The 288,358-nt window shown below is 37.8% G+C and overlaps 2 protein-coding genes across 9 annotated transcripts; one reads left to right on the forward strand and one right to left on the reverse strand.

Moving 5' to 3' along the window:
- Positions 1–4,018: 4,018 nt before the first annotated feature.
- LEKR1 (leucine, glutamate and lysine rich 1) lies at positions 4,019–214,005 on the reverse strand. Of its 8 annotated transcripts, XM_032408367.1 has the most exons (13): positions 213,875–214,005; positions 210,921–210,988; positions 198,942–199,156; positions 137,424–137,543; positions 126,835–127,010; positions 117,234–117,419; positions 89,587–89,668; positions 80,571–80,648; positions 80,017–80,220; positions 62,804–62,897; positions 51,276–51,440; positions 47,736–48,035; positions 4,019–4,503 (listed from the first exon to the last, which is right to left on the reverse strand). In XM_032408367.1, the coding sequence occupies exons 1-13, from the start codon at positions 213,924–213,926 to the stop codon at positions 4,474–4,476; spliced, it is 1,770 nt and encodes a 589-aa protein (XP_032264258.1). In that variant the 5' UTR covers positions 213,927–214,005; the 3' UTR covers positions 4,019–4,473. The 8 variants fall into 8 exon arrangements, with proteins under 8 accessions (XP_032264258.1, XP_032264266.1, XP_032264260.1 ...); XM_032408375.1 differs by lacking the exon at positions 4,019–4,503 and having other exon boundaries at positions 47,349–48,035; XM_032408369.1 differs by lacking the exons at positions 4,019–4,503; positions 198,942–199,156 and having other exon boundaries at positions 47,349–48,035; positions 213,875–213,978.
- Positions 214,006–228,909: 14,904 nt separating this feature from the next.
- LOC116635269 (homeobox protein NANOG-like) lies at positions 228,910–232,307 on the forward strand. Its single transcript, XM_032409189.1, has one exon. It carries the CDS (start codon positions 230,961–230,963, stop codon positions 231,858–231,860), a length of 900 nt encoding a protein of 299 aa, XP_032265080.1. The 5' UTR covers positions 228,910–230,960; the 3' UTR covers positions 231,861–232,307.
- Positions 232,308–288,358: the final 56,051 nt, after the last annotated feature.

A 288,358-nucleotide genomic window follows, 5' to 3' on the forward strand; every position in this document is an offset into this window, starting at 1 on the left:
GGGCACCCACAGATTCTGACAAACGATCTGCAGTTCAGACTCCAGGAGTGATGCTCACCGTCCAACAGGAGGTCCCTAGAGCAGTCAAGCACCTTTAAAGGATCAGGCTGAGGAAGAAGGTGCTCTCTGAGACCATGGTTTCTGAGAACAAGAACGCAGGCTGCCCGGACTCCCACGAGACCGGAGCCCCGAGGTGAACATAGATCCTCAGCGTAGCACAGACACCCTCTGTTTTTGGTGAATCACTCCCATGGCATCAGGAGTGCTAGAAAGCCGGGGTAAATGTGATGTGCCAAGAGATGTCTCTTTGTTTTCACAAGGCAACACGTAGCAGATTTGATGTGTACCTGCATCTGCTCTGAAGAAACATTAATCCACGAGAGCCCAGGGCACTGGAGCCAAGTCCTCACCCCCAAGTCCTCACCTCCAGTGCAAATACACAACCGGCTTCCTGCGGAGAGCCAGGGCCCTGGAGCCTGGAAACCTGTCCCTACCGCCTGAGCTGCTTCGGGGTGGGAGGGAGGCCGCCGTCGGGCACTGCTGTGACCCGGATTGTGGCTATCTCTGAGGATATCATCAATCCCTAGAAGCCGTGCCCGGGAATGATCTCACTGCTCTCTTCTCCCTGCCAAGGGTTCCGCCTGAGCCTGTTTTATACGAAGGTGACTTTCTTCTGAATAGAAGGAGACTACTCCTTGCATCGAGCAACAGATGAGTAAATGATTCCTGGATGCCCTAAAAGGATCTCGTAAAGCATTTCTATTGTCCCACGAAAAGGACCTGGTTTTTACACATCTGTCTTTTTCGTTCATTTGTCGCAGGTAGAAGGCTGCCAAAGCCCTTCAGTGACACCAGGGGAAAGGCTCACTTTGGGAAATTGGGGTAGCCAAGGATTTGGGATTTCCCCACAATGTTTCCTCCTCCATCTCATGACCAGACAAAAGCAGCTCTCTGAGTCACACCCTGAGTAGACTTGTATTGAGGAAATAATCCATTTGCTATTACAAACTAGGGAGGCCCTTAGAAAGAAAACCAGGGCTTTTTCCCAGTTGGGCCAGCCCTAAAGTGGGGCAAATGATACAGCAGTGGGGATGTCGAGATGAAGAGGGGTGCATTTTTGAGGGAAACTTGAGGTCATTTAGGTTCAAGCGGCAACCCAGGGAGAGATTGGGAAGCAGGGTGGGAGGGTCCCCAGGGCGTCTGGATTCAGGGAAGTCTGGGCTGGATCTCCAGATGTGTGCATCTATTGCACAGATTCCTTGGAATGCTGTATGAAAGTGGGAGTGACTGACTCGATGTGGTCCGGGTTTCCCAACTTCAGCGCAACTAACATTTGGGCTGGATCGTTCTTCGTGGGGCGGAGTGGGGGGCTGTGCTGTGTACTGTTGGGTGAGTGGCAGCATCCCTGGCCTCTGCCCACGCGATGCCCGTAGCTTCTCCCCTTCCTCCCAAGTGTGACAACCAGAAACATCACCACTGGCAATGTCCCCTGGGGGCAGAACTGTCCCTGGGGGAGAACCACTGAGGTAGGAGAGTCCCCGAGGAGGCAGAGAGGGGGCATGAGAGGGGCCCTCCGGTGAGGCTCCCTCGCAGACCTGCCCCGTGCCCCTCTAATCACCATTGTTTTCATACGTCAGCCTCAGGCAGCTTCTTATGCCTTCTGGCCAAATATTTTGCCCTGACAGCTAGTCAAATGTTAGAATTTTCTTTCTTTCTTTCTTTCTTTCTTTCTTTCTTTCTTTCTTTCTTTCTTTCTTTCTTTCTTTCTTTTTCTTTCAGATTTTATTTATTTATTTAAGAGAGAGAGAAAGCACGAGTGAGGGGGAGAGGGCGAGGGAGAAGCAGGCTTCCCGCTGAGCAAGCAGTCTGATGCTGGATTCAATCCCAGGACCCTGGGGTCATGACCTGAGCAGAAGGCAGATGCTTCACTGACTGAGCCACCCAGGCTCCCCAAATGCTGGAATTTTCTTAAGTGAGGTGGGAAAACGGAGAAGTAGGTAAGGCTCTTCCCTTGTGAAATATGAATGTTTTTGGGGGGAGGTTGTAGCCTCGGAGACTGCACAGCAGCTACCAGGAGGTGGGGGGGGGTCACACCAGCAAGTGGGGTCACACCAGCAAGAGCACAAAGGAAAAAGCTAACAAGAAAATGAAATGAAAGACATCTTTTTTCTGAGCAGGTGGTGGGGGACCATCCCCGCTTAATAAGTGAACACCTGCAAACTCAAGGAAGGTGCACACCTATTTTGGCACAAGCCCTGGAGCTGGGGGTAGGAATGGTCTGAACGTTTTGGGTGTGCAGGGAGGTAACCCCCATGCATCATCACCCCGGCCTCTGGGAGCGGGGGGCCATCCATCATCCATCGCACGGCAGCCTATGGGCAGGCGGAGCTGCGAAGAAGTGCATTTGCTCGGAGGCGGCAAATGGTGTGAGAACAAACACCACTCTCGCTTTTCTTTGAAGCTATTACACTCTGTCCTGTCCGGGGGAAGCCCAAGTGGCCAGCAGGCACTCGCGGTCCAGGGCCCTGGAGGAGCTGCAGGACTGTTTTCTCTCCCCGCCCCAGGCAGTTGGGATTGGTTTTTGTTGCAGTGACTGAGGCATTCCACATTCAAGGCCACGTAGGGACTTCCATTTCACACGTCACACTCGGACACTGGAAACTGGGGCTGTTACGTAAAGCGTGGGCTTGATGCCCTTTCGTGCGTGTCTCCTTCCTCACGACATCATTCACCTGCCGGGGACCGAGGCCTGTGGCGTGTGGCTGGCCAAGCAAAGGCTTGCGGATCGGTGCGGAGCATCTCAGGCCGAGATCGGAGGACCACCAGCGGCCGAGATGCGGAGGTCTGCCTGCCGTGGTCACGGCCACCTGGCTGCTCTCACATCTGACTTGCTGCTGGCTGCATCTGGCCTGGGGGAGCCAGCGGGGTGAGGGGCAGGGGGGCTCTGATGAGAAAACCAAAGATTCGAGGCAGCAGGCGGGTTGTTGAGATCCTACTCTCCTCTCTGACACCAGGAGAGAAACTTGCTGGCAAGGGATGCAGCTGGGCTCTGCCAGGCACTGCTGCGTTAGAAGCCAAACATCGTCACAAAAGCCAGAATGACAGGAATTACGGTTCTGCACTGACGCACAGATACTGATGGAAGAGGTATTTCTCGTGTTGATTTTGCACTTCTAAGGGCACATCTGCAAAAACGGATATCAAAGGAGACGGGAACCGGGCAAGGAGGCACTCAGAGCAGCCTGGAGGAGCCTCTCTCCCAACCTCACTTTTCCCACCTGCAAGACACACGTCACAACACTTGTGGCAGCTGCCCGGGCAGCTTGGTCGAAAGAGCCAGTTTAACCAGGGGCTCTTAGGGGCACCTGGGTGGCTCAGTCGGTGAAGGGTCTGCCTTCGGCTCAGGTCATGATCCCAGGGTCCTGGGATCGAGCCCCGCATCGGGCTCCCTGCTCCACGGGAAGCCTGCTTCTCCCTCTCCCACTCCCCCTGCTTGTGTTCCCTCACTGTGTCTCTCTCTGTCAAATAAATAAATAAAATCTTTAAAATAAATAAATAAATAAACAGGGGCTCTTAGCTTAGGGTCAATGGCTGACAGGCTTCGTGGGGGCTGCAGAGCCCTGAAATTAGCACGAGCATTTTGTTTACACATGATTATGTGCATCTTCCTGGGGAGAGAGTCATAGCTTTCACTATATTCTCACGGAATAGAATTACTCTTAAAAGATTAAGAATATTGGTTTGGATAATGCGTGAAAGTGATGTACAACTATTACCAGCGAAGATTTAAGCTGTGATCAGTGAGGAGAAAGGGACCCAGAGGAGCACCGTACTATGTGTTAGGGTTTGTGTGGGACACACAGAGAAGTAGGAAGATTTTTGGCCTCCAGGAACATTGGATAGATTTTTGGACAGGGGAACAAAACATCAAAAATTAAGAAAAAAAGGTAACTATCAATAAGGTGGCTGAGAGGTCAGAGGAATTTAAGTGCCACGTAATTTCAGAAGTGGGAAAGGGCCTGGAAGGAGGGCAGGGCTGGGCGCAGGTGACGGCAGAGAAGGACCTCCGTGGAGGACTGGCCCCAGGGAGAGCCCACGCCCCCAAGCTTGCAGGGTGAGGGTAGACACACTCGGGGCTCGGGGTGCTCTGAGCGGGACTCAGGGTCTCAGAGGAGGAGGTTCCCAGGGTGATAGTCCATCCTGGATGCCCCTTCAGACATTTGGCTGTTTCTCAGCCCTTCAGCCTTTGCCCAGTTGGAAGGGGCTGAGGGGTTCCCCTGGAGAATCCCAGCGGGGAGCACAGAGCCTGCCCAGGACAGAAATCCTCTTCCTTGGGAAGGGATCCCAGTGACTCACAGGTTCCAGGCAGGATACTGCTCACGTCTAGACTTCATACTTGCTGTGATACATCCAGGCTGCTGCTGCACGGTTAGCCAAGTCCCTCCGGTCAGGCCTCTTGGAGTCAGCAGTTAGCTACCCCGGGCACGCTAAGCAGACAGAGCACTGGAAAATGGAGAAAAACATTGGAAATAATTTGGTCTTTCAGAAAAAAAATTACTGAAGTGTTCCCCATGAGAAAAGTCACGATGTAAATGTCTTTGCACTTATCCTGTGGTGTGGCAGCTTCTAAATTCTCCATATGGCAGGGCTACTGAAACCCTTCTTTAAAAAAAAAAAAAAAAAAAAGATTTATTTATTTTGAGAGAGAGTGGGGGGAGGGGCAGAGGGACGGGATCCTCAAGCAGACTCCACATTGAGCGTGGAGCCTGAGACGGGGCTCGATCTCACAACCCATGAGATCACGACCTGAGCCGAAACCAAGAGTCGGGGGCGCCTGGGTGGCTCAGTCGTTAAGCGTCTGCCTTCAGCTCAGGTCATGATCCCAGGGTCCTGGGATGGAGCCCCGCATCAGGCTCCCTGCTCGGCGGGAAGCCTGCTTCTCCCTCTCCCACTCCCTCTGCTTGTGTTCCTGTTCTCGCTATCTCGCTATCAAATAAATAAATAAAATCTAAAAAAAAAACAACAAAAAAAAGGAAACAAGAGTCGGGCGTTTAACCGAGCCACCCAGGTGCCCCCATGTAACCCCTCTTGTGCCCAGGGCTCCCTCTGGCCCTGCTCTGACCCTGGGCCCACTGACTGACAAGACCACCCTCCTCAACTCAGCAAGGCCCTCGAACAGATGGCCATCTCCACACTCCCCTTCAAGGTGCTGGGAAGGTTTTCTTGGGAACTCTTGAGACCTTGCCATGGTTCTGCAGATGTAAAAATCCTGTAGTTTTTTTTAGAATATGGTCTTGAAAACAGAAGTTGACTCTAGCAACCAGTACAGGACCACTCTCCCCACCTTGTACCCCAATACCAATGTCTCAAGGGAGCAGCTAATTACCTACCTACCTTTCCTCAAAGGGAATATTTTAAGAAGTCTGATCTGTCATACCCTAAGATGATTCTCCCAGGAAGGGAAGCAATGGGGATCTGAGACCAGGGCTCTTGGCCTCTTTCCAGAGAGTGGAGTCTGTCATTCCCAGACCACCCTCCCGTCTTCATGGGCCCCTCTTCCCCTTTATAACACTCTCCCAACCTAAGAACCCCTCCCTGACACTGACTTTTCATGTCCTCTAAGTGCAATGAGGCTCGTGTTACCTTGCTTCCGTCCTTAAAACTTACCTGTCCCTTTTGTCATGCTGCCACTGTCTGGCTAAACAACAGGGATCTCTGAGGGGGAATCTCGTCTCTTCTTCCTGTTCCCAAGCACCAGAGGTAACTTCAGGGCCAATGGCCTCATTTTCATCTGTTGTCAGCTATCAGGGAATGACAAGTCTGGGAGATACTGCCCTAAGGGTGTCCTCTTGGAGAGAGCCAGCCTCCTAAGTTTACACCCCTGATCCATGTTTGGCATCCCCCTCAAATGAAGCCATGTGACAATCTCTTTTGGATTCTCTCTTCTGCATCGGGCTTACCAGGCGGTGGAGGGACTCGAGCCTTGCCAAAGGCAGCGTGCAGGGCGTGGTTCTGGCCCTCTTTCAAGACTGCTTCCAGTCTACTTGCTTTCTGGTTGCTTTTAATCTAAGCCCAGACTTCCAAACAAAAAGGAAGTGGGGAGGGGAAGAAGCTAACACTCAGTTCAAATTAAAGCAGGATTATTTACTTTAATTAGTTATTCATCCCATCATCTAGCACGGTGCCTCACACATTGTAGCTCATATTTACAGTTTCCCATTTGTCCCTCATCAAAACCTAACAGGCCCCGGGTCTCTTGTCATTCCCACAGATTCCTACTTTGCTGTGGTGGGGTGGGGTGGGGTAGAGAGGCAGAGGCTCAGTGTGGCAAATGAATTTGGGCTCAGGGATTAACAAGGGTTAGGTATTAGTGTGCCTCCCCTGCCAGGTAACATGGTATGGTAGATAGTTTTTGGTTTGGGCTGGCTGTGCCCGGATTTACCTCTGGTAGTTACTTCTCCCATACACGGGAAGCTGTTTAGTCAAGGTGCCTTCCTGTTTCTGGCCCCAGGAGAGGCACTTGAACCTTGGGAGGTTGGTTGGATCTGCCTTCCCAGGAATTCAAAATTTGAGCCAAGTCATCAAAAGACAGAGGCCAGTTGGAGCTTATTCATTATTCATAGCAATGTACCCAGGGAACCCTGCTAAGAGGTCCTGTGTCTTAGACCCTCGATCCTATGTGGCTTCCTGCCCACTGAGTTTCCCACTTCCTGTCCATTATGTTCTGGTTTCTGAGCCTGGTTTCCCAGCCATTGAGAAATCAACTGTTTTTCCAGTAAATTCCCCCTTGGTTTAGATGAGCTGAGGTTGGCCGCTATTGCTTACCACCGAAGGAGTCCTAACTCATGCCCACAATGAACCTAGGTTTCTGAGTGTTCCTTAAGTCACACTTAGTGTTACAACATTGCCCCCAAGCTATGCTAGAAGCCAATGAAGCCTTTACATTTACCCTGACTCTGCAGTAATCATTTCCTAGAATCCATCTCTTTAGCAGCCAAGCCCATGCTGCTTATTAGTTGACTACGGTTTATAACCGCCTTTGGTTTCTTTCAGTCTTTTTTAGTTCAATTCAGACTGCGCCAAATCTCTCTACCCCAAACCTGGGGAACAGGCTTTCTTTCCACGTGGTCTGTGGCTTGATGCTCCTCAAACACATGCTAGGGAAATGTAAACCAGGACAGCATTTTTTTTTTTAAGATTTTATTTATTTATTTGACAGAGAGAGACAGCAAGAGAGGGAACACAAGCAGGGGGAGTGGGAGATGGAAAAACAGGCTTCCTGCGGAGCAGGGAGCCTGATGCGGGGCTTGATCCCAGGACCCTGAGATCATGACCTGAGCTGAAGGCAGCTGCTTAACTGACTGAGCCACCCAGGCGCCCCCAGGACAGCATTTTTGCAAACCAAATTGGAAAACTATAATCAAGAGCTTCTAAAAGTTCTTATTGAACTAGTAATTCAACTAACTCAAGAGATTAATCCTATGAAAATTGTCAGAGAAGCATAAAGATGAGTAACCATGTTTAGTACAGTATTATTTGGTAGTAGCAAAAACTTGAAGACAACCTGAATGTCCAGCAGCAGGGAAAAGGTTAAATAAACGATGGCCTATTCATATGATGATATATGATACATTCATTCAAGATCACAGCTTTGTAGAATATTTAATACAGCACGGAAAATTCCCATACTATCTTGTGTGTCAGGGGAAACAAACTAACCATGACACAAAAACGTATGTACAGGATAATCTCAATTTGTTTTATTCAAATTGGGAAGGACTGCACCAACATATTAGCTGTGGTATCTCTTGATGGGGCGATCATGGGTGGCCTAGTAGGCTGTACACTCTTTGAGGGTAGGAACTATTTCTTATTTATGGTGATAGCTCTAATTCCTACTTCAGGTCCAGGCACATAGCTTGCCTATTGAAATAATGAATGAGTTTCCTTCTACTTTTCCACAGTTTTCTTTTCTTTTAATAATGAATGTGCATTCTGTGTAAAATCAGAAAAAATTTTTTAGGAAATAAAGCTTTGGTGTATGAGGTTTATTGGAATCCTATTCATGCTTCAAGGTCATGATGGCAGTTTTAAAATGTGGCAATAAATATCTGATTACTCCTTGCATAGAGAGGTAGAGTCTGTGTCCAGTCCTTTTAAATGAAACTGCTTCCACCAATGAGCACAATGGAAATGGTGCTATGTGATTCCCGAGGCCAGGTCAAAAGAGGCTATGTAGTTTCTGCCTTGTTTGTTAGGAGCACTTGATATGGAAGCCCTGGACCTCAATGTAAGAGGTCCAGCACCCTGAGGCTGCAGCACGGGAGAGGCCATCCGGGCTGCTATGGTTGACATTCGAGCTGAGCCTGTCCTTCATTCCAGGGATGTGGCCCAAGAAGCCATCCTAGAAGCGGATGCTTTCCACACTCTGTCCTTTGAGTCGCTCCCAGCCAACTGGGCTTCAGACAGCATGGAGTAGAGACAGTCTATCCACATTGTGTCCTGTTCCAATTCATGACCCATAGACCCCTGAGCCTTATAAATGGGTGGTTGTTTTATGCTGCTAGTCTGGGGTGCTTTGTTAGACGTCAACAGATACCAAACAGTTCTCCTCAAACTTCTCCCTCTTTGTGAAACCTTCCCTGCTCTTTCCTGTCCTTCCCACAATCCTAAGCCCCAAATTAAAATTAGTCATTCTTGTCTCCCAAAGCCCTTTGTTATACCTGTATCAGAGAACTGACTCATCTTGTCTTTCTATGGATGATGAGTTAAGGGCAGCAACTCTGTGAGTCATTTTTGCTTTTTCAGAACACCTAGCACAGTTTCAGAACACCAGCACACTGAATCGAAGGGATGGTTCCTCTATGCCTCGTGCTATTAGTATAATGCACAAGAGAGATGGAAATTGACACAGAAACCAAATTCGGTGTGTACGTCAGGCTTTCATGGAATTCTGGCTACTTCCTTGTTTCTGGGCTGCAACTCAATATCACAGTGGGATGGCATTATAGCTGCGAACTAACCTAATGTCTTAAGTTTGTTTGAGCTGCCCCAACAAAATACCACAGACTGGGTGGCTTAAACCACAGGAACTTATTTTTTTAAGTTCTAAAGGCTGCAAGTTCAAGATCAAGGTGTTGGCAGGTTTGGTCTCTCTGAGGTCTCTCTCCTTGGCTTGCGCACTGCTGCCTTCTCTCCGTGTCCTCGCATGGTCTTTCTTCTATGCACACACACCGCTTATGTCTCTTCCTCTTATAAGGACACCAGTTCTATTGGATTAGGGTCCCACTCTTATGACCTCATTTAACTCTACCTCTTGAAAAGTCCTATCTCCAAATACAGTCATGATAGGAAGTAGGGCTTCAACATATGAATCAGAGGGGTACACAATTCAGGCTAGCACACCAAAGGACACAATGGATTCCTAGTTATTATTTGCACTCCCTGTAGTTTTAGGTGTCAGTGAAAAGAACTAATGAACTCAGTGATCCAAATTCTATCCATAAACACTTTCTTGGTTTTAAGTTCCAGGCTTATACCATTCTCCCTCTCATAGCCTTTCAAATAATGGCCTGCTTAGGGGATGGACGGCTGTGATAACTTGTCCTTCACACCCAGTGACAACGTTTGATACCATGTAGGTTTTATTTGTTTGTTTGGTTTTCGTTTGATACCCAGTGCAACCTCCAACAAATCTTCAGTGTCCCTGTCAGCAGTGACACAGTGCAGACTGCAGAGTGATCCACACCCTTGGCCATGTGTCAGTGGGTGTTCTTCCACTGCAACCCGTCGGTTTACTGACGCTGAATCAAGCGTATCAATACAGGGGCTTGGGAAGGAAACTGTCAGAAGTGATCAGAGAATGATGTAAGGAGATGCAGGAAGGCCAGGAGCTAGAGTGACCAGCAACCACTTTCTGGAGTTTTTCTTTTCAAATTAATTCCTAGCAATTTCCTTTTTGGTCAGCCTCTGTTTTTATTGTCTTATATCCTATTCCAAAAGTGAGTGAGTGAGAGAGAGAGACAGAGAGAGAGAGAAAGATAGAACACAAACTTCTATTGAGTAGAATTGGATCTGGGACAATTTTATGCCCAGATCTGTGAGCTACAGGTGCTAAATAAGGCATGGAGCAAATACTCAACATCACACATTTGCCCTTTGCAATTCAAATGAAAGTGCACCCATCTTGCCGTTTTCACCCTTGTGTTCAACTGGTCTTTGTCACACTACCTTGTTGTCATTCCCCAGCCCTCCGCCCACCATACTTTCACCACTTATGGGATGAGGAGGCATTGCTTGTTCTGATCCATGCTATCACCAGTGCTCCACACGAATCGACCGGCTCTCATTTTCACACAGGGTAGCACATGTAGCCCGTTAGCACCCTGCCTGTACGGAGGGCTCGAATTCTAAACAGTTCTTTATGTGAACATCACTTCTGAAATGCATTTGATCTGTTGGTTGAAACTGGTAAGAATTTTGTTCCAAGCTGTAAGAAGGCTTTATCCCTGCTCAACACCATAAAGCTCTCAAGATTTTCTTTCTTGAATTGTCTAAAGGTACGATGAGATTCAATTTGCTAAGAGTCTTTGTTTTTGACACAAAGACAAACATGCACTCCTGCACTACTTCACAAATCAATGACTCATTTGAAAAAAACCTCCCAGGATCATGAATTCTCCAGATAGAGAGAGAACCCAAGTCATGCTTTAACAATTTTAGTATGCTCTCTCTCTATTGCTTCATTTCAGAAAAGAGGTATAATTACTATCTTTATCAGTCAGACTCATAGCCCAGCACCTGTTAGAAAATTAAAAAATATTTTCCCCACATCACATTACAAAGCGAGGCCCATTGTTTTCTTGCAGTTGTTGGTATTCACGCCTTTGCCAAAATGACTATATTGGAGGTTTTAAAAGCCATAGTGATAATAAGAAACAATGACTAGAGACTTTTCCAAATGCCAATACATAAAGATAATAACATGAACTTGATAAACTCTGATTTTTATTCCTTTTAAATTGTCCATAAATTAATAAAGGAGAGTCTGTTTCTCCCAGGCCTGACAAAATGGCAGATACAGACCATTCAGAGTTGTTTCCTTAAAAACACACCCCAGGTAGTCACTTATGCATTAGGTGTGGAATTCAGTCAGTGCTAAGTATGGAAGGAGATTCGATATATTTGAGTATATTGTGGACCTAAAAAGAATAATTGTAAGTAAGTAAAACTGATATCATGACATAAAAACTATCTAGCTCAAGAAGGAGCAAGGTGTGATAAAAAAAAATCTTTACACAGTCCATCTCTTGCCTAAATGCTGTATACAGAGATAAAGGTCAAAATAGTATGGTTCTGCAGATGATAGATGTAGTGTTTGATCCCAATGTCAGACAAAAAGACAGTTAGATGGTCAGCTGTCACTGCTTTGCCATACTTCTCCAGCAACTTCAAACGGTGTTTCTTAACAAGACTAATATGAAATTTACTTTGAATGAGAAATACATGCTGCACAGTTACATATCATTTGGGGTACCACAGGGAGAGTTCCACTAACCCTTGCAACCAGCCCCGCGTACAGGTAACATTTCCAGGCCTCTGCCATGCACATAGTAGGGAAAAGCAAAGAGCAGAAAGGCGGTGCAATACATGCCCTTGGCCAATGATGACAGTAAGTAAAATGCAAAGAGAGAAATCTGTGTCCTTTTTACATAGGCTTTTTGATTAAAGTCATTTTTTATATTCTTTTCCTTTTCCTGAAGCCATGAATCAATACTGAATGAATTAGTGAATTATTGGTTGAACAGGCAGTATGTTCTTCATCTCTTAAAGAAATTTCTTATTTCATCTATTTTATAAAATAATTATAAGGTCAACAGTTTATTAATGACAAGATTAACGGAGCACCTGGGGTTCATTCAAATTGGAGCATTATCGAGGAGCAATTTTAAGCCAGGCCAAGTAGTTTTATGATCAAACACTGAGTTGTGATCTGTAGAAAAACAGGGTTTTGATTTTCCTCTTTAATTTTTTTTTTTTTTTTTACAGTATTAAGTATAAGAAAATTCACCATCTGGTAAAGATATTCCTTAATTTACTACCTCAGCATAATGATTGGAACAAAGAATTTAATAAATGTTTGTTGAATGAATAAATGAATGAACAGACGATATAAAATTAAAAACTGTGGATGACCATTGTACTTAAAAATCAGCATTACTTTTCAGGATTAATTTTAGATAGCAATGATTATTCTAATTTGCTATGGACTAAAATTAACCACTGAATCAAAAGAAATAAAACATATATCCTGGGTTGTTGTTTTTTTTTTCCCAAACAGAAAAATAGTTTCTTCATTAAACACTGTTATCAATTTGCTTCTCGCAGAAACAGATGACCAAAGGAATTTTCTAGCTTTGAATTCTTATATTAGAAAAAAAAGAGAAATGTTTTAAATAGTTCTGCTAAACTTGTACTTTCACAAGCAGAAATGGGAAGAAAATTTAAAAACAAAATAAATAAAAGAAAGGTAATAATAATGTTAAAATTTGGGTCTTCTGGGAAGGAGACACAAGACAGAATTAGAAGTGTATGTAATTTATTGGTGCAAATTCCTTTAAAGGGGAAAGAGGAGAGGGAGAAAGGGCCCGCAGGGAAATCCTTCAGGCCACGAAGCAGGTGTGGTACCTGTGAGTGAGAGAAAGCAGTAAGGAGGATTGGGGGTGCAGAGCTGAGCACGTCTCAGCCAGCCCAACGGGAGTGGGGGGGGGGTCCCCATGAGCAGTCCTGCACTGGCCAGAAATTACAACAATGTTCAGTCATTGCCCAGGGTCTTCCTGGAAGCACATGGCTTCAGCTTGGGAAAAAAGGGCAGATCCTAAAGGATCCCATAGCTGGAGGCTATTGGCGAACTCACACCACTTGGAGCAGGTACTTAATTGGAGATTAAGCCACACTCTTATGTGGCTGCTACAGTTTACTCCTTGTGCCACATGGATTTGCTTCCTTTATATATTTGGGGCACAGATCTGCCACGGTTCCTGTATTAGTTATCTACTGCTATGTAACAAGTTATCCCCAAATTTAGCAGCTTAAAGAACACATATTATTATCTCATACAGTCTGTAAGAGCCAGGAATCAGGGAGTAGCTTAGCTGCATCATTCTGGTTCAAGGTCTTTCATGAGACTGTAGTCAAGATGTTGGCTAGACAAGGAGTCATCACAAGACTTGACTGGGGCTAAAGAATTCTGCTTCTGAGCTCACTCATGTGGTTGCTGGCTGGCCTCAGTTTCTTGCTGGCTATTGGTCTGAGATCTCCATTCTTCTTCATGTGGGCCTCTCTGAAAGCCACCTGAATGTCTCATGACCAACTGTAGCTGGCAAGTTGGCAAGTGATGTGAGAGAGAGCAAGGACGAGAGAGAAAGAGAGAGAGAGAGACTAAAACAGAAGGCATAGTCTTTTACAACCTAATTTGGAAGTTATATAACCATCCCTTCCACCATATTCTATTGGTTGCCCAGAACAACCTTGACATAATGTGAGAGGGACCACACAAGGGTATGAATATCAAGGGGCAGGGATCATTTGGGGCTGTCTTGGAAGCTAGCTAATGCAGTTACCATGAACATCCCTTCCTGAAGGCAAACTTGGAAAAGGGAAGGTAGCAGGACAAACTAAAGCCCCTGCCACAGCAGTTGGGTTTAGGGTCATTACTGGTACTCATTGTCACTCTCCTCCACTCTCCATTCCAAATTCCCCCAGTCACCTGCTATTACCTCTGCTGCTCTTTGTGGTTGCCAGTATGATGACACCTTTTCTCACTTACTGCTACCTGGGCACAGAGAATACAAAGGAACCCAAAGAACCTGGTGGCATCTGGAGCTTGTAATTCGAAGGGACTCTTGATGTGTTGGGGTGAGAGTGTACCCCCTCTGGAGATCGGGACTGCAGAGGTCAGAGTTGTAGAAACAGGATGGGAAACTTATACCAATGGGTCATTGGAATGATGGTAAGTGGGGCCACTCCTGGTTCCATCTTTGGTTCCAAGACGTCTGTGTTCTTTCAACACAGTCCTTTAGAGAGGTCTTCAATTCAGCATATATACTGCATTCTGGAGGAAGCTCCACACAATATTGCCCCTAGTTGATTGAACTAGGCATGCTAAAAGGTTTACCCAATGAAAACAACCAAAATGTTAGATAAAATAACTAAGAAAACATTTTTAAAAGGCATCACTGAGATGGCACAAAAGTAAAGAATCTGCAGAGATCAAAAACAAGATAAAAGTAACTACTTTGGGAGAGGAAAACTAAAGCCAGCTCTCTTTGTGTTAGGCCCATGCAAAATTGGAAATCTTTTTTTTTTGCGGGGGGGTACAATATTATTTAACAATTCTATACATTACTCAGTGCCCATCACGGTAAGTGGACCCTTAATCCTTTTTAACTATTTCACCCATCCCCCCACCTACAACATTGGAAGTCTTACAGAAGATTCCCACGTGAAGCTGGAATCTCAAAGGGCTTTACCTTCAATTAAGGATGAGTGAAAAATGAACCGCTATGCAGAAGGGGACAGCAATACGTCTGATTTGATTTTTATGCTGGGGGAGAGAGGTAGGAAATCTCACTTGAGAGTTTATAACTACAGCCTGGCCTTCATGTGGCTTTTTGTATGAAGTTATACCACCTGTATCTGAAAACTTAAAATAGGAGCATTTTAATTAAAGTGCTCCCAGAATGTTTATATAATCAACTGGGAGGAGCAAATGAAATATTTTCTAGAAGAATGCAATCTCAACCCAGGTCTCAAAGAATTCCCATAAAGTTCCAAAGAACATAAGCTCACATAAAACCACACATAGGCATACTCTGCCTTCTCCCCTCCCCTGTAGGAAAATAAAGCACCGTGAGTGAGAACAAGCAGAAACAGGTAGCAAAATCAGATCGGTAAAGATGATCAGACACAGAATATAAAATAACCATGTTTGGTATGGTGAACAAATAAATATTTTTGAGCAAGGACTAAGAGATGGCTTATGAAAAAACAAATCAAGCAGATTGGTGAAAAATTGAATAAAATTTTCTGAAATGAAAAATTGCTTTATGCAGAGAGATTATGAGACCAAATGGAGGAAAGTCTGCAAGAAGAAATGGTAAGCAAAGAAATGGATAATTACATTGGGTAAATCTAAACACTGACTATATATCATAGTAGGAATAATGTCTAATTTGTGAGGCTAAACAAACAAGATAGAATTCAAATACTGGTCAAACTATAATATAAACTGGAATGGGGTAAAAAAAACTGTAGTCTAAATATTCTAAGGTTCTTGCATTGTTTGGATGGATCGTCAAGAAATGAAGTAAGTGTGTTCAAATGCCTAGGGTAACTCTTAAAAATAGACATAGAGTGATTAATTCCAAAGGAGAGGTAGGGGGTGGGGTAGGAAGAGCAAAAGATGAAAAGAAAAAAGAAATCTATTCAGAAGATGGCAAGAAAGGAAGAAAGAGAGAGAGAAATGGAGAGCACATAATAAGATGATAGAAATAAATCAAAGGAAGAAGAGCAAAGACAGAGTCTTAAGATCCTCTGCCCCAAATCAAAACAATGGAAGTTTATACACATTCTAAAATGATGGGTGTTAATTTCATACTGTTATTAACAATGAAAAAAATGGGCATAAATGACCTTTGAGAATAAAAGGCTTTATTCCACAAAAGAAACTTTAACTTCTGAAGACCTGCGTCTCAAAAATGGGCTTTTATAGACAATTTTTATGAGCACTCTATGATTACTAAATTTAGAACATGTTTTTATTCTTATAAATTTTGGCCTTTGACTTTATCTGGAGAGTTCTTCTTGTGAACTGCTGTATAATTCGTTATATCTCTCTCCTTTTGTACCAGTTTTAACACTCTTTTTCTCCTTTGTCTGTATTTAGAAGGACTTGCTTTTTTAAGGCTACAGCTAGGACATCATATTCTAGAAATAAATCAGAAAGCACAGGACCTAAAGACCTAATATAGAAAATGACACATTTTAAAAAAAGGAATATGAGACCTATAATATTCTGCTTCTACAGGATGCTAAATAGCTTCCTAAAGGGTCTTTATAAGATTCTGCAATAGATCTTTTCCATAGATCTGTTTTGGCTTGTTTTTTCCTACCTGCTCTTTTCTCCCCTTTGTTTTATAATGCTTTTTCCATGGGTTCTAAGCTCTTTCTGTCTTTTCTTTCAGTCTTTTCTTTCTCTCTCTCTCCCTTTCTTTCTTTTTTCCTTTCCTTTCTTTTCTTTTCTTCCTTTTTCTTTCCTTCTGTCTCTCTCTCTTTCTCTGTCTCTTCTTAATTGCTCATCCTCAAATGAGGCTAGATCATTATGTCAACAGACACAGTCTAGAGATGTCACTCAACTTTGCTCTGAAGTGAGGGTCCTATCCCTTTTCAGAGACACAACTGGAGGGCAAGGTGATGTGCCTCGTCCCCAGTCTAATTCCCAGCTTACAGTGCCTATTTGCCAATCCAGACTTTGCCACTTACAAGCTGTGTGACTTTGGGTGAGCTGCTTCGCCTCTCCATGCCTCAGTTTTCTCCCCTGGAAAAGGAAGCTAATGTATATACCAACCTCACAGAGTTCTTAGGAGGATGAAATGAAATACTTTTAAAACTCCTAGCGCTGCGGACTGCCCATCATAAGCAATAAATAGAACTATTATCGCCATTGCTCCTCCCACCACACTTGCTGTCTTTCCTACGGCCAGTTCTGTAGGGCAGGACAGGGCACACCTCCCCCCTCCCTGTGCTCTCAGTCTCGCCCATGCTGCCCCACAACTGCCCCAGAGAGACTTCCACGTTCCGGGATGTAAGACCTCGCTGCCCGTCTCTCCCTCCCTACTGCCATTTGCACCAGCTGCTTCTTTAGCCTTTTTTTTTTTTTTTTTTTTCCCAGGAGTTTCCAATGCAGGGTGTTCCCAGCAGAGTGGCCTGGGTGCTTTGAGGGGCAGCACCCCTGTGGCACAGCAGTGGGCGTACAGGTTCTCGAGATTCTGTTGCCTGTGTGCTGTGAGTGTGGGACCTTTTCTTTTCCGTCACAGGGGTTTTAATGAGCTATTGGGAGGGACTGCACCAGGGCCTGCAAACCGGCGATCCCACCATTTTACACCAGAAATCTAGTTCCTGCTTTTAAACTGGGAACACAGAGTGAAGGCACAGCCCAATGCCCGTGAAGGGGGCCCTTTCACCAGGCGAGGCATCCGGGCCTTTCTTATTCATGCTCTCTCAGTGATGAAAGAAAACCCCTTGGTCTGACCTGCGGTGAGACCCTGATTTTAACCTGAGATGGCCAAGGGAGTATGATAGCTCTCTTTTTACACACATTTAGAGAAGTTAGAAGATCTGAGGTTAAATTTTCCCCTCAGGAGTGCTAAGACGAAATCGAAAGATGGCCAAGGAAAACTGCTGAGACAACACTCTCTTCATGTTTCCAGGAAAATTCAGAGCCTTTATGAGAAGCTCTGTATATGGAACCCAACGGTACTACATTTGGAATCAGGTTTGTATTAAACCCGTACCTGCAGTGACTGAGTTTCAATAATGTATGAATACGTAGTTTCTTCATTAAAAGTTTGGCTGCTTTTACACTAACAAAGGCCAGAAGAGGCATACGTAATAAAAATAAATACACAAATAGTTTACGAAGATGTTGTGGTTGAAATATAGTCAGGATCATACACTCAATCAGGTCACGTACCCGCAGACCCAGTTGGACACCTACTTTTCCCTGTGTCCTTCTAATAGCTATCCTAGTTCTGGAGGGTAGGGATGGAAGCAGAAACTCTTGGTATCTGGGGGCCATTAATAATTAAGAATGTGCCTATGAAGTTAGCATTAGAAACATTCAGGACATTGTAACTAAAATAAGAGCAGCATCTACACACCTGCTACCGAAATGCATCATGACCAATGTAAAGCACGAAATTGCAGATTGTTTAACAAACATTTTCAAGGCCCCTTAAAACATAAGCAAAAACTCTAATATTGGTTGTAAAACTGTATCTGAGTCATGAATAATAACATCAAAACATGGAAAAATCTCTCTTTCCATCAAATAGGTGTGTACTATGTCCAGGTCACAAATGGTCAAAAGAAACTCTTTCCCCACTTCTACATGAATTACGTAGATATCAAGAATTTGGCGACATTAACAGTTACTGGATCAGAGTTCCAGCCACGTTATTTATGGAAAGTTTAAGCCCTCCTTGACCCCAAACTTAACTTTAATGTCTCACATTCCTCTTCACTACTTCTCCTACTGTTGCTAGGGACTGGAAAATGAAGAACGTTCTTCTTGGCGGTTGCAGGTGTGCCTTAGACTGCAGAAGGTGAACAGGCTTTGTCCATTTGGGGGTTCCTTTGGTTAAGAATGTTATAAAGAGTTCCACTGGGACATGATCACAGAGAACCACAAAGACAGCACCAATGCTGCACTCGGAAATTTCCCTCTTCTCTGATCTGGGCCCAAGGCTAGAAGAAGTATGAAGTAGCTCTCAGGATCCTCTCCCTGACACTCTGTACCCTGGTTGGAGGCAGGCTGAGAGAAGGGAGCACAAACTCCATCTTGGATCTGAAGTCTGGGAGCCCAACCCTCTGATCTGAGGTTTTATACTTGATTTTGCCCAGAAGGTCTAATACTCTGATGCAAACAGGATTCTGGTTGATTTGACTTGCTAACTTAGAACAGTGGCCTTTACATGGAGAACATGTATCCCAGGGGTACTTGAAAGGGTTGATGATCTTAAGTTCATAGATACTGTGAACTTAAGATTCCCCTAATTCCCTGACTTATAAATATTGCTGTTAAAGTGTCATGTTAGAAATGTAATATTTTAGTACACATTGGGATTTTCTGGTAGATTGCAGAGATGGGAGTTAGACAATTTTGGACTACTGGTTCTCTTCTTCTGTGCCCTGTATTTGTCAAATACCATTTGAGGGACAGTTTCATGAAAGCAAGGCAAAAATAATGTTAACTAGTGTTGAATAAGAAAGGTTGATTATTGAAAATGCCCCCTCCTGCAATGCATTTAAATATAAGCAGCTCTTTTCAGCTCTTCTTGATATTTATCCTCAGACATATTATTAGCTAGGAAAAAACAAACAAACTTCAAATAGCAAAGCAGTATAGGTTAGTGTCCCTAATTCTTTTAAATGTAATTAGAATATTTTCTTAGATTTTCAAACTTTTCAAGATATACTAGATAAAAGTTCTGAGATCTTTTCACTTGGCACTTACTCTTCAGGTAGTTAAAACTAATTTTTATCAGATACTGCTTGAAATGTTTATTAAAATACAGTAAAACCCTCATCTTCTTTCATCATAAAAGTTAAATATTTTTAATATTTTTAAATATTTTCTACCTCCTGTTAACAAAAAGCAAACAATATCCTGTGTACAGACCAATTTTCTTTTACTGTATCTACTTTCTTTTTCATTAAATGTAAAAGGAAACATTAGATATTGATTCATTTCATCAAGAAGTGCAATGTAAATAAAATTGAACTTTTATGCTTAATAATTACTTATCACAATTTGTGCTATATTTATGTTGTTTAAATAGTAGTAAGTAATATTAATAAGAGATCCTGGAGGGACCTTGGAAAGATAGCAGAGTAAGAGGACCCTGAGCTTACCCTGTCCCATGTTCTCAACTAGATATCATCCTCATCCAAGTCAATACACTGGAGAGTGGTCTGAGCAAACGGTAGCAGAACTAACTCCACAAGTAAATATAGAGAAGAAGCTGCATCTGAAGAGTTAGGAAGATCAGAAAGACAGAGGGAAGCTGCCTGCAGGAGGGAGGGAGCTGCGCATGTGGAGAAGGCACAGAAAGGGGTCCTTGCACCAGGGGGCTCACATGAGGAAGACTAATCCCCGTAACATTTGGCTTTAAAAACCTGAGGGACTGAATTCCATGAGTTTGTAAAGCCAGTGGGACTGGAGCCTGAAGCTTTAAAAGGGTGAGTGATAGCTGGGTTGCTGCACTTAAAGAGACAGCAGCCTGCGCAGAGAGGCAACATAAAAATGGCAGTTCTCACAACGCCAGGGGCAAATGGGAGATAGATGTGTTCATACTGATTTCAGAGTGTGGGGGGGCCTTTCTCTGAAAATGAGGGTGCTAGCAGGTGCTATTTTCCTCCCCTGCCCCCAGCATAAACACAGAGGCACCTGTGGGAGGCGGTGCTGTACAGACACTTGCTATTTAACCCCCTAGCAGTGTGCTATGCCCACCAGTTCTTCTGAGGACTTGCCCACTCTAAGCCGGCGAGCCTCAGCCCCAGGCTCAGAGCAAATTTTGTTAAAGCCCTGAGTGCACCCCAAGCGGCTGCCAGGTACACAGCTGTCTGTGCATGCCACACCCATCTACTGCACCATGCGCAGCCATGGGCCCCAGCCACTGTTGTGTGCCGCACCCAGCTGTGTGCCCCAGCCACCCTGGCATGCAGCCCCCAACCACCGCAGCACTTCAGGGGGATCTGGCATAGGACTAGTGGCCCAGTGCAAATTTTGCTAACACCACTGCCCTGCTCCCAAGTTCCCTAGTGGGCATGCCCCCTTGGAGCTGGCCTGCCTGGGTCCCATTACCACCACAGAGAGCAAGCACAGCCTACAGCAGGCAGAGAGTCGGTGCAATGATTGCACTGAAAGGAAAAGCGACTCAGTGACAACAGCAGGGCATAAGCAACACACATAGGATACTCTCTGACGTTCCAGGTTCTAGTGGACAGGGGACACTGCACTGGGGCACTCCAGTACCTCTTCTTCATAAAGTCACTATTTTGAAGAGCAGAAGACACAGCTGACTTTCTTAGCACATGGAAACACAGAGAGGCAGACAAAATAAGGAGATAGAGAAATTTATTCCAAATGAAAGAACAAGACAAGGCCACAGCCAGAGATCTAAGTGAGACAGATATAAGTAACATGCCTGAATGAGAATTTAAAGAATGATCATAAGGATCCTCACTGGACTAGAGAAAAGAGTGGAAGATATGAGTGAGACCCTTAACACAGAGATAAGGAATAACATATCAGAGATAAAGGGTTCAATAAATGAAATGAGAAACACACTTGATGGAATAAACAGCAGGATAGAAGAACCAGAGAAGTGAATCACTGAACTAAAAGAAAGAGTAATGGAAAGTAATCAAGCTGAACAAAAGAGAGAGAAAAGAATTATGCAAAATGAGAATACACATAGGGAACTCAGTGACTCCCTCAAACACAATAAGATTCATATTACAGGAGTCCCAGAAGAAGAGGGAGAAAGGGGGTCAGAAAATTTATTTGAAGAAATAATAACTGAAAACTTCTTTAATCTGGGGAAGAAATATATATCCAGATCCAGGAGGCACAGAAAACTCCCAACAAAATCAAACCCACACCATGACATATTATAATTAAATTTGCAAAATTTAGTGATAAAGAAAAAAAAATTTTAAAGCAGCAAGACAAAAAATAAGTCAGTAACTTACAAGGGAAAAACCGTAAGATTAGCAGGAGATTTTTTCAAAGAAACTTTGTAAGCCAGAAGAGAGTGGCATGATATTCAAAGTGCTGAATGGGAAAAACCTGCAGCTAAGAACACTCTGTCCAGCAAGGCTATCATTCAGAATAGAAGGAGAGATAAAAAGTTTTCCAGATAAACAAAAACTAAAGGAGTTCATGACCACTAAACCAGCTCTGCAAGAAATATTAAAGGGGACTCTTTGAGTGGAAAGAAGAGATGAAAAGTGACAGTGTATAGGTAGGAAAAAAAGTAAAAATGAATATTTCTGTAAAAAATCAGTCAAGGAATTCACATTATATAACATATAATTCATATATATATAAAATATAATAACATATACCTAAAATGTGGGGAGGGGAGGAGCAAAGAATGGGTTCAAACTTAAGCATCCATCAATTTAATATTGACTACTATATTCAGAAGAGGTTATATACAAATCTAATGGTAATCATATATCAAAAACCACTAATAAATATGCAAAGAATAAAGGGAAAGAAATCCAAATATATCACTAAAAAAATCAGCAAACCATGAAAGACAAGAAAGGATTAAAGAAAATCTTCAGAAACAACCACAAAACAAGAAACAAAATGGCAATAAATACGTATCTAGCAATAATTACTTTGAATGTAAATGGACTAAACGCTCCAATCAAAAGACACTGGGTGACAGAATGGATAAAAAAATAAGACCCATCTATATGCTGCCTACAAAAGACCCATTTTAGACCTAAAAATACCTGCAGATTGAAAGTGAGAGGATAGAGAAACATCTTATCATGCAAGCGAATGTCAAAAGAAATCCAGAGTAGCAATACTTACATAGGACAAACTAGACTTTAAAATGAAGACTGTAACAAGAGACAAAGAAGGGCACTATATAATAATAAAGGGGACAATGCAACAAGAAGATGTAACAATTGTAAATATTTATGCATCCAACATAGGAGTGCCCAAGTACATAAAACAGCTAATAACAAACATAAAGCAAGTAATCAATAATAATAAAATAACAGTAGGGGACTTTAATACTCTACTTCCTTACATCAATGGACAGATCATCTAAACAGAAAATCAACAAGGGAAACAATGGCTTTGAATGACATACTGGAATAGATGGATTTAATAGATATATTCAGAACATTTCATCCTAAAAGAGCAGAATACACATTCTCTTCAAGTGCACGTGGAACATTCTCCAGAATAGATCACATATTTAGTCCACAAAACAAACAAACAAATTCAAGAAGATCAAAATCATACCATGCATATTTTCTGGCAAAATGCTATGAAACTATAAGTCAACAAGAAAAATCTGGAAAGGCCACAAGTACATACAGGTTAAATAACATGCTACTAAACAACAAATGGGTCAACCAGGAAATCAAAGAAGAAATAAAAAAAGTACATGGAAACAAATGAAAACGAAAACACAAGGGTCCATCCCCTGGGATGCAGCAAAAGCAGTTCTAAGAAGGAATTTTATAGCAATACAGGCCCACCTCAAGAAGCAAGAAAAAAATCTCAAACAACCTAATCTTACACCTAAAAGAGCTAGACAAAGAACAACAAACAAAACCTAAAACCAGCAGAAAGAAGAAAATAATAAAGATCAGAGCAGAAATAAATGATAGAGAAACTAAAAAAACCCAATAGAACAGATCAATAAAACCAGGAGTTCTTTGAAAAAAATCAATAAAATTGATAAACATCTAGCCAGAATTATAAAAAAATAAAATAAAATAAAATAAAAAAGGACTCAAATAAAATCACAAATGAGAGAGGAGAAATAAGACAACCAACACCATAGACATGGAATCATAAGAGAATATTATGAAAAACTGTATGCCAACACATTGGACAACCTAGAAGAAATAGATAAATTCCTAGAAACATATAAACTACCAAAACTAAAACAGGGAGAAATAGAAAATTTGAACAGACCAAAAACCAGCAAAGAAATTGATTGAGTCAGTAATCAAAAAACTTCCAACAAAAAAAGTCCAGGACCAGATGGCTTCACAGGCAAATTCTACCAAACGTTTAAAAAAGAATTAATACTTATTCTTCTCAAATTATTTAAAAAAATAGAAAAGGAAGGAAAACTTCCAAATTCATTCTATGAGGCCAGCATTGCCCTGATACCAAAACCAGATAAAGACACCACTAAAAAAGAAACCAGATAAAGACACCACTAAAAAGGAGAATTACAGGCCAATATCGCTGATGAACATAGATGCAAAAATTCTCAACAAAATACTACAAAACTGAATTCAAAAATACATTAAAAAAATCATTCACCATGATCAAGTAGGATTTATTCTCAGTATGGAAGGGTAGTTTGATATTCACAAATCAATCAACACGATACATTACATCAATAAAAGAAAAGATAAGAACGATATCATTTTAATAGATGCAGAAAAAGCATTTGACAAAACACAACATCCATTTATGATAAAAACCCTCAACAAAGTAGGTTTAGAGGAAATATATTTTAACATTATAAAGGCCATATGTGAAAAATGCACAGCTAACATCATCCTTAATAGGGAAAAGCTGAAAGCCCTTCCCCTAAGGTCAGGAACAAGACAAGGATGTCCACTCTCACCACTTTTATTCAACATAGTACTGGAAGTCCTAGCCTCAGAAATCAGACAACAAAAAGAAATAAAAAGCATCTAAATCTGGGGTGACTGAGTGGCTCAGTCATTAAGTGTCTGCCTTTGGCTCAGGTCATGATCCCAGGGTCCTGGGATCGAGCCCTGCATCGGGCTCCCTGCTTGGCGGGAAGCCTGCTTCTCCCTCTCCCACCCCCTCTGCTTGTGTTCCCTCTCTTGCTGTGTCTCTCTCTGTCAAATAAATAAATAAAATCTTTAAAAAAAAAAGCATCTAAGTCAGTAAGGAAGAAGTAAAACTCTCATTATTTGCAGATGACATGATACTCTATATAGAAAATCCAAAAAACTCCATCAAAAAAGTACTAGAACTGATCAACAAATTCAATAAAAGTTACAGGATACAAAATCAATGTGCAGAAATCTGTTGCATTTCTATATACTAATAATGCAGCAACAGAAAGAGAAATTAAGAAAATAATCCCATTTACAATTGCATCAAAAATAATAAGGTACCTAGGAATAAACCTAACTAAAGAGGTGAAAGACCTCTACTCTGAAAACTATAAAACACTGATGAAAGAAACTGAAGATGACACAAAGAAATGGAAAGACATTCCATACTTATGGACTGGAAGAACAAATATTGTTAAAAAGGCCATACTAGGGGTGCCTGGGTGGCTCAGTTGGTTGAGCCTCTGCTTTCGGCTAGGGTCATGGTCCCTGGGTCCTGGGATTGAGCCCCGCGTCGGGCTCCCTGCTCGGCGGGAAGCCTGCTTCTCCCTCTCCCACTCCCCTACTTGTGTTCCCTCTCTTGCTGTGTCTCTCTCTGTCAAATAAATAAATAAAATCTTTAAAAAAAAAAAAAAAAGGCTATACTACCCAAAGCAATCTATAGATTTAAAGCAATCCCTATGAAAATACCAACAGCATTTTTCACAGAACTAGAACAAACAATCCCAAAATTTGCCTGGAATCACAAAAGACCCTGAATAGCCAAAACAATCTGGAGAAAGAAAAGCAAAGCAGGAGGCATCATAATTCCAGACTTCAAGTTATATTACAAAGCTGTAGTAATCAAAAACAGTATGGTACTGACACAAACATAGACACATAAGTCAATAGAACAGAATGGGAAACCCAGAAATAAATCCACAATTATATGGTCAATTGATCTTTGACAAGGCAGGAAAGAACATCCAATGGGGAAAAGACAGTCTCTCAACAAATGGTGTTGGGAAAACTAGACAGCAACATACAAAAGAATGAAACTGGACCACTTTCTTACACCATACACAAAAGTAAGTTCAAAATGGATCAAAGACCTAAATGTGGGACAGGGAACCATAGAACACAGGCAATAACTTCTTTGACATCAACCATAGCAACTTCTTTCTAGATATGTCTCCTTTTTCTAGATATGTCTAGATATGTCTCCTCCTAGATATGTTCCCAAGGGAAACAAAAGCAAAATAAACTATTGGGGCTACATCAAAATAAAAGGCTTCTGCACACAGAAGGAAACAACAAAACTAAAAGGCAACCTATGGAATGGGAGAAGACATTTGCAAATGACATACCTGATAAAGGGTTAGTACCCAAAATATATAAAGAACTTGTACAACTCAACAACCCCAAAACAAATAATCCAATAAAAAATGGGCAGAAGACCTGAGCAGATATTTTTCCAAAGAAGACATCCAGATGGCCAACAGACACATGAAAAGATGCTCAACATCACTATCATCAGGGAAATGCAAATGAAAACTACTATAAGATATCACCTCACAACTGTCAGAATGGCTAAAATCAACAACACAAGAAACAACAGGTGTTGGAAGGATGTGTAGAAAAAGGAACCCACCTGCACTGTTGATGGCAATGCAAACTGGTACAGCCACTCTAGGAAATGGTATTGAGGTTCCTCAAAAAGTTAAAAGTAAAACTCTTATGATCCAGTAATAGCACTACTGGGTATTTACCCAAAGAACACAAGAACACTAATTCAAAGGGACACATGCACCCCTAAGTTTATAGAAGTATTATTTGCAATAGCCAAGATTTGGAAGCAGCCCAAGTGCCCATCAATTGGTGAATAGATAAAAAAGATGTGATTTTATATTCATATATATATATGATTGATATATATATGCATATATACATATATATACACATATACATATATATATGTATATATATGTGTGTATATATATACATAGTGATTCTCAGTCAGAGAAAGACAAATACCATATGATTTCACTCCTATGTTGAATTTAAGAAATAAAACAAGCAAAGGGAAAATAAGAGAGAGAGAGACAAATCAGGAAACAGACTCTTAATTATAGAGAACAAACTGCTGGTTACCAGAGGGGAGGTGGATGGGAGGATGGGTGAAATAGGTGATGGGGATTAAGAATACATTTATCACAATGAGCACTGACTGATGTATGGAATTGTTGAATCACTATATTGTACACCTGAAACTAATATAACACTGTATGTTAACTATGCTGGAATTAACATAAAAACTTAAGAAAATAAAAAGGTAATAAAAGGAGAAATATTAAAAAATAAAAAATAGTATATTAATAACTAATAATGTATCAATCCACAAGAACTTTATAAAGTTATGTATATGTTTTGGTAGTAACTTAATAACATACTCCTATGTTATTAAATAAAAGGTTTGTGATCATAAAAGTATCTTAAGCTTTTATTTTTTTATTTTTAAATGTCTTATTTATAATATACTGATTATCTTTACAACATCCTTTGCAACTATTTAAATTTATGATGAAATATGTTAGATGTAAACTTTAAAATATGCAAGAGGCATGTAGTTTTTTAAAAGCAAATTTTCAGGGTACATACCTAAAAACATTGACTTAAAATTCTGGAGGGAAGGGATGCCCGGGTGGCTCAGTCAGTTAAGCATCTGCCTTTGGCTCAGGTCATAATCCCAGGGTCCTGGGATGGGTCCCTCAAAGTGCTCCCTGCTCAGCGGGGAGCCTGCTTCTCCCTCTGCCTACCACTCCGCTGCTTGTGCTCTCTCTCTCTCTCTCTGACAAATAAATAAAATCTTTAAAAAAAATTCTGGAGGGAATATATGGATTGAGTCTTTACTTCATGACTGCTACTAAATAAAGTAGTGGATTCTTTTCTCCCTAACTTCACCTTTTCTCACTAACCTCCATTCTATACTGAGTACTGTGTACCCCTTGGAAAAATAAAAATGGCTCTGGTTTTGAGATCCTATGAGATCCCAGCTAAAACCTCAACCATTTGAAAAGTCTAGTAAATAGAGAATGGAAATTTGGCCACCCTGGGTTTTAGGAAATTCTGCTTTATATCGGTTGAAAAGAAGTAGTCCGTTCACAATCTTGGCAGTAACCTTAATTCCCTAGAAATTTAAGGTTCCAGATAGAAAATTACAACTGTAGAACTCATTCATTTTAAGAAGACAAAATACAGAAGGCATCTATTTAAATTAATGTGTTAGACCATGTCAAGCTTACTTAGGAGAAAGGTGGATATATCTGACAATGGTGCACAATGCAAAGCCAGATGTTCATACTTTTCAGAAAAAAAATATATTTCCAGTGTTAAATCTTATAAAAGTCTCTATTTTAAAATGCTTCAATATTTTCAATTATATTCTAATTCTTGTGTTTGAATTATTACTATTGATGAGAATTATTAATAATAAATAATAATACAAGCTGAATATCAGCAGTAAGAATGTTAATAAAAGATATTTAAAAACTTTTTAATGGCAAATGAAGTCAATCCTTTCATTATTTTCTGAATTGAAGGTTTAAAGAATGTAGCCAATCTATAGTATAATGACATGAGTTGACTTAATACTCACAGGCAAGTGACCGTAATGCCTTATTGTGTTAAATACAGATTTTGAAATTTTAAATCTAAATCAAATTCTTATTAATGCTGTTATTTCTAACTTAAAATAAATTGATCTAGGCATAATACTGCAAGTTACAGTTTTATATTTAAGTGGTTAAGAACTACTTTCAGGGGGTATAATGGTATTCTAGTAACTCTTTCATGATTCTAATAAGTTATCTAAGTATTCTACATTTCACAAGTCTCAAAAGACAACCAGCATTACCAGTTTTTTTTCTTTTTCTGGGGGGGGGAATCAGATATCCAAATATGTACCATTATGAAATTAAAATTTAAGATGATTCAATGAGTTGTCAATGATCAAAATAAAAGCATTTCTATTGGATTTTTTTAAATAACAAATCTTCAGTTCTTTGCAGGCTCAGAAACTTGGATCATGACATAAGATTTTATGAATATTGATTGGATATTGATTTCCTTTAATTCACTAGTTTTCCTGGAGAGTTTTCCAGATTCACAATCAATTGGGAAAAAAAAAAGAATTGGAGTGCATTGGGACCTGAGGTGTTGGATGGGTCAACAGGGGGGATGGGTGGTCTCAGAGCACCATTGGTTTCAGTTAGGCATAAAGGAACTGAGTCTAGGAATATTATTTCTGTTCAATACTAATGCATGGCTCTTAGAGGTGCAATATGCAGGGCCAATGGCACCACTGTGAGCAGAGATTTTCATACTTTAATAAGAATCACCTGCGGATCTCATCAAATTAGATTTCATTCTGTATGCTTGGGTGTGAGGCCTGATAGTCTGCATTTCTAACAAGCTCCCCGGAGACAGTGATCCTGCTGGATCACTTTGAGTGGCAAAAATTCACAGCATTTATACTATTCTTCCAGTCTAGAAATGAGATGTTTGGCCAAGAGCTGGAGGCCATGACTTTCTCATCAAGTCAGCTGTTAAGCAGTTATAAGGATTTAAAAGATTATTTAACCTCTAAGGGACCCATTATCTCCTTCTGTAAAATTACAGGTCTGATCTAGGAGATGTGTCAGGTTGTTTCAGAACGATAAAATTTAAGGATTTTAAGATAACACTCATTTTTATTTTGGCTGCTATGTCTTGTATTTTCCCTCAAAAACAGTTAACAAAAATCAGAAAAAGTTTTCTCACACTGTATTACCCCCAAAGGTCACCAATGAGTTGTGCTTTGCATTCTTTGAGGCCAAGATGATAGCTATTTTTTTAAATGTCAATTTCTACATTCTTCCTCCATAATTCTTAGAACACTATTGAGATTTGAATTTTCTTTTAACTTTAAGGAAAATTCTTATGAATACTGAGTCTATGGATTAGTTACCTGTCACCCAAATGAAAATGTAGTTCCTATGATTTCACATTTTTCAGAGAAGCTGTAATATTCTTAAGTAGAGGGTAACCTTTAATTGGAGTTGATCTCATACGCTGCACCCCTGCTAAGGGGCAATCACTAGTAACAGTTTCAAAATATATTTAACAGGGAACAAATTCTTTCCCTTCTCTGACTAGATTTGGAGTCAGCTCCTTCCAGTTTATTTCCGTTATCAATTCACAACTTCAATGTAACTCTTGTCTGAACTATTGTACTAATCTACCAACTTGTGTTCCATCTCCAGTCTTTCCACTCCATAATTATTCCTATCAAGCCCTGCCAGATTTCAACAAAGTGCATGCCTCTTCTAGTCAAAATGCTGCAAAGGCCTTTATTCAACACCTTCATGCTATGGGGTTCCTACTACTTCCCTTCACCAGGTATTTTCTACCCTTCTCATATCTGTGCCTCTTTATACATCTCCTCTATCTGGTATACCTTCTTCTATAAAACCCTACCAATTCTTTAAGACCTATGATAAACACAAATTCTTGCTTAAAATGTTCCCTGATTCTTCCAGCAAGAAGTTGAATTCATGTAACACCTTGCTTTTGACTCTTCTCAACATCTACTGCCCTATGTTACAATTTTTGTATGTGCTTCCTCTCACTCTCTACTATACAGTTCTTGGGAATCTGTAGTCTGTCTTCATTATTGTAACTCTCACAGTGCTTTTTCAATTCTCTGTATCTGTGGAAGAAATGAGTGAATGTATAATACAGCTTCACTATTATTCTATAGATCAAGATGCTCAGAAACTGTACAAGTTTTAAAATTATTCCTTGGTCTTAACTAGTATTTCTTTTGGATAAATTACTTAATCTCTGTGACACAGTATTCCTTATATATTTTGGGGTGGGTGTAAAGGATGTCCAGTAAATTTTTTTACTCACTTAATGGATATAAAACACTATGCTATATGAATGCTGGAGAAGGAAATCCTTTGACTTTCTGGATCATGGTAAATATTGTCATAGGATATGTGTGTTTCAGATTCAACTACTGTGTTGTCAAGAAAGTTTTATGTGTGAATTAAGAATAAACCAAGATGACATAACTTATATTTAAGATTCTAAAGATGCAACCTCATTATATTGGCGTCACAATTTATCGCTATATAGGGTTAATATTTTCAAAAGGAAAAGTAGAATTTCTTCCTGAAGATACCATAGACACCATCTTAGGAATGCTGCTATTATTGTCTATCATGGCTTGGGGACCATAAAAGGTGTCTTGTGCAAGGTACAGCGCACATACGTTATTTTCTTAAAACATGAAAGTGAAAAAGTAAAAAAAACCTATAATCATTGTAGGATTTGTGAACTTTGGGCACATATTAAATTGCTTTCCTGTGCTCCATTAAATACAACATGATAGTCAGGAATTTTCAGCTCCAGTGCACTAACCCTTTTGGGTTGCCAGGTTGCTCTATCAGTGCATTATAATAATCGTAAGAACCTTATAAGATAAAGCTTGAGAAAATTTGTTCCATAATCAAAGAAATTAGCTATAATTGATCTGTAATATTACAAAAACTTTTCAGACTGACAGAACATCAAAAAAATCTTAGTTTTACATCATTTTCTTTTCTTTTTTTTTTTAAGATTTTATTTATTTATTTGACAGAGAGAGACACAGCGAGAGAGGGAACACAAGCAGGGGGAGTGGGAGAGGGAGAAGCAGGTTTCCTGCTGAGCAGGGAGCCCGATGCGGGGCTCAATCCCAGGACCCTGGGATCATGACCTGAGCCGAAGGCAGATGCTCAACGACTGAGCCACTCAGGCTCCCCAGTTTTACATAATTTTCAACATTAATGCCTCTTCTAGTCAATTCCATTGCCAGGAAATATAGCTTTTAAGTAATTCTGACTAAGTATAAATATGGTAATTTAATTCAATAAGACTTTCAAAAATTACTTGAGAAATCTATGTTAACTATAGAAGAATTCTCCCATCTTTGTCTATCAATAGTAGTTTAAGAAGAAAAAACAAATATGCTATAATTCTGTGAGGAGTATTTTCTGTGATATTCTTTTCTTTTTGCACCTATCAATCCTTCCATTGAGGTCATGGAAAACATATATAGAGAGAGAAATTAAAACTAATAGACTTAAATTAATATCCATTATATGCATTTGAGAGCTTTAGTTTGCTATAGTAGTCACTACTTCCTTAACATTCCTGATACTGTTTCATGGTAGGAGTTAGCTCATCAGTGAGAAGATCAAGGAAAGTTTCTGTTATTAACCTCCCCCTTTACATACGCTAATATGATTCTCTTTTCTTTGTCTTTCTTTAAAAGATACCAGCACATAGCTTAGATGGCACCATTCAAGTGGTCTAGTCTGAAATAAATGTAAATATTGTCTCTCTGTTTATCCACGGAATTACCTTTCTAATATACTTGTGGAATATAACACAGCCATACTGCACATCCTGATTCTATTCTCAGAAAGATTATTTACATAATTACTCATTATAAAGCAAGAATGTAACAGCAAACCAAGAAACCAGGTTTTGCATTGATGGTCTTTACATCACTTTAGAAAAGCTTATGTGTGACTTTCTTCACAAATTTAAATCTGTTCATATTTTGGGAAAAATATATCCCCATGGCTCCTGAAGATAGCTGAAATTGCGAGACTTGGAAAAACATGTATCATCTGATGACAAAGACTGCTGCCCCAAATATTCTTGTATACTTTTACTAAAGTTTTCACTAGCTTTTGCCATCTACCTTATGTCACCGGTACTTGCAATAAACATGCAAATACCAGATCAGAAACACTGAGGTTCCCAAAGTGTGGCATGAGTACTACTGTCATTATACAAGATGATTTTCGGGGGGACATTAACATTTCGTATTTTAATAGATACGCATTTATTTTAGTGTATTAGAAAAAATACACCTAGCAAATCAAACTCATTACTCTACAGTTATTCTTTTTTGGGTCAAGTTTTCTTCTTATATAACTTTAAGTTTAAAAAGTGAGTGCATTTAAAGAAAATATTAGGTAAATACTATTTAGAGCTTCTGTCATGATGGAGGCTGGCCAATGTGATGAGTGGAAAAACGAGGTGGAAAGTTGGGGTCAGTTAAAAGTGGTCTGGTTTTAGCTGTCACTAATTAGCTGTGCTGCTTTAGCCAAGTCAGACTTCTTTGGGCCATCTATTCCTTATTTGGAAAGACATGGTTGGGGGTCACCATTCTATGATGTTTTGTTCTCTTTTCAAATGCCATTATAAGGAATACTGATCTCTGTAAAGCAAAATGCAACATTCTAAGACTTAACACAAGATGTACTCACTTCAACTAGTCAGGGAAATCAGCAGAACTAATGTGGAATTTATTTACTTATTTATTTATTTATTCAGGAAAACACTCTACTGGTAGATTAGACTAATCCTTTGAAAGATTAGACATAAACCTGAATTTACTTAGTAGCTTTACTTTTTTTTTTTTTTTTCAGATGGGAAGGATTCCAAGTACCTTTGGATTCTCTCATCAATATGACAGCCAAATAGAGGAGAGTTTTACTCAGATGGGTAGTGGGGGGCTGGGGCTGGAACCCAGAACTTCTAACACCTACTTTAGTGGGGTTTCAGCTTGTTGGCACATGGGATGTCTAATAGTTAATATCTGTAGGGGCAAGTATGTTATTTTATAATAAAGGTAAATTGCAATATATAAGACAGATAAAATTGCTTGAATTATAAGACTGAAAGAATTAAACATATCAGCTATGACATTTAAACAATAAAATCAGTTACTTTATATGATGCTTTCTCAATAGAACTTAAATATACTGATCATTTGCCATTTTGTAAGATATATATCAAAATAAAGAACAACATCTTTTGCTTTTAATTCCATTCAGCAATCATTTATCAAGTCATTAGAACCTGTAGTGGGTACAATACCTGCCCTCAAGAAGTCTGCAGCCTCGTGAGTTTGAGCAGAGACATTTTTTTATTTCTCTAACAGAATTTGGAGCCAAGGGTAGTAGCTATGGGGTTGAAGATAAGGAAGAACTTTTTAACAGCCAGAGCTGTCCGGAGGATACTGTGAAGGGTTGACTCTCACTTGACTGGGATGTACTGGAGCAAATTTAAGCTTCAAATGTGTGACTAGACTAGAGGTCACTAAGGCCCCTTCAAATTCTGAGACTCTACAGTTTCAGTTGAAGAGTTACCCATCTTTCATCTATGGTATTCATCCAAATTACTTCAAGGCCTATGGTAAGAATTAGGTCTTGGATCTTTCTAACCTCCTGACATTCATGTGTGTAGGATATCAGAAAAGAGGTTGAAAAGTAAACAATTCAAGGTAGTACACAATTAAAATGATTGTGCCATAGGCTTCTTCAGATAAAAATGAATTTCCATCAGGTTAGTTTGTTTGTAAAACTATCCAAGGCCTTCCCAAATCTGACTCTCAGTGGGAAGTATCCTCCTAAGGCTTTACTGACTAATCTGCTGTCAGTGGAACTAAATAACAAAGCATCTGAGAAAGTAGCATCTTCCTGTATTTGAGTTTCTTGTGATTATGATCAGAACTCTATTCAATTCCAAATTTGGTAATCAGAATTGAAGAATATGGCACAATTCCAGATTAACAGTTGCTCCATAATTTTCTATAAAGTCAGCAGCATGTCTGGGTCAAAGTCTCATCATTTACATATATTATTAACACACATATGTGTCCATATAATCATATATTTTTAAAAATCATGAGGGTTAAGTATTTGCTTCCAGTTAGATTGTTTTTTTGTTTTGTTGTTGTTGTTTTGGTTTTTTTTTTGAGGAACTGGAGACCAAGGATGGTGTTTGTGGCTTTCTCTTCTGGTTTTCCTTACCTTTACCTAAAATACTTGTTGCAAAGGTAAGGGAGGGAGGACTAGAGAAGATTAATCAGTTGCTACGTTAGGTGTCATCTCATTTCCTGCTCTTAATAACTATATTTGACAAAGAAAGACACCGAAGTTCCACTGCTTATATAACTTGCTGAGAGTAACTCAGCTCTGAAGTGGCAGGGTCCTTCCTGCTTCCAGAGCCCTGCTCCAAGATGCCCATGCCTAAATGAATTGTCTAATTAATTATATCAAGCATGCAGGGACCATTTTGTTCTAGGACATGGAAGCAATAGTAAAAAAAAAAAAAAAAAAAAAAAGACACTTCATTTGGTTTTGCCCAAGTTTTCTAAACATAACCTAAACTTTTAAAAGGCACAACCATCAATGCTTTATTTCCTCTCTACTACTGAGTTAGCTGGCAAATGTGTTGAAGTGATTAGATTTAAGGGGCTTTCAATAACTTTGTATAAAAAAATTCCCTTGATTAAGAAAGCTATAAGAAAGACTTAAGTTTATTTGAATACATAAAAGAAAAGAATGAATAGCAGTTAACTAATGAGGTCAATAAATTGGTGACATGAATAATAGGTCCACCAATATGGAAGGATGACATGATGGGTGATGTGATGACAAGAGCTCTCATTAAAAGAAAAATAAAATTCAATCCATTTACTAAAATTAAATTCAAGTCTGAAAGGAAGGGAGCAGTGTTCTATGGAAAACATCCATAAAGCAAGTCACTTAAAAGGTACTTTAGGCAAGTGACACTCCACTGAAGGAGGAAATGAAAAGGTGGAGTGAACCCAAAGATGTCCCCATAGCAAGTATAATGGGAGCAAAGTGCCTGCCAGCTCCAGATTGAACTTTGGAAGGGCTGCTGACGATCTTGGTCTGGGGCCCACTATTCTGGAACTCATTCTTCTTCAAGGCTATTAGCTTCCAGTACAAAGGACTATTTCTCTTTCTTCTATTATTTCCAAGCCAGGAGGACCTCTGAACTGAAAACAAGCTGTAGAGTTAGAACTTCTATTTTTGTCTTTGCTACAAATGCTGTGAAATCTCAGGTGAATCTCACAATATCTGCATATCCTCTGCTACCATCCTCTTTTCTTTTTAGGGGGTGCAGAGAGAGAGGGAGAGACAATCCTAAGCAGGCTCCATGCCCAGTACAGAGCCCGAAGCAGGGCTTGATCTCACAACCCTGAGATCATGGCCTGAGCTGAAATCAAGAGTCAGACGCTTAACCAACTTAGCCACCCAGGCTCCCCTGCTACCATCCTCTTTCAAAATTGAGATTACAACTCAGTTTTGTACAACAGGCAATTCAGATGTTTTAAATTTATCCAACTATGGAGTAACAAAATGGAAATAGAACACATCAAGTTGAGAGGATTGCTATTTCAGGGGTGGACTGTGTGTGACAGGGCATGACAAGAGCACACGTGGATGTGGCCAGAGTCAGTAAGGCACATTAGTGGAAAATTCCATCATGTGTGGAAAAGAATCATTCACTTGTGATTAGATTGCTTTCAGTGATTTAGGCAAAATGTCTCTTTGGGGGCTGTGTTTTTGGAAGGTTGTATTGTTATAGGATTTTAATATGTGTTCTCATTGAACAACATAGGAAAATGTGTAAGATGGAAGTACAGTAAGATTGAAAACACTGGGCAAACATGAGAATAATCAGTGAAGCCATACATTCTAAATGTTTCAGGTAAAATTATCTTTGGCCATATCTTAGCATGGTAAAATTGTATCACTGGATTGCAACTAAACTGTAAGTCAAAACAAAAAGGGAGGCATGAGCCAGGTGAAGAAGGGGCAGTGGGGTTTACCCAGGCAAAGTGGGCAGGGAGTACAAATGCCTGGCAGCATGAGAGGGAGAGGCACATCTTGGGACGACACGTAGCTTAGTAGGACTCAGGTGCAAAGTGCAGAAGGGGAGGAGAAACAAGGACTGAGGCAGAGAAGAGTGAGCAGGGTCAGATTGAAGATGACTTTAGTAACATGATAATAATAGAGTTTTAACTTAATTCTGAGGGCTATATGGAGTCATTGAAAGGTTCATTTCAAGCAGGGGGCTGGCATGGTCAAATTTGCATTAAGGGAAGATCCCTTTGCTAGCTCTAGGGAAAACGGCCCCAAGTGGGGCAAGATGGGAAGCAGGGAGGATAGCAGGAGGCCAGCGTTTTCACAGAGGAGGTTCCTATCCCATGTGCCCCTTGATTAGGGTGGGCTGGGCATGGAAGAACTACTGTTTCTGGGTCCTTAAGCTCTGTTGATGGTGAAGAGCATTATCTGTAGATACGTCTATAACATTTTCAGATGAAGGCCCCTTTGAGTGGTTTTAAAATATGGCTTAAGGGGCGCCTGGGTGGCTCAGTTGGTTAAGCAACTGCCTTCGGCTCAGGTCATGATCCTGGAGTCCCTGGATCGAGTCCCGCATCGGGCTCCCTGCTCGGCGGGGAGTCTGCTTCTCCCTCTGACCCTCCCCCCTCTCATGTACTCGCTCTCTCTCATTCTCTCTCTCTCAAATAAATAAATAAAATCTTTAAAATAAAATAAAATAAAATAAAATATGGCTTAATTGCACTCCCAATGGGTAAGTAAATGTCAAAATGAAAATATAAATTAGCTCGCCATCTGTTTGAAATTTCTAATATTAAAAAATGGCCAATTTCCCCCACTCTTTGCAATGTAAGTGTGGTTTATTTTTATGTTTGTTTTCATTTTTATCCTTAGAGACAGCTGGATTGCTTTCAATTCCAAAAACAGTGGAAGAAGCAAGAGAAGGCTTTGCCGGCTAACTTGATCACTCTGAAGGTGAGAGTCCCATTTGTGATGGCAATCACCTGAATTTGGCAATTGGGGGAACATGCCAAGAAAGCAAGTCCTCAGTGAAGAATAAGTACAGATGGGTGTCTTTCTTTGTGCTTTATACCCAGTGAGGTCTAAACCAGTCATGGAATGATCAGATTATAGTTTTCATCCACCCAAACTAGATATGTTCCAGGGTGAGTGGATGGCTGAACAACTTGGGGGGGGGGGCACGGGGGGAGCAGAAACAAAGGGAAACTGTGGGAAAGGTGTGGAAATCAGAACGATGAGTAGGAGCTAGCCTTCCATTTAATGCTTCTGGTCAACTATTCTGATCAGCCCAAAACACTGCAGAAAAACAGTGGAAATGGCCCTTTGGTAAGACAGGAATGAGACTCTGAGTATATTTCTAGGAAAGAAGTAAGATGGATGTTAGGCACGTTGTTCTAAAATTGTATCCCTATGCTCACAAACATAATGGGCACTGTGAAAGATCAAAACAGAAGTAGAAACAGGGAAATAATCTCCTGGACTAATATGCTTCAAGAGCAGATTTTCAGAATGGGGAGGAAAAGCCCATGAAGGCACAGAGTTCAGGATTCATTTTTCTAAGTCAACAATCTACTTAGAATTTAATTGGTATTAATTCAGTACAACAGAAACAATTTCTTCATATTTTTTCTCATTATGTCAATTTTCTGGCATCTACACTTTGCATCAGGACAAACAGTCTCCGACATGTAAAAGGCAGCTTTGTTTGGCTCTCCCTCTCCTCTACTGAAGGCTCTCAGTCTAACCGCCACACTCCTGTCTGCCCCATGCCCCACCATTAAGGTTCTCAGGCTGTCAGTTCACCCATCCTCCCTGCCAACCAACCCTAGGAATAGCCTCTGGCCCCTAAAAGCTTCCCCAGTTCTCCCCCTGCTCCCTGGGGAGCCAGAGGTTAGAGAAGAGATTTAGATGTTCTAATTTATTTGGTCCCAAAGTTGAGAACTACTCATTTGTTGATATACTAACTGGTACTTTGTTTTCTCATAAACGGAATTACCAGAGAAATGTGTGCCATTTTATCTATATCGATTGAATATGTAAATATAGAAAATGCACATCCTAAAACTAAGCAAATCCCTCTTGCAAAAAAAGCTATTTGTGTTTGCAAACACCATGTATTCCTCAAATTTAATCTTTGAGTTTACATAAATCCATTGTTGCCAGATTTATTAGTAAACTTTCCTAAATAAATGGGTTTTCCTTTTTAATAGATTTTATCTTTGAAAAATATTTTAAAAACACCAAAAAGTTTTAAAGTCATTCATGATCCCCAAATTTTTTAAAAGTATAAGAAGTGAAAACGTTGCTATCTCTTCCTACCCCCCAAAAAGTAACCACTGTAGATAGTGTGGGGAAAGTTCTTCCTTCACTTTTTCCTATCACCTCTCTGTGTCTGTAACTCTACAGAGCAACCCCATGCACTCTCAGTTTTTGTTTTCTAAACAAAATCATATCCAAGATGCCAAGAGACGGTCAGGTGAATGAACAAAACCGACAAAAATAGCTGTTGTCAAGAAAGCAAGTACACATCTACAATCCATTAGCCACAATTTTGACATCCACAAAGCTCTGAGAAGAAAAATTTGTGTAAATTATAATATTTGGTAATAAAATCTGACTGGACTGATAATCTTTATTTCACTCAGTGGGGCCATTCCTATGCTTCACTGCAGAAATATTGATGTCATTGCATGGGAGGACCTCCCCTAGATCTCTGGGGCCATAGGTGCTTCACTAATTTTCTAAAATATGAAATAATTTGAATTCCAAAAACTATCTGAAACCAACGTTTTCTATAAGGGATTGTGGCTCCATAGAAGTTGTGTGCTCCCTTCTTTAAATTTATTATGCTAAGTGAAGTAAGTCAATTAGAGAAAGACATGGATCATATGATCTCACTGATATGAGGAATTCTTAATCTCAGGAAACAAAATGAGGGTTGCTGGAGTGGTGGGGGTGGGAGGGATGGGGTGGCTGGGTGATGGACATTGGGGAGGGTGTGTGCTATTCGGTGAGCGCTGTGAATTGTGTAAGACTGTTGAATCACAGACCTGTGCCACTGAAACAAATAATATATTATATTTAAAAAAAAAAAAGAAGATAGTAGGAAGGGAAAAATAAAGGGGGGGTGAATCGGAGGGGGAGACAAACCATGAGAGACTATGGACTCTGAGAAGCACACTGAGGGTTCTAGAGGGGAGGAGGTGGGGGGATGGGTTAGCCTGGTGATAGGTATTAAAGAGGGCACGTACGGCATGGAGCACTGGGTGTTATATGCAAACAATGAATCATGGAACACTACATCAAAAACTAATGGTGTAAGGTATGATGATTAACATAACATAATAAAATAAAATTTAAAAAAAATTCTTTTTCTCCTTAGAATCCTTGGTAGTATTCTCCAGTTTTCCTCCTACCTCATTAGACATTCCTTCTCTGTCACTGTTGCTCGATTGTCCTCCTCCCAGCCTCTAAAAGTTGGAGTGCCTGTTCTCAACCCTCTATTACCTCAATTCCCTGGTGATCTCATTCAGTACCAGGGCTTAAGTATCAGCTACATGTGGTTGTCTCAAAATCAATCTCTAGTCAGCCTTCCCCTGAACATACTGCCCATTCAATACCTCCATGTGGATATCTAATAGACACATTGAGATTAACATGTGCCAAATCAAATTCTTGATATTCCTCCCCAGTTGTATTCCTTTCCTAGTGTTTCCCATCTCAGTAAATGGCACTTTCACTCACTCGGTTGCTGACATTCCAAACTTTGGAGTTAGCCTTGATCTCTCTTCTGCTCTCACATCATCCAACCCATCAGTAATTTCTGTTGCCTCTACCTTGAAAATATATCCTGAATCAGGCCACTTCTCGCCTTCTTTAGCACAATGACCATCCATGCATTTCTAGACCTTTTCAAGGGCTTTGTAATTGCTGCTCCTGCTTTCATTTTTGCCTCCCTTCAACCTATTTTCTACACAGCAGAGTTATCCTCTAAAAATAAATCAGATCATGTCACTGCCTTGTTCATAATTTCCAGGTGGCTTTCCATCACACCAAGAAAACAATCCAAAGTTCTTGCTGCCAGACTACGGACTCCACATGAATTGGTCCCTCCAGACTTGCTTTCTACCACTGTCCTCCTTGCTCACTAAGCTTCAGCAATGCTTGCTGACTTCCCTGTGGTTTCTCCAAGGTTCCCAGAATGTTCTTTGCTGCAGGGCCTTTACATTTCACATTTCCTCTGCCTGAAATGTTCATCTTCTCACTTCAGGTCTGCTTGAATATTACCTCCTCAGAGAGTCCTCTGACCACCCCATCTCCCACAGGACCTCTCTTTCAGAAAGTATCCCTTTACTCTATTTTTCTTAGCACCTATTTTTTATTTTCTAAAGATTTTATTATTTATTTATTTTGAGAGAGAGAGAAAAACTGAAAGAGAGAGAAGGCATGCCCGTCAGTTGGGAGGGGGCAGAGGGCGAAGGGCAGCGAAAGGGAAAGAATCTCAAGCGGACTCTGCGCTGAACTCAGAGCCAGAAGTGAGGCTTGATCCCATGACCCTGAGATCATGACCTGAGCCGAAATCAACAGTCAGATGCTTTATCACCTGAGCCCAGGTGCCCCAGCATCTATTTTTTAAAAACCTGTTTACATGTTCTAAAACCTTGTCTTTTATCCTATCCTCTGCCACCCTATTAGGCCCTTTTTATAAGTTACTCCTTTCCATTGTTTTAAATTATTTTTTAAAATTAAAGTAATATCTCACATATATTTAAAAATTAAAACAGTACTATAGTATAATGAAAAAAAGCAGTCCTTCATACTTCCAAGTCCTACATCCCAGGAATAACCATTTTCAGATTTTTAAGCAGTTTCTTGTGATATTTATTTCCATATTCCTAAATAATAACATTATGCAGTTATCTCATGGTTTTTCAGTTTTGAAGTCATTATCTGCCGGCTTCATAGAATGGAAAATGAAGATTTAGCTTCCTATTCCAACTCCCAGTAGATGTTTCACCACCCCCGCCCCTCCACGCCCCAGAGCAGATGTTTCTCTTCCCCTAGGAGAAATTTCTATCACAATTTTATTGGAAAATCTTCCCAATCTCCATCACGATTTTTAGTCAAATCTATATTTTACTTTATATGATTATAGTATATAAATATTATGTATCCCTGAGCCATGCAGTGTACTATGATTACATTTCCCTTCTTGCATAGCATCCTTCCAGAGTTAATTATTGTCCCACTATTTATCTGCTTAGGGTTCTAGGTGTTGATCACCAATTTTTCATTAAACCCACTTATAGAAATGTAAATATTCTTTCAACATGTTCAAACTCTCCATGTAATCCATCAGCTTCTCTTTGTTCTTGGAAACATACTTCTAAAAACTCTCCATTCTTCTGCTGACCCCAGGCTGGTTGTTCTCTAAATCTGGTGCCCTGCTGTAATTCTTGGATTTCTCCCTACCGTCGTCCTAGGGATTCTCTCCACTTCTCTCCTGTGTTGGAACTCTTACTTCCCAATTCCTGTATCTTCTCCTTTCTTATTTTGTTCCCTCATTGTGGTGTCATATATCATCTGACAACTTCCCAAGAAAGGCTGCAAAGGGAAGTATCATTTTTGAGAACTCTAATATCTGAGAATATCCTTATTTGACACTTGCTTGATTGATCATTTGTCAGGTTATAGAATTCTAGGTTGAAAAGTTTTTCTTCAGAATGTGGAAGCTACTGTCTTCTAGTTTCTACTGCTGTTGTTAAGAATTCTGAGGCCATTTTGATTCCTGATCCTTTTTAAGTGACCCTCCCAACCACCCCACCCCCAGCCCAGAAACTTTCTAACTACTCATGTTTATCCTTAAGGTATTGCTATTTCATGATGAAGTGCTTTGGTGTGGTTGCTTTACCATCCATTATATAAATGTATGTCCTTCAGTACGTGGAAATGACCTTGATTAGTTTCTGGATAATTTTATTTCTTCTGCTTTCTCTGTTCTCTATTTCCAAATCTCCTCTAATCTTCTTTTTCTAATTTTCTTTTCTTTTCTTTTCTCCAACTCTGCTTTTTTCTTCTACTTTCTGGGAGATTTATTCATCTTTATTATCTAACCAAAGTATTCAATTTTTTACTTCAGCTCTTATATCTTAATATTTATTCTCATTCTTTATTCATAGCCTCCTGCTCATGTTCTATGGATGCAATATCTTTTCTCTTTTCTCTGAGGATATTAATTATGCTCTTTTTTGAAGCTCACATTTGCTCCCTGTATTATTTTGTATCTTTTTCTTCTGAGTTCTTTTTTGCTTGTTTGATCCTTGTTTCTATCTCATATTAGGGGTATTCCTAAAATGTCTGGTGATCTTTTGGTTGTTCATGTTTAAATATGAGTCTCTAAAATGTTACTGGAAGCTCTGTGTGCCTCCGTGAGGGCTTATTGATTGGTATACTTCTTCATGGGTAGATACAACATGACTATTGCCATTTCACTGCGAGACCCCAATTAGCAGGATCCGTAGGTCTTTTCTTTTCTTTTCAGCCACCTCACTTCTCCAGAGAGAGCACTTCCAATTTCCTAGCTGTTGATATATAAACCTAGTTGTCTGTGTTCTGGGAAGTAAGTAGGTAAAGTGGACCAGGAGGTCTCACTCTTTAAGATACAGACTTTTCATTCCAGCCTTCTCCCACATTCTGCTGTTCTGTACCCTCAGGTCCAAAGCCTCTCACATGCAGTTTTTCTAGAATGTAAATCTTTGGAATCCTGCTAGAATAGTGAGTGAGGGTTGCTTAGAGGTTAGGGAGGGCATCTGAGTATCTATCTGTTCCTTTTACAATCATTCAAACAATCCTATTTTCAGATCCACCCTTCTCTCTTTCAGAAGAATCTCGTGTCTCCAATTCCTGAGCCTTTCCAGTGCTGTGTCACATAATTGGATTTGCTCGTTTTAGGGTTCCACCCCACTCCCCCAATCCTCACAGGCATTAGGTTTCAACATCCTACAGTCTACTAATTACTTCTGAATTATTTTCCAAAATTTGGTCAACATCTCTTTCATCTGGTGTCAACTTCCTCTCCTGTTCTCTTTTCCTTATGGATGTATTCACTTTTTATTAACTTACTATCATTTTAGTGCTGTTTTGAGATGAAACATAGATAAACATATGTATTCAATTCTCTACTTTAACCAAGAGCATTCCTTTTTATCTTTGAATGTCTTTGAGTTTCATTAGATGGCTAGAGGAACTGATAGAATTTAAAACTTCTGTCCCTTTGTTTTCCTTATTGATAATCTTAAGACAATAAAAATATTGAACATTCCATACTGGTTTTCCTTTGATAGTTGTATGTGAACTCTCTCTCTCTCTTTCTTTCTTTTTTTTTTTTTTTGGGTTGGGGGGGTTTACCACATTCTTCCTCTGGATTACAACAAGACCCCTGACAGTGGGACCTGGCCACACTGTCTTGACAGGACTCATATGAAGCTAGTAGGAAGGAAAACTGGTAGCAAGAAGCATGTGAATCTATTTTAACCTAGTTTTAAATGATGATGTTCTGTTCTCTAACATATTAGGTTTCTTTTCTGACTTCTTTCTTCTTTTAAAAAAATATTTCAGGGACGCCTGGGTGGCTCAGTCAGTTAAGAATCTACCTTCAGCTCAGGTCATGATCCCAGGGTCTTAGGATCGAGTGCCACATCGGGCTCCTAGCTCAGCGGGGAGCCTGCTTCTCCCTCTGCCTGCCGCTCCCCCTGCTTGTGCTCTCTCTCTCTCTGTCAAATAAATAAATAAAACCTTAAAAAATATATTTCAATTTTTTTAATGTATGTCTTCTCCCTATGAAGAATTTTCATGGGCCTTCTTTTCTCATTCACATTTCCCATTCAGTTTTACGTTCTATTTTCTCCTCTTATTCACCTGCACCTCTTGTTGCTTCACCTTCTTGACCCTCGTTGTCTCTGTGGACACTCTCCAATAATCTTTGCTCCATTGAAGGAATGCCCATTTGCCCTTTAGAGGCTCTGGCTTTCCTCCTATCCTTGAGAACATTCTTCAAACAATTAAAAGCAAAGTCCACCCATTCTCTGACCCCTTGAAAGAGAATAGGGCTTTCCTGACCTTAATTAGCTTCCTTATTAGACCATTAATTTATCTTTATTCTAATGAGAATTTGTTCTTAAGTTAAATGTGGCTTATTTCTCTAGAATCTGAGAAATTTCAAGTGTCTGGAATGTATGATCAAAATAATAGTGTTTTTCACTTGACATGCTACCACCTCTATTCTTTCTGGCTCATACATCCTATCACTGTTATTGTCTCATTTCCTCTTTTTATAAGAATATTCTGGACTTTGGCATGCTTAACCAGAGAAGGAGACTTAATTATTTACTCTTACAGTTCAATGGTAATTATTTAACTTCTAATGGAAAATCTAATCTACCTCCCTTCCTCCCACCCCAGCTAAAGGAAGTCTGTCCCCAGGCATGTCCTTAGGCAACTTTACTTTTGGAATGATCCCTTTCTATTGCCTAGTAATGACCAATGATTGTTTATGTGCCAAACCAGTGTCTTGTATTTTTCAAGAGTGTGCATTAAAAAACAAACAAACAAACAAACAAGCTCCAACTCTAAGTGGCTTCCTTTTACAACTAATGAGCAGGAAGAGCTTCACATCTAGCTCCTTTTGTCTGAAAAAGAAATTCACTCTTCACTTTTAATCTAGTTTCTCTTGCCAAAGTTACCTCCAGCGGCAGTGAGATTGGCAGCCTCTAGAATGGCCCCCAGTTATCCCCGCCCTCTTGCTTATTCACCCCCTTGTGCAATCCCTTTGCTTTGAATGTGAGCTGGACTTACTGGCTCATTTATAATGAATCGAATTTAGCAGAAGCACTGGGATGTCACTTCTGAGATTAGGCTAAAGACTGGCTTCTATCTTAGACACCCTCTCTTGCACTCTCAGTCTTCTTAACTTGCTTGCTCTGAGGGAAGCCTGCTCCACGTGTAAGTTGTTCTATGGAGAAGTCCTTATTGCAAGGAACTGAGGAAGTCCTCTGACCAATAGCCAGCAAGGTGCTAAGGCTTTCAGCCCAACAGCCATAATAAAATAAATCCTGCTAACAACCACAAAGTGAGCCTGGAAACAAATCCTCCTCTAGTTGAGGCTTTAGGCAAAACTGTACCCCTAATCCCCTGACACCCACCTCACAAGAGGTTTTAAGCCAGAGGTACCTAGCTAAACCACATTCTGACCCACAGAAACTATGAGATAGTACATGTTTGTTATTTGAAACCACTGAATTTGAGGATAATTTATTGTGCAGCAATGGATAACCAATACAGGTCCTTAAGGCCAATTTTTAAGCCTAGTCTATGCTTTTTATATGTTAATTTTTTAATTTTTATTTTATTATGTTATGTTAGTCACCATACAGTACATCATTAGTTTTTGATGTAGTGTTCCATGATTCATTGTTTGCATATAACACCCAGTGCTCCATGCAGTATATGTTAAGTTTTTGTTTATGTCATTCTTTCCTCTGGATGTCAATTTAATTTTTTTTTTTTTTTTGAGAGGGAGAGGGGGAGAGGCAGAGGGAGAGAGAGGATCTTAAGCAAGCTCCACACTCAACGCAGAGCCTGATGTGGGGCTCGATCTCATGACCCTGAGATCATGACCTGAGCCAAAATCAAGAGTCAGATGCTTAACCGACTGAGCCACCCAGGTGCCCCTGGATGTCAATTTAATTACATAAGATTGTCTTTAAATTCTTCTTTGAGAGCAGGAAATGGCAGTTGTCAGTCTTGTTCATAATTGCACAGATAGGGCCTAGCACAGCGCCTGGCCCCTACATAGAGGTTCAGTATATACTTACTGGATTCAACCCTTCTATCTTTTTCTGCTTGTCCTAGTTTATAGGTTACTCCTTACTTTCCATATTGCCATTTCTTTGGTGATTTAAGAGTTAGAAAACCTGCTGGTCTAATTGCCTTGATCTTTCTTTCCTTTAACCTACCATCCCTTCTCTAGAGCTTCACCACTGCTGTCTCATTTGAAGCAAACCTGCATCGCCTCTCTCCTTAGGGTTTCTTCAGTGGAACTGAGTCCATGTGTGCTCTCCCTTCCCCCTCCTGCCTGGCCTGTGAAGCAGCTCACTTTATCAGGGAGGCTGTGCTGCAGTGTGTCTGCCGGAGACACTCAGCTGACCCCCTAAATATCTGGAAAGGTGAGTAGTGTGCTTAGTGTTATTTTAAAAGGAAGTAAGGAGTAAGGAAAGAAAGAGAGAGAGAGAAAGAAAGAAAGAAAGAAAGAAAGAAAGAAAGAAAGAAAGAAAGAAAGAAAGAAAGAAAGAGGGAGGGAGGGAGGAAGGAAGGAAGGAAGGAAGAAAGAAAAGAAAAAAGAAAGAAGAGAAAAGAGAGAAAAAAAGAAAGAAAGAAAAAGAAGAGAAAGAAGAGAGAGAAAGAAAGAGAGAGAGGGAAAGAAAGAAAGAAAGAAAGAAAGAAAGAAAGAAAGAGAAAGAAAGAAAGAAAGAGAAAGAAAGAAAGAAAGAAAGAAAGAAAGAAAGAAAGAAAGAAAGAAAGAAAGAAAGAAAAGGAAAGGAAAGGAAAGGAAGCCTGGAGATGTTGAGTGCTAAGCCTGAGGGTCTCTTTGAAATTTAGAAGCAGAATCACTAGAATTCGGGTTTCCTGAAATAGGAAACATCGAATCATGGAGATTCAAATATGAATCTCCTCCATGCTGTGTGCCCTAAACTGCTTAGCAGTTCAGAAATAAGACTTTATTAGAAAAGAAAATTCAAATCAAAATAAGTCCATTCTAGTTTAAATAAAAACATTGCTGAAATAATCATGCATACATAAGAAAGAAGACCAACACATGTAAATTATCTTATAGTTTAGGTTGACGGAAAGATAAAGCCCTAAAGAGAAATTACTTTTAAAATATATTGTCCCAGGGTTCATAGGTGGCTCAGCCAGTTAAGCGGCTGCCTTTGGCTCAGGTCATGATCTCAGGGTCCTGGGATAGAGCCCCACATCTGGGCTCTCTGCTCAGTGGGGAGTTTGCCTGTCCCTCTGCCCCTCCCTCTCCCCTCCCCCTGCTCATGCTCTGTCTCTCTCTTTCTCAAATAAATAAATATCTTAAAAATAAAATAAAATAAAATATATTGTCCAAATTATTTTCTGAACTTAAGCGGCAAGTGCTCTAAAAGTTTCTTTGGCAAAGATTTAACATCAAAACAAATAAGACATAAATATACAAAGATTCCTAGTCTTAGAAGTTTTAAATGGTAATTTACAACATTGTAGAACTCTGTGCCAGGAAACCGCAGAGATTATGTAGTTCAGTGAATTCATTTTATAGAAAAGGAAGCCAGATGCAGAGAGTTAAGTGACTGCCTAGTTAAGAACACAACCAGGATGTAATTCCAAGTCCCTGACTAATAGTCCCCAACTCTTTGCATGACACCAAGCTGCCTTTCATGTTTTTGTCTGCTTGTCTCGTTTTTGGAAAGAATGTGTGCTCTTTCACTAATGGTGAGGGCTCCATCCTCTGCTTCCTACCTGTTCCTGGGACTGGTTAAACTGCTGTATCAGTTGTGTTTGTGCCAGCATTACTCTTTCTAGCTCATCTGACTTCTGCTGCATTTCCTTCCTCAAGTCCTCTGAAACAGAATCATTACTATCAATTTCCTTCTTCAAGCGGGATTCAAATTCTGCAACCACATTTTTAAGGTTTTCGATTTCTTTCTCCTTTGACTCAGAATCTTCAGTATACCGGATATAAGATTCACGGAGTTTTTCTTCAAGAGTGGTCACTTCCAGCCTTAGATCTCTAGTAGCGCTTGCGATTAAGTCAGATATCTGTAAGATAAATCTTCTATTAATTTGTAGGCAATATCTCTAGGTAACCACAGAGTTCTTAAGGTTCTAAGAGGTTTATTCTAAATAATCAGTGTACACTTCTGATCAAATGAAAACAAATCCTATGATATTATGTAGGCCTTCAAGATTTTCTTTTTAAATGTTAAGACTAGGGGTGCCTGGGTGGCTCAGTCATTAAGTGGCTGCCTTCGGCTCAGGTCATGATTCCAGGGCCTGGGATCGAGCCTCGCATCGGGCTCCCTGCTCGGCGGGAGGCCTGCTTCTCCCTCTCCCACTCCCACTGCTTGTGTTCCCTCTCTTGCTGTGTCTCTCTCTGTCAAATAAATAAATAAAATCTTTAAAATAAATAAATAAATAAATGTTAAGACTAAAATGTATTTTTACCACCTTAAATGGAATTGCATATTAATGACTTGGGCATCCTTGGAAATATATAAATCTCCATGTCTGGACTGAGCTACCAAGGACAGCTCAATCTTGATCCAGGTACCTGTCTGGATTCAGTATGAGGTGGCTTTGGGGCCTAGAAATGCCTGATGTTTGGGGGTGCATATAGGGGAGCACCACAGTTATATTCTACTCATACCATAGCAGTAAGTTTTCATTTGATATGTTTTTTTCTTTCTTATTACAATGACTGGAGGTACCCCAGATACTACAACTTTGAAAGCAGCACTGCCCAACAGATGATAGAGATACTCTGTGATATCCAATATGGTAGCCACTAGCCACATGTGCCTACTGACAGTAGTGTGTCAATAAATGTTTAGCAACTGACTCATATACACACAAAAGCCAGATTTGTATCTAGTCTCCGTGGTGTAAATATTCTCACCCTGGCCGATTCCAAGGTGACATCACCAATTGCTGAGTTGGAAAGAGATGCACTCAATAGGCTCTGGCTTGCCAGGACTGGCTAGTGAGCATTAAAAGTGTGGCTAATGTGACTGATGAACTGAATTTTAAATTTTATTTAATTTTAATTAATTGAAATTAAAGTCACCATACATGGCTAACATATTAGACTGTGCAATTCTAGAGAATACCAGAACACTTTGAAAATATACTGTCTCTGTAGGTGGCACCTCTAGATAAAGAGATGAGAGAATGAGAGATAAAGAGATGAGAGAAGATAAGCAGCTTTTGCTGAGAGTCCTGGGAGTCTTTAGAACGGAAAAGGCTGCTTGTTTTTCTTTCTCCTTAAAAAACAAAACAAAGAAAAGAAAACAAACCAGGAAGAGCAAAACTGCTTCTCATGAAACATACCCTTATTATTTATGCTATGGATATCGTCATATTATAAATATTAGTATAACAAGAAACCAGTCCATGAAGAATCTGGAAAACATTCATAGACCAAAGTTCCAACGATTTTGTGAACTATTACTTAAGAGTTATATATCCAAAATTTGTTTCAAATGTTAAATTTACATTAAGAATAACTTCTGCACGAAATCTATTCACACTTGGTAACTTTAAAAATTAAATTAACATTCCATTATATTCAATTACTCCAGGAAGGAAGAGGCTCATTGCTAGGTCTGAGCAGTAGTTTCCATCATCCAGAGGCGAGTCAACACTGAAACAGACCAGATTATCCTCGGGACAGGAGACTCACATAGCCACAAATACGTTTTGATCTCTTCAAAAAGGGAGTCAGCTTTTAAAAATCAAGAGAATTCATTTACAAAATCTGTTTTTATGACTTACTTTGAAAAACCATAACCCCTGGCAAGTTGGGGTCTGCCTTAAGAGGCCTTTTCTTGGAGCAAACTAGTCTAGGAGAGGTAGAAATTTGGGTGAGCTGAGACTTCAAGCTCCCAGCAAGTGCACCACTGTCCCAATAGAACTTTACTTACAAAACACAAATTCAAAGGTAAAATTACTAAGAATTTCAAGACAACATTTGCAGAGCATTACACCCAAGTAGTATGAAGCCTTTTTGAGTGTGGGACCCTGTGATATCGTACTTGTCACATAATCATGTAGCTGGCCCTGCCTATCATTGACAGTGCTATTGAAAAGTCTGTACCATATCTCCTGTACACCGAAGTAGAGGCCATTAAGTCTCATCTGATACTTAATTTACACAGACTGTTAGTGAGTTTATTCGAAGTATGATTTCCCCACTGAATCTTGGTTAATATACACACACATATACATATACACAAACACAAATATATACGTATACACAAAAACATGCATATATATGACACTCAGGTCTTATAATAACAGGCAACCTAAACAAAACCTTAGATTATGTTTAGGGGGCCCCCAGATGGCTCAGTTGGAAAAGCGTGTGACCTGATCTCGGGGTTGTGAGTTTGAGCCCCATGTTGAGTGTAGAGATTACTTAAAAATGAAATCTTTAAAAAAATTGTGTTTAGGACATACTGTTTCAGAAATTATGGAGGTAGATTACATTTTTAAAATATTTCCCTTCATTCAAAAAATATCTAGAATTGGAAATACTTGTAATTAAAGGAGATAGGCTTTAGTTGTTGGTAAAATATCTAACCATGCTAATTATTAGTTATATAATTTATGCTCTTTTATTTTTATTTATTTATTTTAAAGATTTTATTTATTTGAGAGAGGGAGCATGAGGGTGGTGGAGGCATAGAGGGGGAGGGAGAAACATTGAGAACTGAGCCAAACCTGGGGCTGGATCCCGGGACCCCAAGATCATGACCTGAGCTGAAGTCAGATGCTTAACTGACTGAGCCACCCAAATGCCCCTAATTATGCTGTTTTAAAAAATAGGTTTATTTTGGGGCACCTGAGTGTCTCCGTCAGTTAAGCGTCTGACTTCTGGCTCAGGTCATGATCCCAGGGTCCTGGGATCCAGCCCCTAGTGTTATCGGGCTCCCTGCTCAGTGGGGAGCCTTCTTCTCCCCCCAAACCCCCATTCGTGCTCTCTCTCTCTCTCTCTCTCTCTCTCTCACTCTTTCTCTCTTAAATAAATAAAATCTTTTAAAAAAGTTTATTTTAGTAGAAAAAAATTCCATACATAGCTGTATTGTATGCTTATATGATTTATCTCAGCTATTAATTCTGGAAATGATCTAAACCACTCCACCCATGTCGCTAAAACCAACGCACAATGACCCTGAGGAAAGCTGCTTGAGTTAAAAATACTGTACAGTGTTCTTAGAAGGAAATAACCAACATCTATAGTTTCAAACCCATTAAATAATAAGGAACATCATGATGACAGACCTTCGTTTGTAGTTCCTCTTGTTCTTTCTTATACTTTTGGATTATTTCTTGGTGTTTTTCCTTTTCAATATCAAGTTCTAGTTTAGCTTCTTCCTTAAAAAGCAGAGCTTGCTCCTCAAATTCAACTAAATGTCGGGCTCTTTCCTTGGCCAGCTCAGCTTCAATCTAGAAAATAGCATTTAACACACATACAAAGCCATTTGACTTTAAGATGAGTAAATTAAGCTTATTTTCAGACTCTAATTTTTTAAAAAATTAATTCTAATATTTATTTTTTAATGAATCTAACTTTTTAATTCTAATGTTTAAAAATAATCTGACTCAGAACTTAGGCCAGAAAAATTGACCTTGGGTCAAATATTTCAAGATCTTCTAAGACCTTCTAAGACTTGTAAAATGAGTAGAGAAGTTAGGACAATATCTTACGACAGTTTTCAGAAATATTAAAAGCTTAATCTTCTGTATATGTGTATTATAAACTCAGTCCCTCCCAGAAACCCTATAAGAAAAAAATAAAAAAGATTTTGAGGCCTTTAGACTACGTTCTGTTGAAAGCTCAGAGGGGATACAAAGTACAAATGTTGATTTTTTTTTTAATGGTCTTTTCTTGATGGAGATCCCAGAAAGTTTTGGAGTCACAGATTATCATTTTAATGTGATTGAGGCCAGAAGGATGATTAAGGAAAACACAGTCAAGTCAGTGATGCCTGTATCCATGTTGTACTTATATAGAACCACAGCACTGCAAGGGACCTTAGAAATCCCCTGGTTCCATTTCTCAAGCTTCCATGAATTGTGGAAAGAATAAGCAAGGGCTTTGGATTCAGAGGAAGCTGAGTTTAAATTCTGGCTCTAAACCCTGGCTCTGCCACATTCTAGCTGTATAATCTTAAATTGTGACTGTAACCTCTCCTGGTGGGGTTACAACTAGTTGCCTTGGGAGTTGTTATGAGGATAAATGGGACAAAACATATGTATAAAGCTCTAGCACGAGCAGAGATTCAACAGTCAGTGGAGATTACTTCTATGCTCTGACTCTTCAGTCTCTACCACAGAATCTGCACCAAACGATTGTCTGCCCTGTGCCTCAACACCACTAGAAACCATAACTCACTCCTTCCCAGCAAGCATTTCCATTTTCAGACAGCACTAAGCATTAGGCAGTTTTTCCTTTAGTTGAGCCAACATCTCTCTCCCTGTGGTTTTTAACCATTGGTTTTGGCTCTGCCTACTAGAGCAAGAGAGAGAACAAATCTATGAGTACTGGAGTCATTCAGGCCTGATTCATCTAGTGAGATTAGAGAATCTCAGTGACAGGCTGGCTCTAGATTTACATTGTGCCATGATTATAAATTCTTAGAGGGAGTAAATGCCAGATAACTTGGGAGAAAAACTGTCAAACTTGACTTACTGTGACTCTGTGATTCAGATCACTCTGAGAGGAGGAAAGAGGTCAACATGAATTTCTCAGGTAAACACTGAAACCAGGGTACCAGGAAACAGAAAATTTGCCAAGAAAGTTTACATAAAGTCCTTTAAATTAAATAAAATACAGATAAATGACTAGCCCCAGTGTGGGGTCAGTCGAGTTTGTTGCACTGGTTATAGGACTAAGCATTTCCTCCAAGGCAAAACAATTACGTTTATACTCAATGCAAGGAGTTATTTTGGCTCTCTCAAAATAAGTTTCTGGATTGTTTGAGAGAAAGGATGCTAAGGATCATTTAGGAACATGATAGCATTGCTCAAATGTATTGTTCTCAGACTCCTAAAGGCAAGGGAAGCCTCAGGGGCACTCAGGAAAAAACAAAAAAACCCCAAAAAACAGATGTTCTTCTGAATTCCAGGTACTTACATCTACCCATCCCTGCTAGCCATTGAGATATACCATAGGTGTCTCAAATAAACTGTCTGAACCAGAAACCTAGATACAATCCCCTCCCCACCTGTTCCTTCCCCAGTCAAGACACAGTAACCACAATCCATCTAGTTATTCAGGTCAGCAACTGGGACATCATTTTTACCCTTCACACCTAATCCAACACCAAGTTCTATTCACTTTGCCTCCCAAAGATGCCTTGAATCCTTTAATTTCTTTTCATTGCTTGAATTAAGAGAATAAGAATATATGCAGACTAGATGGGACAGGACAAACTGTAAATTAGATGACAGAAAGACTTTAGAAGGACTTAAAAAAATTTTTTTTAAATTTATTACGGGGAAGAGGCCATTTAGGAAATCAGTGGAGTCCCTAGAAGAGGATGAAACACAGAAGGTATTCAGGGAAGAAAAGGAGGTAGCTGATGGACTGAACGAGTCAAGTAGCAAGTCAGGTAGCAAGTCCTTCTTGTCCCCAAACTATTCCTTGGAACGAACTACTGTAGGTAAAGAGAAAAAAAGGAAGGAAAAGGAAGGGGACACCTGGGTGGCTCAGTCGGTTAAGCATCTGCCTTTGGCTCAGGGCATGATCCCAGGGTCTTGGAATCGAGCCCCGCGTGGGGCTCCCTGCTCAGCAGGGAGCCTGCTTCTCCCTCTGCCTGCTGCTCCCCCTGCTTGTGCACATGCATGCTCTCTCTCTCTCTCTCTGACAAATAAATAAATAAAATTTTAAAAATAAAAAGGAATAGAAGGAAGGTGGGAAAGAAAAAGCATGTAAATAGAAGAGAGAAGAGTGATTTACTATTACTGAGTTGGTTTTTAGTGTGCACAACCAGAGAAAGAGAAGCAAAGTAACGAGCTTCAGGTGGGATTTGTAAATATTTAAGGAAGCTGCAACGGATGCCAAGGGCCACCTAAATGTGTTGACACTGTAGCATAGAAAGATGATACCACTAGTTCCTTCATAATCTGAATAGATTGAACAAAATGATGAGCCAACGAACACAGTGATTTTTTTTAAGCCAGTATATTATTTGTCATTGAGAAGATGAATTCACGCCAAATTATTGTGTTTATGTTTTTTGTATGTTGATATAAACTCTTTAAACTATCTTAGATAGGGGCACCTGGGTGGCTCAGTTGGTTAAGTGTCTGCCTTCAGCTCCGGTCATGATCCTGGGGTCCTGGTATGGAGCTGGGCTCCCTGCTCAGCAGGGAGCCTGCTTCTCCCTCTCCCTCTGCCCCTCCCCCTGCTCCTGCTCTTTCTCGCTCGCTCACTCTCTCAAAGAAATAAATAAAACCTTGAAAAAAATAAAATAAAATACCTTAGATAAAAAAATAAAATATCTTAGATGGCAGAACTTATGTTTATGCAAAATAAATTAATTTGGTGATGGTGCTTATATAAAATATGAACCACTTTATATAATAACTAATAGTAATTTTAATAATCATGGGGAAATTCTGATTTCTAAAACCAAAGCATGAATAATATATGAGCTTAGGAGTTACACAAAGTAAAATAAATTGTTATCTCTGTACACATTTCAGTGTACAAAAAAAAATTTTTTTTGCTTTTTATTTATCCATATCTCCCATTACTTCAAACTCCCTCCTTGGTGAAGGCTTCCTGATGACTCTAGAGCACTCTGAGTATGTTGTTTTTAATTCCCTTTGTATTTGTATTGAAATGCATAATTAGTATTTTATAACACCTGTGTCTAATACTGATGTGCAAAATTCTGTCTTTTCACTATTTTCCAAGTGAGATATTTGTGGTTGATTCTGTGATAATTTTCTGTCTTGGAGCCAAACAGCATGTTGTAACATAATCATTCATTTATGACAATCCCTATAAAAGCAAGGGAATTTCAGATGTCGAAGTAGTAATTAGGTCATTTGTTTATATTTGATGTACGTATATAATTTTAAAAAATATTATCTCCTAAAATAATTTATTTTACTGTTTTCCAAAAGTTAAAAAAATGCTGGTTGAAAACTAATACTTCAGATTATTTATGAATTAACTGCTGAATAATATATTGTAAAAGTAGATGATTATTCAAATACATAAACTTTGCAGTAAAAAAAACAATGCTAAGGGATCAGAATATGTATTGAAGTCCTGCCAAGAACTGTGTAAACTCAGTATGAAAGGAGAGAATATTCACTTGGTACCAATACAAGGTAGGATGGCATGGTACAGAACACATTTTATATATTAACTCATTTAATTCTTATAACATATAATAATAATAAAATAATAATTATTATTATTCACACTGGATTATGAAATAGGCTCAGAGAGGTTAAGTACCTTCACCAAGATCACAGAGGTACTATGAGATGGAGGGGGTGTGCACACTTAGATGTTTCTGGTAACATCTCAGTGTTTCATCTCAGTGGCTCAGCATGTTTCATTTTTCCATGTAGCCTGTCTCCTCATACATCTACATAGCATAGTGATTAAGGGCATGGACTTGGTATTTACTTAGTTTCAAAATATTTGGGGATCTTTCCAGATAACTTTTTGTTAATAAATTCTATTTTAATTTCACTGTGGTCAGAAAAAATACTTTGTATGTCTTGAATCCTTTCAAATTTATTGAGTTACTTATGCTCCAGAATATGATCTATTTTAGTAAATGTCCCATGTGCACTTGAGAAGAATGTTTATTCTGCTGCTAAATGGAGAATTTTATAAATATCAATTAGGTCATGTTAGTTAATAGTGTTGTCCAATATATTTCTTAAAAATAAGTTGTTCTAAAAAACTATTATTTTCCACAGAATATATCTCTACTAATTTTCTAGGTATTTTTCTATCAATTATTATTGAGAAAGGGCTATTATTGACATCTCTTACTCTAATTATGGATTTGTCTATTTCTCCTTGCTGGTCTATCAATTTTAAAACCCTGTTATTAGGTGAATAAACATTTAGGATTATTTATGTCCTCTTGGTGAACTGATCCCTTAAACATTATGAAATAAATGATGTTCATTACCCCTGCTAATATTCTAAATATTCTGATCTTTGTTTTGAAATTTACCTTTCTTTTTAAAAATTTATTTATTAATTTATTTGAGAGAGACAGAGAGAGAGAGAGAGCGCTGGGGGGGGGGTAGGGTCAGAGGGAGAGAGAGACTGAGAATCCTCCAGTAGACTCTGTGCTGAGCGGAGCCTGACACGCGGCTCAATCCCAGGACCCTGAGATCACGACCTGAGCGGAAATCAAGAGTCAGCTGCCCAACCGACTGAGCCACCCAGGCGCCCCAAAATTTACTTTTCTAATAGTAACTAGTTCCTCTTTCCTTTGATTTGTGTTAGCATATACTTTGTGTTATGCATCCTTTATTTTTAACCTATTTGTTAAAATATTTCTTTAAAGTGTATTTTTTTGTAGGGAACATATAGTAGAATCTTGCATTTTTATCCAACATGACAACCTCTGTCATTTAATGGGGATATTTAGGCCAGGGCTTGGCAAATTATGGCCCACAGACTAAATTCAGCCATGCCCATTCATTTGCTTATTGTCTATGGCTGATTTTAAGCTATGCTGTGCAGAGCTGAGTGGTTCCAAAAGAGACTCAGTGTCCCCACAGAGCAAAAATATTTACTAACTGATCCTTTATAGAAAAAGTATGCTGACCCCTGGTTTAGATGATTTACATTTAATTAGATTATTGATTGATATGATTAGCTTTAAAGCTATCTTGCTGTATGTTTTCTATTTGGTCCATCTCATCTTTTTTCCTCTTCCTCTTTTTTTTTGTCTTCTTCTGAACTGAGTTTTTTTTTTAAAAATTCAATTTTATTTCCTTTGCTGGCTTGTTAGCTATAATTCTTTTTCTATTTTTGTGGTTGCTTTAGAATTTATAAACTACATCTTTAACTTAATGCAGTCTGTGATAGATCACTTCATGTATAGGAATCTCATAATAGTATACTTCTAATTTTCCCTTAGACACTGCTATTTTTGTAATATATTTTGCTTCTATGTTATAAATCTCATATTAGGTTGTTAATATTTTTGTTTCAATAGTTAACTATATTTTAAAGAAATTCAAATATTTAAATGACTCATACGTTTTTCCACATTTTTGCCATCTCTGATGTCCTACATTCCTTTGTATAAATCCATATTTTCATGTGGTGTAATTTTTCTTCTGACTAAAGAACTTCTTTTAACATTTCTCACAGTGTGGATGTGCTGGTGATATATTTGCTCAGCTTTTTCATCTCTGAAAAAATCTTTCTTTCACCCTTATATTTGAAAGATATTTTCACTTTGTGTGGATTTCTAGATTGGCAGCTTGCACTCCCAGTCCCCTCATTCTTTCAGTACTTTTAGTCCCACATTCTTCTTGCTTATATTGTCTTTTTTTTCTAGAGAAAAAGAGAGGGGGGGGAGGGGCAGAGAGAGAGAGAGAATCTTAAGCAGGCTCCACACGCAGCATGGAGCCCAATGCGGGGCTTAATCTCACAACCCTGAAATAATGACCTGAGCCAAAGTTAAGAGTTGGACACTTAACTGACTCACCCAGGTGCCCCACTTATACGGTCTTTGATGAAAAATCTGCTGTCATCCTTATCTTTGTTCCTCTTTATATGTCTGTTATCTTCTGGTTGCTTTTAAGATTTTCTTTCTATCACTATTTTTGAGCAATTAGATTAGAATGCTCCTTGGTGTGCTTGAGGTTTGTTGAGCTTCTTGAATGTGTGGTTTATAGTTTTCATTAAATCTTAATTTTTTTCAGCCATTATTTCTTCAAATATTTTTTCTGTCCTTTCTTCTCTCTCCTGTCCTTTGGGGATTCTAATTAGGCATATATTAGTCCACTTGAATTTGTCTCATAGCTCACTGATGTTCTTGTTTGTTTTGAGTCTCCTATTTTTATTTCATTTGGATTATTTCAGTTGTGTGTCTTCAAGTTCACTAAACTTTTCTTCTGGAATGTCTAATCTGCCACTAATCCCATCCAGTGTACTTTTTATCTTAGATATTGTACTTTTCATCTCAGAAGTTCACTTTAGATCTTTTTTATATAATCCATATCTCTACTTAACATGCTCACCTCTTTCTCTAGTTTTTGGGCAAATGGAATACAGTTATCGCAACTGTTTTAACGTCTTTGTCTGCTAATTCTAATATCTGTGCCTTTCTGAGTCAGTTTTTATTCATTGATTTTTCTCTCATCATGAGCCTTGTTTTCCTTTTCCTTTTGGATGGCAAGTTTTGATTGAATGCCAGGCATTGTAAATTTTACCTTGTTAGATGCTGGATATTTTTATATTCCTATGAGTATTATTGAACTCTCTTCTGGGATGTTGTTAAGTTTCTTTGAATCAGCTTGATTTTTATAGTTCTTCCTTTTAAAATTTGTTAGGCAGAATCAGCTCAGCATTTAGTCTAGCGCTAATGTTTTCCTACTACTGATGCAAGAACCTTCTGAGAAGTATCTACCCAGTGCCCTGTGAATTATAGGTCTTCCAGTCTGGCCTTGTGTGAGCATATGGTATTCCTCTCTAGTCCTTTCAGATGGGTCTTTCCCTGCCTTTGGGTAGTTTCCCCACACATATGCACTGACCATACATATACTTAATGGGGACTCTTTGTAGATCTCCAGCATTCTTTCTGTGTGCAGCTCTCCCCTGAGAACACCATCCTGTGAATTGTAGCTATCTTGATCTCTCTGGTCTCCTTAACTCAAAGAACCTGCCAAACTACCTAGATTCACACTTCCTGCACTGTGGCCTTAAATTTATTTCAAGGAACTAAGTTTGGGCAATCACAGAGTTTACCCCATTTGTCTCCTATCTCTAAGAATCATTATCCTTCGTAGTCTGATATCTAGTGTCTGGAAACCATTGTTTTCTATCTTTTCTCCAGTGGCTTAGTTAGTTAGGAGAGAGGGTAAATCTGGCTCCTATTCGTCCATCTAGGCCAAATGCAGAAGTTTTGGATTTTGTAGTTAGCTCTCCTTCTTTTTCCAGGTTTGTATCAGTTGTTATTTCCTGGCTATATAACTTTCACAATTTACCTAACTTCTCTGAGCCTTATTTTTTTCCATGTGCAAATGGGAATAATAATTTTATAATAATTAAAATTACATTTATGGAAAGCATTAAGCACAAGGCCTGGTATATAATAAACACTAATAATGGAGACTATTCTTATTATCTTGATTAAGGGTTTAAATCAGATGATATTTGCAGGCTATTCTAGATCTAAAATGTTGTGATTTTATTAGTTCAATTTTGAAAATTACATTATAATTTTATAAATTAAAGTGTGCTCTCAATATTCTTTTTAGCCATTCATTTATATGCATAAATGAAAATTTATATTTTATGACAAGTTCATCCCTGTCAAATTCTGTTATTTTACAAGTTATCCTTCTAAATTCCATTAATAGTACACTTAAACACATTAGGAATTATTCAGCCATTTGGCTCTTCTATTTTGAAGAAGAATTTTAGATGTTCTGTTTGCTTCCCTTTGGTGCTGGAATTGACTATTTCTTGAGGTAAACTCCAACTACCCTCGCCCCCCTGCATTTTCACTATTAATCCAGTTGCTCAGCCAGGAAGTAATGTTCAGTTTGTTTGTTTGTTTTAACTATTGGTTTTTAAACGTTCTATGTACTATTTAAAATGAGGTCAATAGTAGTACAATTCTAAAATGTTCCTAAATAGGATATCTTAATAATAATCTAACAAAATATTTGGTTGGAATTTGTTTATCACACTACCAAGTAATAGTCAACACATGACTATCACTTAATGTCAGCAGTCTGGCTATGGGAAATTCTATAATTACAAAAATTTTAACTGAAAAGCAACAACATGTGTATTTGGGACCAATTTTAAATGTTCAGTATGCACATTATTTTTTTCACATCAAAGGAATACTTGAAATAAATAAAAATCCATGGCAATTAGTAAATATGCAGTTTATTTTAAAATGTGCCATCCTTGTTGCATAGCAACTATTGATTCTATTATGTGCTTTTTACATACTTTAAAATAATTAAGTACGGGCACAAATTGCTATCTACTTTTTTTGAATGTTAAAAGCATTTAAGTTATGAAGTTTATTCTAATATGTGTATTATATATTTGTAAAGGGAACATTTCATTCCTACACAAAGGCACAGTGACCCAAGAAAGAGATGACAATATCATATTAGTGATTTTCCTTTCTCATGAGAGGACTTTTAGGGAACTTTTTATTCATAGTCTCAATAACTAGCACAGCCAAGACATAATTATCATTCCTTGGCTTTACTGGTCTGGATCTTGATTTACTGCTAAGCTAAATGATAAGATTTATTAACAAGAAGTCATATCCTCTCAACAAAATGAAATGCCCATTTATATCATAGAAAATTATACATGCCAAAATACATCTATGATATAATTAATTTATTAGAATGATATCATGGTCTTAGCAAGAACTTAGAAAATCTTACTTAGGTTTATTTTCATCATCAAATTAACAGCATGAAGCAAGACCATAATGCTTTTATATGATCAAATGCTAACATTAACTTGGTCCACTTGCTGTGTTAGCACCTCACAGACAGGGTACAGTAAGCAGCAGTAATAGAGTAAATTGTAAATGCAGAGACTTTTCCAGTAGATTGTATCTGAAAGTCCTTCATGGGGTGTGACCATGAAGATAAAGAACTTCTACACAGCAAAGGCAGGAAAGTTCACTCTACCAGTCTAAGAGGAGCTCAGGTGTTTGAAGGAAGGGAAGAATCTGTGAATCTCCATTCACATTAATTCCATCAGTGAAATTTCTGCATCAAAAGATGAAATGTTTACAATATCTCTTCATACATACTTCCAAATTGCTCTCCAAAGGGTTGTTGTAACTTCCAGCCCCTTAAAGAGTGAGTATGAAAGATTATTTCACAAGAACTTACCACAATGCCAAAACCACTCTGTTAACTGGATGGGTTAAAAAAATAATCTCATTGTTTTAATTTGCACTTTTTGGATTGCTGGTTAGGTTGATCATCTTTTTTGTATTTTCAAACATGGATTGGTAAGGATGGAGGAAGTGAATAAGAATAGACTAGCCAAGTGAATACCCCAAAGCTAATAAAAATTAGAAAGAATTAAAGAAATGCAGGCTTTAGAGAAGAAGGAAAAGAAAAAGTCCATACTTCAAAATAAAACAAAATAAGAATGAACCACTTAGAGCAACTTCAGTCTGTATTCTCAATGTTTAATTGTTGCCTCTATGGAACTGTTGTTATAGTGATCATTTCTCTTACATACTGAATGTGCTATCCCTGAGGGACAAGGAAAGTGGGATTGCTTTATAGAGAGCCAGTAATGCCTGAGTATGGCCAACTGAGTAAAGAATGGAAATGAAAGTGAAAAATTTAGAACTGACCTGAGCCAGCAACAGTATCTAAAGGGTTTCAATTTGGTGGATGGTAGGGTGGAAGAGTCCAGGTGATGTTAGTTTGACATGGCCACTGCTTGTTGCTTGAGGTTACAAGTTATAGGGTCTAGTCATCATGGAGAAGAATCTGATAATAACCAAACAGGTTGTCAGGACTTTAGTCAAGCAATCTGAATTTCAGTAGCCAGCTCCACCTCTAGATGCAAATTTACAATGTTAACAGAAAACCAAGGATGAAGGCTAGTGCTAGGGCAGGCATCAGCTGGGCAAGAGAAAGAGTTGGAAAGGCTTCAGGGAATTGTTCAGGATGAGGCCCAGGGATCAATCAAGGAGTATCAGAAGTTTATGACAGGGAAATGATGGGTTGCAGCCTCAATGACTAGAGATGTACAAGGCCCGAGAAGGTAGGGACCAATAATTTTGAGAATATTATTTGTATCCTTTAAAATTATGCAAGTAATACATCTTTATTATTGAAACTTTGAAAGATTTAGAAAAATCCAAAGACAAAAATTAATGCATTTTTCAGTACTGTAAGAGAAAATATTTTCTTTGTAAACAGTGAGCTAAATACTTATTCATTTTACTTTGCCAAAAGTTCATAACTGAGTAATTTTGTCATTTTACATTCTCTTGTAGTATCTTCTTAAAAGCAGAAAAATTGTGAGAATAAATAAATATTCCCCTGCTTTTAAGGATGTAGTCAAATGCGGATTCTGTCCCTTTACAGGAAAAAGGTAAATACTTAAAAATAAAACCTATACTTTTACATGACAACTAAGGGCTATCTTAATTTTACAAGATTTTAAATTCTGTTCTTATCTTTTTATTTCCCATTATGTTGTATAATATTTTGGAAAAGACACACACTATAAGCATGTTTGGTCTAGGAAATTCCAGAAGGAATCAAAATGTGCATAGAAGCCAAGATATCTGGAATAGTCTCCTGGCAAACAGATATAATTTTTTTTTAAGATTTTATTTATTTATTTGACAGAGAGAGTGAGTGAGCACAAGCAGGGAGAGCGGCAGGCAGAGGGAGAGGGAGAAGCAGGCTCCTGGCTGAGCAGGGAGCCCAATGTGGGGCCCAATCCCAGGACCCTGGGATCATGACCTGAGCTGAAGGCAGACGCTTAACCGACTGAGCCACCCAGGCGCCCCAAACAGATAGAATTTTTAAAAAGCAAATAAGACACATGCTGATGAAAGCTACATTATCATTACCTTCTCTCTCCAGTTATCATCGTTCAGCAGCTTCTGTCTAAGGGTTTCCTGCAGCTGTTCGATGCTTTTCTGATGTGAAATCAGCATTAATTCCCTGAAAACCATAAACCCAACAAATGAGTCAAGACCCTGATACTCTTCCTAAATTGCAGTTCCTGGCTCAGAGAATAGTATTTCACAACTTAGTCTGTTTCTTCTCTTTAGCAATATATATACTGCCACTAGATACTACTTTTACCATTAACAGCAATTTACAAACACTACATACAAGGTAAGTATTACTTTTGCATGAAATAGTAACAACATATGTGGAGTCATAAATATCATAAAACATTACACATTATGGTTCCAAAGTTTATGACTAAATTCTAACACTAGACAATATTTTTTTCCTAAAAAAAGGGAAAATATGTTGGGATATGCCATAAAATCAACACGTTTGTGGTTCTTGCTAGATTTATTTTTCTTTTACTTGTCTCAAGTACTGATAGGAACAAACCAAATTAAGTAGAAGGTAATGTCTCAAGTATGGTATAGTACAAAACATATTAGAAAATTGAAAAGAAAACACAAAGAACATTTTAATAGTTTAATCCACATAAATGGATCTTAAAGTTTAGTTTGTAATCCTCTGGGTGGAGGTAAGTGCAGAAGATTCGTAACAGCATCTCAAAGGGGTACTGAAATTAAGCCTTTGAATATCACAAGTAGTGGCAAAAGCACACTTGTTGATCAGGGCTCCTTCCCTCTTCCGTAATCACCACGTCCTTCCTTAGTTTCTGTGTAGGTAATTCTTCTACATTGCTTATTCCTCTTTCTAATCTCTTGTTTTCTATCACCACCCTGTTCCTTTTAGCTTGGAGTCCTTTCTCAAAATTGTGGCTTTCAATTATAATTGCCTGTTAGACATCTCCACCCTAAAGAACCATTAATACCAGATCTATTAAAAAACAAATTCACTATCATCTTCTGCAATCTTGCTTTTCCTTTTGACTTCTGAAAATCTTCAAGAGTCAAAATCTTTGGTTTGAAATCCCTGAGTTTTCTCTGACTCTTTCTTCTCCTTGTCCTACCACATCCATTCAATACCAAATTCTATTATTTTGCTTCCTGAGTGAACTCCAAATTATTTCCTCTCTTCCTTTCCCTCTACCAACAGCCTTGTTAAGGCTCTTGACTTTTTCTCCCACCTATAGTATTAAAATAGACTCTCAATCTATCTCTTGATTTCTTTTCTAGTCTCACTCTTAAAATATTATTAAATATTTTTTTACCATAATAAAAATAATGCCTACATTTCTAGGCTAGAAAAATTTAAGGACACAAGCATAAGAAGACATGTTGGACTTGGTAACCAGGATTATAAATATCATTTGAGGGAAACTTATTAAAAAAAATAAAACTCCCCAGACTTCTCTTCCAGAAGTGTATTGGACTGGGTACTTTGACAACTCTCCTACTGAAAATAAGTAAACATTTTTTTAACTTATAAAAAAAGTCTTAAAATTCATCAGTGAGCTGGACAAAAAGTGGGAAGGATGCAGAGAACAAAACTCAAGTGAAAGAACAGGAAAAAGATATGAGTGGAAAACTACTGAAATCTGAATAAGGTCTGTAGTTTAGTTAATTGTATTATACCAATGTTAATTTCTTAGTTTTTACAGATGTGTCATTGTTATTAAAAATGGGCCAAAGAGGAACATAAACTCTCTTTACTGTCTTTGTAACTTTTCTGTAATTATTTCAAACTAAATCTTTAAAAAAGTGAAGTAAAAGGAAGAACCCACAACAATAAGTGGAGCATTGAAACCAATTCTCACCTTGAAGGTACCTTCCAAATCTGATGAACTTGACCTTTAAATTTCATAGCCATGAAGGGCTCGGGAGAGAGAGTCTAAAAGGAAACTCACCTGCATGAAGCTGCATCTCAAAGAGCTGCACATGCAGTAAATGTGTGAAATTCACACCTAGTATGTGTAAAATTCAAATAACACCTCTCAAGGTACAAAAGAAAATTACTGGTTTTGCACTTTGGTGCTATGTAGAGGGAAAAATATAAATATAAATCTCTCACAGGAATTTGTAAACACTAATGCAGATTTTTATTGTGAATTCATACAACCTGAGTGGTTCGAAGAGCTTCATGTTGAAAAGATATCTTAAAGTGGTAATAGGTTAACTTTATCTCCAGATGCCTGGTAGAAAAAACAATATTTTGGGGAGCAACCTATCTTCAACCTGGGACTCAAAGATTTTCTACAGATAAAAAGTCAAGACCTATGATATCCTGATTTTTTAAAAATCAGAAAACTATAAAAGAAAAAAGAAAGCCATAATGCAGCAACCCAAGGTCAAGCAGACAAATAATTCAGTAAGAATATAGAGGATTTTAACAATGCGACTGATTTAAGGTTCATGTATAGAACCCTGTACCCACTTAGTAGAAAAACACACAATTATTTTCCAGCTCACATGAAATGGACATCCTAGGCCAGAAAGGAAATTACAAACAATTGTTGTCTGATTAACCTGTATGGTCCAACATGGCAGCCACTAACCATATGTAGCTTCTAAGCACTTAAAGTGTAACTGGTTCAAATTAGGATGTGCCTAAATCTAAAATGCACACCAGATTTGAAAACTTAGTACCTCCCCAAAATCTAAAATATCTGTGATAATTTTTAAAGATGATTATATATTTAAATAATTTGTATATATGGAGTTAAGTAAAATATATTACACATTTTACCTGTTTATTTTTCTCTTTTAATGTGGCAATTGAAAAATTTAAAATTACATATGCGTTTCACATTATACTACTGAACAGCACTGTTAGAGTCCATAGTCTCAGAAAACAAACGTCTATAACAAAAGATATGTAAAATATCTCCACGTATTTGGAAATTAAAAAAATGTATTTCTAAGTCATGGGTCAAGTAAAAAATCATAATTGATATTTAAAAATACTTAGAATTGAACAATAATGAAATTGCTACATATCAAAACTTACATAATACAGTTAAAGCAGAAAGGATAAATCAATTGTGGTACAGTTTAGAATACAACACAGATAAAGAAATGAAAGCTTTTCAGCTACATGCACCATAATGGACAAATCCCAGAAACATAATCTTGAGCACAAAGAAAAAAAACATTGGGTAACACTTAAGAGTATGATTTTATTTCTATGAAGATAAAATATATGCAAACTCTAACTTTTTTAAGGAATGTAAACCACTTGGTAAGATTATAAAGTGAAGCAAAGAAACATCAGGTGTTATCTATAGGTTTTAATAGATGCTCTTTATCCATTTGAGGAAGTTCCCTCCTATTCCTAGTTTGCTGAGAACCACAAAATGCAAGTTGGTGGTTTCCTCTGTGGAATGAGGCACTGTGGTGGAACTGGGGAGAAACACAAAGGGACTTCAAAGCTAATGGTAAGGTTCTTTTTCCTAAACTGAGTGGTTGACACATAGATGTTCACTGTATTGTACTACTTTATACTTTACACCTATGTTCAGCTTCTATGTATCTATTCAGTATTTATTTAAAAATAATTAGTGATTAAAGCCTGAGCACACGCATGTGGAAGAAAAGGAATCAAAGGGAAAGACTAAGGTGAAGAACCGGGCAGATGACTAGTAGGGTAGAGTTTACGGTCAGCTATGCACATTTGGGACAAGGCAGCGTCATTGGGCCCTGAAGGGACAGAGGTGAATTAGGAAGGCAGGATCCCTGTCCAAAAGGTGCTCAAAATCCAGTAATGTAAAAGAAAAATTTATCTTTCAGAGTGTGAGGTGCACCCAGCAGGTTCTGATGCTTGCTTAGCAGTCTCTAGGCTGAAGTAAGTGAAGCAGAAGAAACAAAGTATGAGGACAGCAAAAGTGGGAGTGCATTAAAAACCTCATTTGTGGCTTTCCTCCAGATATTTGGCCATTCCTGTCTCCCTTGCAGACTCATCTTCCTGTACTTGTCATTTAAATGTTTGTGTTCCTCAGCACTTTTTCCTTTCTACTCTTTCTCTAGGTGATCTTATCCACTCCTATGCTTGAAATGCAATCCAGATGCTGACAACTCCCAAATTTTATCTCTGGCTCAGATCTATTCTCTGTTCTCTGAGTATCTGACTCATGAATCCAACTCAGTGACTGCTCTACTTTTATATTTCAGGGACAACTCAAACTTAACATATTTGTAATCTCAGAGGCTCAAAGTACCAGAGTTTATTTTTTGCTCATGTTATGTGTCATCTGCTGCTTTGTGCCCCATGTTTTGTTCCAGGATGTAGCTCAAGGAGCAACTCTTACCAAGGAATGCTATTTTTTGTGGCAGACGGAAAAGAAAAATCTCCAAAACATTGGCTCTGTTAAAGCTTCTACTCAGAATTGGTGCATTCTCTCACATTTCAGTGGCAAGAACAAGTTGAGTGGCCAGGTCTGATGATAGGCAGGCATGGATAGAATAGTCCTCTCACTGGGAGATGTGCACCTGGCATGGGGCGGAGGCCATTGAAATTCTGAAATTCCCCTGGAAGCCACTGTGAGGATCTCTACCCTGGGGGTGGGGGATATTCCTTGCTTAGATTATGGGTTTTTTTTTTAAGATTTTATTTATTTATTTGACAGAGAGAGACACAGCGAGAGAGGGAACACAAGCAGGGGGAATAGGAGAGGGAGAAGCAGGCTTCCTGCTGAGCAGGGAGCCTGATGCAGGGCTCGATCCCAGGACCCTGGGATCATGACCTGAGCCAAAGGCAGACACTTAATGACTGAGCCACCCAGGTGCCCCATCATTTTTATTGCTGAGTAGTATTTCATTGTATGGCTACACCACAATTTATTTGATCAACTCACCTGTTGATAGACATATAGGTTGTTTCACAGGTTTGGGCTATTACAAATAAAGCTGCTATCAATACCTCTGTACAAGTTTTTTTTATAGATAATCCCTTTAATTTCTCCTGAGTAAAACACCTGGGTAGCAAGGTAAGTGTAATGCTTAACTTTTAAAGAAACTTCCAAACTTTCCCAAAGAGGTTATACTGTTTTACATTCCAACCAGCAGGGTATGAGAATTCGTTTCTCCACGTCCTTGTCAACACTCGGTTATGTTCAGACTTTTTAATTTTAGACATTATGAAAGTGTGTAGTAGTATCTCACCGTGGCTTTAATTTGCATTTCCCTAGTGACTAATGATGTTGAGCATCTTTTTTGTGTACTTATTGACCACCTGTATATCTTCATTGGTGAAGTATCTGTTCAAATCTTTCAGTCATTTTTTTATTAGGTTGTTTATGGTCATATAACGGAGTTTCTAAAGTTCTTTACATATTCTGGAAACAAGTCTTTTATGAGATGTTTATTTTGTAAATATATTATTCCAGTCTACAGCTTGTCTTTTCATTCTCTAGACTGTCTTTATAAGAAACAGAAGTCTTATTTTTAATGAAGTCCAATTTATCAGGGTTATTTTTTTCTTTTATGGAGTGTTCTTTTAGTGTTGAATCCAAGAAATCTTTGCCCAACTCAAGGTCATAAAGGTTGTTCTTCCATGTCTTTTAGAAATTTATGATTTTAGGTTTTATATTTAGATCTATATTTTGAATTTATATATTTCATGGTATGAATCAAAGTTCATTTTTCACACATGTATATACAATTATTCTAATACCAATGGTTTCAAAATACTATCTTCCCTCCAATGAATTATTTTAGTACCCATGTAGAAAATCAATTAACCATATATGTGTGCCTCCTTCTGGATTCTCTATTCTGTTCCACTGATCTATTTGTCTTTCTTGAGACTAGTACCACACTGTATTAAATATGTAGCTTTATAAGAAGTCTTGAATTCAGGTATTGACTTTGATCTTTTGACCACTTAGGTTTTATTTATTTATTTATTTATTTATTTATTTATTTATTTATTTGACAGAGAGAGAGAGAGACAGTGAGAGAGGGAATACAAGCAGGGGGAGTGGGAGAGGGAGAAGCGGGCTTCCCACTGAGCAGGGAGCCTGATGCGGGGCTCGATCCCAGAACCCTGGGATCATGACCTGAGCTGAAGGCAGAAGCTTAAGTACTGAGCCACCCAGGTGTCCCAATTTAGGTTTTTTTTCAAAGTTGTTTTGATTATCCTAGGTCCTTTGCATTTCCATGTGAATTTTAGAATTAGCTTGTTAATTTCTATAAAAAGTTGTGTTGGAATTTTGTGATTGCACTGAATCTTTTTTTTTTTTTTTAGAGAGAGTGTGTGTGTGTGTGTGTGTGTGTGTGTGTGTGAGTGGGGGGAGGGGCAGAGGAAGAGGGAGAGCTGAGCATGGAGCTGAGCACAAAGCCTGACATGGGGCTCCACCTCATGACCCTGAGATCATGACCTGAGACAAAATCAAGAGCCTGATCCTTACCTGAGCCGCCTAAGTGCCCCGATCCACTCATCATTATGAAATGAATTTCTTTATTCCTGGTAATATTCTTTGTTCTAAAATCTACTTTATATGATATCAATAGTATTTCAGCTTTCTTTTGATTAGCGTCAACTTGGTGTATTTTTTTCATTGTTTTACTTTTAAATTATTTGTGTCATTACATTTAAAATAAACTTCCTATAGACAGATTATAGCTGAATCTTACTTTTTTAAATACAATCTGATAATCTTTACCTTTTAATTGGAATGTTTAGACAATTTACATTTAATTCAATTGTTGATTTGGTTAGCCTTAAATCTATCATCTTGCTATTTGTTTCCTATTTATCTCATCTGTTGTGTCCTTTTCCTTTTTTCTGCCTTCTTTTAGATTTTGCATATGTCTTATGATTCTATTTTATCCACTGTTTTGGCTGTTTAGCTATAAATCTTTTGTTTAGTTTTATTTTAGTGGTTGCTATAGGATTAATAAGGGCCATCTTTAACTTACCACAGTTGTAGTAGACTAAGTAATTGCCTTCAAAGATATCCATGTCCTAATCTACAGAGTCTGTATGTTACTTTATATGGCAAAAGGACTTTGCAGATGTGATTCAAGTTAAGAGTCTTAAGATGGGGAGATTATCTCGGGTTATTTGGTTGTGCCCTAAATGTAATTACCAAGGCCTTTATAAGAGAGAGGCGAGAGCATTAATGTGGGGGAAGATGATGATGTGACAAAGGAAGCAGAGATTGGATTCATGCGGCTAGGATGCAAAGAGTGCCAGAAGCCTCTTAAAGCTGGAAGAAGCAAGGAAGGGGCTTTCCCCTGGAACTTCCAGAAAGAACCAGCCCTAGTGACACCTTGATTTTAGTCCCTTAACACTCGTTTGGACTTCTGACCTGCAAAACTATAAGGTAATAAATTTGTGATGTTTTAAGCCACTAAATTTGGGGCACTTTGTTATAGCAGCAATAGAAAACTAATGCCACGGTCTACCTTCAAGTGGTATTATACAACTTTAGGTATGAGATTAGAGTCTTATAATAGTAAACCTAATCAAATAAGGAACAGCAGTTGATGGAAACTGAGTAGCACTTGACCTGGTTTTTAAAACGCTAGTATACAGAATGGATGTGGCTGGCCATGCGCTTGTTAGAGGTAGCAGACGGCACAGTCTTGGCAATTTGGTCCATTTTATTTCTTAAGCCTGGTTTCCTATTTGAAAAGAGGTCTTACTGATTAGAAAACTCCAACAAGCATTTCCAGATGGGTGCCTGTCAGTACACTAGAAGTTACCTTTATTGTAAAATGGGTGTTACTGAGTATTCGAGATGCTCAAATTTCAGTCTCTCTGGAGACAAATATAATTTAGATACAACCAAAAGTGGAATCCATTCCATATACATTCCTCTCATGGACCGAGTGCAAAACACCACTGCTGTTATATGTTTCCTTTTAGAACAAAAACTGAAAGTCTAGTAGATTATAGATGCTAAAACATAGTAGGCCAAGATTTAAACAATGTTAATGAAGTGATAATTATTCACTGAATTTTCAGAGTTATGAAGTTCCCTATGACATTTCCACAAAGTATAAGGTGTTTTGAATGAACTCTTTTAAAAATCGTGGACTTAAAGTCTGCAGTGGTAAGTCTGCTTGACATTCATGAGTGTAGAGATGAGAAGGACTTTCAGATTTCTTTGATACCTGTTGAGCCTCTGACCCAGACTCTAAGACTCTTGTGTGATTCTTTAGTGGGACAAGGCAGAAAGAATAATTATATGTGATTATACAAATACTTCCCCTGATTAGCATGAAATGGGCATTGAGTAATGTAAACAGAGATGATAATATGTGTGAAAAAGATAATCCCAATTCCAAAAACAAAAATCACACTTATACTATTGTTCAGGAATACAAAACCATTATCCACTGTTTTGGCTTACACATTGTTCAGGAATACAAAACCATTTTAAGACAATGATGATGAAAAAAAAAGCTTGTGCTGAAAGAACCTAAAAGGGATCAATTTTGACTCTTGTGAGCCTTTCTGCTAGAAATCTAGAGGAATGATAAGAAATAAAACATTGTTAGATGCATATTCCATGTTTTTCCATGTTATAAAAAGCTGAAAATATGTAGCCATTTTTTTAATATCATACAGACATCTAATTTCCTCTTCAGGACCAGTTCTAGAGATAAAGATGCCTTAGAGTTACAGGAAACTCTGTAACCAGATTTAGGTCCTAAATTTGGATTTTACTAAGAATCTAATAAAGAAGATTATCACTAGAATCTAGGAGTTTGGACTGTATTCCCACCTCTGATTTTTGATAAGTCAGAAGCTTTCTGGACCTGAGAGAAACACTGGGAGCTTTTGAATTTTAAATCATGCAATCATGGTTTCATTCGGATTAAATTCTCATCCATACATCCATCTATCCAGCAAATATTTATTGAGTGCCCATTACGTGTCAGGCATTGTTTTAGTCTCTGGGGATATAGTGGTTCTTTCTTGCCATTTTTTGGGTAATACACTAATGCAATTGCCTAAATATTAGAAGAAACAAGATCCTGAAGTAGAAAATGACCATCTAAAGTGACACAATTCATAAGCAATGCTGGCTCAAGCTCATAGCAGCCTTGAGCTTTCTGCAGTGCTATGCTGCCTTTGCTTTCTATATTTGAGAGGGAGGTGTGGCTATCTGCAGCACTCTCCCCTGCAATTTCATGAAATATTGTTTAAAAATAACATTTCTGGAGTTGGCACAATAGGCAAATTAGGATCTCTCGCAATTAAGAGTATTTATTTTAAAAATTTTAACTTTTAGATTCTTAGACCCAAACGAAAATGAGAATCTAATTTCTTATATACATGCAAAAATCTAGATTCCCTTAATTGTAGTTAAAAACGTAACTGCAAACAAATGTCAAACCATAATGCCAAACGACAGCTTTAAATTCTATTTCACAAGTTGTTCTTTTAGAGATGTCTTCACATTGTCAATCAAAGAGATAATTTTGATTTTGCCACAACTCTTGCCTTAGTTAAAAGCAGTTAACTCTGTGGTATCATAAGAAGTTTGGCCAGCCTCTTGTTCTGAGAGCTGTTGATAGATAGGAAATCAGAGAAAGAGGTGAGTCTTGGAAAAAAAAAAAAAAATGATAAGGTTTGTTATTTTAGAATGATGTTACTTAAAACATTTTGCTTCATAATGCTTTCAACTAATAGGATAGCACCCAAATTGAATCACTCCACGAACTAATCTTTACAACTTGAAGAGTAAAGCAGATAATATTGAATTTGACAGACATTTAATAAATAGCTACATCACCAGTGCAGGGTATAAACATTAATAAGATAGGATGCTTTAAGGAGTTAGCAACCTAAGAAAAGATGAAAAGAGGGGGAACACATTTTCCAAGCACTTACAACCTACCAGGCACAATATTAGATGCTTTAGTCTTCATGAGAAGATAGCTATTATTACTATCCCCATTTTACAGACAAGGAAAATGAGCCTTAAAGTGGCTGAGTTGTCCAAATTTGATACTGGTCAAGTTGAGACTTAAACCTATTTGCTTAACTCTAAAGTCCGTTTTTTTTATACTTAAGCCACAGTACCATGAGGTAACAGACCCTTTATACACTGCTTCTGAATCCTTTTTTATAGTCTACATTTCTCATTTTCTTTAACCTTCTTGAAAATATGGCAAGCCTCATTAAAGGAATTAAACACTAAGCTTCTCTTCTTCTAGAATGTGCTGTGAAATGTTATTATTCTATTATCATTCTGAAGATATAGCTCCACTTCTGATTTTACCAAGACACTAGAGAATAGAAGACAAAAGTCACCATCTTATATTTATTGAGTGAATGGAAGAATCCTGAAAGAGTAGAGAGGTGGGGTAAGAAAGTGAGGGGGTGGGGAGAGGAGACACAAAGGGAGCACTCTGGGTTCTCCCAGGGCTCAGAGTCCCCTGAAAGCTCAGTGTTACAACTGCTTGAGAAAGAAGTCACACAGAGAGGAGCTGACAAAACAGCCCTTCAAGACAGATGCTGAGGGAACTATGTGAACTGTAGTGGAGGGAACAAGGGTAATGAGGTTAGACACAGCAGAGCTTGCGTTCTGTCTTTGCCAATTATGTGACCCTGAGTGAGAGATTTAGCCTTGCTTAACCTCTTTCCTTATGTAGAAAATGTGGAAAAATGTGGAAAATGACCTGCTTCACAGGTGAAGGTTCCCAACTCTGCTAACCAGTGCCTTTGGGCAAATCTGGAAATGACTTCTCCTCTGGGTTGGTAAATTAGAGATGATATTCCCTCTGGCTGGGGTCAGACCTAGAGACAGAAGGCTTGATAAGGGAAGAAGGGAATAGCATACTTATGCAAGAAAACTGAGCTCCTTCCCCTGGGGCATGTGGCAAGGACAGCAGAGTCCTGATTGGTTTTCAGATCCCTTACTCCTTCCACTGAGTGCTACATAAGGATGCATCTCATTCATGGGGCGCCTGGGTGGCTCAGTCGGTTAAGCACCCACCTTTGGCTCAGGTCATGATCCCAGGGTCCTGGGATCGAGCTCCCAATCATATGGGCTCCCTGCTCAGGGGGGAGCCTGCTTCTCCTTCTCCTCCCTGTTCATGCTCTCTTCTCACTATCTCTGTCTCTCTCTCTCAAATAAATAAATAAAACCTAAAAAAAAAAAAAAAAGGATGCATCTCACTCAGGACATGATCACAGAAGCCCTTAGAGGGCTCCCCACAACTGTGATACCTATGGATTGTGTGTGAGAGAGTTTGAGGGAGGCAGCGTAGGGGGAAAAGGAGAAAGGGGAAAGAGAGCATGAGGAAGCACGCATGTTTAATTATGGGGTCATGTCATATACAGGAAAGCAGGAAACTCTGAAACTCCTGAAAAATAAATTGCTAGATTTTGTATATATTCTTCTGGGGTGAGGGTTGTAGCTTTCAGTTAAAAACAAACGAACAAACAAAAATCAAAGACAAAGGGAGAAAGGAGAGGACCTGGGAATTTAAAAGAAGTTAAGGTTACATGTGTGAGGGAGGTTGAATAAAACCCTTCCTTATAGCCTATAAGATACCCTTCTGGAGGGACAGGGAGCACTTAAGAAAACTTCATTTAAAATAGATAAAGAGGGGCACCTGGGTGGCTCAGTCGGTTAGCCCCGCATCGGGCTCCTTGCTCAGCAGGGAGTCTGCTTCTCCCTCCCTCTGCCTCTTCCCGGCTTGTGCGCCCTCTTGTGCTCTTGAATTCTTGCGCTCTCTCTCTCTCTCTCAAATAAATACATAAATAAATCTTAAAAAAAATAAAATAGAGTTAGACAGACAAAGAGATACAGACATATATTATTTATTTCACAGAAGAAATAACACGTAAGCAACTTGCACATAACTTTGGTTACAACTAAGCTTTTCCTCCAACAATGCTCTTCACTAATTCCATCCTGTTATTGGCAAGTCAGTCGAATAAGTATTTTCCTATAGTTCTTCTTGGAATGTACCAAGATGGTGCCAATACAGCTCTTGGGAATGCATAGAGTATGAGAGCTATTACAGACAGCTGCGTGTTTCAGCACTATGGTTGTAGCCCATGTGTTAGCGCATAAATTTCTCTAAGTGTTATATGTGGGCAGTCTCCAAGCTTAAACACATATGTCCTTATAAAACGTTATTTGTAAGTTGGTTATAGGGAATTCCAAACACATTTTACCATAGAAATACTTTTCTATAAAAATGGCATTAGGCCTGCAGGCCAGCCCACACAACCCTATTTAATCCACTATAGGCCTAAAGCGCCGTCACAAATTCACAGTCTGGGCCGAGTTCTGGCTCTGGCTGATGAGCCCCTCTAGCCCAGAAGCAGGAGAGCAGAGAGCTCTTTGTATAGATTGAGAAAACAGCTGCCCTTTTCTCTGGCGCTCGCCACTGTGCCTGGCTGCATCCTTCCTCATCCACCTAGGAGACCTCTCTCTCCAGCCTCAGTGCGTCTGTGACCAAGCTGGCCAGACCTCTACCCTCAGCATCCGTGATCTCGAAGGACCTACTTTTCCTCCGTCCAGTGGAGCCTCTTGTCCTAATAGAGCTTCCTGAGTGTGGGGGAGAGAGCAATGCATCATTAAGTAGATTTGTCCTAATACTTCAACTACTTCCTAGTTACCAATTCCTCTCCTGCCCCAAATTCAGTTCTACCAGTTTTTTCCTAGGGTCAGGTTTGGCTTTTTACATCTTCCTTTTCTCCTCTTCTGAAGCTACATAGCATCTAAATTGCACCTTTCTCATCACGGTCCCAGTGGAGCTTTGGCGGGGGTTCTGTATCAGGAGAGGGGAGGGAGGGGCGGCATGTACGTGAGACTGCCTGAGCTTACGGAAGCACACACCGTCACTGGGAGCAATTTGGGCTTTGGCCTTTGGAGAGCACATCTGGCAGCCTGGTTGGTTGCAAGTCCTTCTGTGACAGTGGTTTGGGACATTGCTGTGTGGCAGATTTCCAGGCACCACCCAGTGCTACTGAACAAGAACCTCTGTGTTATCAGTATCTTTATCACTTCTTTGGAGGGACTTTTCACATCTCCAACTGCTTAGGAACACCTCTATTTAGAGGTCCCATTGGCACTTCAAAGCAAAGCTTTAAAGGGAAACTTGCTCAGTTGAGAGACAGGTTACTACTAAAGGGAAGAAAGCGGAGAGAGGAAAGCCAAGACCATGCATGAACCTTAAGGAATGTCTGTGGTCAGGAGGGGATGGAAAAGAACCAGAGACAGAAAGGGGGCAGGTTAACAGGTTGCCCCAGCTGTCAAAGGAAGACTTGTATTATTTACATATATAATATCTAATTCATGTTTATAATATCTTGAAGCTGTTCATTGATTTTTGCCTTTGCCTAGATGGGGAAGTTTTAATATCACAGAACTATCCATTTTCTTAGTAGTTTTAAAATTGTTCTTTAAAGTTAAAATTATAGTCTTTAGTTTCAAATGAGATTTTCATATATCTTTGATAAACATAAAGATCTAGTGTCTAATGTGTTTTGATGGTTTTTGTTTTTTGTTTTGTTTTGTTTTTTTATCCTGTACCATTTTAGGCATGCCAGATTGCTTAAAGAGAAAGAGGATTCTTTGATTGGCTTGTCAACAAAAGTTTCCAGGTAGGTTTGGACAGAAATGTCAAAAGCTTCCAAAAGGTCATTATTCTTCAAAATATCCTTTTAAATTGGCTTTCTTTTATTTTTAAGATTTATTTATTTATTTGAGAGAGAGAGAGTGCACGGGGAGAGGGGCTGAGAGAGAGGGAGAGAAGACGACTCCCTGCTGAGAGCAGAGCCGGATGCAATGCGGGGCTCCATCCCATGACCCGAGATCATGACCTGAGCCAAAATCAAGAGTCAAATGCTTAACTGCCTGAGCCATCCAGGTGCCCCTAACTTGGCTTTCATATATCCCTTTTGGCTCAAAATGGAGTAAACCCTGGCTATTTTGCCACTATCCACTTGGTACAGACATTTAAATAACCCAGCACAAGCTGGCAAGGGGTGGGAGCTGAAGATTTTCATTTTTCTCATGTCTGTTAGGCTTAACCATACATAAAGTCCTTTCATTAATATCAAAACAGTAAATGACCTGAGTTGTTCCCACTGCCCATTGCCATACCTTCTCCACTCAGCATCAGAACGATCTTTCCACAGGGTCACTCTTCTGCTTAAATCCCCTCAATGGTTTCTTTTCATTGCACTGTATATAATACCCAACTCCCAAAGGCCTAGAAGACCCTGCATGGTTTGGTCCTCGCCTGTCTCACTCACACTTGCTAGGCCTAAAGTCATACTGCCATTTCTGAGAACTCACCAAGTTTGTTCTTTGCTTATAAAGCTCTTCCTGGCTTTTGGCCCAGTTACTTTTACTTGCCTTCCTTTGTGTATCATCTTGGAAGTCACTTTTATGACTGCTCTTTCCAAATCAGGCCCCCTTTCTATCAGTCTCTGCTACAATACCCTTTTACTTATTTTATATCCGTTATCACAATCTGTAATTATTCTAGTTAGCTCTTTACTTTTTTTTTTTAACTATGCATCTCATTAGAATGTAAGCTTCTTGAGGACAGGGATGTTTCAGATTCACTATTATATCCCCAGGGTACATAGTACCTGGCATACAGTAAATGCTCAACAAATAATTGTTGACTGACTAAATTACCCATAGCAAGTCATTCATTCCCTCAACAAATATTTATTGAGTGGATACATGCTAGACTTTGAGGATACAATAGAGGACAAGGCAGACAAAACTTGAAGGTGGCCTAGGACAATGGGTTATGTCTAGGAGTAATCCTATGATAGTATGATAATTTACTGGTACATAAGCACATTTTTATTTGTTATGTGGCAGATAGTAAACTTAATGTCACCAAATGACGAGGTAATACCATGCCTGCTTTTGGATAGACTAAAGTGTAAAGAGCAAAGAAGGAAACAGGGCAAGTATATGAAAGAAAAAAAAGGGGAGAAGAAGAGAAGGTGGTAGTTCAGTGATGTCTCTATTCTCTGAAAACTTAAAGAAATTATCTTTCTCATTCAACAGTTACAACAGAAGGTTAAGATTAGAACCATACTTAATGTCTTTAAAATGTGGCAAAACATATACATCCAGGTGAGCATGTATTTCAAAGCAATCCTCCAAGGAAGTTCTATATTTATTCTAATGATGCCATCAATCCTCAAAACACTCATAAGACTGCCTTCTTCAAACTGCAGCAAGGGATAATTTACTAAGCATAGAAAAAAAAATACAATTTATTTTTTATTCCACACAATATTTCCCAGATTGACTTCCTACCATGTTCACTGGACTTGCTTTCACTGAACCTACTGAGATGGTTTTTAAAATCAAATTAATTCCTAAAGGGCAAAGATTCATCATACAGAGACTGTTCTAAAACATATGCACTTAAGTCAATCCTCAGAAAAGAGTTCCAGAAATGTTTGAGCAAAGACAGGATCTTTTCAATGACCACTGTAAAGAAGATGGCATTCATTCTGATAAACAAGTAAACCTAATTAATCTGATGCCATTAGAAGTGGGGTATTCTAGGTAATACAGGAATATAAGAAAATTACTCAGATAACCAAAGTTATAAGCAGAAGATTTTTAAAAATTTCTTTCTTTCTTGGTGTCCTCGTACATATGATTCTGTACATTTTAATGTAGAGTATAAAGCTAATTTTTATTTTCTCACTCAGGGTCATCATGATGGCCATCAGTTATTAATCCATGTTATAAATATAGGAACACTCAAAGTTATTGATGTGTGTTAGGCTGTCTCTATTGCATATTGGGTCAAATTGCAATGCTTTTCAAGTTTTTGTTTGGATTTATAGTTTTTTTTCTTCTTACGCATGACCAATCTTTTAGCTGCCATTCCTTCTTGTTATTAGTAAGCTTGGCCCTTGCAAATTTCATGCTTATGAAATTACTGCTTCTAATAGGCTATGGGCTGAGTGACTATGTAATTGTGAAATAGCAGAGGTGGTGGGGTGGAATGAAGAGTCATGTAACTATAAGGTATACCATCTTTGCAAGAGGCAGGTTGTTGGTATGGCTGAGTCAGGAAATCATGGGTGGCAATCAGCATTGCAGTTGTTCATCTTATCCCAGGATGGACCAGAGATAAGACTTGTTCCCCTATGAACTGGACAGAACTCCTTCTAGCCTGGAGTAGAGACAGATATAACCCAGGGCAAAGAGTTGATGAGAAAGTTCTAAGACAATTAACTTAATTCTAAGCTGCTTGCTACCCACTCCCAGACTTTTCCTCTGGGAGCAAATAGCTGCCTTTGTAAAGAACTAAAAAAAGTTTATAAATCTTCTAAGTTAGAAACTGGTCTAATACTCATAAAATGAAATTAACAAAATAAAAAATAAACTAAAAAAATTCTGGGAAGAATGAAAAACAAATAGCCAATTTTGCATTCTGTGCAGAGAGAGTAATATAAGACAAAAATTCTTGCCTTATGGAACTTGTGTTCTTCTGGAATATAATAGTTATATTGATAAATGTAAATGGGATAATATCTCCCATTAAAGACTCCCAGATTTGATAAAAACTAATAAAATAAAAGCCCCAAATGTGTGTTATATATCAGATATGCCTTTAAAACTAAAGAACTCAAAAAGAATGAGTAAACACATACCAGGCAAATGAAAACAAAAAGAAAGAAAGCGGGGTTGAGAAATTAAGTACAAGTAAGGTTAATTTAAAGACAAATTAACTGAGCGACAATATCTAGGAAGGCTAAATGAACATGCTTTTTAGTTTCCCTTTACTACCTGAATGCAAGAGGTATCTTTGTGGAGAGCCCTCAGTAAGAGGTGTTGATAAGTAACAGAGAAGAAACGTAGGAGCTAATAAAAGGAAAAAGTGATACAAAAAGATGTTTTTCTGTTGGAAAATGATAGAATCCACCAATTATTGGCCGAGGTGAAATTCAGTAGTATAAGATCACACATGGTCTTTTTGATACTTTTCAATAAAAATCTGACAGCAAATGCAATGTGTATTCCATCTCCACTTTCACTAACTATGTGACTTTAAGCATGTCATTTAACCAATTTGATTTCAGTTTAATCATTGTCAAATGAGGTGGTGGGATGTGATGACCTTTCCTGTGAAATATTTCTTTAATGCCGTGATTTCACTGTCATTAATATATTAAGACCTTGGTATTTCAAATATATATGGAATATTGACTTAAATGAAATATTTTTGGAAGAAATTATTGGGGACTGCACCTTTCATTTTTCAGTGTTACCACCTCTTCCTTTGTCTGAGTCAGAAGAGTTTTGGTTATCTGTAGTTCATTTTCTGCAAGGTTAATTCTTCTTTTTATGTCTTCTTCCTGCCTTTCTTTTGCAGTCAGTTCTTCCTGTAAAGTTTTATATATTTGTTGACAAGCCATTAAAGAATCCTCTTTCTCTTTAAGCAATCTGGTATGCCTAAAATGGAACAGGATAAAAAAAAAAAAACCCACCAATACACATTAGACACTTTATGTTTATCAAATATATATGAAAATCTCACTTGACGCTAAAGACTATAATTTTAACTTTAAAGAACAATTTTTAAAATACTAAGAAAATGGATAGTTCTGTGATATTAAAACTGCCCCATCTAGGCAGAGGCAAAATCAATGAACAACTTCACGATATTATAAACGTGAATTAGGTATTATATATGTAAATAATACAATAAGAAAAGCTAAGTACATAACAAATAAAATGTTACTTAGAGTATGGTTTCAAATTCAATGACTAAAAATATTAATTTAAAAATTTGCAATGTATACCGTGACTCAGAAATAATGGATTCAAACTTCAGTTTTCTAAGTTCTCTTTGACAGTCATCAGCTTCATTAGATTTATTCCTAGAATAATATAAAAGAGGTTAAAATATTTTATTTCAAAATAGCTCAAGTATAAATGTTTTCCCTTTTTAAAAACATGTTTTTCCTTTACTACTTTTCTTACCTTTATATTCTATTTGTGATGATATATGCATACTTCCTTGAAATGAGAAATATGAAGTCAAGGGGTTTTTTTCTGCCAAAAAATAACCTAATCTGTTAGTCCAACAGTGTGTTTTTCTATATCATTATTTTATTCATCCATAGGAGAAATTTCTTAGCATCTTTATATTATTATTTCTTGAAAGAAATAAATATTCAGGTCACTTCTATAATGGCTAAGTAGGCCCCTATCAGACTGATCTGCATATAAATAAAAAGTCTAAACTTTGCAGAACATTAAAAAAAGAAAAACCCCTATTTGAAGGCATTGGAAAGTGAACAAAAACAAGAAGATTTCTGGAAGGAAGCTGACACTTGGAATGAGGTGACAGCATGAAGGTCAGGCTTTTTGTGTTGTTTTTTGTTTGTTTTTGTTGTTGTTGTTTTTAATGATTTCAAACCTGAGGCTCCAGTCTGCACCATGAAGGGGAACTAACATTCTGAAAGAAAACATAGTCTGGCCTAAAGAACTAGAGCACAGTTTGGGTCAACCATAGTGCTGAAAAGTGAAGAGTGACTCAAAATAGGAGAGTCAAAAAGGAGTCCCAATACCTCAGATAGACCCTACACACACATCTGACTGAGCCCTGAACTCTACACGCACAGGGCAGACTCCAAGCAGGCTAAAGATAAAATAATTAAACAGAGATCTGAGCTGTTGCCCCAGAGACAGAGTTTACAGTCCGAGGCCAACCAAATTAACGATCTGCTTAAAGCAGCACCACCCTCACCCCCACCAACAATAGTATTTGGAGAAATATAACAGAATCCAGAATTTCCATAATATAACATTTACAATGCCCAGAATATAATAAAAATTACTCAACACAAGCAAGAACAGAAAAGCATGACCTATTCTCAAGAGAAATGACAGTTAATAGGGACTGCCTCTGAGATGACCCAGATACTGAAATGTGCAGACAAGGATTTTTCAAAGAGCAGTTATAACTCTGCTCAAAGACATAAAAAAAAAAAAAAAAAGATCCACTCTAATTAGTGAAAAGATGATAAATCTCAGCAGAAAAATAAACCATTAAAATGAACCAAATGGAAATTCCAAAACTGAAATAAACATATGTCTTGATTTTATGTAATTGGGTTTTGTACCAAAACTCAAAAAGTTAATATATTAAGAAAGAGTAATATTCCAGTTTAAGTTTGTATAGGTTGTTTATTAATAAGTCATTATCTGAAAGTACCTTAAAATAGCTTATAAACTGTACAATGAATTATATGTTAGATTGTCAATGAGTTTGCCCTACTTGTAGAATGACTTTAATTTTTTATAAATAATAATTTATTTGCATCATGAACATAAACATTCATTTATTTTTAAAACCATTTTTTATTGTAAAATATGATAAAATTGTAAGCTATAGGAAAATTACATAAAACAATTATATAATGAATTATAAGGAGAAAACTCTTATAACTACCATCTAGGTAAAAACATAAAACCTGACCAACTACCCTAGAAGCTTCATGTCCCTGGTCTCAGTCACAGCCAACTCCCTCTTCTCTAAAATAACCATTTTCATGAATTTTATTGTTATTACTTTGATTTTCTTTAGCATTTTATTACCCAAGTTTTATCTTTGAACACAGTATTTTAGTTTAACTTTTTCTTTTGCAAAAAATGTCTTTTTAAAACATGTTATTTTATTATCTATTTTTTGTAAAATAGATTAAGGTATCATGTTGACATACAATGAAGTACATATATACTTTGATATGTCTGCCATATATATAAGCCCACGAAACCATCAACAGAATCAAGCAGCACATGAGCGTGATACTCAGAGCCTATATCTTGGTCTCTAATCCATTCTTTTCAAAGGAACTAAGAGTACTCAGAGAAATGGCTGATTCCAAGACTACGCAGAGTAAGTATATCTGAGATATCTTGTTATGTCAGAAGGTGAGGAAGTATAAAAGATGAGGAAACCATGTTCCAATGTCACGGGAGGCAGCTTGAAGGGGCTTTTACTGGCTAAGCTTAGATAATTTATATATCAAAACAATTCAGTACAGTAATCAATTATAAACCATTGAAAAAATAAGAGTTTATCAGTCTATACCAATAATAAATAAATAAATAATGAGAAGAAGTGAGGCTCTTGCTTAAAGTAGGATGCTGAGGGCTAATAAATGGGGAGGGAGGGCTGGAGTCAGAAAAATCTTCATTTAGCAACCACTGTAGCAAAGTTTAGATAAGGTAAAATCATTAATGGATGCTGTATCGAGGGATAAATTTTGTTGAGGAGGAGAGCATTTAAAGTGTATTTAAAGTGCCTCTTATAGACTGCTTACTAGTTGAAAAGGAACAACAACAACAAAATAATACCCAGGAATAAGGGAGTGAAAAAAATTGAGCAGTACCTTTACCAGGTGATCAAAATTAATATCACCAAATAAAGGCAGGCAGATGGTCATACCCTGAGAAGGACACATCCTCACTTATATGGTTTTCTGGCTAAGAGTACATGCCCTTAATCCAATCAAAAGGAAACATTAGACCAACATAAAATGAAAGTTTTTATTTAAAAAAGTTTGAGGGGTTTTCAAAAAATGCCAATGTCATATAAAAAGATAAACTGGAAATATTCCAGAATTAGGAGGCTAAAAAGACATGCCAAACAAGCTGACTCTACTAGGCCTATACTAGAGGAGAAAATGCTATAAAGGCCAACTAACAAAATTAGAATATGGATGGTAGATTAAAGTACTGTATGTAAATTTATGACACAGATTACTGTGCTTATGTAAAGTATCACCAACCTGAGGAAAGGCAGGCTAAAGTATTTAGCGGTAAAGCGTCAGGTTGTATGTAACTTATCCTCAAGTGATTCAGGAAAGAAAAGTGTGTGTGTGTGTGTGTGTGTGTGTGTGTGTGTGTGTGTGTGTGTGTGTAGAGAGAGAGAGAGAGAGGAGGGGGCCAGGGAAAGGATGAGAGAGAGAGAGAGAGGAGGGGGCCAGGGAAAGGATGAGAGAGAAAGCAAATGGGTTAAAATGTTAATCTGGGTAAAAGCTATTTCGGTGCTCTCTGTACTATCATTATGTTTACAACTTTTTGTAAGTTATTTCTGAATAAATCATTAGAAAAGAAGCAATAAGGAAAAGACTGACATACCATTAGAAAAGTGGGCAAAGATTATGCTCAGGTGAGTCACAAAAGAAAGAATTCAGAGTCAAACATGCAGGAGTAAAATGTTTCATCAATCAAACTAGTATTTTTTTTTAGTTATTATACCCACTATTAGCTAGGAAGTGGAGAAATGGGTATGTACAAATACTGCTGAGATTATAAATCAGTATAATCTTATTGGAAGGCAATGAGTCATTATGTATTAAAAGCATTAAAATTATTTAAGTTTGATTCTAGCGAAAATTATCCAAAGGAAATACTTGTGTGTGAGTAGATTTATCTATATGAATTTCAAAGTACCTTACTTATAAAAGTGAAAAACTTAGAAATTCTAAAAAAACAAAAGCTTAGTAAATAAGTTATGATTCATCTACAAATTGAAATACTATATAGCCATTTAAAAGTTATCTATAAATGTATCATGTAATGACATGGAAAATATTTTTTTTGGAACATGTCATATTTATCACTAACTGAAAATGATACATTATATCACTAAGTGAAAACATGTTAAAATACACATTACTTATAAAAAGAAGACTTTAAGAAAAAGTTCTTAGAAAAAGGACTGACTACAAGGAGGGTGCCTGGATGGCTCAGTTGGTTAAGCGACTGCCTTCGGCTCGGGTCATGATCCTGGAGTCCCGGGATCGAGTCCTGCATCGGGCTCCCTGCTCAGTGGGGAGTCTGCTTCGCCCTCTGACCGTCTCCCCTCTCATGCTCTTTCTCACTCTCTTTCTCTCAAATAAATGAATAAAATCTTAAAAAAAAAAAAAAGAAAAAGGACTACAAGGATCTATCAAAATACAACTATGATGTTCTATTTTGCATATTCCTGTATTTTCCAAGTTTTGTATATTTGCTTTGAAATCAAACAAAAATGTTACTCTAAAAAATGCTTTGAGGGGTGCCTGGATGGCTTAGTCGGTTAAGCGTCGGACTCTTGAGTTCAGCTTGGGTCATAATCTCAGGGTCATGAGACTGAGCCCTGTACTGGGCTCCACATTCAGTGTGCTTAAGATTCTTTCTCCCTCAGGGGCGCCTGGGTGGCTCAGTCGTTAAGCGTCTGCCTTCGGCTCAGGTCGTGATCCCAGGGTCCTGGGATCGAGCCCCGCATCGGGCTCCCTGCTCCGAGGGAAGCCTGCTTCTCCCTCTCCCACTCCCCCTGCTTGTATTCCCTCTCTCGCTGTGTCTCTCTCTGTCAAATAAATAAATAAAAAATCTTAAAAAAAAAAAAAAAAAGATTCTTTCTCCCTCTCCCTCACCCCCACCCCGCTTGCACACTTCTCTCTCTCTCTAAAAAAAAATATGCTTTGAGCACAAGGTGATGTATGGAATTGTTGAATCACTGTATCATACATGTGAAACTAATATAACACTGTAAATTAGCTAACTGGAATTAAAATAAAAACTTTAAAAAATGCTTTGAGGTACAGCATCCTCACCATGACATTCACTCTATGTTCAGACTCATATACAACTTTTCCAATCTAGAGGCAGGGACAGTAGAACTTCTTTTAGTGGTTATTTTGCTAACTATATGGACAATTAATCTAGAGTGCCTACCGTCCCAAGGATTCCCCCTCACCATGGTCAGCTCCCACGCCCATGCCAGTTAAACCACTCTTTCTATGGTTTACCCTCATGACAATTGCTATCTTCACCTTCATTAGGATGGGGAGAGGGGAATTGGAGGGAATAGAAAGAAAGTCTACATCTTTTTCAACACTACATTCCTTCCTTACTCTCAGCAAATAGTGTCAATCCTTTCTCTTCAACTGCTTGGAATAAGCCTTTAGAAAGACCCTTGCTAAACAAACATAAAGGAAATAAGGTGAAATAATTGGATATTTTTCTTAATTTGAAAGGCATGTTTCAGGGTGCCTGAGTGGCTCATTCCATTAAGCATCTGCTTCAGCTCAAGTCATGATCCCAGAGTCCTGGGATTGAGCCCTGCATCAGGCTCCCTGCTCAGTGGGGAGTCTGCTTCTCCCTTTGCACCTTCCTCTGCTTGTGCTCTCTCTGACTCTCTCTCTAATAAATACATACATACATACATACATACATACATAATAAAATCTTTAAAAAAAGGCAAGTTTCCATACCATTCCACTGCTTCATATGAAATAACCATTTTCAAACTGTCTCCTTGATACTTCCACCTTGCTGTCCAAAAGGCATTCTAAATCTAATACATCAAAAGCATAGTTTTTTATTTCCCTCACCCCATATCTATCTCTTCTACGATTTTCCCACTTCAATCAATGACACCAACACCATAATGACAAGGTAGCCTTTATTTCCTTCTTATAGTTGAAAAAACTGAGACTAGGGAGATTAGTACCATGCCTAAGGTGACATAACTACTAAACAGTGGTGCTGGAAGCCATCTGGATCTAGAGTCGAGGCTCATAGTCACCTGCTCTAGTGCCTCTCGACTGTCTACCCTGATGCTGAAAATCCCCAAATCCTATCCTTTATTCTTTCCTTTCCAGTCTTCTTGCTCCCCAGTCACATCCACTCTACCAGTAAATCCTGTCAGATTGAACTGACACATATTTCTCTCCATCTCCACACTACATACAGCCTTACACTCAACCAGTCACTTCTGACTTGCATGAACTCACACCCTCCCACCGGTCTCCCTGATTGCTCTTGTACTCCCACTCTAGTCCATTCTCCAGGTAGCTGCCTTGCTGACCCTTTAAAACAAATCAGATCGTATGGTGATTAACATAACATAATAAAAAAATAAATAAAACAAATCAGATCAGTTCACTCTCTTGTCAAACATCCTCTAATAGTTTCCCATTGCCTTCCACATAAATCCAGAATCCTCATTAGGTTCTGAACACACCGGTGTGTTAATTTCTTATTGTTGCTATAAGAAATTACCACGACCTTAGTGGTTTAAAACAACACAAACTTACTATCTTACAGTTCTAAGGTAAGAAGTCCTAAAATCAAGATATCACAAGGGCTGTGTTCCTTCTGGTGGTTCCAGGGGAAAATCTGTTTCCTTGCCTTTTCTAGCTTCTAGAGACTACCGGCATTCCTTGGCTTGTGCCCCCTTCTTCTATCTTCAAATCACAACATTCCAAACATTGCTTCCACCTTCACAACTACTTTTATGACTCTGACCCTCTTGTTTTCCTCTTATAAGTATCTCTGCAATTACATCATGCCTGCCTGAATAATCCAGGATAATCTCCCTTTCTCAAAATCCTTAATCACATATGCAAAGTTCCTTTTGTCATATAGAGTAATATACTCACAGACTCCAGGAATTAGGACATGAAAATCTTTGGGTACTACTATTCTGTCCACCACAAATAGCCTTCCTCATGTCTTGAACTTGGTCATCAAGTTCAACTGGCCTTGCTCATGTCCTAACTTTTCAAAGCATCATGAATGCTCTACCACATTAGCAAGCATTACTGGTTACCTTCTAGACATGCACTACAGCTTTCTTCCTGGCCATCAGAGCTCCATTATCATAATCCTGCTTGGTCTAAACTAATTGTGGTAGTCTTGTTCCCCTTGCCAGTGATTCATTTAGGAGAGGGTATGTAAAGGGTTGCAGCCAAAGAGATGTAAAGAGAGGGCTGTTTGGTGGCTTCTGGGACATTTTTTCCTCATTTCTATGGAGACACCAGAAAAACAGGCCCTTCCTGTCTCTGGGTGGTTCCATTTGGATGTGGTACCATCTCGTAATCACAAGGGACTTAGTAGTTCTTTCATAACTCAGCATTCTAAAAATGGATACTCTGCCCATTTTCTAATTTTAAGAAGTTCTTATATAGGGCAGGAAGCAACAGTTTTATAAACTGAAACAAAAGCATTTCCTCCAGCTAATTTGTTTGATGGACTTTAGTGAGGTGGTATTTCTCACTCCAACTCCAATCTATTCTGACTCTTGTCATTTCTCAGTATTCACATTATAAATTATGTTAAAAATATAATTAATAATGGGGAGCCTGGGTGGCTCAGTCGCTTGAGCGTCTGCCTTCAGCTTGGGTCATGATCCCAGGGTCCTAGGATTGAGCCTCACATGGGGCTCCCTACTTAGCAGGGAGCCTGCTTCTCCCTCTCCCTCTGCCTGCCGCTCCCCCTGCTTGTGCACGCTCTCTATCTCTTTCTCTGTGTCAAATACATAAATAAAATCTTTAAAATATCTATATATTTAATAAAAAATACCACAAAGCATGTTAATATTAAATGGGAATGTTCCTTGTATATATAGAAAATTCTGTGCCAATTTATCAAGTGAAAAATCAATTCATGTCACAACCAATGAGCTTTATTCTTTTTCCTCAGAATGCTTATTTCTGTGGTTAGCCTCTCTCCTAACTTGCCAGGACTCCACTCCATATGCTAAGTCTTGGTGGGTCCACAAATTCCCTTTTAGTTTAGTCAGTACCAGCCCTACTCCTCTATTCCTGGAATGTGCCTTTGTCACTTATTGAGATCTAAGAAGCCAAAGTCACACAGTAGCCGTGGCCTGATTAGGTTGCCCTCCACATGAGACATCCATACGGCCAAAGCCCTCCCTAATGTTACTAGAGGGTGGGGAACAATGGGTTTTTTGGGAGGGGGGTAATCACCATTTTGCTTTTCTCTTTCATGCTTGTTTTCATCCAGAAAGTTACTTCCTGGGCCCAGTGAGTCATCCAAGGACCCCCTATCCACTCATTCCTTCAACCTCGGCCATTATACACAGACGGCTGAATTATTGTATTTACTGTACTATTAACCACAGTTTTGCAAAGCTTGAATATTTGCTTTCTTTTGTTTTTAAAAGACAAATTATTTTGCTACAAATAATTCAAGTATAAATTAATTTGGTAGGGCATTTTTGGAATTTGTTCTTCCTTGCACTGTTAAGAATTTTATTAAACACATTGTTCTTAGGAGTAGTCCATAGTCAACACAACATTTGGTTGCTAAGCATTCTAAATATTTATATTTCTTGTGAGGTTCATTCTTCCAAAATATAGGAACTGAAAACCAGAGCTACCAGATTACATACCACAAAATAAAAAAATTTATTTTTCAAAGATTATAAAAATTCTATTTTAGTATTATAATTATAGATGTATGATATTTATACCATAAAGTAATTTTTGAAACTTCTGAAGTAAATTCATTTCTAAAAGCAATAGTGCTCTGGATATTTTACAAGGGCATTTTCTTGTCATTTGTTTTCCAATATTTTCTTTCTTACTTGTATAAAGCGTAAGTACTCCAACATTTCAAAGATACTCAAAGATACTTTTTCAAAGATACTCTCTTTTTGAACTTAAAATTGGTAATTTTAAGAAACAACTTCAAAGTTGTTTCTTCTGGATGGATAATAAAGAGACACGTTAAGAGAAAAAAATCAGAATATTTCACATTGAGTTATACTTGAACAACCAGGGAAAGCTTTAATACATGAATAGGTTAAGTTTCTTATTGAGTGAAAGAAACATTTCATGTATTTAAAAATATTTACATGTCCTTTAATATACAAGACAGGCCAGAAAAGTGCCTGAGAAAAGCAGACCACACTCACACAATGAAATCACTGCTAAAAGAGTCACAGAGAACAGATGGTAAGGGTGGGAGAGGTCTTTCTAAAATCTACAGGTTGTTCAATGTTTACCATCTTACATGAGCTTTGCTTTATAGTTGTCAATCTTGGTCACTGCCTTCTGAAGATTTAGCCCAAGTGCCTCTACTTGACATTGTAAATCTGAAATGACACAGTGTATTCATCTGATTAGTACATTCAAAATGTCCAGATAGTTTCAGAGTGTAAAACATATTCTTTTAGAACTGCCACTCAGTTCCTGCAGCATACTACAGCTGTTTACTCCACTTTGCCTGGATATGCAGCTCATCTCTTCCGAAACCCCACAGAATGAATGGTTTTTGACAGATCCAATTTATTGGCCTCTTTCTGCCACCAATATCTTGCTAATTTTCAAACAGCTAATAGGCTATATTTTACTAATGTTTTTAAAGGAAATTTATGTCACTGACACACATATGAATTTCTGATCATGTGGCTCACCTCTGAAACACCTGACTGCCTGAGCTCACTCTTGTGGCCTGGAACTGAGAAGTATCACTGAGGCCTCCTGGTAGAACTGAAATAGACAAACCATGTGCAACGCTCCTGGTATAGAATTTGTTAACTCTGGGTAGCATCTAATAGGCATTTTAATAACTTTCAAAGCCAAGAAAATACAAGCAGGAAATTGGCTTCCATAGTCTGGGGAATTCAAGCAGTGTTTGAGAAAGATTATTCAAGCAGCCGTGTCTAACGTGTGCAGATGCAGAACTGAAACTAAAGCAGAAAGAACAAATGGCTGGAATGAAGTGGGTCCTGCCATTAGCCTGTGTGTGGGAACTGTGATCTGAACCCCCACTGCAATGACAGCCCTTGTTGGCACGCTTTTTGAGAGAAAGGTAGAAAACGAACTTACACAGATGGACTAACTGGTTTCTATGGAGAAAATAATTTAACACACTGGAACTATAAAATTTCTATGCTACACCTGCTCAGATATGTTTTAATTACACAGCTTTAATAGTAAACTTTAAAATCTTTGTGCATCCATACAAATACATAACATTTCTATATATATTGTCAATCTGCCTTCTTAGCTTTGTTTTATGAAGAAGAGCCAGTTCCTTTAAATTAGAAAACAAAACAAGACAAAAATCACTCTAAACGAATGTTTTAATTAGAATTTGCCAGAAATTAGTATAAATCTTCATGTTTATCCAGTACTTACACATACATTATTTAATGTTATCCCTCAAACTTCTATCTAGGTGCAAATAGCCCCATTTTTCAGATGAGGAAAAAAAAAAAGGAGATACTCTCTGATTCTCTTGCCTGGTATCTTACAATATGCTTTTCATTTTTATTTATTTATATGTTTTTGAGAGAGGGGGAGGGGCACAGAGAGAGAGAATCTTAAGCAGGCTCCCTGCATGGTGTGGATCCCAAAGTGGGACCCGATCTCATGACCCTGAGATCATGACCTAAGCAGAAATCAACCTTAACCAACTGAGCCACCCAGGCACCACTTGCCTAATATCTTACAATGAATTAATGCATTAGCCAACAGTTTAACTGACTGAAGGTTTTTAACTCAGCTGAAGGGATCAGTTTGAAAGAATGGCCCCTCAAAGTAAAAGTCAATAAGGACTTAACTGATAGATAGTATTTGTAGGGTCCATTTTCCCCAGTTATCAAGTGATATCATTATATGAGAGAAAAGATCACATACATATAATTTATTTTTGAGTGCAACCTTCTGAAACAAAGCAATCTCTTATGAATGTTGCACAATGGATTGCTTTGTCATTAAGTTCATATGGACTTGTAGAGGGGTTCTATTCACACAGGCACAGCCAAAAGATTTCAACCCATCCTCTGAAGAATAAGGAAGGAAAGAGATTAGTGTTTGTTGATGGTGCACTCTGTGGCACTGTGCAAAATGTTTTCTCCTATATCATTTCATTTATAGTCACAACTACCATGAAAAACAGATACATATTTTCACTAGTGAAGACTCTAAGGATCTGAGTAATTAACTAACTTATCAAAGGTGACATAGCTAATTAGAAGTGCTCCCGTGATTCAAACTCAGATTAGACTCATCCCGAAGTCCTTATCTTTCAAACTCTCCTACATGGGCTCTCAAGATATAAAAGCTACAAGGGGATATGGTACTTGTCCATGAAAGTATGGTTAGTGTAGCTATAGATCTGTTTAAGAATCTTTAAAGGGGTATACTTAAGATGAATAAAAAGTATTTTACATAAAATATGTAGTAAATTAGCAGAATGTCTAACTCCAAGAGATGGTTTAGATTTAAATTTTGAAAGTTTAAAAATTAATATATTATAATTAATGAAAGATATTAAGACAAATATGGTATCATTGTGACCAACTTTATGACATTGACTTCAGAGAGAACAATTATGCCTTCTTATTAATGTCCTTTGGTGCTTTTGTCAAAACATAATCTTAAACTAGATGAAGCAGGGGTCTGAGCCTATGTAATAAATTTCATGTTATCACTTCTAAATACAGCTATTATTAAGAGGAAGAATTGATTATCTTGACCAAATAATTGGTACTTGATATGTGAATTTTATGCAATTAATTCTCAATCATCTGATAATTACAATAGTAGATAGTAAAAATGGCAGCTAATTTAAAACCCCATTTTTATAGCATTGGAAAGTATTCTTTTTTTTGAGAAAGCGAGAGAGAGAGTGCACATGAGAGAGCACGAGAGAGTGCAGTGGTGAGGGGCAGAGGGAAAGGGAAAGAGAGAACCTCAAGCCGACTCCCCACTGAGCAAGAAACCTGAAGTGGGGCTCAAAGCAGGGCTCCATCTCACAACCCTGAGATCATGACCTGAGCCGAAATCAAGAGTTGGAGGCTTAACCGACAGAGCCACCCAGGCGCCCTGCTTTGGAAAGCATTCTTAAGCTCACATTTGAATATACTTGTGCATTATATTCCCAGAATTTACTAGGTTTAAAGGAAAATAAACTACACAGTCATGACCCATGCAAGAAAGGAAAAGCTACTATACTTTCCAGTATTATTCTCTCTGCATACCCACCCCAAAATTCCTTTCTCCCTGGTTCAAGATAAGCATAGACAGCTTAGTCTAATTCACAGTGCCCAATGAGTGAAGAAGCCACTTCCTTCAGAAAATTTACTATGTATTTACAGCAGCTCTGAGTCAAAACAAGGAAAGAAAATAAATGTTTTACTCTACCACACAGAAACCACTGAACGCTGCCATGTGAAGTAAATAGAAACAGAAAATACAAGTAATGTCAACAAAGAAATCACTTTATATAAATAGAAAAGATACCACAGAGAATTGAGGAAAAAAAAGATTCATCATGAATAATCCATAATGTAAACTGACCAGCAGTATATAATTAAGAGTTAACATATTTTCATGGCTGTTTCTTTTGTTGTTGTTTTTACTTTTGGTTACATTTTTCTCTAATAAAGAAGTGCTAAGAATTATTTTAAAAAATACACAGAACTTCTCTTTACTGTTCTGAATGAGGAGTAAGCATGCTATTGGTTTATTATTGGTTCTGGTAGACTAGCAGGGTCGTTTTGTTTTTGGAAGCAGAGTGCCCAGTTTCTGTCCTTAATAAAGGAGCACAGTTAGGATAAGCACCAGAGAGATTAAGCCACCTGCACAAGACTGCTCCTTCAGTTCCTGAGGCAAGGAGTTCTTAAATAAGTGTATTGTTCTGTGCAGTCCTTCTCTATAGTTAAATAAATTCAACTTCAATTTTCTGTCATTCAGCATGACATTGGATTATGAGGCAAAAGGCCCTAACTGCCTACAAAAAGAAAGGAAGCATTGGCTTTAAACACCATGCAGATGTAAGGCGGAACCCATGGAAACAATCCAAAATTTACAACAGCAAATTCTACTATGATGTGACTGCGTTCTTTACAGATATTAAATAAGAAGCAAATGATTTTAAATGAACGAGACAAAAAAGAGCTCTTAGCCTCTCTTCATACGAAGCCAGCTGCTTGCTGGATAGCATTACACAGGCATCAGATTTGGTGTAATTAGTCATTTAAGAGAATGCTGCTATTCCAAAAGGTTTCTAGAAACTACAAATACAAAAGGTATTCATAGTTAGCTATTTTATAGAAGGATAAAAAAACATTAAGTCACTTGGAGAGTATATTTAGTATAACGTTTGAGAAAACAATAAATAGAACCTTTATAGTGGAAAGATATTTCAAGCTTAAAGCTTTCTGGATAAACACACACACACACACACACACACAAAATCTGGTTCAAAGTGGAGGAAACTGATTGTAGGTTCAAGAAGCAGAATGAAAGAACAACCAAGCAGAATTGGCGCCCAGAGATCCCAAACAGGGGAATTTTTTTAAAATGAGAAATTGAAGGCTCTATACTTTTTTAAATGGTTGAGGAAGAGGAAAAACAGAAGTTCACCATTTTTAACACACTCCTATGACAGGGTAATATAAAGGTGTAATGCATGAGCTCTAAAGCCAGACTGCCTATTTTCAAATCCTGGCTCTGCTTCTATGAGCTGTGTGACTTTAGGTGCTTTAGTTTCCTTATCTATAAAATGGTGACTACAGCATAGGATTGAGAATTAAGAGATTTAATATATATAAAGAGAACAGTGGCAGGTGCATAGTGAGTACTCCCTGCTAGCTCTTATCATTGGTGGCAACTAGTGAGGTCACCTGGCTTTCACGCTCACTTCCTCTCTGAATCTCATCACTTTTCACCTTGAGGACCTTGTTCTTGCAGTCAGTCCAGGTGTCACCAGTGGTTATCCTTGTATGGGCAAGGGTAAAAATGAAGGGTTTAACTGTATATTTTCCTTTAACAATATACAGAGTAACAATGGCCATGTTAAAACTTGTTAAATATGGGTGATGGCTTCACCCACATTTGTTATATTATTCTCTTTATTTTTGTGTTTGACATATTTTATAGAAATATTGTTTGGAGGGGGTTATTTCTTGTACAGTCAAGGATGAGAGCATGCTCTGTACTAAGGTGTCTAATCAACTCAGTTCTGTGTGTTCAAGGTACAAAAGAAAACAGGGTTAGAGACCTTGATGTGGAAGTGGGGGATGAGGTTGAAACTTTAAAGACAATGCATTTGATTCTGTGAGTAGCTAGCTAGAGGGGTATATAGTAACAAGGAAGGTTGTTAACTTCATTTTTAAGACATTGGGACATATTATTTGGATTTGGGAATGATCCATTCTAGAGGGAACCATTCTAGAGTGTTCGTGAATTTGATGTACACTTTAATTTGCTTATGTGTGGAAAAAAATAGTACTTTTTGCAGGTGTTTTTAAAAACTACACAAGTGGTGTTAAGCTATGCATCTCATTTTCATTCTTACTTGTCTTCACTACACATTATTTTTGAGACCTACCCATGCAGCCATATATATGATTCATTTCTTTCGGACTGTCATACAATATCTAAAGTGTGTACATGTCACATTTTACTAATCTAGTCCTATAGTGATGGAACCCAGTTGCTTGCAACTTTGTGTCACCACAGATAATCCTGTGACAAAAGCTTTTTACCCATCTTCTTGTGTACTTACAGGGGAGTTTTTCTGCAGCGTGTCCTCGGAGCAAACTTATGAGGTCATAGGCATACACACACTTAACTAATGCCAAATGGTTCCCAGGCTGGAGGCACCACTGTACATTTCCACCTCACTAAATGAAGGCCCCTGCTTTCCTAATACTTATCAGAAAGAGCTATTTCCTTTTTTTTTTTTTTTTTTTTTTTGCCAATCCACAGAGTGCAAAGTAGTGTCTCATTGTTGGTTTAATCTGCAGTTCTCTGCTCACTATTGAAGCTGATCATCTCATTTTACACTTCTTAGTCATTCCTGTCTCTCTTTTCATGATTTGCCTTTTTTCCCCCAGTCTCTTTTCTATCTACTCCAATCGAGCTTTCTTCTTCACTCCTCCACAGAAATAGCTTTTTTTTTCTTTTTTAAAAGATTTTATTTAAATTCTAGTTAGTTAATATATAGTGTATTATTAGTTTCAGGGGTAGAATTTAGTGATTCATCAGTTGCATATAATACCCAGTGCTCGTTACATCATGTGTCCTCCTTAATGCCCATCACCCAGTTACCCCATCCCCCCACTGACCTCCCCTTCAGCAACCCTCCGTTTGTTTCCTATGGCTAAGAGTCTCCTAAGGTTTGCCTCCTTCTTTATTTTTAAACTTACTTTATTTTTCCTTCTCTTCCCCTATGTTCATCTGAAATAGCTTTTTTTTTTTTTAAGATTTTTTAATTTATTCATTCAAAACACAGAGATAGAGAGAGAGAGAGAGAGAGAACATGAGCAGGGGAAGAAGCAGAGGGAAGGGGAGAAGCAGGTTCCCCGCTGAGCAGGGAGCTTCGATGCGGGGCTTGATCCTAGGACCCTGGGATCATGACCTGAGCCGAAGGCAGACGCTTAACCATCTGAGCCACCGAGGCACCCCTGAAATAGCTCTTTTTAAAGTTAAGAATGACATGCTATCCTGGCAATTCCAAAATTCAATTCTCTGTTCTTATATAATTCAACCTTTTAGCAGCATTTGACACACTTGTTTACTTCCTCTTTGAAACACTCCTCTTGTCTCCATTACACTATACTCTAGTTTCTTCCCACTTTGTTGGCTAATTGTTTCTCAGTCTCTGTTGAGGATCCTTATTCTTAGAACACTCCAGGGTTCAGTTTGTAGCCCTTTTCTCTACCTGCATTTTCTCTCTAGTGGATCTCATCTAGTTTCATGGCTTTGAATAGCATTGATATAAAGGTGTCTTCCATCATCATCATCACAACTAATAAGTGCTGAGTATTTGCTCTACCAGGCACTACATTCTATGTGCATTACACTAATTTAATCTTCACAATATAAACTCACTAGAATGTAAGTTCCACGAGAGCAGAAACCTTATCTGCTATATTCATAGTGTTTGAGACATGGAAGTATTAAAAAAATAATTGTTGAATGAATAAATGAAATGTTGTAAATAGTAGAATAAGAATGCCTGCAATTAAATGCTTATATTTATGCATCTAGGGTTAAAAAGCATGGAACAGAAGAGTTGTGCAGTTTTCATTGATAATATCTAATATGTGTCTTGGCATTAAAATGCAAACTTCCTTATAAATAGGTTATTTTACTTCACTAGACACTCATTGAGCATCTACTCTGTTATAGGTAGGGTCCATGCAAACTGGATTCAGTCTACAAATACCAATAAAATATATTCCCTTGTCATTAGAGTAATTATAACCAAGTGCCTCATTTTGCTTTCAAGATGATTATGTTTTAGATAACAAATCAATAACTCCTTTAAACCTAAGCCTGTTTTATTTTTCCAATATTTTAAATGACTTTATTTAGTTAGATGGTTAAGTATATGGCTGAAATTGTGGGATTTTTGATCAGATATAACTAATGTGAATGAACATAATCAGTATGCTGCATTTAGAGAATATTTATATGTATATATTATTACACCATAGTTTAATGAGCTTCGACTTTTACAAAAGTAATGTCTCACTTAAATTTTTTTTTAAAATGAGCATTAACAGAGGAAACCTTTGCAGATGTAAGAATATATACCAATAACAGAAGAAAGTTCTTTTTTTTTTTTTTTTAAAGATTTTATTTATTTATTTGAGAGAGAGAGACTGAGAGAGAGAGTACATGAGAGGGGGGAGGGTTGGGAGGGTCAGAGGGAGAAGCAGACTCCCCACCGAGCAGGTAGCCCAATGCGGGACTCGATCCAGGGACTCCAGGATCATGACCTGAGCCGAAGGCAGTCGCTTAACCAACTGAGCCACCCAGGCGCTCAACAGAAGAAAGTTCTATAATGAGTATTCAACTATATCAATTGCAAATTAACATATTTTAACTTTAGCAAACATTTTACAAAGCTCAGATGGTGATATAGCCACTTGGAAAATTCATTTTAGGGTTTATATTTCAGAGGTTTGATTCACATCTATTTTGAAACAAGTATACTTGAAGTACATTAACATTTTCCACATAATGCCAGAAAGGATTGAAATAACATTTGGAGACTTTAATACAACAGATGCTAGAATAGGTGTGGACACACAGCTAAAAAGTTGCAATTCAGTCCAGATGTAGTTATATTAAAACTAGAAAATTATTTAGCTAGGTGTGTGTGGGCAGGAGAGAGTAGGGATATGCATTAAATCATGCTAAGGAGATAATCAGATATTTAAAATTTGGAAATGAATTACATTCTAATATTAAGAATCAAAAATTTACTTCAGAATGCAAAAAAAAAAAAAAATGCTTCTAAACCTTCACTGTAGTTTATTCTGAACATTAAACCAATCTAATATAACACGAAAATAACTCTAACTTATGGGGGGCTTATGAAATATTGTAAATTATGAATGGATAAGATAGGAGGAGCCTTAAATTCCAACGTTTTTACCCTGATTAAAACTATTCTCTCTCAACTGGCAAACGAAGATAATACATCATCTATATCACAGGAATAATCCTGATGGATTTAGAAACTTCTGAATACTTTAGAATAGTACTCTGTTTTCTGACAAATTTGTACATATAAATAAATTCACAAATCATACATATATGTTATAATGAGATTTTTCAAGACTGGAAAATACTAGTAATGGATATGGACAGGGACCCACCATGAACAGAGTATTAGCTAAAAATACTTATGGGATAAAAAGAAAAATACTTAGGGTTAATAATAAAGGAAATGAATACATGGAAGACAGAGAAGTTTAGATCTAAAAATATTTAAGACATTTTCAAAGAGTCACATAACCATATAAACATCAGTTTCTTTAATGAATCGGTGTGTTTTACAATCAGAATGCTTACAGAGATTTCTGTATGCAGGACAATTTTATGCAAGACTGTGAAGGAGATGAAGTGCATCATCAGCCACACAGAGCTCTGATTCTTCTTGTTATACCCTTCCCCCCCTTTTTGTGCTGGGATGGCAGTAAAATAGGTAAAGGGAAAGAATTTCTTCAAAAGATTGCTTTCATACTTTGTGCTAATTGCATTAAACAAATTCTACCACACAATCACATAATTTAAAAGTGTCAAACGAAAAACAAAACAGTTTATAATTTGAAGATGAAAGAGATCATAAAGCAACACTCACAGCAACAACACAGTGAAAAGATTCAGTGTGAGGATATGTATCACAATATCATTTTAACAGAAAAAAAAGTGAAAACAACTGTCCAAAACTGGGATACAATTAAATAAATTATGATTCACCCTAAATCAAAATACCATGGATACTTCTGACCTGGAAAATTTTCATAAAAGAGGAAATGGGGGATTGGAGATTATAAAACTCTATTATTCCATTCTTTTTTTAAATTAACATATAATGTATTATTTGTTTCAGGGGTATGGGTCTGTGATTCATCAGTTTTACACAATTCACAGCACTCACCATAGCACATACCCTCCCCAGTGTCCATCACCCAGCCACCCCATCCCTCCCAACCCCCTCCACTCCAGCAACCCTCAGTTTGTTTCCTGAGATTAAGAGTCTCTTATGGTTTGTCTCCCTCTCTGGTTTCATCTTGTTTCATTCTTCCCTCCCTTCCCCTATGATCCTCTGTCTTGTTTCTCAAATTCCTCATATCAGTGAGATCATATGATACATGTCTTTCTCTTATTTTGCTTAGCATAATACCCTCTAGTTCCATCCACGTCGTTGCAAATGGCAAGATTTCAATTTTTGATGGCTGCATAATATTCCATTGTGTGTGTGCGCGTGTGTGTGTGTGTGTGTGCATGTGTGTGTGTACATCTTCTTTATCCATTCAATCTGTTGATCCATTCAACTAGGCTCTTTCCATAGTTTGGCTATTGTGGACATTGCTGCTATAAACATTGGGGTTCAGGTGCCCCTTCGGATCACCTTTCAGATCACTACATTTGTATCTTATTCTTATAAAAACATATATTCAAAACAGAGAGTCTAGGAGGATCTGCATCAGATGTTTAGAACTCTCTGTGAATGTTGAGATTTCCCAATCAGTTGTGAACATGGCTTATTTGAGTAACAGAAAACAAAAGAATCATATTAAAGTAGCCTAAAACATACCCATACCCATCTCATAACCCATCACATAACCCATCAGGAGTTCCCATAACCTGTCAGCAGGTGTCTACTGTCCTCCAGACCTCTTCTGCCTTCCCCTTATGGAAACTTGTGCTTATCACCAGTACTGGAAGTGGTCTGGCACAGCAGCTCTCCTGAAATATAAATTAATGATAACAAGATATATGTTTTAATGCTCCCAGGTGGTGGAATTTAAGGGTTAAGAGGCCAAGTTTTGGCAGCACAGTTCTAGAGTCAGGTTCCAATTGTGCTCATTAGTAACTGTGTGGCTTTGGGCAAATGACTTAATCCCTCTACACCTTGGTAATCTCATCTGTAAACTGGAGATAATAAAAGTGATTAATCTAGGAGGGCAGGAGGGTAATGATAAATGAGTACGCTGTGACTATATTGTGCCTGGCATGTGGTTAGTAATTCGTGAATGTTAGCTATTATTTAGACTGTCGTAGGAAAGCTACCTGAACTCATAGAAATGATTTTTGTTTTTTAATGATGTAAGAATAGTATTAGTGATTAGCAAGTAGAAGAGGGATGCCGGTAAGAGGTGAGACATGGGGCACAGGGCGGGTGGGGTGGTCATTTATTTCTCATTCAGACAGGGTAGCTATTACTCATGCTATTGGCCCAGAAAGTGGATAATCTGTAAATGTCTACGAGCAGCAGGTTGTGTGCCTGGGTGAGTCCATGAGTGAAAGAGTGCCTAGTATTGTTAAAGCTAACCAAGGCTGACTAGTATATAAATTAGTGGAGGCAAATGGACCTTTGGGCAAACAGGAATTAAAATTTATAGTATTCCTTTATTATTAAAGGAGTGCTTTTTTAATTCTAATACTTCATCCCAAATATAATAATTTGGTTTGCTATTAGACCAGGAAAACCAACTTAAAATGAAGTTTAATATTCTGTATTTGTGTAGTTCTTTGGGGGTTCCTACATTTTTTTTTGTTAATTCTCTTAATGTTCTAAGATAGGTTAGAAATACTATCATATTTCCATTTCACAGATGAAGTAATTGAGTCAAAGAAATTAATAACTTGTCCAAAGACTTGTAAAAGGCATAAACAGAGCCAGAAAGCTGAATATTTGATTGCTGGATCACTATTTTTTTTTCAACTGAACCACTCTGCTCATTATGATTATTTTTCACTTTAATAAAGAAGCTACTAATTAAGGAATATAGTACTTATCCATGCTACAACATGGATGAAACTCAAAGATACTATGCTAAGTCAAAGAAGTCAGATATGAAAGATTACATATTGTATGGTTCTATTTATATGAAATATCCAGAACAGGTAAATCTATGGAGACAGAAAGTAGATTAATGAGTGATGTGGGAAGGGCAGAAAGGTAAGGGTAGTGACTGTTAAAGACCATGACGTTTCTTTTTGGGGTGATAGAAAGGCTCTAGATTTTGATGGTGGTCATATACTTCTATAAATATCCTAAAAACTATTAAACTGTACACCTAAAATGGGTGAATTTTATGGTATTTAAATTATTTCTTGATAAGGCTATTTTTTAAAAATGCAATGAAGATGTTAAAATATATACAAAATAACTTTATTAAAATATTTGTGTTATTTATTACACCAAAAAGCTTACTGAAAAAAAATTTAAGTTTTTTCACTTGGAATAAATTTGAAATTTGGTCAAATAAATTTTAGGAAAGACAATAATGCTGAAATGATTTATTTGAACTCCGTCTTCCAATATTTGACTACTGACAAAAAGTAAAGGACACTTTATTCTGCCAGGTGAAACGAAAATCATTTAAGTGGACTGATTTGTGGGTCACAATGACCTCTGAGAGGAGTACTATCAATTTAGATAAATTGTGCATTTTGGAGGTTATATTAGTGTAAACTAAACATAAAATTACAAAACTTATGTAAATAAATCTTTAAAAAAGAACCAAGAATTTAGTCTTCAAAATTTTATATGCTTACTTTCCTGTGAAAAAGATTAAATTCTGGCATTAAGAATTAGGCTGCTATAGGGCCCCTGGGTGGCTCAGTCGGTTAAGTGGCTGCCTTTGGCTCAGGTCATGCTCTCAGGGTCCTGGGATTAAGTCCCACATCGGGCTGCTTGCTCAGCAGGGAGCCTGCTTCTCCCTCTCCTCCCCGCTCATGCTCACTTGTCACACCTGTGCTCTTTGTTACTATCTTTGTCTCTCTCTCAAATAAATAAATAAATAATCTTAAAAAAAAAAAGAATTAGGCTGCTATTAATAGCTTTTTACTCTTAAACCACTATTAAACTATATGGACCAGAGTTATCACTTGAATTTAAATTTTTGAATGTCTATATTTTAAAAGATAAAGGGAAATGTGGAAAAAACAAGATTAAACATTGTTAGATAGAAAAAAAGATCATAAAAACTATAAACTTGAATCAAAGTTGAAATTGTTTAATGGTGATTTAAAAGAAAAAAATCAAAATGTAAAAATAAGAACATTTATTTAACTTTGGAAACAAGCAAACAGCATCAGAGTTAGAATCAAATTACAGCACATTATAGCCCAGAGGGGCCTCCAAGGCCTTAGTCCAACCCACCCATTGCCTAGATGTGGACACACACTCATCAGGGAGAAATGGCATGTCAGAGTCACCTGGCTAATGTATGGACAGTCATCATCTTCTGATTCTTGGCCTAACATGCTTTCATTTAATACCACATTAGTGGGGAATGTTGGGTGGGGGGTAGGTGGACAGAAACAACAAAGAGATAGTTATGTTGTTTAAAATGGAGAAAGATAAGTTTATTGTAAAGGTGAATTCTAAAAGTAAGAGAATTGGGAAATAAAAGATTAGAATGATTTTTAAAATGTATTTTTAAGGGAACATAATAATGATATAGCAGTGAGCCTAAGTCTAAACTTTCAAATATAAAGAAATATATTTCTACAAACTCCTTTTACTAGGCCCTCATTACCCTGAGATCAACCAGACAAGTACACTATAAGAAAAGAAACGTATAGGCCAATATTCCTGATGAACATAGATGCAAAAATCCTCAGTGAAATATCAGCAAACCAAATTCAACAATACATTAAAAGGATCATACACCCTAATCAAGTGGGATTTAGTCCAAGGATGCAAGGATGGTTCAACACCCACAAATAAATCAATATGATACATTACATTAACAAAATGAAGGATAAAAATAATATGATCATCTAAACAGATACAGAAATAGCATTTGATAAAATTCAACATCTATTTATGATAAAAATTCTCAATAAAATAGGTATAGAGGAAAAATACTTCAACATAGTAAAGCCATATATGACAAGCCCACAGCTAACATCACACTCAATGATAAAACACTGAAAGCTTTTTCTGTAAGATACAGGAACAAGACAAGGATGCCTACTCTGGCTACTTTATCCAACATAGTATTAGAAATCCTAACCAGAGCAATTAGGCAAGAAAAAGAAATAGGTATCTAAATTAAAAAGGAAGTAAAACTGTCATTATATGCAGATGACACAATATTATATATAATGGAAACCCTAAAGACTAAACCAAAAACTTTTAGAACTAATAGATGTTGGAGGATACAAGGTCAATAAGCAATAATCGGTTGTGTTTCTCACTAATAACAAACTATCAGAAAGAGAAATTAGGAAGACAATCTCATTTGCAATTGCATCAAAAAGAATAAAATATCTAGGAATAAATTTAACCAAGGAGGTAAAAGGCCTGTACACTGGAAACTATCAGACATTAATGGAAGAAACTGAAGGAGACACAAATAAATGAAAAGATATTCTGTGTTCATGGACTGGAAGATTTAATATTGTTAAAATGTCCATACTACCCCCAAAAAACTTCATCAGTGCAATCCCTGTTAAAATTCCAGTGCCATTTTTCACAGGAATAGAACAAATCATCCTAAAATTTGCATGGAACACAAAAGATTCTGAATAGCTAAAGCAATCTTGAGAAAGAATAGCAAAGCTGGAAGCATCATGCTCTCTAATTTCAAACTTTTTTTTTTTTTTTAAAGACTTTATTTATTTGACAGAGAGAGAGATAGCGAGAGCAGGAACACAAGCAGGCGGAGTGGGAGAGGGAGAAGCAGGCTTCCCGCCGAGCAGGGAGCCTGATGTGGGACTCGATCCCAGGACCCCAGGATCACGACCTGAGCCGAAGGCAGACACTTAATGACTGAGCCACCCAGGCGCCCCCAAACTTTCTTATAAAGCTGTGGTAATCAAAACAGTATCATATTGGCATAAAGACAAACATATAGATCAATATATAGATCATATAGATCAAACATATAGATCATATAGAACAGAATTGAGAGCACAGAAATAAACCCACACATTTATGGTCAATTAATTTATAACAAAAGAGCCAAGAATATATGGTAGGGAAAAGACAGTCTCTTCAATAAACGGTGCTGGGCAAACTGGATAGCTACATGCAAAAGAATGAAACTGGACCATTATCTTACACCATACACAAAAATTAACTCAAAATGGATTAAACACTTGAATAAAAGACCTGCAGCCATAACACTCCTAGAAGAAAATATGGGTGGTAACCTCCTTGATATCTGTTTTGGCAATGATGTTTTGGATTTGACACCCAAAGCAAAGGCAATAAAAGCAAAAAAATCAACAAGTGGGACTATATCAAACTAAAAAGCTTCAGGACAGCAAAGGGTACCATCAACAAAATTTAAAGGCAATGTACAAATGGGAGAAAATATTTGCAAATAATATATCTGATAAGAGATTATATCCAAAACTCATACAACTCAATAGCCATAAAACAAACAATCAGGTTAAAAAATGGGCAGAGGATCTGAACAGACATTTTTCCAATGAAGATATACAGATGGTCAACGGGCACATGAAAAGGCGCTCAACATCACTAATCGTTAGGGAAATACAAATCAAAACCACACTGAGCTATCACTTCACACCTGTTAAAATGGTTATTATCAAAAGGACAAGAGGTAACAAGTGTTGGTAAGACTGGAGAAAAGGGAACCCTTGCGCACTATCAATGGGAACGGAAAGTGGTGTAGCTACTATGGAAAACAGCATGGACATTCCTGAAACATTTAAGAATAGAACTACCACGTGGTCCAGCAATTCCACTTTTGGGTATTTATCTGAAGAAATAAAAACACTAATTTGAAAAAAATATATGCACCCCAATGTTCATTGCAGCATTATTTATAATAGCTAAGATATGGAAGCAACCTATGTACCCATTCATGGATGAGTGGATAAAGAAAATATGGTATATATACAATGTGGTATTACTCAATCATAAAAAAAGAATGAAATCTTGCCAGGGATGGACCTTGGGGACATTATGCTAAGTGAAATAAGTCAGACAGAGAAAGACAAATACTGTATGATCTCACTTATGTGTGGAATCTAAAACATACTCAAATACATGAATATATTTAGTCAGTCAAAAAAGTACATTGACCTGACATGGGGGCTAGAAGCACTGACCCCCTGCTCAGTTGAAAATCTGCATATAACTTTTGACTCCCCCCAAACTTAACTGCGAATAGTCCGTTGTTGAACGGAAGCCTTATCTATAACATAAACAGGCAATTAACATATATCTTATAAGTTACATGCATTATATACTATATTCTTACAACAGAGTAAGCAAGAAAAAAATATTAAGAAAATCATAAGGAAGAGAAAATACATTTACAGTACTGCACTTGTATTTACTGGTACCATAGATTTATATTATTTGTTTACAAAATGGTCATCTGTCAGTACCCACCTCAATATTTTCTTATATGCTACAAAAGACTGTAGATGTCATATGGTGTTACTAACACTAGACATCAAAAATGAAAAGATAATATATGGTCTGTGTTTGTATGTGTAATTTTATAAATTTTATCTTTTTATAATAGATTTGTGTATATTTTATGGTAGTAAATGATAAAATAGACTGGTATCTACATATGTATATCTATTATGCATTCATGACATACCTTTTTCTTATTTTTTGCAGTATTTCTAGGCTATAAAGTTTGTCTGAGTTTTTTCATATTGGCCCAAATCTCCAAAAATGTTTCCAATATATTTGCTGAAAAAAAATCTGCATATAAGTGGACCCGTGCAGTTCAAACCTGTTGTTCAAAGGTCAACTGTATAACATGTTAGCTCATTTACTAAGAGAAGGAATCTAAGAGAGAATAAGAAGCAATTAAGAGCATGGAAAATAAAAAGTGGATTCCAGGACAAGGGAGAATATACAGTTTAGGGCTTGAATGAATGCTCTGAAGGAAATAATGGAAGGCAGAAGGTGGGGCAGAGAATTAGGCAAGGAAAACAGAAGGGAAGTTGTTCAGCTAGTACTAGAAAGGAAGACTTATTGTGATGCTTATCATTTAAAGCTAGTTCTGCAACAACGGAGGCCTAGTAAAATGATTCATAGGAAGGAGTATAAAGCATGCAAATGCTTAGAATTGGATTTAAGATTATAAATGATAATAAGCCATTTACAGCACTCATCCAAAATGAATTTAAATACTATCTATTGTATTCTTTGAATAATTATGTTTCTTAAAAATAAGACATAGGAAGAGTTTTGAGATGAGTGATGTATCAGTCTACCTTTATTTTAATTTGCCCAAAGAAAACCTAAAACACTATGCCCATTATGTTAATCTAGTCATTCATCTGGGAAGAAGATATTCGCTGTGATATGCTGGTTTTTCTTCTTCTCAAATGGTTAACATGATTTCTGAAAAGACATTAGTAAGTTGGAAAAGCTACAGATGATTATCAAGATAGCTGAAAATCTTAAGGATATTAATTGGTTAGTAAGAGAAAAAATAAGCATGCATTTAAAAGAAAGCAGAATGAAAGTAAGAGTGTTGAAGTTCATGAAAATTATGAAAGTAAATGCCATGCAATGGCAGAAAAAGCACAACTAAAAATAATTTGAATGACAACAAAATTGGAGCTAAAGAAATTTGTAGACTCTTCTTAATATAAAAGAGAAAAATATCTGTCAAGAATGGCTAAAGTTAAAGAGTGCCAGCACATACAACAAGTGTGGAGTTAGGAAGTCAGAAATCCTGTGAAGACCCGTAAAGAGCTGGAGAATGCCTTCACGCCAAAGTCAAAGCAAAGATGAGGCCAGTTGGCCACATGTGGTCAATGTCCAATAAACACTTGTTGAAAAAAATGAAGTTAAACTCAGGGGCATGGTCAGCCCAAGGCCAAGAGATGGGAACAGATGAGGTGTGGGAAGAGGCTAATGACTAGGTTCATGGATAGTGGGCAGAAATAAAATTAGATTATCAGAAGTAGAAAATAGTGAGAGGAGGGGAGCAGAAGGGCTGGTTTGGACCCCTGCAGGTGAGAACACCTGAGAAAATCCCCAAGAAAGTTTACCAAATTTGTGATACAACACTGCTAAGACCTGAGACATAAACTTTGCTGTCTCTCCTGCACTTGTAGTTTTCCTAAACCACTGTAACCACTTTGGAAAAATGAATTAGAAAGAAAGGATACATTGGTACAATTAGTTCACCAGAAGGGTATTTGTGGATAAAGCAAGAGGTACATTTATGAACTTTTTTCTAAATGTTCTGACAATTCCTATACTGAGACCCTAACATGGGCATAAAATTGTGGTGGGGTAAAAACAAATAAAACAAAACAAAATCCCCCAAACCCAGTGCCCTTCATAGGTAGGCTCATAGGAAGTGCTATTTGTCATAACTAGTTGAGATCACTAGTGTCATCACTTGCTTTAATGATTCTGTCCACTCTGACTTGCCAATTTTAAATAGTTTCAACCAAGAGAGATGTAACAGATAGCCTTTTAAAATTCTTTCTCTCTCTGATAACATAGTTTGGGTGTTACCCATGGAGTGAACCTATTCAGCAGCAGCAGCAAAAATGAAACCCTAATTTAGTCTTGAAATTATGTGCCACTTTGCTCTGCAATTACACTGTCCTTTAGATGAATTTATATTGCATCCATAACTATACAATCTCTACATAAAGTACTGAATAGATCAGAGTCTCCAGCTGCACTTTCGATTTGAATATAGCTGTACTTAAATGAAGGTGAGGTCTTAATGAGTATCAAAACTGTGACTAATTAGTACTACAATGTTTTGATGAGGTTTTTAATGTAGGAAGTGGAATGTGAGCTAATTTTTTTTTTTAACATATAATGTATTATTTGTTTCAGAGGTACGGGTCTGTGATTCATCAGTCTTACATAGTTCATAGCACATACCCTCCCCAGTGTCCATCACCCAGTCACCCCATCCCTCCAATCCAGAAACCCTTAGTTTGTTTCTTGAGATTAAGAGTCTCTTATGGTTTGTCTCCCTCTCTGGTTTCGTCTTGTTTCATTTTTCCCTCCTTTCCCCTATGATCCTCTGTCTTATTTCTCAAATTCCTCATATCAGTGAGATCATATACTTATCTTTCTCTGATTGACTTATTTCACTTATCATAATACGCTCTAGTTCTATCCATGTCATTGCAAATGGCCAAGATTTCTTTTTTTGAGGGCTGCATAATATTCCATTGTGTGTGTGTGTGTGTGTGTGTGTGTGTGTGTGTGTGTGTGTGTGTATACACCAAATCTTTTTTATCCATTCATCTGTCAATGGACATCTGGGCTCTTTCCACAGTTGGGCTATTGTGGACATTGCTGCTATAAACATTGGGGTGCATGTACCCCTTCGGATCACTACATTTGTATCTTTGGGGTAAATACCCAATAGTGCAATTGCCGGGTCCTAGGGTACCTCTATTTTCAACTTTTTGAGGAACCTCCATACTGTTTTCCAGAGTGGCTGCACCAGCTTACACTCCCACCAACAGTGTAGGAGGGTTCCCCTTTCTCCGCATCCTCGCCAACATCTGTCGTTTCCTGACTTGTTCATTTTAGCCATTCTGACTGGTGTGAGGTGGTATCTCATTGTGGTTTTGATTTGTATTTCCCTGATGCCAAGTGATGTTGAGCACTTTTTCATGTGTCTGTTGGCCATTTGGATGTCTTCTTTGCAGAAATGTCTGTTCATATCTTCTGCCCATTGCTTGATTGGATTATTTGTTCTTTGGGTGTTGAGTTTGATAAGTTCTTTATAGATTTTGGATACTAGCCCTTTATCTGATATGTCATTTGCAAATATCTTCTCCCATTCTGTCAGTTGTCTTTTGGTTTTGTTGACTGTTTCCTTTGCTGTGCAAAAGCTTTTTATCTTGATGAAGTCCCAATAGTTCATTTTTGCCCTTGCTTCCCTTGCCTTTGGCGATGTGTCCAGGAAAAAGTTGCTGCGGCCGAGGTCGAAGAGGTTGCTGCCTGTGTTCTCCTCAAGGATTTTGATGGATTCCTGTCTCACATTTAGGTCTTTCATCTATTTTGAGTCTATTTTTGTGTGTGGTGTAAGGAAATGATCTTTACATATAAATAATTTTTCCTCTTCTGCTATTTCCCAAGCATAGACTCTCAAGAAGGAGATTACTTCATCACAAACATTTCTGTGGGTTATAAAAATACATAATTTTTGTCATCAAGAGAAGGGAAACTTTATCATTAAAGTCTTTATACTAGTTTTTTAAAAAGGCAAATTTTTTAATTATTAGTGATCAAGCATTTTGTGCTTGTTTATTATATTTCCTGTGTTTGTTTCTGTTTTTCAACCATTTGCCTATGTGGGGTCTTGGGAGTTTTCACACATAGTTAAATAAATTCTTTATATGGTATGGATAGTAACTCTTTCCATACCACATATGATACACACATTTTTTGTCCATCTATTTTTAGGTTGTTTGGCAGTTTTTAAAGTCAGAGATTTTATATTTTTTATAGGCAAAATCTATCTTACCCTTTGTAATTTTTAAAGTGTTGCTTTGGATAAGTTCTGTACCCTTTTTTTGGTACTAGTTTTTCCTATTATTTTTTTCTTACTTAATTTGAGGTTGATTTTGGAGTATTTGATTTATTTTGTTTTAGTTATCCCTATACCACTTACCACATAATTTTTCTTTTCCCCATTTGTTAATAATGATCCTTACCTTAAAATCTGATTCACCTTCTGAATTTGCTATTCTTTTTTTAAATTTAATTCTATTGTTATGTTAGTCACCATACAATACATCATTAGTTTTTGATGTAGTGATCCATGATTCATTGTTTTCCTATAACACCCAGTGCTCCATGCAGTACGTGCCCTCCTTAATACCCATCATCCGGCTAACCCATCCCCCTTCCCCCCTCCCCTATAAAACCCTCAGTTTGTTTCTCGGATCCATAGTCTCTCATGATTCGTCTCCCCCTCTGATTTCCCCCCCTTCATTTTTTCCTTTCCTTCTCCTAATGTCCTCCATGCTATTTCTTATGTTCCAAAAATAAGTGAAACCATATGATAACTGACTTTCTCTGCTTGACTTATTTCACTTAGCATAATCTCCTCCAGTCCATCCATGTTGATGTAAAAGTTGGGTATTCATCCTTTCTGATGGCTGAGTAATATTCCATTGTATATATGGACCACATCTTCTTTATCCATTCATCTGTTGAAGGCATCTTGGCTCTTTCCACAGTTTGGCTATTGCAGACATTGCTGCTATGAACATTGGGGTGCATATGTCCCTTCTTTTCACTACATCTGTGTCTTTGGGGTAAATACCCAGTAGTGCAATTGCTGGGTCATAGGGTAGCTCTATTTTTAATTTTTTTCAAGAACCTCCACACTGTTTTCCAAAGTGGCTGTACCAACTTGCATCCCCACCAACAGTATAAGAGGGTTCCCCTTTCTCCACAACCTCTCCAACATTTGTTGTTTTTTGCCTTGTCAATTTTTGCCATTCTAACTGGTGTAAGGTGGTATCTCAATGTGGTTTTGATTTGAATTTGCTATTCTGTTCTAAAAATATACATTGCCGTTTTTTAAAACTACAACATACTCCTATAATAACATATTCTAAATATGCTAGGGCTAGGTGGCCAAACGTGGTTCTTACTTTTCAGACTATTTTTAAAATATATTTTGCCCAAGATCTGACCCAAGAACAATTGACACCAAGGAACAGAAGCAATGAGAATTCATTCCAAGATCAACCAGTATTCAGGACCAGAGAAGTAGGTGGGGAGGTTAGGTAATATTATATATGTTATAGTTTCTTAAAAGAATATAAGATATCACATTCTCTAATGTTTTACTGTTCTTCTAAGAAATCATAGTAGTCAAAGAAACTGCTTATTTTCTAAGCCAGGTTAAAAGGATGAAATAAGAGAGAGGCAAGAATGATAATCTTTGTTTTGAAGGAAAACTTGCACTTTTTTTTTTTTTTTTTTTGGAGAAGGGGGGGCGGTGTGGGGAACAAGGGCAGGGGCAGAGGGAGAGGGAGAGAGTCTCAAGCAGACTCCACACTGAGCGCAGAGCCCAATGCAGGGCTCAATCACACAACCCTGAAATCATGACCTGAGCCAAAACCAGGAGTCAGATGCTCAACCAGTTGTGCCACCCAGGTGCCCCAAAACCTTGCATTTTGAAGAAAGTTATTTATAAGTGTGAAATGCATATTTTAGCAAATGTATCTTAAATTTGTCTTCCTCTTTTAAGTCTAAAATAAGTAGCATGGCATTTAGAGTTTTATTTTATTTATAACTTTATTTAATTTTATAAATAGGTAATACACTTAGGTGATTCAAAATATTTTTTTAAATATCATACAGTTGAAATTGTTACATTGACATTCATAATATAAACAGGCCTATAATATTTCCTTCTTTTAATATCTTTGTCTGATTTTGGTAACAGTGTTGCCTTGGCCTTGTAGATTGAGTTGGGAAATAGTCCCCAGTTTTCAGTTGTTTAGAAAATACTGTATCAAATTAAGATCTTTTATTCCTTGAAAGTTGGTAGAACTTACTTGCAAAAAAATTTGGTCATTTCTCTGTGAGAAGACATTGCTCCAATTTCTTTAATAGTTATAGGACCATTTAACTGCTTTGAGTCTTGGTAAGATATATTTTTCTAATAGTATGTCTATTTCATTTAAGATTTCAAAGTTATTGGTGTAAGGTTGTTAACAGCATCCACTTTTATTTTATTTTTTTACTCTTTATCTGTAGTCATTGCCCCTCTTTCATTGCTTATATTTTTCATTTGTGTTTTCTCTCATCTTCTGATCAAACAGCCAAAGGTCTACTTTGTTGGTTTAAAAAAATATCAATGCTTTATTTTGCTGATCGTCTTTATCATCTCTTTGTTTTCTACCTCACTGACTGCTGCTCTTATTTTTATTATTTTTTGTCCTACATTCTTTGAGTTTGTTCTTTCCTTCTTATATGACTATTTAAAGCTATACATCTCCCTCAAAACACCTCTTTGGCTGTATCCCACGAGTTTTGATATATAGTGTTTTTAATGTCATTCTTTAGATATTTTACATTCATTATACTTTCTGCTTAAACCCAAAAGTTATTCTGCAGTGTATTTTTGTAAAACTGTGAATGAGACAAGGATGCCCACTATTACTCTTCTATTCAAGATTATATATGAAGTCCCAGCCAGTACATACGTGTCATGAACCAAGGATTATGAGTGATCCAACTGAGGCCCAATGAAAAAAAGAGAAAAAACCAGAGAAAGAAAAATCTAACAAAAGCTTTCAGGAAAAAGAATGAGTTACCTTTAAAGGAAAAAGGATCAGAGCTACAGCAGACTTCTCATTTGCATTACTAAAAGCTAGAAGTCAGAGCATCTATAGTCTACTGAGAGGAAAGAACCCAAGAATCTTACACTTAGCTGAGATACACTCATATCCATCAAGCTGAGAATTACATTTTGTATTTCTAAGGAACATTTATAACACTGATCATGTACACAACATAAAGGAAAGCTTGACAAATTCAAAAAGGTATTATAAGTCACATTTAGTCAGAATACCCCCACGTTAAATAAATAATAAGTAACTCCTTCCCCAAATAATTAACTACTGAGAAATTAAGAAATATACTCCTAGATAACCCTTTCACCAAAGAAAAAAATCAGAAATTAGAGTATTTAGATAGCACTGAAAAGGAGAATAATTCATATTAAAAATATGACAGAGAAAATTTTACTCAAGGGAAAACTTATTCCCTTAAATGTCTCTATTATTAAATAAAAAAGGATGAGAAATAAAAGAACTAAGTACTCCCTTCAGAAGTTTGAAAAATAAAAACATACAAACAAAACAGAAACTAGGGATAGGAAATTAATAAATATAGAAGCAAAAAGTTAATGTTATGGAAAATAAAAGTAATGGAAAGCATTAAAAAAATACAAAGGCTAGTTCTTTGAAAAGACTAAAAAAACAAAGGCTTCACAAGCTTGATAAATAATAAAAGATAAAACAAAAATAGACAAGATTAAAAATCAGAAACCAGGCCTAGCCACAGATAGAGGAAATATTTAAAAATAAGAGCATTTATGATATTCACTTAATTTTAATGCAAAACTCTGATAAAATTAGTGCCCCCTAATAAAGAAACATTTATAAACCAATCTCACTTATTAATATACATGTACCAAATTTATAAATAAAATATAACCATGTAGGAAATGATATATTTAAAAAGTAAATGATGTAGGGCTTATTCCAAGAGACCAAAGAAATTCAGGGAATTCAATACTAATCCATTTTGCCAGTTGGTTAAAGGGGAAAAAATACTATTATATCAATAGATGCTGAAAGGCATTTAACAAAATCCAAAAGCATTTCACATAAAACATCTAAGTAAAATTGGAATAGAAGTAAAACGGTTAATTAAAAATAAATATTTACCAAAAACATCAAATATAATCCCAAGTGACAAAACACCAAATAATTTCAATTAAAATCAGGAAGTAGATGTGGATGCTCAATGTCATCATTATTATTTAACACAGTCTCAGTTCAAATGAATTTAAAAAGATATGAACAAGACAAGAAAATAAAATAACAGATATAAACCCTGGAAAAAATAGATGAACTCTTTTTCAGGGGTGTTGGAGCAGGTGATATAATTGTAGAAAATCCAAGAGATACTAGTAAAAAAACTACTAGAATTAATATGAGGATTTTATAAAGTCGATGGATATAAGACAAATACACAAAAACCAATAGTCTTTCTTTATTCTATCAACAAATACCAAGATTTCCAATCTTCTTCCATCCTCTTAATTAAAACTGCTCTTCTTCCTAAAGCCCTGAAAACTGATGCTGGACAACTTGAGGGTAGCTTCAAAGAAACTGCCACAAAACTCATGTATAGACAATCTTTGTGCCTGTTGCACTATGGGCCATTCAAAAGGATCACCAGAGACATTTAAATTACAAACCAGAAAAATTCATCTGATTCCCACGGCCTGATCCCAGTCTGTCTGAGGATGCTTCAAACCTGAGATCTGGAAATCTCTCTGGCAGTACTGGAGACTCAGACGCTGGGTTTGTAATTTGCTCCAACCACGAACTTATATTTTTCTTGTGTTTCCATAAAAGTGCCTCTTGTTATCTGATTGCTTGCTAAACAAAACAGTCTATATGATGGCTAACACCACCTGCTCCACAATTAAGGCCTTAAGTGACTCTCAAAATAGCATTACATTATTAAACACTGAAATAACTCATTCATAAAGCAGTTCTCCAAAATAAAATGGCATTAGATATTTTAACTGCTGCACAGGGTGAACACGTGCCATCATAAAAACAGAATGCTATGTATATATTACAGATTATCACAAAAATGTAACAGAATTGCTAAAAGATATAAATATTCAAATTGGCATTTTAAACAATCCTTCCCTCTCCTTTCAAGATTGGGTAAATTCCTGGACTGAAGGAGGATTTTAGCCAACTATCAAAGGTCTCTTTATTTGGCTTCTTTTTCTCATAATAATTTTAATCATGTTTCGCTGTTTTTTTCCAATGTCTCTCCACCTGGTGCCAAGACTCCTTCACTGTCATAAGATCAAGCTGACAGATGACCCTTTCTACTCAAGGAGATTTCATATATGTTGTCTACCTTGGATTCAGCTGTCTCTGCCTTTCATAATGCCTACATCCCCAACTGACTAATGTTGACCCCGAGGTAGGGACATCTCTATGCCCCTATTCATCAGGGAAAAGTTATAGAAGATAAAACCTTTCACCCTCAGCAACCTTAAAAATTTAAGTCAAAACTGTTCAGGGGATAAATGATGAGGAGAACAAAGGCAAGAGAAATGCAGCTAAAATAGTCTCCTTACAACTTGCAGGTCGCTGATAAATCCGAGACATGCAGAGTGTGACATTCCTCAAGGAATTCATGGCTGCCTTACTGTTGATGTTTCATTGAAGACTAAAAGCAACCTTATCTTAATAATAGCTAGCCCTCCAAGATCCTGGAGACCTTGCTTTTAACATGCACAAATTCCTTAGAGACTATCCCTAACTCCCACTAACTAAAGGGTATATAACCCGTTAGTCCTCACAATCCCAGTGCAGCTCTTTCTGCCCATGGTCCTGTCCCTGTACTATAATAAAAACACTTTTTTGCACCAAAAAAACCCAAAAACAAAAACAAAAAAACAAATATCAAGAAGCTGAAATAGAGAAAATAGTCCATTTATAATAGATGCAAAACCATGAGTCATAAACTTAACAAGAATGACAAAGAAACATATTGAAATAAAACTATGAAATCATTTGAAAACAAATTTAAAGAAATGAAAGGACATATTATATTCTTGAATGAGAAGACTTTGATAATATTAAAAAGACTTACTACCACTAAAATGTCAATTCTCCAAAATTTACTATATAAATATAATGCAATTCCAGCTAGAATCCTGTTGGGATTAGAATTAAATGAATTACCTTAATGTTTATGTGGAAGAATAACTGCTTATGAATATGTAGAGAAAAACTTTACTAGGTACCTATTTAGAGTCTTTGGATTAGAAGTAAATAAAAGATCTTAAAAAGTTCAAATGAAAGAATAACTCCTCCAAATATATATTTAAAAAGAACAGCGGAGAGAGAAAAGACTTACCAGCTTTGAGAATATGCTATTACATCACTATATTCAAATGAATATGTATCAGTGGTATATTAAATAAATTAGTGGAACAGAAGACAGAACATAGTAATCAATGCTAGCATACATAAAATTTTAACATATGACAGATGATAGTTCTATTCAGTGGAAAGGATGGATTATTTAATATATAATACTGATACAACTGGTTATCCATTTGGAAAGAATAAAACTAGATCCCCACATCTCACACCATATAAAAAATAAATCTTACATGTATTAATGACTTAAATGTAGGAAACTCAGGAGACTATCTGTACAATTTAAGAATGGGAGGCACTATTTTAACCAAAACTAACCCGAAATAATAAAAGACAGTAATTTGATCATAACAAAATGAAAAACTTTGATATGGTGAAATTTACCATAAAAAGTCAATAGACAAATTATATGTTAGGAAAAAAAGAATATAAATTATAATTACTATACTTATAAACTGCTTTTAAAAATTATCAAGGAAAATTCCAATAATGCAATAGAAAATTGGCAAAATCTATAAATAGGCAATCCACAGAAGGGAAAATTAAAATGTCTGGTATCTGCTCCAAGTTCATGTAATGAATCCTATTTTCCATTCCAACACCAGTTTCTTTCCAGATTTCCTAGTCTGTGGTATGTTCCCACTCCCAAGAAAAGAGGTTCAGAAGTCCTCTGTGACTTCCTTCTCTCCCTGGCTACTCAGTCAGGTGTTTACCTCCCTAGTCCTGAGTAGTCTGCTCAATCCTGATTCTGTCTTAGCTTTCCCATTGTGGCCATAAAGAGGACCAAGGAGACATACTGGGACAAGCATGAGTCCTGCAATCTGACTAGGTTTGCTTTCACTCCCTGCCATTTACCAGCTATGTGAAAACAGGCATGTTAACCTTTCTAGGCTATTTTCTCTCCTCTGCAAGATGGGATAATTATACCTGTTTTTCATGGTCACTGTGGGAATTGACAGAAGTAATTTATATACAGTGCACATTAGGACCTAAAATATGTTAGTTCCCTTTCTACTTCAGTTTCTTACAGTTAGTCTAGGCCTGGGTTACCAGCAAAGATAGTTTCTAAATGGCTACTTGGGTCCAATTGCTTGATGTTTGGAACACCTCCAATCACTGCTAATAGCTCAATTTTGCTAAAACACTGCTTGTATTATATCATTGTCCAGATTACCAATTTTCAACGATTCCTACTGCCTCTAGGGAAAAGTACAAATTCCATAGCCTTAGTGCCAAGACACTTATTCATCTGAGGTAGAAATTTTTAAAACTTTGCCCAAGGTGCCCAAAACACAATTTTTAATATTTTCATTTGGGAAAATGAAAGAGTATATTCACTTAAGTCTCATCACTCTAAATAGCAGAATGGGAAGGGAAGATAGTAAACATTGATCACAGACACAGTTATTGACATAGTTACTAATAATCAGGCATATTTGCAACACAAACTAATTAAAGCAAGATTTTATTATGGCTAGTTGCTAACAGCAGCAAAAAATAATTCTCTTTTACCTAGTACTTCTTTTTGTAAGTCATGGCATCTGGTTTGCAAGTTTACTTCCTGTTGTTTGGATGTCTGAATCTGCTGAGACCTCAACATGGCTGCATCTGACAACAATTTCTGATTTTTCATTTCCTCTTCAAGGCATATCTTATTTCTCTGGGACACTGTCAAACTTTTCTTTAGTATCTCTATTTCTGTAAGGAAAATGTAAAGTTTACAAATAGACAAAATTGAATCATAAATCATTTCCCCATAGAATGATTATTTCCTTTTAGAAAATTAATAGTTGAGAGTCAAGATGACTTTTCTGTCAGCATAATGACACCTAACCAAAAAAATTTAAATTTAGTAGTTATTCTGAAGAAAGAAATAAGAAAAACAATTATATTGCTAAATGATGTATGAAAACTTTTAGTAGTTTAGCCTTTAAATTGTATTAAATGGCAATCCATCTTGCTTTTCAAATATTCACATAAATGAATAACACAATATCTGCATAATGTTCTGAGTTTTATTGAAATTAAATTGTTTTCTTGGCAACATGATTCAGAAAAGTAAATTTAAATGTGCTAGCATGAGCTGATTGGGTGGCATTTCTAGGAGAGTAACTAGGGTACATTCTATACAAATTATGAAGAAAGGCAGTAGGGATGGAGAGGAATAAAATGATGCAGTGTCTAAAACTAATAAATTTATGGGCAGAAAATATTAGTTAATATACCTTAATGATTCTAATAATACTCTGTGGCCTCAAAATGAGACCAGAATTTCATTATAGCAATCACTTGTCATTATTCTATCTACTTAGATTAAGCTTAATAAAAATATGCCTTCATAGCATTATGTATATTTAAATGTGCTAATTTTATATAATTTTGTGAGAAATGCATGGAGCATATTATCCTTCAGAATAATTATCAAGCTCTCCCTTAATCAGTCTCTTCAGCACTACTGTCTTAAACCAGTATTAAAACATTTAAAGAACCAAACAATAATGATAAAATACTATAAAATTTGTGCAACCACAATTAATTTGAATTGATGAGGATATGATCTACGTGCAAATCTGGATAGTCCGCTTTTTCAGATAGTTCACTTGGAATCCCCTTCCTTGGTTAGCTTATCCTGGGCCATGTGATGGGTTTAGCATGTGACTGGGTATCAGAGGAGTTTGTCTTGGACTTGGAGCCACCACAGCAGAAATAGCAGCCACAGGGGCGAGTGAAAACCAGAATCAGAGATCCATAAAACAGACATGGCAGCAGAGGCAATATGGCTGGTAAGTCGTTACAGGAGAAGTAAAGTGGTAGGCTAGACAGAGCACAGGGAAGAGAACATGCCTTAAAGGATGGTGATGAATAGGATTACAAATGTGGTCCAAGGAGAGAAAAGCAAAATGTCTTTCTGTGGGTGAAGAGTATGTCTGGAAGAAAACATGACCTTTAAGACAGATCTAGGGCATGAGCACAAGGGGTCTAGCATCTTCTTCACTTTTAATTATTGCTCAAAATGGAAAACCTGGTGGGGTGCCTGGGTGGCTCAGTCGGTTAAGTGTCTACCTTCAGCTCAGGTCATGATCCTGGCGTCCCAGGATCGAGTCCCACATTGGGTTCCCTGCTCAATGGCGAGTCTGCTTCTCCCTCTGCCCCTCCACCCCACTCGTGCTCTCTGTCTCAAGTAAATAAAATCTTTTTTTAAAAAAAGGAAAACCTGGATAAATAAATTGACAGAGACCAAATAAGTAAGGTTCTACTATATTCCAATGATTACTTTATATGGAAATCTTTTTCCTAGGAATAACTATATGCTTCTAAATACTTATGGATATGTACCCATTTGTACAAGGAAAACAGATAACACACTAGTGCATAAAATTTTAAAAGAAGAGAGTTTTAAAAAATATGGAGGTTGCGGTTTTTCTTCACGCCTAAAGAGTCTTGGGTATTTCTGTATCTATAAAGGTGGCTCCTTGTGCTGAATAAATTGTATCGTATCCTAATCATATCTGTCTATGTTTAAGTCAGAATGACACTGCAGAGGAGCCTGCACATGCTGTCACCTATTTTTCATTTGCCAGAATGATACTGCTTAGGTTAGCAGGCTGACTCTGTAAGTGTACACTACTATCTGTCTCTAAAATAACTACTCATGTCAACATGACTTTCTGACATTAAAAGAATAAGAATCTGCAATACAAATTTATTTGTGAAATATATTCTAACACATGGAAAAGTACAGCAAGATTTCCAAACTAACAGGAGCTGTGTTTCTATCATGGAATTAGGAGAGTAAACTCAATGAATTAGGAGAGAATTAACTCACCCTTGGCAAATTACGCATCCCTTCTTGTTTGGCAATCCTACTGTCAAATATTCAATCCTACACTCATCATTCTACAACTTCATATCTGTCAGTCATGTGTCCCAATTTGGAGTTCAGAAGTTATGATCTCCACCAGGTTAACCTATTCTGGTCATTGTACCCACCTTGTGTTTCCCCTGTCTCAGCACCCCCATGGAGAAGGTCCTCCTAACCTCATTCATTTGGCCTGCCACTGCCCACATGCTACCACGGCCTGGAAATCTTTTCTGACCCAATCTGGAAGTGACTTAGATCTTCCTAGAACTTGCTCCAATTTACACCATTTTTACTGCACTGACCATATGTATACATATGATCTAGTATTAGACCGTAAGTTATTTTAGGTCAGAGATAATATCTTAATTTTTATTCCACCCATAATCATTACCAGTGATGTCCTAGAAATAACAGAAGCTCAATAGATAGTTACCAAATGAGTAAAGTCATTATCGAGCAAAACTTCTAAATAGTTTCTGATATACTAGTTGAATATCCTGAATATTTTTTTTGTCTTACCTTACCTTCACTTCATAGGCAAGCATTTTGAGCCCCAGATTATTTAATGTCAGACTAGATAAGGCAAAAAAAACACATAAGCAATGTGTGTTTTAATAGGATAAGCAAATAGGCCTATTCTATCCCCAATTTCTTCAATTTTACGAAAAATGTGGACTACATTTCTAAACCTAATTCAGAACTTGAATTTTAAAAGTTCAAGAGCTATTCAATCAAGTTACTTTGAGAATGGAAGCAAATTAATTATACACTTAAAATATTCTACCTTTAGTGTGGTGATTCTACACTAAAAATATTTTTTCCTGAAATTTCTCTTATTAAAATAGGTGTGCTCTGGTTTAAGAAAACCTAATCTATGAACATTTGAACTTAAAAGTCTTGATTACATAAAGAGAAAGCCACTCATTAGAGGGGTAAGAAGTATTTCACTCATATCTGCTATTCAATAATTAACATACTTTGTCAGCAAGAAAATATTAAGCAATGCGTTTTCTAGGAATACTGTTTCTGTTTTGGACTTTGATTTTAAACCTAAATTTTAATGTGCAAATCTTTTAAAGTATCTCGAATAATATTGTGCAATGTTTATGTGGTTCATGATATTTATTAATTTGTTAGGGCTGCTGTAACAAAGTACCACAGACTGGGTAGCTTAAGCAACAGAGATTGCTTTTTTCACAGTTCTGGAGGCTAAAAAGTCTGAGATCAAGGAATCAGCTGGGTTGGTATCTTCTGAGGGCCACGAAGGATGGATCTCTTCCAGGCCTTTCTTCTTGGCTTGTAAATGGCCATCTTCTTCCTGTGTCTTCAAGACTCTTCCCTCTGTGTCTGTTTCCAAATTTCCTCTTTTTTTTTTTAGAAACACCAATCATATTAGATTAGAGCCCACCTACTTAAATTTATTTAAGGACCCTGACTCCAAATATAGTTATATTGAAGGATTGGGACTTCAATATATGAATTTGGGGAAGTGACAAAATTCAGCCAATAACACTACATTTTAGAATATAAATTGGCATTTAGATTGTGATTACAAATATGCCAAAAATAAATGAGCACGTGTTGGACTAGAAGATAAAGTGGGAAAATGAAAACAATTATGTTAGGATAAAGGAATTAGGACTATGAATTAGGAGGTTATTTTACTTCTTATAAAAATGTTTCACGTTTTTGTATCAACTTTTCAATTGAAGAACTATGCCATGCACAATCAACTCACCCCATAAGGATATATCCATGTAGATCACAAATAAAAGCTGGTATTTTTAAAAAAAAGTATTTATCATGTAAAATGCCTGTAATATTGTCAAAGTTTATAGCTAATATAGGTTTTTAGATCTAGACTAAGTATTATATAATGTTAGCTAATGTAAGTACAATTATTAGTATTAATCTTATATAATCAATTTCTGATTGATTATATAAAATTTTGATAAGATTTTTCTGTTCTTCTTAGTCCTGTTAGCTTAGCCACATGGACTTAAAATTATTTTAGGTTATTATGTTTTTAGGAAACCTCTACAATTTTAGACATTCTAATAGATGCGTATTTCATTTCATAATGTTATAATTTTCATTTCCCTAATTGGCTAATGATGTTAAACAATTTTTCATGTGTTTTCCATCTGCATATCATCTTCGATGAAATTTTTGCTGATATAATTTGCCCATTTCCTAATGAGTCTGTTTATTTAAAACGTAGAGTTTTGAGAGCTTTTCATGTATTCTAGATAAAAGTCCTTTGTGTGGTCCACAAATATTTTCTCCTAATCTGTAACTTGCCTTTTCATCCTCTTAACAGGGTCTTTCACAGAGCAAAACTTAATTTTGTTGAGGTTCTATTTATCAAGTTTTCCTTTTATGTATCATGCTTTTAGTTCAAGTCTGAGAATAATAGGTCCTAAAGATTTTCTAGTTTTCTAGTTTCCTTTAGATCTATGATCCATTTTGAATTAATTTTTGTATAAGGTGAACGGTTTTGGTCAAGTGTTCTCTTTTTTTTTTGCCTATGGATAACCAATTACTCTAGTAATTACTCCAGTTACTCCACTGTCTCTGTTACTACTTTCAATCTGTTAAAAAAAAGGGGGGGGGGGCTAGGCTATCCTTCCTCCACTGAACTGCTTGCTTACCTTTGTCAAAAATCAGTTTAGCATACTTATGTGGGTCTAAATTTATACATATATTTAATATATTTATATTAATAAATATATTTATCAAATAAAGGGCTAGTATCCAAAATCTATAAAGAACTTATCAAACTCAACACCCAAAGAACAAATAATCCAGTCAAGAAATGGGCAGAAGACATGAACAGACATTTCTCCAGCTGGCCAACAGACACATGAAAAAATGCTCAACATTACTTGGCATTAAGGAAATACAAATCAAAACCACAATGAGATACCATCTCACACTGGTCAGAATGGCTAAAATTAAGTTAGGAAACGACAGATGTTGGTGGGGATGCGGAGAAAGGGGAACCCTCCCTACACTGTTAATGGGAATGCAAGCTGGTGCAGCCACTCTGGAAAACAGTATGGAGGTTCCTCAAAAAGTTGAAAATAGAGCTACCCTAGGACCCAGCAATTGCACTACTGGGTATTTACCCCAAAGATACAAATGTAGTGATCAAAAGGGGCATGTGCACCCCAATGTTTATAGCAGCAATGTCCACAATAGCCAAACTATGGAAAGAGCTGAGATGTCCATCGACAGATGAATGGATAAAAAAGATGTGGTGTGTGTGTATATATATATATATATATGTATACACACACACACACACATATATATACATACAATAGAATACTATTCAGCCATCAAAAAAATGAAATCTTGTCATTTGCAATGACGTGGATAGAACTAGAGGATATTATGATAAGTGAAATAAGTCAATCAGAGAAAGATAATTATCATATGATCTCACTGATATGTGGAATTTAAGAAACAAAACAGAGGATCATAGGGGAAGAGAGGAAAAAATAAAACAAGATGAACCCAGAGAAGGAGACAAACCATAAGAGACTCTTAATCATAGGAAACAACCTGAGGATTGCTGGCAGGGACGGGGATGGAGGGATGGGGTAACTGGGTGATGGACATTAAAGAGGGCATGTGATGTAATGAGCACTGGGTATTATATAAGACTGATGAATCACTGACCTTTACCTCTGAAACCAATAATACATTATATGTTAATTAATTGAATTTAAATTTAAAAATACATAAAAAAAGAAAAAATAAATAAATGGAATACCATACCATAAAAAATCAGTTCAGCCTATGCATGTGGGTCTAAATCTATATATAGAAATATATTTTAAAAAAAAAGAAATATATTTTATATTAGTTATATATTAATAAATATATTTAAACTATAAGAACATTAATTTTCTTCCCTTATTTAAGGCTACAAGCCTGCCACAAGGAACACTTCTTTAGGATAAATGTGTGGACATATGTTTTTACTTGCAGGGGGGCATCAATACCAAAGAGAAGAATTTCAAGGATCATTGGATATGTGTATAGTTTTATAAAAAATACCTGTCAGAGCTTTTTTCAAAGTGGCTATAACATTTTATACTCTCACCTATTTGTGTGAAGAGTTCCAGTTGCTTTCCTTCCTCACCAACATCCACTGTTTTAAATCTTTCTCATTTTAACCAATTTGGTGGGTATGTACTATTGACATTTGCATTTCCGTTGCAATAACGTTGCAATAGCGTTGAGCACTTTTTCATGTCCTTATTGGTCATTTGTATGTGTTTCCTTTCAAAGTGTCTGCTTTTGGCCATTTTTGATTGGATTTTTTGGCCATTTTTGATTGGATTTTTTGTCCTTTTGTTACTGACTTGTTGGTGTTCTTTATGTAGGCTGGACAGCAGTTCTTTGTCACATTTTTTTTTTTTTTTAGGTATTTTTTCTGTCTGTGGCTTACCTATTCATTTTCTTAACAGCATCTTTTGATGAATAGAAGTTTTTAATTTTGATAAAGTCTAACACATCAATTTTTGGTATTTTTCTTACTTCTATGCCCTATCCAATAAACCTTCATTTACTACCAATTCATGAAGACATTTTGCTCTATTTCTTCTTTGATAGTTTTAGCTTTTATATTTAGTTTTATGATTTATCTTGAATTAATTTCATGTACAATGTAATGAAGGAGTTGAGGTATATTTTCCCATATGGGTATTTAGTTGTTCTATTACAATTTGTTGAAAGACTTTCTTTGTCCCATTGGATTGTTTTGGCACATTTGTCAAAAGTGAAATAATCATACAAATAGGATTATTTACCTGGCTATTTTGTTCCAGTGATCTACTGATGATCCATATGTCATTATGCATATAAATCTTAGAGACAGGTGACATTAATTCTCCACTGTTTGGATACTTTTAAAAGAGTTACTTTTTAGTTTATTTATTATCTTTTTAGCTTTGTCTTTTTGTATTTTTTTTTTAGTGGTTGCTTTATGAGTTATATATCATTTTTAGTCTACATATATATATTGCATCATATCACATAAAATACAAAAAGAGTGCAACCATTTGGGTCTATTTACTCCTTCTCTCCATCCTTTATGTTCTAGCTGTCATAAGTTAAATCAACATACTTCATAAAACCCACATATAATTCCTACTTTAAATAAGAATATACAATTTTTTTTTAAATTCAAAGGAAAAAAGTCTTTTTTCTTACCCATATTTATCACTTATGGTATATTTTAATCCATCCTAAGGGCCCTGAGGTTCTGTTCATTTTTTTTCAATGTTTATCTCTGTTCTTCAAAATGAATAATTTCTACTGATCTATCTTAAATTCACTGGTTCTTTTTTCTATAATCACAATATGCTATAGAAGTCTATCCAGTATGGGGCGCCTGGGTGGCTCAGTTGGTTAAGCGACTGCCTTCGGCTCAGGTCATGATCCTGGAGTCCCGGGATCGAGTCCCGCATCGGGCTCCCTGCTCGGCAGGGAGTCTGCTTCTCCCTCTGACCCTCCCCCATCTCATGCTCTCTCTCTGTCTCATTCTCTCTCTCAAATAAATAAATAAAATTAAAAAAAAAAAAAAAAAAAGAAGTCTATCCAGTAAATTTTTATTTCAGATATTGTATTTTTCCATTCTTGAATATCCAATTTTTAATAGTTTTCTGCTGAGATATTCTATCTTTTCACTCATTACTAGCTTATTTTCCTTTATGTCATTAAACATAGTTAACAGCTAATTTGAAATCCTGGTTAGTTATTTCTATCATCTGGATCAACTCAGGGTTGGTCTCTGCTGACTAATCTCTTGAGTATGGGCCATGTTTTCCTGTTTCTTCCCATACCAAGAAATTTGGGGTTGTATCCTGAACATTGGGGATGTTATGTTATGGAGACCCTGAATTCTGTTACGTTCCTCTAAAGGGTAGTGATTTTGACATTGTTTTATTTTAACAAGCAGTTAACTTGGCTGAACTCAAACTGTAAAATATGTCTCCCCTTGGGTAAGCAGCAGCGAAAATATCAATTATTTTGGCCTTTGATGGGTTATTTCAAGTCTTCCCTGTGCACATGTATTTCAGGAATAGGCCAAAGATTTGGAAAGAGCTTATATGCAAACTCTGAGCTCTTCCTCTCTGATCACCTCTTTTCTGGAATATTCTTTCTCAGAAGCTGCCTTAATCTATGTCCTCCAATCTTCAAGCCAAAAGACTATAGATTTATATCAGAGTTTTAGCTTCCCTGCATGGAACACACTGTACCCTGCTCTCAACCTAATAGCCTTAAACAAACAAACAAAAATAAAAACCAAACCCCAGGGAATTCACCCAGTTCCATTTTCTTCTTTTAACTAAAAAAAATTCATAGCCTTTAAAAAAAAAATGTCAGTTTTAGGTTCATAGTAAAATTAAGCAGAAAGTACAGAGAATTTCCATATAAATTCTGTCTTCACACATGCATAGCCTCTCCCATCATCAAAATCCTGCACCAGAGTGGGACATTTCTTATAATCAATGAACCTACACTCACACATCATATTCGCCCCCAAATCCTTAGTTTATATTAGGATTCACTCTTGGTGTTTACATTCTATGGGTTTTGATAAATGTATAATGACATGTATCCACCATTATAGTATCATACAAAGTATTTTCATTGCTCTAAGAATCTTCCATGCTCAACCTATTCTTCCCCTCCCACACTGGCAAAAACATATTTCTTTACTATATCTATAGTTTTACCCTTTGCAGAATGTCATTTAGTTAGAATCATATAGTATGTAGCCTTTTCAGATTGGCATCTTTCACTTAGTAATATGCATTCTTTCAATATTTGACATTCCCTCTGTTATGTGCTTGGTTTTGGTCACTCTCCAGTGTTTTTAAGTAGTTATTCTGTCCAGAATTTATCAGTTATCTGAGGGAAGGCTGATCCGACATGAAATACTAAATCATGAACAGAAGAAAAAGTTTTAAAATACAAATTGGCACACTTAACAGTAATAAACAGACTTCTGGTCACAGCTCAAGATAGATGTATCATGGTTTATTTTAGATCAGCCTATAATTATTGAATTTTAGGGTTCAAAGAAGTCATAATGGTCAGCTAGTTTACCAACCAACAACAAATTTAAAAGTTGATCATAAGTTCCATCACATAAAATGAAGGATTATTTCATTACTTATGATGTACCATATAGCAAAAAAAAAGATGATTACATTCTAAATATACACAACAAACCTGTCAAGGCTGTTTCACTTATGGATTTAATTTGTAGAAAAACTTCTCCTTTCAGTGAAGTCCAGTTTTGAAAATTATCATATACTTCATTTTTAATACTGGTTAGCTCTCTTTTAGTAAAAGTAAGTAATGAAAGAGTCTTATTCCAGAAATATCTGTACTCCACCAATCTTCGACTGTAAAATAGTTTAAAAAATTAGGAATTTTAAAAATAGCAAGCATTATAACAAATATTTCTTTGAAAAAATGGTTTTCTTTGAAAAATGGTTTGAGAATGACCATATAATCTACTGTCTAAATGGAGACAATTTTGAATGTAAAAGGAGGTGCTATTTGTATTTTGCTGAGATGACAGATATAAACTGGAACTATCCCAGGAAAACTGAGGTATATGGTCACCCCAACTCATTTCCATTATATAAAGAAAGACAGCTAACTTTTTCATACATTAATTCAATTAATGTTTTAAATTCATTCAACAGTAAATACTTAGTGAAGAAAATTAGGTCAAAGTGACTTAATCACAGAGCCAAAATGAGAATCTCATATTCTTAGACAGTATTCTTGCTACATACCATGGTTCTCCAGGTTGTATAAAACCTGGGGTGATAAAGAATACCTTTTAAAGTGATTGATCTAGTGCTCTTGCTTCATGAAATGTCACAGTTCAAAAGTAATCACAGATTTTCTGCAATCTCAGTGATTTTATTACTTCAGATGTCCTGGCTATAATTTACCTAATAAAAAAGATTCAGGCATAGATCTCGGAGTTATTAGCAAAAAATGATGACTGAAGCCATGGAATTATAATTATTTGGTTAATAATTATCTTCCTGAATGGACTAAATCTATAATGCAGAGACTATATCTGTCTTATTCAACACAGTTTCCCAAGCACCTAGCACAGTACCTACCACATAGTATATGCTCAACAAATACTGATGAATGAATGAGTAAAAATAATAGATCACCCAGTTGGAGGAATGAAGAAGTGAGAAGTACTGAGGATAAGACACCGGATAACACTAATGTTTTATGTGACTAAAACAGAAAAGAATCTCTCAAAAAAGACGAGGGAGTAAAAGAGAAGAACCAAAAGAATTAATATCTGAAATCCAGGAAATAAGAGAATTTAAACAAAAAAGTAGTGGTCAGTGTTTAAGCCTTCAGATAAAGGCTGAACAGAGTGCACTGTATCTGGTATTAAGGAGGCCTCTGGTGATCTCAGAGAGAGGCATTAGGTAGGAAAGAACAGAGCAACAAAGCAGAAGTGACAAAACAGGTGATACCAGCAATCGAGAACCTTGACTTAAGTGGCAAGAGGAGAAAGAGGAAAATGCAGAGTAGAATGGTTTGTTAAGACAGGAGACACCTGAGTGTGCACACAGCTAAGTAACAATACAAGTACAGTCAGAGGCTAAATAAAAACACAGAAAAAAGATGCAGTCAATTTCTTGTGCAAAGTCCTAGAAAGGACAGAGGTAGGGCAGAGGCTGAAAGATTAGCCTTTGTCAGGAAAATGGGTGGTGTCATTCTATTGGTAACTAAGGTCCACCTGAGTGATGAAAAGCCACAGGAAATGCCTCTATCAGCCTGCAGAGCTGGGAGCTAAGAGAGATGCTAATTTCAAAAAGCAGAGGAGGAGTCCAAATAGATCACTTAATCAAGGGGGCCAAAAGTGAGAATGGGAAGTCTGAATGTAGAACCAGAAACTGGTAAGACGGAGACAAGAGCTATGAACTAAGCCAAGGTCAAGGGGCTAATGGTTTGGTGTAAGGCAGCTCCTGAGAGTAAGCCATGTGCATGGGAGTCAGGGCTTACAAGAATATTTAACAGAAAAAAAGACTGGATGTGGATTCAAGTGCTTCTGTAGGGAGAAAGGCTGGAAACAGAAAATTCAAGCTTGTTAGCCAAGAGCAGATCCATGTTCTATGGGGTCTAAATCTTATATGATTAGTGGTGAGTGGGAGGACAGCTTCCTTGAAAAAAAGAATATAAGAATGATGTCTACATGAGGCACCTGGGTGGCTCAGTCGGTTAAGTGACTGACTCTTGATTTAGGCTCAGGTCACGATCTCAGGGTTGTGAGACTGAGCCCCACCTCTGGCCCCACGCTAGGTGTGGAGCCTACTTAAGATTCTCTCTCCCTCTCCCTCTGCACCCCCACTCTCTCTCTCCCATTCTCTAAAAAAAAAAAAAAAGGTGCCTACAAAATTAGGTTAAAAGTGTGTAATTATCCATAGAATGAGAAAAATCATTACAAATAAAAATTTTAAAGTTGATGAATTCCACCAATTTCACAAAATACAGGAAAATAATATAACTTCCTAATAAGTAACAGCTCTACAATACCTTTATTTTTTGAAGATTTTATTTATTTATTTATTTTTAGAGAGCAAGCATATGCACCATGCGTGAGTGGTGGGGAGGGGTGGGGGGAGAGGGAAAGAATCTATAGCAGACTCCGTGCTGAGTACAGAACCCAACTTGGGGCTTGATATCACAACTCTGAGATCATGACCTGAGCCGAAACCAAGAGTCAGAGGCTTAACCAACTGAGCCACCCAGGCACCCTATTTGCAATTTTTGTCTACATGTTCTACAACCACTTGTCCATATGAGAACCATTTCATATAATACTTTATGTGGAGAAAATATAAAAATTATATAGCCTTTCATCTAGCATGGCCATTAGTTTTTTATTATTGGTAGTTTTGAAAGATTCTTTCAGCTTTATGGTTCATTACTGATAACATTGTAAATATTATACGTTGTCCAATTTGGAAAAAACTTATCAAATTTTTTTATATGATTATAAGATTAGGAACATTTCAAGTGTTTTCAGAAAATGACTAGGCTTAAATTGTCTTTGAAATGAGGAGGCTCATAAGCCAATTTATCTTAGATGTCCTTGAAATGGTATGATTTTTATGTTGTATTCAGTGATAGTAGCTTTTGTAAATCGGCAGATGCTTAAATCTTTCTTCAATGTTTTTGGATAATTAACTCCACTTCATTGAATAGATTATGAAATAATCCAAGAGCTTTTGTTGAAAAAATCTTTCTCTTAATGAATTCACCTGTAATATAATCTGAAAAAAAGTTACAATTTTTATGTGAGAATAATTTCTATGCTTAACTTGATCTTTATTGTTTTTATTCTATTAATTTTTTAAAATTCACACACATACAGATTTTTAGTCTGTGATGTCTTGCTTTTTTTTTTTTTAAAGATTTTATTTATTTATTTGTCAGAGAGAGAGAGGGAGAACAAGCAGGAGGGGAGCGGCAGGCAGAAGGAGAAGTAGGCTCCCTGCCAAGCAAGGAGCCTGATGTGGGACTAGATCCCAGGACCCTGGGATCATGACCTGAGCCAAAGGCAGATGCTTAACCGACTGAGCCACCCAGGTGCCCCGATGTCTTGATTGTATTATTGAAGCATTCTAAAATGTCTTTCCAAATGGCAGCTTTAATAGTGTATTCCCAACTCAATTTTCCCTTACTCAGACTCCCAAAATATTTGTGACTACTCTAATGGCACACCAACATCACAAGTTTAAGAAAGGGGAAATCAGAGTGGAAAAAGAAAGAATTTTAACCAATTACAATTAGGCCACCTTACTATTGCTAGGGGCCCTCTGAGAACCTTAGAAGGGGCTCCTGAGTGAAGGATCTGAAATTTAAGCATCATTTCATTCACAGTAAATGATGTCTGTGGTTATAACATTAATTTCCTTTGTGAAATATGAAGGAAGACACATAGCTGCTGAGAGCTGAGTAGTCTAAGCAGAATAGTGAGGATTTAGAATAGTAGTGGAGGAACTGAAGGCCTGGTGTTTAACAATCGGTAAGTATGAAGACTGACAGTTGTAAGGGTAATGACAACTAAATGAGCAGGGGTAAAAGGAGTTGGAATATTGGTAAACTCCTCTAGACAGAAACATCCTCCATGTAGAAAATCCTAAAGAACACACACACACACACACACACACCCCAAATACTAGAACAAATAAACAGGTTCATCAACGTCAAAGGATATATGATCCATATGCAAAAATCAGTTTTACGTCTGTATACTAATGGTGGTCAATCGCAAAAATAAAATTAAGAAAACACTCCCACTCATAATAACATCAACAAGAATAAAATACTTAGAAATAAGTTCTAAAAGGAGTGCAAAGACTTATAAAGGCATAATTTGGAGACATTGCAGGTTTGGTTCCAGACCACCACAATAAAGCAAACTTCACAATAAAGTGAGTCAAATGAATTGTTTGGTTTCCCAGTGCATATAAGTTATGTTTACACTATACTGTAGTCTATTAAGTGTGCAAAAGTATCATGTCTTAAAAAACAATGTATATATCTTAATTAAAAATACTTTATTGCTAAAAAAAAATGCTATCATATGCGTTTTCAGTGAGTCACAATCTTTTTGCTGGTGGAGGGTGTTGCCTCCATGTTGATGGCCTGCTAACTGATCAGGGTGATGGTTGCTGAAGGTTGGGATGACTGCGGCAGTATCTTTTTTTTTTTTTAATGGTGCGAAAAAGGTGATTTTTGTTTTCTTTTTTGAAAAAGGTGATTTTATTAAAGCATGGGGACAGGACCTGTGGGCAAAAAGAGCTGCTGCCCTGGGGTTTTGAGGATGACTGATTATATATTTGGGAGTTAGGGGAAGTAAGGAAAAAGGGAGGTTTCCAAAAGGACTTTAATATGCTAAAGAGGACTTAAAATAAGACAGCAATGAAGTCTGCCATGCCAATTGACTCTTCTTTTCACAAATGATTTCTCTGTAGCATGCAATGCTGTTTGAAAGCATTTTACCCACAGAACTTCTTTCAAAATTTGAGTCAATCCCCTCAAATCCTGCCCACCACTTTATCAACTAAGTTTATGTAATATTCTAAATCTTTTTTATCATTTCAACAATCTTCCTAGCATCTTCACCAAGAGTAGATTCTATCCCAAGAAGCCAGTTTCTCTGCTCATCCATACAAAGCAACTCCTCATCTGTTAAAGTTATATCATGAAATTATAGCAATTCAGTCTTATCTTTAGGTTCCACTTCTAACTCTAGTTCTCTTGCTTTTTCCACCACACCAGTTACTTCCTCCACTGAAGTCCTTAACTCCTCAAAGTCATCCATGAAGGTTGGAATCAACTTCTCGTAAACTCCTGTTCATGTTTATATTTTGACCTCTTCCCATGAATCACAAATGTTCTTAATGGCATCTAGAATGGTAAATCTTTCCCAGAAAGTTTCCAGTTTACTTTGCCCAAATCCATCAAAGCAATCACAATCTATGGCAGCTAGAGCCTTACAAAATGTATTTCTTAAATAGTAAGACTTAAAAGTCAAAATTACTCCTTGATCCGTGGGCTGCAGAATGGATGGCATGAAAACATTAATCTAATTGTACATGTCCATTAGAACTCTTGGATGACCAGGTGCATTGTCAATGAGCAGTCATATTTTGAAAGGAATATTTTTTTCTGAGCAGTAAGCATCAACAAAAGGCTTAAAATATTTAGTAAACCATATTGTATACATATTTGCTATCATCCAGGCTTTGTTGTTCTATTTCTAGAGTACAGGCAGAGTAGATTTAGCATAATTCTTAAGGGCTCTTGAATTTTCAAATTTATAAATGAGCATTGGCTTCAACTTAAAATCACCAGCTGCATTAGCCCCTAACAAGAGAGTCAGCCTTTTTCTGAAGTTTAAAAACAGGCATTGACTTCTCTCTAGTTAAGAAAGTCCTAGGTGACATCTTTTCGCAACAGAAGGTTGTTTTGTCTATATTGAAAATCTGTTGTGTAGTGTGGCCACCTTCATTACTTTTTTTAGCTAGATCTTCTGCAAACTTGCTGTATAGCTTCTACATCAGCACTTGCTCCTTCATCTTGCACTTTTATGTTATGGAGATGGCTTCTTTTCTTAAACATCATGAACCAATCTCTGCTAGCTTCAAACTTTTCTTAAACAACTTCCTTACCTTTTTCAGCCTTCATAGATAGAATTGAAGAGTTGGGGCCTTGCTCTGGATTGGGCTTTGGCTTAAGGGACTGTTGGGGCTGGTTTGATATTCTATCCAGACCACTAAAACTTTCTCCATATCAGCAATAAGGCTGTTTTGCTTCCTTATCACTCATGTGTTCACTGGAGTAACACTTTTAATTTACTTCAAGAGCTTTTTTTTTTTTTTTTTTTTTTTGCATCCACAAACTTGGATAACTGTTTGGCACAAGAGGCCTAGCTTTTGGCATATCTTGGCTTTTTGTTTGTTTCCTAACTTCAAGTTTTTATTTAAATTCTAATTAGTTAACATATATGGTAAAATTGGTTTCAGATGTAGAATTTAGTGATTCATCACTTACATATAACACCCAGTGCTCATCATAGCTAGTGCCCTCCCTTAACGCCCATCACCCATCTAGCCCATCCCCCACCCACCTCCCTCCATCAACCCTCAGGTTGTTCTCTAGAGTTAAGAGTCTCTTATGGTTGGGGCACCTGGGTGGCTCAGTCGTTAAGCGTCTGCCTTCGGCTCAGGTCACGATCCCAGAGTCCTGGGATCGAGTCCCACATCGGGCTCCCTGCTCCGCGGGAAGCTTGCTTCTCCCTCTGCCACTCCCTGCCACTCTGCCTGCTTGTGATTCCTCTCTCTCTCTGTGTCAAATAAATAAATCTTAAAAAAAAAAAAAAAAAAAAAAAAAAAAAAAAAAGAGTCTCTTATGGTTTGCTTCCCCCCTTCTTTTTTTCCCTTCCCCTATGTTCATCTGTTTTGTTTCTTAAATTCTACATATGATTGAACCCACATGGTATGTCTTTCTGTGACTGACTTATTTCGCTTAGCATAATACACTCTAGCTCCATCCACATCATTGTGAAAGGCAAGATTTCATTCTTTTTGATGGCTGAGTAATATTCCATTACACACACACACACACACACACACACACACATCCACTGATGAATGAAAAAAGAAGATGTGCTAGATTAAAAAAAGACATGAAATAACAAGTGTTGGCAAGGATGTGGAGAAAAAGGAACCCTCATGCACTATTGGTGGGAATGCAAACTGATACAGCCACTGTAGAGAACAGTATGGAGGTTTCTCAAAAAACTAAAAATAGAAACATCTTATGATCCAATATTTCCACTACTGGATATTTACCTAAAGAAAAAGAAAATTATAAATGAGCATTAATATATGCTAATTCAAAAAGTTTATGTACCCCTATGTTTACTACAGCATTATTTACAATAGCCAAGATATGGAAGCAACCTAAATGTCTACTGACAGATGAATGAATAAGAAAGATATGGTATCTCTAAACAATGGAATATTATGCAGCCATAAAAAGGATGAGATCATGCCATTTGCAACAACATGGATGGACCTGGAGGGTATTATGCTAAGTGAAGTACATCAGACTAAGAAAGACAAATACCATATGATTTCACTTGCATGTGGTATCTAAAAAAAAAAAATGAATAAACAAACAAAAAGTAGAATCAGACCACATTGTCTGATTCCATATATCCAAAATGTCCAGAAAAATGCAAATCTATAGAAACAAAGAAGATTAGTGATTGTTAGGACAGGTGGTGAGAACAGAGATTGAGCAAAAATTGCATGAGAATCTTAGGAGTGACTCAAATGTTCCAATACTGGATGTGGTAAAGGTTGCCCAACTTAGTAGGTCTTACAATGTAAAAATCATTACATTGTGCTCTTAATATGAATGAATTTTGTAGTAAGTAACTGTATATCAACAGAACTGTATAAAATAAGATGTGATATAATAAACTATGAGATTGAGAATACAAAACAAAATAAAGCCAGATGACAGAGTCTAGATTGACAAATTAAAAAAGTAAGGGAGCACTTGGGTGGCTCAGTCACTAAAGCATCCAACTCTTGATTTTGGCTCAGGTCATAATCTAAGGGTTGTGAGATCGAGGCCTGCATTGGGCTCCATGCTGGGTGTGGAGCCTGCTTAAGATTCTCTCTCTCCCTCTCCCTCTCTCCCCCTTCCATCTCTAAAAAAAAAAAAAAAAAAAAAAAAAAGTAAGTACTTTATATTTCAAACAATTTATGAAAGATTCACAATAGGAATCCTCTAAAAGTAAACACTGCCTAAAATATTTCAAATATGGATTGATTTGGAGCACTGGATTTATATACAGATTTACATAAAGTGAAGTATACTTATATTCCATACTATTTTTTAGTGTCCATTTTACAGGCCTTCTAAACTTAATTCCCATTCTCAAAGGCATTTTATTCTGAATAGCAAATGTGCTGAGCCAATTGAGGCAGACCACACACACTCCTGATCACCTCCTTGGCAAGAGACAGGCTGGAAATGATGTCAGGAAAAACAAAGCATGATGAACATTTTTCTGGAGGCTAGGTGATTAAGCCCAATTGCAATTAAGTAAATGACAGAATAATTTTAAAAGAGCAATGCGACTCAAAGACACAGTTCATTGATCTATTAAAAGTTCCTTTTGGGATGCCTGGGGGGCTCAGTGGGTTAAGTGTCTGCCTTCGGCTCAAGTCATAATCCAGGGTCCTGGGATGGAGTGCTGCATCAGGCTCCTTGCTCGGCAGGGAGCCTGCTTCTCCCTCTGCCTGCCACTCCCCCTGCTTGTGCTCTCTCTATCTCTGATGAATAAATAAATAAAATCTTAAAAAAAAAAAAGGGGAAGTTCCTTTTAGGCTCCACAAATAAAATGATTATATCTGAGCACCTAAAGTTCATGCTTCTTTTCTTTGCCACATTTAGAGAGATGATAAGCTCCTTTTCTTCTGTATTCTAGTAGATATTTTTAAGATAAATTACTATAAAATCAGCTTTTAGTAATGCAACAAAATCACTGACCCTATAAATTTTGCTTTTATTTTCACCAGACTGCTTGTTCCTATGCAATGTAACTACTAGTGAGGAATAAAACCAGTAATCATTTCTATTTGTATATTATAAACTTTTATTTGTACTAAGTGTTTAGTTAGATGGTTACTTCCAAAATTGCTTTTTAGTAAATGCTATATTTTTATATGTCAGACCCCAGACTCCCAATTTATAATCTTTTAACTAAAAATAAACAAAAGTCACATATCTATTGAAATTTTTTAAAAAAAATAAGCAGTTAAAAGTATAACTCAAAATGATAAAACTAGAACACAATAAAAGTAACAATATGCCTCAGTTTTTTCAAGAATTTAAAATGCTACAAATCACATGTAAAATGTGAACATTTTATCAGTCTTAATATTTTAAAGCAGCATTAATTATTTAATCTAGTTCTGGTCTAACCTTTAAAATTCGGTCAATCCTACCACCCACAATGGCATTAATGGATAAAATAAATGGGACTTTCTTAGCAGACCTGAGCCAGAGCTATTGGAAGAGCCAACTGGTCGGCCTGACTAAAGTGAAGAACTGGAGTCACCTCCTGGTTCAATACCAGATTTCTAGGACAAGGCAGGAAAGATTTCTGATGACAAAAACGATCATCTGTTTTATGAGTAGACTCATCAATTCAAAAATTATTTATTGAGCGTCATTATGTGCAAGGCATTTATGAAAGGTAGTTGACCAGCAGATGATCACCAGATAGTATATTAAAAATTATTAGCCCAGGTAATTTTTTTAATGAAACAATGTCTCTGGCAACAACTAGTAGATTGAAAAAGAAAAGAAAGGAACCTAACCTTCAAAATATTCATTCAACATATTTTTTTAGTAACCCAGAACCTGTGTCTATTTATAATGTTCATTTAACTTATTTCCCTTTTCTAAAGATAAGTTACTCAATTTTGAAAAGAATCACTGTTTCTGATATTCTCAATATATTCAATTCCAATTTTATAAAAGAAAATGAACTTCCTAATTTATTTAGAACATTGGGTTTTAACTTTAGGTATTATAAGCCCTCCAAAGATTATATAAAAGCAGAATTAACACCATTTATGTTGGAGATTTTGAAATTTAGGAGGTCTATTACTATTATTTAGAAAGTTACCCTATTCTAGGGTGCCTGGGTGGCTCAGTTGGTTAAGCAACCAACACTTGGTTTCGGTTCAGGTCATGATCGCTGGGTCCTGAAATGAGCCCCTAGCTGGGCTCCACACTCAGAAGGGAGTCTGCTTGAAGATTCTCTCCCTCTGCTCCTCCCCTATTCATGCCCGCATGCACACTCTTTCTCTCTCAAATAAATACATAAATTTTTTTTAAAAAGTTATCCTATTCTTCTCTACTTTTTGTATCACTGGACTATCAGGCAGGGAATTGAATACACCAAGAAATACTGGTCAAGAGAAAAATGAATTCGTTACTGTGCTTTCATTCTAAATGTTACTGCACAATAAAAGCAAGGTGTTTGCCTGATTTAAATATATTGCTAAAACTATTCAGTTGAGATAATGATCAAAAAAACCCCAAGAGAAGTTGTTTCCTTTTTTTCCAACCACACCGAATATAGAAACTCTATTACTAAAATCTGTTTGAATGTTTATAAAGTTAATGCACTTTTTCAATCCTTATCATTTTCAATTCTTTAAAGATAATCTTACCTGAATACTTGTGATTGTCTCTGCTTAATTTTTAATTCATGTTGCAAATGATTCAATTCTTTCTGTACTCTCTGAAATTCATATTGTTGACTTTTTAACTGCATGCTTACATCTTGAATTCTAAAAATATAAACAAACAACATCCATTACAAATATTCCTTCCTGAGAATTTTATTAAATTAAAATTTAAATACACTTTTAATAAAAATAAATGTTAAAAAGTATGCACCTTTATATATGCTAAATGAATGTACAGAAAAAGTATGGAGAGACACATATCAAACACCATCACTCCTGGGGAGGAGAGTGGAACTGATGGGCAGGGGAAAGGCAAAGAACATTGAAGGGAGGCATAACTTTTACTCTGTATCTTTTGTATTGTTCAAATTTTTCAATGAACATGTATTTTCACTTGAATTACTAATTAAAATGTAACTACCCAAATATCAATTTTTATTAAAAGTAATATATGCATACAATTTCGAATGTCAAATATTACTAAAAGAGCTAAAGAAAGAACAGTAATCATTGCCTTTACCTCAATTTCCACTTCCCAAAACAACTTTCAACTTTTTTTCCTGATTCCTCTAGTATTTCCTTCTATAAATAACATGCTTATATTGTTATTCCTTAATATTTCAGTATTCCTTAATATTTAGATATTACTTAGTAAATTACAAATCAGTTAAGATCTGATTCTGCTAGATATAACCGAGACCTAAATATGATAGCTTAAATATACAAGAGTATATTATATTGCATAAGACAAATGTATTGTTAGCCAATCCAATGCTGATAATAGTAGCCTTATAGAGTCATAAGAGTCCCAGGATCCTTACAACTCTCTGGTCTACCACCTTTGGTGTGTGTTCTTTATTTTCATTGACCATGATAGTGGCAGAAACCCCAACAACTCCTTTCCCATTCCAGACCAGCAGCAAGAGGAGAACAATGGCTCACTCTGTTTTAAGGAGACTTCTTGGAAGTACCACCGATTACTTCTGCTGAACTTAGACATTAGACACATGGCCATACCTATTTCAAGTAAAGCAGATATATCCACAGTTCTATTACTAAGGAAGAAGGAACAATGATGTTAGGGTAGGTAGCTAGCAGCTTATATCACAATCCTAATAAGAACTGACCCTCCTACACATACCTATACTCTTATACACACATACAAACACATGCCTTTCTCATCTCACCCTCCCTTTATTTAAATAAACCTTTTAATTTAGTATTTACATTATTCTTCACTAGTGAGCCACATGTTATGATATGATCACATTTCTTATACAACTTTTTGCTGTCCCTGGATTAAAAAACCATCCCCTTTTCTTCTTAGTTTTCTGTGTACCTATCACTGATACATCTTCCAAATCCGACAGAGGTGTAATTCTTCTTTCTCAACACCTTCAGACACAGCAGAAAACTCTTCAATATCGTATCTTTTCTAGGAAATATCCTTCCCAGAGCTCTCTATTCCCTTGCTCCAGTGTGGGTATTCTCTCAATTGACTATACAACTGTCATCCTGGGACTTTCCTTTCTTGTCATTTCAGGAACTGTCCTCAGCTCTCTTTCATGTCAAATCCTCTGTATCTTGGTTCTAAAGTCTTCCTCCTCTATGGTGTACTCCTATTGGTGGAATAAATCCTCCAGGAGCATTTTGTGCATGAGAAGTAAATTTGAGAATGTGAATATCTGAAAATATCTTTACTATATATCAGACTGGACAGTTTAGCTGAATATAGAATCATCCATGAGAAAAATATTCTTCATGCGAAAATTAGGGTACCGTCCTCTGTTTCCTAACTTCTGGTGCTTTTTTGCAAAGTCCGATGCCATTCTAATTCCTACTTCTTTGTATGATACATGGTAGGTTTTCCCCATTCTGCCCCTGCCCTGGTTCAGAAGCTTTAAAATTTTTCTCTTTTTACTTAGTATTCTTAAATTTCATCACAATATATTATCATGTCAGTCTTTTGTCATTCTCTGTGCTGGGCACTTCATGAGTATTTGTTTTGGAAACTGATGTTTAGTTCCAGGAACTTTACCCTAAGGAGAATGATTCCTTCCCCACCATTTTCTGTTTCCTTTCTGGAACATCTTTCTATTTGGATGTGGAACCATCTGGAGACATCTAATTTTCTTAAATTTTTTTGCCATCTTACTACTTTGGACATTTTGTTTTAATTTCATTATCTTCCATTCTGCCTATAAATTTTTTAATTTCTGCTATCATATTTTAATTATCAGGAATTCTTTTTTATTCCTCAAAAGGTTGCTTTTTTATTACCCCTTGTTCTTATTGCATGGATACAATTTCTTCTCTTATTCTTTTGATGATAATTTTGATATCAATTATGCTGTGTTTTAAAGTTTTTTCAGCTTATTGCATTGCTTCTGTTTCCTCTAGGTTTTTAAATTTTTTCTTTGCTTTGTTCTTTGTCTTTCACATTTGAAGCCTCCCTTACAGTCTGGAGATCCTTTGCTGTCTATTCATATTTACAATGAAAACTATTGGTCCAATTTCTACAAATTAATAATGATGAAGGGAGAAAGGGGGGGAGGGTGGCTTTTCTAGATAAAAAAGAAGCAACAAAAGTGACATGTGGACCTTGTACAGAACCAGATTCAAACAAATGAACTAAATTTGTTTAAATACTAAGGAAATTTGATTATGAACTGGGAATTAGAAAATACAGAGGAACTATTGCTAATTTGGGGATAATGATACTGTTGTTATATAACAAAATGGCACATCACCCTGAAGTAAATAGGGATGAAAATAGCATGCAGTCTTGGGTCTTCCTTAAATTACTTTAGCAAACAACAAAAACAAAGGGACAGATGAAACACATATGACAAAAATCATGGTAATTTTTGAATCTGTAATAATGGATATTTATTATGGTATTTTCTCTTTTAAAAATCTAACGAATGAGACACTGAAATGCCTTAAGCTTCTGTGGTGTGCGTTGGAATTATTAAATGATGGGCTTCAACTGTGGGGAGATCATGTGGGGAATTAGCTATTTTGATAGTACCTATGCCATCTGCCAGAGTTAGGACAAGGTAATTAAAAGTCTGGGGAGAAAGAGTGGGAGAGAGGTTCTGAAAGCCTAAATGCACTTCTAAAATATTTTTAATAAATTCTATTTTCAGCCTCACTTTGTACCCACAACAAGTATTTCTTTTGGCATACTGAGAGAAAAAAAATCAGCCAAATGTTGTTTTCAGGAGTCACATCTAAAAAAAAAAAAAAAATTAACAGAAATGTAGAAAATAAAAGGTTAGAAAAATATATACCAGACAGACGTTTTAAAAATGATAAAAGATATACATTAATATTAACAACTAGCTATACAATAAATAGAACCCTTTAGTTTTAATAAAAATCCCAATCTACCAAGAAAAATAATAATCATGAACTTTTACATACCCAAAACATGGCTTTAAAACATAAAGAAATATCTGTTAAAAATCCAATGAGAACAAATTATTCATCATAATGGGAGCTATTAACACATTTCTCACAGAAATGGAATGGTTACAATGATATGAAAAAGAGTAAAGATACTGAGGACTTGAATAACATAATTAACAAACTTGATGTATGGATATAATTAGAGGTTATATCTAATAATCATTCTTTCAAACACATGGTATAATCACAAAAACTGACCATGTAACCAGCCACAATTAAAATTTTAATATGTTCTTAAAAAGAAAAAAAATCATATACACACATTCATTGCTTACAGTAAAATTACATAAAACATTTACAACAAAAAGCCAATTAAAAAATCTACATACATGGAAACTTAAACATACATCTAACAAACGTTGGGCCAAAGAGGAAATAAAAACTATAAACTATTTAGAAATAAATAAGGGAAACATGATATACCAAAGTACTCAGAGAAAAACTTACAGTCTTAAATGCATTTATTTAAAAAAATGAATGGGTATTCTGAATGTCATGATCCAAGAGAAATGTATAAATGACAAAAAACAATCAATGCTCAGAAGCAAGGTACCCCAGTAGCAATGAGCACACCCAATTCTCACATCTGGGTTTCTAAATACCATTTCCCAATAAAAGAAACCAAGGCATCTTAGAGAATTGGTTGATTCCAGAATTGCTTGGGGCAGGGAAAATCTAAGGCAAGCTCAGAACATTTTGTGGTGCCAGAAAGTAAGGAAGAGCTCAAGAAAGATAGGGCACAGGTAACACCTGAAAGCTCCTAACAGCCAAAACTGGAACAGTTTAGAAACAAAATAAATAACTATAGTATTTGAGTATAACCCACAAAATAAAAGTAAATGATCCCATACTGATATTAATAAGTAACTGAACAGATAAATAAATGGAAGAGAAGGAATAGCCCTTCCCTCACAAAGAAATTCCAATTAATAAATATAGGAGGAATAAGGGAAGTATTTACTCCAAGATATGTATTAATTGCAAAGGGAAAAATAATAATTTTACAGTGGAAGAACCTGGCAAACACCACCTTAGCCAAGTGATCAAGGTTAACATCACCTGTAAGAAGACATATTGACAGCATATATACTCTACCATGATATACACTGAGAAGGGCACATCACTTCTGTGGTATTTTTGCCAAAAATGAATAATCTCAATATAATTATGAGTAAATATCAGACAAACCCAAATTAAGGGATATTCTACAAAATAACTGAAAAGTACTCTTGAAAAGCCTTGGGTCATGAAAGGCAAAGATTAAGGAACTGTCACAGCCCGAAGAAGGCTAAAACAGTATGAGCTCTAAATGCAATGTGTGATTCCAGACTGAATCCTGGACTGAAGAAAAAGATGTTAGTAGCAAAACTGATACAATCAAAGTCTGTAGGTTAGTTAATAGTATTGTACCAATTTTAATTTCTTCGTTTTTATAGTTGTACCATAGTTATGTAAGGTATTAACATTAGGGAAAGCTGGGCATATGGAAACTCTCTGTACTATTTTTGCAATCTTCTACAAATCAAAATTACTTCAAAATAAAAAGTTAAACAAAATCACACATACATACGCAATGAATAATTTGTAGATGTCAAACATATCTGTAGTATAAATTGTGTAAAAAGGTGGGTGTGTTTTAAATTTTGGGGGTTATACAATATTTTTAATGGCAAAATAAAAGGAAATAACTTTCATGGTCAATACTAGAGGAACACTAAATAACCTATATTCCTATGTAATACTATATAAAAAAGAAAAAAGAATAAAGTAGATCTCTATGTCCTGGCATGGAAAAAATACCAAGACTAATTATGGAGGAAAAAGCAAAGCTGTAATTTACAGATCAATAAAAGCTTTCAAACACTTCTAGTGGGAATGTAAATTAATACAACTACTTTGAATACATAGTTGGATCTATAAACCTGGCCATATGTATATGGCCATAATCCAGAATTTCCACACCTAGTACATACCCAACAGAAATGTGCTCATATATTCACCAAAGACATGCACATGAATGCTCACGGCACCAGTGATTATAATAGCCCTGAATCAGAAACAGCCCAAATGCCCAACCACAGCAGAGCAGATAAATCCACTGTGGTATATTCATACCATAGAAAACTGAACAGCAACAGGAATGAACAGCAGCTACCCAATACAACATAGATGCATCTCACAAACATAATGCTAAGTGAAGGAAAGCAGACAAAAGAATGTATACTATATAATTCCATTTACATAAAGTTTAAAAAAAAGGCAAAATTAATCTATGGTGTTATAAATTAAGATAGTAAATTTCTTTGGGTGGGTGACAGTAAAAGAGGTAAAGAAAGCTTCTGGAAGGATGTTATGTTCTGTTTCATGATCTGGGTGCTGATTACATGGGAAATTCAGTTTGTGAAATTTAATTTAGCTGTACATGCATATTTATGCATTTGTCTCGATATTATACTTCAATAAAAATTTATAAAAATAAAATGGAATTTAAATAAACACCTAGATAGCTTATTATGTGTGTATAAGCATATCAAGATTGATAAACGTGGAAAAATCCAGAAATATTGGAAGAAAATTTAAGTTAATATACTGCTGGATTAAATGACATTTGTGTTAAACATTCCTTAATTGAAGCCCACTCTAACTATTGAGATTTACCCAAAAAGAATTCTAAGCTTGTATTTTTACAAAATATTTTCCTTTCTATAATTAAAAAAAAAACAACCATATACATTAAAACACTTTCCAAGTTTACTTCTTTTAATATGTTTCCCAAATGAATGTTACATATAAATAGCATCTCAGGCCCTCTAACAATACTCCCTGAGAAGTTAGGCCACATTACTTCATTCTGTTCTGGCTATGTAAGTTAACTTCACTTCTTTCAAATTAAACTGATATGGTTTAAAATGCCATGCCTGGGGGCGCCTGGGTGGCTCAGTCGTTAAGCGTCTGCCTTCAGCTCAGGCGGTGGTCCTGGGGTCCTGGGACAGAGCCCCACATTGGGCTCCCCACTAGGCGGGAAGCCTGCTTCTCCCTCTCCCACTCCCCCTGCTTGTGTTCCCTCTCTCGCTGTGTCTCTCTCTGTCAAATAAAATCTTCTAAAAAAAATAAAAATTAAAAAAAATAAAATAAAATGCCTGGAAAGGCACTAATGTTTGCTTTTACTGTATATATCAACTTTATGAAATAAACAATTCACATAATAGTGTAATAAAGTGTGTACTGTGCAAGCACACATTTTTCTCTAACAGCCACAATTCTGCATTAAAGTTGAATACTATGTTGATGTGAGGACATGTTGTTGTCTAGTGAGAGGGTGTTCCTGAAAATAGTAGGGACTAACAGTTCTAGCGTAGAGAGTCCTGTGCTGGAAGTTAGATGACTTGTATTATAAACCTCTTGCCAATGCATCCATGAGAACAACACATTTATTACCCTTATCTATTTCCGAGCTTTTCCCTTAGCTAACTTGACTAAAATGAGTTGTGTGAGAATCACAGAGTTGTAAAACAAATTTGGGAAAGGTATTTAGTCTCTTAGTTATTTCCATTTGGATCATGTATTAATATCACTCATAATGAAAATATTCTAAAGGAAAATACTTTAAAAACACCCTTTTAACTTCCATCCACTCTGTAATCAAACCCTTTAGAAAACACAAGAAAACTAATCACATCATTGGGGATTTTACTACCTGTAACCTATATTCTTTTATGTCAAGCTCCTGGATCTAAGGATTCCTTTATTTTTAGTCTTTCCCTCAAACTGGTTTTGCAGCAATCTAAGATGACAGGTGGAAGCTCAGGGTCTAAAGAAACGGGGTGGGGGACTTTCAGGATTATATCCCACCAAGATCTGACAGGCAAAGGCATCCAATTATCAAAGGGAAAATTAGGACTACAACAAAGAAATCAATCAAAACAAGATAGTACTTCAAGAGTTCTTGGGAAATGGATTTCAGAAATGGACATGCAACTAACTGCCAATTACAAAAAGTGGCTTCTGTAACTGCTCCTCTGGAATTAACCACTGCCTAAATGCATCCAGAAAATTAAATTGCCTTTCAAGAAAGTAGGGGATATGGGGTGGGGAGTCCAAGTATATAGGTAGATAATCATTTAGGATTCAGTAAAACCAGAAAGAATTCTTATTTTGCAAAGTCACTAAGCACTTTGTGAAACTCTGGAGACAGAAACCAAACTTCTTTACCTACTATCAGGAGTATGGCAACTTCAAAAATGTCAACTGGAGAATGCCCAGGACCAAAAATGTCACTAATATTCAAGTGCATAGAACAGTAGCAATATTTAAAACAAAATTATTTGTGGGGCACCTGGGCAGCTCAGTTGGTTTAGCATCCGACTCTTGATTTCGGCTCAGGCCATGATCTCAGGGTCATGATCTCAGGGTTGTGGGATCGAGCCCCGAATTGGGCTCCGCGCTCAGCAGAGTCTGTTGGAGATTCTTTCCCTCTCCCCCTCCTCCCCCGCCCCCCCTGAGCTCGCTTCCGCTCTCTCTCTCAAATAAATAAAATCTTTTTTAAAATAAATAAAATTATTTGTGAATGCAAACATGTAATTTCCTTTTGAGTGATATCCTATTGCTTTTATTTATAGAATTACTATGATACCTATTTATATCTTCCTACAAAAGTTCTGGCTTAGTTACTAAAACATATCCTTTTTTTAGGTAGTTAATTTTATCCCAGTCATTATTGTATACATTATCAATGTACTTTCAGTATATTGATAACTAATGTACTCAATAGTTTGGCTCCTTCTAAAGGGTGATTGCCCTATTGAGGTAAGCCTCAGGAATATTTACCTTTGCTAAAAGGTAGAGGTCTCAAAAGCCTAACAATAATAAGCTGTTGTCTTGACTTTGATATCACACATTCATATTCGTTCCCTCCCCTCTCCTCTTTCCTCTGTCTCTGTCTCTCTCCACCCTCTTCCAACAATGTGAGAGAACGGTCCCTTGCATTGGATTGAATTAACACAGCTTTTCAAATTAACTTCATTTAATTAATCTCATTTGAGCTTTATTCAGTCTTTAATTTCTCCCTTAGTCTCTTTTTAAAAAAAATTTTTTAAATGGATAAATACCATAACCTCCCAAAACTGAAGCAGAAAGAAAGAGAAAATTTGAACAGACTACCAGCAATGAAATGGAATCAATAATCAAAAAATTCCCCTGGCCTCTTTAATATGTAGAGACTATATTAAATAGATCTTCCTTTGACTAAGCATGATACTCTTAAACTTCACTAGTACAGAAGCAGAAGTTAAAAATCTTAACCCTGACTTAATAAACAAACAAACATAATTCTGTATTGTAGGGTTGATGTATATTTTCACAAAATGGAGGTGAAATGTTTTACTGTATTTTCCTTGAAGGTAGGGGGGATAGAAGACAATTTGGAGAAAAATGGAAATTTCCATCATTTTAAAATGCTCTTAATAAAATCACATTATTTATGTAAAACACTTTTAAATATCGATACCATTTTAAGGTACTCTCAATAATTACATTATTTATTCTTTATTGCAAGAACTTATGATTCTTATTTCCCTAATTGTTCTGTCCCAGTTTTGGTAACAGCAGGCATTGATAAACATTCTTCTTTTGATTAACTTTAAAGGATGGAAATGCATATAAAATCCCTGGATATTCTCTTTTTCATGTAATGGTTAGCTACTGTTTTGTCTACCCTATATGATTCCTTTTCTACGGAATCCCTCAATACTTTATGCAAGGATTATTTTTTTCCACTCTGCTCTTAAAGTTCCAACCATTCATATGACTGCCACAGAAGTTTCCATGTTCCAGAACCCAACTCCACTGGCTAGGTGGATGAAACACCTCCCCCAAACTGGGTCAATCAGAGCTCTTCTCTAGGATTTGTTTTTCCCCCTGCACTAGAGAAAACAGCAGGCAGTCCCTCTCAGGTGGCAGTAGATATAAGAACTAAAACTTAGGCATTCTGGGCAACTGCTTTTCCTTCTGAAAGGAAAAAAGTAAATATGCAGTGTTAGAGAATAAAGCCAGTATGCAAAGAGAAGCAGAGATGAAAGACAAGAAAATCGGGGCGCCTGGGTGGCTCAGTCGTTAAGTGTCTGCCTTCGGCTTGGGTCATGATCTCAGGGTCCTGGGACTGAGCCCCACATCGGGCTCCCTGCTCAGTGGGAAGCCTGCTTCTCCGTCTCCCACTCACCCTGCTTGTGTTCCCTCTCTCGCTATGTCTCTTTCTGTCAAGTAAATAAAATCTTAAAAAAAAAGAAAGAAAGAAAGACAAGAAAATCTTAGGGTGGTCATGTCCTTTGTTCAGGTTATTCCTGAGGCCTAGTTTCATAGGCCCTTCCAAGGTTTAATTTTTTTCCTTGAAATCTGTGATCCACTAAACACTTTTTGCCCAAGCTGGTTCAAGCTAGATTTTAGTTACTTACAATTAAGAGTTTTAACTAATAGTGTATGGCTCAGGATCCATCATATAGCAAACTTAAATTAACTTCTAAGGTTAGATTGAAGATTGAATGCTTTCTACTAATCCTTAAAAATGGAAAACATTTAGCAAAATAAGCTCATGACAATAAATAGGCAACTTGGAGAAAAGCGATATTCTGAGTAAACTGAAAAAAATGTACACCACTAAAATTCAGCGAAATGGAACTTGAAACATAATTGTTAATTATAACAATTATATTACATGTTTACCTATAATATATATAACATATGTATTTAAATTTCTACATGTATAAATCCCTCATTGTAGGGTTTCTGTCCCCTATAGCAGAATCCACTTTAACCAATACACTTTGTGTTGTCTAGGACTTGGGACTTCTCCACGGGGTTTGTTTTACCTTCAGAGTTACCAAAGGGAAGGGAGCACAGGTTCTTTTTGCTGTGAGATCTTCAAACTAACTTGAGGAATCTATCACATACTCTCCTTTTCTGGGACACTAACCAGTGCCTAATCTCTCTCTTCTCTACTGACTTTTTTCTCACTTCCTCAATTCACAGGGTCTTTATCTCTCCCAGTAGAGGAAAAAAATTATTCTCTTACGTTCATCCAAATCTATGATTTTTGCCATAAACTGCTTGCTCTCAGTTCCTTGGGGCTTTGACTTTTCTTCTTAGTGAAGTATAATTTACATGCAATGTTATATTAGTTTCAGTATACAACATATTGATTCAACAATCCTATATATAACTCAGTGGTCATCACTATACGCATAGTCACCATCCGTCACCATACAACATTATTACAATATTATTGACTATATTCCCTATGCTGTACTTTTCATCTCTGTGACTTATTTATTTTATAACTGGAAGTTTGTAATTTTCTTAGTCCTCTTTATCTATTTCACCCATCCCCCCACCCTCCTCTTCTCTGGCAACCACATTTGTTCTCTGTATTTAAGTTTGTTTTTTGTTTCTTTGTTCATTTGTTTTGTTTTTTAGATTCCACATATAAGTAAAATCATATGGTTTTTGTTTTTCTCTACATGACTTATTTCATTTAGCATAATACCTTCTAGGTCCATCCATGTTGTCATAAATGGCAAGATCTTTCTTTTTATGGCTGCATAATAGTCCAATACCCACATACACACACACATACACACACACCCCACATCTTCTTTATCCATTTGTCTATTCGATGAACACCTGGGTTGCTTCCATATCTTGGCTACTGTAAATAATATTGTAAACAATATTTTAATCTAATAAGTTAACAAAGATTTTAAAAAATGAGTATCCAATCCAATACTGGCAAATTACAATGAAACAACATTCTCTTAAATCATTTGTGGGAGTATAAATTTTTAATGGTCTGTTTTTGTAATGCATTTGGAAACTATGGATTAAGATTAAAATATTCATATTCTTTGACTCAGGAATTTCACTACAGAAAACTTTTTTGTTATCTTTAGCCTTGAGAAAGCCAATCACCATAGCAATTTGCAGTAGCAAAAATCTGAGAGTAATACAAATGTTCAGTAAGAAAATGATTAATTGATTTACTAATGCAATTTTAGTTATTAAAAATAATTTTATAGTAGGTATGCAATAATACAGAAAAATACTTAACATTATGGTGTTAGATTTTTAAAAATCAGGATATCAAATTACATAACTGTTTTTTAAACTATAAACAATGAAAATTTTTATAAATATAAGCTAGATATTATTCTATATGTTAGCAGGGAATATGATTTGCATTCCAAAGACTGCTATTAGTGAAAGGCTGATCTCTAAGAAAGTGCTAGCACCTTAAATAAAGGGACAAAAGCCATTGTTCTCCAAATATAGGAACACACAGCTACCCTGTATAAGGGGCTAGCTGCTCAGCTGACCTTGCCTCCAGTTTTTTAAATCTTGGTGGTTATGACATATAATTTCTTAAAATCCAATTTTAGTGCAGTATTACATACTGTTCAGGAGCTCCTCAGTGACATTTAGGTATGTCCTTTTAGCTAAAATGCATGTATTTATTCTCTTCACCCTATAATAATAAAATAGCTATATAAGATTATTTTTAAAAACCTTTCATTAAAATTCTTATAGAAAAAATAACTTATTTTGATTGTGAAACTCAGCTTCTAAATCTCTCTCATTAAAATAACTTTTAAAAATGTGATTTTTTGATGCTCTTAGGGTAATAAAATGAACACATTTTAAAAGAAGAGATTGACTCCAAAAAGCCTGTATCAGTTATCTCGGGAAGTGACATTAAGGGCAATCTTTTTCATCTACTTTCTACTTTCCAAATATTCCATAATGTGCACAGTAAAAACAAGAGGCTTAATTAAAAAAAAAATAGACAATAGCAAATAATTTATAATGTTTGAAGCAAAAAAAATGAGTGCATTTGAAACACAGTATGATAGCCCATTTGCTAATGCACTCCAAAACATCATTAGATTACATTAGTTGTTTTAAACATTAGTCTATGTATCTGCTCTTCTTTGAAAAGGTTCAAGAGTTATGTGTGAGCTTCTAGAAGTAATGCATAGAACTGTAAGATATTCAAAGAATCATTAAAATTTGAGGCTTCCTTTCTTCCCATTTTTAGGTTTGAAGAAATAGTAAATCTGCTTCAATTAGGGAAAAGAGAATATGTAACAGCTTCAGGTCACTATTTTTAATCTTCAGATAAAACTGCAATTACACTATGGAAGAAAAACAAAAACAGAAATCATTCACTCAAAAATATGTATGACATGCCCACTATGTACATGATAGCACACAGGCACCATTAAAGATTGGGAAATAAAGGCATGGTTACCTGCCTTCTAGTGACTCAGGGTTAGATGTGGGAGAGGATAAACATGAAGAGTTACATTACAGTGGGATGAAGATGGTAAAGGAAGAAGGCAGATGAGAGGAGGCAGAAAGGCAAGGAACCAGCTGCTCTTTGTGTGTTCTAAAAGTATGAAGAACTTTCTGATTAGAGAATTCTCTGACTGCACCATGAATGCTGTTGAAAACAGGCAAGGAAGAAGGGGAGAAGAGGGAAGAGGCTGCCCAGGCGAAATGGAGGGAAGAAAATAAAATTTGTTAGACTTTTATTTTCTTCTCAAAATATCTAAAACTAGAGGAAAAAGCTGTAAGTTATTATGGTTACTTCCAAATGAAAGATCATTCAAAGATTTTCATTAATACTGTAGTGACATTTAAAAATGTCCAAAGAATCTTTTTGACAAGATATAACATGTACTTCATTTTACTATTCAAAGAGGATAAGGAAAGGAAATGTAGTAGTATTTGTTCAAAATTCAACTTATTGCCTGCCATATTCTAAGGAAATACAATTATGAAATATTCTCCAACTACAAATTTTTAAATGATGTAAGAATATAATAGCTAAATATTCTTGTAGTTAACAAACTTATTTTATTTTTGGTCAGTTTTTCTGCTATCAGTGTTTCACTAATATTTTCTAACTCAAATCCTGTAGCCTTAACACTGAAAGTTTTCTAACTGCAATGCCATTATAGGAAATGTAATGTGACTTTTGTAGATCATCAAATAATGGCACTGTGGTCTCAAATTAATTTAAAGCAGACATTTATCAGGGTGACAAAAAACATCTCAATTATGGGGTTGGGTAAGAATCGTTATACAATTTCTTTGTAGAGGGTTCAATGATAAATAGAACCCAGAGCTGAGCTGGTATGAAGACTTGCCTGGGTTCTGCTGTGTGCAGTCTTACAGTTGCCCAATTTTGAAGTTGCAAACCAGTCCCTAAACATGCTTTGACTTGACTTCTCATGAGAACCACCATTTCAAATTTCAGAGATTTTACATAAAGATCCAGATTCCCTACTTTTCTTTAAAAATCAAGTAATTCAGAAACAATGGGACCACATCCCCCCAAAAAACAATCTCCTGGACCAGCTGCCTCCTTAATGAGCACACATTTTCCGGTTTACTGTAGTTCATACCCAGCCTGTTTCACTCATTTATTTGAGATACCTGCATTTAAGCTTGCCATTCTATATTCTAATTCCAAAAATTCACTAGCAGGATTTTAGATGTTTTTATAAGCCATTTTAAAGTCCATCTGAATGAGCCTTTTGCTACCTCAAATGTTTTTTCTCTGAAAATTACATAAGGTGGTTGCCTGCCATTCACCTGAGGAATTCTTTAGATTAAATGAATTACATTTTTATTTTGCATAATAAAATATATATATATATATATATTATACACAGAGAGACAGAGGCACAGACAGAGAAAAACAGAGATAGAAAGAGAAATAGAATGATCAAACCATAGGGAAAATCAGAATTTATACTGACAGTTACCAAGATACTAAAACTTTTTTTTTAAATGATTTTATTTATTTATTTGACAGAGAGAGAGCAAGAGAGGGAACACAAGCAGGGGGAGTGGGAGAGGGAGAAGCAGGCTTCCCGCTGAGCAGGGAGCCTGATGTGGGGCTCAATCCCAGAACTCTGGGATCATGACCTGAGCCGAAGACAGTTGCCTAATGACTGAGCCACCCAGGAGCCCCCCAAGATACTAAAACTTTTAAAATTATTTTTATTTAAATTCAATTAATTAACATACAGTGTATTACTATTAGTTTCAGAGGTAGAGGTCAGTGATTTATCAGTGTTACATAATACCCAGTGCTGATTATATCATGTGCCCTCCTCAATGTCCATCACCCAGTTATCCCATCCCTCCACCCTCCTCTCCTCCAGCAACCCTGTTTCTTATGATTAAGAGTCTCTTATGGTTTGTCTCCCTCTGATTTCATCTTGTTTTATTTTTCCCTCCCTTCCCTTATGATCCTCTGTTTTGTTTCTTAAATTCCACATATCAGTGAGATCATATGATAATTGTCTTTCTCTGATTGACTTATTTCACTTAGCATAATACCCTCTAAATCCATCCACATTGTTGCAAATGGCAAGATTTCATCTTTTTTATGGCTGAGTAGTATTCCATTTTGTGTGTGTGTGTGTGTGTGTGTGTGTGTGTGTGTGTGTGTATACACATCTTCTTTATCCCTTCATCTGTCGATGAACATCTCAGCTCTTTCCATAGTTTGGCTATTGTGGACATTGCTGCTATAAACATTGGGGTGCACGTGCCCCTTAGGATCACGACATTTGTATCTTTGGGGTAAATACCCAGTAGTGCACTTGCTGGGTCCTAGGGTAGCTCTATTTTCAACTTTTTGAGGAACCTCCATACTGTTTTCAGAGTGGCTGCACAAGCTTGCATTCCCACCAACAGTGTAGGGAGGGTTCCCCTTTCTCCACATCCTCGCCAACATCTGTCATTTCCTGACTTGTTACTTTTAGCCATTCTGACCGGTGTGACATGGTATCTCATTGTGGTTTTGATTTGTATTTCCCTGATGCTGAGTGATTTTTTTATGCATTTTTTTATGCATCTGTTAGCCATTTTAATGTGTTCTTTGGAGAAATGTCTGTTCATGTCTTCTGCTCATTTCTTGACTGGATTTTTTGGTTTTTTTGGGTGTTGAGTTTGATAAGTTCTTTATAGATTTTGGATACAAGCCCTTTATCTGATAAGGCATCTGCAAATATCTTCTCCCATTCTGTCAGCTGTCTTTTGGTTTTGTTGACTGTTTCCTTTGCTGTGCAAAAGCTTTTTATCTTGATGAAGTCCCAATAGTTCTTTTTTGCCTTTGTTTCCCTTGCTTTTGGAGATGTGTACAGCCAGAAGCTGCTGTGGCTGAGGTTATAGAACCTGCTGCCTGTGTTCTCCTCTAGGATTTTGATGGATTCCTGTCTCACATTTAGGTCTTTCATCCATTTTGAGTCCAATTTTGTATATGGTGTACAGAAATGGTCCAGTCTCATTCTTCTGCATGTGGCTGTCCAATTTTCCCAACAACACTTGTTGAAGAGACTGTCTTTTTTCCATTAGATATTCTTTCCTGCTTTGTTGAAGATCAGTTGACCACAGAGTTGAGGGTCCATTTCTGGGTTCTCTATTCTGTTCCATTGATCTATGCGTCTGTTTTTGTGTCAGAACCATACCATCTTGATGATTATAGCTTTATAATAGAGCTTGAAGTCTGGCATTGTGAGGCCTCAAGCTTTGGTTTTCTTTTTCAACATTCTTTAGCTATTTGGGGTCTTTCTGGTTCCATACAAATTTTAGGATTATTTATTCCAGCTCTGTGAAAAAAGCTGAATGGTATTTTCATAGGGATTGCATTGAATGTATAGATTGCTCTAGGTAGCATAGCCATTCTCACAATATTTGTTCTTCCAATCCATAAGCATGGAACATTTTCCCATTTCTTTGTGTCCTCCTCAATTTCTTTCATGACTGTTCTATAGTTTTCCAAGTACAGATATTTTACTTCTTTGGTTAGGTTTATTCCCAGGTATCTTATGGTTTTTGGTGTAATTGTAAATGGGATTGACTCCTTAATTTCTCTTTCTTCCATCTCATTGTTAGTATATGGAAATGCAACTGATTTTGTGCATTCATTTTATATCCTGCCACGTTGCTGAATTACTGTATGAGTTCTAGCAATTTTGCGGTTGGAGTATTTGGGTTTTCCACAGAGTATCATGTCATCTGTGAAGAGTAAGAGTTTGACTTCTTTGCCATTTCAGATGTTTTATTTCTTTTTGTTGTCTGATTGCCGAGGCTAGGACCTCTACTAGTATGTTGAACCAAGATACTAAAACTTGAAGGCAAGGAGAAATTATGACTGTTTACTCCAAAGTTGCATTGGATCCTTAGTTGAAAGATTAGCTGATATCTACCCAACTGACAGCAACTTGTCTCTCATTCGGCTGGCAAGAGTAAGCCCGTGCCATCTTCTTTCCCATTAAACAACAAAAACAGTAACAATTGCAGCAACAAATGACCCAGCACCAACCACAAAAGGCCCAATGCAACATACATTACAGGTGTTTTCTCATTTAAACCTTTTGGGAATCCTAGCTCCAGCTTCTCAATTTCCTTTTGGTTAGAAACAAGGGATTTTTGCCTGATTTTTAGCAGTTTCTTTACCATATCAAATGTTTTATTAACCCTTATTTTAGTGCTGTCAAAGTTCTACAGTAAGCCCCTAGCACACTTCAAAAATGGTTTCATAGTAAAATAAAATTAGAAATAACAAATTTTTTGTACTATAAGATTTCTTAGGGATTTTACTATGCCAATATGTAAAGTGAATCACCAAGGGAAGATAGATGTGGAGTATGTTCCAAACTTAAGATTTGGCCATAGGATACTTTTTCAATGACACTTCTTAGGAATCCCTTGGAACACACTTTGAGGAGCAATGTTCTATTTTTAGTATTAATTTTATAATCATTCTATGTGATTACTTTTATTGAAAATGGCGTTCATTTCAAAAGGGTAGCAGAAGGTATCAGCAAAAGGCAGAAGGTTGAGCAAATAGCAGGCACTCCCAACAAGAATTGAGGTTCCTCTTTTTCTAGTGAGTCTTGCAGAGGCTCTATCTGGCCAAATGAACTGTTCCTTTTATGGAGACCCCTGCCCATGATGGAGTCTGCCCCATCAAAGACTTCCTTCTCATACACACTATTTTAGGGGTTGTCTCAAGCTCTGCCCTACAAACTTGCTTGATCATCAAACTGGTTTCCAGCTTTTGACCCTTTACTTCTGCCCATCTAAATTCACCCTTAGCCCACTGCTTTTAACTTGGAAGATTGCTTGGACAGGTCAATGTACCCCAACCTTTGCCCAACCTGGAAGGGGTAGCTGGGGCATGTTACTCACCCCCCAACCAATTTTCTACTCCAGACCCAGATAAGTTTCTTTGACTATGTGAGAAGATTGATAGTACCATACCTAAAGAAGCTATTCCTATCATCTTGGTGAAGTTGAATGTTAATATTTTTCTTGTTAAAGATCAGTAAAGCCAATCCAAAAGACACATGAAGGGAGCCAATGAGAAGAGAGTTTTCTTATACTCACAACTTGTCAAAATGTCAAACAAAGCACAGAGTTTGACCTATCTGATCTTCAGATATTTGCCAAATAGCCCACACCGTGGACTTTAAGAGCCATGGTAAAAATTACAGCTAGGGAAGGTCTTTCCAATGCCATTCCTCCACCAGGGTCTTAAAGACAGAAACTACATTATTTTTTTAGATTTCCCCACTCTCCAAAAAAACAGAACCTAATACCTCCCAGGACAGCAAAGTCATAATTAGAATTCCAGAGGCCCTCAATAGCAGAGATTCTCCTATATATCCTGTCATTACAAAGCCTCCAGTATCCTACATAGGGCTCTATTGAGAAACAAACCAGCTAAGGAGGATCTCTTGCAAGTTTTTGGATTGCTCCTTCACTGCAAACAGGAAGCTATCATTAGTAGGCCTAAGGTACTTCAAACAAGCTAACTATCAAACTGGACTATATCTTAGCAATAATTCTCTCCACTCAGGGTTTCTTTTTTTTTTTTTTTTTTAAAGATTTATTTATTTGAGAGAGAGAATGAGAGACAGAGAGCACGAGAGGGAAGAGGGTCAGAGGGAGAAGCAGACCCCCCGCTGAGCAGGGAGCCCGATGTGGGACTCGATCCTGGGACTCCAGGATCATGACCTGAGCCGAAGGCAGTCGCTTAACCAACTGAGCCACCCAGGCGCCCCTCTCCACTCAGGGTTTCATCTGTGTCATGCATTTATTCATTCATCAAAGAACTTCAGTTAATGCAGAAGACTGGCTGATCAATCAGCACTAAAGGTTAAGTATTATAACAGCAGGCACGTACATAGTTTATGTGAGCTCAGGAGGTCAGTCAAGGAAGCTGAATGGTAAAGGATGAGTTAGGGTCAGTATGAAGCAGGGGAAGGCATAACAAGTAAGGAGTTCCAGAAGGGCATTAGCCAAAGCACAGAAGAAGATTGATAATATCAATCACACTTATTTTACCATGATCACAGCTACTGCCATATGATTTCCCTACTTAAAGAGACTCAACTTGACCTCTGACCTTCATGCCTTTTCTCTTCTCCTCCCCCCTCCCCTACTCAGTAGGATCAATTCTGACCTCAGACCTAAGTTCAACATCCCTGTCCACCTCTCCACACCCATTCATTCTTGTTGCTGATTCCCTTATTGTCCTTTAATAAATAGGCTTATATCAGGCGCCTGGGTGGCTCAGTCGGTTAAGCAGCTGCCTTCGGCTCAGGTCATGATCCCAGGGTCCTGGGATCGAGTCCCGCATCGGGCTCCCTGCTCTGCGGGGAGCCTGCTTCTCCCTCTCCCTCTGCCTGCTTCTCTGCCTACTTGTGTTCTCTATCTCTCTGTCAAATAAATAAATAAAATCTTTAAAAAAAAAAAAAATAAATAAATAATAAATAAATAAATAAATAAATAGGCTTATATCTTGCTTTCTTGTAATCTTGTCTTCTATTGGTAACCCCACCTAAGACCAGATCCTTAATATTCTCTTTCCAGGCCAGGACCACAATCTTGCAATTCAGCTTTCTCTAATTATCACTGACTGAGTGATATTTTTGGATTTATAAACTTTTTGGATTTATAAACATGAGCCCTGCTATCTGTTGGGGCAAGTTATTAGTACTTTGCCTTGAACTTCTCTTGTTAACTAGTTATCCAGATACATCAATCCTCTTAGAAACTCAAGGAGGGTGTGTATGGGGGTGGTGGCTGCGGGCAGTGGTAGTGGAAGACTATACCTATACAGTGCATAAGGCTGAGGCTGTTTTCCTTAGCACCTGAGAGAACCATTGGATAAGTGTAATTCCAGGTCCTAGCCCCTTCTAGTGAGCTATATATGTCTTAAGAAACTGAGCCAAGCTCAGTTGAGTTCAGGAAGGTGACAAATACCATTTATTCTAACTGTTCTCTGAGATGATAACCTGGCCCCTCAGGTGATCCTCACTGACACCTAATCTTATATGGCAGGCCATAAAACAATCACCTTATGCTTCTCCCTTACTAGCCCTTTAAGCCTTTCCTTCCCTTTTTAGATTAAAAAGGTTCATAATCCCTTCATTCTTCCACTCTGTCTATAAGCTGGACAGTATTGGGCCTGTCCTATAGTACTAATAATTTATTAAGTATGGAATCCTGTAACCTCACAAGGCAAACATGTATACTTTTTTCTCACCCTTAAGTAATCTTGGATTGCATTTCCCCAAATTAAAATTCTCCTGGAGTGTAATGGCGTAAACAAACAGAAAAATGCTTACTGGCTTCCCGTAAATACTGCAGTCCTCTCTGTTAAAAAGAAGCATGGCTTTTAGAAAATAACTGCCTATACCCCAGTTGCTGCCTCTTCTCATCCACCCTTCTGTCAAAGTAATGCTGGCAGAGTGTTACTTTGGGGTAATCTCAGAATGCTGATAGTTAACAGCCCAGAGAGGCCTCAGAGATGCCTGGTAAATACAATGCTAAATTATCATTTGATTTCAAACACACTAACAGGGAATTTCTGATAGTTGGAAAAAAAGGCTGGGCTGATGTTTGCATTATTTATGATGGAAATATTAACATAATACTGCTTTTAAACTTCAGAAAAAAATACTTAAATATGAACTGCTTATATTTAGAAATAAATAAAAATTGTAATATTAGGTTTGGGGGACTACTAAAGCTAATCCATGAAGTATTAAATCACACAGTATTTGTTGTCCTGGTTTTATTAGTTATCTGTACTTGCATGAATTAAAACTGAGCACTTACAAAATATTCTATCAGTTAGATACTTACTAATTTGGATTGCTCTGGGCAAACAACTGAATGGTGAGATCATACATTATATATCGGGCCAATTACGTTATAACTTCTCAGATTTCACTTCTCTTCATTTTGGCAGTTAAGTAAACACAGTATTCCTAGGATGTAGATCCTTTATCAGCCCCACTTGACAGATAAGGAAACGGAGAGGCAGAGAGATAAGAAAGCTGCACTAGGGCACACAAGTGACCAATCTGGGATTTGAACCCATGCAGCCTGACTCTTATCCTGCTACTAATATATAGTTGACAATACTTTGCTCTAATTTTGTACTTTTGATTGTTGCTTTGCGTATCATTTTAGAAGATGGATTTTTATTGCATATTGTACTTTGAATTCTGCTTCAATTAAATTCATATTTAATAGCAATAGATAGGAATTGAAGAGTGGGAAATGGCATTACCAAAAAAGGAAAGTGAGCAATGGCTAAGAACGACATATGTTATGCACATGAAGAAAAGTGAAACACCAGGTTAAATCTACACATATTTCCAAATGTATGTCTTTTTAAAATCCCCTCACAAAACTCAGGGGTTGACAGAGGGAAAGAGTTCAGTGGTAATTCTCACAAACATTTGTTTTCATGGGCATAAAATGTTTTCAGAACCAACCCCAGTTAGTCTCTGTCCTTCAGCGTGGTAAGAATTTGGCATGCTACTCCTTTCTTCCTGAGAGAGAAATCTAAATGCTTGCCAAAGCACTTAATATTCTAGCTTCCACAGCAAATCGCTTTCATCTCCTTCAAACTGACTTCAGACGTGGGTAAAAGAAAGAAAAGCATTGGAGGAAAGAGGCACAGGGGTGGTGGTGGTGGTGGTTCCTATTTTTTCCACTGCGACAAACAAAACATGCTTATAATTATGTGAAACATAATTTTTTTTAGTATAATTCTTATCAACCCTAGAAAGCTCTCAAATGGTAGTCTTCCTTCCCATAATAGCATAAAATACCAGGCCAATATAATAGTGTAATAGCTTCTTTAACTCGCTGACAATTTTGAGTTTTACTTCAAAAGCCAACTTTTCTTCCCTTTAAAAGAGGACAGGAAATGAAGAAAATTATAACCTATTCTTGTAGATATAAAGATATGAGTGAATAAAATATCTAGCCAAAGAAAATAAGATTAAAAAGAAGTCTATGATTTAGCATTTACAAGAAAATAAAACTTTCCTTTTTAGAAGATAGGAGCTATAAAACAGGGTATACTAAAGTTAATTTTTCAAAGGCATAAACATAATGCTTTCAGCTCATACTCTTATTAGTTTTACATTAAGTTAAGCAGAGAAAAAAAGACAGGCTTATGTTTGGACTGCATTCTGGTAAGAGAGAACTAAGAACACTGGACAAAGTCTGACACAGAAGAACAATGGTGATAAATATTCCAAGAAAATGCTGCTTTTAACAGACACAATTTACAAAATAAAGACAGGCTAAAAGCAAAAGGTTAGAGAAAGAGAAAACAAACTTAAGCAAAAGAAAAACAGCAGAGCAATACAGAATGTTTAATTAGTTATCTCTTTCCTCGGATTAGTCGCCGCCCAAATTTACAGAATGTTCTTACTAGGCATTTTCTTTTTTTTAAGATTTTTATTTATTTATTTGACACAGAGAGAGGGAGAGAGCAAGCGCAAGCACAAGCAGGGGGAGCAGGAGAGGGAAAAGCAGGCTCCCTGCTGAGAAGGAGCCAGATGCAGGGGGGTACATGTGGCTTGAAGCTCTGGGATCATGACCTGAGCCGAAGGCAGATGCTTAATCAACTGAGGCACCCAGGCGCCCATTACTAGGCATTTTCAATCCTTTAATTTTTGTTTCTCTCTCTATGCCTCTCCAAATTTTCTGGCTTAATATTAGAAGGCCATTTACTTCATTTCACAAAATTATTTATTTTGCAAAAACAAAGTTATTAACAAAAGGATAAGGAAAAGTTAAATCACAGAGCTATGAATGGCTCAGTGAGAGTGTTGTGGATTTGGCCTTAGTTCTTTTACTTGGCAATACTGTACTTCCAGTCTAAGCTTGAGTCTGAGCTATCCTGCTGTTTAGATTGGTCATAAATACTACCATGTTTCCCAACTACACATTTGTTTTTTAACAGAAGTGTTGACCAACTGCTTTGTTTTACTTTTTTGTTCCTTCCCTATACTAATCCTCTCTCCACTCCTAACTCTCCTACCTTCTTTGACCATCTCTTATGCAGTCCCATTAAACTAGATAGTTTCATTAGACATAGTGAAGAGGTATGTGAACTGAGACCACATTTTTGACAAAATTACATTTGAAAACAAAGACATTCTTTGAATTCCCTGATTATATCATTATGTTTATTGTTATCACAATTTTATTTGCATGTTAATGATAGAATTTGGACTAAACAACTCTCTTGAGATTGACAAAAATAACAATGGAATGATGCAAAATACATACAAATGAATATTCAAATGTCTTTCTCAAGATACACCATCTGGCAAAAATTAGAAAATGATGAGTCATTCATGAATGAATGAATGAGTTAACCTAAATCTCTGTCTATAGAATTTTTTCAAATGGCAGGGAGAGGGGCAGAAGGATTACCCGGATTCCAGTACCTTAACACAATAATTATGTCCCATTTTTAATTTTTTAAATTTCTAATAGATAAAAATAATTCTAAATTAGATCAATAATAGGATTGGGGCACCTGGGTGGCTCAGTCATTAAGCGTCTGCCTTCAGCTCGGGTCCTGATCCCCTGGGTCCTGGGATGGAGCCACCCGTCAGGCTCCCTGCTCAGCTGGAAGCCTGCTTCTCCCTCTCCCTCTGCCCCTCCCCACCGCTCAAGCTCTCCGGCTCTATCTTTCTATCAAATAAATAAATAAAATCTTTAAAAATAACAATAATAATGGGATTAAAACTCATATAGTTATAGGAGTTGCTGCTCTTCCCTGAGCAATTACCAGGGGACTTTCACTAATATACCAATAAAGCAGAACGTATAAACAAATCATTCAAATATTTTTCAACAGAGAATTCAGAATTCAAAATGGCACATAAAAAAATAAAAAAAAATCCATAATATTTATGAACACATTTCTAAGTATAAAGTCTTGTTTCCCGAAAAAAAAAAAAAAAAACCCTACTATTTTACAAACAAAAAATATGTGGAAAAAAAAGTTCTCTGTGAAAATAAATGCGATTTTCTTTATCCTAATCTCATATGCAGTATGAGATCCTTTAATCCTTTAACACAAAGGATCCTGAAGGAAAAAAAAAGCTCTAAAAACATTTGTTCAGCTCAAGGAAAAAAAGCTCTAAAAAGATTTGTTCAGCTCATCTATATAATCATTGACACAAAAAATGTATAATTATTACAAAGTAAAAATTTTTCTCTTCTTCTGAACCTTGATTAACTAAAAGCTAATACTTTTAAATATGTATTTTCCTTCTTCCCATCCTCCTTGCCATGAACCACCCCTAACATGGGTAAAGAAAATGTTGTAAATCATTTTCCACTTTCCCTCTCGCTGTTTTTCTGCTCCCCTTTCCAAGCTCAGGCATGGGCATTCCACAAGGTGCCTGCTGTCTGACAGGAGATGAGAAACGCCCTCTTCTTTTGAGGGCAGACAATGACAAAACCCAGGAGTAATCATATACAGGCAACAAAACTCAATATAAAAATTCATGTCCATTAAAAGAAAAAATAGAATATAAATTCTGGGAAATTATTATGATTCAATATTTTAAATTATATTTGAATGATATACTTTCCAATGTGTCATTGACATTCATCTGAAACCATGCAGAAGCACAGAAAGAATATCTTTCACAGCTCTCTAAGCATTTATCTGGGTACAAATATTAGAGGATTCAGCATGAGTGAGGTTGCCTGCTGAGAACAGAAACTGAAATGCCAGAAGGCATATTAAAAGCCAATGTAAATGATGCAATTCATGACAGAGCCATCTATAGGCCTACATGCATTTACTGTTAATAAGAAACAGAAGTGGCAGCAAGAGATATACTGTTCCATATCAATCCTTTCTTGGCAGGGATATCATTTATAATACAGAACAACACATTAGCTTGAGTGCATTTCAGGAGATGTGTAAACATTCTTAGGTTGTGTAGAATGGTAAAACCAAAATGAAATGTAATATGAAAACCTTAGCTTCACGATTCATTTCATACATTCCAATCACTCAGCAAGCCAGCAAACACCTAATATCATGCACCCACCATTGTGCTAGGTCCTATGGGTATTACAAAGGAAAATAAAGACAGTTACTGTTCTCAAGGATTCTGACATGCAGAAAAGGCAAGACGTAAGAATAAGCACCAAAAAAATAAATAAGTAAATACAAAATAAGACATACTCAACTGACAAACAGTTTGTTTAAAAATATAAGTGCTATAAGGTATCAAAAAGATCATTATAGGCTAGAGTAACTGTACGTTAACACCATAAAAAAAGAAGTATCTTGAAGAATCAAAATAATCTAATCACAAAGAAAGAAATGAAATGAGTAGTTTATTTTGGCTAGGGAAAAAACATGGCAAACACACTGAAATGGGAATGGCCTCAGATAGTTTTATACTAACTCTAATCTATATCAAAATTACAGATTTTTTTACATATGTAAATGACTTATTTTCTTAAAATTAGTCATAAGTCCTAGGACAGTTCTGGTTTAAGCTTATTATTCAAAAATGGTTATTGAGGGTAAGAAAACCTGAACTGGAATTGATAAACTGCTGGAGGCTCATGGTGGATAACCGTAAGAGTTAAAAACTGCAGGGGGACCATCATAGTGCTGCCTCCACAATATTGTGACCCTTACTAGGAACTTGACCAGGTTCTCATAGCAAATATCAAAGAAAAATCCCCTTGTGATTCCAGCAGGGGGAGGGCAAGGAATATGCCAGATCAATCTGTTCTCTTAACAAGGCCTGCTCTCAGGGGAACGTAGTTAACCAGAGCCTAACCTGCGTAAGTATTATTAGATCCTAACTGGCCTGGCAAAGGGAAATATCCAGCTCCAATCTAGTCTAGCCATCCTGTCTTACCTAAGGGCAGAGGGCAGGGGAGGGGGGGATGTACAGGGGCAGAACTGAGAACCTTGTGAAGTTCACAATCTAGAGGCTCACTACAAGACTGAGACTTAATCACAGGGCTATAGATTGCTTCCCCTCCCCCTATACCTCACTATCATATTACTAAAGGCTGTTGACAGCAGTTCCTTTTACACAGATGTCTGGCTATCAGGAAAAATAACAAGGCATACCAAAAGGCAAAACACACAATTTGAAGGGACAGAGCAAGCATCAGAACCAGATATACCAGGAATGTTGAAATTATCAAACTGTGAATTTAAAAAAACTATGATTAGGGATGCCTGGGTGGCTCGGTTGGTTAAGCTTCTGACTCTTGATTTTGTCTCAGGTCATGATCTCAGGATCATGAGAGTGGACCCCATGTCTGGCTCCGTGCTGGGTGTGGAGCCTGCTTAAAATTTTCTCTCCCTCTCCCCCGCCCAAAAATAATAATGAAATAACACTATGATTAAAATGCTAAGGGCATTAATGGATAAAGTAGAGAGCATGCAAGAACAGATGGGTAGTGTGGGCAGAAAGATGGAAATCCTAAGAAAGAACTCAAAAGAAATGCCAGAGATCAGAAACACTTTAACAGAATAAAGAATGCCTTTAACGGTCATGGTAGACAACATGGCTGAGAAAAGGATCTCTGAGCTAGAGGATATATCAATAGAATCTTTGAAATCTAAAAAAATCAAAGAGAACAAAGACTTAAAATAAACAGAACAGAATATCCAAGTATTATGGGACAACTACAAAAGGTGTAACACATGCACACTGGGAATACCAGAAGAAGAAAGAGAGAAGTAACAGAAGAAATACTGGAAACAATAATGACTGGGCATTTCCCAAATTAATGTCAGGCACCAAAGCACAAACCCAGGAACCTCAGAAAACACCAAGCAGGATAAATGCCCCCCAAAAACATACTTAGGCATATTATCTCCAAACTACAGAAAATCAAAGAAAAAATTCAGAGGGCAAAACACCTTATCTATACAAGAAAAAAGATAAGAATCACACCTGACTTTTCCTCAAAAACCAAGCAAACAAGAAGAGAGTAGAGTGAAATATTCAAAGTGTTGAGGGGAAAAAAAAGCCCCCACCAACCTAGAATTCTGTATGCTGCAAAATTATCTTTCAGAAGTGAAGGAGAAATAAAGACTTCCTCAGGCAAACAAAAACTGAGGGAATTTGCTGGAGTATACCTGCCTTATAAGAAATATTAAAGAAGTTTTTTAGAGAAAAAGAAAACAAGTCCAAAATGTGGATCTATTTAAAGAAAGGGGAGGAGGAGCAAGATGGTGGAGGAGTAGGAGACCTAAATTTCATCTGGTCCCAGGAATTCAGCTAAATAGGGTTCAAACCATTCTGAATACCTACGAACTCAACAGGAGATCGAAGAAAAGAATAGCAGCAACTCTCTGAACAGAAAAGCGACCACTTTCTGGAAAGTCTCTTCTGATTTGTTTAGTGTATATCTTTCAGGTCGTTGTTACCCTGTTAGCATTTTGTTCTCTCATTCATCTATTCTCCTCTGCACAAAATGAGAAGACGGAAAAATAATCACCTCAAAAAAAAGAACAAGAGGCAGTACTGACTGCCAGGGACCTAATCAATATGGACATTAGTAAGATGTCGCAACTAGAGTTCAGAATGACGATTATAAAGATACTAGCTGAGCTTGAAAAAAGCATGGAAGACATTAGAGAAACCCTTTCTGGAGAAATGAAAGAACTAAAATCTAACCAAGTCGAAATCAAAAAGGCTATTAATGAGATGCAATCAAAAATGGAGGCTCTAACTGCTAGGATAAATGAGGCAGAAGAGAGAATTAGTGATGTAGAAGACCAAATGATGGAAAATAAAGAAGCTGAGAAAAAGAGAGATAAACAACTACTGGATCACGAGGGCAGAATTCGAGAGGTAAGTGATACCATAAGACAAAACAATATTAGAATAATTGGAATCCCAGAAGAAGAAAGAGAGAGAGGGCAGAAGGTATATTGGAGCAAATTATAGCAGAGAACTTCCCTAATTTGGGGAAGGAAACAGAAATCAAAATCCAGGAGGCAAGAGAACCCCCCTCAGAATCAATAAAAATAGGTCAACACCCTGACATCTAATAGTAAAACTTAGGAGTCTCAGAGACAGAAAATCCTGAAAGCAGCTCGGGACAAGAGATATGTAACCTACAATGGTAGAAACATTAGATTGGCAACAGACCTATCCACAGAGACCTGGCAGGCCAGAAAGGACTGGCATGATATATTCAGAGTACTAAAGGAGAAAAATATGTAGCCAAGAATACTATATCCAGCTAGGCTGTCATTGAAAATAGAAGGAGAGATAAAAAGCTTCCAGGACAAACAAAAACTAAAGGAATTTGCAAACACAAAACCAGCCCTACAAGAAATCTTGAAAGGGGTCCTCTAAGCAAAGAGAGAGCTTAAAGCAACATAGACCAGAAAGGTACACAGACAATATATAGTAACAGTCACCTTACAGGCAATACAATGGCACTAAATTCATATCTTTCAATAGTTACCCTGAATGTAAATGGGCTAAACGCCCCAATCAAAAGACACAGGGTATCAGATTGGATAAAAAAACAAGACCCATCGATATGCTGTCTGCAAGAGACTCATTTTAGACCCAAAGACACCTCCAGATTGAAAGTGAGGGGGTGGAAAACCATTTACCATGCTAATGGACACCAAAAGAAAGCTGGGGTGGCAATCCTTATATCAGACAAACTAGATTTTAAACCAAAGACTATAATAAGAGATGAGGAAGGACACTATATCATACTTAAAGGGTCTATCCAACAAGAAGATCTAACAATTGTAAATACCTATGCCCCTAATAATGGAGCAGCCAATTATATAAGCCAATTAATAACAAAATCAAAGAAACACATCAACAACAATACAATAATACAATACAATAATAGTAGGGACTTTAACACCCCCATCACTGAAATGGACAGATCATCTAAGCAAAAGATCAACAAGGAAATAATTTTAAAAAATTCATGGAAACAGACGAAAATGAAAACACAACTGTTCAAAATCTTTGGGATGCAGCAAAGGCATTCCTAAGAGGAAAGTATATAGCAATACAAGCCTTTCTCAAGAAATAAGAAAGGTCTCAAATACACAACCTAACCCTACACCTAAAGGAGCTGGAGAAAGAACAGCAAATAAAGCCTAAACCCAGCAGGAGAAGAGAAATAACAAAGATCAGAGCAGAAATCAATGAAATAGAAACCAAAAGAACAGTAGAACAGATCAACGAAACTAGGAGCTGGTTCTTTGAAAGAATTAATAAGATTGATAAACCTCTGGCCAGACTTATCAAAAAGAAAAGAGAAACGACCCAAATAAATAAAATCATGAATGAAAGATCACAACCAACACCAAAGAAATACAAACAATTATAAGAACATATTATGAGCAACTATATGCCAGCAAATGAGATAATCTGGAAGAAATGGATGCATTCCTAGAGATGTATAAACTACCAAAACTGAACCAGGAAGAAATAGAAAACCTGAACAGACCTATAACCACTAAGGAAATTGAAACAGTAATCAAAAATCTCCCAACAAACAAGAGCCCAGGGCCAGATGGCTTCCCAGGGGAATTCTACCAAACATTTAAAGAAGAATTAATACCTATTCTTCTGAAACTGTTCCAAAAAACAGAAATGGAAGGAAAACTTCCAAACTCGTTTTATGAGGCCACCATTACCTTGATCCCAAAACCAGACAAAGACCCCATCAAAAAGGAGAATTACAGACCAATATCCCTGATGAACATGGATGCAAAAATTCTCTCCAAAATACTAGCCAATAGGATCTAACAGTATGTTAAAAGGATTATTCACCACAACCAAGTGGGATTTATTCCTGGGCTGCAAGGTTGGTTCAACATCCACAAATCAATCAATGTGATACAATACATTAATAAAAGAAAGAACAAGAACCATATGATCCTCTCAATAGATGCAGAAAAAGCATTTGACAAATACAGCATCCTTTCTTGATCAAAACTCTTCAGAGAATAGGGATAGAGGGTACATACCTGAATATCATAAAAGCCATTTATGAAAAACCCACAGCGAATATCATTCTCAATGGGGAAAAACTGAGAGCTTTCCCCCTAAGGTCAGGAACACGGCAGGGATGTCCACTATCACCACTGCTATTCAACATAGTATTAGAAGTCCTAGCCACAGCAATCAGACAACAAAAAGGAATAAAAGGCATCCAAATCAGCGAAGAAGAAGTCAAACTTTCACTCTTTGCAGATGATATGATACTTTATGTGGAAAACCCAAAAGACTCCACCCCCAAACTGCTAGAACTCATACAGGAATTCAGTCAAGTGGCAGGATATAAAATCAATGCACAAAAATCAGTGGCATTCCTATACACCAACAAGACAGAAGAAAGAAAAATTAAGGAGTCGATCCCATTTACAATTGCACCCAAAACCGTAAGATACCTAGGAATAAATCTAACCAAAGAGGCAAAGAATCTGTACTCAGAAAACTATAAAATACTCATGAAAGAAATTGAGGAAGACACAAAGAAATGGAAGAACGTTCCATGCTCATGGATTGCAAGAACAAATATTGTGAAGATGTCAATGATACCTAGAACAATCTACACATTCAATGCAATCCCTATCAAAATACCATCCACTTTTTTCAAAGAAATGGAACAAATAATCCTAAAATTTGTATGGAACCAGAAAAGACCCTGAATAGCCAGAGGAATGTTGAAAAAGAAAAGCAAAGCTGGTGGCATCACAATTCTGGACTTCAAACTCTATTACAAAGCTATAATCATCAAGACAGTACGGTATTGGCACAAAAACAGACACACAGATCAATGGAACAGAATAGAGAGCCCAGAAATGGACCCTCAACTCTATGGTCAACTAATCTTCGACAAAGCAGGAAAGAATGTCCAATGGAAAAAAGTCTCTTCAACAAATGGTGTTGGGAAAATTGGACAGCCACATGCAGAAGAATGAAACCGGACCATTTCCTTACACCACACACAAAAATAGACTCAAAATAGCTGAAAGACCTAAAAGTGAGACAAGATCATCAAAATCCTAAAGGAGAACACAGGCAGCAACCTCTTTGACCTTGGCTGCAGCAACTTCTTCCTAGAAACTTTGCCAAAGGCAAGGGAAGCAAGGGAAAAAATGAACTATTGGGACTCCATCAAGATAAAAAGCTCTTGCACAGCAAAAGAAACAGTCAACAAAACCAAAAGACAACTGACAGAATGGGAGAAGATATTTGCAAATGATGTATCAGATAAAGGGCTAGTATCCAAAATCTATAAGGAACTTATCAAACTCAACACCCAAAGAACAAATAATCCAATCAAGCAATGGGCAAAAGACAAGAACAGACATTTTTCCAAAGAAGACATCCAAATGGCCAACAGACACATGAAAAAGTGCTCAATATCGCTCGGCATCAGGGAAATCCAAATCGAAACCTCAATGAGATACCACCTCACACCAGTCAGAATGGCTAAAATTAACAAGTCAGGAAATGACAGATGTTGGCGGGGATGCGGAGAAAGGGGAACCCTCCTACACTGTTGCTGGGAGTGCAAGCTGGTGCAGCCACTCTGGAAAACAGTATGGAGGTTCCTCAAAAAGTTGAAAATAGAGCTACCCTAGGACCCAGCAACTGCACTACTGGGTATTTACCCAAAGATACAAATGTAGGGATCCAAAGGGGTACGTGCACCCCAATGTTTATAGCAGCAATGTCCACAATAGCCAAACTATGGAAAGAGCCAAGATGTCCATAGACAGATGAATGGATAAATAAGATGTGGTATATATATACAATGGAATATTATGCAGCCATCAAAAGGAATGAAAGCTTGCCATTTGCAACGACGTGGATGGAACTGGAGGGTATTATGCTGAGCGAAAAAAGTCAGTCAGAGAAAGACACGTATCATATGATCTCACTGATATGAGGAATTCTTAATCTCAGGAAACAAACAGGGTTGCTGGAATGGTGGGGGGTGGGAGCGATTGGGTGGCTGGGTGATAGACATTGGGGAGGGTATGTGGTATGGTGAGTGCTGTGAATTGTGTAGGCCTGCTGAATCACAGACCTGTACCTCTGAAACAAATAATACATTATATGTTAAAAAAAAAAAAAGAAGAATGTAGTTGGAAGGGAAAAACGAATGGGGGAAGTCGGAGGGGGAGATGAACCATGAGAGACTATGGACTCTGAGAAACAAACTGAGGGTTCTAGAGGGGAGGGGGGGGGGATGGGTTACCCTGATGATGGGTATTAAAGAGGGCACGTATTGAATGGAGCACTGGGTGTTATACGCAAACAATGAATCATGGAACACTACATCAAAAACTAATGATGTAATGTATGGTGATTAACATAATAAAATAAAAAAATAAAGAAAGGAAGAGCATCAAAGAAGAAATAAGTGAAAGTAAAAAAAATTTACTTTTCTTATTCTTAATTGATCATAGCCACAATATACTTATGTATTCTTATGTCTATATTTTATGTATGTATGTATATGCTTTTATATAAGTGAAATGAATGAAAGCAATGATACAAGGGACAAGACGAAGGAATCGGGATTATTTTGGTTATTATAAGGTACATATAATATCACCTGTGATGTGTCTAGTGTTATATGAAAGTGAACTTGGATTAGTTGTAAATTTCTAACACAAACTCTAGGGTAATCAATAAAGAAGTAAAAAAGAAGTATAACTGACATGCTAATAAAGGACAGAAATAAAGAAGTATAACTGACATGCTAATAAAGGACACACTGTAAGATTTATAATCATATAAAATGCTCAACCACAAAAGACAGAAAAAGAGAAAACAAAAATCAGAACAAAAAACAAAGGCAATAAATAGGAAACAGTAAGAAATATGGTAGATATTAATCCAACTATACCAATAATCATTTTAAATGTCAAAGGTCTAAATGCACCAATTAGGGGCGCCTGGGTGGCTCAGTTGGTTAAGCAACTGCCTTCGGCTCAGGTCATGATCCTGGAGTCCCGGGATCGAGTCCCGCATCGGACTCCCTGCTCAGCGGGGAGTCTGCTTCTCCCTCTGATCCTCCCCCTTTCATGCTCTCTGTCTCCCATTCTCTCTCTCAGATAAATAAAAAATCTTTAAAAAAAAATAAATAAATAAATAAATGCACCAATTAAAAGCCAGAGATTATCAGAATGAATCAAAAAACACAAACCAACTATATATTGTCTGCAAGAAATCCACTTTAAATATAAAGACACATATAGACCAAAAGTAAATAGATAAAGGAAAATAAGTCATTTTAATTAGCGAAGACCAATCAAAGGAAAGCAGGAGTAACCATATTAATTTCAGACAGAACAAACTTCAAAGCAAGAAAAGTTACCAGGGAGAAGGAAGGGAACTATACAATGATAAAGAAGTTAATTCTCAAAAAAGACATAAGAAATCTTAACATGTATGCACCTAACAACAGAGTATCAAACAACCTCTGACAAAAACTGAAAGAACTGCAAGGAGAAATACATGTATTCACTACTATAGTCGGAAACTTCAACACCCCTCCATAAGAAATGGACAGGGGCCCCTGGGTGGCTCAGTTGGCTAAGCGTCTGGCTTTGGCTCAGGTCATGAATCCTGGGGTCCTACGATTGAGCCCCACATCTGGCTCCCTGCTCAGCAAGGAGTTTACTTGTCCCTCTCCCTCTGCCCCTACCCTGCCCCGCTCATGCTTGCTCGTTGTCTCTCTCTCTCGAATAAATAAATTTAAAAAAAAAATCTTTAGGGGCGCCTGGGTGGCTCAGTCGTTAGGCGTCTGCCTTCGGCTCGGGTCATGATCTCAGGGTCCTGGGATTGAGCCCCGCATCGGGCTCCCTGCTCAGTGGGAAGCCTGCTTCTCCCTCTCCCACTCCCCCTGCTTGTGTTCCCTCTCTCGCTGTCTCTCTCTCTGTCAAATAAATAAATAAAATATTTAAAAAAAAAAAAAATCTTTATAAGAAATAGATCCAATAGGAAGAAAAACAGTAAGGACATAGCTGAACTCCACAATACCATTACAACTGATAAAACTGACATCTATAGACTACATCCAACAAGAGCAGAATATAGATTCTTCTAAAGCTCACATGGAACATTCTCCAAGAAAAACAACCTTCTGGGTCATAAAACACATCTTAACAAATTTAAAAGAATAGAAATCAGGGCGCCTGGGTGGCTCAGTTGGTTAAGCGACTGCCTTCGGCTCAGGTCATGATCCTGGAGTCCCGGGATCGAGTCCCGCATCGGGCTCCCTGCTCGGCAGGGGGTCTGCTTCTCCCTCTGCCCCTCCCCCCTCTCATGTGCTCTCTCTCTCTCATTCTCTCTGTCTCAAATAAATAAATAAAATCTTTAAAAAAAAAAAAAAAAAAAAAAAAAGAATAGAAATCATACAGCACCTGCTCTCTCAGACCACAATGGAATTAAACTAGAAATCAGTAACAGAAAATTATCTGGAAAATCTCCCAAAGTGTGGAGAATAAATAATTCTAAAAATACATGAGTCAGAGAAGAAATCTCAAAAGAAATTAAAGAATATTTTGAACTAAATGAAACCATACCTTATCAAAATTTGTAGGATGTGGGAAAAAAAAACAGTGCTTAGAAGAGAAATTATAGTATCTAAAGCATAGATTAGAAAAGAATAAAGATCAAAAAATCAATAATCTAAGCTTCTAACTTAGAAAACTACAAAAAGAAGAGCAAATTAAATCCAAAGTAAGCAGAAGAAAATAAATAATAAGAGTTAGAGCAGAGGGGCGCCTGGGTGGCTCAGTCAATTAAGTGTCTGCCTTCAGCTCAGGTTATGATCTCAGGGTCCTGGGATCGAACCCCACATTGGGCTTCCTGCTTACAGAAAACCTGCTTCTCACTCTCCTCCCTGCTTGTGCTCTCTCTCACCATCTTTCTCTCTCTAATAAAATCTTTTAAAAAATTAAAAAAAAAATAAAGGGCTCACCTTTAAAAAAAAGATTAGAGCAGAAATCAATGAAACAGAAAACAGGAAATCAATTGAGAAAAATCAACAAAACCAAAAGCTGTTTCTTTGAAAAAAAATCTATAAAATTGATAAACTTCTAACCAGCCTAACTGAGAAAAGAGAGAGGACACAAATTACTAACAACAGAAATGAAAGACAAGAGAAGGGGCACCTTGGTGGCTCAGTTCGTTGGGCATCTGCCTTTGGCCCAGGTCATGATCCCAGGGCCCTGGGATCAAGCCCCAAATCAGGCTTCCTGTTCAGTGGGGAGTCTGCTTCTCTCTCTCTCTCTCTCTCACTGCCCCTCCTCCAACTCGTTCTCTCTCTCTCAAATAAATAAAATCTTTAAAAAAAGAGACATCACTACAAATACTTTGAATAAAAGGATAATAAAGGAATACTATGAACAACTCTATGCCCACATATTTAATAACCTAGATAAAAATGGACAAATTTCTTGAAAGAATTGCAAAAACTCACACAGGAATAGACAATCTGAACAAGACTATATTTATTTAAAAGACTGCATCAATAATTAATAACCTTCCAAAAAGAAAGCCAAGCCCAAATGAGTTCACTGGTGAATTCTAACATTTAAGGATAAGTTATACCAACTCTCTACAATCTCCTTCAGGGAGTAGAAGCAGAGGGAATCCTTCCTAATTCATTTGATGAGGGACGCATTACCCTAAGTGCAAAACCAAAGCCATTAGAAGAAAAGAAAACTCAGATTATCTCTCATGAACACAGATGCAAAAATCCTCAACAAAATATTTACATACCATGACCAAGTGGGATGTACCCCAGGTATTCAAGGCTGGTGCAACATTCAAAACTTAACTAAAATGATTATATTAGTTAAGATTAATCACATTGACAGTATCAGATAGAAAAATTACATGATCATATGACCAGATGCAAAAAAAGCATATGACAAAATCCAATATCCATTCATGAACAAAATCTCACAGTAAACTAGCAATAAAGGGGAATTTTCTCAACTTAATAAAGACTTTCTTAAAAAAAAAAAAAGTATAACTAGCAACATACTTAATGGTGAGACACCAAAGCTTTCCTGTTAACATCAGGTACAAGTTAAGGATACCCCTCTCAACACCCTTTTTCAACATTGTACAAGAAGTCCTTGCTAATGCAATGAGGTAAGAAAAGGAAATAAAAAATATATATATTGGGAAGGAAGACATAAAACTGTCTTTGTTCTCAGGTGACATGATTATCTATGTAGAAAATCTGAAAGAATTAAAAAAAAACACTCTGGAGCTAATAAGCAGTTAAAGCAATGTTGCAGGATACAAGGTTAATATACAAAAGTAAATCACTCTCCTATTATAAATAGGATATAGAAGATATATGCCAGCAATGAACACATGGAATTTTAAATTAAAAAGCACATTAGCACTTACCTTAGCATCCCTCAAAATAAAATACTTACATATAAATCTAACAAATATGTACAAGATCTATATGAGGAAAACTACAAAATTGATGAAAGAAAAAAATTGAAAGAAATCAAAGAAGTAAAAAAATTGAAAGATATTCCATGTTCATAGATAGGAAGACTCAATACTGTCAAAATGTCAGTTTTGCCCAACTTGATCTACAAATTCAATTTAATGCCAATCAAAACCCCACAATTTATTTAATGGATATTGACAAACTGATTCTGAAGTTTATATGAAAGGCAAAAGAGCCAGAATAGCCAACACAATATTGAGGGAAAAACAAAGTTGGAAGACTGATACTACCTGATAAAGACAGTGTGGTAGTGGTGAAAAAATAGACAAAGAAATTAAAGGAACAGAATAGAGAGTCCAAAAATAGACCCATATAAATACTGCTGGTCAATTAGACATCCACATGTAAAAAAAAAAAAAATGAATCTACACAAACCTTACAACCTTCACAGAAATTAATTCAAAATGGATCACAGACCTAAACGCAAAGGGCGAAAGTATAAAACTGCTACAAGATAACATAGGTGAAAACCTAGATGAGCTTGGGTATGGTGATGCCTTTTTAGATACAACACCAAAGACATGATCCATGAAAGAAATTATTGATAAGCTAAACTTTATCAAAATTAAAAGCTTCTGCTCTGCAAAAAACAATACTAAGAGAATTAGAAGAAAATCCAGACTGGGAGAAAATATTTGCAAAAGACACATCTGATTAAGTGACTGTTATTTAAAGTACATGAAGAACTCTTAAAACTCAACAATAAGAAAAGAAACAATCCAATTAAAAAGTGGACCAAACACTTTAATAGACATCTCACCAAAGAAGATATACAAGTGGCAAATAAGCAAATAAAAAGATGCTCGACGGCATATGTCATCAGGTAAATGCAAATTAAAACAATGAAATACCACTGTACTCCTATGTGAAAGGCCAAAAGTCAGATCGCTGACAACACCAAATGCTGAGAAGGATGTGGAGCAACAAGAATTGTCACACGTTGCTGGTGGAAATGCAAAAAAATACAGCCACTTTGGAAGAGTTTGGCAGTTTCTTACAAAACTAAATATATTCTCACCATATGATCCAGCAATCATGTTCCTTTGTATTTACCCAAAGAAGCTGAAAATGTATGTCTACACAAAAACTTGCACGTGGCTATTTAGAATAGCTTTATTCATAATTACTAAAACTTGGAAGCAACCAAGATGTCCTTCAGTAGGGAAATGGATAAACAAACTGTGGTACCCACAGACAATGGGGTATTATTCAGCACTAAAAAGAAATGAGCTATCAAATCATGAAAAGACTTGTAAGAATCTTAACGTGTATTACTAAATAAAAGAAAAAAAGAAATCTCATAAGGGTACATGCTGTATGATTCCAACCATATGACAAGGAAAAGGCAAAACCATGGACACAACAGAAAGATCAGTGGTTTTGGGGCAGAAGGATGAATAGCCATATCACAGAGGATTTTTAGGGCAGTGTAACTATTCTGTATGATACAAGAGATGGATACATGTCATTGTACATTTTTCCAAACCTATAGAATACAACATCAAGAGGGAACCTTAAGGTAAACTATGAACTTTAGATGATCATGATATATCAATGTAGGTTCATCCTTGTAAAATATGTACACTTCTGGTGAGTGATGTTGATAATGGGGCAGGTTATGTGGTGGCAGGGAGGATATAGGAAATATCGGTACCTCCTTCTTAATTTTGTTATAAACCTAAAATTGCTTTTTAGTCTTAAAAAAGAATAATTTTTAATAACACCCCCTTTTACTCTCAAAAAGTTCCCAATATGGACTATAAATTTTATGGTCGTCTTACTTGTAATGTGCTATCTCAGTAGAGAATTATATTACTTGACATCCTTCCATTCAATAAAGGTTGTTTTGTTTTAAACACCACTTAGAACATTGATTCTAACTTTTAAAGATACTTGGTTTTCTAAATATCTGGGATGTACCACAGATTAATCCAAATGCTTATCAGTCTTTTTAGATTGTGAAAGGGAAAGTTTAGATTTAGGGAAATTTAATTTTTAGAATCCAAATTAAACCTGTAACTCAGAGCCGCCTTTATTTTTTTTTTTTTTAAGATTTCATTTATTTGAGAGAGAGAGATCACAAGCAGGAGGGAAGGGTAGAGGGAGAAGCAGGCTCCCCGCTAGGCAGGGAGCCTGACGTGGGTCTTGATCCCAGGACCCCAGATCATGACCTGAGCCGAAGGCAGACCCTTAACCGACTGAGCCACCCAGGCGCCCTCTCAGAGCTTTCTTTAATGAAGTAATATCTTCAATCCACAATCAACATCGTCATCAATAAACATTTGTTGGGCATCTACTACATGTAGGATAGTGCTCAGGGTGGATAGAGTTGGGTGGGGTAGGGGTGATACAAAATATATAAGATGAGGTCTTAATTCTCTAGCAGTTTATAGTCTAGTGGTTGCTGTTCATTCACCCATCTCATCCACCTATCCATTCATCCATCCACCCACTATCATAAAATAGCTCATGCTGGGTACCAAATAAGTGATGTGGATAGGAAGTTTATGTATCAGGAATTATATATGGCTACATATAACAGAAACCAGACAACAGTGTATTAGCCATATAGTGGTTAATTGTTCTCACATAACGACAAGTTTGGAGAGAAACATTTCAGGGCTGGTAGAAGAGCACCAAGATGTTATCAATGACCCAGGCTCCTTCTGTCTTACTTAGAATGTCATGTTCATCCTCACAGGAAACTCACCATTGCAAAAAGGCTGATCTGCCTCAAACCTGTCCTCTGAATTTCAGATAGGAAGAATAAGAAGGAAGCAACAAGGGAAGAAGTGGTGCAAAATTTCCCATAAACCCCCAACAGAATTTTACTTACATATAATTTGATAGAACCTTCACAGAAAGTCACCCTTAATTGCAAATAAGGCTGAGAAAGTGAGTGTCCAGCCTTTTTAACATCTACAGGGAAAGGTCAGCAAATACTTTGGAGCATTACTAACAGAGACATTGTGTTTGAGATAGGTAAAGCAAAGAATAAGGCTGGTTTTCATAGAATTTACATTATAGCCAGAAATGCAAACATTAAACAAATAATAGTAAATGTGAAGAGCACTATAATATGGGGTAAAAAAAAATGTCATGGAACCCCATCAAAGGTCAGGGAATACCTTCCTGACAATTTGACATTTTAGCTAAGACCAGCAAAAAATTGTAGAGAAAAGACGATAGAAGGGGGAGGAATCCCCAGCAGATGGTACAGTACATTCAAAGGGTCAGAGGTGAGGCTCCTGGGTGGCTCAGTTGGTTAAGCGTCTGCCTTCAGCTCAGGTCATGATCCCAGGGTCCTGGGATTGAACCCTGCTTCTCCCTCTCCTTCTGCCCCTCCCTCTGCTCATGTGCATGTGGTCTCTCTCTCTCTCAATTAAATAATATCTTAAAAACAAAACAAAATAAAACAAAAAACAAAAAAACAAAGGGTCAAAGGCGAGAGCCTGGTACCTTTTAAGAACTGCAAAAAAAAGTTTAAGGTGACTGGAACAACTTGCTAATGATACTCGATGGCTTTCTATACAGTGGGTTTCTTCAGTCCAATAAGGCAAGACTCAAGATCTGGTGTGCCCTGTCTCTTCGAAACAACTCTCCAATGACAGTATCTTCATGCTATATTTTGCCATAGCTGTATTTGTTTGGTTTCTTCAACTAATTCAAATGGGAATATTATAGAAAAGACAAAGTATTTAATCAGCTATGTGACACTGTTATTTAATCTTTTTGTTTATCCATCTATGAAATAGATGTAAAAGGAGTTGTTGATCATACCTTGTCCAGTGAGTTAATTCATTTTTCTCTAATTTGAAACTGTTCCCATTTATAAAAATGTAAATAATATATAAAGAATCTGAGAAGAAACCAAACTGCATGTTTTTGAAGATGCATTAAATCAAATCTGCCACAAATAAAAACCATCCTATTCCTAAGCTAAAATAACATGATCTGACTTGTTTATTCAGGCCTGGTGGTAAGTGAAACAATAAGAAGGTGGAGGGAGAGATGAAGATGAAGAGAAACTAACAGAAAGATAGGCTGGGGCTGCGTTCTTTAGAAAAGTTTTGCTGCCTCCTCAATGAACAGCAGCCTTAGAGGGGCAGCCAGCTGTCACCTATCAGGACTGGCTGCATGCTACACGGATAGTGCAGGTTCTCACTAGGGCCTACGGGCCCTCCTACTTACTTCCTACAGACTTCTTGTAGGTTTCTTCTGGTGCTAAGTCAGCCTTGCTGAAATAAACAAACAAACTAAATAAACCCACCTCTCTAACCCCTACTCCACTCCTATTCCTAGAAAAAGGCTATTAACAGAATCCCTCAAGTTCAGGTAGGATTTTCAGGAAAGCTGCACTTAACTGTTGACTCTAGGGGTTCACCTATTCTGTTTCTTGGTTTTTGTCCAACACCTTCCTCCCTTTTTTTCCATCAAGTTGTTAATTTTATTATGTCCTTTTATAACACCTCATATTCTTTTTGGAAATAAGGGGGGGTATAATAAATAAAAGTAACAATTAAGTTCTAAAATTATGCTTTCTACAAAATCTCTACTCCATTGAGCAGAAACACAGGCTGTGGACATAATCAAAGTTGGTTAGGCATTTTAAATCACCAATTAAAATGGAATTCATTGTTTTGGTAGAGCTGAGATCGAGATACTTCCTAGACCTAAGAACTTCCCTTATATCAGGTAATGTTCAGATATCCAGGGTAGGTGGGAATGTGATGACATCTATGGAGGAAAAAACTGTATGCTATTAACCTTAGTTAAAAAAAACAAAAAAACAAAAAACAGGGAAAGGGAAAAAAAGGAAGATGAAGGAAGTAAGACGTAACTGAATTCCTGCCAGGCAGAGTAATGTGTACATCATTCCTGTGAAGTAGCTGGTTCTTTGACCATTTTCTAGATGAAGCAGCAAAAGTATGAAAAGATTACAAGCCAAGATCATGGGGCTAGGTAACAGCAGAGCCTCTACTGTTTATACCATATCATACACGGCTTTCCTTCATTCATCTTGAGAACTCCCACTAGGATTTAGTCCAATAAAAATTGCATTTTATAATGATAAATAACTAATTTTAAGCAAGGGAAATTCAAGGGGAAAAGATAAATAGAAAGAATATTGAATGTCTGGGACCAAAATTCCACAGTCCTGATTAAAAAGCTTGCGGAAAAAGAGACCTCCTTTAAAAAGACAAAGCAGAAAAAAAAATATACCTTATTTTGGTAACTACGTTGCTATAGCAACAACATAATGATACACAGAAGAGCTTTCAAAGTTATACTGGTAATAAAAGATATACATGTATACATAGGCCTATCAATGTTGTTGAATAAATATCAATCTCCATAACCTTTCCAGATCTAGTAACAAGGAAACCCATGTAAGCATTATTTATAGCAACAGTAAAAACACCTGTCAAACTTTATTTTCTGTTTGCACATGTCCACAGAGAGAAGGAATAAAGGAAAATAGTATGATGTATACCTAAGGACTTTGGTCTCGAACATAGTCTAGTACTGGTGAACAATGAAAAGACAATAAAAAGATTAGCTGGTCTTAGACTGTATGATGTGAATAAAATTTGTTTAGGTTTCTCAAGGTTTAAGTAATGCATAGTAAAGATATCAATATAATAAACTCATATGTATACACCTAGACTGAAAACAAAAAATGATATGAACTTCTAGGTTTAAATTATTTGCTAATGACCCTGTGTCTATTAAAGCCATTTTTCAGTGGCCTGAAAAAGAATAAATGCTTTCCCCAGTGGAACTCAACCTTATTTTTCCTGCCTTCCCCATGTTCAGCCCAACCACACTCCCATTAATACCAGCTCTTATTTCACTGCAGATATTCTCACTGTACCCCAAAAGTGACAAACCAGGATCTCATGAGAGAAGTGAAGGCTTGAAAAGCCCCAGAGATCTTGAAGTGACTATCTAGGAAGTACCCCACCCCATGAGATCTATAGTTCTGCATCAGTTCTTTGCTCTATAAAATCTTAATCATTCAAAATCATTTGTCACAAACATTTTTAAGGTGTGCCTCTTAACACTACTTCCACAAACCCCAGAGAATACTGCAAAAGTAGAAAAAGCAGAGCCTTGACAAGACATGTACAGAAGACCTTTTTAAAAAGGGCGTCCTTGATACATTTTCTTTCCTTGAGATACTATTTTTCTCCCACTCAAGGAACTAAAGTAAGCATGCACACATTATTTTCTGGAGGAAGATGTAATGGTCCAGTGAGGCAGGCCCTGCTAGTGTATTCTTCCTTACAACAGAACCTGATATTTCAGCAAGCAGTGAGCCAACTCCCTGCAGTCAGTTCCCCAGAACCCCTGCAGTTGTAGGAAAGCTTTTGATCTTCTAATACAGGCATTTCCCCTGAGTGCTTCACCCCTCATATTCCTGCCTAGAAATGAATGTGACATCTGGCAGTGCAGAAGCCATCTTGAGATCATGAGAAGACCAACATGAGACTCAACTCATTGAGAAAGACAAAGTGAGAGATGGAAAAGGGCTGGGTCCCTGGTGACATTACTGAACTGCCTATATACCCCTTCTTCTTGATTCAAGAAATAAATAAAGCCATGTCCACTTAAGCCACTTGCTGCAGAATGCATTCCTAACTGATATAACTAGTCTATGCGGAAGGTAGATTTGGCAGGGGAAGATAATTCACAAAATCTACTTTGTTTGCCCAATGACCCTCTATTTCAGCCAAGTACATTTATAAACTCAGAGACACTCTCTGTATTAATTTTGATCCCAAACTGAGGACTTGATCTGACTCTCTGAACCCTTGGTACCTACCTATGCCCATTCCTTGGGCTGACTGCTTTAGACTTGACTTCTATAGCTCACCTGATTGTTGAGAACAGCCAACTATGATCAACAAAACTCTTAAGTCTAGTTCCTCACAGTCAGGCCTACTGTAAAACTGCTTAAATCTCCATGCCACAGTCTCAATTTGGCATTAGCAGAACAGAACTCAAAGAAGAAATGTTTAGCAGAGACATAGAGATGCATTTATATAACTACTGACTTTTGTGAACTAGCTATTGACATTTGTGAAAATTTAATCAATTACTTAAAAAAGTTTTCAATTATTCAAAGCAATATTTAATTTGGCTAAAATATCAACCCAAGGTCACAACCAAGATGGAGTAGCCCTATTACTCTCAGGTCCTCCCTCTTACAACTAAAAAGCCCTGATCGTAACACAACATAAGTATAGAAAGCCTCTGAAAGGTGAAAGGAAGACAGATGGCCTAGGAATCTCAGGACTTGAGAAATACCAAGGCAATGAGATCCCTGAGTTTCCTTATTATCTCCATATATCCCAGACAATGTGCCAAAGTCTCCAAAGCAGAATCACCAATAGCCACAGACAAAAAAGAAAAAGTTCATAGCTGATCAGGAATAGGGTGACTAAACAACAAAAAAACATTCTTGGCAATATCCACCCTCTCAAGCTAGCCATCAACTGTACCACTGTACCTCCCACCCCCCGGGTTCAGTGGGGCTGGGGCCAAGTAGAAAGTCGATCTTCCACACCATCCCCTCCCTACCCCTTAGAAGCAGGTGGTGTACTCTAATTCACCTGACTGGCATTGTGTCAGTGGGCTGATCTGGGAGCTGATCTTCCATTTCCCTCTTGTAGGAGTTAAGATCTGCTCCAACTCCCCAACCAGGGGAAGTGTCAGCAGGGCCAATGGAAAGCTAGCCCTCCACCACGCCCCCCCTGCACTGAGTCTGAACAAAGTCATATAAAGCAGTAGTAGTGACCACTCCACTTTCCTTCCACTCCGGTGTCAGGGAGGCATAGTGGGAACTTAAACCTCCATACCGAGTGACAGCAAAGAGACGGAATGAAGCAGTTAAGAACAGTACCAGCAGCACTCTATTCCTGCTCCCCATCCAGATCCTAGAGGATCTCAATTAGGAGCCTCCAGCCCTCCTCAATACCAATTAGGTAGAACAAGGTACTATGAAACCGAGTAGTCAACAATCTGCTTCCTTTCCTCTGGTGCCAGTGGGACCAGCAAGGAGCTGAGCCTCCACTCCAAGCTGGCATCAACAAGGCAGAATAAAGTGGCAGGAAGCAGGGCTGGGTGGCACTCTACTTCTCCCATCCCTTGGTGTCAGTGGGGCACATAGAGGAGTCAAGCTTCTTCTAACCATTCACCTGCAACAAAGCAGTGTGAATCAGCCCTCTGACTCTCAGTCTTTGTTAACAGGGAGTTCAGCAGCAGGGAGCTAATGTTATAATCCAAGCAGAGACACAAGACAGTGCAAGTTGGTGACCCACTTTAGCCAGAAAAGTGTGAATGGAGCCAAGGGGGATAGGTGAACTTCCACTCTACCAGTCTGATACAAGGCAGTATGAGTCAAAACCCACTTTTGCTGGGGTAGTGTCAGTGAGCCCAGCAGGAAGCTGAACAAATATACTCCATCTGGCTTTCATGCTATACCTCAATAGGGGGAGTGCCTGCTTTAAAAAAAAAAAAAAGAAAAAGATGAAATAGGATCCAGAGCCCTCATAGTATAACCTCAAAATAACCAGGATTCAATGGAAAATCACTCATCATGCCAGAACCAGGAAAATCATAACATTAACAAGAAAAGATAAACAACAGACCCAACACTGAGATAAATCAAATGTTGAAATTATCTGACAAGGATTATAAAGCAGCCAGCATAAAAATTATTTTAAAAGCGATTAAATATTCTATTGAAACAAAAAATAATCTCAACAAAGAAACAGAAGTTACAAAAAAGAACCAAATAGAAATTATAGAACTGAAAATGCAAAAACTGAAAGAAAAAACTCACTAGACAGGCTCAATAGCAGAGTATAATGACAGAAGACAGAATCAATAAACTTCAGGATAAATCAACAGTATTCACCCAAACTGAACAAAGAGAAAATAGAAAAAACAAAAAACACACAATTAACAAAGTCTCAGAAACGTGAGACAGTAACAAAAGAGCTAAGATTCATAGGATTAGAATCTAAGAATGAGAAGAGAGAAAGTAGGACAAAATAATATTCAAAGAAATAATGGCTGTAAACTTCCTAAATATGGCAAGAGATATAAACCTATAGATTCAACAAGGTTTAGGGAAGATCTTATTCTACCCAAATAGAATAAACCCAAGAAGTCCATGTAAGACACATCATTATTAGACCACAGACTACAAATTATGCGTCTATATTGTAATAACCAGAACATCCACCAAGAAACCCATGCAAAGCAATATACAGAAAATCACTATAAATATATCAGAATATAATCCTAAAAATGTTCAAGAAACCAACAGAAAGGTAAAAAAAATGGAAAAAAAGAGAACCAGAGGAAACAAACTGAACACAAATAATTCAATGGCATACTTAAACTCTAACATACCAATAATCACCTTAAATGTAAATGGTCTAAATACATAAATTAAGGGGTGCCTGGTGGCTCAGTCATTAAGCTGCTTTCAGCTCAGGTCATGATCACAGGGTTCCTGGATCCAGCCCCACATCAGGATCCCTGCTCAGCGAGGAATCTGCTTCTCCCTCTCCCTCTGCCTCTCCCCCTGTCTCATGCTCTCTCCCTCTCTCTCTCTGTCAAATAAATAAATAAATAAAATATTTTTTAAAAATACATAAATTAAAAGAGACTGGCCGAGGGGCGCCTGGGTGGCTCAGTTGGTTAAGTGACTGACTCTTTATTTCGGCTCAGGGCATTATAATCTCAGGGTCGTGAGATTGAGCCCCACGTTGGGCTCTGCATTTAGCACAGAGTCTGCTTGAGATTCTCTCTCTCCCTCTCCCTCTCACCCCATTTACTCTCTCTCACTCTCTCTCAAATAAATAAAAGAAAAAGAGAGACTGGCAGAGTAGATTTAAAAAAACAAAACAAAACAAAACAAAACATGGTTCAACAACATGCTGTCTACAAAACTCAAAATTTGCTCATAGGTAGATTAACAGCAAAAGAATAGAAACAATATACCATGTAAACAGTTTTAACTTTTTTTTTTTTTTTAAGTAGGCTCCACACCTAGAGTGGAGCCCAACACAGGAACCTGAACACAGGACCTGAACTCATGACCCTGAGATCAATACCTTACGTGAATTCAAGAGTTGGATACCTAACCTACTGAGCCCCCCAGGTGCCTCTGTAAACTGTTTTAAAAAAACAGTAGTGACTATATATATATCAGATAAAGTAATGATATGTTGTATGGTGACTAACATAATAAAATTTAAAAAATAAAAAAGCAGGAAAAAAGTAGACTTCTGAACAAAGAAAATTACTAGAGAGAAAGAAGGACATTACATAATGATAAAAGGATCAATCCACCAGGAACACATACCAATCCTAAAGGTGTTCACATCAAACAACAAAATCACAAATTATGTAAAACAAAAACCATAGACCCAAAAATAGACAAGTCTACAATTAAAGTTGGGGACTTTCAAAATTCCACTTTTAGTAACTGATAGAATTAGACAGAAAATCAGCAAGGAAATGAAAACCAGCAAGGAAATGAAAGAACTCAACAAAACTATCAATCACGAGGTCTTAATTGCCATATATAAAAAACTCCACCCAACAACAGCAGTATACATATTTTTTTCAAGCAGCCATATAACAGTCACCAAGGCAGCGCATATACTGGGTCAGAAAACAAATTTCAACAAATTTTTAAAAGTTGAAATTATATAAGTATATTCTCTGACCATAATGGAATCAAGCTAGAAATCAATAACAAAGATAACAAGAAAATCTACAAACACTTGGAAACTAAACAGCACACTTCTAAATAATGCATATGTCAAAGAAGTCTCAAAAGAAATTTTTAAAATTATACATACACACACAGATAACTAAAATGGAGATGAAAGTATAGCATATCAGAACATGTACAACACAACTAAAGCAGTGAAGAGGATTAAATTTATGAGTAAAATTTTCTATTTGAAACATTAAGTGCTTCCATTAGAAAAGAGGGAAGTGCTTCCACTAAAAAAGAGGGAAGTTCTCAAATAAATAAGAATCAGTATATTGTATACCCGAAATATTAACTAACTGGAATTTAAATAAAAACTTAAAAAAAAAAATCCAAGTTCCTATCTCAAGAAATTAGAAAAAGGAAAGTACAATAAAACCAAAGCAAGCAGAAGAAAAAGAAATACCAAAAAAGCAGAAATCAATTAAATTGAAAACAAAAAAATTTTAAAAAATAGAGAAAATTTATGAAACAAAAACTGGCTCTTTAAAAACATCAACAAAATTTATAAATCAAGAGCAAGAATTAAAAGGATAAAAAGAAGACAAAGATTAACAACATCAGGAATGAAAGAAGGAATATCACTACAGATCCTCTAGTCATCAAAAGGATAGTAAGGTATTACTAAACAATACCCCCCAAAATTTGACAACTTGGGATAGAGTTGCTTGAAAACCATGAACTATCAAACCTCAACCAAGATGAAAGAAATAACTTAAGCAGTCTTATAACCATTAAAGACATGGAATCTGTGATTTAAAAGCTATCTACAACAACAAAAGTCTTCAGGATTCGATGGTTTCACTGGAGAATTCAGACATTTAAAGATGAATTAATCAATCTCTTCCAGAAAATAAAAGAGAAGGAATCACTTCTCATTAACACAATACCAACACCAGACAAAAACATAACAACAAAAAAAGAAACTACATACCAATATCTCTCAATAATTTAGACACAAAAACCCTCAACAAAATATTAGCAAATCAGATCTAGTAAACATATATAATACACCATGACCAAGTGGGATTTATTCTAGGTGTACAAGTCTGGTTCAATATTTTTAAATTAATCAATATATTCCACTATATATGCAGGATTAAGAAGAACAATTATATGATTACATCAAAGGACAAAGAAAAAACATTTAACAAAATCCATCAACCATTCATGATAAAAACTCAGCCAACTAAGATTAGAGGTGAACTTCTTCAACTGGAGACAGAACATCTACAAAAAAAACCTTAGAGCTGATGCTTAATGCAGTGAAAGAGTGAATGCTTTCCCTCTAAGATTGGGAGTAAGGCAAGAATGTACACTCTCACCACATTTAACATATTATTGGAAGTTCTAGTCACTGTAGCAAAGCAAAAAAAAAAAAGTATAAATAGTAAAGAAAACTGCCCATATTTGCAGACACCATGATTGTCTGCATTTCTGTATACTAACGACGCCTTTCTCTATACTAACAATGAGCATGTGGAAACCAAAACTAAAACACAATACCATTTACAAATGCTCCAAAAAAATAAAATACTTGAATACAAATCAACAAAACATGTACAAGCTCTGTATGCTGATAATTACAAAATGCTGATGAAAGAAACCAAAGTAAGACCTAAATAAATGGAGAGATATACTGTGTTCATGAATTGGAAAACTCAACATAGTAAAGATGTCAATTCTCCCCAAATTGATACACAGGTTAATTTAATTCCTATCAAAATCTGAGCAAGATGTTTTGTAGACATAAGCTTATTCTCAATTCTATATGGAAAGGTAAAGAAACTAGAAATAAAACCATCTTTTTTTTTTTTTACGAATTTATTTTATTTTAGAGAAAGAGTGTGTGCATGAGTGCGGGGCAGGGCAGAGGAAGAGGGAGAGAATCTCAACTAGACTCAGCACTGAGCACGGAGCCCAACACAGAGCTCAATCTCATGACCCTGAGCTGAAACCAAGAGTTGGATGCTTAACCAACTGAGCCACTGGGCACCTCTAAAACAATCTTTAAAAAGAATAAAATAGGAGGAATCACTCTACCTTTAATATAAAGGCCTACCAAATTCCTACAATAATCAAACTGTGTGGGACTGGTGGAAAAATAGACACATGGATAAATGGAACAAAATAGAGAACCCCAAAATAAACCAACACAAATGTGCCCAAATTAATTTTTGACAAATGTGCAAAAGCAATTCAATGAAGGGAAGGTAGCCTTTTAAATAAATGGTCTCTCATGGTTTGTATGGACTCTGAGAAACAAACTGAGGGTTCTAGAGGGGAGGGGAGTGGGGGGATGGGTTAGCCTGGTGATGCGTATTAAAGAGGACACGTATTGAATGGAGCACTGGGTGTTATACGCAAACAATGAATCATGGAACACTACATCAAAAACTAATGATGTAATGTATGGTGATTAACATAACATAAAAAATAAAATTTAAAAAAAACAGCAAAGGGGCGCCTGGGTGGCTCAGATGGTTAAGCGTCTGCCTTCGGCTCGGGTCATGATCCCAGGGTCCTGGGATCGAGTCCCGCATCGGGCTCCCTGCTAGGCGGGGAGCCTGCTTCTCCCTCTGCCTCTGCCTCTCTCTCTCTCTCTCTGTCTCTGACTCTCATGAATAAATAAATAAATAAAACATTTAAAAAAAAAAAGTATAAAAAAACCCAGCAAAAATAAATAAACAAATGGTGCTGGCGCAACTGAACATTTATAGGCAAGAAATGAACTTCAACCTAAGTGCCACACCTTATAAAAAAAAACGAAGACAAACTGAATCATGTTCTTAAGTGTAAAATATCAAAACTTTTAGAAAAAAAAAAACATAGAGGAAAATCTTTAGGATCTATGGTCAGGCAAAGAGTTCTTAGGCTTGACAAAAGCATGATCTATAGAAAGAAAAACTGATACATTATATCGCATCAAAAGTAAAAAGTTTTGTTCTGCAAAAGACCTTGTGAAGAGGATAAAAAGACTGGGAGATAATATTTACAAACCACATATCCTGAAAAGAACTAGTATTGAGAGTACATAAAAAATTCTCAAAACCCAACACTAAAAAACTCAACATTTCAACTAGAAAATGGGCAAAAGATATAAACAGACATTTCACCAAAGAGAATATACAGATAACAAATGAGCACAATATTAAGGACTGAATATGTCCCTCCAAAATTCATTATGTTGAAGCCCTAACTCCCAATGTGACCGTATCTGGAGACAGGCCTTTAGGGAGGTAATTAAAGTTAAATGACATCGTGAGGGTGGGGTCCTAATCTCATAGCACTGGTATCCATATAAGAAGATGAGGAAACACCAGAGATCTCTCTCTTCAAATGGACAGAGAAGAGGTCATGTGGAGACACAGCGTGCAAGTAGCTATCTAAAAGTCAGGGAAAGAGGCCTTTTAGAAATCAAGCACCTTGATCTTGGACTTCTAGCCTCCAAAACTGTGAGAAAATAAATTTCTGTTGTCAAAGCCACACAGTCTGTACTATTTTGTTATGGCAGCCCTGGCAAACTAATACATACATGAAAAGATGTTTAACATCACAAGTCATTAAGGAAATGCAAATTAAAACCATGATGATGTCCCATTACACACCTATCAGAATAGCTAAAATAAAGAATACTTGACATCAAATGCTGGTGAGGGTGTGAAAAAACTGGATGACTCATATTTTCCTGGTGAAAATATAAAATGGTACAACCACACTGGAACACTATTTGGAAGTTGCTTATAAAACCAAACATGCAAAATAAAATAAAATAAAAAATTAAACCAAACATGCAATTACCCTACAATCCAATAACTGCACTCTGAACATTTATCTCAGAGAAACAAAACTCATGTTCACACAAAAATCTGTATATACATATTCATAGCAGCTTCCTTTGTAATAGGGAAAAGCTGAAAATAACCAACATGCTCTTCAGTGAATGATTGATATAAATCAAAATGTGGTACATCAATACAATGTAATACTACTCAGCAATAAACAGGAATGAACTATTAATACACACAACTTGGATGCATCTCCCAAGAATTATGCTGAATGAAAAGGCTATCCCAAAAGACTCATATTCTATGATTCCATCTATATGACATTCTTGAAAGGACAAAATTATAGAAATGGTGGTTGCCAAGGTCATGAATGGAGGAGGGAAAGGGTAATTGTGGCTATAGAGAGCAACATGAGGAATCCTGTGGTAATGAAACTGTCCTGCATCTTGACTATATCAATGTCAATATCCTCATTGTGATCTTATACTATAGTCTTATAAGATGTTACCATCGGGGGAAACTGGGTAAATAGTACAGAGGATCTCCATTATTTCTTATACTGCATGTGAATCTATCATTACCTCAAAATTAAAGTTTAACGTAATAAATTCATTCAATTCTAAACACAAATATTTCTGACCAATAATCTGCCATTATTGGTTCTTGGATTCTCTGAAACACCCAGCTGTGATCAGTATGCTACTCTGTGATGAATAAAGGTAAAATGAACTACGTGTCATTCTGACCAGTTGGTGAGCACCATAAGCTTAAACTAATAGTTTCAATAAGCTTAAAAATCAATAGAATACCCTAGTAGCTATAATAATGATATATTTAGCTATTTGGTATCAATCTGTCTGCACACACAGAATCTCCTTGTGGCTACTCAAATGAAGTCCTTTCCAGAGGAACTCTGAAGTAGACCTCCCAGAGGAGCCCCAAAAGATATTTCTGCCACAATGTCACATTGGCAGCTCAGTACTAGACTATGACAGATACCAAAGGAATTGATACAGAAATAATAGCATTAACGTATTATAACTAGAAAGTCAAGGTTAGGAAATGTTATTTGAAATCCATATGTTTTTAAGTTTTTGACACTCATATTTTTCTTATTTCCTTTGTCTACCATGTTTTGTTCTTCCCCTTGCTATATCTACACTTTGATTCAGGTTTCATGAGACTTAATGAGTCCAGTTATAAACATTTATAGAACATGAAAAAAATTAAAAATTTTAAAGTATTAAGTCCTTTTTTTTTTTTTTAAATGCCAGCATAAGACTTCTGGTTTCCAGTCAGGAATGTAAGGAGCTTAGAAGTCAATATGCTACCCTAACAATAAGTAAAAAGTGAAAATGAACAGCTCTTGCTAGATCTCTCAGAGAAGTGAGGTCATAAGGCAAACCACTGCCCCACAAAACTGGGAGAATTACAACTTCTCAGAGCAGAACCCCAAGAGTAACCGCCATGAGAACCCATGCGAGGAAACAAAAACCTGAATTATAACTGGCAAAAGACTAGAAACTCACTGTGAACAAATCTGAGAGATAAAAACTCTAGGGGAACCCCACATTTTTGTGAGTTTTACATCCAGGAGGCCTATCAGGTCCTCACAGTGAAAGTTAGAGAAAAATCCACTTGTGCCTCTGACAAACAGAGGGGAAAAGTAAATATGTTGAAATATACCAGAGCTTTGTATTCTGTTTAACAAGGCCTGCTCTCAGGAGAAACTATCTTATCAGAGTTTAACCTGCTGGGGTTTTATCAGAGCTCAACTAACCTGGCAAAGGGAAATACCTAGCTCCACTCTAGCCATCCTGTCCCATGTAAGGGTGGGAGTAAGGAAGGGTAAGGGGCTGGCAACTGAGGAACATCTGTGAAGTTCACAGTGCAGAGGCATAGGCTTACTACAAGACTGAGGCCCAATCACAGGACTATTGAACACCTCCCTCAACTCCCACCCACCACGTTACCATTGCATTACTAAAGACCCATTTACCTAGTACATTACATGCACCTTTCAAAAAATTGCAAGGCATATTAAAAGACAAAAAAAAAAAAACAGTTTGATGAGACTGAACAAGCATCAGAACCAGAGGCAGATATGGCAGGAATGTTAGAATTATCAGACTGGTAATTCTTTTAAAACTATGATTAATATGAAAAGAGGTTTAATGGAAAAAGTAGACAAAGATCACATGGATAAGTAAGCAGAGAGATGAAACTTTGAAGAAAGAATCAGAAAGAAATGTTAGAGATCAAAAACACTGTAACAAAATGAAGAATGCTTTTAATGGACTTATTAGTAGACTAGACATCATTTAGGAAAGAATCTCTGAGCTTGAGGATTTGACAATAGAACTGAAAAGCTTCTAAAACTGAAATGCAAGGGGAAAAAATGAAAAAAAATAAGAGAATATCCAAGAACTTTGGGACAACTATAAAAGGTGTAACATACACATAACAAGAATAAAAGAAGAAATAAAGGAAAAGAAATATTTGAAATGACGACTGAGATTTTTTTCCAAATTAACGTCAGACACAAAACCACAGATCCAGGAACCTTAGAGAATACCAAGCAGGATAAATGCCACCCCCCGTAAAAAAACCTCCACACTTAGGTATATCATCTCTAAACTACAGAAAACCATCACTAAAAAAAAAATCTTGATAGAAGCCAGAGGATAAAACACCTTACCTATAGAGGAACAAAGACTTATATCCAACTTCTCAGAAATCATGCAAGCAAAAAAAAAAGAGTGGCGTGAAATATTTGAAGTTTGAGAGAAAAAAAATTAATCTAAAATTCTGTACCCTGTAAAATTATCCTTCCAAAGTGAAGGAGAAATAAGACTTTCTAATACAAACAAAAATTGAGGGAATTTGTTGCCAGTCAACCTGCTTTGCAAGAAACGTTAAAAGACGTTCTTCAGAAAAAAGTAAAAGAATACAGAACAGAAGCTCAGGTTAACATAAAGAAAGAGCATCAGAGAAGGAATAAGTGAAGGTAAAATAAAAACTTTTCCTCATTTTTAGTCTAATAAGTAACAATTCATTCAAACTAATAATTGAGCAATAATGTATTTGATTATGTATACTTTAAAAAATATATATGAGTATTTATGTATGCTTACTTAAAAGTGAATTGAGGGCACCTGGGTGGCTCAGTCAGTTAAGCATCTGCCTTTGGCTCAGGTCATGATCCCAGGGTCCTGGGAAACAGTCCTGCATTGGGCTCCCTGCTCAGCAGGGAGTCTGCTTCTCCCTCTGCCTCTGCCCCCACCCTCACTCGTGCTCACTCTCTCTCTCTCTCAAATAAATAAATAAAATCTTTTAAAAAAAATGAAATGAATGATAGCACTGGTATAAGAAATAGGAGGAAGGGATCAGGAATATTTCATTATTATAAGGTACTTACACTACCCATGAAGCAGCATAGTGTTATTTGAAAGTAGACTTGGATTAGCTACATATATATATATATATATATATATATATATATATATATATACATATTGTAAATTCTAGGGCAACAACTAAAAAAATTTAAAAAAATAACTGATATTCTAAGAGAAAATGGAATTATATAAAATGCTCAAATCCACAAAAGGCAGAAAAAGTATGGAAGACAAAAATAAGAACAAAGAACAAGAGTATCAAAAATGGTAGATCTTGACCTAACTATAACAATCATTACTTTGAATGTCAATGGTCGAAATCTATCCATTAAAAGACCAAGACTGTCAGAGTGTATCGAAAAACAAAACCCAAGTATATATTGTCTGCAAGAAACCCATTTTAAATATAAAGATGCACTAGATTATAAATAAAGCAGTGGAGAAAGATATATCATGCTACACTAATAAAAAAAAAAAAGTGAGAATGTCCTTATTAGTTTCAGACAGAAAAGACTTCAGAGCAAAGACAGTTACCAGAGTTAAAAAGGGGTATTACATAATGATAAAGGGGTCAATACCCCAAGAAAACGTAATAATACTTAACAAGAGAGCCTAACAACAGAGCATCAAAATATGAGGCAAAAGCTTATAGAATTACAAGAAGAAATAGATAAATCCAGAATTATAGTTGAAGACTTTATCAAAAATGGACAGATTCGGCATGTAGAAAATCAGTAAGGACATAGTTGAACTCAACAGCATCATCGATCAACTGATATAATTGACATTTAGGGACTACCTCATCCAAGAACAGAATATACATTTTTTTCAAGCTCACATGGAACATTCACCAAGACAGACCACATTCTGCACCATAAAACACATCTTAACAAATTTAAAAGAATAAAAATCATATAATGTCTGTGCTTAGACCAAAAGGAAATTAAACTAGAAATCAAACAGAAGAGCTGGGAAATCCCAAAATACTTGGAAATGAAAAAACAACCAATGGGTCACAGAAGAAATCACAAGAGAAGCTTAAAAATACTTTAGATAAAAATGAAAATACAACTTACTGAAATTTGTAGTATGCAAATCTATATGATCACCTGTGTAGAAAATATGAAAGAATCAACAAAAAAACTCCCAGAATAAGCGATTATAGCAAGGTTGCAAGATACAAGGTTAACATACAAAAGTCAATCAATTTCCTATATACTATGAACACAAGGAATTTGAAATTAAAAACAGATTACTATTTACATTAGTACCCACCCCCCGCAAAATGAAATACTTAGGTATAACCCTAAAAAGCTCTAACAAAATATGTACAAGATCTATATAAGAAAATGAAATGTAGATAATCCAGTTAAGAAATGGGCAGAAGACATGAACAGACATTTTTCCAAAGAAGGCAAACAGATAGCCAATAGACACATGAAAAGATACTCAACATCACTCATCATCAGGGAAATACAAATCAAAACCATGATGAGATACCACCTCACACCTGTCACAATGGCTAAACTAACAACACAGGAAACCACAGATGTTGGTGAGGATGCAGAGAAGGGGAAGCCCCTTACACTGTTGGTAAGAATGCAAACTGGTGCAGCCATTCTGGAAAATAGCATGGAAGTGCCTCAAAAAGTTAAAAATAGAAATACCCTATGACCCAGCAACTGCACTACTAGGTATTTACCCAAAGGATACAAAAATACAGATTCAAAGGGGTACATGCACCCTGATTTTTACAGCAGCATTGTCAATAATAACTAAACTATGGAGAGAGCCCAAGTGTCCATCGGCTGATGAATGGATAAAGAAGATGTGGTATATATGTATGTACATATATATATATAATGGAAGACTACTCAGCCATCAAAAAGAATGAAATTTTGCCATTTGCAATGATGTGGATAGAGCTAGATAGAGTGTATTATACTAAGTGAAATCAGTCAGAGAAAGACAAATACCATATGATTTCACTCATATGTGGAATTTAAGAAACAAAACATATGGGAAGTGGGGGGAAAGAGAGAGAAGGAAAACAAACCATAAGAGACTCTTAACAATAGAGAACAAACTGAGGGTTGATGGAGACAGGTGGGTAGGGGATGGGCTCAATAGGGGATGGGTAATAAGGAGGGCTCTGGGTGTTATATGTAAGTGATGAATCACTAAATTCTAAATATTACACTATAAGTTAACTAACTAGAATTTAAATAAAAATTTGAAAGAAAGAAAAAAGAAAACAAAGAAGAACTAAATAAATTGAGAGATATTCCATGTTTTGGATAGGAAGACTCAATATTGTCAAGGTATCAATTCTTCCCAACTTGATGTATTGATTTAATTCAATATCAATTAAAATTCCACAAGTTATTTTGTGGATATGAAAACATGGATTCTGAAGTTTACATGGAGAGACAAAAGACCCAGAACAGCCAACTCAAGATTGAAGGAGAAAAAAAATTTAGACTAACACTACCCGGCTTCAAGATTTACTATAAAGCTACAATAATCAAAATAATGTAGTATTGGTAAAAGAACAAAGAGATTAATGGAACAGAATATACAGTCCAGAAACAGATCTACATAAATACAGTCAACTGCTCTTTGACAAAGGAGCAAAAGCAACACAATGGAGCAAAGATAGTCTCTTTAACATATGGTGCTGAAAGCAACCACAAGACCTCCACATGCAAAAAAAATAAACAAACCAAAAAAACACCTTACAACTTTCACAAAAATTAACTCAAATGTATCATGGACCTAAATATAAAATACAAAACTAGAAAATAACAGGAGAAAAATTAGATAACCTTGGGTATGGTGAGAACTTTTTTAGATACAACACCAAAGGCAAGTTTCATGAAAGAAACAATAAGATGGACTTCATTAAATTTAAAAATATCTGCTCTGCTAAAGAGAATGTCAAGAGAAATAAAGACAAGTGAAAGACTTGGAGAAAATATTTGCAAAAGACACATACAATAAAGAACTGTTATCCAAAATATACAAAGAACTCTTAACAACAATAAGAAAACAATCAATCTGATTTAAAAATGGGCAAAAGGGCTGGGGCGCCCTGGTGGCACAGCTGGTTAAGCATCTTGGTTTTCACTCAGGTCAGGATCTCAGGGTCATGAGATAGAGCCCCACGTCGGGCTCTGAGCTCAGTGTGGAGTCTGCTTAAGACTCTCTCCCTCTCCCTTTGCCCCTCCTGCTCATGCACGCTCTCTCTCTCGCTCACATAAACAAATAAATCTTTTTTAAACAATGTGGGGGACCTGGATGGCGCAGTCAGTTAAGCATCAGACTCTTGGTTTCAGCTCAGGTTGTGATCTCAAGGTCCTGATATCAAGGCCTGAGTTGGGCTCCACACTTAGCATGGAGTCTGCTTGAGATTCTCTCTCCTTCCCCCTACCCCTGCCGCTCATGTTCTCTCTCTCTAAAATAAATAATCTTTTTAAAAAAATGGGCAAAAGATCTGAACAAACACGCCATCAAAGATGAACAGATAGCAAGCATTTGAAAAGATGTTCAACATGATATGTCATCAGGGAAATGAAAATTAAAATGACCAAGATACTACTACGCACCTATTAGATTGGCCAAAATCCAAAACACCAACACCACCAAATTCTGGTGAGGATGTGGCAACAGAACTCTCATTCATTGCTGCCAGGAAAGCAAAGTGATAGAGCCACTTTGGAAGACAATTTGGCAGTTTCTTACAAAATTATACATACTCTTACCATATGATCCAGCAATCACACTCTTGGGTGTTTATCCAAAAGAGCTGAAAACGTAGGTCCATACAAAAACCTGCACGTGAATATTTATGGAAGCTTTATTCATAATTGCCAAAACTTGGAAGCAACCAAGATGTCCTTCAGAAGGTGAAAGGAGAAATAAACTGTGGTACATCCAGACAATGGAATATTACTCAATACTAAAAAGAAATAAGCTATCAAGCCATGAAAAGACATGCAGGAAACTTAAATGCTTATTACTAAGTAAGAGAACCTGAAAAGGCTACATATTGTATGATTCCAACTATATGACATTCTGGAAAAAAAACAAAACTATGAAGACAGCAAATGGATCAGTGGCTGCCAGTCCTTAAAAGGGAGGGAATGATGAACAGGCACAGAGGATTTTTATCCTCATGAATGGGATCAGTGTCCTTCTAAAAGAGACCTTGGAGAGCTCCCCTGCCTCTTATACCTTGTAAGGACACAGCAAGACAGCTATCTATGAATCAAGAAGGGGTGGGAGGAGCTACCCTTCCAAATACACCAGCACCTTGATCTTGGACTTCCCAGCCTCCAGAGCTGCGAAAAATAAATAAATAATGTTGTTTATAACCACCCAGTGTATGGTACTTGTTATATTTGCCCAAATGGACTAACACATCAATAGCATAAAACAGAGAGTCCAGAAATAGACTAGAATAGAAATTAATAGGTAGCATTTCAGATCAAGGGAGAAAGAATGAAAGATATAATGAATAATATTGGGATAACAAGCCATACATTTAGAAAACAACAATAAACACGAAATTATAAATCCACCAGACAAAAATTAATCCCAAATAGATTTAAAAGGTAACTAAAACATCAATGCTATAAAACTTTTAAACATATGTTGGTTTTTCAACTTGCCAGAATCTAGGTTAGTGTTAATTAGGTGAGTTTCTGTTGTTCGCAACCAAAAGAACTTGACACAGAACCCTGACCAGAATTTAGCATGGAATATTAAAAAAAAAAATCAATGCAGAAAAAACACAATAAACAAAAAGATAAGCAACGACGAGAAAGTATTAGCAACATATATAAACAAAGTATAATGTCCATGTTATATTAAAAACTCCTAGGGGCGCCTGGGTGGCTCAGTTGTTAAGCGTCTGCCTTCGGCTCAGGTCATGATCCCAGGGTCCTGGGATCGAGCCCCACATCGGGCTCCCTGCTCCGTGGGAGGCCTGCTTCTCCCTCTCCCACTCCCCCTGCTTGTGTTCCCTCTCTCGCTGTGTCTCTCTCTGTCAAATAAATAAATAGAATCTTTAAAAAAATGAATAAATAAAATAAAAAAATAAAAACTCCTATAAGTAAAGAAAACTAAACAACCCAATAGAAATTTGGACAACAGATATGAACAAGTAATTAATAGAGGAAGAAATATAAATGTCTAATAAACATATGAAAAAATGTTCAACCTCATTAGCAATAAAGAAACACAAATTAAACACCAAAGAAGTAACTCTTTTCACTCAAGAAAAAAGCAAAAATTTGATGGGGCACCTGGGTGACTCAGTCGGTTAAGCATCCAACTCTTGAGTTTGGCTCAGGTTGTGATCTCAGGGTCATGAGATCGAGCCCTGTGTCAGGCTCCACACTGGGCATGGAGCCTGCATGGGATTCTCTCTCTTCCTCTACGTCTGCCCCTCCCCCTCTTAAGAAAAGTAAAAATCTGAAAAACTCTAATATTAACAACAAGTAGGAAAATGGCCACTTTATAAACTATTGGCCAAATATAAATTAACACTATCTTCTCAAAGGACAATTCGGTATAGCATTTATTAGAATTTTAAATTGGCTTTTCCTTTCTTTCAGCAATTTCACTTCTAGGAATTTATCCCACAGAAAACATACATACATAAGAATATAAATACAGGTACTATCTGTAATAAGTATTGGAAATAATCTAAATGTTGAAAAGAAAAATGGTTAAGTAAATTATGGCATATTCTTAGTAAGGAAAATGTTGTAACAGTTAAAAACAAGATAGATCTATATGACTAACATGGAACAATTTTCAATATATATAAATTAAGTGGCAAAAGTCACAGAATGACATATTGAACATACTGCTTATATTTAAAACTAGTCTATCAAAAGATAAAGATTTTTAAATTATACATCTTATATAATACATTAGATATCTTAAAGAAATATATCTATAATAAAGGTAAAGGCACAATAAAGGATCTAGAAAGATATACACCAAACCATTAAAAGCAGTTTTATCTCCAGGAAGAAAAAATCAGAATAAAAAGGGAATTCCTTGCCTTTTCTTCTATCTACTTCTTTTACTTTGTGTGTTTATATATGACTTATATAATTCAATATATTATTAAAGAAAGTAAAATGTAAATATAGCAAGCAAAAGAATTTCTGCTCTGACAGGCAAAAACCTTCCAACTCTAAAATTTTAAACTAAATACTTCAAACTTTTTATTTTTCCACTCAAATATTACAAAATACTTTATTACTCAGATTTGAAATTGAAGAAACTGTAACAAAATTTTCTTAGTAAAGGTCTAAGAAATATCGGGCTCAATGGAGGTTTAATGTATAAAAATGTATAATAAAATGTAATTGAAGCTCTTAATCCTAAGAGATTTAACAAAGTTCCTACTTTTACAAAGACATGATATTCATTACATTCACTAAATTCAAGATTTACTAACATCAACTGTTGATATTTTAAATGGAGAAATAATCATTTATAAGAAAAAAGAAAAGCCATAAAATACCAGCAAAAACCCTTCTATAGAAGTGTTTGTATAAATCCACTGAAGTGCCTTTAGGCAGACTAAATTGCTGATTAGATTCAACAGCATTAGGAACCCATTCAATTTTATTCCAATTTCAGTGATTTAGAATCATGTACCGATTTTAACGTTTTGGCATCCTTTTCAAAACATGAAAACCTTATTGTATAAATCTAAATATTTGAGGCCATTTAAAAACAAATGTTAAGTATCAAAAACTACCAAAATTCACCTGGTTTTTGATAGACAAATCTTCCTAATGATAAAATTAGGATATACATCTAGGGAAAAATAAAACTTGACCCATCTCAACATATAATTACTGAATTAACTGATTTCTAATTATTCAAATAGTAAATACATGTCTCAAAGAAATGCTCAAACTATAATAATTATGTTTAATAATTATTAATGATTAAATGAACTCAAATACATTAAAGTGTAACTTATAACTGATTTAGAGAAATTCTAGAAAAACATTCAAAGTCTATTTATTTCCTGTACTTTTCTTTCAAACTAAATAAATGACAGGAGAGAATAACAGACTCCAACCTTTCTGTTTTGGATTCACTGTCAATTCTGTACTGTTCAAAATCTTGACTAAGAGACCGTAGCTTTTCTTGAAGTCTCTTTTCACGGTCTATGCTTCCTTGATAAAATTTCATCTCTTTTTCCATCACTTTCACTTTTTCTTCCATAGCCTTAAACTCATGAAGAATAAGATAGCTGACTCCACAGTACTTACAAACTTTTTCTTCAGGAGACATCTAGAAAACAGACATACAGACATACATACATAAATTAAAATGGTATTTTTTAAATTCTGAAAAGCAAAGTTCTACTGAAGATGTTATTGCAACCATGCTGGTCAAATCAAGTAAATGTACACTGGACTATGCCATGGAGTGATAATTATGACACTGCTTACCTCTGGATAAAATTTTTAAAACTGGCATGATACTGACTCTGACACAAAATCTTGGAATTAGAAAAGGGTCTTTCAGAGTGATTATTTCTCCATAGTATCTCTAAGAAAAATTTACGCTTGAAATAGTTTCCACAAAATAAAATTAAAAATGATGAAAACATCTTTAAAATTCTTGTTTTAAGAGGAGTTTTCCACGAAGTGGAGAGAAACCATGGGCCTTTTACTGCCAGCTGCACTGTGAACCTGGAGATGCTTCTAGGCTTTTTCAGATCTTATTTTTCTTCATTTATAAAATTCTGGCATTGGACCAAATGAACTCTTAAGCTCCTGTTCAGTTTTAACATTTTATGCTTTTTACAGAATTTAACAGAATTTATGCTAGAATTCTGTCATAAAACCACAAATAGCAAAAACATTTTGAACCTAACCTCTTCTCTCCCAGTCCTTTTCCCTTCACATAGGTATGGTAGATACCTATGGTAGATTTTATAGACAGGGAAATGGCAACCACTGAAGTTGAATAACCAGCTGATACATAGAGACACTGGGATTAAACCCAAGTCTATCTAAATCCAGCACCTATGCCTGTAACCATTTGTGTCATATTTATCTGCCATGTGAAGGTCAGCTAAATCCTCTTCCTTCCTTCAAATGAAATGTTCATGTATCTCTGGTCAACATAAGGGCAGTGAAAAATGGAATTTTAGCAAAGTCAAGAGAGAGGTAATTCTTTTTTCTGTCTCAAGTATATAAATGTTCTTCAAGTAGACTCTACTCTACTTGTCCTGCTATTCACAAAGGATGAGAGACGGCTTCATTAAATATTTGCTCCAGGGTACTAAAATGAAAGCAACACTTTTAAGCATTACTTTTAATGCAACCTCCCTCAAGATTGTAGACACTGCTCCCTTAACTAAGAGTGACACCACCTCATCTGCCTATCAATGCCATTACACAAGAGTCAGATGAAACAAACTAATAACAAATTTTTACATAGTAACATTTTGCTCATCTAAAGTTCAATAATAAAAATTTCAAATTAAAAAATATAATACTGTGGGATACAGACGAATAACTACATCAATCATCTAACTGCCAGCAATACCAAAATTACAGATTTGTAAAACAACAAGTTTGGAGGAAATCATAAAGATAACTTGGTTCAAGCTCTGGATGGGTTCATAAAGTCTACGTCAATTTAGTAAGTCATTATCCTGACTCTATTTCAACATCCCAAATGATGGGAAACTACTTTGTAAAGCAGCCTGTTTATCTTCTGATGGCTTTGTCTACCAGGAAATTCCTTGTCATGCTGACCCCAGATCTGCCTCCCTGGAACATCCACTGGTCCTAGACCTCCTAGGAACCATGTGGAACAACCCTAGAGCTCTTTCTAATATTTAAAAACAGCTTTCAGGAACACTCCATATCTTCTCTTCTCCAGGTCAACAGTTCCAGTTCCCTCAGCTGTTTCCCATATGACATGGTTTTGAATTTCTTCCTTATTCTAAATAATTTTCTCTGAACTTGTTCCAGTGTTCTATATATGTCTCAAAGTATGGTGCCCAGAATTTAATACTCCAGTGTGGTTGGTCTCACTGAAACAGAATAAGAGAGGGCTCAAGCCTCCCTCATTCTAATATCTCGTAAGTAATATCGTTGGTAGTATCTTCTAATGCAACCTTAGATCACAACTGTCTTTTATATTTTCAGCAATTATATGTTGATATTATATACTACAACAGGCTTTTATGTTAAATAAAGCCCCTATTTTTTAAAAATATACTTCAGTACAGGGGCGCCTGGGTGGCTCAGTCGTTAAGCATCTGCCTTCGGCTCAGGTCATGATCCCAGAGTCCTGGGATCGAGCCCCGCGTCGGACTCCCTGCTCCGCGGGAAGCCTGCTTCTCCCTCTCCCACTCCCCCTGCTTGTGTTCCCTCTCTCGCTGTGTCTCTGTCAAATGAATAAATAAAATCTTAAAAATATATATATATATATATACTTCAGTACAAAACCATCTTCCATTATATTAAATATACCAATCTATTCCTTCCCACATGTGTCCGGTTTTTTAGAGAATCCACCTTCTACTGTCCTGGATGCTCTGTTTAGTAAAATGACTAAAACTCCCTCCACACATCCACCCTAGCCATGGCTGACTGGGGGATGAGGATTAGACATTAGACCCAGAAGAATGAAGCCCTAAGCTGGGATGAGCCAACCAGACTTGTAAGTGTTGAAGACCCAGGTATTTGGGATACCTTTAAGCAGTCTCAACGGAGAAGGATCACATGCAAGGTACAGAGTTAGCCACATTACTGGAATGAGGGAGAAAACTGAGCAGACACACAGAGACAAGATGAGACAAAGATAATCTGGATCCAGAGTAGGAGAGGAAAAATGGAACCAAAGACCTTCGAATTCCTCACTTCAGTTCCTCTTGAGACCTAGCTGCCCTTCTTGCCCTTTGGGGTCCATGCCCAATCTTCCTGCACTACTCTCTTTCCCTCTTATACTACCTATTTCTTGCAACCAATAACCTTCATTCTATCGTGTGAGTATTTGGCTTTTCAGATTGAAGTGCTGAAAAATAAATATAATTATAAATGTAAGTAAATAACATACATATTTATACATAAATATCTCAGACACACATATATTTTGAAGATAGGTATGTCTTAGACTCAGCCTTTAGTTACTGACTTTGGTATCCAGGAAATTTTAAGCTTTGTGTCTTTTTCAAAACTGATCCTTGTAAGTTGCTTTATCCATCCAGTTCATTGATTAAAAATGTTGAATATGACAAAATTGAGGAAAGAACTCCACAGCATGTCATAAATACTTGGTTGATACTGATCTATTATTCAGCACATTTGAAGAGTTGAAGGTACAACTTTCAACTGGTTATTAAACTACCCAATTATCTTTATACTGATTCATATTATCTTCAGGAATATTATGACAAACTTTGTCAAATGTCTTCATAAAGCCCATATATTCTATGGCTACTACAGTTCCTGGATCTAGTAACTGTACACAAAATGGAATGGCAGGACCTACATGCCAGTTCCCTTAAGAACGTAAAATTGGCTCAAGGGTTATTGCTTTCTAGTATATACTCACAAATCACCTTTTATTTTTTTAAGATTTTATTTATTTATTTGAAAGAGAGAGTGTGTGCGCTCCTGCACATGAGTTGGGAGAGGGGCAGAAGGAGGGCGAGAAGCAGACTCCCCACTGAGCAGAGACCCGATGCCAGCCTGGATCCCAGGGCCCTGAGACTATGACCTGAGCTGAACACAGATGCCTAACCAACTGAGCCACCCAAGCGCCCCGTACAAATCACCTTTTAATAAATATATTCTAGTACATTGTCTGAGATTGAAATTGAGTTCACTAGTTGTAATTTATGGTTATTTTACACATGGGATGGCATTTGTACATTATCCTCTTACTCTCTACATGTTCTCAAAGATCACCAACCACAGGCCCATTCAAAGGTACTATCAGTTCCTGGGAATATAATTTATCTAGGTGAAGAGACCTGAACTAATTCAGAACAGATGGGTATTTTCTTATAATTCCTTTCCTCACTGTGATTTTTGGTTCCTTCTCATCAATTTGAAAATTATATTGCTTACTTGAAGGCACTTTCGTTCTTAACCTTATGCCTATTAATCACGGTTCTTGCCCAGACTCTGGCAAAATGCCTTACCCTCATCCTAAAGAAAACTCTTGCTGGGTGGAGCTTATTTGCAGCCTGATGTAAGTAATGTAAGCAAATAACATATGTATTTATACATAAATATCTTAGACACACATATATTTTGAAGATAGGTATGTCTTAGACTCAGCCTTTAGACTCAGAAAGAGTATACATTTCACAGTTACAAAAGCTATTAGGATGTTATTTTACCACAGCCATTAATGGGGGGTGGATGGAGCTGAAATATATGAAGTAATACATTCTACAGAATCTTCAGGAAGTTCAACAAAGAGAGCCCAAACATGACATTATGAGCTAGGAAACAAGACAATCAAATTATAAAATAATAAGTCCATAAGAAGAGTCTCCAGACTGGGCCTAGTACAACCTGAATCACTGATGGATCTATGCTAAATAAGTATATTGAACAAAAGTTTTCAATGTTATTAACTTGTAAATAATTTTCCATAAGTAAAACTACAACAGAAAGAAATGTAATAACCTTTTCAAATTCTTTGTGTTTGTATGGGCTAATTACTTAGGACATTTTTGTGAAACTTGAGAAATTATGTTCCCAAATGAAGTAAAAGTTACCTGTTTTTTGTGAAATATAATTTGTGCTTCATTCTTATAACTTGGTGTTATATCATGTCCTCATTTTGTAAGTAAAATAACGACATGCTGTCATTCTTGACAAAAGAGCTAACATTAGGATGTTTTTGCTTTCTACAAGATGCACTTTGGAGGAGGCATCAACAAATGCAGTATATTAAACGTACAGCTATTTAAAAATAAATTATAAAATAAACTTCGCAAGTTCAGTGTTTGTACTTTTAAAATTATAGTTATTTAATATAAAAATGATGCAAAATTTTTAAAAGGTTAAATCAGGCTTCGGATCCTTTTCAAAGTTCCTGTCTGTGCTTTAACTAGGAAAGGCACTCCAGTAACCTCCTGCTGCCCAAATGAGGCATTCTCTGCTCCAAAACTGTTTTCTTCCCCCACCCATCCCGGGCTTTTGTACTTGGATAAGGAAGAAAGAAACATAAACTATTTCACAAAGGTAAGAGTGACAGCAGTATAAAATGTTAACCTTTCTAAGAGGTCTCCCATTTAAAAAGATGCAAAGAGTGTCTAGCTAGTGAATTTCATTAGGATTGGGAGAAACACTTTGAGACAGGACAGTGTACCTTTTGAATCATTTAAGTATACAGGCCACCTGACCATTTCATAAGGCCACCAGGACCCTTCTTTATCAATAAGTCAAGTTGCTACACCACCAATTTAAAGATCAATTGGCAAAGAACATCTACAAAAAACTTTTGCTAACATTATATGTAATGGTGAAAAATTGTGTGTTTTTTCCTCTAATATCAGTAACAAGGCAAGGATATCCATTCTCTCTACTCTTATTCAACATAATGCTGGAAGTTCTAGCATAGCAAGAAGGCAAGAAGAAGTAAATGGTATACATACCAGAAAGAAAGAAAGAAAACTGTCCCTATTTGAGAGGACATGATTGTCTACATAGAAAATCCCAAAGAATTTACAATAAAACTAGAAAAAATAAGTTCAGCAAGGTCAATGATCGAAGAATAATATAAATAAACATAAATAAACAGATTGCCAGTGAACACCTGGACAGTGAAATTAAAAATACAATACTGATTATGATTGCTCAAAAAAATGAAATACTTAGGCGTAAATCTAACAAAACGTACAGTATTTATATGCTAAAAACTATAAAACGCTGATGAAAAAATAAAAGATCCAAATATACAGAAAAACATACTGAAGATTCAAAATATTAAAAATAGCAATTGTCCCCAAATTTATATATAGATATATATATAGGCTTAATGTAATTCTTATCAAAATTTCAGCAAAATGTTTTTAAAGATATAGACAGGATTGTTCTCAAATTTATATGGAAAGGCAAAGGAACTAGAAGAGCTAAAACAATTTTGAAAAAAATAAAGTGGAAAGAATCATTTTACCTGATTTCAAGACATACTATATTGTTACAGTAATCAAGACTGTGTGGTATTAACAGAGGAACAGACACATAGATCAATGGAATAGAATAGCAAACCCAGAAATAGATCTGCATAAATGTCAAACTGATTTTTTGCAATGGTCGAAAAGCAACTCAGTGAAGGAAAGACAGCCTTTTCAACAAATGGTGATGGAACAATCAGATACCCATAAGTTAAAAGGAAGGAGGGAAGAAGGGAGGGAGGGAAGGAAGGAAGGAAGGAAGGAAGGAAGGAAGGAAGGAAGGAAGGAAGGAATACTAAACTCATACCCAATACAAAAATTAACTCAAAATGATTATGGACCTAAATGTAAAACATAAAATATTATTTTAGAAGGAAAAAAACCTAGGAGAAAATCTTCAGGATTTTCTAGGCAAGGAATTCTTATACTTGATACCAAAAGCATAATCCAAAATGGAAAAACTGGTAAGTTAGATTTCATCAAAATCTGAAACTTTTGTTCTGCAAAAGACCCTGTGAAGAGGATAAAAAGACAAGCTATAGACTGGGAAAAAAATATTTACAAATCACATATCTGACAAAGGATTGTTATCTAGATTACACAAGAACTCTCAAAACTCAACAGTTTAAAAAAAATCCAATTAGAAAACACATGGTCAAAAGACAGGAAGAGAGACTTCACCTAAGAAGATATATAGATGCCAAATAAGCACATGAAAAGATATTCATCATTAGCCATTAGAAAAATGCAAGTTAAAACCACAATGAGATATCACTATATATTTACCAGGAAAGCTAACAAACACTAATAACATCAAAGTCTGGTAAAGATGCAGAAAAGGTGGCTCACTCATATACTGCTGGTGAGAATGTAAAATGTGACAGACCTCTGGAAAAGTTTGACAGTGTCTTAAAAAACTAAACATGCAATGCAACTACTGTACAACCTAGCAATTGCACTCTTGGGCATTTATCCCAGGAAAATGAAAACATATGTTCACATAAAAAATATACATGAATATTTACAGCTTTATACATAATTGTCAAAAACTGGAAAAAACCCAGATGTCCTTCAACAGGTTAAACCATAGTACCTTCATACCCTGGAATACTTCTCAGCAACAGAAAGGAATAAACTATTGATACATGCAACAACCTGAATAAAGCTCCAGAGAATTACACTGAGTGAAAAAACTAATCCTAAAAGGTTACATATTGCTTGATTCCATTTAGATAACACTCTTGAAATGACATAATTATTGGGTATCAGTGGTTCCCAGGGGTCATGAATTAAGGGTGGGAGGTGGGGTAGTGGAGATGTGTGAAGAGGTAGGTTGAGGTGAGTGTGGCTATAAAAGGGCAACATGAGGACCCCTTGTTGTGACAGAACTGTTGTACATCCTGACTGTATCGAAGTTAATATCCTGGTTATGAGACTGCAGTACAGTTTTGCCAGATATTACCACTGGGGGAAACTGGGGAAAGAAGGGGAAGCTGGGGAAGAAGAAGTTGGCATCTCTTGGTATCATTTCTTGCAACTACATGTGAATCTACAGTGATCTCAAAATAAGAATCTTACTTTTAAAATCGTAAAAGTAAAAATAAATCAATCTGGGACTGAAACACAGAGATTAACCCATAAAGAAATTTTATTGAGCAATTTTAAGAAATGTTGGCTTCACACATAAATTATACATGACACACTCGTGTTTATATAAATGCACTTCCAAAGTGTATTTCCTCCAATACCTGTTTTTCCACCGGGAAACCTCACCTTAGACTCTATGACCCTCTGCAGCCAGCCAACAAAAGTATTTTGGACTTAAAAAAAAAGAAAAAAAAAAAGAGGTATTTTGCAGATTTTTCAAGATTCATAGTAATTTTTTTTTTAAAAAAAACTGTTTTTCCTAATGAACTATCTTGGATTACAATATTAACTGAATAGTCTTTCCAAAAATTACATTGCTTCCTATTTCTTTTGTCATTAAGTTTTAAAACTACAATAGCTTAAAATCACAACACACGTACTCACACCCACATACAAATATCACTTTTCTAGGATGCTATGCTAACATTTCTATGACTATATTCTCTTTCTTTTTCCTCTACTTTAACTCAACACAAAATCTGACCTAGCCACAGTGGCCCAAAATGACCTGGAAAATTACGTTTATTTTTTCTGGCAATGACAATCTGTGCTTGGAAACATAAAACTGTTATTCTGAATAAATTTCAAAGTTCCAAAGTACTAAAATTACTTTACTGAAACAGGACAAAATGAGCCGTTACTGCTAGAGAAAGGGATTGTTATTCCAGAAAGAACAGTGTGCTCTCTAGCCCTTGCACCACCACTTCTGTTTTATAAAATAAACAACTCTGGTCTCTTTATTTTACTTTGTGTTCTGTGGTAATAAATATCTTTTGAAGCTAAAATTCTATTACAAGTGTTCATTTTGTCACCGTTTTAAAAAACAAGAGATCAGTCTTACTTTTGCAAAAGAACTAATTTTTCCATTAGTTTGCTGGTTATTTTGACTTCTGCATATGTCCCCTAACAAAAACAGCAAAAGGAAAGTTGTTGCTTCTTTTTCTAAAAAAAAAAAAAAAAGCCCACCTGTCTCTAACATCAGTTGACATTCAGAAGGGGAATAAATAAAGAATTATTACTTTGCTGATCTATAAGTATTGTTTTAGTTTTAAATTGTGGCAATTCTAAACTTAGACCAAGTGCATTCTGCTTTCAGAATGCTGGATGAAAATTCTAGCAAAGCTGTTAGATATTGGAAGTCAGAGACAGGTGGGGGTTAGCTCAGTCTAGAGAGAGTAGATTTAGAGATATGGTCTAAGAACATTCACAAGTGAACTGTAGTCTAGCAGCAGACAAAGTGGACAAGTGTGGTCCTGCTGTCCAGCCCATGGGCCTGTTTTACATTTTCTGCCACTTAGGGATATGGATGTCTGAGGTGTGTTTTATGCTTAGTCAGAAATTGTGATAAAAAGCAAAAAGAGTTAGGAATGGGAGTCAAAAAGATTATTTTATTCTTTCTTCTCTAAGATTTCCTAAGACGATGAGATCAGGGGGAGTTAATTTAACAATTGTAGGCTTCTAATCAAGAAATGGATTCTCTAACTGTGCTGGTTGTCATCAGCATTTCTTCTCCACACCTGTCCCCACCACCCTTACTTTTTCTTGCAACTCTTTCAATTACTACCTATTTTGCTATTAATAGTACAGTATAGTACATTTTCACATTATCATGTATCTTTCATGGGATTTATTGACCATCTATTTCCAGATCATATATCAAAAGTACAGAAAGAAATAAATAGGAAAAGTTCACCTTTTCTTTCTTGATTTCTACACTAACCTTCCTTGCCTACACACAGAAAAAAAAAAAAGGAAACACAGCAGGTGCTTCTCTAGAAAGAAGAGTCAGCATAAAAACTAACACAAAAGGTTAACAGAAGAACAATTAAAAAAAAGAGAAACCTTTGAAAAACCTGTCACCACATACTGATCCACAAACCTCACGTACTTGTTTATCTAATAAAGAAATGAGCACAATTTCAAAGCCATGATGGAAAAAATTATTTGTTTTCATATTAATAATGAAATGGTTCTAGAATTGTTGAATCACTAAAGTATACACCTATAACTAATATAACCCTTGTATGTTATCTGTACTGGAATTAAAATAAAAACTTAATATAAGAAACTGAAAAAAATAGTGAAATGGTTCTAATCTGAAGTATTCTTCTTACCATTATAAGCTATTTATCTATTTAACATGGTTCTTTACGAAATGATGTATGCAAGCTGACTAAATAGATATACTGCCTGATCAGTGAGCAATTTAACAAGTTGCATTATGGACAATCTAGATGAATCAAAGGTAAGTAAGAAGTTGTGGAAAACAAATAACTGACTTATTCTTAGACTGTGCTTAATAGGCTGTGGCTACATGTAGACATTTTCCTTGTGTTATAATCAAGTACCCAGAACAGTGTCTAGCACATAATAGGCACTTGATAAATATTTGTGGTATAAATGTATCTAACTTAGGTCTGAAAAAGTGCAGAGCTGCACTTTACATTCTAAACATCCAACAGGACAAGGGCTACAATCAGCATAACTGTCCAGGGCCTTAGGCAGCTGAGTTTCTCCTGATGTCCCTTCTCTGCACTGTATGGACAGCTGCCTGCCACTCCTGCCTTAAGAATATATCTGTAGATTTATGAAAGGATTGGTTTTACCATTTTTAAACAATTTACTTATATAGTACCTTAAACATGAGAAGAAAGCATTCTGCAACTTTGAGAACAGTATCGTCAAAATAAATACATACTCTTTCACATATTCAAAACATTTACATTGTTAAACATTCTCTAACTTGGCCAGCTTTTTCTCACCAGTAAGCTTCTGTTACCTTGGCCTAGGATGCCCTATTCCCATCTGTCTATAGAAATACACAGCCTTCAAGGGCTTTCGCCCACATAAAGCTCCCCCATTGACCATCCCAGTATCAGGGATTCCTCCCCTACCCCACCTCTCCACTCTCAAAGAAGATACTACCTTATATGACATTTAAATCATTAACTGTCTTCTAGAGTTATTTTTTCATGTCATTATATATCCTCTTCCTTACGATCTGCAGTATGGGTATTGTTTCTTTGACTGTTTTGTTCTGTTTCTCTTAATCTCTACCATACCAGCCTAGTACATGGAAAGAACTCAGTTGAGTGAGAGAGGAAGAATATACGATGTCTTCAAACACATATAAGCACCATTTCTCAGCTAAATATAGCATAGCTAAACTCTCTGTGCTTAATATCTCTTACATGTAACTTAAAAGGTGAAGCAAATTAAATGCAATGGTTTAAAAGGTCTTTTTCTGGGTCTTTTCCCTTCCAGTTCCTGCTAGGTTGCATTTTACATAAATCTGAAGGACATGCAGTAACATTAAGCATCAAGTTAAATCGATGGAATGATTAATGCTAACAGGCAGCCCAAAGCAATGTGCACAAAGGATAAAAGCATATCTGAGGGATGACTGCAATTTTTAATTAAAAAGTAACGGACTGGTGGTTAATTAAGAGTTGACTGTAGATTTACTGAAAAATCTCAATGATTAATGATAGCTAATGTTTGAGGTTTCAATACACAATTTGTCAGTTTGAAAAGAGATATTTTAAAAATTAAACTGTTAACAATGTATGCATTGCCAAACTAAATATAGGATAAATGCTTCTGCCTGAGGACAGCTATTAACTCACAGGGAGGAGAGCAGGATAGAAACTGTAAAGAAAAATTGATTGTTAACCAGATTCAATGAGTTGATATATATGAAAGGGTTTAAAACAGTGCTTGGTACATGATAAGTGGCAAAAATTAAGGTGAAACTGAAATAGACTTTTATATGGAGAGAGACACCAACATTTAGCATCACATGAACTTACAAACTAATTGTAGTTTCTATAATAGCTTACTATTAATTATCCATTTTGCAAATACAGAATAAGATTCACTTAAAATTTTAAACAGGCCCATGTATTTCCATTTTTTACAACAAGTTTTTTTCTCCTGAAAAGCTGCTATAAAAATATTTAAATATAGTATTTGGACACTCCTGAGTCCCTCTTTTCACAAAAGCTCCACAAATACCTGGTCAAATACTGTGCTGGAATTAAAGATGTCTTCCTTCACAGGTTAAACATTCTTTGCACTGAATTGAATTCTACAATCTGGCCATTATGGTTATTCCCTTTACCACTCCATCAATTCGTTGCAGATGCCCTGACCAAAATAAATGTAAAACCTCTGAAATCATTCCCCCAGGTTTTATATCTACCTTAAAATGCTCTTAATGTTATGCTGTAATAAGACAATACAATATCATACCTTTTGGATTTCTTCAGGTAATGCATGCATGGGGATGTGACGATCCATAATTTCCCAAAATATGAGTTCTGAAGTAAAATAATATAAAAACATTGATAGCAATAGTCAGAATTGAAATAATGTGAATAAAATTCAAATTAAAAGATATAAATTCTTGGGAGTACTCAGAGATGAATGGTGATAACTTTTAACGGTTATTTCATCAACTCAATGTTAAAAGGTACAACCAACTGGGCTTTTCTCAGTTAGCTATTAGGCCAATATAATAGGAAAGATAACAGACAACTGAGTTAGAAACATTTTCTTTCTTTAGAACTTTATAGTCTAATTGTAATTTCTGTGGTAGTTTATTACTAATGATTTGTTTTGCAAATACAGAATAAGTGTCACTTAAAATTTTAAACAGGCCTATTTCTGTTTTCTTAAAAAAAGGGTGGGGATCCAAAAACTTAAAAGTATCTAAATATAGTATTTTAGTTCAGCAGATAAGAAAAACAATTGTGACATGAATGCTGGTTTAGAGGATGAAGTATGAAAAAAATAGTTATCAAATTAAGTATCGTATGCAGGCACTGAAGAGTCATCAAAGCATGAGAAGTGTTCATTTTACTTAAGATGAACATTTACATAATTTTATGCAGATATTTTACTTTAATAGATTTTCATTTTCTAATAAAACAACTGAACATAAAATTCTATCACTACTTTCATGTAACTACACAAGATGAAGGGAGACAGTACTTTCGGGTTTTTTTTAATCTTTCCCAAATATGGAGAAAATACACAGTCCAGTTTCATGAGAAATGTTTATATATACATCTAAGGAGTGAGGAGGAGAAAGAGGGCAGCAGAGTAAGATGATACAGGCACAATTCCATAGCAAGGAAGAAAATCTGAGGGCCAGGAGTAGTAGACAAGGAACAACCTAGGAGTTCAGGAAGGAAAAATGTCTTTTCTTTCCGGTGGGAATGGGAAACTAGGGGAGGCTTCCAGAGGCTGTTTGCTTTTGATCAGAGCAGGGTTTTGACACAAAGATAGACTGGAGGCGTAGTACTCTATCAGAGACAGCAACCTCAGCCACAACAAGGTGTTAGGGAAATTGTAGTCAACAAAAATTTCTGTAGTGGCAGTATTTTTTTTTTTAAGAGTGCAACCATTGGTGGAAAGAAAATTCCACAAAGCATGCTGTTTTAATGAGATGCTGTTTAAAACAAATAATGAGCTGTCTTCCCATATAAAGATAATGTATGTGTGTGTGTGTGTGTGTGTGTGTGTGGTACAGTTAACTGACATAGCTAACATAGGCCCACATAGCCAAGTACATGATAATCTGATGTTTGGCGAACTGTCTCTGATGTGGCAAGAGCTCATAATTCACAGGAGGCTCATTATTCTCTCTTCTGTCATTTTACGATGGACTCACCATCAGTAAAATAAGATGGCATCATCTTAATTAAACTCTGGTGGGAGTAGAATTTTTCCTAAAATTACCAACTAAATCTCCTTTTTAAATTCCACCCATAAAATTATTTGAGCACGGATCCAGTGACAGTATAAACAAGGGACCAGTGGAACAGTTTTTGTTTATTACCTTATCTCTAAAGCTATTCCAACTTTGTGTCATTATTATAGCAAGTAGGGAAATTTGGCAGGTTCTAATTATTGAAGAAAAAATTAAAAATTAAATACTGCCAACCCAGAAAATCTCTCCACAATGCAGAAAGAAAACAGTCTCATTACTGAATAATCATTTAACTAGACTGTGATGCGCATCAGAGCCAATCTGCTAATGAGACTACAAAGACAGAAATCCCACTTTTTTTATACAGCTATGTAGATACAATCCATTACATACATCTTCTCGAGAGAAATGGTAACTCATCCTCAATACAGTCTGTTACACAATTTCATAGTTCGTTTTCAGTTCACCTAGTAATTGAAGTAGCTATCTGCGCTAGTTAATTGCGACTGTGCTAAGGAATACAAATCTCTCTGACAGAGCCCTTGGTACTAAAGTAAACTGCCTAGGCGAAATTCCCACGGTGACAAGGAGATAGCTTCCTTGATGTTTACATTTTAAAGAAATGGCTCTCACGTCCTCAAGAAAAACATTTTGGGTCTTTAAAAAGATTTGCATAGGTATTAAAGGAACAGAGGAAACATTCACAAATACAAAGTTTCTCAAGAAACGGAGGGGGGAGGTCTCTTCCCCTTTGGCAACACGGCAATTTTTTAAATTGTTACTTCACTCTTATATTATTTTGCATGTTTTATCAAATCGGTTTCTTTTATTCTTTCACATTACATGCATGTAGACTGCCCTTGAGCAAGAGGTGCGGTGAAACTGGCAGCAGCTACTAAGTATTTGTGAACCTGCTCTCTTAATAGGATCACGAAGATGTCGAAAACAGAAACGTCCTGGATTGTTCACTTCCGATTCCCTTCCTCACAGCAGTGTCACGTTGAGCCTTAACTCACGTTCGGCTTTAAGACCCTTCCGTAAACACACCCTTCCCGTGGTGTGAATCACCCGCAAATGAGCGGGTCGGGGTCAGGTGAAACGGAGTTCATGTTCTAAGACATTCCTGAAGCGGCGGCATTTTCTAAATAGAAACCAACTGCAAGGCCAGCCAAAACTGCTGGAAGGGTTTTGAAACCCGTGCCTTTCTAACCCCGTTCCCTCGGGACCTGCAGTGGCGGGAGGAGGGTGCGAGACCGAGGCCGAGCTGCGCTCTCAGGGACAGTAGAGGACGCCGGGGCCGAGCGTCCTCACGGAAGCTGTGCAGGGGCCGCAAAGGGGGGCGAAGGAGACGCTCGGGGCCATATTCCCTCGCCGCGGCTCAGCTTTCCGGCCCTCTCCCCCCTCCCCCATGCCAGCACGCCTCCGCTCCGGAACTGCGTCCCGGGGGACTGGGTAGGCCCGGGGGCTCAAGGAAGTCATTTCATTGTCTCACCTAGACCTCGACTCCGAGTGCGAACGGCTTTCCCGGTCTCCCGGGAGACCATGCTACACGTCGGCCCGACGTCAGAGCGCAGTGACGTCACGGCCCACGCCGTTCGCCAGCGCAGAGCGGGGCTCCCTTGCCACGCTCCGGGCCCCACGCGCCGGGCGGAAGCGGGAAAGCTCACGATGGGGGTTTGGAAGGGAGGGCTTGTATTATAGAGTGCTGTGAGAGGGAAGGAAGGGGCGCCAAGGGCGGGGTGCGAAGGGCAGGGCGGGGGAGGGCGGGCTGGAGTCGTGGTAGAGGCTGCTGAGGAGGAGAGAAATGTCCCTAGCCTCAAGATGGGTTGGAGAGAGACTCAGCCTGCAGTGGAGGCCCAAGTCACTATACCTCTGATCCCTGGCTCTACAGCCCGCATGGCGGACACAGCAGCGGGCAATTATAGTTATTGAGCGCTAAGAGGAGAGAAACTGTAAAGGGTGTAAAGGGAAGCTCTGGTCATTGGCATTGCAGCGAGGGCAATTGGGAGGGTATTAGAATTTTCATCCTAGCCCCAAAGTAGTCGGGATGTAAGGGCTTGTTCATTGGGTATCTTGAGAACCCCTAGTACACAAGTTATTTATAGGAGGCTGCTAACCTTTACACGTGACTTACTTTCCTACCTTCATAAAGCAAGTATTTATTAATGACCTACTACTAAGAGACAACCACTGCCTACCGGAATGGGGTGATTCTGTGACTAACCCAGGTAGGGGCAGCTGTTGGTGTGATTTTCAAGTGTCTCAATAGTCCCGATCTCTCCTTTTTTTTTTTTTTTTTTTTTTTAAGATTTTATTTATGTATTTGATAGAGAGGGAGAAGCTGGCTTCCCGCGGGGCAGGGAGCCCGGATGTGGGGCTTGACCCCAGGACCCCGGGATCATGACCTGAGCCGAAGGCAGAAGCCTAATGACTATGCCACCCAGGCGCCCCCCGCCCCCCATCTCTCCTTTTTGAGGATTATATGAGGTCAAAAATGCAGCTCTTACAAGAAAAATCATGTGGCTCACTAGCAGAGAAAGAGACATTACTATCGAATGAAGTAAGGTTGAATAAATACAGAGAAAACTAAAACCTATAGATTTAGAGGTGATCAAACGATGCAGAGCAGTGCTCAAACAGTAGTCAAACTACTGATGAGAGCCGTTTATTAATAAAAATGACATGAAGTACTGAACACTGCTAAAAGCCTTGTTCCCCAAAGTCTTGGAGATAGATCTACACTGTACACTTAACCTGGCTGATATTTTTGCTCCAGCGCCCACCAACGACTTTGAGTTTCCACCCCCTCAAAGAGCATTTTTCTTCATCTGGGAAAGATAAGCAATAAGAGGACTGAAGAAAGGATTAAGGGGAGTAGAGGACAGCCGACGAAGTGGTCAGGTACAGCATGCTTATGAGAAGTGCAAAGAACTTTCAACAGCTATTCATGTTCAGCATGTTTCATTGAGGGACAATGAAGGTAGGACTCTTCTCAATAATGGGGTTTAGACATGGGGCACAAAAAAGGCAGTTCATCTAGGTCCACTAAGTGCTTTATCTGGAACAGAAATTGCACACCTAAAGCAAGATGACTCTTCTGAGGCTAGTTTAGCTAGTAGTATGATTATCAGCAATACTATTTATTGAGTAGTTCGTGTATATGATAAGAAAAGGAAACGCTTTAAGGATGGGAGAAGATACAGCTGAAAGGCTGTAATTCATTCTGTGATTTAATTTCATCTGTCCTTAGTCATATCTATATGGCCTCGAGACCATTTTTCCTTCCACCATAAATGTCCACACCGTAAATGTCCCTTAGACCTGCACTGTCCAATAAGATAGCCACATGTGACTATTTAGTTACAATGAAATAAAAAAATTCCATTCCTTTATTGCACTAGCCACAGTACAAGTGCTCAGTAGTCACATGTTGCCATGGCATCAGACAGCCCATATCTAGAACATTGTCATCATCAGAGAAAGTTCTACTGAACAGGGAGTGGTAGGCCCAGTAAGAATTTCAAGGACAAAGAGAGTTAATAAATTGTGAAGAATAGCTTTGGTAAAACGTAGCAGTTAAAGGTGTTATTCCTGAAGACCTCAGCACAGATGAAGAGTTGTGACCGGGTGTTACTTTTTTTTTTAAAGATTTTATTTATTTGACAGAGAGTGCCAGAGCGTATAAGCAAGGGGAGCAGCAGAGGGAGAAGGAGAAGCAGGCTCTCTGCTGAGCAGGGAGCCTGATATGGGGCTCAATCCCAGGATCCTGGGATCATGACTTGAGCCAAAGGCAGACGCTTAACCGACTGAGCCACCCAGGCGCCCAAGGTGTTACTTTTTCAAAAAGTAATCCAATAAGCCTCTCCCCAGTGTCTTGTGTGTTTATTCTTGACTCTCTGTTGATCTCAATCTCTTCCTCTCTCCCTCCCTCTGAGTATCTTTCCTTGTCTTTTTTGTTTTTCCACTACTTTTCTTCTCCCCATTATTGGCCATACTAGAACTGAAGTAGAATTTAAAATGTTCCTATCATTGGACATACTGAATAAAGTTTTGTGTTATTCTGTTCTTAAATTTTAAATCAGCTAAGTTTCACTTTTTACTGTGACTTTATAAAGTAATCCAGTGATAATTAAGTTCCTTTTCACCTCCTGTGAGACCCTTTATTTGTTTTCCCCTGTAGGTCAATGACCCCTGAAAGAAAAAAATATAGTCCCTAGTTTTGGGAGAAGAGTCTCTGTAAAGTGACTAAATGAGGGCTTTCCACAATGTCTGCAGAACTTTGTGTTGTAGTAGTAATATTTATGAGAACACAGTGTCTGTGCTTTTGTTTCTATTATGAATTTACCTAAGATATTGATCCAGCAGGGCACTGTCATTCATCCCATTCATTTGGTACGTAATATTATTTCCCCCTCTTCACCGCCCCCCATGAAAAGCATGTGGAAGAATAGGTACTTTGTCGGCAAGTCTGATAAAAATATCAGGAAGTCTCCCCAAGATTGCTAATTTCAAAGTGAGTTCAGAACTGTACCAAAGGAGCATGGCAAAATTATAGTTAGCCCAACTTTATTTTTATCCTGTGAACCAGAACACAGTACCATATATTCCTGCAAAAGTTTGAATAAAATGGTTGCAGACAGGCCTCCCAGGTTGGAAGCAACCATGGCTATCACTGCTATTTCTGGGTTCTATCCAATGCAATTGCAGAATTTTTTAAAAGCTAACATTTATTGGGCTCTTTCTGTTTGCCAGGCACTTCATACACAATGTCTCATTTATTGAGAACCCTTCCAAACATAACTCAGTCAGATCCTACTTATTGTTTACTTTTACCCAAATGGTGGAAGTGGCCAAGGGCATGGCCCAACACGTGAGCACTGAAGTGTTCTTGGACTGAAAAGTATAAGCAGAAGCACCTGGCCCTCATGTATTGTGTTAGTTGACTCTGCCGGCCAGTCAGTACCCAGGAGGCATCAGCCTACTGTGGATTAGTAACATACGTAAATACTCAAAAAGTACTGAATTCTGGAAACTTAACTTTGTCTTAGATTTACTTTTTTTCATAACTTTTCTGATACAGCTTCCAGTTTTCAAAAAAGAGGTCAGCTGCAAGTGACTACTTGCTTTGTTGCACTTACCCCAACACACTTTATTCTCGCCAAGATGTAGATTAGATTTTTTTTCCTAATACTGTTTTGTTTTTTTAACTGCTAATCAACATTTAAAATTGTAGACTCCTTTGTAAAGCTGCTTTGTATATTTTGAATTCCAAATAACTGGTCTAGAGGTAGCTTTGGCCACAAAATACTATTTGTGGGTTTTTCCTCTGTATATTTTTGAATCCATCCTATGTGCAGTATAAACTTGAGTACCTAATAAAATGAAGGTCACAATGTTTAAATAGCTTCTCTCTCTGGGAGTTCAAATGGGTTGTGATCTGTGCAGTAATAAATTCTATACTGAATTCTTTTTAGCCCTGAGAATATAATTATTGAACAAAGTTTCCAATGAGACATCAAGCCTTTAAGTGATAAATGTCTATTCTCAAATATTAAAAGTAAGTCAGGCAACCTTTAGTGATTGTAAGTATATTCTCTTGTGGCCATTCACTACTGATAAGAGCTTTACTCAAAAATGTACTATGTGCCAAATATAGTTCAATATTTGTTACATGAGTATATTTATTCTTATTGAGATATAATTGACATATCACATTATGTTAGTTCCAGGTACACAACATAATGAGTCAATATTTGTATATATCTTGAAATAATCACAATAAGTCTAGTTAACATCCATTACCACAGATAATTATAAACTTTTTCTTGTGATGAGAGCTTTTAAGACCTTCTTAGCAACTTTTCAAATATACTATACAGTATTATTAACTATAGTCAATATGCTGTACATTACAACCCCAGGATACATTCACTTCCATGAACATATTTAAAAACAAAAAGAATAAGGCACCTGGGTGGCTCAGTTGGTTAAGCGACTGCCTTCGGCTCAGGTCATGATCCTGGAGTCCCTGAATCGAGTCCCACATCAGGCTCCTTGTTCAGCAGGGAGTCTGCTTCTCCCTCTGACCCTCCTCACTCTCATGCTCTCTGTCTCTCATTCTCTCTCTCGCAAATAAATAAAATCTTAAAAATAAAATAAAATAAAATAAAAACAAAAAGAATAAAACTCTCATGATACTGACTTAAAACCCTTGTAATGAATTTGATGCTCAAATATATGCCCCTGCTAGTTCTTTAAACTCTTAGCATCCAATATATAGCCTATAATAAATGTTAATGAATTCAAATTGATAACTGCCTTATATATTTAAAAAACAGCTTTTGTAGAATTTGCTTGTTTAATGAAATTAGAGCTTATTTCTGAGATTTCCATAGGATTCTAATGAAGCATCTAAGAGTCTAACATGTGTTTTGATAAGTGATTGGCAGAATTTATTTCATTCTACCTTTGTAGATACGAAGTTCATGTTTCTGTACCTATAATTTTAGGTAGCTATGGAATTTATAGGAATCAAATTATAGCAATTTTCCTGTCATTTTGTTATATTTCTATTAACAGAATGATTTAATTCCATTAAATAAGGAGTTGTGGATCATCTTAATGATATTTTCTTATGAATTATTGATAAAAAAAAATCAAATAGTGTTACTGGATCTATTAAACAGATGAAAAAATTAAAATACTTATAGTAGCCCTGGTTTGCAAGGGTATAGAGCAATAGCACTCTTAAACATTGCTTTTAGGGTCAAAAATTAATACATATATTGTGAACACCTTGAAATGTTCAAAACTATTGTAGTGGACATCTGAGCCCCCTTCTTCCTTTTGTTCAGGAATCCAGACCTCCTCACCCTCCCCTCCCCCCTTACCCCAAACCCAAGGGAATCAGCCCAACTCCAGGAATCAGCTCAGATTAGGTCAATTCTGCTAGCCCCTTCCCCTTTACCAGTGATTTAAATCAGAAATGGGCCTGTTGGGTCAGCCGGGTGGCTCAGTCTGTTGGGCGTCAGACTCTTCATTTCAGCTCAGGTCTTGATTTCAGGGGTCATGGGATAGGGCCCCAGGTCAGGCTCCTGGCTCCATGGAGAGTCAGCTGGAGACTCTCTCTCTGCCCCTCCCCTGGCTTGTGCTTTCTGTCTTGCTCTCTCTCTCTAAAATAAATAAATCTTAAAAGAGAAAAAAAAAAAAAGAAATGGGCCTATGACCCAATTCTGATCAAACAGTCTCCAAGAGAAGGCTGCCAGAAGCTTCTGGGAAAGTTCTTTCTTATTAGTACATACATTTAGTGTTCATCACAGTCTTGTTTAATGTTTAAAAGTTGGAAATATCAAAATGTGAAACAAATTGATATATCAAATATCAAGGTTGTGCATCTTTTAGAAATGATGATATCGTTCTTTGGTAATTAATGTCCCAATGGATTGTTCTGTGAAAAAAAGCAAGTTAAAAATAATATTATATGGACCCTCAACTCTATGGTCAACTAATCTTTGACAAAGCAGGAAAGAATGTCCAATGGAAAAAAGACAGTCTCTTCAATAAATGGTGTTGGGAAAATTGGACAGCCACATGCAGAAGAATGAAACTGGACCATTTCCTTACACCGCAAACAAAAATAGACTCAAAATGGTTGAAAGACCTAAATGTGAGATAGGAGTCCATCAAAATCCTAAAGGAGAACACAGGCAGCAACCTCTTCGACCTCAGCTGCAGCAACTTCTTCCTAGAAACATCACCAAAGGCAAGGGAAGCAAGGGCAAAAATGAACTATTGGGACTTCATCAAGATAAAAAGCTTTTGCAAAGCAAAGGAAACAGTCAACAAAACCAAAAGACAACCGACAGAATGGGAGAAGATATTTGCAAATGACATATCAGATAAAGGGCTAGTATCCAAAATCTATAAAGAACTTATCAAACTCAACACCCAAAGAACAAATAATCCAATCAAGAAATGGGCAGAAGACATGAACAGACATTTTTCCAAAGAAGACATCCAAATGGCCAACAGACACATGAAAAAGTGCTCAACATCGCTCGGCATCAGGGAAATCCAAATCAAAACCTCAATGAGATACCACCTCACACCAGTCAGAATGGCTAAAATGAACAAGTCAGGAAATGACAGATGTTGGCGGGGATGCGGAGAAAGGGGAACCCTCCTACACTGTTGGTGGGAATGCAAGCTGGTGCAGCCACTCTGGAAAACAGTATGGAGGTTCCTCAAAAAGTTGAAAATAGAGCTACCATACGATCCAGCAATTGCACTGCTGGGTATTTACCCCAAAGATACAAATGTAGGGATCCAAAGAGGTACATGCACCCCGATGTTTATAGCAGCAATGTCCACAATAGCCAAACTGTGGAAAGAGCCAAGATGTCCATTGACAGATGAATGGATAAATAAGATGTGGTATATATATACAATGGAATATTATGCAGCCATCAAAAGGAATGAGATCTTGCCATTTGCAACGACGTGGATGGAACTGGAGGGTATTATGCTGAGCGAAATAAGTCAAACAGAGAAAGACATGTATCATATGATCTCACTGATATGAGGAATTCTTAATCTCAGGAAACAAACTGAGGGTTGCTGGAGTGGGGGGTGTGGTGGGAGGGATGGGGTGACTGGGTGATAGACACTGGGGAGGGTATGTGCTCTGGTAAGCACTGTGAATTGTGCAAGACTGTTGAATCTCAGATCTGTACCGCTGAAACAAATAAGGCAATATATGTTAAGAAAGAAAAAAAAAGAAGATAGCAGGAGGGGAAGAATGAAGGGGGGGAAATCGGAGGGGTAGACGAACCATGAGAGACGATGGACTCTGAAAAACAAACTGAGGGTTCTAGAGGGGAGGGAGGTGGGAGGATGGGTTAGCCTGGTGATGGGTATTAAAGAGGGCACATTCTGCATGGAGCACTGGGTGTTATGCACAAACAATCATGGAACACTACATCTAAAACTAATGATGTAATGTATGGTGATTAACATAACAATAAAAAAATTTAAAAATAAAAAAATATTATAAATCAAAAAAAATTATTCCAAATAGCATTCTAAATATACATTCTGTTGTTTATTTCTATAAATGTATATTTTATTAGGATACCAGAGCACCTCACAGAATCAGCAGAAGAGCTGAATAACCAAGCTTCAAGAAAGCAGGAAACAGGACTGCTTTGAGAACTTCAGATATGGATTCTTGAACTATAAAAATCGTGGGGTGTCTTGGCCCTTTGAGTTTACCATTTAATGAAGGTTGGTTCCATTCTTTTACAGTCTCTGCACATGGAAGGGCAGCAGTGGCTGACGGTCCAGATTTGTCACCAAGAGGAAAAGAGGAGGCCTCTGTTCCCAACCTCCAGTTAGAAAAATGCCAGGAAATGACAGTTTGGCACACCCTAAGTTATACAGCAATCCTTTGACCAAATCGCTGAAGCTAGGAGGTAACAGGTACATGCCTCCTGACCAGTTGTGAGGATCAGGTAGGCAAGGCCACACATGATGAACTTCCCTTTCTAAATACATGCCTAGAAGAGTAAAGGGGCAGTTTGGTCACAGAGGAAACAGAGTGCTGGGCACACAAATATAAACATCCCCAAATACACTTAAGTGAGGATCAGTTAGCTGGGAAAACATTTTAAAACTGAGCAGTGAATCTTGCTCTCTCTTTACACATGTGGTAAGTTGGGAGGTAAATATGTGTATTTTGAAAAAGTTTCCTAGGAGTTTACAGTAGGTATCCTAACCCAGGAGAATCCCCCTCTTCGATAATGATATGTTACTTGTATAACAAAAATCAATGCATGTGTCACTAGGCACCATAGGTCTAAGGTAACAGTAAGAGGGAAATAAATAAGAGCTTAGATCCACCATATCAAAGTTTATAAATAACTAGCAAATAAGCTGAAAGCTTTTAGTCCACTGGATTGCTTTTGTGTTGAACTATTTTGGTGTTAATATTTTTGTTCTGCCCTCCAAACTTGATTTATCTAGATATCTACAAACATACGAGTTACATAAATAGATATCTGAGCGAAAAACACCGTTTCTCAAGATCTTGACAAAGAACTTAGATTCTGGCTTCTTATAATGTCTGTAGCCTTTTCTTTTCTTTTTTAAATGCGCTTGGGACTCTTGAGTCGCCTCATAAAAGAAGTCTCTCCAGTCAGTATGCCAGGGAAATAGGTACTTCTGATTTTGAAATAAAACACTGGAAAGAACACTTCGATGAGGACTAACAGCATGCACAAAATCCAGACTCTCTTATTCATCTTTGTGCAGAGTGGACAAAACTGCCTTCCAAAGCCGCTGTCTCTGCTCTGTTCTTTTCCGTGTAAGCGTGTCACACGATTCGCACCTGTGCGCCCTGCCTCTTAATTTAAAGTTTTCTTTGTAAAGTTTCTCGGCATGATTGCTTATTGATGAAGCAGCTCTGGTTCCCAGTTCGTCTAATACATCCTGTGTGAGCGGGTTTTATTACCGAATGTTACCCACGTTCTAATAACAAGGAGATGCTGTGTCCTCCCCGGTGAACTCACTCCCTTTCCCAGAAACATAGCGTGACTCCCCTCCCGGCTGGGGTTGTAAAAGTGGAAACCGGGTGCCGCCCTGCAGCACCTGCGCCTCCCGCTCCGCGGCGGCGGCGGCCAGCAAGGCTGGAGAGGGCCGCCACCGGCACGAAGTGCGTGCGGCCGCCGGCCGGCAGGTCACGCAATCCCGGCGGCGGCGGCGGCAACTCCGCCCCCGCCGCCTGCTGTCGGCGCTTCCGTGCTTGCTCGGGGCTTCCTGGCGGGCACAGAGCCCGCCTTGCGTGCCGACCCGGCCGAATAATCCGGCGAGGAATCTCGGATTCCGCCCGGCTCCTGACACACCGCGCCCTCCGCCGACTTTAGCCGAGAGGGTGATGCCCTCAACGTCAAAAAGTTTCCATCTCCGCAGCTGTAAAGCAAACCCCACGGGCGGCGGAGGGAAAGAGAAGAGGAACGCCGGCGAGGAATCGGTCTCGCCCCGCGGACCCCTCTCGGTTTCCTTAGCAGGCGCGGCGCCTGCTCGGCGCCTTCCAAGCCTGGCCTCTCCGTCGTGGAGGTTTCAGGCCACAGCAGCATGGGGGTCTCGCGCCCTGCCCGTCGTGCGCAGAAGGGTTGCGGACGGCCCGCCCCCGGCAGGGAGACCCGGGAAGGGGCCCCCACGGCGCCCGGACTGCCGGGAACCCGGCGCGCTCTGACGCCCAGGGCGCGCGGGAGGCGAGCTGCGTTGCCGGGCGACTGACCCCGGCGACCTGGCGCCTACTCCCGAACTCGGAGGGGGTGGCGGCTGTGCGTCAGGGGGCGGTGAGCGGCAGGGCCCGCTGAGGCCGAAGAGGACGAAGGCCAACGCTTGGGAGGTTAGGTTATCTGTTGACGTCCGGACACCATTTTTTTGAAGGCAGGATGGTGACGTTCTAACCAGTAGCAGGGACTTGCTGCCTCGCGGGCCTCCAAGGGGCCCGTCTGCCCGAAGGCTCAGGGGTGAGCGCGCCGGCTGTCCCGGCGCCTCTCACGCTACGCCGCGTGCGAGCGAGGAAGCGCGTGTCGTGACGACAGGCGATGAGATCAGTCTGAATTACCACAGCGTCGGGGCTGGGGAGTGCAGCCTGTCACGCAGCCGCTGCCGGGCCCCGGCGCCGGCTCTGCCCTGGTGGCCGTGGCTGCGGCCGCCCCGCGCGCCGGCTCCGGCAGAGGGAGCTGGGGGTGAATCAGCCCCTTCCCGGCGGTCGCCGGGGGAGCGTCACAACTGTCAAGGGGGTGGGGAGCCCGAGAAGAAAACCGTGCAAAATGCAACTTGCACAGTTAGGGGACTGGATCCTATGAGCAAACCCGGTTGGCACACTGAAAATTACTTCTATGAATCAGTGTCTTACACTGTGCCCAGTAGGTAACTGTCTAAAAACCACTATAACACGGAACTCAAGGGTCATTAAAATGTGCCTTTAATTTGTTTATATTACTTCGTTTAACGGGCACGGCTTGCACATGCATGCATGAAATTTAATTTATACAGTCAAGTCTGGAGGCATGGTTTGGCAAGAGGAACGATTGCGAATTCAGTTAGCGTACAAACAGTAAGATTACTTAAAAGGACAAATGAACTGAAAAAAAAAAATTCAGACCATGACACAAGGAAGCTATTACATTCATCTTTTCATGGTCTTGAACATCTTGTACCAACTCAACTATAATACACGGCGGAAACTTCTAATTAGACACAGAAAACGCAAGTATTTAGCTGTACCAGGCAAACGTTTTCTTTTTAAAAGCCTTATGTTACAGACACGTGATTAACAGCCATACCATGGATAAGTATATCTTTAATTTTTTGGTATTTCAGTCATTTCCTTAGTGAGTCAGTGGTAGGTATGTCACTGTGAAACAATTAGGATTAATCACAATGTGCTGAAAAATCTCTGAATTTTAAATATTTGTTATGAGATTTTTTTTTAAGATTGTAATGCTTATACAGTGTGAGTTCAGTAAGGAAGTAGGGACTTGATCCTAAATGCTTAGTAAGCTGCATCAAATAAGTATTTTCAGTGAAGGAAGGAATGAGTGAATGAATGAATGAATGTGTGAGCAGTACTCTCTGATAGTTAGAGCTATGAACTAAGGTGTCATGAGTGAGTAATGGCAGCCCTACCACTGCCTTATGACTCATGTGTGATCCTGGTATGATGGAAATAATGCCTACAGCATACCTACCTCACCAGAGGTGTGGGGAGGAATATTCCTTACAAAAGGTGCTTTGAGATCTTTGGAGGAAGGTGATATACTCAATTATTACAAATAATATACTGCTGTTACAGCAGCCCATATATAAAATTACGAAAGTATAAAATAATGTTTAAATACAACTGTGCCACCAAATTTTTCTTTTCTTTTTTTGCTATTTAGCCTATCCAGTACTGGAATACAGTGGGAGTGTGCGTCCTTATGTAAAATATTTGACTTATACGTGTTTCACTGTCAGTCGAAAAATACGATGTGCGCGTTGGAAGTTCTAAATAATCAGTATTGAGTAGCACTTGTGGTGACGGTTTTTTATATGAAAGCTGAGACCTCTGGCCTATGAAGTGCCTAGGAGAAAACTAATTTTTGATGACCCTTCCTAATTTGATCTGTGAAATATTGAAAATGAGAGATCTTCTTGGCTTAATTTCCTTTTTTTTAAGATTTTATTTATTTGAGAGAGAGAGAGGGAGCATAAACGGAGTAGAGGGGGCAGAGGAAGAAGCAGGCTCCCCGCTGAGCAGAGAGCCTGATGTGGGGTTCGATCCCAGGACCCTGAGATCATGACTTGAGCAGAAGACAGATGCTTAACCAACTGAGCCACCCAGGCGCCCCTTGGCTTAATTTCCTATTGCTCAATGACCAAAAGTCTTGGATTTACTCAACATATTAAGGGACCTACTCTGTGTCAGGCATTGTTCTAGGTATTAGAGGTACAGCAGTAAACGGACAAAACTGGTGGATTATGTAATATTTAAATAATTTTGGTCTCTTTAAGTGCATATCACCTTAGAAATGGTAATACATTACATATATTTTTGTGTAAAAGTAAAACCTGTTCCTGGTCTCAGCTTTTAGAATAGATCTCTAGAGAGGGAAAGGAAAAGTCAAAACCAAACAATACTGCTGTTTCCCATCATGCTCCATATCCAAGTGGCCTTTATCTTTCTTACTGCCCTCTGCCATCATTTTAAGGCTACACATACCCTTCTTGCCAGGACACCATACACGTGTGCAGTGTGTTGACTGTTTACCATGGTGCCTTGCAGAGGAGGTGGGTAGGCATTGAATTCCAGCACCTACCTTCACCCCCTAAGACATGTGTTTTGCATCCACCTGAGGAAGGGGTATCTTTTTCTAATTTGAACATAGCACTGTAGGGCCACCATGGCTCTCTTTGTTCTTAGAGTTCTCGGGCAACCAGCTGCCATCTGCCCTTGACATGTATTTTCATGTTATATTGAATAGCACTGCTCTGAGTAGCAAGACACGGAACACTGGGGGATGGGGAGAAGCCAAGGCTGAAGAAGTGAACCAGCGACCCCTATCCACTTCCACGATTTCAAATAATATCTAGATAAATGAAAACTAGCTGAGGCACGATGCCGTGTGAAATGTTCTGCAGCAAAGAGGAAGCAGTGATAGAGCAACAAAACTGCCTTTTCAGTTTTAGCAAACTGGAAGAACTGTCAACTCACAACAGGTTGCCTCAGTATTGCATTGCAACTGAAGAACATGATACAGTCAGACCACATGGCTGAACCTTTTGGCCAAGCTCATTTGTAGGATTTGATATCAGGTGATTTGATATAGGATATATGTCCTGCTGAACCCTAGGGATGGCCTTGGGTATTAAAGTGTTTTCCTTTTCCCGTTGCTAACTTCTCTGTGGTCTGTTGACATTACATCATGTTGCAAACAATGCGTGGTAGAGACTGCAGTGTCAGGATGTAGTGACCTGGTTAGTCCAAACTCCTGCAGGGGAGACGTGCAGATAGATGGGCCCCAACAGGACCTGAAGAACCATGTAGTTTTGAAATCCTGGATGGATGGGCCACACCCTGAATACACCTTAAATCTCTTGCTGCTTTGAAGGTATAATCATTGCTCAGTAACTCCCAGGATGGAGTTAATTAGTTCTTTGTATGATTTGATTATAATAAAATGAGATTTTGAATGTAACTTATTAAAATGTGCAAATGTGGGCATAATATAAATATATTTTTAAAACTTGGAATTAAATATCGTATAAGAGCATGGAAATGATCCAACTGCATTAACACCTTCTAAAATATAGTCTCTTTCTAATAGTAGTCAAGCAGTTAGATGCTTGGCTTAACATATAGACCTAAAGCAAATGAAACATGAAGAAATATGATTACTTTGCACTACACAATTTATCATTTTACTTATCAAGTAAAGATTCCTATGGTGTTTATTAAATTAATTAATGATTATTATTTACAAAAGCCTTCAGAGAGTATTGCTTTCAATTTTATTGAAATTGAGAGCATTGCTTTTCAGTTTTCAAGGTGGGGAAACAAAGAGATTAAGTAAAATATGCCATGAATCCTATACCTACCAAAGATAAGAATTAAAGCAATTGTGGAACTTTACACACAAAACACACCTCGTAAAAATAGTTTACTACTATAAACTGATTAATGTAATTCCTTATCTGAAATAATAAATGTTGCATGTAATAGATTGTTTTCTGTTTGAGGACAGATACTGCTACATGTTGATATCTGCATTGCTAGTACCATGCAATCAATCATGATGATTGAATGAGTCAATTAATGAATGAGTATGAAAGAAAACCCATAAGAACTAACCTCGAAGAACTCCATTCTAATCCCTAGGCCCTCCCAGTTTCTCTCTTGCTCAGTGCTTCCCAGATTATTGATGCCTTACATGAGCAATCAGGAAAAAGGAAGCAATCCAGATGGGAGGCTAGCTGTGGTCAGATGCCTCTGAAATGAAAAAAGTATTTGCAGATGTTTCAACAAGTGGAGGGGTAGGGCTGAGTCTAGGCCACAGGAAACAACTTCTACACCTTGGGGCTACTACAATAAAGGTATCATCACTCACCAGCACAGGGTTCTGTTGGAAACTTGAAAAGGCATTCAGGATTGGAATGTTGCATGAATCCAGACTTGCCTCAGGAATGCCACAAGTGATCAGAACTAAGTATAGAAATTAATGTGATTTGTAAAAATAGCAATAAGGATCATAGTTATCTGGGAATCAAGTCCTTTCATCACTTTAGACAGAGCAAATGAAACTAGAAGAAACCATCACTGACTTTGAGAGTCTCCTTCTAAATTAGTTGGCCTTTGGCTTTTGGAGAGCAAAGTTCAAATTCCAGTTCCTGCCTGACAGGAAAATAAGTCAGACACAAAGTAGATAGATAGTCTTTTAGACTCCAAACTGAAATAGCAGTGCATAAAGAAGATCTGAGTCTTGAAGAAACTTTGTTTTTAGAGTTGCTGAATTCACTCACCTACTGTGTGATATTTTCCATTGTGCCTTTTGAGGCTGTTCACTAGATTTGTGATATTTGCCTTTGTTAGCTAATCCCTTCAAATGTAAATAAGAAATTTTAGACTTTTTAATGAAAAAGTGCTAAATTCAATTATGTTCTGTGCATGCCCTCTTCCAGAGCACATTAGCTTTCTAGTTGCACAGTGGATGATGGAGCACATGATCATAAGTACCAATTGCTTAAGAAGATACTAATAAAATACAAAGGCACTTTAAAAAGTGCTTGGAGGGGTGCCTAGGTGGCTCCATTGGTTAAGCGGCTGCCTCTGGCTTACGTCCTGATCTTGGGGATCCTGCTTCTCCCTCTTCTCCCAGCTTGTGCCTCTTGTTATCTCTGTCTCTGTCTGTCTCTCTCTCAAATAAAGAAAATCTTTAAAATATAAAAAAATAAAAAGTGCTCAGAACTAGGCTCAGCCATTTACTATTTTTGTGCCCTGGTCATATTACTACGTGAGCCTGTTTTCTCATCTCTAATATGTAACAACTGGAGAATGGTTTTGTTTTTGGCTCAGTGGACACGGAAGAGATTTTCTAAAACAATGATCTGAATGCTTGGCAACATTGGATTTGTTCCATAAAATCCTAAACTTTTAAATTGAGAAAAACTTATATAGTAGCATAGCTGTGGACACTTGACTAATAGAGATAAGCTGTTCATCAACCCAAAATGAAAGTTTTTAAAAAAATTATAAGGAATGGAATACAATGCTGGCACTATTACTAAAATTGACCAGGATATTTGGGGGATAGAGAAAAATTAATTAACCCTAACATTATTGGGAGAATTATACATATGTTGCTATACTTAGTGGATTGCCTTTTGTGAATATTGGAATTCAAAATACGAAGACTAAATGAGAATGCTAGCAGCAAATCCTTTTGTTGTTGTTGTCGTTGTCGTTAAACCTAAAAAACCACAGAGGTGTATCAGATTTGCTGAGATTCTTTATTATAGAATTAGATCATTAGAGCAAGGAAGAGATTTAAATGTCAAGATCAAATTCCTTATTTTATGAGGAAGCAAATTCAGAGAGGAAAATTAATTTATTTAAAAACAGTATTATTGTTGTTATCATCGTCATCACTACAGGTGCTTTGCAAGGCACCCGTGTCTGTTCTGGGAATCCAGCAGTGAGCTAGACAGATGTGGTCTCTCATCCTGAATCCCTCAGTTAATGGAGGAGCTAGAACCAGAAATGAGTCTGTGGATTTCTAGTTAAAAGAGCTTCCATTAATCCAGTACTGACTCTAGACCAGGCCCTAAGTGTTTCACCTACATTAAGTCACGTAATCTTCACTAATTTACAGTGGGATGGAGCATGTCTTCACTAATTTACAGTGGGATGGAGCATGTCTTCCCACTCCTGATGTCTCCTTCCCTGTGAAGGGAGCTCCATTAACGTAACCATCCTGGCTTTTCTCCCTGCCTTATTTACTCTGCTCAAGGGGAGATAAAGTGACATCTGAGTTTGGAAAGAGTAACTGTGCCTGAGTAGCCCAGTCCCTTCCCTTCTCTTAGGACAGCAGTGCCTAAAAGGAACGTCTGTTCTTTGTTCTTCTAGGCCCAAAGATGAACAGGGCAGAAGGAGGCCTCTTCAGGTCTTGTGAGTGGGGAAACAAGTTTCATAGTGGGGTTTTACATTAGGAAGCCCTTTCCCATAGATATCAGCTTTCTCATCAATAAAATCTCTGTGTGTATATATGCAAGAGAGAAGCATTTCATAAAAATAAAAGAGCAAATAAGCAAGTATGTCCTATCATATTCGAATCATCCGAAACCAGCCAAGTTCTATCCAGTGTGCATGTCTATGCCCCACATTCTGACCCCACCTGCCACAGCACTGAGGAAACAGTATCTTAAAATAATCTCAACATACCCTTCTGGGATCATATGCCCAAGCAGCGGAGCAGCTTGGCACAGCAGCCTGGTCCTGTCGCAGATGACACAGAAAATTAACCATCACACCTTCTAAACAGATTTGGCCTAAGTTTCCAAATTTCTAAAACTGTTTGCTGCTGGGCTCTTTAGGAGACAAAGTGGTGAAATAAAAAGACCTTGGGATTTATGGAATTAGAAGCCCCAGATCTGAGTCCACCCTGAGTAAGTCTCTCTGACTTGGAACCTCTGTTTTTCCTCTAAAGAACAACATACATTGCCTTAATGAGCTCACACGGTTGTTTGAGACCCAAAGAGGAAAATATATGTGCAAGTGCTTTGTAAACAGTAAAGAGCTATAGAAACGTTAGTTGTTTTGCAGACTTAAAGATACAAGTTCCAACCTTTGGCTCCATTGGGCTGGTTGGCTCTTACTATTGCAGTGGTGACCCACTTCATCCTGTCTTTCTCAGACTCTTAACATCTGGAGGTCTTCCTACTCCTCTCAGTTCTTCCACCTAGATCCATAAGCCGGGCCTTTCTTACAATCTCGCTTTTTTTTTTTTTCCATCTACCCTCAACTCACGAACATGAGTGCAGATCCAACTCTGCCCCAATGCCTGCCTGGCCCCGAAGCACCCAGTTCTAGGGACTCTTCTCCAATGCCTGAGATTTATGGGCCTGAACAAAATTATGCGTCCCTGCAAATGTCATCTGCTGAGACACCCCACGCGGAGACCATCTCTCCTCTTCCTTCCTCCATGGATCTGCTTGTTCAGGACAGTCCCGACTCCTCCACCAGTCCCAGGGTAAAACTACCACCCACTTCTGGAGAGGAGAGAACAGTGAGGAAGGAAGATACGGCCCAGGGCAAGAAACAGATCAGGACCGTGTTCTCTCAGACCCAACTCTATATCCTCAATGATCAATTTCAGAGACAGAAATGCCTCAGTCTCCAGCAGATGCAAGAACTTTCCAACATTCTGAACCTTAGCTATAAGCAGGTGAAGACCTGGTTCCAGAACCAGAGAATAAAATGTAAGAGTTGGCAGAAAAACCATTGGCCAAAGGAGAGAGAGTGTGTGACTCAGAACACCACAGCAACCGCAGAATACCCAGGCTTCTATTCCTACCACCAGGGATACCTGAGGAACACTTCCGGAAACCTTCCAATATGGAGCAACCAGACCTGGAATAACCCGAATTGGGGCAACCAGATCTGGAACAGCCAGTCTTGGAGCAACCATTCCTGGACCAGTCAGAGCTGGTGCCCCCAAGCCTGGAACAATCAGCTCCAGAACTGTGGAGAGGAATCCCTGCAGCCCCAGATCCAGTTCCAGCAAAATTCCATCAGCAATTTGGAGTCCATCTTAGAAACTTTTGGGGAAAGCCATAGTGTAATACAACAATCTGCTAAGTATTTTAGTACCCAGCAAATAATGGACTTGTTCCCAAATTACTCTGTGAACATACAGCCTGAAGATGTGTGATGATGAGTATATTATTCAATCTCAATTTGGGCGGTGGCTGTATTACTTCTCCTAGGCTTTGTCTTTTAGGGTCCTATATATCTCTGCTTCGATATTCTGTTTCCCATTATTCTTATTGTGTCCATTGAGGGGGTACGATTGGAGTCAAAGAGGTTTCAGTAGCATTGGCTGCTATGGACAACATGATAAAAGGTGTTTCTGGCTATAGATAACTAGATACAATCCTAATGTGGATATCTTCAGGCTCTAGAATCTAACCTCAAGAATAGGAAGTGAAGATACAAAGACATGTGATGAAGGATAGTTTGTATTTTCTGAGATTGTGAGGCTTTTCATGTTAATAACCTCAATTGTTAATGGTGAAGGGTTAAGCTATAATGTGCTTCATTGATTTCCTCTGTCCCTTGTGATGTTTTACTAGAACTGTTAATTTGTTCATTATTCTAGAATTTGTAGAAAGATGTTTTGTATTTTAATGTATCATGATAATAGTACCAGTTTGGCTGACTGGTTTATAGGTTTAGTACAAATAAATAAAATACCCACTTTACCCTTAAAAAAAAAAAAGATATAAGCCGCAGATAACAGTTCTCATGTTTACTATGCATTTTAAGCTTGACTTTATTTTTTATTTTTTTAAGATTTTATTTATTTGACAGAGAGAGAGAGAAAGAGAGAGAAAGAGGGAGCAAGTACAAGCAGGGGGAGCGGCAGGCAGGGGAGAAGCAAGCAAGCTGAGCAAGGAGCCCGATGTGAGGCTTGATCCCAGGACCCCGGGATCATGTCCCGAGCCAAAGGCAGCCGCCTAACCGACTGAGCCACCCAGGCGCCCCTAAGCTTGACTTTATACAAAGATGTTTGTATGGCCAGGTGGTTGATAGTGGTCTAGCTGGTTATTATTTAAAGACTAAGAACCACTCCACCAACTAAGCTCTTCCCTCTCCCAACCAACATTACTTACTGTAATTAAAAAATTGCTGTCTACATTGTTACCATTCATCTTTGGCATTAGGCAATACCTCTCTCAGGGACATTCCTGTAAATTCTGAGCAGGTTTATAAAACACCTTTCCACTAGGAAGAAGCAGCAGCACATGTGAGAAGTGGGGGTCAAGTTGGGGAGGATGATAGAGAGGCTGAAGACAGGTAAAAGGCATGGAAGAGTCTGGGCTGTCAGTTTCAACCAAAAGTTCTGATAAAGAAACTGAGGAGGGAGATGGGAAGGTAGCCAGGAACAAGGGGAACACTGTTTCAAAGTGGCACCTTTTCCATAAATTGTTTTAAGGCTTGCTCCCCCTCTGATCAGTCTACCCTATCTCAACCTGAAAGTCAGAAAAAAATGGATTCCAACCCTGTCTCTCTGACCATCCAGCTGTGTGACCTTGGGTATGTAACTTTGCCTCCCTGGGTCTCATTTTCCTTATCTGTAAATGAAAACTTTGGATAAACATTCTCTAAAGTCATTTCGACAAAAAATATTCTATAATTCTAGCAAAGAGCCTGTTGAATTTCCTCCTCTTTCAACATTTAAGTCTTACCTTCCTCGAGGGGAAAAATTTAGAAGGGGGTGCCTGGGTGGCTCAGTCGTTAAGTGTCTGCCTTTGGCTCAGGACATGATCCCAGGGTCCTGGGATCGAGCCCTGAATCAGGCTTCCTGCTCGGCAGGAAGCCTGCTTCTCCCTCTCCCATTCCCCCTGCTAGTGTTCCCTCTCTCGCTGTGTCTCTCTCCCTGTCAAATAAATAAATAAAAAACCTTAAAAAAAAAAAAAGAAATGTGCAAAGAAGTAGGTGTGTGTCTGTGTGTATTGTGTCTGTATGACCATGTGTTAGCATGTGTGTGTAGACACCAATGGTAAAGGTAAAACATCACAGGCCAGAAAGAAGCATTTCATGAAAATTAGAACAGAAATTAGGCAATTGTACACTATCTTACTTGAACCATTTCTCTTATAAGCAAAGAAAGTCTCCAAGAAGTTGTTCCAATTTTGGTTGTATTCAGACACATTCACAGTTCAGTTAAAAAAAACTGTTGAACCTTACAAATCACACTTGAAAGATGAAAGAATACATACTGGCATTTAAAGCAGGCACCAGCCTAAAAGCATACAGGCTTCTTGACAATTGCTCTATAAGTAACTAAGAGAATAAATGAATAAAATATCTATAATAGTTGTTAAATTCTCAAAATGATACATTTTTCTCCTGAGTGTGCAGAACAGATTCTCCATGTTTTTCTGTATGGTGATAATTCTGTTCACTGCATAAGTAGGCTGAAGCAAAAGGAATAACAGAAAGAGGTCAACTATATGACCTCAAGCATTAAAAACAGAAAAATTTAGGGAGAGGGATTCATTGGTTCAGTATTAATCATTCTGAGAATCTGGTTTGGAATCAAAGGCATTCCCGAGTCTTTCATGTACTTTAATAAGCTATTAATAACTTTGGCATCTATTAAATAAAATTCCACTCTCAGAACCAACAAAGAGCGAGGCATACTATTGTCATGTTTCTTGTTAATATAGATGACCTCTCTAATTACTCTTCTCTATTAAACATGACTACTGCTTCCAGAACTGAAGACCATAAGCATTAGTACAAGGCTAGAGATGGGAGACCAGAGAAAATCAAGAAGTTTGGAGAGGAGGACAGTATACAGAAAAGACCACAGTCTTTGAACTGAGATGTGGGTTTAAATCCTAGTTCCACTAAATCTAGGATTTATTTGATTTTTCTCATCGGTAAAATGGGGCTGGTATATGCCTTACAGTTGTGAAAAATCATGATACTGTATGTGAAGTACCTAATAGGCCCTCAATACACAGTAGGCGTTATCATTATTCCTTTGTTAATAATGTCTCAGGGGGGCAAATAGCTGTTCTTCCTGATTTAAATTTGAAATCATGCTACTTCCGGTCTTCACTCTATGAAACTATGCTGTTTCAGAGAAGTTATGTAATATTCCTAAGACTACCTGGGAAAATGATGATGGTTTTCAGAATACAATCTATCTTCTGACATAAAAAAAAAGAAGAAAAAAAGAAAAAGAAGGAGGGAAAGGAAGAGGAACAAAAGGAGAGGGCTTAAAGAAAAACAAAAAGAAGTCAAAAGAAGAAAATGAGCGGAAACAAAAAGAAAAAGGAAAGAGGAGACCTAGGTCTTTGTACTGGCATTTAGTCACATTCAAGAGTTTCTTAAGGGGTGCCGGGGTGGTGCAGTCAGTTAAGCATCTGACTCTTGATTTCAGCTCAGGTCATGATCTCAAGGTCATGGGATCCAGCCCCGCATCAAGCCCCACAACAGTTCCGAGCTCAGAAGGGAGCCTGCTTGAGATTCTCTCTCTCCCCTTCCCCCCACCTCTCTCTCTCAAATAAATAAATAAATCTTAAAAAAAAAAAAAAGTTACTTAAAGTCCCCTGAATAGTTTTCATGAAAATCCCAAGGTTTCTCTTGCTTGACTCACCCAACTGTAATAGTCCTTTGAGCTAAAATACCTTTTCCTTAGACTTTTTCCAGACCATCAAACTTCTACTCATCTTCAAGGCTCTCATGGAATCTCACTGGAGGACCAACATGTGTAAAGCATATCCTATGTTCCCTGTATCTCGGTAGGTGCTTTATTTGAGCTGCCTCATTTACAGTGGGGTGTAGTCCCGAAAGGGGGATATTATCAATCCTTTATAGAAGGAGGCAACTAGGAACTAAGTCAATTAGCCAGAAAAAGAGTCAAGCCTGGAATGGATCCCAGGACTGTAGGATCCAAAAGCCTTCATTTTGTTCCTTTGCATCACAATGCATATAACCCTGACCCTCTCCATCAGAATTAATGGGGGTGGTGGGGCAGAGGGAGAGAGAGAGAGAGAATCTTTTTTTTTTTTAAGATATATTTATTTATTTCAGAGAGAGAGAGAGTGCGCCTGCAACCTGCACGAGTGGGGAGAGGGCAGAGGAAGAGAGAGAGAATCCCAAGCAGACTCCCAGCTGCATGGGGAGGCTGACAGGGGCTCCATCCCATGACCCTGAGTTCATGACCCACCACTTAACCAACTGAGCCACCCATGTGCCCCTGGTTTTTTGGTTTTTTTTTTTTAAAGGTTTTATTTTTTTAAGTAATCTGTACACCCAACGTGGGGCTTGAACTTACAGTCCTCAAATCAAGAGTCTCATGCTTTACAGACTGAGCCGGCCAGGCACCCCTCACTCCATTTTGTTTTAATTTGTTACTTTTATTCTCTCTTCTGCCAATTCTATTTATTAAACATTTGTTGAGCATCAACTATGGGTAAAATATTGGATTATATTCAGGCTCTAAGTAGACTATAATTTTTTTTTAATTTTGTTTTGTTCTTATTTATTATTTCCTTATTTTTTAAATTGTGGTAAAAAAACACATAACATAAAATTTACCATCTTAACCATTTTTAAGTGCACAGTTCAGTAATGTTAAGTATATTCACATTTTATGCAACTATAAATCATTTTATAGTTGTATATATTAATGTATATATATTATATATATACATTTATATATATACTTAATATGTATACATATATATACACATTGTATGTATACATGTGTGTATACATGTATACATAATATATATACATTTATATAGATATTTGTATATATATACATATATATGTGTATATATGTATATATATTAATGTCTGTAATTCCTATAGTGCCTACCACATGTTTGCTGAATAATCAGGACTTTGCCACCCAATCCTAAAACTGCCAGTCCCCAAATCCCAATGCTCCTGAGTGCACCCTGTGGGCAAAGATAGGGTTAATATTTCTAAGCTCCTACCTAAAATCTGTCATATATCCTAGATCTTTAATTTTATTTACTAATTTTCAAAATAGGTCATAAACTCCCTTGGTTCAAAATTCAACAAGTATAAAAGAGTGTATAGTGAAAATGCTCCAATTCACTCCCCAACCATCCAATTTCTCTCCCTGGAGGCAGTCTTTATTATCTTTATTATTTTATGCATACACAAGTAAAAACACACACTCATACAAACATTCCCTTCGCCCACCTTTTACACAAATTGTACCATACTGTTTACACTCTTTGGTACTTTGCTTTTTTCACTTATATATTGAAGGTCATTCCATTTAGTACATTCATATTTTACATGTTACGGATGTATATAACTTACAAATGAGTTCCCTGTTGATCAACACTGAGTGATTTTAGGGGGCCAGTCTTTTGCTAGTAAAACATTACTGCAATGAATAGCCTCTAAATAGAGCATTTTGCAAGTGTGCAAGCATATCTGTCTGATAAATTCATAGACTTAGGATTACTTGGTCAAGGGTGTGTACATTTGCAGTTTTAGCAGACATTGCTGGAGATTTTCCATATTACTGCCTCCCCTCCCCACTCCCTAGCAGTTGAGAATTGTAGTGCAATGACAGGTGTTCCTTATTGACAATGGCAGTGTGAATTCAACATGTGAACAGTGTGGAGGCAGAAACAATAGAATCATTACAGCCTGGCTTCTTTTGGTCTGGATTTCCAATTCATGATGGAATCTGCTTGACCAGGTTCGTCCTGTCTAGCCAAGCATCCTCGAGGCCTCCTGAAGTCACTAGCCTCGGGTTATTTACCAGCCTTGGATCACATGCTCAATGAGAATACAGGCTGGTGGTTCAGGATCAGCCTGGAGAGCCTGGGGCTGCCTCTCCAGTCCAGGCTGGGGACAGAACAGGATCCCTTTGGAAGGAGCCTTGGCAGGCAAACACTGGGATTAGGATATCTATAGGGTGACTAGACTCTCAGTTTTCCTAGGATGGCCCCAGGTTATGTCTGTTGTCTAGCATAATTACCAATTGTACTCCGTTTCATGCTCAAAAGTGTCCTAGTTTGGCCTATAACTTACTAAGATTGCCTAAGCTAGGGCAAGTGCTGTTCATACCGTGTTGTAAGGAGCCCTTGGATTTGTAAAGACTTTCAGAGGGAAAGGGAGAGGCTAAGCAGGTGACATTTGCATCCCCGTGCCACTGTCTGATGTGACTAAGAGGATATTAAGCTTATAATAATGAACACATTTCTATCTAATAGGAGTTAGATGTTTCTCAAAACTTTTAAGTCAGATGCACTTGTCCCCTCTAATGACACATAAGTACTGTCCGGCACTTTCTCCACCAAAAGAGATCACTGAAAATCTCTTGAGGCGGTAATCTCTTGACCTCAGCAGATAAAGCATCTGAATTTACCACTCATTTGACAGTGCAGATGGGGCTAGGCCTTGAACTAATGGACCACTTGTGGCTTTTAACAAAAGCTTTCCCCGAATGCACTTCTACTCCATGAGAGTCAGAGCATGGAGTCTGGTCTAGGTGAGAGAATGGGCAAGAATGACATTTTGAGTTCAGTTCAAAGATGCTGCACTTTGATTTATTTCCAGAGCAGCATCTAAGCATTGCAAGGGATAGACATGAGGTAAGGCAGACGAGGCTGCCCCTTGCCTCCTCTATTCTTCACAGAGACACATAAATTTGGTGGTCTTGGCAGCCTGAAGAGAGTGAGATGTCTGGGAGGTCAGGGGAGCCCAGAAGCATGGGCTCACTATCTTTCATACCTCCCGCCACGTCAGCAACCAGAAACAATTTACGCTACCATATAAGGCCAAAATGTAGTTCTTCAGCAGGCTGCTTCCTTCAGGCTACTGTCCAGATACCAGACCTTGAAATGGTTGTGGTGCCCAGCCTGGGGCAGTCTCCCCTTATCTACACCTGGGCGGCAGGGTGTAGGAGTTTTCCACTTAGTTTGCAGGCAGGCTTGGCCTTGGTCTACCACAAACATATTTGAGCCTTTAAGTTCTCAAACAAACTCTTGGCCTTCTCCTGAATTAACATAGGCTAAAGGACATCTGTGTTGATTGTGATCCTCTAACCCCGTGGGCCATGCTTTCCATTTTGTTAATCACGTTGCCTCATCTCTTGCTGATTACCCTTGATTGCAAAAGCCCAGCTCTTCAATTGCTGCCTGATTCTCTTTGTCCTTCAGAACTGTTCCTTCTGTGAAACAATTCATCCCTTACACACATGCAACTCTCATCCTTTTCTCCTCATTTAGAATTTTTATTCCCTCCACTTTCATTTCCATCAGAGCCACATGTGTCTTCTTACTAGCTCTTCCAACAGTCTCACAGCCTCTCTACTCTCTGGACACAAAGGGGTGGAGAGTGTTCATAAAGTACCCCCAAATATGTGCACAATCACAACAAACCTGACCAGGGACTAAAAATGGCCACCAACAGGTAATATCGTTAATCTATGCCAAACAGGACAGGTGAACATTTGCCCTGGAACCCAGTTTTGTTCAAATCTATGGAAGTATATTGTTTTAAAGTTCTTAAAGAAAGTAACTTACTTTCCTCATGCTCCCTGTTTCACTTTTTTTCCTTTTCTCAACCTCTCAATCGAAGATGGTTTAAGATTGCTTGTAGGGTCCAAAGAAGCTGATTATGGCCTGAATGACATGGAGAAAGTGGGTAGAGTGGCCAATAAAAACAGGGAGGCTGCAAAAGTAAAAAGAGAAGAATGGAGCAGATCACTACTAACTTGGATCTTCTAGATGCCCATTAAGTTAGAGTTTAATTTGTATCAGTTTGTAAAAATAAATACAAGTCCAGCTCCTCTTTACCAGCCGCTCTCAACAAGGGAGGATGATTTTGTAGGAGAGGCTGTGCTAAGAGATTACACTTCCCACACACCAATATTATGTTTGGCTTTCTGACTTGCTTCGACTAATGAAATGTGAGTAGAAAGGATATGTGACATTTCTAGCAGAAGCTTTAAAAGCCATTGCGCGGTTCTGCCATTGCTTTTCCCTGTTATAAAATGACCAATGTGTCACAGGTGGGGATTGCTCCTTCAGTCCAAGCCCCAAAATAAAGATGCCATGGAACAGAAGCTGATCTGTTATTAACATGAGTGAGAAAATAATTCAGAAAACACCTTTGTTGTTGTAAACCACTAAAATAGAAGGTTCATCTGTTATTGCAGCATAATGTGGCTTGACCTGACTCACAAAGCCATTAATTCCAGAAAGCAGAGAGAGAGAGAGCAGCAGTAGAAATGTTTGGGGGGGCGGGGGGGGGGGGGGGGGGGGGAGAGGTCAAGGGTATTGTGGCACAATGACACAGGAGATTTAGGAACCATTCAAACATCAGGAAGACCTCCGAGAGGAACAATACTGGCTCTTACAAAATGAGCCAGTATCAGGGGAAACCTGCAGGAGGATTCCTTCAGGAAATAGGAGGGGAGAAAAGTGACACAATTCAGAATGAATTAAAGAACAAAGGTATCTTATTCTTAGCTGTCTGTAGAGTAGAAATGAAATAGTATTTGAGGGCTAAGACTATGAGAAAAGCCAATACTTTCTCTTCTCTGGGCCAAGTTTGACTGCTCGAAGTATGATCTTGCAGTATGATCGAAAGCCCCAGATGGAATCCCTAAGGGACCCCAGACACATCTCCATGAGGAAGGTACTGTTTTAGAGAGCACATGGAAGTTGTGGTTATTCAGGTCCTGCCTACTGCCTGGGCCAATCCCTATGGTTAGAATCAATCCAGGGAGGATGCAGGGGTCCCAGCTAGGGAAACCAGGCCCTGGACTGGACTAGAGCTCAGAGGGAGGTGCTTCTAGGGCAATTTTCTACCTTTCTATTTTCTTTGTCTTATCTGGGCTTTGGATCCAACTGATGTTGAAAGCCAGGATTATAATCGTCTCTCTGGAGCTGAGAGAAGTTGTATTTAGAGGTCAGTTTTCCCCATAGGATGAGAATGTTGTTTTCATTGCTCACACTGCCACAGATATGGTTAACTCCTGTCTGTGCCTAGGTCTCTGGGATGCAGGAGGGCAGTGGTTCCTTTGAAGTGTCCTTGGAGCATCAGCATCACCTGGAAACTTGTTAGAATGCAAATTCTTGGGCCTCATCCAACACCTACCGAATTTAAAATTCTGGGAGCAGGGACCAGCAATCTGTGTTTCAACAAGCCCTCCAAGGGATTCTGATACACACTTAAATTTGAGAATCACTGCACTGGGGGCATCTGTGAACAACAAACATGCATCTCTTTCTCAAGGCATGTCCTCATAGCCCCAGGCTAAGACAGGATCAACTCCACACCCTCCTCGGAGCTTATTAAATGATGACCCACTCCAGTTGCCAGCAGGGCCTCCCTGTCTTCATAGCACATTTCAAAGTGGAGAAGGCTATGAGAAGGGTTCAGGCCTTCCTGTGGTGCTATATTGAACACCTTGGCCAGCACTTCTTAGGCCAATCCAGCTCAGGTCCAGGCCAGATTTGGGAGCCACAGACAAATATGCTCTCACATCTCCCTTCACATAAGGTCCACATTAAGACCAAAGAGGCTGCTGATGAAATCCACCCTATGAGGTTGGTATCATCTCTATGTTACACACAGGAAACCTAACAAGAGATTTAAATAACTTGTCACAATCATAAAATTAGCAAGTGATGGAGTTGGGATTTAAATCCAGTAAGTCTAACTTCAGAATCCACTGGGAAACTGTTTGCAACATTCCCGGACGCATACTTTGAGAGTCCTACTCAGAAGTAATTGATTTGATCGATTTAAAGCCCATGTCCAAAGGGTCCCCTCATGTCAACCTGCTGTCACCAGTCATTTGCTTCCCAAACTGAGGCAGTTGACCTGAACATTAGCAAATGAAGGTATAATTCTAATTCCAAGACAGATGTATTGTTATTTCCCTTAAACGATTTGCCTTTTAAATTTCTCTCCAAATGTATGGGAAAGAGCTGCAAATTGAACCAAGTTCTACACACCTCCACTGGGGTAACACATAGTCATCTCACATTGAGCATGTGCCAGGAGAACTCTTCATTCCTGCTCACAGCCCGCCCCTCCCCTGGCCTTCCCTAGCTCAGCGAACACACCACAGTGGTCAAGCCAAAATCTTAAGAGCCATTTCTTTCTTCCTTCCTTCCTTCCTTCCTTCCTTCCTTCCTTCCTTCCTTCCTTCCTTCCTTCCTTCCTCCCTCCCTCCCTCCCTCCCTCCCTCCTTCCCTCCTTCCTTCCTTCCTTCCTTCTTTCCTTCCTTCCTTCCTTCCTTCCTTCCTTCCCCCTTTCTCCTGTATCTATCTACTTGACTTCATCAGCAAGTCCTGGTAGTTCTAATTCCAAACATATGGTGAGTCTGTCTGTGCCCTTCTTCCTACCTCTACCGCTACCATCTAGGCCAAGCCGCCATCCCCTCTCGCGGACTACTGGGTTTGCCTCCCAACCAGACTTCGGGAATTTACCATCTCACCTCCTCAAATCCATTCTGCACATATATTTGGAATGACCTTTTGAGAATACACCAGTTATCCTTCATTTGATTATTCAACTTATGTGGTTGTTTTCTGTTATAAATGGTCACATTTGCAGTTACTATATTTGTTCTTTTAGGTTTATTTCTGAATCCTAAGTAGAAAATAAACTACCCCAGGGAAAGCAAAAAAATAAATAAAAATACATACATACATACATACATACATACATACACTGGCTATGTCACTCTCCTGTTTAAGTCCTCGAGTGGTTTCCCATTAAGTCCTTGAGTGGTTCCCCAAGATCCAAATTCCTTCCCAGGACCTTCCCAGGACCTTTCCAGGACCCACAGGATCCAGACCCTGACTAGTCAGTCCCTGGCCTCACTTCCTCCTCTCACCCTGGCTCACCTCTCCTCTCCGCACTCTGTCTGGCCTTCTTTCTGTTCTTCAGCAGGACAGGCTGGATCATTGCTGCCATAGGGTAGCAATGCTATTCCCCCTACCCCCAACTTCTTTCTTGGGATCTTGAACTGACTGTCCAAGTTATCATCTGTCAGTTCTCCAAACAAATACATTTCCTAAGAAAAATTTTCCCTAGCCACTCTTTTTTTTTTTTTTTTTAAGATTTATTTATTTTGGGAGGGGAGGGGCAGAGGGAGAGAGAATCTCAAGCAGACTCCACACTGAGCACGGAGCCCAATGCGGGGCTATATCTCACAACCCTGAGATCATAACCTGAGCCGAAACCAGGAGTTGTATGCTTAACCAACTGTGTCACCCAGGTGCCCCCCCAACAACCACTCTTCTTAAACTAGTATATGCCCACCCCATCATAGTACCATATATTGCCTTCCTGGTGAGGGGATCAGAACATGCACCTCCAAATATGCTGCTTTGGCATATTGATTATTTTGAGCTGAAGGCAATTGAAACACAGCAGATACAGGAAGGGCTCTCTGCCCTTCCCCCTTTCTAAAAAAGCAGGGCATAAATTTCCTATGAGAAAGATGCCCTGCTGGTACCAGGAAGAACAGAAAAATCTTATCATTGGAAATGGGGAGTTGATGCCAAGATGAGCCTGCACAAACAGATCGTATTAAAGTAATCCTTATCTTCCATTTGTTTCTCTCATATATTTCCTCGTCACTTTCCCACAAGTTACCACCCCTAGAGGCCCAAACTGCTTCCCTTTGTCTAGTTACTCCTTCACAATTTGTCACCTTTTGTTAAAATGACATAAAAGCCGCCAAGTCTGTTTTCCCCTCTTTCCTGTGAAGTCCCCTGTGCCCAGTAAAAATACTAACATCAAATAAAATGTGTATGCTTTTGTCCTGTTTAATCTGTCATTTGTCAGCTGAATTTGCAAGTCCTAGCTACAGAAATAAGAGAGTTAGAGAAAAAGTTTTCCTTCCCTACAGTTGCACTTACCTATCAGAATGTCTATTGCATATCCTTTTACTTACTGTTTTGTTTAATGTCCTCTGCACTACAGTGTAAGCTCAGTGAAGGTAAGAGGAGTATTTTTCCTATTCGTCTCCATATCTACAGGCCCAGCACATAGCTGGTGCTCAATAAATATTTGTTGAACAACTGAATCTGCACAGAGGCGATATAGTTTAAGCCCCAAGGAGAACAATGTATCTGAGAGAATGTCAACAGGAGAGCCTCACTAAGTGACCACCGTTGATAGAATTATTTGTTTCAAGTCCCACAGGCCAAGCTACCACCTTAACTGAGCATTTGTTAAATACAATTGAAAGTAACAGATCTTCTGGTTTCAAGAGAAAGGAAGAAAAGTATGAAGATTTGAAGAAAGGGAAAGTGAACTACCAGGAAAGGGCATTGGGAATAGCACACAGCAAGAAGTCTACATGTAGAACAGATATCAAATCCTAAACTCCTGGTTTTAAAAAGCAGTCTTAGCACAGAATCCTGGGGAGAGAAAATGGGTAGGGGTGTGGGGTTCAGGGAGAGAAAGCAAGACAGACAGAGGCACAGAGAGAACCTGGGGCAGAGAGTCATTAGATCGTAAGCCATATCCTGCCCAGGGGTGGATTCAAATGAACTCTTCCCACCAAATAACATATATACATCTATTCACTGAGGAGAAGAGTAGTCAAAGAGTATTTTAGTATATACAAAGAGAAAGAAAACAAGTGTGAAGTGGAGGCCTTTGCCAAGTTGACAGCGGTAACAGCCTTCTAACAATAGTGGGTTTGCCCAGGGACGTCGCACGCGGCCTCTGATAGCCATGATGACCTCTTCAGGTTGCATGTGCTATGTGACCTTTCCCATGAAAAGTCTGCGGTGGTGGGTCTGATGTGCTGCTATTAGAGTAGGAAACTTAGAGTGTGTGCAGTGCAACAGAGATACTCTCCCCCTGAGATCAGTAGTTTATTAGCCAAGAAGTACTAATAAAGTGTTAGTGTAGGGAAATGCCAAAGCAGAAAACCAAATGATTTTTTAAAACGTAAACTTCTTAAAATGGAAGAGGTGTTACACACGCACTCTCACACACACAGGCTCACACACACGTTCTTTTATACACCAAGATAGCTTCATGAAGTGGCTTGTAAATGTAGATTGTTTTAAATAATAATAATATGATTTTTGGCCATTTCTAGTTTAAGGTAATATTATGGGAAATGCTTTTTGGGGGATTCTTTTTAAAAATTGGTGTTAAAAAAGAGAATATCATGAGGGAAATTATAAATGTAAAGTAATACAAAAATAAATTGATGGGAAGTACTCCTCTTGTCAAATAGGCCTGTGATAGGAAATGAATTTGAAGAGATTTTTAATTGCATCATCTTTTTGTCTCTAGTCCATTTGCACATCACTTGGTGTCACTGATGTCAGTTTATTATCACTGTGGTGACCAAGGCACAGTAGGGTCAAACAACCTCGGATTCCAATTCTGGCTCTAGCATGCCCTTGCTGGCTGAGTCACTTAATCTCCAAGCCAAGCTTTTGTCACCTATAAAATGGGGCCAGAGGATCGTTGTAAAGATAAAATGAGATAAAATAATGTACATAAAACATCTGGTACAAAATAACATGCAGTGCACGGTCCTAGTAATTATTACGAATTACATTAATTCAATAAATATTTATCATGTGTCTTTGGCATGGGAGACATTGTTTGAGGCACTAGGGGTGGGCATCAGGGCTGCCTGTAGGATTGTACAGGTCGTGCACAAGACAAATCCACAGGCCACAATTTGCATCATCGTCCAAAGGAACAAAGCACCCTGAAGACAGTAGGATATAACCTGGGAGTCATACTTTGTTGCCCTAACAGTGGAAAGTAAAATGGGGAAAGCTTACATTCTAAAGAAAGGAATAACATTTATTATTATGACTTGACACTTTATAAAAACCCTATCGTTCTACATAAGTAGTGAACCAATAAGTACTATTCAAGCATTTACCAGACATTCAATGCTATGCTAGGTGGAGTAGGCAATGTAGAGAAGTAAAGGGTTTGCTTTGCCTTATTTCTGTAATTAAGCAACTGAAAATCCAGTTGGAGTCAAAATACACAAAATATATGTCAGTGCTAATCTGCCTGATATAATTAAGTACAGGCAGACCTCACTTTGCATGGCAATGTGCATCATAAAAATGACCTATGTAAGCTAAAGCCATGCAAAGTAATCTTAATAATCAATAAGGAAAATTATGATTATTCCAAGATCTTTAAAAACTTTTGTAGAAAACATTAAAAACTCTCTTAAGGTCAGTTATCAATGTATAGGGAAATGAAAAAAATAGTAAAAACTGACGTTCAGTAAACTAGAATTTAAAACATTAAAAACACTGAGAATGAAAGTATTTTACTTCCTTGTGAAAAAACATCAATAAGGGTTTCAACAGTACTTGCTTTCTTCTCCTTATATAACTTTCTATACATCTTTCTGATGCCTTGGCAAAATTGTCCTATTCCTTCCTAACTCTGGATTAGCTTCCAACACTTTCTCCTTTGCACGTTCAGTGTCATGAAATACCTCCAAGGGTTTATTTAATGTGAAGTATTTTCCTGTAGTCACTTCCTCTGGGACATGGTCATCCTTTTCATCACTGCCTCTTTCCCCACTGATGTCAGTCAGTTGGCTTTGCTGAGTGCCTGGCTGCCCATCTAGAGGGGCTCACACCGCGCTGGCCAGCAATGTCTTCGAGAACTCCATTTACATTACATTCAGATTTTACTTCCAGAGTATCTCCTTTCATTTCTTTGCTGCACTTCCCTCTTGGTTGGTCAATTCACTCCTTTCATTAACTCTTTCTGTAAAATGTCACAGAGGTTTATCCCTGGGAGACAAGAAGACAACAGCACACTTTGCTATCTGTGGGTGAACTGAATAACAGATGCGAGGTGGCCCTACAGACTTTCAAGGAAGTGACTGGTCATGGATCATGATTCACATCTGTTATTTACATAGTGATTTGTATGCTGAAGTGCTAGGAGCAAAGTTTGTACTTTATGCAAATACAGTAAAGATACCATAGAGCATGGTAACTAAAATTTGAACTGTGTTATTGGGGCACTTGTGTTACTTAACTACAATGTAGTAACTAAAATTCATGCGTATCAGAGCCATGCAGAGGACTGCCTATCCTACATTATCTTTGTTACTTTTTAGCATATATATCAATAGAAAATATGTCCTCATGATAGAAAGCTGTCTCCTCTATTATAAGTGAATTGGATTAAACATGGAAGGTTAATAAGAGTAACAAATCAAATGAAGTGTTAAACATTTATCTTAACGTAACATAAATAAAGCTAATAAGTGTCTACTAAATCCCGAAGATTAGTATACCTAGTATATAGTAGCATGACGCTAGAGGCCAAAGTCCAATGGCTTCAGGTGTTTTCTGATACTTTAATCCAACTTTTTTTTTATTTTTGCCTTTTTCATTTTCTATTGAAATTCAGATACAGTTAAATGTAATATATTTTATTACAGATAGCAACACAGAATTTGACTTTTATAAAAGTATTTCTCTATTTCCCTTCTCCTTTTTTACCCTTCTATCTATCCTTCTGTGTCTATATTCAGAGAAAGCATCCAGATCTTGTTTTCAACTCTTAATAATGATATCACTATGAACTGGTGGAAAATGTGATAATTTTTTTCATGTTCATATTTGTACTGTGTGCATTATTTGAATTTTCATGATGAGCGTTGATGTACATGCTTAATGTTTACAAAAGTAATAGTGATTTTCCTCAAAATCAAAACAACAAACAAATTTGGAAGCATTTTTAAAATAATTGAAAGAAACCATTTCGATTTTTCCTAAGTGGCCTAACTTTCTCAGAATTTCCTTGAGGAAAGTACAGTTTGGCATTTTGAATAGCAAATTTGGTCCCTGATCTTTTCCTCTACACTCAGCTTGATTCTTCTTTTTAAAAGGAAATGACATTGGCCAAGGGTCTCCCACAAAACAATCAAATGCCTATTCTCTAACCCCCACTCAGTACTCTGCTAAAATAGTTATTCCTCTACTATTGTAGATGTTATCAAATTCTATTTTTGTTGATGAAATTGTAAGCTTCATGAAAGCAGAGACCATGTCTTCATTCTTTGTACAGGCACTAATAAATAATTGTGGCTATGAAAAGTTTTTTAAAATTTTTGTTGAAAGATAAAATTAATGCTTTGCTACATAAAGAGTAAAGAGTTGGTTTAAAAGTCTGCCTGAGGGGCGCCTGGGTGGCTCAGTCGTTAAGTGTCTGCCTTCGGCTCAGGTCATGACCCCAGGGTCCTGGGATCGAGCCCCGCATCGGGCTCCTTGCTCCGCGGGAAGCCTGTTTCTCCCTCTCCCTCTCCCCCTGCTTGTGATCCTGCTCTCACAGTGTCTCTCTCTGTCAAATAAATAAATAAAATCTTTAAAAAATAAAAAAAATAAATAAATAAAAGTCTGCCTGAAATTTGGTTCTGTTTTGTTTTGAGACTCGGCTTTCTTTTTTTTTTTTAAGATTTTATTTATTTATTTGACAGAGACAGAGCAAGAGAGGGAACACAAGCGGGGGGCGGGGGGGTGGGAGAGGGAGAAGCAGGCTTCCCGCTGAGCAGGGAGCCCGATGCGGGGCTCGATCCCAGGACCCTGGGACCATGACCTGAGCCGAAGGCAGACGCTTAACGACTGAGGCACCCAGGAGCCCCAGAGACTCAGAGCTTTCAAGTTCAAGACCATCAGCCTTTCTAGACTACATAGAAAAGTTGCAGATTCTAGGAAAACCCTCAGGTTTACATTCAAATATTAAGTAATCATCAATAGTAAGTAAAAATTAAAAGCCTTCCAAGTAAGTCAAGATTTATGTTTCTTTAAATTTTGCTTCAAATAACAACTTTGTTATAGTAAAACATGTTAGTATTTATCACATTGATATAGAATAACTTCCTGCTTCTTTTTTTTTTTTTTTTTTAAGATTTTTTATTTATTTATTTGAGAGAGAGAGAATGAGAAAGAGCAAGCACATGAGAGGGGAGAGGGTCAGAGGGAGAAGCAGACTCCCTGCCGAGCAGGGAGCCCGATGCGGGACTCGATCCAGGGACTCCAGGATCATGACCTGAGCCGAAGGCAGTCGCTTAACCAACTGAGCTACCCAGGCGCCCTAACTTCCTGCTTCTAACAAGTATTTTTTTCTAAACTTGAGTTGACAAAGGGGCTATGTTCTTTTTTCCTTGATTAACAGATCAATTTGAAAAGCAGAACAGAGTAGGAGCACCTGGGCAGCTCAGTCAGATAAGCAGCTGGCTCTTGATTTTGGCGCAGGTCATGATCTAAGGGTCTTGAGATAGAGCCAGGCTCCCCCCACCCCACCTTCCCCCCTCCACCCCTGGGCTCCATGCGCAGTGGGAGTCTGCTTGAGATCCTCTCCCTCTCCCTCTGCCCCTCCCCCTGCTCAAGTGCATGTGTTTGTGTGTGTGTGTGTGTGTGTGTGTGCGCCCACTCTCTCTCTAACATAAATAAATAAATCTTAACAACAACACCAAAAAAGGCAAAACAGAGCAAACACCTAGTTCCCTTGTACTTCAGCCTTGCTGTGGATATAATCAGGGTTTAGTTTTTTGACCTGATTCTCTTCTTTACATTACTTTCTAGGAAAGTTCTCTCTGTTCTCCTCAATTTCTATTGATACAAAGAGTAGTTCCAAACCTCTCTCCTGCCCTCAACTATCACTTCCAAGGCGTCTCTAATTTTGTATTTCTAATTGCTTATAATATATATCTTATGATCCAGTAAGAGTTACAATCTTGATAAATTCTCTCCTATCTTAGTTATCAAGGCTGCTTCCAAAATGGCCTGCAACTCTAAAACTTAGGAGATCCTCACAACAGTTTTCCTCTCCTGGTTGTTTTGACTTATATCAATTCATTCTATTTAGTGTCCATGATACTCATTTTCCTCCCCTCACTTCCATTATTCCCGACTGAATCCTAATCCTCCCTTATACCTGGACTTATACAATAGCCATTACCCAGAGCTCCTGATCTCAACCCATCTGCACTCAGCAGACAGAATAGACTCTCATCCACCATTTTTGCCCCTGTTCTTCTGCCCACTGAAATCTACAGCATTCCCCCAAGATTAACTGTGTTCCATCAGCTTTCATTCAAGAACTTCCATTATCTACCTCCTTTTCTTATGAAATTATGCTGCTTTCTTATCAGAAATGGTCTCTATATAATCAAATTACGCAGCTTCCCTATGGGAAGCCTCATTTCACTCCAGACTCCTTAGCAAAGGCTAATAAGTGTCTGCCAATCTTTCTGATCTTTTCTCCTATCATCCTTGCCACAGCTCACATTTCTTTCTGTTCCTTTCCACCCAAGGCCCATTGCACTAGCTTTCTCCTCTGTCTTAGCCCAAATCATTGCATGACGGCTTCTTCTCATCCCTTGGGACTCATTGTAAACGCTCTCTGCTCAGAGAGGTCTTCCCTGATTATCAGGCTTAATGTGCATTCACAGATGCTGCTGGCACATCTTCTAGTTTTATTTCATTCATAGTACTTTATATTATTGTTCACTTGTTTTTTATTGTGCCCCTGGGAAAAAAAGAGTTCACAAGAACCCAGACTGGCTCTCTTGTTCACTGCTTTATCTACAGGGCCTAGAATAGTGCCTGGCACACAGTTAGAGCCCAGGACATATTTGCTGAGTAAATTATAGTGACATAATTTTTACTCCCTGATTAAGCCAAGCCATTCTCTATGTTGTCTTACATGTCCATTTGCAAATTCTTGGTTATATGTTTTCTTCATTCTGTTCTCCTCTACCTAATTCCCTTTACTGTTATCTTTTATCAATTTGTATTAGTCACTTCCTTCAAAATCTAGCTCAAATGCCACTTGTAAAACCTTCTTGAATTCTTCCTACTATGAGTACTCTTTTACTTCCTCTCCCCATAAGATTCGCCCCATCTTGTTCATGATATTATCTTGTACTTAAAAAAAAGAATTAACATATTGCTTTATAACTACATCTTTTTTTTTCTTTCTAAGTCACCTAATTGTTTTCTTGTTAACAGAAGGTGCAGTTAAATGACAAAAGCTTTGGATTGGGAGTCCTGGAGAAAAATTCCAGACTGTGGAGAGGCCATTTCCCACATCCGCTCATTATGGAAGAGTTAGTCTAGACCATAGGTTGCAAAATGCCAGCATATATATATGAGGCCCACAGATGTGTTTCATTTGGCCTTAGCGAAACTCAAATTAGTTAGCAATGTTTAAAAATTGGGAAATTTTTGGAAAGCTTGGAATCCTACCTTCTCTGAAAAAAAAAAATCAATAGATCGGGCAACAAGAGACCTACATTTCTGTATGGTGGCAAATCCACTGAAAAGGGACGCCTGGGTGGGTTGGTCACTTAAGCGTCTGCCTTTGGCTCAGGTCATGATCCCAGGGTCCTGGGACTGAGTCCCACATGGGGCTCCCTGCTCAGCGGGGAGTCTGCTTCTCTCTCTCCCTCTGTCCCTCCCCCCTGCTCATGCTCGCGAGCTCTCTCTCTCTCTCTCAAATAAATAAATAAAATCTTAAAAAAATCCACTGAGAAGGAAAGCAATTGTCTTTTATTTTTAAGATTTATTTATATATTTGAGAGAGAGAGAGAGAGAGCATGTGCACATGTAAGTGGGACGAGGGGCAGAGGGAGAGAATCTTTAAGCAAACTCCTGGCTGAGTGTAGAGCCCGATGCAGGGCTCCATCCCACAACCCATGAGATCACCACTGAGCTGACACCAAGAGTCAGACACTCAACCAACTGAGCCACCCAGGCACCCCAGCAATTGTCTTTTAACATGGGGTGGGGACCCTCTGATGTGACATGGTGCCCAAGTAGCCTGAACACTTCACTTATATTAATTCTCTGTTGGAGTTTGAATATATAATCCCAAGACTGTATCATTTCTGGATCCCTTCTAACTCTACATATTTATGATTCTGGATAAACATATCTTACTTCTCTACCCAGACTTAAATTCTGGAAGGGCAGTGTCAGGTGCTTTTCTTCTGCTTTTGCAGGTTATAATGCTAGGCATAAAGCAGATGCTTAAAAGTCATTTGTTGAACATTAATTTAGTTACACACAAATATGTGGCAAAACCAGATTCCACCTAATTAAAAATGTACTGTTTGGTTGGCTTTTAGAAAGAAAGACTCCTATCACAATGGAATTCAAATAATGACAGAGTTTGTGTGATATGGAAAATTTAACTCTGGACAGATATCAACCAGATGAAATTTCATTTGGGCAGCAGAAAAGAAATGTAGTTCCTCAGTCTCTTTCCTCTGTGTGTAACTCCCACTAATGGTTCATTGTAGTTATGCAGGCATATCAGGAGCAGAATGTACTCTGGAGATAGAAAAATATTGCTATTTGTACTCCTAAGTAATGATTGTATGTTCAACAGCTGGAACTTGCTGAGACCCTCATTTATTAAAATACCAATAAATACCTTTGCTATATTCCCACAAAACCATGAACTATTTGGCATGGTTCAGGACTACCATATTTAATAAATCCCATTATGCTTTTTGTAACAATTTGTTAACTTTTAAGGAGAATACATCACACTGAAATATTTTCCATGGATTCACAGCAATAGCTAAAAGCTTCCCCGCCCAGTTTGGGCCCTGCCGGGTACACCAAAGTGAATGGAAGTCCCAGGTCTATAACCCAGGGCAGATCCAGTACCACTGTTCTCAGAGACTATAGTGTGAACACTTCCTTCTCCATTTTTCCATTTTCTACTATAAAGCATACTCATAAATGACATAAATATTTCATGTGAGGAAAGAGTGCATTCCTCAAAAACTTTCTACATTAACAGAGGACATAGCTGATATTATGCCATTCATATTAATACCAGAATAAATCTTTGTTATGAAGTCTGGATAACTGTAATACTTGAAAAACATTTAAAAATTTACATTTCTTTGGATCATTATATTCTAAAGAATTAAAGGGCAAATACGTTAATCTGATTAAAATATTTTAACATTTAATATAGACAGTTTTAATCTCTAAGTTTTTTATAGTGTGTGCAGGGACTGAGCTGAAGTGTACTTTTGTACTATATATGAGAAAAAGTGCCTTAGTAAGTAAATGAATAGTATAAATAATATTTGAAAGGAAGCATTTACTTACCAAAGAAAATAATTTGTTTTCCGACACTTGAGATTTCTTTTATTTATAAAACACTCTATTCAAAGTGTAGGCAAAGCCAGAACTTCTTAGATAAGCTAATCATTTTTATCTATTTACTGAATCTGGGCCTGAACAGCCAGCACTTATTACTCATTTCTCTGGTTACTGTATGTACTTGAAAGTAATAAGGCTGCATGTCCTTTGAAATGGCTCAGTTTTCTGGATTAGTGAATTTTTCTCTATGGATTTATATTTTGGGTCTGAATGATCTTCATCTTCCATTGGTGTCTAAACCATTACAAATAATACAGTTTACATATTAAAGAAATCCAGTTGTGCATGACAGTGAGAAATAAAGTAGAAGTCTTTCTGCAAACTGTGTGATCTTTTTTTTTTTTTTAAAGATTTTATGTATTTATTTGAGAGAGAGAGAATGAGAACACCTGAGAGGGGATAGGGTCAGAGGACGAAGCAGACTCCCTGCTGAGCAGGAAGCCCAATGCGGGACTCGATCCAGGGACTCCAGGCTCATGACCTGAGCCGAAGGCAGTCGCTTAACCAACTGAGCCACCCAGGCGCCCTGCAAACTGTGTGATCTTAACCTCACTTATAAAATGGGGGTGAAAATAGTACCTATTTCCTGGGGATGAAGGGGAGATTAATAGAGATAAGGCAAGCATTCTCTTAGTAAACAAAGTCTACATTATCATCTCTCCTAATGTGTGTCGAAGGTCCTATGTAATGAATCATGCATTTTCTAATTTATACTGCATTATCCCCATTTTGCAGAGAAAGCCACTGAGGCTCGGGCAATTAAGAATCTTGCTCTAGATCACACATGTTGAGGAACCAACCTCCTGTTTCTGCTCATAAACTGTGAGCAGAGCACTCTTCTTCTACAAAAGCAATCTTAGGAATTAATCTTCGAAAGTAGAGTCAACAATCATCCATGAGTAGTGACTGCGATTCTGAGACTGGTTTTCATTCACACTTTGTAGGATCAGCGTCACTATTTTGAGGTTGCACCCTATGCAGGAACATGAGTCATCGCCTACCCATCCACTCCTCCACACTCTAATGCTCTCCTTTATGAATTAAGTCCCAAGAATTCCTGTCTCATTACTCCCCAAGGGTGTTCAGTCACAGCCATCTCTGACTTGTATTTTCACCCACCTAGTTAATTGCTTTCTTAGACTCTTCTATTAGGCCAGTCGATGTCTACCTCAGCAAATAACTTCGCATCATTATAGAGGAGAGAGAAATTGTTTGGATTGTGGAATGGTTTACAAATGCTGCACTTGCCACTTTATACCATCCCATGACCCAGTAACTGTGGGAGGACATGGCCCTGAGTACAGGGGAAATTCCTCATAAAACATTGGTTCCCTGGGTCCTTTCCCTGACTACCTGAAGGTTAATGGAAGGAGCATATTGATGGTGGTTTTAACAACAGTGGGGATAACATGGTGGTGGAAAGATTTTGTTCAACCACGTTGGCACCTCACCCAGCAATAGATTTCATTCTATTCTGACAATTTGAACTTATTTTGTCAATGTTTTGTAATTTATTAGGAGCTGTTGAGGTTCCCAAATAAACAGTATCTCCATTTTCCAGTGGTATATGTCTTTACGCATGTTGTTGTATTTTTTTTCTTTGAAATTTAAAACATCCTCTACCATTTGCCTAAAACAAATGCTTTTAACTTAAGACTGGGGATAAAAGGAAACCATGCTATATATGGATTCAGATAACTGCTCAGTTCTTGGGAATCTAGGTGTGGCAACCGCTCTAACCAAACTGTGAGCTCCCAAATGGATTAGCAGTATCTTATGGAGAATGACAATCATACGTTTGTCATGTTGAATCACTAAAAAATTTAGAAGAAGAAATGTAATTTTGCAAGATACTTTACATCAACAAGATATTTCTTAGTCGTGTCTGTAGATCACAGAGCTGCTCTGCCTAGAAGCAGAAGGTGTTTTAAGTGTGCTCAATCTCAGGGCTTGGAGGAGGCAGGCCAGAGAGGAGGGTAGGACAATGCCCTGGGGAAAAGCGTTGGTATGGCCTCAAGAAAGCACAGAAAGGACCAAGTGAAGCTTGGGCTAGGTGCAGAGCAGTTTCCTGGGCTCTTTTATGGCTTTGTCTGTTCTTGCAGCCTATGACCTCAGGCACTTGGCAGACTCCTTCCTGTATCTGTAAAAGGGAGGAATGCAACTCCAGGACCTCTGCTCTGCTTTTCTCCCTCAGGGGGCCAGAGACTGCCTAAGCCCTGCGCTATAAAACACAGATCCTTTGCTCTAGGTGTGGTTAAAAGAACAAAATTATTATAATTACTGGGCGTAACTTTAGTCACTCCGCATCACATCTTCCCCTAGATGTATGCCCTAAGTTTGCACCTCTGTTACCAAGAAAAGAAGGTGACTGTGGGTATGGGAGATGCTGAAATGCTGACTTTTCCACTGTTTTCTAGAGCCTGTCTTAATAATCACCTGCAAATCTACAATTTTGGCAATATGAGCTGGCGGTCTAACCCAACGTCACTGGGTCTTGGATTATCGAGGTGTCTCCCCACATGCCCAAGCCTGCTGTACTCTCTTCCCCCTCTTCTCTAGGCTTCACCAACATTGCCTTTTTTCAAACAGCTGAGTCTCTGTGTGTACCACCCCATAGAGCAGCAAGGAGCCAGCATGGCCCCTGAGCAGAAGCAATAAAGCCAGTCTGAAGGAAGTGTAAAATTACACACTGGATTTCCAAGACTTAGTGTGGAAAAAAGAATGTAAAATATCTCATTAACAACTTTCAATATTGCTTGCAGGTCGAAATGAGAATAGATGGGACATACTGAGTTAAATAAAATATATGATTAAAATTAATTTTACCTGCTCTTTTAAAAAAATTATTTTTTAATGTGGCTACTAGGAAGATTAAAATTAAAATTTGTGACTTGCATTTGTAGCTCACGTTATATTTCTGTTCTTTGGTGGTCTAGTTTCCAGTCCTTTGCATTAATGTGCTCTATTTAAGAAAAAGCATCTCCTTAGACAATACCATCTAAAATTGTTTAATATTTTTATATAACTAGTTTCAAATGAATTCTCAACTAAATTATGCATCTTTAACTTTTTAAAAGAATGATTTATGTATCCAAAACAAAGCCAGTTGTACTGGAAATTCAAATCCATTAAACATAGGACAGATACTAGGACAAGCTATAGTGATACAGAGGCGTGTAATAAAATCAGTGGTACTGATCCTCTTCTGGGCCCATATTGTTTATTGAACCAGTATTTATGATTTTTCTACTGTATTCCAGACTGTGCCAGGCTGTGGAAATACAGCTGATAAATCTGATGGAAGTTTTAGATCCTCTCCCCAGGGAAAAAAAAAAAAAAAGCATATATGAACATACTTACATACCTGCATTCCATTTTAGGCTCTTATGAATCTTCTGAAGCCTATCATGAATCCTAAATCAATAATTTCTAAATTTGAAAAAAGAGCATGGACCTTAGGCCCAGCCAGATATGGGCTCAAATGGTGGCTCCACCAGCTTCTGGGGTGGCCTTGGGCTGTATTCATCTTCTCTACGTCCAGTTTCTTCATCTATAAGATAGGGAGATATGGACAACTTGTGGGGTGTTATGAAGATCAGCTCTGAGACATATAAAGACCTTTCTTGCACGTTCCTTCTTAAGCACCTTAGTAGGTGTAACAGATCGTAACTATTATTTCTCATCTTGTGTTATGCAGGGAAATGGCTCAGAAGTTGAGTAAGTTAGAGAATGGATTCTTGAGTCTGAATCTTCTTTTCTATGTCAAGTTCTTAATTCATGTAGTAGCCCTAGAGGTTAGTTGCTGAAAAAATAAGAGTTTGGTTCTCCAGCTAAGCCATAACCTTTTAAAGAAGATGTCCAAAAATGGTGTGCAAGTGGTCTGGGGTAATGTGATCTACAGAAATGAGAACACGTCTGTCCACACCTCGAGAGATGCCACGTGGTATGTGCATGTGTTTTTCTGTGGTTTGAAAACAAATTTCTGTCTGCAGATCTTACAGATGGGTTTCTGTTTTGGGGGGTTATTTTTTATTTGTTCGTTTACTTAGAAACCCGTCCTGGTAAGTATCTGCTCCTTACAGGCGACCTGAAGGCAACCTCCAGCAGGCACTAGCCAACTTTGGGAGGAAAGTAGCCTTAAATGAGTAAGAACTTGGGCTCAGAAGCTAAATGCCATGCTATTTCTACACGACTTGTCCTTAATGCCACACTCTGGAATGATCCATTCTCCAAATCACTAAGTTAAAGGTAGAGGGATTCACCAGCTACCAGCAGGTGAGGGTAAGCCAGCCTTGTCATAATCGTACAGACTCCTCTTTCCACTCACGAAAACAAGTTATGTATGGTATTTATGTACATCTGTGTTGCTGGGCATTTTCCAAATACCTTTTGGAGAACATTAAGCAGGAAATTGATGCCACAGGGCAAATATTCATTCTTCCCATCCTCTCTCACAAAAACAAGTACAGATTTGCTGTGGCTAGACTGACTTCCTGCAGAGTGCTGTAGCTTATTCGATTTTACACTAGAAGGAAAAAAAATACACTCTCTGTTTCAATTTAGAGCATGTTGAAAATGGCCAAAATGCATCAACAAAAGCTTCCCTCATGAGAGCACTGAAGGATAGAAGTCAGTGCTTTATAAAATCACAAAATTCAAAGGTTAATGATTATTTTTCATGCCTATTGATGAAAGTAAATCCATATTACACTGGACACATCAAATTTGGTTTAACAGCATGTTCTCTAGTTCTCAAATGGAAAAATCATTAAGCACATGGCCACTGCAACTTTTCATAGAAGGATGGCCTCTTTTTTTAAACTGTTACAGTGGTCTTTGGTTAGTGTCCTCCCCAGCATCTCTTTTTCCCTGTTCACTCTCTTATCAGCCCAGAAACTATTTTGGGATCCATGACACTCTGGAAGAACTTAATCTACTTCAGTCCCAGGAATAGAGGATGTGACTTAGGTTAAGCTATTCAATGCATTATCTCTCCTAGCCACAGAGATTTGTTCAGAGGCATGTGACCTATGTTTATCCAATCAAAGTGAATCTTGAGGCTTTTGCTGGGAAAACATTAGTCACTTTTTCCTGATGGACAAGACCCACTGAAGCAGTTGGCAGTCACCTTAGGGTCATAATGAGGGCGAACCCATTTGCCTAAAAAAAGCAAATACCACAGAGAGCAGGATAGAGAAGCTGAAAAAAACTAAGTCCCAGATGTCATCATTTTACTGCTGGATCAAGCTTTGCCTGAAGATCTATCTCTGGACCATTTAGTAATATAAACCATTAAATTCCCTATATTACTTAAACTAGCTTGATTCAAGTTTTTTATAGTTTGTGACCAATACTTCTTAACTGTCATACATATCTGTTAGAAGACATTTATAAGAGAAAAGCAAGGGGACAAGGAGATAATCTAATGGGCTACTATTAAGGTCAATTTCAGAACTAATTACAGAAAAGCAAGACCAGTAAGGAGTAAAAAAGTGATTGCTACTGAGAAAAAGATGGGAAAAAAAATGTTTGCAAGTGATGAGTAACCACCACAGCAGTGTGGGACAGGAAAAAAGACAATCCATGTACTTCTCCTAAGGCCCAGCCAGAGTGGGGTCTGGGGGGTGGGGACTTAGCAGCCGGAAGGGTCTACCCTCAGCTTAAACAATCCTTAATTATTCCCTCTCCTTCAGCTACTACTGTTGAACTACTTAGGAACAGATGCAGTCTGCAATTATCGGTCATTTGACCTCCATCCTCTCCGTCAGTCCTTACCACCTCCCTCTGAAGAATTATATATTATTATTATGTCCCATTTTATGGACGGGGAAACTGAGGCCCAGAAACCTCAAGTTATATGTACAATAAACAAGCAGCAGAGAACAGACTCAGGGCTCAGATCTTCTTATTCCAAAGCCTATAATCTTTGTCCTACAACATACATCCTGGAAGATTGTCTTTGTGTATTATATTTGGCCATTGGGGTCATCTAGAGTGAGGCCTGGAGGTATTTGACATCTGGCTTCATCCCTACTGTTTCTTTCACCAAGACTAGCCAGAATTTATTTTGTCCACACGGTCACCATACTTTCCTTCAGCAGTGCTCTGTGCTCTGAAAATGTCCCCTTTCTACCTCCTGTGACCATGGAAACTCCCATTTCCTCAGTCCCTGAAGACAACAGACTGCAAGGAGGGGGTTTTCTGAATGAATGCACACTAAGGTGGGAAATACTGATAACAGCTTTGCATGTTAATCCTCCCTCTGAACAGAAGTACTTTACAAGTGGGTGCTTGCAGACAGAATGACTTCCACTGAAGAAGTTCATCTCCCAGCATCAATTTCAGGCAGTGTGGGCAAACTGGAGGGAAAAATACTTTGGGTAGGGGAACTTAACTAGTCATCTTGCTGCATAAACCACTTCTTCCTTCACCTACTCGCAAGGCTTCACTGTGCTTCAGCCCACAAGTTTTCAGATAGCTTTGGATACACTCTGATCCTTGTACAGAACTACTCTTTCAGCAGCCTGACATGGACTCAGTCACTTCCAAAGTCATTCCGTACATCTCAACGTGGCATCTAGCCAACACTGCTGAGTGCTTTCTGTATGATGGCCCAATGCAGCATGCAGGCACTATGACAAAGACGCCATGTTCTTTAGGCTCTTTCAAATGGCAAGGTACAGAGGACTATCCGGGGTTCTTTAGGAGATGGAAATTATGGGAAAGATAGTGGAGAACTCTGGAGCTATGAGAAATAGCTGTTAGCTGACCAGGTCTCACAGAGAATTAGAACATGGTGTAGCATGCAACAAGAGCTTCTGATGCCCTCAGGATACAATAAGAGCTCTGGTCATCAGGTCATCTGGTCATCGCCTCAGGCTTGTTTATTTATTCCGGCTCTAGTGAGCCCACTATTACTGTAGCTCAGCTACTATCTATCTCCATTCATTTTCCTTCCTTTCTGACTAACTGTTCTTCCACTTCATAGCTTCTACAGCCTCATTGCTTCTGATTCTAAGACTCTTAAGAGAAAGAGTCTGTTTGAGTCTGTTGGGAAGTGTCTAGTCCTAAGCATCTATTGTGGGTTCTGCTCTCAAACCAGGCACTCCAGGAGTTCCCTGTGCACCAGACACCAACCTCTGGTTAAAGCAGTCATGAAGTCCTAACCACGGCAACCCTTGGAAGATCCCTGGGACTCTGAAGAACCCACCTGGGAAATTTCCTCCTCTGCTCATTTTAGCAACAATCCTTTCCCAACGAAAACAAAAACAAAAAGTAGGCTAGACTCACCAGAGCAGAATGACAGGTCACTGTATATTTAGTGGAAGAAAATAACAGAATATTAGAGGATTAGGGTCCTAAGTGAAAGCAACATGGGAGGGCATCTGGGTGGCTCAGACGGTTAAGTGTCTGCCTTCGGCTCAGGTCATGATCCCAGGGTCCTGGGATCGAGACCCGCATCGGGCTCCCTGCTGAGCAGGGAGCCTGCTTCTCCCTCTCCCTCTGCCTGCCGCTCCCCCTGCTTATACACTCTCTCTTTCTGCCAAAAATAAATAAAATCTTAAAAAAAAAAAAAAAAGAAAGCAACATGGGAAAAATAAGGTAGCAAAATTGACGAGGCTACTAAAACACATGATCTCATTTGATCAAGACCTAAAAGTGTTATATGTTCCAAATGCACCTTAAGGACAAGATAATGGGGACTGACAAGTAGCGGTCACAGAAACATGGAATACAAGAGCTGGAGAGTACATGGCAGGCCACTGGTCCGATCCTCTTATTTCATAATCGGGGAAAGCCCGTAAAAGTTCATTAACCAGTTAATTAATCCACACAATTAGTGGTGGAGCCCTGACTCCTGAGTCATGACCCATAAACCACCAGTCTATATTTCTGAGCTAGTAGTGGACTTTTCTTCCTAAAGATGGAATAGATCACATTTAATGCTCAAAGGGCTCTACTCATTGTCCTAGTGAATGTGGACAAGGGCAAATAACAAAGTTGGGATATGGTGGTTTAAGGTATTCACACAAGGTAAATAAAGTCTGTGTTTTCTACAGGAGTATAGGATATAATGAGATGTAACAGGAAAAAAAAAGTAAGACTGGAATTTGAGATTCAAGTGTCATTCCTGCCACCAGCCTGCTGTGTGTACATGAACTACTATCAACTCTCTGAGCCTCAGGCTCTTCATCTAAGGAAAAGTCAGACAAGAGGACCACCCAGGCCCCAGGTACCCCTGACTCATCCAGTTCTGATCATTCTAGGAATGACAGCACCTATGTTTTGAGGTTAAGCCCAGAGGACCGGGAGTACCAAACCCTTAATTCCCAATCAACTGAATTGAGAATTTAATAGGTTGTTCTCAAAATTATCTAAAGGCAGGTGGACTAAGGAATGAATGTGGCCTTTCATAGAATCTTGGCTTAGATTTGTTGCCATCTCTGAAAGTACCCAGAAAGGCATTTAAAATCATAACATTTCACATAGAAAAAAACAAACCATCTCTATAGTGTACCATATATGGAGACACATTTAAACATGTAAGCATTTTTTCTTTCTAGTGAACTGAAAATGGAAGACATGACAAGTATCCAGTACACTGAGTGGCATTTTAATACATTCTCTTAGCAATAAATTTTGATGGATGGAAACTAAAAATGGACCACGTAGAGAGAAGGGTCTCCCAGTTGGAAGTCTTTCTCTGAGAAAGTTAATAAGTCTTTAGGCCACTCACAGGGTCACTGCAGATAGTTAGACCCCAAACAACTCTAAGATGTGCCAATCACATCGAGTCTATACGGGCCATGGCCTGGGAACGGTACACTGCCCAGGCTGCAAAATGGTCCACAGTGGCTCTGACCATGGGAGTATCAGTGATATCCTTCAGAATCCCATGGTGTTAAATGATATTTCAGTAGCTACCCGCGGTACTGGCTCTTCTCGTGATGTTTCAGAACAAGCAACTATTCAAAAGAACAGGCATATGGCAAGCATGTGGAAATTATTGCAATTGGATGAAGAAAACATTTTCATTTACATAACCAAGTTTCAATCACTGCAACATCCAGTTATAGGGAACATCCAGTAGCGAGAAACTGCCTGGATTTTAATCTCAGTTTTGGCATTGACCGTGAGCTATGTAAGCTTTGGGAACGCCACTTAATCTCTCTGTGTATCAGTTTCCTCATATATAAAATGGGGACAATAATAGTACCTATGTCATAAGGTTTTTATAAGAATTGGATTAAATGGTTTCATATTTAAAGACCTTAGAACAGTGCCTGGCACATAATAAGCAGTATGTATGGATTTGTTAAATAAATAATATATACAAGTATGTACTTATGATCATTTATGACTGTTCCAGCATATTCTAATTGTTGGACCACATGTTGTGTCAGCCATAGTACATTTTCAATTATACATCCAACTAAAACATGACTAAGACAATAATTAAAACTGAGACAAATGTAACATACTGACAATCGTTTAAACCTCTCCTTCTCCAAAATAGATTAGACATGAAATATCTGAGTTACAGAACTACATTCTTAACATAAGGTAGTATTTTGGATTTTAAAACAAATGTGTAAGTTCAGTATTTGGGGCAGAAATTAGATCATCAGACAAGGTGAAAGAGCACATCCAGATGAACACTTTCTTATAGGTTTCACTTATTCTTCCAAAATCATAAATATAAGCTGGTTTCATAAGCTGACTGCAGCCCATTTCATTATAAAACAATATGAACTCAAATAAGTTAATTTTCTCTTCAAATTTGGATTTATTATACAAATAGCATAACAACAATAATAAAAGGAAGGAAATACCATTAACACTTACACCCCAGCACATCAATTGTTTTCATTTTTCTTTGCTCCTTTCTATACCAAGTCCATTTGCCTGCCTTTTTTTTTACATAGTGGTTGGGGAAAAAAAAAGTAAAATGCTCCATAAGCCTCAGTCATCTGTCTTCTTCCCTTATCACACCACACACTCCCTCTGCGAGAGGCTTTTCTCCATTCAGTAAATATTTATGGAATATCTGCCACATGCCAAGCACTGTTAGCAGGCCTTGGGGATATACTGATGAACAAGGCAGCCAAGGCCCCAGTCCTCAAAGAACTTAATTCTAGTCAGGAATAAATATGTAAACCAATACATAAATAAAATCATTCCAGACTTTTTAGGGTCAGAGAAGGCTCCTCTGAGGATATTTAGGCAGATAGAAGAAAGATGAGGTGGTAAGAGCCGTGCAGTGAGCTGAAGGCATCAGCTAGAGCACACGCAAAAGCTCTGACATGGGAAAGAGCTTTGCGTATTTGAGAAAGCTGAAGGAGGCCAATGGGAATGAAATTAGCCAGGAGGGACCTAAGAGGAAGGCAGGAGTCAGCTTTGTAGGGCCTTTTAGGCCACGGTGAGGGGTTTGGATTTTATTTTAAGTGCAACAGGAAGCCTTTGGAAGAGTTTAAGCAGAGGCAGCCCCTGTTTTGCCCTAACTCTTAGGTTACTCTCCTTGCTTAGGGAAGAGTGAATTATGGTGAGACAAGAACAGAAAGAAAGAGACCCATTAGTAGGCTACTGTAGTAGTGAAAACAAGAGAGGGTGGTGACTTAGACTGAGAAGATAGAGTGATGTAGATGGAGTCAAAATATATTCTGGAAGTAGCACCTACAAACTTGCTGATGGATTAGATACAGAGGACGAGGGAAAGAGTAATCTAGAATGATTGGGATTCTTGTTTTTTGGGGTTAAGCAACTGGGTGTATGATGGAGGTATTTACTTCGACTAGGGAAGGATCATATTTAGGAGTCCTTTTTCAGGTACATTTAGTTTACAATACCTATTTGGAGTTTAATTGGAAATGTCAGTTATGCAAGTGGATCCATGAGTCTGAAGCTCAGGGCAGTTATATATCAGCACATAGTAACATTTAAAGCCATCGGACCAGAAGAGAAGTAAGGAGGGAGAATTGAAAACCAGGCCCCGTGACACTCCAACATTCAGACGTTGGGCCAAGGCAAAAAGCCAGCTATAAAAACTGAGAAGAGTTAATTAATTTGGGAAGGAAATCAGGACAATGTACTGTTTCTGAAGCCCAGAGCATAAACTGATTCCAAAAAAAGGAGAGAGTTCTTATCTGTTTTGAATACTGTTAACAGGTTAAGTAAAGTGAGGATGAAGAAAAATCCACTCGATTTGGCAATATGGAGAGTTTTGATGATTTTGGCAAGATCACTGCAGTAGAGTCCTAGAGATTGAAGTCAGAATGAAGTGGGTTGAGACTGAATGGATTTAATGCAATTCCAGTAAAAGTCCTAATAGAATATTTCTTAAAAATTGACAAACTGATTCTAAAAAGCATGTAGAAAATCAAAGGGCCAAGAATGGCCAAATTACTCTCACAGACCAATGAGTTTCTTCATTTTAGATATCAGGACTTGTGAAAAATCAAAAGTAGTTATGGAACATTGACATATGGACACTCATAGCAGTGCATGGCATCATTGATTATCCACGTGAAAAGAGTAAAATTCAACCCCTCTGTCATACCATTCTGAAATATCAATTTATAGGTGGATTGAGAATGTAAAATAAATGGCACAATTTTACAACTTTTTTATACAATTTATAAAATTTTACAACAATTTTATAACCTCAGAGTAGAGAAGAATTTCTTAAATACGAGACATAAAGTTTTAACCACTAAAGCAGTCTGATAAATTAAAATTAAGAACATCTGTTTCTCAAAAGACACTATTAAGAAAGTAAAAACTCATACCACAAACTAAGATAAGGAGGGATGTTTGCAAGAACTGTAATTAACAATGGGTTAGAATCCAGAATATCTACAGATCTCCTACCCATCGATATCAAAAGACAAGGGACTGGATAGCAAAGGCAAAAGATATACAAAGGAATTTCACAGAACAGAATTCCCTCATGGCAAATAGATACCTGAAAAGATGTTCAACCTTTTTAATCCTTAAGAAAATGGAAATTAAGATGATAATAGGATAACATCTTACATTCACTAGACTGACAAAATTAAGAAGTCAGACAATACCAGGTGGTGGAAAGAATGTAGTCAACAGAAACTCTTAAAAATACTGCTGAGAATTCAAACTAGTATAACTAACTTGGAAAACTTAGCATTATCTTATAAATTTGAACAATCATATAGCCTATAGCCCAGCAGTTCCTTCCCAATATACAACCTAATGAGATGGATGCCATGTTCATAGTGTTGGGAAGAGTCAGAACACGGAACAGCACAAATATCTGCTGACCAGGAAATGGATTAATACATCAGAGAACATTCTCACAATTCACTATACTTAAACGGAAGTGAATGAACTGCAGCTACATGAAATAATATGGAAAACTCGAGTTCCACACATATAGTATACCATTTTGTGAAGCTCGGAAACAAGAAAACCGTTCATTCTAGTGTTTGGGGCTACATTATCCCAGATGCATCCTCAGGTACGCTTGTGGCCCGAGGCTAACAGCTGGCTTCTCCGTGGAGCAGTCTGAACAGGCTGTAGTGGGAGAATTGAGGAATAGACTTTTTGTTCTGGGACTTAGAGTTAAATGTCTCAGGAAGTTCACACACACACACACACACACACACACACACACACACACACACACGCACTCCCCGCCCTGCCCAGGTCTGACCCAGACGTAGGGGGTGAGGAATGAACACAGCGCGAACACTGGAATCTGACATTGTGGTTGGTTTCTCCTCTCTGCTGCTGAGGGCTTTTCTTTTGTCCTGTGGAAGAGCAACGTGCCTTCTGTCCTCTCCTGTGTATTCCTACTCTAGGGCTCCTTAGAATAGACTCGGGCGTCCTGGCTCTTGATAAAGCTTCTGGAGTGTTAAGTCAATCTTTTCCTGTTTCAAAAAGCCATACTTCTGCAAATCAAAAGGGCTTGTCCTCAGGCTATCTTGTTTCCCTAGGGACTTAAAAAAAACTATTTTGAAATTCAAAAATGTAGGCAATGACCTATTTGTTCTGTGCTATATCAAATACTCCCCTTCCCTGGGACAAAAAAGCTCAGATTCAAGGTTATTTTTAACGACTATGAGGGTAAAACAAAACAAAACACAAAAAACCCCTGAATAACTGAAAGGGAAAAATATAGTAGGAGATATTTAAAGAATATTATCTTGCTTTGCTCTTTAGCCTGGGAGTCCCTGCCCTTTCGGCCACGTGGTCCCTTTCAATCACTCCAGTTGCACTGCTCAATACTTTCCCAATGCATTTTGCATTCCAACTGCAACGGGTATCAGTCCTCGGAACTCCCAGGAGCGCCAAGCCCTGGGATGGCGTCGTGCCTCAGCACGCGGGGTTGCTTTCCGCCTGCATTTCCTTCCCTGTCAGCCGGCTTCTTCACTTGATCAGATTTATACTCTGAACCTGGAGAAGAAGCTGTTTTCTGGCAGCTCCAAACCCACTTTCCTCTTCCGTCTTTTGTGAGGTTGGGGTTGAGACTATGCAAACCACCTTTTCCTTTTGTCAGCAGAATTCCTTCTGGTTTAGTCAATAGGGGGTGCTAAAGGGAGCCCAGAAGGCATGAGGAAGTTGAAGGGACCTGTGCTTTCCTATTTGCTCGCTTTTCCTGTAATGTCACCCAGCAATGACCCTTCGTCCTGACAATAGGAGTTGTTTCCAGTGTCCAGTTTCTTTTGGCACACCCAGAACCAGCTTCATCCCACCTTCCTCAGAAACACCAGTGCCAGCTGGCCGGGATCCCCTCTGGGGCCTGGGGCCCCTCTGTGTGTCATCCATCCCCAGGCTTCTGAATTCTGATAACCCCAATGTCTTCTTTGTTTGCTCAGACCTAGGAGGTGGTTTTGCTTCCTGAAGTTACGATCTCTATGAAACCTCAGTGTTCCCCTTTTTGTATTTTCAGTTCTCTCTAAGACCTGGTTAACTGATTCCCTGTATTAAATTTTCTCTATTGAAATTCTTAATGTATTTTTTTGTTTTCCTGACTGACATGTCCTCTGTTAAGTGGTGGTTAGCAGAATATGCCACCCTGAAACATGCCACTTATTTTGAGCTGAAGGCAATCGATTAAGAAACAGATGGAAACAAAACTCTCCACCCTCCCCCTATTTGCCCCCCCATCTACCAGGAAGGACAGAAGTTAACCACCCCAGAGAATCTGCGTAACAAACTTTACTACCTAGCCCTTATCATCCATTAGTTCCCCATATATTTACCTTCCCACAATTTGCCACCCCAGAAACTCAGTCCTTTTCCTTTGTCTTGTCACCTTCTTAAACATTTATTGTGTTTGTTAAAACTCCTTGAAGCCCAAGTTCTACATTATACCCCCTTTGAGTATCCCCTCATCACTGAGTACTCCCATGTACATGGGCCATGCGTGCACTAACAAACTTTTTTCTCTTAATCTAATTTACAGAGCATCAGCCAATAAACCTAAGATGGACAGAGGGAAGACAGTTTTTTCTTCCTTATATAGGACTCTGTGGACCATTTCATCCACTCCCTCCCCATCAGAGTGTTTGTTTCTGTGCTTCCATAGCGCCTTGTAGATGGCTCCTTTGAAGTGCTGATTATCACAGTATTAACAATGATTTTCTTATATGACAATGTCCCACCAGTAAGGTTGTTAACCTCTCAGAGTTGGGATCATTTTTATTCATCTTTATAGTCCCAGTGTCTATCACAATGAATACATGCTCAATAAGTGATCCTTGAATTAACAAATACTCAAGTGAATGAATGAATGCATGACTATAGTAGTCATGTATCTTATCCTGCTAAGATAAAAGAACACCTCTTTATCCACAGAATAAATCCCAAGGCCCCCTTAATCTGGCCCATGTCTTCCTTTCTGGAGCCACTCCTTCCCACCCCTGTCTTCCCACCATACTGAATGGCTTATAACTCCCAGAACATACCTCTAGCTCTCTATCTTCATAGTCCTTTCTTTTTGAAATGCTTGTCCATGCCTGATTCCTCTACTACAGTGGAAGCTATTTGAGGAACTCCTTTATTTCCACTGCCCAGGAGAGTCCTAGAATACAGTAGATATTTAGTGCATAATTATTAAATAAACATTTCCATATTGCTGGAGTTTCCATAATTATCAACTTGGGTTCTTGCACAATACTTTATATGGGTTATATGCCATGATTTACTTAATCATTACTTTATTACTGGATACTAAGATAGTTTCCAACGTTCATTAGTACAATTAATGCCGTAGAGCACTTTTTTGTGCAAAGAGCTTATTTTCTTGTAGAGAGAGTTATTTTTTTCTTTTTCTTAGAAGGTATGAGTTAGTAAAAAAAAAAAAGGAGTTCTCATTTTTCTCAGTTGGCATCAATGATGGTGGGCCTAAGTTCTTGGGGATGATTTTGAGGTCATCATGTCTTCAGAAGGTCAATGAAATAATTTGACTCACAATAATTTTAAATATTTCCCTAAAGACTTGCAAACCAAGATGTCAATGTCCAAGTATTCTAGACCCAGTATACCTGTATGCCTGAAACTTCATTGTCTCCAGCTTCTCTTTGAGTACACAGAGGCAGGAAGCAAATAGGTGGCATTTGACTTTGGGGATGGGGTGGCTGAGGTTTGAGGAACAGGATAATATATAATTAGCTTGTCGACAGAAATTAAATCAACTGAAACCACCATCATTGAATCATACCAAAGTTTTTTTCACTCTCTTCATCTGGGAATGTCCCAGAAATAAAGAAATCCCTTGATACACAAAACAGAAACCCTCATGAAAATCGAAGTACGAGTCCCCTCTATTGAACTCTGTTTTCCGAAATGATTTTCATTTTGTAATTGTGGATGTGTCTCCAACTAGGACAGGAAGTCCAACCAGATCCTTACCTAAGCTGTCTCAGACCACTGTAGTTTCAAGTAGGTTGAGAATTTTCCAATTTAAAGAGAGAGAGGTAGACAGAGAAGAGATTAAGGGGAAAGTGGTGTGAACCTAAAAGTGACTTGACTTCTAGCTTTGGGATAGAAGCCTTTCTGGACCTGTGTCCCCATTTATAAATTTGGTAGAAGATCCTCAAAGTCCCCTCTAACTCTGAATTTCTATGACCTTATGTGTTTTAGTCCTGATAACGTGCAGAAACCTCAACTAAGCTTAAATTAGTTTTTGGCTTTCCTGAGTCTCAAGAACGAACAGCGGAGCCTAATTCCCTTGCAGGTGTAACTCATCTTGCATCCCCCATCCAGATTGGGAAAAAAAAAAAGCCCAAAGCATTTAATTGCTGTGACTCCTCAGGAAATCTTTCTCTATTTCATTCATTATGATTTGTATGTTCTCCTTCCTCCAAATCTATGTGGAATCTGACTTGAACTCATTTTGCACTCTTTGTTGACATAGAATCCCGAAATAAATCTCTTACAAACTGCAAAAGACAACCTTACCCAACTTAGCTGATCCACAGACCTAATCAGGAGAAATCTAACAGAAATGAATGGCTCCTCCTTACAACTTATCCAGACTGTTTCTAATTTTGTGTTGTTGTTTTTTAACCTAAAGTTAACAAAGATCCACTTCAATTTGGAGAAGTTTCTCTGGGTCATACCACATGCCCTGGGCTTGGTCTGCAGATAATAAAAGGACCACTTACCTCCTCTGCTCCTTCAGGTTTACCCAGATTTATCAGAAGAAAAGGCCGCATACAGCTCTGTGTTTCATTTTTTTTCAGCCAGCCAGTTCCTCCAATTTCCTCTCCCAAAGAACATACAGCTGTTTATAAAATGCCTCTATTTAGAAGTCCTCCTTAGGAGGCAAAAGAAAACCTCAGGCTTCTATCGTGTTTCGGCATTTTGCATCTTTGCTTTTAGATAACGAGTGGTAACCAGCGAGTGATAAGAATAAATAATATGTTACTGTTTGTGAGGGGGAATAAAAGAGCAAAATCAATGCCTCCACCACTCTCAAGAGGATGAATCCTCACCATGGGCCTCTATTTAGGAAAGGTGTCGTTCAAAATGCAACCAACGCTCTTTACTGCTGGCTCATTGGCTAGGAGCCAGGACGGCCACAGTCCAGTTTAGCTAACCGGGAGGCACTGTTTTCAAGGTGAGGTGGAGGTCACTCATTAGGGCAGCCCGTATTTGGCCATCTCAGCTTTTAGAACTGAGGCTAGACATTCAAAGGGATGGAAATCAAGCAGGAATGTTCAGTAAGGCCAGCTGGTCACAATTAGGAAAGCAGATTTCCCCCATGTTCTTCTTCTTTGGATGAATTCAAGAGGTCAGTGTTTTGCAATGTTCAATTGATGTAACGAGTGATCCGGTAAGTCATGACATAATGCAGTGTGTATTTTAAATACAAGCTAGAATTCTATATTAATTAGAATGCTGTAAAATGAATACAATGTTCCTTTATCATAATTTATAGCCTCAGGTTAGTAAAGGGCAGCATTTCACTCCTTTGTCATCATATTCAAGCAATAGTGCCTTCAAGACTCAACACACTTTTATTGAACACCAACTATCTGCCCGTCCGATTCTGAGTTAGAACCTTAATTCAGGCTCCATTTGTTACATTATTTTTTAATGCAAACATTAAAATGAAAATATTATTGTTTAAGTCATGTCCTGAGTCAGCGATCTATAATTCTGTAGGCTGACAGAAGAGAAAATTGTCCTGACACCTTCTACTATTTTAGTAAGAGGAAGTCTTAGCTCTAGAGATACAGCGCTGCACAAGAAACAATCCCTGCTCCTGGGGAGGGGTCTTTCTACAGAGGGAAGCAGACAATAAACAGATAAGTAATTGAAAAAGTAGTTTTAGATAATTACAATTGCTATTAAAAAGAACTAAAACAGGGTGCGTGATAAAGAATGACCGGCAAAGTAAAGGAGAACTACTTCAAAGTGGTCATGGAAGAACCATTCCGGAGGAAACATGTAAGCTAGACCTGAATAATGAGGGAGGCCCATCCATGGAAAGTCTGGGGGAAGAATCTGGGGAGCATCCAGGGAAACCCAAGGGAAAAGCTTGGCATGTTCAAGAAATAGGAAGAAGGGTAATGTGATGGCAGGACTGTGAGTTAAAAGAGATGCAGGAGATGAAGTCATACAGGTAGGTAGAGGCTGGATAATGCAAGTCCTGTAGACCGTGATAAAGTAAAACTGGAAAACGTTTCAAGATTTCAAGCAATATATTAATATTGTTGATGTTTTAAAGTTATTACTCCGGCTGCTCGACAGGAAACAGATGAAAGCAGGAAGACCAGCCTAGAGTAGTTGAGGCAAGAGATTGGTGGCTTAATACCGGCAGTGACACGAAATAAAGTGGATGGATTTGAGATGTTTTAGAGGCCGAACCTCCAAACTTGCCGAAGAATTAGATATGGGGGGAGGGAAAGGTCGGCAACCAGGAAAATTCTAGGTTTGAACAACAGGGTGGTTGGTGGTGTCGAGACAGGGAGAATTGCATTCAGGGTGCAGGGGAGGAACAGGTTTGAGATGAAGGTAGGAAGCGAGGCTCTTTGCAGCTCTGTTGCATGGGAGATTTCTACTGGACATCTGACGGAGGCACGGAAGCTGGGGAAATAAAAGTGGGTGCGATCAGCGTGTAAAAGATATATAAAGCCGGCGGAGGAGAGACAAGTAGGAAGTCCAGGACCAGGCCATGCTGCACTCTAACATTAGAGGGTCAGGACAGGGTGTCGTGGAAACAGATACAGTATCTCACATGCTGTAAAGGGAGGCTGAACACGGAGCATAAAATACATTAGAGAAAGAAGCAAAGGTGACATAAACAGACAGAAAGCTGCAGTTCTCTGATAGGTCAACTTTCTGCCATGGTGAAAATAAAGATGAAAAACATCTCATCTGAGTTAGCAAATATTATGGAAAAGTAAATGAAGATCTTTATTCCATGAGGGTATTTATAACAAGTGACTGTCTCCGCATCACTGACACCCTGGTAAGCAGTTCTTCGGGAACTGGGATTTGTCTCAGCGGGGGCGGGGGGGGGGGGGTTGCTCTGTATCCTGCGACGAGTTTGGCGGAATAGACAGCACACCTGTGTTTATTCAAGATTTGGAGAGTCGTGTTTGGTAAAACTGAGTCATTTCCCCTTAGCTTCTAGAATTTAAAGATGGGGTGGGGATCTTACGTATGTGTGTAAAATCTCCAAATTAGTTCCACAGAAGGGATGGTCCAATCTGGTCAGTTCTTATTCACCGAGGCCTTTGGAGTCTTTCGGGGACTGCTCTCGTGTTAACATGATAAGCGAACCATGCCAACACCAGCCAGGACAGAGTCCAGTGGCTCCGGAGGTGACTGTGGGCTTTGGAGCCAGGGCCATCTATATTCAAATCCCAGCTCTGCCCCTGGCCGCCCATGCCCGAGACAAGTCACCCAAGTTCTCCAAGTCCCAGTTTCCTCACCTGTAAAATGATGACAACATGTCCCAAGCTTGTTGTGACATTTAACGAGGTACCATGTGCTGAGTGATTAACCTAGTCCCTCAATGAATAGTCAGGAGGTGCTCAATAAGCCTTGGTCTCCCTCTCTCTTTTTATCCCAGACCTTGTGGTCACACACTCTAACCCACGGAAACCCCAGGTAATCCTGATTCTGGCCCCATTTGCTACATTACTTTTTGAATGCAAAAATTAAAACTAAAATGTTAAACATTTAGGTCATTTCCTGAGTCAGTGATCGTTTTTGTGAGCTGGCAGGGAGAAAATTAGCTTGGCAACTTCTGCTGCCATTTCAGTACGAGAAAGATTCTCAGTCAATGAGCAGTGCGCTTTCTCAGTCTGGTTAATTCCCTCAACATTGCTATGGTGCAAAAAACTCCTATTTATTGTAGAATCTGAGGCTGGTATCTAAACTCGGTAAGAACAGAGAAACTTCCAGTCAACCGCTTGCCAGATGTCCCTATTATACGTGGTATAGTCATTTGTCACAGAGCCATTGCCTTTTTTTCATTTCTCATTTCATTTATTAATTCAACCAATCTATACTGAGACCATGCTGAGTGCCTGACATAGAAGAGATACTGGAGTGGCGATGACAAGTGAGAGGGACACGGTTCCTGCACTCACTCTTGCACGGGCCAAGGTTAACCAGCCCGTTCCACTGGCAGAGAAGTGGCTTTCCTTCTCTGCCGCATTCCCAGGAGGTTTTTTTTACTTAGACAAAAATGCAACTTGTTTAAGATTCCTAGAATTGCTTAGAAATATGAACTAAAGGTTATTACCATCTTTTCCCAGACGGCTTTCTCTTTAATTGAGGAACGGGATCTGCTTCCTTTGTGTTTGCGCTTTTAATTATAAAAATAACACGTGCTTACTTTAAAATGTCTTCATCTAACCTAAAATGGGAAGTTTCTCCTCCTTGCTAGTGGAGAAGCTATTAAACTTTGGAATTTGTTGTCCTCACTTCCAGACTCTTTTCCAAGCAGATACAAAAACATGTGTATGTAAACCCAGCTCCACGCACCATATACACACAATGTTCTGCTTGTTTTGTTTTCACAAAGATAATATATTCACATACTCTTCTGTTACTTGATTTTTTTCATGTAGCAATATGTCACAGACATGCTATTATTTTAGTATATTAAACCATTCTTCTATTGATAGCACTGTGGGTTGTATCCAATTTATTGCTATTAAGGGCAGTTATTAAGTAAATGTTCTTGTACATATATATTTTCACATTTGTATGGGCTTATCTGTTGAATAGAATCCTGGAAGTAGAATTGCTAGGTCAAAGGGGTTGTGCATCTTAAACTCTGATAATGTGAAATTGCCTTTAAGATAGTTAGGGCGCCTGGGTGGCTCAGTCGTTAAGCGTCTGCCTTCGGCTCAGGTCATGATCCCAGGGTCCTGGGATCGAGCCCCGCATCGGGCTCCCTGCTCAGTAGGAAGCCTGCTTCTCCCTCTCCCACTCCCCCTGCTTGTGTCCCCTCTCTTGCTGTGTCTCTGTCAAATAAATAAATAAAATCTTTTTAAAAAATAAAAGAAAGTTGACACCCATGGGGTTACCTGGGTGGCTCACTTGGTTAAGCATCCAACTCTTGATTTTGGCTCAGGTCATGATCTCAAGGTCGTGAGATCGAGCCCTGCATCAGGCTCTGTGCTGAGAATGGAGCCTGCCTGGGATTCTCTCTCTCCCTCTGTCCCTCACCCCGCTCATGTATGCGCACTCTCTCTAAAAAAAAAAAAAAAAAAAAAAGAAGAAGAAGAAAAGAAAAGAAAGATGACACCCAATTTAGATTCCCATCAGCACCATATGAGAATGCTCACTTCCTTCCTCTCTCTCTACTACTGAATATTTTCATTCTTAAATTTGCCAATCTCATAGGCAAAAGATGGGATTACATTTTAGTTTGCAGACTGCTGGTTTTCATCCTGACATGTAAAAAGCTTAGAAGTCACCCTTCCCATCCTCACAACAAGGAAAAACTGGACAAACTGAAAGTCAGTGACTTTTCTTAGATCCATCAGAGAATTGAAGTTTCAACTCAAACTTCACTCTGAAATCTGGAGAAACAAGTGCATCCAGAGAGATACACTGGAACACACTAGAGTGATAAGGGTGGGACCACTTAACTTCACTAGTAATTGTGATAAATTGTTGGAGGCTGAATGTGGACTAATGTGACAGCGAGAAACACCCGGGTCTCAATCATAAGGGGGCCCCACAATCTGAGGTCTTTCCTCCCTAGGAACCCCAAGTTCTCATGGTGAGGATCTGAGGAAAATCCCCTCTTGGCCCTGGCAGGGGGACAAGAAGAGTAGCAATAGTATAACCTTCCTGGAACCTTCTCCATAACCAAGGTCTACTGTCCTGGGACGCTAGGAGAGCTTGTCCAACCTGGAGGCGGGGATTTCCAACCTACTCCAGCCTTTCTGTCTCACCTACAACAAACCCAAAAAACGTAGTTAACCAGACAGTAGGCATGGAATATAAGGAAGGAGGATTCTATACTCAGGGAGGAGAGACAGAAACACTTGTGAAGGCCACACTTCCAAGACACAGGCCCACCAAAAGACTGAGACTTAATCAGAAGACTATAGAACACTTCCCGCCCCCCATACTTCACCACCACACCAGTAAGCCTCCAGTGGATGACAGCTGAAAGAATTGCAAGACCCACATTCTCTGAGTACAAAGGGAAGCTCCAAAGCCAAAAGAGGGGACAAAAATTAGGACACTAGAGGAATTTGAAGCCTCTGGAACTTATAACTACAACAAACATTAAACATAGCTCTACTCCAAGCCATATTAAGAGAATCCTCATTTTTAAGGCCTGTTTACCTCAAGACCTATTACTAATACAACAGATTGGGCTTCAACAAAAAAATTACAAGCATATTAAAAGACAAGAAAAAAACAAAGCAAGAGACAAAGCAAGCATCAGAATCAATTTAGATATGACACAGATGATGGAATTATCAGACAAGGAATTTAAAATAGTTATGATCAAAATGTTAGAAGTTCTAATGGAAAAATAGACAGCATGTTAGACCAAATAGGTAATGTCAGCAAAGAGGTGGAAACTGTATGAATCAAAAGGAAATACTAAAACTGAAAAATTGTAATGGAGTTGAAGAATGTCTTCAGTGGGCTCATCTACTGGGCACAGTGAGGAAAGAATTGGTGAATTTGAAGATAGCTAAAGAGAAACCTCCCAAATCAAAACTCAAAGAGAAAAAAAGAATTTTTAAAAAACAGAACATTTGATAACTGCGGAACAATACCAAAAGGGCTAATGTGTGTGTGATTAGAATACCGCAAGGAGCAGAGAATAGGGCAGAAGAAATATTTGAAAAATCAGGCCTAAGAATTTCCCCAAATGAATTACAGACAGCACCCCCCCCCCCACCCTACAGAACCAGGAGGCTCAGAGAACACCAAGCAAGGTATATGCAAAAAAAACAAAACAAAACAACCCAAAACCTAGGCATTTTACTTTATATCTCTTTCATTACTAGTGAAGCTTGGAATTTTGGCAATTTGTATTTTTTCTCTAAATTATCTGTTCATATTCTTTGTTTTTCTTTCCATTTTACAGGAACATTTCATATGATGTATTGTAATCCTTTGTCTGTTATATACATGGAGGGTGTTTTCTCCCATAACTATGTCTGTGGAGGCTTTCACCATACTGAAATATTCAAAATGTTTGTAATCAATTTTGTCAATCTTTGTCCTTCTTGATTTTTAGTTTTTATATGTCGTTTAGAGATATCCTTCAACTCCCCCAAATTACAGAAACATTCTTTTTTTTTTTACTTTGAATGCTTTTTATATTCAACTCAATGAATATGGAATTCATTATTGTGTGAGATAAAGATATGCTTTACTTTTTTCCAATTGAATAGCAAAGTTCTACTACCAATTAGCAAATAATCTACTTTTCCTTCCAGTAAAATGCCACCTTTGTTATTGAGCTAGATATATATGGAAAAACCTGTCCTTCATCTACCTATTTATGACAAACTATTTTTGGACTTTGATTCCATTTTAGTGAACTATTGATTTATTTCTGTGCTAAAACCACTTTCTATATTTCCTACAGTTTTCTATTTATGTCGGATTGCTCTATTTGGTGAGGTAAGTTATCTTTTCTTGTTCTCTTTCAACTCTTAGCTATTCCTACCATTTGCCATTCTAGGTTTTCTTTAGAATGGACATGTCAAGTTTCATTTTTAAAAGTACGAATGGGTTCTTTATTAGCCTTTATTAAATTTAGATATTAATTTAGGAAAAAATCAACAGTTTTATAATCTTGAGTCTGTCCATCTGATAACATGGGCATTTCTGCCATTACTCAGGTGGGTTAAATTTTATAGTTTTTTGTCGTTGTTGTTGCTTGAGAGAAAGAGGGTGAGAGAGTTCACACACGAGGGTGAGGACAAGCAGGGTGGAGGGGCAGAGGGAGAGGGAGAGAGAGAATCTTAAGGAGGCTCCATGCCCAGCATGGTGCCCAATGCAGGGCTCAATCTCACAATACTAGGATCATGACCTGAGCTGAAACCAAGAGTCCGACACATTAACTGACTGAGCCACCCAGGCACCCCTATAGTTTTCATAATATGGGTCCTGTCTAGTTCTTGTTAGGTTTATTCTCTTCTATGGCTGATCATCTATACAGTGTTTTATTGTGATTGTAGTTGCATTTATTTCCATTATATTTTCTAATTGGTCATTGGTGTTCAATTATAGGAAAGCGTTTTGGTTTTTGTATGTTGTTCTAATATGTGGCCACTTTAGTAAATTTTTACTCATTAGTTCTAATTTTTCTCCTTTAATTATCTTGGATTCCCTAAGTAGATTTTTATAACTACAAATAATGATGATTTTTCTTTTTCTTTTCACCATCTACATCTACTATTTTTTCCTTGCCTTATTACATTGACTCTATGCATTCTTTTTTTTTTTTTTTTTTTTTATTTTTTGACAGAGACACAGCGAGAGAGGGAACACAAGCAGGGGGGGTGGGAGAGGGAGAAGCAGGCTTCCCGCAGAGCAGGGAGCCCGATGCGGGGCTCGATCCCAGGACCCAGGGATCATGACCCGAGCCGAAGGCAGACGCTTAACGACTAAGCCACCCAGGCGCCCCTGCATTCTTAAATAGTAATGATAATTGTAGATATCCTTGTGGGTTTTTTAAATTTCAATTTAATGGGATTGCTTCTAATGTTTTACCATTATGGATAATATTTACTGTAGTTTCTGATATCAAGTAAGAAAGTTTTCCTTCTAGTCTTAATTTGCTAACACTTTTTAAAAGATACAGGCATTCTTTTTTTTTTTTAAAGATTTTATTTATTTATTTGAGAGAGAGAGAGAATGGGGGGGGGAGGGTCAGAAGGAGAAGCAGACTTCCTGCTGAGCCCGGAGCCCGATGCGGGACTTGATCCTGGGACTCCAGCATCATGACCTGAGCTGAAGGCAGTTGCTTAACCAACTGAGCCATCCAGGTGCCCCAGGCATTCATTTTTAATATGCTTTTACAGCATCTATTAAGATGGTCATATGGATTTTCTCTTTTATCTTATAAATGTTTAACAGATTTCCTAACATTTATTAAGCCATTTTAACATTCTTAGGTAAACACTAATTAGTTACAGTTTTTTATTCTTCCAATATATTTTGACTTGCTAAAATCTCTCCTGTATCTATACTTAATTCTCCCTTTTTGCTTCCTAATATTGGTTATTTGTACTTCCTATTGTTTTATTCGAAGGTTTGTCTTGCATTTTACTTTCCAAGGAATCAGCTTTGTATTCTATTGAATTTTCACGTCAGCTTCGTTTTTGCTTGTTTTTCCTTTTAATTAATTTCTGCTTTTATTTTGTATAATTTCTCATTTTCTTTTGCTTTTTCAAGATGTTTATTTTATTATTTTTCTTTTTTTAGATCCTTGAAATAAATGCTTACTTTCAATTTTTCTTTTAAAACACCTGGGTCTGCCCCCAAATTGTTTTTAGTTTTTAAGAAGTAATTCTTTTTCATAATAGTCTTTTTTGTTGTTTAATGAATTCGATATCTTTTGGATCTCTCAGAGAATCTTAACTAAACTTGCCTTAAAATTATCTATTTCTCAAAAAATTCTGTTTCTTTGGTGCTTGTGTTCCCCAACTGATGGTAGAATCCTCATTCCTCTACCAGTTGAAAGGCAGATTCTGATTATAAGGGTGATGGCTGGGAAGGAGGTAGGTGTGGGACCAGGGGAACTTTCATTTAAGGAGTAGAAATAAATTAGCATCTGGATGCAGAACTTCATTTCACTGATCTTAATTAACTCTAGATTATCTAGAGCCTTCATCTCTTCTCTGGTCCCAGGGCCCACTCTGAGAATTTCCTATACGAAAGCTCCCACTTCCATCTAGAAAGCTACATTGCTGGCTTGATCTGGTGACAGACACCAGGCAACCCCACTGAGACTGAGAGTCAGATGCAGCTCATTTGTGACATTTAAATAATTCCCTGTCTCTGCTTATGGTCCATTCTTTTCCTGAGCCTCTGCTACTTCTGATCTTGGGCTTTTACTGGAGTTCTCCTGAAAAACTCACCTTTAAAAAATGTCTTCTTTTCATCTCCTGAGCTTTCATTTTTTTCTATTTTGGGAGGTTATCTGCCAGTTTTATCTCCTATACTTTTCAAGAATTTTCACTGTTCTGAGCCTGGTAATGACACCCTTTCTGGGTTTCTTAGCTCTGTTGTTAGTTATTCTTATTTTTTATATTTTTTGTATCATTTCAATGAGATTTTGCGTGGAGTACTTTGTTAGCCATCTTGAAAGCCTTTCCATCTTTTTCTGTGCTCTCGAACAGATCAAATTATGTAAGAATTATCTGTATCTTGAAGGCTTGCTAGAACTTGCCAATAAGCCACTTGGGCCTGGGCCACCTCTTCACTTATAATTTCAACTATTTCGTGTACTGCTTCCTGAACTCATAAAAGTCAGTCTGTCTTCTGGCCTTGGGATTCATCTCTGGATACCTCTCAAAAGGGCCCACCTTGGTTTCACAGATGCTACCCTTGTTCCCCATTTTAGCAAATCCAGGCATGGCTTCCTATGTTTCTGGAAGGAAGGTCTCCGTCAACTCTGTCAACTCTGTTTCCAACTTAAGTGTCCCCTCTTGGTTCCACAGTGCATTTTTAACCAATTAAAACAAAACAGGAAGGTCCTATGTTTTCAGTGACCATATTTTCTAAACCAAAAACTGGTACTTGAAAATTGACAACTGCGTGTGGTTTTAAAGAAAAATATATTAAATATTTGCAATTAATATTGTAAGTTAGATTCAGACATAAAAGCTGCACATTTAGTCAATGGTGGGTTTAAAAAGGAGGCTGATTAGTCCACCTATAACTTTTATGTGTTATTATATGTGTTTAAGTATCAGATAGTAAGTCTCTCATTCCCTGGGTTGGAACAGCCTGGAGGATTTTCTGCAAAGAAAGAGTTAATGGATTACTTCAACTCAAAGATGAGTACGCTTTTAAGGGCATGAGGGTTTAAGAGTAAGAGATGCAGGAAAATAAAGGAATAATACAGGAATAAAACCACCTCAGGTATACAGTACAGATTTTTTTTTCCTAGAAGATTTACTTTATGCTGCAAATTCCTCCATGTCCTCATTAAATGAATATATATTTATCACATGGAAAACAAGATCACTGTTAAGAGAATGGTGACAGCTTAGTCTTATGTGGGATGAGTTATATTAAAAAAAAGAGAGAGAGAGAGAAAAATCCAGAAGGGTTGAACCTTTCACAGGGTTGAACTTTCACACTTGAGCAGTTTGTATAATTGCTACAATCGCCACCAGGCCTTCATGCACACCTTCTGATCTTCCTAGATGGGAATTTTCAGCAATTGCTTGTCAGCCACATGCTGCGACGTGAGTTACCTAGCTACATGGTGTAGAAAGAACATCTAGTCAGCACAGAATTCAAAAAGGACTGTGAACCCTTTAGCATCTCTCCCCAGGTCCAGAGAGTTCGGGGAAACTTTGAAGCTGATGGTGCAATGGAGCAAAGCTTTCTGCTCCAAGAGCAGCATCTTCCAAACCAAATTGATTAAGCCTCACGCCATGCACTCCCTTTCCTTGTTGCTAAAGTGAGATCCAGTCCTTCTCCCACCATATTGGGGAAGATGCTGCTCAGTGTGATCTTCCCAAATAACACCCAGAGTTACATCTCCTATAGCAATTTTAATGACTGAGCATTAAGAGCTAGAGTCTAAACTGTGCCCAGGAGCTCCCGAAATCTGCTCTGTGTGCCTGCTTAGGGAACACGGCAGGGGATGTCAAGTCTTAAGTAGCTAGGCACGCCATGCATCTGGAATGAGAAGCAGGCCCTAAAATGTTCACAGCGTGTTGCAGCTGAATGTTTTCTCTCTGCTCCAGAAGATAAACTAGAGTAGTTTTGATTTTTTTTTTTTCTGAACTTAAAAAATCCATACAACAGAACACGATGGGTAGGAGAGACATGTCAAACAAGCAATTCCGCAAATATTTCTTATGCAAGAGCCGTTTTCCCACAGGCCACTAAGCTTTTGCAAAGCTTTGCTCTACCACATCACAAAGCATCGAGATGAGCCTGTGAAAATCCTTAAAGTGGACTGATGTGGATGGGGGCGGGGGAGGGGGTGGGGAATAAACCTTGTATCAGTTCTTAACTTAGACCCAGAAACTGTGTCTCCGCCAGTTCAGAAAAGCAGAGAATTCTTGCTCTCCTTCTTTTTTTTTAATCTCCAGTGTTCTCTTTTTTCACCAAACCAGGAAGAGCCACAACTTATCCAAAATAAATCATAGGCAATACACAGTTCTCAACATTTATTTTTAAATAATACATGTAGTCATATTATGAGGAGTCATAAATAGCATACATAAATCTAAAAATCCAGGCATTTAAAAAAATACGTGTAGCCTTCTATGCTTAATTCCAAGGAAACATTGAGAACTATTTATTTTTGAAGCTGAACATTATTTGGGTGGCAACCTTTGAAGGTTTCCCTTTACTGGTGAAAGACAGTGATTCATCTTGCTCTGACTAAGGCAAACCCAAGGCAGGCTTGCTGATTCTCTAAGAGGTAGAGTCAGGGACACTTGTTAGCAAACACTTTTCCTTGTCAGAAGCTAATTGGTTTGGGTGCATGGTTTTTATCAAGTGCCTTCTAAAGAAACTGCAGTATCTTTCCTGAAATTTTCCTTTGCGAGAATCTGTTTTTAAGAGCACATCTGATCCTAGGTCATAGTTTCTCATCTATCTGAAGACTGCTGTCCTCTTGTATTTGTGTTTCCACAGATTTCCACAGCCGTGCTTGCGCTTCTATGAGGGGAACAGGAGCTGAGGCTCTGATGTGACCCCTGGTAGCGAGAGCAGGTCCACACAGATGTGGCGCAGAGTTTTGCAGCTCTGAAACACATGTGAGCACACTGAACTCTCTTTACTTTCCAGTCTCAGGATCAGTGGATTTATTGGGATGGTGCTGACATAAAAAATGAAATGAAACATCTGAGTCTAACAGCTGCACAAAATTTGGACTCATGTAAACTGGTCTGACATCACACATTCTGCATGTGAGTTCCATGAGTATTCTCCATATGGTGCTAATACAATAACATGCCTACAAAGTCCCTGTGGTTTATGGCGTGATGAGCTCCAGAGCGGAGGAAATGAAGCCAGGAAGCCTACGCCATTTGCTGAATGGAGTTGGCTTTGGGTAATGTCTCATTCTCCCTGAGCTACTCAAGTTCACTAGGGACAAGAAGCCATGCTGGGCAGGGAACCATCAATAAGCCTGATGTTGGGGATTTGGGTCCCTTCTTCTCTGGAAGGGTAGGAGAGAGGTCTCACCATGTTTTTTTGCCTTGGTCCATTAAAACAAAGCAAAAAAAAAAATAGATGTAGGAGTATAAAGGAGTTGTTGAAGTCAGCTTACTCCATCCTGACAGTCAGGAAAGGGCAGGTAGGAAAGAAGTATACATAATGGCTCAATACAAAATCCTGGCAAGATACAGCAATCCTTTGCTGGAAGGCTGGAGTTCTGCCCAAGGCACATGGTGGCATTGATCAGATCAGTGACACCCTCCACTGACCCATAGCCATAAACAAAATCTTCATGTGCTCTCTTCTGCTAAAGACAAAGGTTACAGGCATTTAGCAAGTAGTTCTGTGTTGCCCTGATGGGCTATACATGGAACCTAGAAAAAATTTTGTTCTTATTTAATTTTTTTAAAAAAGACTCAAAGTCACTTGCTTATCTGTTGGCTGATTAACCCCATAGAGGAAAACTTTTGGAAAATATTTAGCAACAGCTTGGCTTTCCCTGTTTGCTCAGCATAATACCCAATCTCTTCCCTCGTCATCAGTTGCTAGGCTCAGAGAATGCACACTATAAGTATAGCATTATAAACAAAGTCGTCTGATTTTCAAGGTCAGTGAAGTTCTTGAGTGCAGCACCTGTTTGCATGAGAGAATTAGCAAATGGATATCATAGGTTGGGGCCCCTCATATTTGAGAGCAGCACCTGTTGGCTCTGTGTGATAGTGTACCCTAGCTCTGTTAGATGCTACAAATATACAGGTAGAAAGAGATCTACTGAAGGATTTCCATGGTCTGAGCAAGGGAAGAGAGAACAAAGGAAGTAGGGGTAGGAGAAATTTCAGATCAGGAGAGTAATGAACAGTTTTAAAGGGCTATAAAGCATTTCAAAATACAAAAATATCAGTCCTACTTAACTACTTTTTCCCTCCAGTGAAACATATCTTTAATTTTATTAAAAGAAATCATCAGCAGAACAGATTTACCTTAATAGATAACACTTGATAAACAATTTTACTAAAATTTATTCACTCTGTAAAACTGGAAACACCTGTGATTTTAATGGACACTTAAGCAAAATATAAGTTAAAAGGTAAGTTCAATGATGGAATCATTGTATAGTGCATTGTAAAACTAGTTTTAAAAATCTCCTTTAAGAGCATCTGGTTGGCTCAGTCGGTGGAGCATGCAACTCTTGATCTCGGGGTCATGAGTTTGAGCTCCATGTTGGGTGTAGACATTACTTAAAAATAAAATCCTTGGGACACCTGGGTGGCTCAGTCGGTTAAGCATCTGCCTTCCGCTCAGGTCATGATCCCAGGGTCCTGAGATCGAGCCCCGCATCGGGCTCCCTGCTCAGCTGGAAGCCTGCTTCTCCCTCTCCCTGTGCTCCTCCCCCTGCTTGTGCTCTCTCGCTCTCTGTGTCAAATAAATAAAATCTTTATCTGTAAAATGGGGATGATAGTACTACCCCCCCCAACTTTGGGTTGTGGTGAGCATTACATAAGTTAATACAGGTAAAGTGTTTAGAAATAAATAAAACACTTTTAAAAAATTCTCCTTTGTTTTGACCATCTATGTCATTACTACTCTCCTCCATCACGATGGGCAATATAAAGATGACTGTCAAAGAAAAGCAAATCGGTTTATGAGGAATTCTAGTCTAATCTCCCGGAGCCCAAGGTGGTGGCTTAGATGCACCCCACAGCTGCTGAGCTCGGAGTCTATTTCGAGTTCTATCCAGGTTCTAGAGCCTTCTCTAATTGCCCCCACTGGAATGAAGCAAACTCTCCAGCGGTCATGAACTGTGTGGCCACATCTGCTTCTGTCAGGCACGCTACGGCCCTGCTGCGTGCCGTTAGGTTACCACACACTAATTATCTTTAGGTTTTCTGCACATTCTTTTCCAAACAAGGCAGTCCTGCCAACTTGTCAACAGGGCATTACTTTCTAAAAATGAAGTTACTTTCTTTTTGCTTGAGAATGCCCATAATGACTTTCTCAGAGTTCTAGGAGGCGAGGCAAGATTGTACCGTTCGCTGCCTTTTTAATTTAAAGGAGAAGAAAAATCTCTGTAAACGAATATAGTAGCTTCATTGAGGATTATAGTGCTTCAAACTTGTCTGATTTGAACCAGAGAACAAGAAATGTCACCATTCTCAGCTGGGAGGGAAGAAAACACCATGCAGGTGGACGGTGTGAAATTTAAGCAGACTTGAGAAAGAACTAATCCATGTTTGGAATTCACCACTGGAGATTTGTTTTGACAGTTCTCTAGTAATTTCCTGTTTGGGTTGCCCACTTTATGTTAATGCTTGAGGCAGCATGCTAGTGCTGAAAAAGCCTGAGTTTTGAGATCAAGGGTCCTCCTTCTGTCACTTTTAGCCAGGCTAATCACTTACTTCTCTAAGTTCAGGTTCTGTATCTGATAATGGGGGTAATGATACCTGACCCAGTGAGTTACTACGAGAAGTAAAATGACAATGAATATAGAAATACTTTATATTGCTGCCTACTACTGACTAGCTGCATGATTTTATGCAAATTACTTAAGCTCTATGCCTTGGTTTCTTTATCTGTAAAACGGGGATGATAGTACTACCCCCCCCCACCTTTGGGTTGTGGTGAGCATTACATAAGTTAATACAGGTAAAGTGTTTAGAATAGCGCTTAGCGTAGGGTTTCCTACTACATACTTAGCTCTAAATATTTTCTGTTATTTCTATATATCAGATGGTATGTGTATGTTATTTATTTCTCAGGTGTGCTCCATTTTATACTAATTTAAGTACCCCAGAACCTATATTTAAAATTCAACTATTACTGAGTATTTTGTGCAAAGCACTAAGGTGCCATATATAAATATAAATTGAGGGGATCGTCATCTATTTTACAAAAAGAAATAGCAAGACAGTGCTTCAATTCAAGAATTCACTTGGACAAAATACAGAAGGTATGTAATACATCCCTCAAAAAGTGTTTTAAATATCTTTTATTCTAATGTTAATCCATGGTCATTGTAGAAAATTTTAGAAAATACTGATAAATGGTAACAATAATATTAATAACAACAACAACAACATAAAATTGAAATTACCTATATTGCCACCACCAAGAGATAGCTCCGTCTCAAATTTTGGGGGGGGGGGGTGTGTGTTGTGTGTGTGTGTGTTGGGGCACACTAAATTGGAATCATACTACTTTTTAAAATTTAATGCATCATAAACATCATTCCACATTACTAAATATTTTTCTCTCATTTTTTCAAATTTTTATTCTGAAATAATTTTGGCATTAAAGAAGAGTTACAAAAACTAGTACAGCGATACTTGGATAGTATGCAAATATCTAGTTTCTACTTAAACATTTGCCTTCTCTTTTTAGCATACATTGGTGGATCTTGCCTGCAGTTATTACTGTGGTGTGATATTGGTGATTTTCTATTTCCTTCAGGCCTTCTACATTTATTAATTGGTATTCTCTAAGGAAGAGCTTTCCTTTCTCTCCCATTTATTTATTTAATCATTTCTTTTTATCCATGTGGACTCAAGGACATTTATTTTGTTCTTTTTGTTATAGTCTAATAGTGTACTATTGTTTTTTATTTTGTTGCTCAAATTTTTCCAGCTTTGATTATTGGCAGCTCCTTCAGATTCGCATGCATGTTTTGTATTCCTTTTTTTTTTTTTAAATAAAAGCATTTCCTTACATTTAGACATCATGTAAAACGCTTATGTTTAGGCTTATGTTTATTTCCACTGCACCGTCCCTGGAATAAAACAGTTCTGCAAGGATCTGTGATTCTGTTTATTTGGAGGATGTATTTAGAAACCAATAGCATTGGGAATTAGGTGTTCTCCTTGTCACTGTCTCTAACCCCTTCAGTGGATAGAGCTAGGACGTGTGTGTGTGTGTGTGTGTGTGTGTGTGTGTAGATAAGTTAACTCATACATACACATTAACTATATTTCTGTACCAATTTATCTGTATATACTTAGTTTTTTTAAATTTAACATTGAAAACATGTGTCTGTATGGGTATCCTGGAATCCAACTGAATACCATGGGTCTAGCCTTCCCTGTCTTCCTATGTGTAACTTCTTCCTGCGACCGTGACAAACTTGGCTGTCACCATCTATAATGGATTTAGTTTCTGGTTTAATCCAATTGTACAAAATAAGTAGTGTCAGAAAACCTAACCCATCTCCCTGTGAGAAACAAACCAAGTGCAGTGTTTGTATTTGCTACGTAAGCTTTATATCAAATCAAAACGCAGTGTTCCAAAGTGACTGAGGTCAGCTCGTTTCTTCCCCATCCCTTCGGTGTGCTTATGTGATTCATTTGTAGTAAGTTCAATGTATCTGTCACAATCTGCATTCCATCTTTTCTCCCACATGTAAAATTCATTTTTTGTGGTGTACAGTTCTATCAATTTTGACAAATGCATAGAGTGGTATTTTGAGCCACAGTCCCGTACACAACAATTGCATCCCCCCAAAGTTCCCCTGCTGCTCCTTTAGAGACGACCCAGCCCCAGCCCCTGATCTGCCAACTACTCATCGGCTTTCCTCTTTATGATTTTGCCCTTTTCACAGTGTCATGTGAATAGAAGCAAACAATTCTGGGTCAGGCTTCTTTCACTTTGCAAAACGCGGTTAAGATTCACGTATGTTGTTTTGTGAATCAATAATCCATTCTATTTTATTGCTGGTAGCAGCCTATTATATATATGGTCGTACCACACTTTGTGGTACATCTAGGTTGTTTCCAGTTTTTACAGTGGCTATGAATATTTACTTGTAGGTTTCTGTGTGAATATGCTTTCTTTTCTTTTCTTTTCTTTTTTTCCCTACATAGCTCAGAGTGGGATTGCTGGGTCCTATGGTAGGTACGTGTTTAACTTTATATGAAACGGCCAAACTGTTTCCCGAAGTGGCTGTGCCATTTTGCACGTTTCACCATTTTGCATCCACACCAGCAATGTGTGAGAGTTCCAGCTGGTCCACAGCCTCACCGGCACCTGCTGTTTCCAGGTTTTGACATTTCCAGTATTCAAATTGGCATATGGTGGTCTCTTACTGTGGTTTTAATTTATATTTCCCTAATGATTAATGATGTTGAGCATTTTTTCTTATGTTCCTTTTGTGTCTGAATATGTTCTTTGATAAATATCTGTTCAGATCTTTGGCGTTTTTTTAAAAATTGGGTTGTTTTCTGAATGTTGAGTTTTATGAGTTCTTTGTATATTCTGGATACAAGTCCTTTGTCAGATGTGATTTAAAAATATTTTCTCCCAGTTTGTGGCTTGTCTTTTCATTCTTGTAATCAAAAAAACAAGTTTTTACAGAGCAAAAAAAAAAAAAAATTTTTTTTTTTTAAAGTAAGTTCTTTGCCCACTGTGGAGCTTGAACTTACAACCCTGAGATCAAGAGTCTCACGCTATACTGACTGAGCCAGCCAGGCACCCTCCAAATTTTTTATTTTAATACAATGCAATTTATCAGTTTTTTCTTTCATGGATTGTGATTTTGTTGTCATATCTAAAAGCTCTGCCTAACTCAGGTTTTCTCAATGATAGCACTATTGACATTATGGACTGGATAGTTCTTTAATGGGGATGGGGGTTGTCCTGTGCATTGTAAGATGTCTAGCAGCATCCCTGGCCTCTACCTACTAGATGCCTATTGCTTTCCCTCCCACCCTTAGCCCCACCTCTACCCCCATTCATGACAACCAAAAATGTTCCAGATATTGCCATATGTTCCCTGGGGTATAAAGATGACTTTATATGATGACCTAACCCAAGGTCATGCATGTCATTTTCTCCTGTTTTCTTTGAGAAGTTTTATGGTTTTGTGTTTAACATTTTAGGTCTATGATCCATTTTGAGTTAAATTTTATATGAGATGTGAGATACAGGCTGAGGTTCCATAGATAAGCCTGCTGAAAGTTTGAATGGAATTTCATTAAATCTAGACAATAAACTGGGCAGACTTCACATCATAATAATACTGAATCTTCTAATCCATTAACATAGTCTATTTCTCCATTTATTTTGGGTCTTCTTAGATTTTTTTCTCTAGTGTTTTGTTCTTTGCAGCTTCCCAAATCTTTATCTTTTCTTTCTTTTAAAAAAATTT

The sequence above is a fragment of the Phoca vitulina genome, unplaced genomic scaffold (genome assembly GCF_004348235.1).
Source record: "Phoca vitulina isolate PV1807 unplaced genomic scaffold, GSC_HSeal_1.0 scaffold10, whole genome shotgun sequence".
Classification (NCBI taxonomy): Eukaryota; Metazoa; Chordata; class Mammalia; order Carnivora; family Phocidae; genus Phoca; species Phoca vitulina.

Coding starts and splice junctions, on each gene's coding strand:
- LEKR1 (XM_032408375.1), bottom strand. CDS start 213,926: ATGGTCTCCCGGGAGACCGGGAAAGCCGTTCGCACTCGGAGTCGAGGT. Junction 127,011..137,423: donor AGACAATCACAAGTATTCAG/GTAAGATTATCT, acceptor ACTATTTTACAG/TCGAAGATTGGTGGAGTACA. Junction 80,221..80,570: donor TCCATTATTTCTGAGTCACG/GTATACATTGCA, acceptor GTTCCATTTTAG/GCATACCAGATTGCTTAAAG.
- LOC116635269 (XM_032409189.1), top strand. CDS start 230,961: ATGAGTGCAGATCCAACTCTGCCCCAATGCCTGCCTGGCCCCGAAGCA.